This window comes from Apis mellifera, linkage group LG8, assembly GCF_003254395.2.
Source record: "Apis mellifera strain DH4 linkage group LG8, Amel_HAv3.1, whole genome shotgun sequence".
Classification (NCBI taxonomy): Eukaryota; Metazoa; Arthropoda; class Insecta; order Hymenoptera; family Apidae; genus Apis; species Apis mellifera.
This window is the reverse complement of record NC_037645.1, coordinates 11,715,688-12,004,045: the sequence shown is the minus strand read 5'-3', so window position 1 is coordinate 12,004,045 and position 288,358 is coordinate 11,715,688. Positions and strand designations below refer to the sequence as shown.

Sequence of the window (288,358 nt, the reverse complement as noted above, 5' to 3'; positions counted from 1 at the left end):
TTTGTACATATATAAACGTCTATATGGAACACAGAATAAATTTTAAAACAAAATCTTAATAGACAAAAAGAATGAATAAAGAAAAAGATAAAAATAAACTAAAAATTTGAAATTAACGTTAACTGTAAAATGCCGCAAATGAAAATAAAGAAAGAATAGAAAATCGAAAGAGAAGAATAGAAGTAGAATAAGAATTAATGATATCTCTCGAATATTAAAAATATCTCTTCATAAACAAAATAAAATAGAATAAAAATTGAGAATTAGCGCTATCTCTTAAGCATTTTAGAAAAATAATTTTTTGAAGAAATGTTTTTATTATTCAAAAGATGGCGTCAGTAATGAATTCTTATTCTATTTATCCTTTTTTTATTTTTTATTCTTTCTTTATATGTTTAATTTGACACTCTAAGATAGCAAAATTTTATTTTTTCTTTATTATTCTTCCATTATTCTTGTCTACATTATTACATATAATTGGATTAATTACACGGATTGATATTCAATTTTATAAATTACATAAGTAAACATATATTTAAATATATATAAGAATTTAAATAGGGATTTCTAATTTATATTATTAATATTATTATTAATAATTAATAATAATTTTAATCGATTCGACAATATTATTATATATACGAAATCGATATACAATTGATTAGTCATAAATTTTATTTACACGCTTATTAACATTTTCTTATAGATATGTTGATTCATGTGAAAATTATGAATGATTTGTATGATTCATAAGCTAGTTTTAAATTAGTTTAAATTTATATTACAGATTAATTAAATAATTAAAAAATTAATCTCTTGAGTTTGAAAATATTAGATTTAAAAATATAAGTTATTTTTATATAAAATATATAGTATTTTTATACTATTTTACTAAATATATTTAGTATTTTTTATATATTCATTTATTGAAATAGTCGAGAAAGAAGAAATTTATTATTTCGTAGAATTAAAAATAAAGAAAGGTACAATTTAAAAAACAATAAAATTTTATATTATAATTTTTATCTTATATAATTTTATATTATAATTTTTATCTTTATTTATTAATTATAACTTATAAGAACTTCGATTCGTCACTCTTCAAAGAACTTTCTATATATATATATCATCATTTGGCCTTGTTTCTTGAAAATCTTTTAACGAATGGGAGCTAATTCTAATTATCTTTCTTCGTTACACTATACATTCTTTACGCGATACGTCATCGAATCTTTGTTACATCTCCCACCAAGAGATTCTTATTCTACTTCCTCCGAAATATTGTAACTAGAATCTTAGTATATTTAGTGTACCTGGCGTACGTCCATGTAATCACATCAAAATGTTTATATTTATTTGATTTTCAAAATCAGTGTAGTGATATCAAATTTAGGTTTTAATAATATTTTATATTTCAAGTGATAACAAAAGATTTATATTTATTAAATAAATATTTATAAAATAAAGATACAGTTTCTTTAAATTTAATTGCCATGATAAAATTGACATTAGTGTAGTAAAAGAAGTTCTATTATACAATTTCATAAAGTAAGATGAAAAATTGTTATTTTAATATTTGATATTGAAAATTTATAATATTGTTAAATTATAAGTACATATATATGAAAACAAAATAAAACATATATATAAAAACAAAGATAATATTAACAAAATAAATATACATTTTTTATTTTTATAATATAAATTTACGGAACAAGTTATCCAAACGACATAAAATTGTGCACATATTTACTAATATTAACATTAAATTTGTTTCGTGTAATTTTTTGTTGTTTGTAAATCTACAAATAATTTTTTATTTATAATACTTACATAAAATCATTATATAAATTATCTATGTATTAAGTCATCGTTAAATCTTATTTTCTTATTACAACAGGTACGTTCTCCATTTATTACTCCCACCATTCCTTCAGAGAATATCCACGGCGGAGCACCAGTCTGTCTCAGTTGGTGACGACAACCGAACGGTATTGCTACATAGAGAAACCGAATAAAGTTTGCAACCACTAAAAAAGAAGGTAAGAGCCACACCCCGAATACTTATTTCTAGATACCGATCAATACGATATTTGAAATAATAGTGTTTTCACATTCTTTTTTATGCGTGTAATTAAAAGAAAATTAATTGGAAATTCCAAAGATATTTATACCGAACCGAATGACATCATCATTCATCTCATAATTTTGATGATAAAAATATGTATTTCCGATTACAAATAATTATAAAGATATATTTTTTTTTTTACATTTTAAAACATCAATTTTATATAGAAAAATCGAAAAGAATTAATTTTTAATTTAACGTTATCGACCTTAATTATTATATTAATATGAATACAAATAACTTATGTTATTATTTTTTTCTTTAAAGTATTAACATTGTAATATTTATACCACAAAATGATGATGATACAATATAATACAAACATGATCAAATGATAAAAATAATGATTAATAAATTTTAATTTCGATTTAATATCTGAATTTGTATTCTAGCGAATTCGAAATGTCGGCCAGTCAATATTATCACGTACAGGTAATTTAAATTTAACTTTTATAAACTTTTAAAAAGAGTAGATTATCCTTCCAACCAACCAAAATACAATCGATTTTATTTTTATTCACAGTGTACACCAACGGTTTATCCCGCTGATCCTTTTGACCCAGAACAAGATGCATCTCTCCTTCGAGCCGCCATGAAAGGTTTTGGCACCGATGAACAAACGATAATCGATGTCCTTGCCCATCGTGGTATCGTGCAACGACTCGAAATAAGCGATAAATTTAAAACTATGTACGGGAAGGATCTGATTTCCGAATTGAAATCAGAACTCGGCGGTAATTTCGAAAAGGCTATTTTAGCATTGATGACACCGTTACCAGAATTCTACGCTAAAGAACTTCACGAAGCGATTTCTGGAATGGGAACGGACGAAGGTGCTCTTATCGAAGTGCTAGCGTCTCTTAGCAATTATGGCATAAGAACCATATCCGCCGTCTATAAAGAACGTGAGTTTTTTTCTCAGTCCAACGATAATTTTAATTTAATAAATACGATATTGCACGATCTTTGTAATTATTATAGTTTGTTAAAATTTATTATTATATTTTATTCTTACGTTTGCAAACGCATTATTGTCAATTCAATATATTATTTCTTTTTTCTTACAATTGAACGCTTATTTGAATAATTTAAATTCATTCAAGTAAAATCGTGATTGGCATCATTTCCAATTTGATTAAAATAATTTCACAGTCATAAAATAAACATTATGAAAATTATATTTCTTATACTCCGATGATTCATCGTGTGACCGAGATATCATTCATCTTGGGAATAACGTCAATGATTTACTCGTGAAACAATTCCGCGAATAAATTAGTGGGGATAGTACTGCGTCTACTAAACGATGTGAGAATATCAATCAAGAAATAATGTGTTTCAAACTTCAATACGATTTGATTATTATATAATTCATACTCGCTTTATAATATCTTATAAACGAATGAATATAAAGTCTTGTATATTTTTTTAATTAACGATTTCAATTTTTTTTTCAATTATATTTTTGAATTAAATTATATAAATTTATAATGATATATTCTTGCAGTATACGATACAGATTTGGAGGAAGATCTGAAGAGCGATACTTCTGGACATTTTAAGAGACTGTTAGTTTCACTTTCATGCGTAAGTAAATTTTTTTATATTTTGATGCGCTCTCTCTCTCTCTCTCTCTCCCCCCTCTCTCCCTCTCCTCCTTCCTTTCCTCTCATATAATATTTTCGATAATAGTATTTACAAGTTTAAAATAAACAAAACATCTTCTTATCGCATTGATATTGGATTTTCTTTTGGAAATTTTTCATTTAATCTGGAGATGATGGAGAACTGAAAAAAAATATTCACATTAAATATATAAGAATTAAACATTTCTATTTGTTGAAAGCTATTTATTATAATATATTATTATAATATATAGTATATATAATAATATATTAAATAAATTATAAAGTAATACAATACAAATGGATATATTATTGAAGTCTAATGGAATTATTTCTTCAATTGTATATTAAAAACGAAAAAAATTTGTATTTTTCTTATTTGTGTTGTTCTTGTTGAAAATAAAATCTATATCTAATCGATTATTTTTAAATTGTTCTGTACAGGCCAACAGAGATGAGAATCCTGATGTTGATGGAGATAATATAAGAATTAAACATTTCTATTTGTTGAAAGCTATTTATTATAATATATTATTATAATATATAGTATATATAATAATGGATTAAATAAATTATAAAATAATAAACACAAATGGATATATTATTAAAGTCTAATGGAATTATTTTTTCAATTGTATATTAAAAACGAAAAAAATTTGTATTTTTCTTATTTGTAACTGTTGTTCTTGTTGAAAATAAAATCTATATCTAATCGATATTTTTAAATTGTTCTGTACAGGCCAACAGAGATGAGAATCCTGATGTTGATGGAGAAGCTGCAATTCAGGATGCTGAAAGATTACTCGCTGCGGGGGAGGAACAATGGGGAACAGACGAAAGTACTTTTAATGCTATACTCATCACAAAAAGTTATCCTCAATTACGAAAAATTTTCGAAGAATATGAGCGTCTTGCTGGTCACAGTTTAGAAGATGCTATTAAGAGAGAATTTTCAGGATCTCTCGAAGACGGTTATCTTGCAGTTGGTAAGATCAATGATTTTTATGCGATAGATTATTACATTTGATCATTTGATTCGTTGTATTTATTTGTACTTGCAAATGATTACATAAACAATTAATTTTATCTTAATTTTAATCTAATTTTATCTCGTCTTTTCTTTAGATGTGTCTTTTAGAGGAAATTCAAATATTCTCTAGAAATATTGTCTAGAAAAATATTTAAAAATTACACTTTTTCCATTTGTTTAGTAAAATGTGCACGAGACAAAACTGCATATTTCGCGGAAAGATTGTACAAAGCGATGCGTGGATTGGGCACAGATGATTCAACATTGATACGTATAGTTGTAGCTCGATCAGAAATAGATTTGGGAGATATTAAAGATGCTTATCAAAAAATCTATGGACAGTCGCTCGCAGGTGACATCGATGTGAGTTGAACTTTTGATAATAATTTGTATTGTAAGATATCAAATACTAGTAAAAATGTTTCTGTAATTTTTATCTTTAAAAAAAATTAAAAATGAAATGTGTATTCAACATATCATTTAAAGGTTATTCATTGTTTCAAAGTAATTTTTCAATGATTGTAGATTGAAGAAAATTGTGTTAATAACATTGTGAAAATCAGTGATTTTTTTACAGAAACATTTATACTATTTAAACTTAGTTTAATCAAAGCGAGGACGCACAATGTATAAGCACATACGTGTCTTAATTTTTTGTAAAGCACAAGTACCTTTAACAAGCTAGCTCGCTATATCTTGGCTGCCCATAATTTTCCCTAAATTTCAGGATGACTGTTCAGGAGACTACAAGAGACTATTGCTTACTCTACTTGGATGAAAACATTTAATTGAACAACTTCTTTTGTTTTTAAATCATATATATTAATACCAGGAATTTTCCTTCATTACATTCCGCGAAGCTATTATACATATATATATATATATATGTTTTAACTTGAATATTTATTCTAAATTATATCGATAATTAGCAGGGATCACGGTATTATGTAGTTAATTTTTTTGGTTGGATTTGTTTAATTATTTTATCGTGTATGAGTTTGCTTATAAAATTATTTCGTTTGCATCGAAATAAACTCTGCTCTAATCTCTGTGAGACCTATTAAAAGAAAATAAACGAATAATATGTTCCTTTTTTTATTAAAAAAAAAAAAGAAAAATCACACTGAACTTCATTAATTTATAAAACAATTTAAATATGCCTATCTAACTAATTTTACTAATTAAGAATTAAGCTTTTACATAATATATGCATGCATATATGTATTATTATTCTGAATCTGTATATAAATACATTATTATTTTGCACTCGTTTATTAACATTGCTTTTAATTTTTCCCACATTCTGTTTGCATTTACAGAGTGACTGCAGTGAAGATTTTAAGCGGCTTCTGATCGCGCTTTTGAATTAAAGAAAGTTATGGAAAGGAATATATGTTTACATTAATTTTATTTATAAGAAATATGATATGGGCATCTTTAACATAGATGTTAATAACATTCGTTTAATATAATTGTAATATATAATATATATATATACATATATTTCGTTTGCAATAAATTTGCATTTCTTTTATTTCTTTTTATTTATCGTGAAGCGTGAACGAGAAAACCAGTATCTTTCTTTTCCAGAATGATTGCAACGCTGAGTGGAAAAGACTTCTAATCGCAATGTTGAATTAGAGATAAAAGTTTATTTAATTAAAATTTTGAAACTTGTTCAAATAAAAGTTGTGATTAAATAAAATGACTTTTAATCCATAATATGTGTGCTTATTTTTATTTATTTTCCAACATCAAATGAAAAATTATTTTTATTTAACCTTATAAATATTAGAACATTTTAAGAAAAGAAAAATCAAAGTGACTTAAAAATATATTATCTAAAAGAATTACAAATATAAATATAATTTTTTAAAAAAATGTTATATTACTATTTGTATAATAATATTTTATCTTTATTTATTCGAATATTCTTATCATGTTACAAAATATTAAAATAAAATAAAACTGTTGATATTAAAATAAAAGTTTCGATTGAATTGCCAATAGCGTTACCATTAGCGTTAGCAGAATGCTATTGCTAAAAGGCAACATGGCTGTAACAGTAACGTCATGGCGAAGGAAAACAAAATTGGATGATTGTGAATAAAAATAGTGTAGTAAATTTGTGACATCATGATTCATGACATCATGAAAAGAAACTGCAGGAGGACATCAAATATAAGATAAGATAAAATGTATTAATTCATATTACGCGAGTGACGTAATATTGAATAACGTAATATCATGTATTTCTTCAGAAACTTGTTTGATAATGAGTAGGTTACTTTATTCTAACGATGCAAATAGAACACCCGTTATTTTCCCCACTTCCATTTCTAAGTTCCACTACTATATTACTATTTTCTCCCACTCTTTCAATGATCAGACTTTTCATGGCAACCTTACCAACGCTGACACACAATTACAATCAGATTTTTTTTTGGCAACTGGCAACTTTGGTTTCGCGTGCTTTCGCGTTATTTGTAGAGATTAGAGACTTTTTGTAGAATTTAAAGATTTAGTGAAGCTTTTATAATTTTATATTGTTTTATTTTATTTAAAATTCTAATATGAAGAAGGAATCAGGTAAAATAAATATTTAATATTTTTGTGTCAATATAATTTTCAAAAAATAATCATTTTTTGAAAAAGTATATAAGTATTTCTATTTATTATAAATATCTTATTAATTTGTTTTTTAAATATTTATTTAAAATTTTTAAAATACATTGTTATATAAGAAATTAACTAATAATGAATATTTCATATCTTTTAGGCTTTGATAATAATGGTACAGCTACTCCTGGTCCCAGTAAAATTAATATAAACTGTGATATAAAAAATACATCGAGTAAGATATTTATTTAATACCAAATTACTTTAAATTGAAGAAAAAATTTTTTTAAAGTATATAAGTATTTCTTAAATTATGAAAAAAGTATCTTGTTTCTTTAATCTTTTGAAAATATATTATTAAATTTTATTAATAATGAATATTATATAAATAGGTATTGATAACAACATGATTTCTCCTTCTCCAAGGAAAAAATTTAGAAAGAATACATTTCGTGATGCTTGGCTTCAGGACCCTGATTTTGCATTATGGTTACAAAAATGTGAAGATCCATATAAAGCCAGATGTATAGTTTGCAAAAAAACTCTCATAACTGGGAAAAGTACTCTGCAAAAACACAATCGAACACTACTTCATAAAAGAAACATGAAAGGAAAAAAAAATGAAGAAGAAGGTGTAGTGAAAAAATCATCAACCTTCATTTCTGAAAACATAAAGGAAGCAGAACTGAGATTTTGTTTGGATATTGTAGAGCATTGTAAAAGCTTTAACTCATTTGATCATATTGTTCGAATGATCCAAACAGCATTACCTGATTCTAACATAATAAAAAATGTGTCCTTTAAAAGAACTAAAATCTCATCCATAATAAAAAATGTAATTAATAAATCTGTAATTTCAGAAACTACTAAAATATTACAAAATAAATTACTTTCAGTTTTAATAGATGAAAGCACAGATATTTCAGAAACCAAAAATTTATGTATTTTAAGTAGATACATACATGAAGGAAAAATTCAAACATATTTATTAGATTTAGTTTATATCAAAGATACTACATCAAAACATTTATATGAATGTTTCCTACAATCTTTAGAAAAACATAATCTATCTTTAAAGAATATAGTTGTTGTTCCAATAGACAATACAAATATTATGTTAGGAAAATATAATTCATTAATTTCTTGCTTATTAAAAGATAAGGAAATTGATGTCTTCCCATGTATTTGCCATTCTATGCACTTAATTGCATGTCGTGCATGTGAATGTTTACCGACATATGTTGAAGAATTTGTACATTCAATATATTCATATTTTTCTAAAAATCCAAAAAGACAGAATATTTTAGAAAGTACTCAAAATTTAATAAAAGTTGCACGACAAAAAGTAATTCAGCCATCTGCAAACCGATGGTTAGCATTGTTAGAATGTATAAAAAATATATTAACTCAATGGACAGTATTATTCTCGATATTTGCAGAAGCAAATATTGAAAAAAAATCTGCTATTGCAAAAAAAATATTTCATAATTTTAAGTGTCCATATACAAAAGCGTATTTACAATTTTTAAATTACATTTTACGTTTAATTACTGACTTCAATATGCTTTTTCAAAGTTCGGAAATCCTCATTCATTGTTTGTTACCGGAATGTTTTAGATTTTTGAGATGTTTAGGTGGCCATTTTATTAAACCTAATTATATGGAAGCCCCAAATTTACACGAAATTGATATTTATGATGAAAATAACATACGTCCTTTAGAAGAAATTATCATTGGCGAGGAAGCTTTAATAACATTAAAAGAAACTAAAAATATTAATACAAAAGATAATAATAAAAAAATCTTAGAATTTTATGTAAATATTAAAAAATTTTACCAATGTGCTTTCGAAAATACTGTAAAAAAAATATCTTTTGGTGATCAAATTTTAAATTCTTTAGAATTTTTAAATCCAAATATTGCTTTAAATATAAAAAATCACAAAAATCAATTAAATTTAATATTAGAGAAATTTAAATCTAAATTCAATACATATGATGTAAAAGATGAATGGCATTTGCTACCTTTCTATTTTTCACAAGAAGAAAAAGAAAAATTATTACAATTAAATATATCCGAATTTTGGGATGAAGTGGGAAAAATATATAAATTTCAAAATATCGCAAAAGTAGCAAATTTATGTTTATCATTGCCTCATTCAAATATAGATATGGAAAGATGTTTCTCTATCATAGCAGAAATTAAAACAAAAGATAGAAACAGATTAAAACCTGAAATGATTAGTGCATTAACTAGAATTAAATTAGACTTAGAAAATAAAAATACAAATTGCATGAATTATGAAATTACTGACGAAATGTTACAATTATTTAATTCTAATATGTATAAAAGAGAATATGTTTCTAAAGAATCGGTTGAAATTCGATTATCAGATAAAAGAGATGATAGTGCTAGTGAGCATAGTGATAATTAATATAAATTATATTATATTTATGTACATATGTATATATCATTTTATATGTATATATGTACTTAGTTTTATATATATATATATATATATATATATATATATATATTGTAAATAAATACTTTCTCCATTTTTTAATATTTCGTGTTTCCTTTTATATTTAATCAATATTATACATATATATATATATATGAATTTATTTTATTGCGAAGAAGAGAATTTAAACTATTTTTAAAAAACACTTGACATTAATATCACTAAGAATTAATACCATTAATTTTCGTATAATGTATATCGTATTTTATATATATATATATATATATATATGCCGTTTTTTTTACAGAAAAATTTTTACACAAAAATTATAAAATGATTATAGGAATAGATAATAATAAAAAGTAATAAAGAGAAAATAGATGACAAGCATAAATGGGAAATTTGAGGATTAACAACGTAACAGCGCGACGGAATATTTTCATATTAAGATACAATGTATAATATAATATGCATTCATATATATATATACATCAAAAACAAGAAAAACCAAATATTTAAGTATCTGACATGATTTATTTCACATATACAACTATTAATACAGATGTGTCATGTTGGTGATACTTTATTTATATCTAAGCAATCGTGTAATCATGTCCCGCTTATACGATGCAATGTTCTAAATGTGAAATATAGGAAAAGAAAAACTTGTAACTAGCATTGAGACAAAAGACAGATTGTACGTAGCTGATTATGCGATTAATTCGTAAATGGTATGCGAGGCGATTTACGACAATATATGTTTTAATTATTTTTCTACTTATCAATAAGCAAGCAAAATTTAAAACATACATAGATCACATGAAATAACCAAATCCAAATGTACGTTTTATAGCATCCCAGTAATACCTTTCCCAATTTTCTTTTGTAGATTCTTCCTCACTGTGAATAAATAATCAATTTTTACATAAAAATTATTATTGTTAATTAAAATGTTATAGAATATTTTCACAATATATTTCAATAATATAATAAATAAATTATATTTTCAATTTTTCTATTTAACTTAATTTAAAACAAAATTTATAAAATTTTTGAAACATATATAATTTAAATTTTTCATATAAATTAAATTTATAAATAATGAATAATATTAAGCATTTTTATCTTACCTAACTGGTACTCCTACTTGTGTTAAATTAACTTCAGTATGATCACTCTTTTCAGAGATATCAATAGTCACATCACTAAAATGTCCATCAGGCCATTGTTTGCAACGCCATCTTTGAACAATCTTTCTAGGCGTTATATCCACAAAATCACCATGTATATTACCACCAAATAATTCAAATTTTCCTGCCTTCTTTGGTTCGAGTTTGACCGGTCCCTTTGTAAATGCTTGAACCATCTGAAAAAAAATATTAGAATAAATACTGTCATTACTAATTTTAACAAATTTCATTAAAACCTGTATACATTTATTAAATACTCAAATAAAATATAATTGAAAATTTTTTGTAGCATGTTCATTTATGTTAACATGTAAATATAAAAAAAAAAAAAATAAAATTACTAAATATAAAAAAACCTAAAAAAAAGATACTACAAAATGACATTGGGCATTTTGAAAATAACAAATAATTACTCCAAATAATAAAAAATAAATTTATTTAAAACAAAAACAATTTCAAATAAATTTTAAAATTTTATTTGAAAAATAAATTATTTTTAAATGATTTATTTATATAAAATAATTAAATATTAATTATTTTAAATAATAATACAAAATAAAAATAACAAATAATAAAGTTTTTCATATATTTAGATTTAAACATAAGGTGACTTTAGGAATTAGAAATTTCTCATAGAAATATTATTTTATCACAGAAAAAACATTTTTATTTCTATGATAAAATTAAATAATTAAATATAATAAAATTTAAATATTTAGATAATATTATTTTTTTATATGATTAAAAATATTAACAAATAATTTTAATTATTCAAAATTTTAAATTCAATTCAAAATCATTTATAATATATATATTAAATTGTATATAATTAATAAGTAGACTGTGGATATTTATGCAAAATAAAATTTTTATCAATATATTTAAATAAGTGGAGTTTAAATAAAGATTTGTCTTACTCATCAATATTATAATGTATATTATAATGTCTATTATACTTTGAAATGCTTTTTTGCATCATATATATTGATGCAATACCATTTGAATGTATAATTTTTATAAATTTTTCTGCACTAAAATTTTTTATAAGTGCATAAATATTCGCAGTTTATTAACTGAATTTCATTTTAGTTATATCAAAAAACAATACTTTTTCATTATTTTGTTTCTATCCATTATATGTCATAGTTACCTATTATTTATAAATAATTTAATCTAATTATTTTTTTATGTAAATTAAAAATTCACATATATGATTAGCACAATTCTTTCTTTCAATTCATTTACAACGATTTATTATATGCCAAACGAAGTTATCAACATAATTTAAAACCTATAAATTTTTTCCTATAGAAAATAATTTTACAAATGATAAAATTTGTCTAAAAAAAAAAATCTACCTTTTTTTGTAACATAAAGGATTGGATTAGGAATATCTATCAACAAATTAATAGGATAATTTTCAAGAGAAAATTATATTTTAAAAATGGAATAAATCAGTATTAATATTAAAATATAAAATCATCCTTTCTAATACAAGAAATAAATAACAGTTTCTGGACATTCAAACAAAGATAAATTTTAAATAATAAATGATTACAAGTAACCTTGAAAAACTAACATATTATGAATCAATGAAGTCAGAGTGGTTTGATTTTGAAATGTCAAATATACATACATCCAGACAAGATTTGGAAACATCAAAATATTATTTTTGAAACAATGTAAGATCTATTTTGGGTACTTTTTCGAATTTTGAATAGTTTGGGAAATAAATTTATGTATATATATATATATGGAACACCCTGTATATATCCTAGATCTAAAAATAAATGACAGGCTAAATAGAACAATGTCTTTAAAAAAAATTGATTATACAAAAGGAACTTTCAATTTGATAATATCTTCATATTTTAAAGTTAAAATTAGAAATGTTTCATAAAAAGCTTCCTTGAACGCTTTAATTTTCAGAAGGAAGAAAAAAAATTTAATTTTTCTTTAAATGCAGTTTCAAAAGTTTATCTTACATTACATTATTTTATATAACATTTGAATATTTATTGAATATTTTATATAACATATGATATTTTCTAAAGAACACCTTATATAATTGATTTATAAAAAGAATATTTTTTTTATTATATTTTTAAATTTTACTATTAATATTTCTTTATCTTAATAGAAAAATGGCCAAAAAAAGACAAGTTTGTTATTTGGTAGTTCATCTTTTACTAATATTCCAATTTAGAATTTAAATTATTTTATCTATTTAAATCATCTTAATTTTATCATTCATTAAATTCAAAATATATTTGAATATTTTATAATTTATGTCTCATAAATTATAGCAATACAAGCTAAAGATAAACAAATAAGCGTTCCTTCTGTGCACTAACCTTTTTACAAATTTGTCTTCAGTATTAGCACTCTGTACCTAAATTTCATAGTGATAGCTGAATTGTCTTGTCTCATCAGGAAACAAATAATTTTTTAGATCAGCCTATAAAATAAAACTTCATTTCAGCAGTCCAGAATTTCATTACTCCACCTATACCAGAATAAGCAAATATAAAACAATCATAAATCCTATCAACAAATACTGTATCAACAACTATATACTAATAAGTATTCTCCTATATAAAAAGAGATAAAATATTTAATTAAATATGATACATAAGGTGTCCCAATTAAGATGTTATAAGTGTATATATTTTTATTGAAACTATCAAAGATGACAATCTTTTGTGATTTATTTCTATTCATTGTAATAGATGTAAAAATTTGCAGCACCTGGTGAGATAGAAGTATACATACAATGTTTCTATGAATTATAGATCAATCAAATAAATGATAGAGAATAATGAAAAGTATTATTTACTTAATAAAAATTTAATTTTGTTTAAATAAAATAACCTTATTTTAATTTAATTCAAAATCACCATATAATAGTTATTTCCAGTTTAAACTAAATTTTAATACATAAAATTATATTTCATTATTCACAATTATTAATTATAATCAAAAATTTTTATTTTATATAAAATATATAATAATAAAAATTTTTTACTTTTATATATAAATGTTTTATTAAACTTTATTATAGATTATATAATTAGTAATTATGTTTACAAGCGCGATAATATTTATTAAATATTTTTATTAATATTATTAATATTCAATCCATAATAAAGTAACTGAAATGCGAAAACGCAAAATATTAATATAAATATATTTTCTTCATATTCATTAAACCTTTATTTCAGCACTGCATATTCCTATCAAATTAATTTTATATTATATTTGTTTTAATAAATTGCTAAATTGCAAAAAAATATAAATAATAAAGTATTTATAAATTAAAAATAAGAAAAATCTTTAAAATGCTAAAAATTCAAAAAAGAAAATAGATAAATAATGTAAAACAAGAGTAACAATATTGAATAAAATATTAGAAATATATAAGAAAAATATTATAATAAATAGAAAATTAAAATAAATAAAATTATAATTAAAAGTACATATATGTATTTTTTAAAAATATAGAAATTTACAAGAAAAAATAATAGCTTTCTCATAGAAAAAAAAAAATTAAAAGAAAAAAATAATGAACAATGAATAACATAATAATTAAATAATTATTTTTTTTCTTGTTTTAGAATTTTCGATTTATTAATTTTTAATAATTTGATGAATTAATATTGTGTTTTAAAGAATTCATTAAATATAAAATAAATTTGAATGAATAAAAATTCTACACGCAATACGACTTTATATATTTTTAAATGCATTAAATATCATTAATAATTGAAATATTCTTACCTCCACTGACGTAAAAACGTTATAAAATTCTTCGGCCCTACATTGAAACTTCTGTTGTTGCTTAATTGTTGTTGTTGAAATTTTACATCCTAATTCTTTTTTATTATTTGATGAAACTACAGTAGAGTTCATTTGCATCTATAATAATTAATTATGTATTAATTAATTATATGTAAATAAAACAATAAATTTAAAAATTTGGAAAATCTTTGAATAAAATTTAATATATGTTATATGTATAATATAAATTACATACTTTTGCATTAAATCCAGAAGTGATATTTGAAATATTTTCCTTCACATTATCCTTTTTAGGTAAAATCATTCCAACTGTGAATTCTATAAAAAAAATTATATTAGTATAAATTAAAATAAACTTGTTTTTTACAAAATGCTAAATTTTGTAAAAAAAAATTTTAAAAAAATTAATATTAATTATGAATTTAAAAATGAAATTATTAAATTATTATTATTATTAATAAATTTACCTTCTTTTAATGAAACTATATATTGCTTCAATTTATCTCTAATAAATTCTTTTCCTTTTGTATGTAGAAAATGTTTTACTGCTTCTCCTTCATCTGTACTATCTTCCAAAGTAATTTCAATCTATAAATCAAATAATTATAATTAAAAAAATTAATTATATAAACTTAAAAAACATAAATAATTATTAATAATATTTAATGAAAATTTTCAAATAAAAATATAATAATATATTGATATTCATTTAAGTTTTCTTTAAAAAAATTAAGTATATGTATTTTATGTTTTAATTAATATATATTGAATTAATATATATGAATTAAATGATTATGAAACTAAAATTATATATAATTATATTTTATAACTATGTTTCTTAAAATACTTACATCTACTTCAGAAATTTCATTTTCTTCAGAGAGATTTGGAATGTTTATTTTACCCTCAATCTTCTTATCAGATACTTTATTGGATTTCCATTTCAAAACAATATTCCATTCATAGAAGAAAATTAATTTACCTTTCCGGTTATTTGCCATTGCCTCACCTTCACATTTCTCTACTTCTGTTACTGTACAGGAAGCTAAAAATAATACAATTTTTTTAGATTGATATTACATATTAATTTTAACACAAATTAACATGCAAATAATTAATACATCCAGAAAGATAAATTAAATTATATATATTACGAATTATATATTTCTTCAAAAATATGTAAATAAATAAATAATTTTTTATATCATAATTAATTTTATTATAATTATATGCAAATATATATTATAAATAATTATTAAAATAGATCAATCATATTAAATTTAAGATCAATTTTACTTTTATAAATTTAATATGATTTGCTTTATTATATATTATGATTTTATTAAATATTAATTATATATTTTTAATATAATAATATATAAAAGAAAAAATGCAAACCTTCATCTCCTTCCATCTTTAAATTAGTAAATAATTCTTTTATTTTCTCTTGGGACCAAGTACAAGCATTTTTCTCTGTCCTTAAAGAATATTATTATATGAAATATTATATTAATTTTAATAGGTAAAATATAAACATTTTTTAAAATTTTCAAAAAATTAAAATGTTCTACAAAAATAATTAATTTATTAAATTTACAATATAAAAAAATATAATTTCCCTTTGGATATAAAATTTATATATATAAAATAAATATGTATAAATTTATAAAATATCAATATTTAATTAACTCAATATATGTATGATATATATAAATCATATATGTAATGATATAATAATCTTTTAATAAAAAATTAAATATATTTTGTCATACCAGTGCCAATTATTTACATTAGTAGCATCAGGTCGTTCTTCAACGATCCACCTTGGATCTCCTTCACCCCATTTAGCCATTTCTTTGAAATTGAGTTATTCCTAAAACATAAAAAAAAAATCATTTAATAGTAAATATGACAAAATATATTTTTAATATAATTTTATGAAAAAATATAAAAAATAAAATTTTATAACAAAATTTTATAAAAACAAAATAATATTAAATTAGATTTTAATAAAAACTTATGAATAATATTTTAATATAAAATATATATTATTTTTAATAAACTTAAAAATATTTTTAATATAAATTGTATTGATAAATTACAATTAATACTAATACTAATAATATTTTAAAAATTTAATTCTATTCAAGCATTATATCAATTATAAACGAAATTAAGAAATATTATAAATAAGATTAAAATACAATAGAATAAACTATTAAATATTAATAAGTAAATTAATTCAAAATTTTTTTTAATTTTCGAAAAGAAATCATTTAATTTTTTATCACTTTGAAACTGTTAAGAAAAATAGTATAATATAAATTATATTAAAAATAATTAAACGTAAGAGAAACGAAACCGGAAACACAGTTCATTTTCATTTCAATAAAAATAAGTTTAGATAAAGTATGAAATAATTTTACTTACAATTTATTGTTATTCCATAAACATTTTCAATTCAAATTATTTTATATAGTCTAAATATAATATTATTTAGTTATATTTCACTTACCAAATTTTCGAAAACTATATCGGCTAGAAGAAAATCTTGTCAATCACTCTCTATTTATATACAATTCGATTTTATTATCAATTAAAACTTATTTAAGTACTTAATACATTGTTTTATAAAAAAAATTACTGTTTTTTTTAAAGATGCGGAATCCGTTCAATGTAAAAATTCTTTTGGACAAATAAATAACGTGAAAACCGCAACCTTCCACATGAAACTCGAAATTACTAAGGAAACAAAGTTATAGTGGAGGGGATATAGAACCTTTCTAGAAATTTCATGAACGTATGATAATAAAATTATTTTAGATAGGAAACTAAATTTGAAAATATATTGAATAATAAATATCTAAAGAATAAATGATTATGTAATAGTCAAATGATACAATCTCAAATGATACAAGTTTATTATATAAAATTAAATATCAATAAATGTCATGTTATAAAATACATTATTAAAATCTTATTAAAAAAATATTAAATATATTAAATTTGATTGATAAAAAAATTGAAATTTTCTTTGAAAAAATATAAGTAATTAAAATATAAATAATTATAAATTACAATAATTATTATTTACTCATATCATAAAAAGAATAAATTTATTTTCAATCTTTATTCCTTATTTCATTTTATATAGGATTATATTATTTCATATAGGATTATAAAAAGAATTATATATATATATATTATTAATTATAATATTTATAAATACTAATTTGTTTTTGCATCATTCAAATACAGATTTTATTGAACAATTTAATGTCACAACATAATACTAAATTTTAATGAATCTTTCCTTTTGAAATATATATATGATAAAATGAATAATAAATAAAATATCGCAATATTTAAAATTAAATGATTATTAATGAATTAATTTTTATAAAGAAAAGAATATTAATTTAAAAATATATTATATATATTTAATTTTAATAATATAATATTTGAATGAATAGATACATTTCTCACTTACAGATTCTTTAATTATTTCGATATTAATAGAATATTTTAGTCAAAATGTAAGTTTTTAAATTCTATATTTCTATATATTTCTATATTTATAAATATTTTTTAAAATATCGATTTTTCATGACAGAAATATTTATACTTAACTTTTTTGTTATGTTTTAAAAATTACACATTATTGTTGTAAGTACTTATAACACAAATTGTTTTAACATTTAAAATATTAAAGATGCGTTTTCAATATCAAAAAATTATAACTTAATTTAAAATATTTTTCTAGTTTTCTAGTTATTTATAATAATTCTAAATATTTAGAATACGTTTTTATTTAATTAAAAACACAAATTATTTTACTATTATCTATAAAAATATTATATATTTTAATAAATAAATAATTTAATTAATATTGTAACTTTTTATAGAAAAAAACAATGAATTGCATTTAATATTTTGTTTACCTACTTATTAATATTATATTTTGTTTATCTATTTTAAAACAATTATGTTAAATTTATTTAAATTAATTGTTAATTATTATTGAAATAAAAAAGTTAGTTAACTCTAAATTAGAAAACTAAAATTTTAGTGATTTTTAAAATGATATGTTACATCATCAACATATATGTTTAAAAAGTCACCGGATGTAAATACAAACATGTGATCAAAATCTAGGGAAATCATAATTAAATCCACATTTCTGATATATAAAATAAAAAACTATCTTTTATATATTAATTTATTTAAAAATTATTTATTGTTAGTAAAAACATAAATAAAAATTATAAGAATAAATTTGAAAAAATCAAATTTTTGGATAGTTATATTTTTTACATGTATTTTTAAATTTGGATATGTAAAATTTAATTTTTTTAATTATATTATGTCAAATTTTTCAATATATTTGGAAGATAAAAGCACTAGCATGCATCAAATTTAAATAAAATTTGATAAAAATCCAATAAGTGTTACGTAACTAGCGAAAATTTTTAAAAATTTCTAATTTTGCATGAAAATTTTTGAAACACTCAATTCCAAAAATTTTTTTATTTACATTTAAATATAAATGTAATATAATATATTATAATATAATATAATATAATATAACATAATATAATATAATATAATATAAAGTATAAATTTATTATTTTCGGATTCTACGTTATTTCGAATTTCTTAAAATATATAAAAACATTTTAAAAAAGTTCAACAATTTAAGTTTTTAAAACTAAAGTTTAATGCAATAGAATTAAAAATAAAAATTCATAAATACAGCTTGTAAAAAACAATTGTAAAAAATAAAAATTAGTGTCATTTTATACAATGATAGTGATATAGTTAATTTCAATTTTGGTACCAATATTATGCTAGTGAATAACCGAAATTACAATATCTATCACGTGATATTTATTTTTCAGACATTTTCAATATTTTAAGTAATTGAACGATATGTAGATGGCATTATATATAACGGTTAGTTTGAAATGTTTAATTTTGAATTTTTATATATTAATATTTAAAGTTAAAAAAATTTATATCGAATTTACTTCAAATTAAGTCAACATATTTAATTTAATAAATGATAATTACATTATGACAAAGTTTGGTTAAGATACATAACAATATTCATTCCAAACTGGTGACAATTTTTAATTAGATAGAGTACATACGTTTATTTCTAAATATTTACATTTAAGTATTAATTATATTAATATTATATATAAAATGAATATTATCTGTGTAATATGTAGTGATTTATTAATACCTTCTGATGATGTTTTTTATACACCATGTGGACATATTTTTCATTTTGCTTGTGTAACTCAATGGTTAGAAAGGTAAAAATCTAATAAATAAAATTTAATTTAAATTTTCATGAATGAATAAAATTTTTATTTATAAATAATAATATTTATTAGGTATTCTCTATCTAAAAAAATATTCAATTATTATAAATTTATTAATTTTTTTTTATGCAGATCCAAAACTTGTCCACATTGTAGAGAAAGGACTACACTCAATAAAATTCATAGAATATATTTTAATTTTGCCAATAGTGATGCTATTAGTGAAGATACATATTCTTTACAAGACAAAATTGATAAATTAAATTTTCAACTTATGTTAAAAGAGAAAGATATTAAACATTATATGGAAAAGATTGAAACATTAGAGAAACAAAAAAAAGGATTAAAACAAGAAGTAGGAAAAACAGAGAAAGAAATAAAAGAGAAAACTAGCACTATTTATGCTCTGAAAGAACAAATTAAATATTTTAAAGAACAAAATTTAGAAATAGAAAAAATAAAAAAAGAATTGGAACAGTTACAAAAAAATGTTGAAAATTATAAAAAGTATGTGCAAATTTATAGCATTTTATTGTATTTTATTTAAATATTATTTAATAAATATATTTTTTGTTTAAGTATAAAAATCTTACTTGAAGCTTCAATAGAAGATGTAGATGAGATGATATCAAGAACAAATGATCCTAGTACATTGATTACATATATATCTGTGATGAAAAGGTAATTGAATATGATTTATATTTTACATATTTTATATCTTATTATTATATTTTTCTCTGTTACATTAAAAAAATATTTTCTTATTCTACATTTAGACAAATGACAATTAGTTTAAATAAAAGAAGAGAATTAAGAAGTAATCTAAGAAGTTTACAACAAGAACTTACTAGAGTCTCAATGGAACGAAATTCCTTATCTCAGGAATATAGCAAGAGAATGTATATAATTTTATTAATATTAAAAAATTAAATTCATTGAAGAATTGGATTTATTATTATATATTATTTATAGGAAACTCGAAGAAGATATAATGGTTTGTGAAACTGAAAAAATTTGTTTACAAAATAAGCTTGCAAAAATGGAAGAAGAAATATCTTCAATAAAAAAATCAATAAACTCTAATTCAAAAACAGAAGATATTTTAATTAATAATTCAAACAATGATATTAAACAAGATAAAATTGAAAATATAAATAATAAGACAAAAAGTAAAGAAGAAGATATAAATTCAAAAGAGAAAAATCAATCTATTACAGTAAAAATAATTTATTGTAATATATTACACAGTTAAGTTTTTTTTTATTATTCATATATATAATTTTTTTTTAGAAAATTGAAATAGATTCCCCATATCTTCCAGTAAAATCAAGAGGAGTATTTACTTTAAAACAGCATACAGCATTTCAGAAAAATAGTACAATAAAATTAAATTCTTCAATTCTTACAAAAAAACCAAGAATTCAAGAAACATACACTAAAAATGTAAGAATGTATATAATAATTTTAAAAATAGTATATATTAGCAATGTATGTATATATATATTTTTTTTTTACTTATAAAGATTATCGATTTAGGAAAATATAGAAATTAATAATATTGTATATAATGGTTTGGGAGGACATTCAAAAATTGAACAATTTCCTCATCCTTCTAAAAGCAAAACAAAGAAAATAATAGATACTGGAAGTAAAGCTAAAAAATTAAAAATTGATTCAACTTATATTATTAATTAACAATAACATATTAATAATTTATAATATATATTTTGTAAATAGTTGTTTTGTATTTAATTTTGTATTTAAAAAAAATAAAAGAAGAGTTACATAGATTATAATATATATTTCAAGTAAGTTGTTAAAAAATTATGAATTATAAAAATATATATAAAATATTATTACTATATATTTTTTAAATGAAACATTTAATGTATAAACTTATATAATATTTTTATTACTGATGTAAATAAATTAAAAAATATATATATTTAAAATTTGAACTTGACTTATGAAATTTCAATAAATAATCTAATAAACTCTTATAAATAATATCTGCAGTCAATCAAGAAAAATCTTAAATATAAAGCAAAAATTTATACATAAAATAGCAATTTATTAATTTATTTATTAATGTTATTTTTTGAATATGTAAGATATCTCTTCATAAACAAGGTAAAATAAAAATTGACAATTAGTGCTATCTTTTGAATATTTTAAAAAAATAATTTTTTAAAGAGATATCTTAAATATTGAAAAAATAATATTGATAATCAATTCTTATTTTCTCTATCATTTTCTTATGATTGTTCTTCTTCTTAACATATGTCTTATTTATAGCATTGATTTCACGATTTTCATCCTATCTTTATTTTTCGTACATTATTTATCTATATTTATCTATATTTACAAATTTGAGTTCGAAAAATAGTATTAATCTTTAATTATATTATTGTAATAAAAAAAAAAAAAATAAAACTATTAATATTTTGTTAAAAAATGTGTACAAAGGATATATATTTTCTATAAAAGAACTTCGATATATATTAAATATTAATATTTACGAAATCGATATTATTAATTCAAAAAAATTTTTTAATATTTTTTTATTTAAAAAAAATAAAAAACGAAAAAAAAGTTAATGCAAATATTCTTGTACAAAATTTATTGTTAATTTATCAATAAATAACAAAAGTAACCAAATGGAATCATATAAAATTTAGATCAATCTGATAAATATTTCTTATTATTATTTTTCAAAAATTATTATTAATAAGATTGTTAGATGTTGTTTAAATTTTAAATATCTAATATATTTAAATTTATAATATTTTGAAGAGTTTTTAATGAAATATTTATAATACATTCATATAATTCAAATATTTATAATACATTTATAATACAACTTTTAAATGTTTATAAAATATTCTGAAAATAAATTGCATATTTTTTACGGTTTGTTTTAAAACCGTGTGATTTTACGAATATATTAGTTAATTTAACATTTTTTTGAACTTTTATTGTTAATTCATGCATTTAAAAAAATCATTATAATAAATATAATTAATATATATTTTTATTTATATTATTATTTATATTATATTATATATACTATTATTTATAATCATGTTAAAATATTTTAACTATAAGTTTATATGAAAAATAGTTATAAAAATAGATATAACTTATATGATCAATAATTTTGCAATTTTTAGATTTTTATTTTTAATTTATATATATGTAACATTGTAATGAAAATAAAAATATAATAATTGATTCAATCTTCGCTGGTAACATGATCTATATTTATATTTATGATCATATTTATATTATATTTTGAAATTTTATATAAATAGAATAATTATTAAAATAATTTTATAAAACATTAATTTTATAATTATAATAATATTGAATATTAATTTAAAAATTATATTATAGAAATAAATATTAATATAATTATATTATTAAATATATTATTAAATATATTCTTTATGTTCTTAATGTTTATAATTTAAATTTTATTTCTGATCTAATTTTTACATGTAAATTTAGAAACTAAGTTAATCGATTATATCAAAAGTATCTTATCATTCGTAGATAACTAATGATACAACAGTTAATTATATTTAAAAAGGTGATACGAAAAAAAGTTTTATCAAAGAATAAAAATTAAACGATTTCATTCGTATTAATAAATACAAGTTATTAAAATATATTATATTATATTATATTTATATTAAATATTTGCATATATAAATAATTACATTTATAATTAAAAATATTAAATTAAAATTAATTACATTTATTATGTGAAAATATTTTTTTGATGCTATATATTCTAAACATATTTAATAGCTGTTTCCAAAAAGAATTTATTATATTGCTATAATAAAATATAAAAAAATAATATAAAAGATTATAAAAATACAAAATAAATTTTTGTATATAATATATACATCAAATATCCTTCCATTCACATGAATTTTGACAATTATTAAAATAACAATGAGAGAAAATCAAATTTATAAGATTTTTTTATATGAATTTATTATACAGTGCATGCTAAAAATGTGTAAAAAGAATGGTAAAAGTGTAGAACAATTAAATTCATAATGCAATTTTTTATCATAAATATAATAAAATTCGTATGCCATGATTCATTTGTATATTTTTTTTTAAAAACTAAAAAAAATTATATCACTTTTTTCTGCTTTCAGTTTCCAATATTCATATATTACTGATTTGGGATGCATTTGTACAATAATAATATATCGATTTGTAATTATCGAATCACCTGTTGAAATAAGTACTGCATGAGTATAAATATTATTTTTTTTAGACTTCATGATGTGTTCACATGATTTTTTTATGTCTTTATTACTATATCTTTATTTTATTTGTTTATATAAATTTAAAAAATTTAATGTTTAAATAATATAAGATTTAATATTAAATAATATATTTATTAAATTTTTAAATTTTATTACTTTCTCAAATTCTTGATTATATTAAATTTCAACACTATTTTTTCAACACTAAATAATTAATAATTAATCAATACAAAATTCAATTATATTTTGAACAATAAAAAAAGATAGATATATGTAAAAAAAATTGATATTTTAATATAAAAAAAAATAATGGAAGAAAAATTCTTTTTTGAAAATTAAAAACAAAAATATTAAATTCGAAAAAATAGTGATTTATTAAAAATTATTATTTATCAAAAAAAAATCGTATTATTCTATTAGTACTACTATGAAACTAAAAAACACGTTTCGTTTTGTATAATTAATTTACACGTAATAACTGTCCTGCGCAGTTCAGACAATCTTTTTCAAAGTATCCATTCCCTCTGTTCTTGATTACTATTTTATAAAGTTTCAACGCAGTAATTCTTAGTAATTCTTGCAATTGTTCTCGTGATATTCCTTGTGTGCTTCGTAATATCTCTTATACATAAGTATTCTTCGAGTGAATAACGCTTTCGTACCTCTTATCACCATTCATGGTTTCAGTAGTGAAGTACAATGTCTATTTCAAAGTATTCTATTGTTTTGCAAAAATTTCGACAAATTAATGACATAATTAAAGATAACAACAAGTTAAATATAAGTATGTTAAATCTCTGTCAATTAACAAGGAGTAGAATTATATAAAATAATTATCAATATTATAATTATTCAATTTAATATAATTAGAATTTTATTTGAGAATGAAAAAAAAAAGAAATATTAATATTCTAATTTGAAAAAAGTAAAATAGTAATTATAAATAAATTTTTTAATGACTTTTTTAACACAATTTTAATACATGATATGATAATAACATAAACAAAATATAAATCAAAATATATAAATAATTAATGTTTTCAAAATAAATGTTTTATATATTTTTTATATTCATATAAATATAATTTTACACTTTTATATAAAAATTATATCGGAAAAATCTATGAATTATCTTTCATAGATAATTTTAAATATGTACCTTCATAAAAAAACTTTTTTTTCATGATTGAGTTCAATATATTGAAAAAATAAATTCAAAAATTAAATTCTATGCTTTTTATCTTTTCGATATTTTTCTCAACAAGATTCACAGATGTATCAAAGCTAGGATTTGAGCCCGTAACGAATCAAAAATTGATTTCACGTGACAGAGATTAAGTGCGCAGCATGTGTTCGTTAATCGGTCAAAAGAAAATCTGTTGGTAAAAAGGAAAGAAGAAGGAAAAGAAAAGGTAGATGTCGAATGTGGAACGATCGAGTGAATACTACTTACTAAGGACCAATGTCCCATACGTATGAATGGGCAAAGCTGAACACGGAGACTCATGCGCGCGCTTCGAAAATCAAAATCAATGTGGGTCCTCCCCTCAGAACTCCATACCGACCTTGCTCCGATTGCCCACGCCCTTAGTGTGCCTCGTACTTCCGTCGCGGACGCATCCCTCGTGCAATCATCGTCGTCTTTGCGTCCTCCTCTCTCCCTCACTCTACTCCTCTCTCTCTCTCTTTCTAGTTCTCTCTCTCTCTTTCTCTCTCCGCCTCACTTATTCTCTCTCTCTCTCTCTCTCTCTCTCTCTCTCTCTCTCTATCCATTACCCCCACTTGGTTGCTCATTCTGTCTCTTTCTCTCTTTTTCCTCCCCACTCTCTATCTTTCTCTCTTGCTCTGGCTTTCTCTCTCTCTTTTGCGCGCTCTCTCTCGCTCTCTTTCTCTATCTCTCTCTTTCTCACTTATTCGCTCACTTACTCTTTCTCACGCATCTACACGTACGCGGGTACATTATATAACATACACGCGGTCTGTCCTCTCTTGATCTGTGTGCCTGCTTGTTGTGTTGTCTATCTCCCTCGGGTTTAGGTTCGGGCTCGAGTGAATCAAAATAACGAAGAGAATGTGCCGTTGATGATCGGTGGAAAAAAAAGGGTGGTGGTACTTGCTAAATATCATCGGATCCTTTGGTGCTCTCGATAATCAGTCCGAAATATAGTTTTGTGTATCGATGCACGCGAGATTTCTCGTATAGATCGTCCCGCCTTTCTACACCGATGCTGGATATCAGTGATTTAAATTATGTGTGAATTCGACGTAAGGAAACGCAATCGTTTTGTGAATTTTCGGTCTCGCCCTCGAGTTTATTGTGTCAGTGAAATTTTTTTTCGGTGTTTTCCATTTGGTTGACACGATGTAACCTATATTGACGAATTCTCAATATATTCATAATTGTTCCTTCTTTTGATTTTTATAAATATTGCACGATTGCTCGAGCTTTCGTTGCGATGTTTTTCTTAAAAAGTAGTCGTTCTCAGTCGATAAACAATTCGTTCAGTTTTTATCGATCGAGATATTAAATTTTTTTTATATTTCACCGTTTTTTTTATTTCTTGTCAAATTCAATTTCATTTTGTAACAAATTGTTTTTGATATGTTCTAACTCTTCAAGATACAATTAAAAATTCGTCAATTCCTCTTTTTTATTTTCGCCACTCAAATTAAGTTATGTTTTTTTCCAACCTGTGTCATCGGGCTTCTTACCACGCCTAACGGTTCTTCATCAAAATTCTAACATCGAAACCAGTGATTATTCTACATTTTAATACTTTTTGTTCCGTTAATTAATTGATAAAAAACTTTTAAATATTAAATAAAACGTAACATGATGAACAGAAAAAAAGAACAAAATCAAAGGTGTATTCTATAATTAAGAAGTTAATGAATTTTGTCCAAGTGGCTAACTGTTATGTGTGAACACGCTAAAGAAGGTAAAAAGTGTTCGACAAATTGTTGTAATGACTATATTTTGATGGTGTTATTAATATTTATATAGTTTATGGTGTAATTCGTTGAATGGTAAATGTAGGGTTAAAATATTTAAGCCTTTTTATTTATTTTAATATTAGCTACACTACTGTTTTTATTAAGTTTGACATAGTAATCATTAGGGGTTAATATTTTTGTTGTTGATATTTTCATCGCCATTAGTATCGTTGATGGCGCCACTCTCTCTATTGGTATTATTCTTAATAATATTTCATAATATTTTTCTTAAATTATCTTCTTGTTCAACTTTTCAATTACAATGATATTACTTTCTTAAAATTTATATTAATAAATAAATTATATCTATTCGTTGATTCAACTGACATATTTTTATTACATATTTTATTATATACTTCAATTAATATCCAACTTTACATATATTTATAAGTTGTGTATTTTCAAGTATCGTATCAATTTTTTTTAAATAAAATATATATATTATATATCTATATCGAATAATATGCAATTTATGTATTTACCATGTCATTTTTATTATAAACTTTATTCATATTATTTTCTATTTCTTTTTAAAGATATTAAAAGATTTTTTTGTAACGCACATATTAATATTCCCTTTTTACTGTCTTTTTTTTTATTATTCTTATATTGTTTTCTAGATCTATTGCTTCCATCCATCACAGGTGTACGCTTTAAATCAAGTTTTTATATATATATCGACACGTTTTTTAAATTTATTTTATTTATGGAAATTTATTATTACATTCATTAATGAATATAATCATCAATATTTCCAGCGAATACAATTATTACAAACTTATGAATTTAATTTATATTAAAAATATTTTATATATTTATGAATTAATATCTTGTGTATTTATAAACTTTTATGTAATTACTTTTTTCGTAATATAAATTATAAATTTTTACAAGTAATTAATTTATTTTTTAACATTTATACTTTAATGCAATGATATTTATTAATCGTGTATATTGTTATAATAAAAATAGAATTATTTTTAATGTCACTTAATTAATTTGTTTTCAATAAAACCAATTATCTATTTATTTTTTACTTTATTTTTATTTTTATCATATATTTATATATCATATAATCACATAAATTTTTATAATTAATATTTTTACACGCCTTCACATTGTTAAATATAATTTTATATAATCAATATTGTTTATTCAAATATTTATTTAAACATTAATTATTCCAAATATTTTTAAATAAATTTATATTTTTTCGCAAATAAATTTTGAACAAATATCAAAGATATCAAAAATCGTTGATTAATAAAAAATATAAATATAAATACATCATATATACAGTCAAAAGTTTGATATCACTTATTTATAAATAAAAAAGAATAGTAATATAGTAAAAGAAATCTGTAATAAATTTAACAAAGACAAAAATAGAAAACTATATTATTTTGTTTTCTTTTATAAAACATAAATAACAGATGTGATTCCAAACTTTTGAATAGTAATTTATGTTAAAATTATTCACATAAATACAAACTACTGCAAACTGCAGGAAACTTGAATTATACGTGTACTAGTTGAAAATTTTTTGACTAAAAATACATCAATACAATAAAAAAATACTATTAATGTACCTTGTGTTTACTTGCATTTTAAATATATCAACAACATAATAATATCGTTTAGAAGAGATTAATATTTTTAATTCCTAAAATTCCTATGAATTTGCTTCTTTTATTTTTCTTACTCTTAATTTTTATCTTGTTATATTTTTTAAACACAGTTTTCTCTTTGTGCAATTAAATAATTACTTTGCATGATTCTATGATACTTTTACATATAATAATTATATATAAATTTCTATATATGAAAGTGTTAGATTTGGTTTATTGATACAAAATGTAGTGGTTATTGGTTTTATGATACAAAATGTAATTTTAAAAAACGTATATACAAAATGTTAATTGAAAATTAATATTTAGATCTCTCTTCATGATCATTTGTTGGTTTATGATTTTTCCAAATTTTTAGAGAAATACAATAATTTAACTATTACAGAATATATACATTAATTGTTCATAATGATAGGATAAGATAAGAAATAAAATCTTTATCAATTATGTATCAGGCTGTAAAAAAATTCATATGATTTTATATATATATATATATAGTTGAAATTTTTTCATTAAAATCTGAAATATTATAAAATGTATAGAATGATTACATAAAAACCATTATAAAAGATTTTTCCATATATAATTCTCTTTTTTACTGGAGAAGATTGATGATAAGATTGAGAACAAATGAACATAAAACTAAAAGTAATAATTCGTAATGAAGACCGTTATTATCCCAGCTAAGATATCATAAAACTTTGATAATTGAAATCTAAAAGAAAAAAAAAAAAAAAAGAATTATTCAAGTGTTTAAAGAATCCGTAATTCAAACTACGAGTTTCTTGAAGTTTCCTGAGTTCTAGATTTAGTATTTGTCCTTTTAGTCTTCAACGAAATGGAAAAGACGACATTTTCAGATATGTCAAATATTATTTTTCTAATTATTCATTTTAATTATTATATTTTCCATCCACTATTATCATTTTTCCACATTAAATAAGAAAAATAACTCATCTGTTTAATTGTTACTTCATGTAATATAATATTTTATTACATTCGAATTTTAACTATTGCTCTGCAATAATTAATTCACCTCGAATATTTTTTCACTGCTAAACAGACAAAATAAAAAGACTTCAACACTTCTGTAGTACCAGTTAATTAATTCAATATTCGTTGAAATACTCGCAAGCTTTTTTCAAACATTGTAAAATTCTTCGAGAAAAAAAAATGCGGTTATTAATTGTAACTGTGATTCAAGTTTAAAAATTTCCAATCAAGATTAAAAGATTAAATCGTGTTCCTCGAATTGAAATAGCTTCATCGTATAATTATTTAATTTTTGTTTAAATAGACATTGAACGAGGCATGTATATTAATCATGGGTCATTTAAAAATGTTCAGTAAACAAATGGATAAAATTCGATGTATTACACATACGATAGTCGTATAATACGAGTGGATTAGGAAAGGATTAATCTTTTGCTTCATCGATTAAAAAAATTGAGCGTCACGCAATTTCCATTCTTTTCCAAGTAAAACATCGTTTAACAGAAATAGCCAATGTTCAAACGTTTTTTAATATTACATATATATAGCATATTTCTTACAAGAGTACTCTGTAAATATAATATTTTATTTATTTCTTATCTGAAAATATCTAAAAATCGAGATTTAAATTATACTTATGTTTCAATCAAATCGTGAAATTTTCACAGTTATTTTATTATATCATTTTATCGAAGTGATTTTTAATTACCTTGTTGTTATATTGTACTGTATTGTATAATAAAAATTTTTATGCATCAAAAGTGGATACATTTATTCCTCGATATAATTCAAAACGTAGAGATAGAAATATATCTAACATTTCATTGTCACGTGATCAGTAAGAATGTGCTAGAATCACAGAGTATTTACTGTATACGTTCGATGCTGTCTACGTTAATCTTTATAGTACTTTTCCTATTTTCTCTCCATTATCATATTATACCGAACTGTTTAACCAATACCTCTATACAAAGTGTTTTGCAGGTTAAACTTTACTAACTTGTTCTATGACTAAAAGTAAGAAAAGTGTAGAGTTCTGAACAGTTTCAAGTCGGCTATGAAAATATAATTTTCTCTTATAGTATGTAAATATCTGAAAAATTGCGTGTTTCTTTAAAGTAAATAATGGAATTAGTGTCAAAATTAATATCTTCTTGTCGAATATCGTTGTGATCATTTTCGAAGTACGAATCTATAAATCAATGCTATTTTCATGTCAATTTTGGAAAACTGTTTTTTATAAGAAATAGGAGTCACAACTTTCATTACTCATACTGATGATTAATGGCATCAAAATATCTTTTATCTTTTAGTTAATATAGAATAACTATGAAAAGTTGAAAAGTTCTTTTTCTATATATGTAATATTTTCTTGTTTTTAAAGATAAAAGAAATATTGAAAAGAAGATATTTTGATAGCAGTAATAACATCAAAAATAATAAAAAAAATTCTATGAAACTATTTTAAAAATGATCACAATAGCATTCACTAATAAAGTTTGTAGTATTTTTTTAATATTTTTAGCACGATATATTTGCAAATTTTATTGTTACTCCTCATAAATAATAATAATAAAATAAATTATGCATCATAAAATCAAAAAGTATCTGTTTAATTTAAATTTAAGTTAAATTACAATCCAATTAATTTAGATTAGATAGTTAGGTTAGGTTAAGTTACTTCGAGAAAAATAATGACAGCGTTAAAAAAGATAGATCATATCTATAGAAGAATACGTCAAATGGAAAGAATATATAAAGAATATACTTGAAAGAGGATTTTTTTAAAATAAATTACGAGTGAATGTTTAACTTGATACATGGAATTACGAGCGAATTATAAAAAACGACTATAGCGATATGTATTTAATTTTTGGTACTAATATCTTGTTTTTTGCTCGTACATTTCATAACAAGTGTCAAAATGTACGTGCTTAATTGGTACTCTTATACGCACTACGTACTACGCCTCCAGCGCTAGTTTAATGATGTTAATGTCGATTTAATTACATAGAATAAAGAACACTCGCAGAACGGTTGATGTTCTTTCTTACGATAGTTTATACCGATGTAAGAACTTGGAAAGGATAATTTCGAATTGTAATGAGCGGCAAAGATTGAAATTTAACTGGATATATTTTCGAATGGAATTAGGCAGAAATCGATCTAATGATTTTTTAATTTTTAAAAAAAAATAATTACGTAAAGCTCTAAAAAAGAATTATTGTATGAAAAATATTTTATGACGACATAAAATATTCGTTTTCGTATAAATTCTAATAAAATAATAAAAATATAAAAAAAAATATACCATTATATGTCTGAATTTTTAATAACATCAAATATGATTATTTAATTGTCTGATAAAATAATACGATAATAAAAATATTGTTACAATAATAGAATCATTGAGCTTTAAAAAATTGAAGAAAAATGATTTTATGCAAGAAGATCTTGAATCACGGTATTTATCATCATGAATCAAATGACAATGTTAAAAGAATAACGAAAATATTACAATGTTTGAGATAAATACCTTGTATGTGAAAAGTAGTAATTAAATGGGGTCACATAAATATCTCTGTTATTTTTAGAAATATGAAATAACAGTTGTTTACAAAAATATTGTTCTATAGAAAGAGCGGTGACAATAATGATAATAACATGTCAATAATCTTTTTTGGTTTAAAGTTTTTCTTTTACAAATTTCAAAATCATTTCTATTTTGTTTTTTTTTAAACATAACATAGTGAATTTTATACAAAGTTATATGTAAACATATAATTTGAGATAACGAAAGAAAACAAAATATGGAAATTGTTCAATTTGATCATTTATCTTATGTGCAAATATATATTAAGAGAAATTCGTTATAACGAATACACGGTTGCAATTTGGCAAACTGGCTCGCCAATCTCCTTTTGTAGCTTTTGTGGCTCGGTAATACATCAATTACTATTGAAACAGTACCAAGAAACTCCGGGACTTGTGAGTCCTAATTAGAATTCAAAGTTTTCGCCATACACGGTTGGCAACTTGTACGCAGGCTGATAACCACGACAAATCAGCAAATAGATTGTTAACCTCACTAATGTTACATAGGGATCGTTACTACTTAATCATTATTATCATAATAACACTATATAACGAGATTGTTTGCGCATGGAAATGATCATGTTTGGCAATTTAAGATACCAAACAATATTTATTATATATTAATTAAGAAAATATGTATTTACACGTTTTATCCATTTGGTTATAGATGGTTATAGATGGTTGGATCATTTCTTCGTCACGACGATAATGCAAACATGATTGAAACAAAATTTGAGTAACTTTGAATGTTCTTGTGATGTTGTAATAGCAATCTCTGTTTCATAGCACCGGCATAGTTTTAACCATTTATTTACAAGTGATTCTTTTATGTGCAGTAATCGGTCCACAACACACCGGCTGAAATGTACCATCGACTGTGATATATCCCGTGTGATATCCTTCGAGGAAGAATGCAACTTCGTACAAGATTCGATCGATGAAAAATAGAATTCTCTGCCCGTCATCATGTTCACGAGGGCCAAGATGCCGGTGACTGGTGATGGGACTTTTATTAACCGCGGTGTAATGAGAAATGTGACATGTTGTCGTTAAGCAACAATGAGCACCGGGGAGCACGCATCAGCGAAAAGTAAGTAGGATAATACTGGAGATATTTTTCATTATTCGCCTTTTTTAGATGCGGAAAACAAATTTTTCTTCTTTCCTTTCTCCCTTTTCTTCTCCGCTCTCGTATCTTCGTACTTTATGTTTATAGGTTAGGAACTTGTATACAATAAGACTTTAATTATAACGCATTCATTTTACATTTTAATGTAGATCCATGACATTGGTTAAGATTCAGCGCGAGAATTTCCTTTATTTTTTTTGTGAAACGTTATTTGTGCGCTTTTAAATATAAATATTATCGTGTTCGTGTAATATTGCATGAATGCAGAAGTTTTGACGGATTTCCAGTAGATTGTACGATCGGCATTGTTTCGAAGAAACAATGGACAATCTTGTCGAGGCATTATACATCGTTAACAACGTAACGCAGTCAGCTGTCATTCAAAATAGGAATCGATATGATTGAGTTAAATCGCGTTTTATTTAAATAAAATTGAAAGAATTATCGATAAACTGCCATTTATCTACTTACGGGATCTCTAATATCGTACAATGTATAACGTATTATTAAAAAATGATAGAAAAATCTTGCGAATATGAGTGCAATCCAATATGAGTATTCGTGCCGATACATCGAACTATTGGAACAGGGAGCTCTATCTAAAGTACATGGTTAATAAATTTATGGTAGCTGTATGAGTACTTAATAAAGTTATCTGAACAGCTAATTAGACTACCTAAGAAATTAATATAGTTACCTGACTGAACTGATAAGCTTACGCGGGAATTGTGTGAAAAAGCAAATTTTATTAAAACAATTTGAAAAATTAAATTAGACTGTTGCAGAGAATATACATATATCTACTTTACCTACGATTGGTCATTTCGAAATTAATATTTTTTTGAACATCTGTATCTTTTAAATTCAATTTTGAAATTAAAAAAAATAATAAAAGAAAAATACAAACACGTGTTTCAATTTCCCAACAAAATTCCAGCAAATAGTGCAAAAAAAGGATCGATCGACTTGGCTCGTTCCACGATTACTTCACATCCGAGCAATAAAATTTCTGTAAAGAAAACGTAACGAAACGTTGAAAGGTATCGATAAAGATAACATTGAGGAATTAAATGGAATTTAATTACGATAAAAATATTTTCGATAAAAATGTGTGAGAAATACGAGAGATATGGAAAAGGAAAAATTTCAAATTAAAATTTCTGCACACCAATTTCCAAATACTAAGATACAGTAACAGGTTGAACGCTTATCTCTTTAAATTGCATTTGTAACTACTTAGACTTACAATTTAATGGAGTGAATTCTACAAAGTTAAGATCAGAAGTTGAATTGTTCGGGACAGTTGCGCGTCTCATTCGGCTCACTGCCAACAGACGTACCAAAGAGTGGTTCGTAGAATCGTATTCAAGGAAAACGTCACCAAGATCGGCTCTTTTTTTCTAGAATCACACTTAAAACAGACACTTTCTGCTGTCCTTTCAATTGGTTTCATTAGATTCTAAAATATATTCCAAAAAAAATATATGCAAAAGATTAAACTGAGATGAAAAGTAATAAATTAGACTGTGAATTTCATAAGAAACATTTTAGAGATATATGAGAAGATATATTGTAAAATACTTACTTAATCATACTTGCTATATTTTTATAAATATGAATTCTAACTTATTATAATCACCAAACAAATTTAAGAAGGATTGTTAATTTTATTTGCAATTATTTATATATGGAATAGTTTATAATTTTTAAATGATTTTGATTTTTTTCTCTTGAATTATTCTTTATCTTATTTCTAATCATTTTGCCTGAAACACAAATTCAACAAACAGAATAAATAGAAATCAAACAGGACATAACCACAATAACCTCTTCAATATAACCTCTTCAATATAACCTCTTCTTTGTTAAATAAATACAATGAAATTAAATATATATATATATATATAATATATGTATTTATATATATATAGATATAGATATATATAGATACATAAATAAAAATGTAATTTTTAATAAAATCATGTGATATCACGAGAAGCAAATTATCAACCAATCTCATAGAGTCGCCACTGGAGACATAATGGGGCATGCAAGAATGTTAGCTGTATATATTTCGATATTCATCAACGAAATGTAAGGTCAAAGGAACGTTAATTTCATCCATCCCATCCATTGGAGAAATAATGCAACTGTCCATTTCTAAGATTCGCCTCTCTGATCTATACCAAGGTAACCTTGTCCTTATTGGCAAATACTTTGTTTAAAAATAGTGATTAATATTGCTGATAACAAGACCAGTAACGTCACACTTTAATATTCATTCGTACTGCAAAAGTGTGTTGCAACGAGGCCACGAAAGATATTATTATAGAGCAGTTTTCCATTAGCCCATAGGCTGTGATCCTCCCTCCTCAAGATGATATTTTTAATGTGTACGAAGAGAAAACTATCGCTCAATGTGGCTTATGGGCGCTTACGCGTGCGAGGATGAAACAATATTGGAAAATTATTTATAGCTTGAATAAGGAGAGAACTAATGCAAAGCTATCGACGTGCAACCATGCCACTTAATAATAAACCTGTGTTGTACAGGTACGAATATCGTGGAAATTTATCATTGCCGGGAAACGGATAAACAATCGCTTCGATTCGTTTGAAGATCATCGCATGAGCTACGTTGTCTCTTTGTATTCATAAAAGTATTCAGATATTAAATATCGATGCAATAATCGAGAACGATTGAAGACGTTCGTTTATCAAGGAAGATTTATCTATTAAAAAATTGATTTATTTTGAAGTAAATATTTTTTTAAAGCATAGTTTTCAGTATCGATATTATTTCTTTTCTGTGCAAATTTTTATTTAAAATGATTTATAAATTGCACATCGATAGTAGAACAATTATTAGCACAATTATATATCATTATAATATATCTCATAAATTATTCAATTGTATATAGATAGATGTGGTGATTTTACCTTTCTTATGATTTTTATCTTAATCGATTATTTTTACAGAATCATCGTAAGTACTCAAAATGATTTCTCTCTGTTTGGCTACACATTGCGGCGTGCTTGAGTATGCTTGCTTGATCATCCCAGAGCATATTAGCATCGATGATGGCAACGGCAGCCTGGATACTGGTATGGATCATATGGCCGGTAATGAATATCAATTTCTTAATTTAATTTACGTTATCCAAAAATGCTACTTGGATAACAACGTAAATAAATAAATAATTTCAACTTAAAAATTTATTTTGAATAACTTATAACTTATAATTGAGGATCTTGCAACAGAAGGAAGGCAACAATTTTAGGAAAAATTAAGAGAGAAAAAAAAAATTACTTAAAAATTTATTGCTTAACAAATATATTTACCTTGAATCACGCTAAAATAAAATATGTTTTTATTTTTCATGCAAGATCATTCTTCAGATCAAGATTTTAAGTATATCTTTTATATCGTTTAACATTTCAATACTTCACTTTGAATATTTTTTTTTTTTTTTACCGATCCACTGCACACATACATGTTTTGTTATATTCACAGATTTGCACCAACTTTCTGAAAAAAAAAAAAAAAAAAAAAGGTTATATAAAAAAGTGAGATATCATCAATTTCTACTTACAGACCACGCGCCATCAACGAGATCAGTGAAAAGGGTATGCAGTTGACGCATCCCTCTGTTCCTTAAAGACTGGAAATAAGCGTCCAGAGGAGCCGTTTTTTTCAACCGTCGTTTTACATGCGTACGTGCGTGTGTACGCGCGTGTTTCATTCGCTAGCTTGCATGCGAAAAGTGCGAGGAAGGACCTGCAGAGAGAACGGATTTCGTAGAAAAATGTTCTGGCCGGACACGTGACATGTAAACCGTATACAAGCAGAGAAATATTTCCATATACACACGGAAAAGAAACGATAACAGGTGGAGGGAAAGACAGAGTGAGAGAGGGAGGGGGGAGAGAGAGAGAGAAAGAGAGAGAGAGAGAGTGGGGAGGGAGAGAGGAAGGAAGAAAGACAGAGGAGGGAGAGAGGGAGGGAGAGAGAGAGAGAGAGAGAGAAAGTAAAAAGAAAGAAAATAGAAAAAGGAGAAATATTTTTTTTTTGTTAAAAATAACATAAAAAGAGCTCAAAAGCGGTGAATAAAGAAAAACAAATGAGAAAATAAAAAATATGGAAGTAGTATTGCTTCTATACGAAAATAAATGTGAAATACGTTTAAAAGGATGAGCGCAAAAAGATGAGTAGCTGAATAGAGAGATGGATTAAACCGAGAGGCGGTTTAAAAAAACGCGAAAAAGGGATACCTTAAAAGAATTCTAAATAATAAATTAAATGATAAATAAGAAAATTTTATATGTAAAACAAATCGTTTTAAGTAGGACAACAAAGGATTTAAATAAATAGAAAAGAAGAAAAAAAAAAAAAAAAGAAGAAGACGATTTCTATGAATAAAACGAAACGTTGTACGTTTGGAAGAAAGAGAGAAGAGTAATTTTAAAAATCGAAGAAAAAAAAATTTGAAACGTACGAGAATAGAGATAATACGTATTTGAGATAGAAATGAGCGAAAGCTGAAAATTGAGACAAATTTGTATTTAAGATTAGACAAAATAGACAAAAGACACGTACGTAAATAAGTAAAAAAGAAAGAGAAAGAGAAAAGAAAGAAGGAGAAGATTAATTTATTTATTATTATTAAGAAAGTACGCACAAAATATTTTTCAGCAATAGCGAACTCTTCAGACATGAATGTGACTTCGGACAATTTCGGAAACGAGAGTTACAACGTGAGCAATGGTCTCGATTGCGGCGGAGAATTACACTCGTACAGAATATGGGAACGCGTGTTAATCGTAATCATAGCCCTTTTCCTTAGTCTGACCACCGTTGTCGGTAACATAATGGTGATGATCTCGTTTAAGATCGACAAACAGTTACAAACGATCTCTAATTATTTCTTGTTCAGCCTAGCAGTTGCTGATTTCGCGATCGGTCTAATTTCCATGCCTCTCTTCACGGTATACACTGTGCTCGGTTATTGGCCGTTGGGACCGCATATTTGCGATACGTGGTTAGCGTTAGATTATTTGGCAAGTAACGCATCAGTATTGAATCTTCTTATTATCAGCTTCGATAGATACTTCTCTGTGACGAGGCCTCTCACCTATCGAGCCAAGAGAACTACTTCCAAGGCCGCCATTATGATCGGTAAGTTAATTTTCTGTTATATCTCTGAATTAAGTGGTTCTATTGGTAACACTAAAAACAGTTACTTATCCATAGAAATTTCAGAAGAAACTGTGAAGTTTTAATATTTTATGGTAAATATCGTAAAACTGGCAACACGTACTGGTAATTTTGTAGATCAACAAAGTAAAAGAACGAATTCTTTGTGATCTATAGATCGATTATCGACTTATCATCACTTTGATGTAAGAATTCTTAACAAAGATCTCGATTATTAAAAAAATTCTTCAAAACTCGAATCGATATTAATTTTTTGTTTAAAAAACTACAAAATTCGAGATCGTTTTTATAAATCTTTTAATTAATATTTATAATAATATATTTTCAATATATATACTATAATATATATTTTTATCCTTATAAAAATAAATATATTTAATTACGTATAATATAAGAAAAAGAAAAAAGAGTTACTTTCTTCAAATTTATCTATAACTTATATATTAGTGGTAGTTTATTCGAAGACACTTTTCTCCGTTTTCAATATTAATAATATCGAGAAATGAAATCTTTTTTATATAACTTTTTTACGCTATCAATAGAAACAAAGGAATCAACCTACTTCTGTCTAGTCAATAATGTATACTTATACGGAAAAGCTTCTTACAAAAGAATGTATTAAACCGATATTGGATGTCCATTTTGATGAAACTAATCAAGAAAGTATGTAGTTTAATGAAAAAATATTTAAAATATTCCTTCTTTCATCGGTAATGATATAAAAGAAATGAAAATAATTCTTACAAAAATTACAATTACAAAAAGCTAACAATTTTAATAAGTTTGATGTTATTTTATTTTGTTTAATATATTATACTATGAAAAGCATGCTAATCTTGATATGAAAAGCATGTTAAATCAGCATGCTCCAATCTTTTAAGATAAAAAAAATTTTTTAAAAAGATTTTAAATTGTTAAATAAAAATATTAGCGATAATTTTTCAGGATATACTTCATAATCTTTAAGAAGAAGGACAAACCACTGACATATATATATAGACCAAAATTCCTTCTCATTTAAATAATACTTTAGAACAATAGCATGAATATTGAACAAAGAAGAAATAAACAAATAATACGTTTCAGCATGCGCCTGGGGAATTTCATTGCTTTTATGGCCACCTTGGATCTATGCTTGGCCATACATCGAGGGCCAACGAACGGTACCCATCAATGCATGTTATATACAATTCATCGAGACAAATCATTACATCACATTCGGTACCGCAATTGCTGCATTTTATGTGCCTGTCACTGTGATGATCATTCTTTATTGGCGCATATGGAAGGAAACCAAGAAGCGGCAAAAAGATCTTCCGTACTTGCAAGCTGGAAAACAAGATGCCAGTAAAAGGAGTAATTCCAGGTTGGTTGCTTAATTTTTTTACTATTATATAATTAATAACATCTCGACATACGATGACGAAATAGTTTTCAATAGTTTTTATCAATTCATGCTATCAGAATCATATTATGATATTAATATGCATTAAAGTTATTCATTATTACTTGTTATTTCAAATGCATAAATCAAATAAATTTTTAGATCTAAAGAAGAAATCCAACAATGAATAATATCTACTTCTTTTTAATTCTTGTTTTAAAATTTATATTTGTACACATGTACAATTAATTAATCTGCAACAAATACAATGAGTTATAATTCAATAATGAAATAATAATTCAAAAAAATGAAAAGAGATAGATAATCTATCTAATTACTTCTTTCCTTATTAATTAGCGATGAAGCGTTAGACATGGAGGACTGCAGGAGGCCTAGAAGCGAATCGAGCACAGGAGTCGAAGACGTGAACGCGACACATATCGCAGTCTCTTATCTAGAAAAACATTATCCTCAATATAAAACGGTAAATGTTTCAAACTATTTAATACTTTATACAAAGATATTTGTTAAAAGTATAATGAATATAATTTGTATAAATTTACAGAAACACAGACCATTTTCGTGGATGTGGTTAAAGATGTGGTGTATCGCGTGGTGGCACAGTGGTCGCGAAGACGATGACGAAGAGGAGGATATCGAGGGAGCTGAGAGCAGTCGTGCTACACACGGTTATGACGAAGCCATAACGCCATTGTCAGCGGAAACCCCTCTTACTGGTACGGTCTCTCGATCTGCCTCTTTAAGTGGAATTCATCCTACCACGTTAACTGTTGAGAGAGCCATTAGTATCGCTGATAACCACGATTATAAAAAATCTGGAAAAGCCGGCGAACTATCAACGAAAAGCATCTCTAGCGATTCTGTACGTTTGGACTTATAAATATATATATTCTAAATAATATATTGCACGTTCTTGCATGTTACAATAACTAAAAAAGCTATATATCTTGACAGGTAAAAGTAAAACAAAGATAAAAGTATAATGAATATAATTTATATAAATTTACAGAAACAATTTTTGCAAGAAATCTTTATTTTATTTATATATTTTTATTCTATTCATTCTTATTTTCATATTTTTGTTTTATTTATCTTTAACATTACTGTCACTCAATTAATCAATCATTTAAAATATTTCACACAATTAAAGCATAGATCAAATATATTGGCTGATTGGAGACATTTCTGCATTATTCATAGTTTTCATAATTATCATAAAATTGAATAAGAAATCACAAGATATAAAACAAAGAGAACATATTATTTAGAAAAAAAATACTTAAAAATATTTATTTGATAAAAATATTTAATTTATATAACAATTTTTACAATTAAAAAATAATATCTAGCTGAAAGAATCAAAGTCTTGTTATTCGGGGCATAACAAATATAATACAGTAATATATCGATCCAGTTATTTAATAGATTAGAGTAGTATAAGTTTGTTTGATCTTTTTGAATTACCTCGATATATAATTTTGAAATTTTTTATACCATAGAAATATCATAGAATCAGGTGTCAGATTGTATATGATATAATTGTTTAATATATGAAAATACTTCACCTAGGTTTACACGATTCTAATTCGACTTCCAACAAGAGACACCAGTGGTATGGGAAAATATTCGGAAGGTCCAAGTATAAAAATGTATCACGACGAAACAGTGAGTCCTTCGATGATCACTAGGAGACCATCTCACATGCCGGACATAAGGATTCCCTTAAACACAAAAAACATTCCGAAAGCATTAGGGAGCAAGCCAGCCGCGAATAAAACTACGAACAAGAAGAAAAAGAAATTGCAGGAAAAAAAGGCCGATCGAAAGGCCGCGAAAACTTTGTCAGCCATCTTGCTGGCATTTATCATCACCTGGACACCGTACAATATTCTCGTTCTAATTAAATCCATCACAGCCTGCTCGTGGTACATCCCGCAAGAGCTCTGGGACTTTTTCTATTATCTTTGTTATATCAATAGTACTGTGAATCCAATGTGTTACGCCTTGTGCAATGCGGCATTCCGACGAACATACGTAAGGATTCTCAAGTGCAAGTGGCATAATAGAAACAGAGCCGCGATTGACAGAGGATGATATCAGTAGAAACGCCCAGCATGCGACATCTGCACGCTTATGGGCGTACTATTTTCTCTATCATTTTCTCTCTTCTCCTTTTTAATCATTCCTCCGAACGTGCTTGCCGATGATAGGGAAACTGAGTTGCTTTCAATTGTAATATAACCTATACTAATAAATGTTTACATTTCACGTGACATTTTCGTCACTTTCGCTCAACATTATTATGTATATCTTACTTTTGTTAATTGGAAATCAAACGTACGTATTTGTTGTAATTATAATAATACTATATAATTTTATTACAAAATTATATTTCTCAGTTTTATTATATTTAAAAATTTATTACGTGAGCACTAATATTATTTTTCAATCTTTTCATTTCATTTCTATAGATATGGGTAACAAGAGAATAGTAGTTTTGAAAATATCGTAAGAATCTTTTTTAAGATGAATAAACTTTCGAAAAATTATGATAAAATGATTTGTAATATAACATTTATACAAATCGAAAAACAGCTAAAAACATTATACTCAAAAATTTTGTTTCATAGATGTTAGATTAGGGAAAAACAGGGTGTTTATATAATTCCATTTAATAAATTTAATAAGACACATTTTGTATACAGTATTTTATAATCATAACACGATTAACTTCACGAGTTTTTCAATTTGAAATTATGTTTTATCCAAATTAGAAAAAAATGAGTGATGATATAGAAAGTATTTACCTATCTAAATTTGTCTATTTAATTTTTATTAGATATCTATAAAATTAAGAGAACCAGAAAGTATGATTTTCAATTACATCGTTGAATGATTGATTAAAGAAATTAAAAACATTTATTATATCGAAACGCGAAGAGGCAAGCGTGTTCTTATTTTAGATTGTGGGAAATCGGAAAAGGATTACTAAATGTTCGCGATTAAACAGCTCAGATTTCCAGATTTGAGGCAATGCAACGTGAATACTGCCATGAAAAATAATCTTTATAAATATATTTCTGAACCGTACAAAAAAAAAAGACAAAAGAGGGATAAATAATAATCGGCACATACGCGACAGTGCCAAATTTGTGACTCGATTTTAGCGACGATTGTTACGATAAATAAATGATATCGACATCTTGTCGCGAATCGAGTTTTTTTTCTATAGTTTGTGAAACGAAATCAGTTTCTATAAACAACATAAGTGTAAAAATATCTATTTAATCGCGTTGAGACATTTACAATAATATATTAAACAAACAAATTTTTATCAAATAATTCTAAATATTAATTTTCGATTAATAAATCAAAATCAAATTGGTCGTCCAAAATTTATTAAAAGTTTTAAAACTGTTAAAAATGTTTTCAGTTGTATAGAATTGTTAATGTAGATAACGAAAAAAAAATGAAAATTTTCGTTTAACAAAAATTTTCAAATTAAAAAAAAAGAGATAATATTAATAAGAAACTGACTAAATTTCGCGAACCTCCTACAAAGCTATACCGCACAAAAACGAAATCTTATTCGAATCCTAAGAAAAATAAACAAGCATTTCTCGTGCGTTTTATTCGAGGAACACGACGCACTTGATGTACATTTTAAATAGTAGTTCAGTTGTAAATGAGTGTTTTAAGTGTAATTAGTCATGGAGAACCAAACAAGCGCTAATATACATAGAGACATGTGTCACTCAACTATAACGACAACAAAATAAAACAAAAAAAAAAAAAAAGCGCTGCATCGATTCTTTCGTATTAAGAAACGTTGTAACACTTTCGTATTAAAATAACATTCTAATCACACGTGCCAAACGAAGCTTTAAGATATCAATAGTATAGGGCGGTAACTTAATAAATGTGTTCTTTCAAAAGTATACTTCTATTAAATATATAATATATAAATAAGAAATTAAGAATTTTCTATCATTTTTTTAGTATAAAATTTTACAGAATTTTTAATATGTATTTTTTTCTATAAAGTGGCATTACATAATTTTGTATATAATTTGTATACAGTACTTCTCGGATAAATGAATTTCTTTTAATTTGAGATGTCGAATCATTGTGAATATAAAATGAAGAATATAATGATGATAATTATAAATTAAATTTTAATATTATTATTATTATTATGTAGAATATCATATATACATATATATATATATATATATATATATATATATATATATTTTAAAAAAATTATATTATAATTTTATAATAATTTTATTGCTTTATGAAGCATCTAATGAAAAAGATAAAAATTTATACACGTATCGATAAATATCTCGTGTATCATTTTATGAATAATAGGAAAAAATGAAACGAATTGTATGAAATCTTAATATAAACGATTATTTATCCGAGGATTATTGATACTGTGCCGTTCTAAATGAAATTTAATAACAAAGAATATACAATTTTATTCGGTTTTAATTAAATTTATTTAGAAGTATTTATGATACAAATCGGCTTTTCAAGCGATTTATAAAATAAATACTTAATATCACCTATACAAAATTTCAAATCGATATTTAATTGATATTTAAAAATTTTTAATTCAGATTTGAAAAAAATAACTTTTTGAAAAATACATATACAACCTAAAAATCTATTTTCCTATATTCCTATAATTTGTGAATCGTGATCTTCTTAAGACTGTTATTTTTAATTAATAATAATAATAAATTTTTAATATTTATTTATTTTATTTATATTACATTTTAATTATATTTTATCATATTCTAGGAAATAGTCATTTTTTTATTAGTCAATGCTAATGATTATTTAATTATAATAATTTCACAGCGATAAAATTGTATTAATTTTTCAAATTACAAATAATTTAATTTTGCTAGAAAATTTAATTTTGCTAATATTAAAATGGAAGTTTTTTTTTCTAAAAAATAATACAATGCGTGATTGATATTTATTTTACAAATTTGATAAGATTTGTTTAATTTTTTTTATTTAATTTATTTATTTCTATATATTATAATTAATTTATTTACAAAATTATAATAAAAAAATATTTTCTTAAAATAATATTTTATTATAATTTTTTAAAATAATTTTTTTTGACATTTATTATTAAATGATGTTTACCAATGTATCAATGTATAAAGATTTATTTTAAAAATCTATTATTCTTCCTTTCCTATACTATAGAAAAGCAAACTTTTATCCATTAAAAATATCCATTATTTTAAAAATTTATTTTTTTATTTTATTTCATTTTATATTCAATTATATTTTGATAAAGTTTAATAAAATTTAAATTAATTTTATTATTAATATAAAAAGTTATAAATAAATTAAAATAAAATTACAATTCTAATTTTAAATTTATTTTAATTACTTTATTCTTTAATCTTCTAATCTAATCATTGAATCATTGAATTTTTTTTTAAGATTTAAAAAAAACGTAACATTTCATTTATTATAAAAAATTAACAAAATAATATTGTCTATTCGAGAAAAGCCGATTCTTCCGTTTATATCTATATTAAAATCCAAATTTTTTCATTTTTTTGAATTGGAAAATTATTTCCTATCACAGAAATAAATATAAGTATAACTATTCAAACGATGAAACGATGGAAAGCACACATTTATTAATTAAGTACATGGTCAACTTGCCAGCAGTCGCGTTTGTTCAAAGAACGTATCATGGATATTTTAGATTTTATGTCGAAGAACGACGTAAAATTTTCTTGAGCAATGAATGTTAATAAATATTCAATATAATAGGGTGGTACAAAAAAATTATTTTTCAACGATGAAAAAGATTTACGTTTAACCTTTTCAAATTTTGTACGATAAAAATAGCTTCTATAAAAATTTAGAGGTGTCGCAAGTGCTTTAAAGCGTTATGATCTTTCATTTTAAACTATTTATAAAATATAATATATTTTTTTTAATTTTTCATTACAGTCACTTATAATATTATTTTCTCTAATCTTCTTAATTATAATTCTAATAATCTTCTTAATCTAAATTTTTTATTATAAGTATTAATTTATCGGTATCTCAAAATGAATGTGTAAAAGGATATTCATATCATAAATTAAGAATTCTAATTCTAAATTCCTTCGTTCAAAATGATTTATATTATATTAGAAAGAAATATTATTTCCTGAAAAAAATTAAATTAAAATATAAAATCAATGAGAATTATAATTTACAAATGATTTAAGGCACCATAAAAAATTTTTTTAACTAAATTCACACTTTAATAGCTTAAATATTGCTATTGAAGTAGATACAATTTTCATTCTTTATAAATTGTAAAAAAAAAACATCATCCTTATGTTTCGTTCCGTCCTGTTATACATTATCTAACGTGTCATTTTATTTATCTCGTACACTTAGCGTGTATATTTGTAAATACGTATACAAAAAGCATACATGCACATACATACATACATACATACATACATCTCTCTCTCTCTCTCTCTCTCTCTCTCTCTCTCTCTCTCTCTCTCTCTCTCTCTCTCTCTCTCTCTCTCTCTCTCTGTTCTGTCTGTCTCTCTCTGCTCTGCCTCTCTGTCTCTGTCTCTGTTTGCTCTCTGTCTCTCTGTTTGCTCTCTGTCTCTCTGTTGCTCTCTGTCTCTGTCTCTGTCTGTCTCTCTCTCTGTCTCTGTCTCGTGCGCACTCTTTTCGCTTTTACTCTCGTTCGCTTTTTTCTATTCAATGTTCGATATTTAAAAAAAAATCATTAAGAAAATCATAAGAAAAAAAATAAACTAACGGGGTGAATAACATGATGTGTGTACAAATCTATCGTTTTCCATACGATACGTTCCGCTGACGCGACCGCTGAGAAGTTTTCCTAATCCATGTATGTAAATGAAGGCGAAACGTCGCCGGTTCAAACGCATAATTCGTGAAGAGAAGGGATTATTGCGCAAAGTGATGCTTGTAGAGAAAGAAAAAGAAGAAAAAGTCTGATGAGAAACATTTAACATTTTTCTCTGTAAATAGAATTATGTATTGATGATATACTATAAGTGTGGAAGTATTATTCTCTTGAACAAATATTAAGAATTATAATTATTTCTTATAATACGCGTAAGGTACATTATATGACCATGACATAGCGCTGATACACATTTTGATAATTATCACTATCTAAATTATCTAAATTATATTAAATAAATTTATAATCTTTTAACGCTCAAATTTCATAAATTTTTTTTTCATTTATTCATTTATTTATTTTTTTCAATTTTTTTTCTTTTTTTTTTTTTTTTTCTGCTTATTAATTTTAAAAGTGTGCGTATAAAATGTACAGATTTTTTTTTAATTTTCGTTCCGAAAACGACTTGTTTATCTATTAAATCATATTTGACTAAAATCTTATTCGATTGGATATTTATTCGTTAGAATAGAAAATTTCATTTGATATTTTTTATATAAATAAAATTTTGCTCAATATTATACATAATAGTACAATAATGGTTAAAATAATAAAAAATAATAATAATAAAAACAATAGAAATGATAAAATGAAACATAAAATTATCAAGAAGATGAAGAAATTACAAGAAAGAAGATTAGAAGATCATTGTTCGTTTAAAAAGTATATAAGAGTACAAATAACAGTTTATTATTATAAAAATTGTAGAAATTATCATTGTATATAAAAAGTACATTCTTATCTAAAAGATAATGTACATTTTGTAATATAAAATATCATAGCTTCAATTATATATACACACGTACATACACGCGTGCGCGCGCACACATACATACACATACACATATATCATAACGTAAAGTAAATTTTTAAAATAAGATGAGCGTTAAGAGATTAATAAAAATTAGTCAATTATTGATTAATTTTTCTTAACATAATTTATTAATCAGTTAATTAATTAATAACTAAATTTTTTTATCAATTTATCCATAATGAAAAATTTATATTCATCGATGAAAATTTATTATTATTTTATTATTTTGTATTTTCTGTTATATGTTCTGTTAAATTATAAAATTATTATTCATAGATTATATTTGTATAATAAAATTTTAAATCGAAAATTTCTTCCTTAGAAATGCAATGATATTAATTCAACAAATTTTTTTCAAAAAAAAAAAAAAAATAGAAATGAAACAGAAACTAATGAATTTTTCCACGCGTTGGAAATGGAAATTTTATAAATTCATTTGGCGAGAAAATAACGGTAAAAAGAAAACATATAGAACAACGACATTATCAGCTGAGCAAATAAAATGTATCAAATTTTGCGCAATAACCCTGAATAGACTTCTCACGAAAATAAAAAAAAAATAAATTTGCCAAATAAGAAAACTTACGCACATAAACATGATTATTAATTTACATTCATATATACATATATACATATACATAATATATATAATATATGATGGAAGAGGATGTACCGTAAGGTGTGCCAATTTTTTAATTTTACATTGGTTCACGATAAATGGAAATGTACATTTGTACAATATGATTCATTCGCTAGAAGCCCCAAAATTAGTAACTATAATCTAAGAAGCATCAATTGATATCAAAAATAATATATATTAGATAACTCTAAAAATGATTAAACAATGACATAAATATTTACACATTTACATTTATACACTACTGAAAAGAATTTTTCTTGATATATCACAAAAATCAACACATTTATTTTGAATTTCAAATCTTTTATCTATTATTCATATTACCTATTATATTATATTTTTTTCATATTGGTAAATACAAAAAAAACTTTGAATTTTGAATTAAATTTCAATAGATTTCAATTTTCGAATATTTATCCATTTTTTAGTACAAATTAATTCTAAGATTACATTGCATTGAACGATTATTATTTTTGGGGTCTCTAACGAAAGAATTATTATATATATTCTCGACGAATCTGCGGTGTCCAAACTGTTCTGTATTTACGCGTATTCAAGTGCTCCCTCGTTTATCTATAATTGTGTACATCGATCTTCCGTTCGGACAAATAGATTTCACATCGATCTTATAAGTTCTTAATCATCACACAAATATAATCGAATAACATAAAAATTTCACGAGATTCATCAGATTTTTGAAAAATCAAATCCGAAATCTTTAAAAAATCATAAAGAAATCATTTAACTGATTCATAATCGTTAATTACACTAGAAATATTTATTGCATTAACTGCGGAAGTGTTCAAATTTTGACTGTTAAAATGATTCATAAAAATAACTGTGTAACAAATATCGAACTTTTTAATTACAGTTTACGATTGTTCATTTTATTATACTTTTACCGGAAAATAAATAATAATGCATACCTTACCGAGCACCTTTTGTGTAGCCAATATACATTACGTAGTGTTGTAGAACATTTGTATTTTACTCTCGCCATGGGAAATATACTTAAACAATTGTATTCTATATATGGAGATAAATTTCAACGATAAAAATTTTCTTATTTCTTTTTAACTATGAATTTAACTTATGAATTTTTCTATTTCTTCATAGATATTTCATAGGTTTGGTATAACAATTTTCTTGAATCGTTTTATTATCTTTCTTCGAGGACACACAGGTAACGGTTATCGTAACTTTTTACTTTTTCAATTGTCATATGATTGCCATGAAATATATAATTTTTCACATGTCTAGATACAAAAATATTGTAAAACACTGCAAAATACTTATACGTAGTAGAGCACAAAGTAAATCGAAAAAAGAAAAAAAAAAAAGAAAAAAATTGTATCATTCGTTTCAAATGATGATGTCTTTACATAAGCGTATATTGAAATAACAAAAATGGTGTGCGACTTTTTTTAACTATACATTACTGTAAACACCAATATACTCAATCTATGTTTATATACGTGTTTTATATTAACAAAGAATACATAAGGTGACAAAAACGTTACGTAACTGGAAAAAAACGTATAGAAAAAATTGTATGTAATAATACCAGTAGAACCTGGATAAAATATACTATCTGTAATGAATAAGAGTTTTATTTTTTGGATAAATAATTCCCAATTTAAATTTTTATTTTTTTATTTTTTTTTTTGTATTAATTATAAACATAATAAAGTTTCTACAGTATCTTCTAAAATAATACAAGAATTTATAAAGCATTTTTCACAAATTCACTGTACATTATTATTATTATTTGTTCACTGTAAATATATTAAAATTGCTATTATGAAAAAACAAACTTAAAATTGATTTAAATATAAAATTTCATTGTGAATTTAGATTTTAAAAATTTTAAACAATCGAAAACAAATCGGTGGTTATGTTCAAATGTTAATCTATTTAGTATTAATTTTATTATAAAATAATTCCTTAGAATTATAAAAGAACAGAGAAGAATTATAACAGAATTAATAGAAGAAAAGGAGACAACAACAAACTACTTGATATTTCAAACGTTAGGAACGACAAAAAAATTGAAATCTATTGTATATAATAATAATATAGAAAAGAGTATATACTTTTCAAGTCATATTTAAATGCTATGTAAATTTCTACAAATAAATATTTCTACATTAAATATTTTAAAAATATGGCACATATTTACAATATAATTATTTATTTAAAAAATTATTTAATTAATTTATCATCATATAATTTTTAAAAATTTTTTTTAAAGAAAAACATAATCAAACATATTTTAATGTACACTATTTTTAATTGTAAAGACATATATCACAGTCACAAAATCTATTTGTAATGTTTATATGTTTTAAAGCTAATTAGATATATTTTTGGAGATTTTGAACTTTGTTCAAGTCAATATGATATAAATTTTTGTTTTTTCTTGTCTCTTTCAAAGTATATACGCGTTTTAATATTTAACAAATTAATTATTATTAATTATTATTAATTAAAACATGATAATTATTATCAATCAAGAGATAATAAAGATCTAAATCCATTGAAATCCAACATTTTTTTAATGAAATTTTTCATTTGTAATTTTTTTTTAATTAATTTATATTATTCTATTTTTAGTGTGATAATTATAAAAAAAAATTAAGAATTTACTACTTTACTTCTTCTATTCTTCTATTTAATTTTCATAATAGTAGTTGGATGTTAATGGATATTACTATTTAATGTTTTAATTTACTTTCTATCTAGAATAATCTTATTTTCTATCTAGAATACGTATATATATTTTATTTTGTATATAAGTCAAACTGTAAGTTCAGGAAATATATTTATTAAAATCTGATCTAGTAAAACATATGCCAGATGTTTATTGAAAGGTGCATTTTGTAATGAATCCAAAATGAAATCCATTATTTCAATCCATGGTTTATAAAATCCCATTAACCAATAAGGTAACAAACCATACAATCCTTTTTTTGCTGTTTCATAATAATTTCGACGATTAATTTGAAAAGATAAATTCTTTGTATGATTTTTATCATCCATTACTTTTGCGTGTAAAAGTTTTACCACAGTAGCTGCACGACCACTTCTTAAAAGTTTTGCTAACACATTATAGAGTAGAATATTGGCATATGGATCCATCTTTGCTGATTGTGATGATGAAATAAACATCCAGAAAATTCGTGAAATTATTGATGGCACATTCAATAATCTGATCACTAAAACAATAATAATTGAATATTTATAATTAGAAATTATTTATAAAATAAATTCTTCGAAAAATAAAATTATTTCAAAATATGTTGATTTTTATATATTATATTCTATTAATAATTTATTTTTTATTTGTATCTATATTCATTTTGAGTATTGTTTTAATTATTATTTTGAATTTATTCACAGACATAAAAATAAATTTTTTTTTTAATTTTAAATAAAAGAAAAGCATAATAATAGTATAAAACATTAATTTAAAAAAAAAAAAATAAAAAAAAAACTTACCAGCATCTACAACACGGAAAGATTCACTCTTAATATGAGATCGTTCCAATGAAGAAGATAAAGTCCGAAAATTAAGATCTAAATTAAGATTGTTTCCGAATATTCCAAACAATAAATCACGATGTCCTTTTTTCTCTGTTTCATTTATTGTTGAATCGCTTGATGGTTCAATTCCAATATCTGTGTAATCATTTTTTATATTAGTAGAAGCTAAAAATACCGACATAAATTTATCTAAATGTTGTCCTTTCTCTTTTCGTAGTTTATATGCCATATTTTGATATAATATGCCAATATCTGGTGTGCTATAATTTGTAAAATAAGGTTTTAAATTTGGCACAGTCAAGAAATTATATAATAATTCACTACTTCTAAGCACTGGCTTTGATAATAATTTTTCCAAAAAATCTTCATAGCGTTGTCTATTAATAGCACAAGATGAATGTGGATTCTTTCTTGAAGGTAATGGTGAATCACTCAATTCTTTATCTCCATGAAACTCAGCTAATCGTGTTCGTAAAACATAAAAATCTTGATCGCGACGTAAAACTGTCCAAGATTTTCCTTCAGCAATGTTATGTACAGCTATCACATACAAAGTTTGATTATCTCCAGTTTCAATATGTGGAATACTAATTCGCCATGTTGTTAAATCCCTGTGAAAACTATCATCCGAATACTTGATTTCATTGTAAGGACGAGAAGGATAATCTATTTCTTCACCTTGATATATATCTTGATAGGGCATTCCATCTATTGTAGACGATCTTAACACACCATCGATCTTTGGAAAATGATTCCCTATCTTTGAAGATATATTTGTAGATCCACTAGTAACACTTAAATAAAAATTATATAAATTTTAAAGTATCTCTTAGAAAAATTAGTACTAGTAATTCATTTGGTCATATAATTCATTATAAAAAAATAGTTTATAAAATATTAAAAATTTTAAGTTTTTGACTATTTTATGATTTTATTATAATTAATAACTATTTGTCCTAATATAATTAAACAATTAAAAAAATATAAAAAAAATTACCTTGTATATGGTATCTGTTTTATTCGACTTGGAATTGCTTGTCCACATAACAAATCATATAACTGTAATATTACATAAAAAAATAATTATATTATATTAAAAAATTATTAATATATAATTATTAATATATAATTTATTAAATAATATATATATATATAATTAAAAGATAAATTATTATATTAAAATTATATTAAGTAAATATAAAATAAAAACAACTTACTTGATAACTATGATGGAAAGATGGTAAACAAGTAGATTCTAATAAAGCATGTGCCTCCTGATGTGCTTGATAAAATGGTCGTGAAGTCCTCATTTCCTGAATCTTCTTTGAACCTTTTTCTAAAACTAAGAATAATATTGACATAAAATACAATTATATTCATATATATTAATGTATATTCAAATATCACAAAGAGATTTATGTAATTTAAATTACATAAATTAAACATATGAAATAACTTATAAATTATTTGTATAAAAAAAAGTTTTAATATAAAAATTACATAGTATGTAATAAATTATAAAAAAAAATAAAAAATATAAAAAAACGTTCTAAAAACTTTAATGCTTATTATCAATGGAATTTTAAAAAAATATTTACTTTGTCTTATCCCTATCGATATATCTTCTGGTAAATGTAAATATTCTGGACCTTCAGGATCTAAGTATGTTGCATACATATTTTGAATATCTGTATACAAACTATTTTCTGCATTCAAACTCATATCTGGATTTAACATACGCTTACTCAGGTCATCTGAAAATAAAAAAATATATCAGAACTTTTTAAATTTTAATCTATATTCAAAAATATCAATTTTAAATTTATTAGAAATTGATTCAAAATTTATGTTGTAAATATGTTTAATTTAAATCCAAAATTATAATTCCAGAAAATTTAATTTAATTTAATAAAAAATTACTATTATAAACTAATACATAAAAATTTTATATATATTTACCAATATCTAAACAAAATTGAAAAAGATTCATGGGTCCAGTTTCTTTAATGTGTTGCATAAACATATATAATAATCGAGGATCATTCAAAATTTCATCCAATGAAGGTTTCAAATTATTCTGCATAACTTTAGATATCAATGGTATTGTCACCCAGCATTGCAACATTGGCACATTAATCGTATCCATATGATTATACATTGAATTTTCATGATGAGTAGCTAAAGTTATTAATGCATTTATGTTATCTGGATCAGCAATAGCATCTATTGCTGGTAATAAAATCCAATTAGCTAAAATTTCACGAAGTATAACCTAAAAACATAATAAAAAATTATAGTTTTTAATTGTAATGACTATATTGAATTGAGAAGTCTCCAAGTAATATAACAAATTTCATTTTAACTAGTCTTTAATTCCTTATAAAGCTAAATTAATGAATTATTTAAAAAGATGTTTTTCTTGTTTTAATAATTAATTAACTACTGATTCTGAAACTAAATTTAAAAATTAATTAAGTTTTATTATAATAAATAATATAGTAAAACTAAACATATAATATAAATATAATTGAAAATTTCATTCTTTCAATGAATTCTATAAAGACTTACTTTATTATTAATAGATACATGAATAGCTGGCAATAGATGTGGTATAATTGCAGTTACTATTCCTCTGAGATAATTTAACTCTGCTTTACGCGAGTAACTGGCTGGATGTATTTCACAACCGAAGTGATCGATTAATTGATTTCCAAAGGAAGACATGTCCGATATATCTTTCATTTTCATGCGTAGTGTTTTCCAATTTTGAGCATGTTGTAATATTAAGGGTATTAAGTGATAAAAGACGACATTAGGGACGTCTGTGCGAAGTAATCGGACTGTAATATTTTTCGTTGCTGTGGCTGTTGCCAAACGAAGTTGTTGTACGAATGCTTCGTTCGTTGAAAAATTCGAATACCATGCGCAAACATATTTCTGTAACAGATCTTCCAAAAGCTGTAAAAGAAAATAATATATTAATTTTTATATTAGATTCGAACTAATTTTAAAAATAAATACAAATATATATATATTTTTTTCATCATTTAATTACAATAAATAAAATATTTTTTTATTTCTTCTTAAAATTAGCTTTTACAAAAATAAAACAAATAGAATAAAAGTATTATTATTATTATTATTATTATTACTATATTAAACTTAAGTTATTATAAAATATTTTGTAAATAAATGACTTCTAAAATCAATATTATTATTATTATTATTATTATTATTATTATTATTATATATAATATTATTTTATATTAAGATATAAAATTTACTATCTATAATGTAAAGGATAATTACTTGTTCCAAAGCATGGTCAAAATCTTTTGGAATTTTCACTTTAGTTGAATGTGGTAACAATTTATGCCTCTTGCAGCTATTATTACTGCAAACACTGCATGGATCTTTAATTTCATAAGTTGGCTTAAAAGTATCACTTAATGCATTCAAATCCACACCTATATACTCTAATATAACAAGTCCATAAAAGATACTTGTTATATAGAGACAACATATAATAAGTACCCAAATAATGCTGAAATTTTGTAATAAATAACAAAATTATTTATTCTTTTATTTTTATCTAAAAAATAAATTAAGATTTTTTTATATTAAATATTTTATGTTTAATGTATAAATATATGTAACATTATTAATTATATATACTAATTATATAATAAAATATAACGATTGTGACAAAAATTCAATACAAAATACAATTTAGAATATTTTAATTTATTCTTATAACTATATAAATTTTAATAAAAATTCAAAAACTTACTTGATTACTTGAAAACTTACTAATTACATAAAAAAACTATTTTTATTATTTATTATTTTATTAATAAAGAGCATAATAATAAAAATAAAAATATTAAAATAATAAGATAACCTAATTACAAAATAATAAAATGAAAATAAAAATACTATTAAAATTAAATAATATAATAATAATACAATAATTTGAAAATATATACTATAAAATAAAGGTATATCAATTACATACCTTTCGAATACAATTGAAACAAACGCAATCAGTATAAAAACAGTCGCTGGAATTATTACATTACATATAGTAATTATTATATTATAAAAATCTTGTATTTTATCAGTAGATATAAATGCCATTTCTTTAATAACAAATATTTTTATTATAATTAGAGTAAAACATCGTTATCATATTTTCGCATAACATTCAAATAATTAAAATATGACACAAGGTTTCAAAGATGGTTTCACAGGATAACATATGATATTAGTATTGAACAATGGAGATGTGTATACCTATAGTTACTTAATATGTATCGAAACGCAGAATTAAAAATCGTTTTGTTTTGATAACTAATATAATTTTGTCTCTTTAAAGTATATATTAATTTTATAACCTAATATTAATGTGATATATAATTAAAAATTAAGACTGATAGTAATTTTCATTTCAAAAGGTCAAAAATTTAAATAAAAAATTTTATCTCATTGTTTTCATAAGAGTTTTATAAGAGTTTATTTTAATATAAGAATTACTTAAATTTATGTATATATTATTTGTTTTTTAAAAATATTCTTATTTAAAAATTATTAATAAATTTCTATGCATATTTTTAAATACATCCTAACAAATTTATGATTAAAATCTTAATTTATATTATATTAGAAATTTTATAATAGTAAATATAATCACTCAAAACTTATTTCAATGGCAATATTTCCTCCGGATCCAAAATATATTTTTCGTAACATGGATTGTGTAAATTGTATTCTTTTTCAAGTAACTTCCAACATAGAACATCTTTATGCAGGTACTGCTAAGGGCAATATCCATGTTTGGGATTTAAATGTAAATAAAACACTTCATATTTTTATTAAGTAATTTTCAAATATCAATATTATAGAATAAAATAAAATATATAAAAATTTGAATTATATTAATAATTTAAATAATAATAATAGTAATATATATATATATATATATATATATATATATATATATATATATAATATATATAATATATATAATATTATATAACATATATATAATTTTTAAATAATTTTATAATATAATATTTTTATATTAAAGACAAATAGAGAATTATATCAAATTACATCAAACCAGGATTCCTGTTTAAATTTACAAAATTTAAACAATGACAATTTATTTGTACAACATAAATGTGGTTTATTAAAAATGTATAAGAAAACAGAAGCTCAATGGATTATGCATAAATCAATGAATATAGATTTTTATCATTATTGCAGGTACATATATATATATATATATATACATATGTATATACATGTGTATGTAAAATTTTTAATAGCTTTGTAAAAAAACTAACTAAATTTTTTTAGTAGAATTATTTCTTAAATAAAATAAATTATACTAAAATTTTTATTATTGATTTTTATTAATTTAATTTATATGTTCACAACAGGTTTCAAGTACTTTCTGATAATGAAATATTTATACCACTTAAAGAATCCACTGTTGGAATTTTATCTTCAATTACTTTTAATATAGAATTGAAATTAAATACTTCAAATTTTCAAAATCTAGGAGAAATAATGGCTATTAAACCACTGAAAAATGAAAAATTAGTTTTAATTGCTTATGAAGTAGGCAAATTAATCCTATGGGATGTTCGACAAAATAAAATATTAAGTTCTTTAACTGTAGAAACATGTCCAATGGCTTTAGATTTTGATACTACTTTAATGAAAGGAGTTATTGCTGGTCCTTCTGACAATTTACAGGTAAAAATTAAAAATAAATATAAATGAATTAATCAAAAATTAGAATTGATATGAATTTATATATAATGATATAAATTTTTAATTTTTAGATATTTACATTATCAGTTAATCATGTATTAAATAATAAAAATAAAATAACTATAACAAATCCTGGTACTTCTATAATAACAATTAGACCTGATGCTAAAATTATGGCTGTTGGTGGATGGGATAGTCGAGTTAGATTATTTTCTTGGAAAAGTTTAAAACCACTAGCCGTTTTAAATCAACATAAAGATACTATACAAGATATTAATTATTCTATACAAGGAATAAAAGTATATGATAACAAATGCATAATGGCTACAGCTGCAAAAGATGGATGTATTGCATTATGGGATATTTATAATTAAACTTTATTAATGAAAAACTATTGAATAATTTAAATAATGATTTGTAAATGATTGTAATTAAAAATTATCTATTAATGTATATGAAAGTTTAATTAAATTACATGAAATAATTTCATACAATATATATAAAAATATATTTTATTGTACTTCAATTCATGTAAATATTAATTTTTTATTAAATTATATATTTAATATCATATATAAAACATATAAAAGTTATTAAGACATATAATTGTATATATATATATATATATATATATATATATATATATATATATATTATATTTATATATCAGTTTTCGTTTTTTAATTGAATTCTATTTAAGATTTCTATTTAAATAAAAATTAAAAATACAAAATTATTAAAATTATAAATTATATAGAATAAACAAAAATTTACAAAGTAGAAGTAATAATATTTTTTTAAATTTCTTCTAAGTAGATGTATAATTTAAAAAATATAAATTATAAAATTTTTTATAATGATACAATCATTGAAAATTATTTTAATTTAATAATTTAATTATTTATTATAAATTTACAACTTATTGATATTTATAGAGGTTAATTTTTCGAATGTGTTTATTTTCAATAATCGCTTTGTCATTTATCTTAAATTATTATATTTTATTAAAATTTATACATAAATAGATATAATATAATGATTTATTTTAATTATACTAATATAATTTGATAAAATTCAAACAATATTAATTAGAATTTACAGTATATTCTAAGATATACTATACTAATCTTACTTTCTATAACTACTGTTATAATAATTATTATGTTATATATTTAATTATATTATTGATAATTATTTATTTATTTTTGATATATTAAATATTAAGTATTGTTATTTAAATTTTATCTAACATAATATATTTATTAATATTTAAAATGTTTATTACACAAATATCAATTATGAATAGAAATTTTTATTTAAAACAAAATGTATCATTACAAATTTTAAAATATTCAAATGTGATTAGAAAACAAACGCCAGTTGAATATTGTTTGGAATTAGTTAGGTATTTTATAATTATTGATAACAAGTATATGTGTGGTTATTCTATATATATATTATTATTTTTAATATTGTTTCATATATAAAAATTAATAATTAAATAAATAAAAAAATATTTAATTATGGTTTATGAATATTTAAAAAATTTAGGCTTTTTCTAATAAATAAGGATTTATAAATAAGAATAATTTTTTTTTTTTTAATTTTTTAAAAAAGATATAGATAAAAGAAAATAAATTTTTATTTCTTAATATTTTAATATCTTTCAGAAATCATGATTATGAAAATTATTTATGTACATTATTGTTATCACATAAAAATAAAGCAGCTGCATTTGTAATCCGTGCATTTAATGTTGAAATAGCTCAAATAAAAGACCAAGTACATGATTATAAAATAGGAGAAATGAGATTAAAATTTTGGATAGATGCATTAAATGATACATATAAAGGAAATCCTCCAAGAAGTCCTGTTATGTTAGCATTACATACAGTATGATTTTATTTTTTTATTTTATCAAATTTTAATATTAATTATAATTCTTTATTAAAAAGTATGATAATTTTAAGAAAAATTTTTACAGATTTTACAGAAATATTCTCTTTCTAAACATTATTTTAAACGTCTTATTGATATAAGACTTGAAAAACTTAAAGATTATTCATTTAATGATATGAGTGCAATAGAAAAATATACAGAATATAGTAGTTCTTCCATTTATTATCTTTTATTACAAGCACATGGTGTGACTAATATTGATGCTGATCATGCTGCAAGTCATATGGGCAAGGCTCATGGCATTGTGAATTTAATTCGATCAATTCCATATAATGCTAGTAAAAGAGTAAATATGTTGCCACAAGATATATTAATGAAACATAATGTATCTACAGAAGCTGTATTACAAGGTCAATCAAGTAAAGATCTTCAAAATGTAATATATGATGTAGCTTCTTATGGAAAACTACATTTAGATGCTGTAAGTATATATTAAAAATAAAATTATAATAAAAATAAATTAAAAAATGAAAAAATAAGAAAAATAATATTTCATCTTTTTATTTTATGTGTATTTTAATATAAAAATTTTTATTCTTTTTAGACAATTTCTCTTAAATGTAAAATGGAGAAAGAAGCTCATTTAATTTTTTTACCAATAATTTGTCTTCAAAAATATTTAAATGAATTGAGAAGAGCAGATTTTAATATCTTTGATGCAAGATTACAGAAAAAGAATCATTTACTTCCTTTATACTTATATTGGAAAAGTTACACATATTAAACTTGACTTATAAATATTTATTACATAAATTTAGTTTTAATTTAAATTATCTCAATTAAAATATTATAAAATATTAAAAATAATAATCGTATATATATTACAATAAAATTAAATATTATAATTCATTAATTTATAAATTTTTCAAATTGTTATTTTGATTTGTTTTTGTGATATTTAATTATTAATTAATTATTAAAATATAGATGTGTATAATATAAAAACTTTCAATAAAAGTTAAAATTACTTCATGCTTTATTAAAAGAAATTAAAAAAATTAAAATAATTTAAATAATTTATTTCAATAACTTATTATCATATATTTTAACATGTTTTATTTATTTAATAATATTGTATGATTTGTTTATAGAAACTAAGTATTTTTTTAGGATTTTTAACTAAAATGTGACTTTACATTTTTTAAACATTACGAAAATAATTTGTATAATTATCACAATCCATTTCTGTAGAATTTAAAGATAAATCTCCAGTACTACAAGGAATTGTAGGTATATTTGAACCTTGAACTGTGAATCCATGATAATCTTCTTGTTCCGATTCTGTAGAACATGGTAAATTTAAATGGGTAGATACTAATAAATCATTTGTAGATTTTTCTTGTTGTGTATCAAAATCACTTTGTGTATCCAAACTTATAAGACTAGTTTCATCTTCTGCTTTGCTTACATCAAAACTGTCATCACCAATGAAAGATGGAAAATCAAAAGTAGGAGATGGTGTAATACAATCTTCCATTAAAGAAGTTTTTATATCGTTTAATGGTGTAGAATTACTAATTGTAGTAGGACAAACCTGCAATTAATTGTTACATGTAAGTTCTTATAAAGGATTTATCAATTTGAAAAAATTATTTACTTGTGGAATAATTGGAGGTGGTAATTGATAGCTTTCAATATCTTCGCAATCTAAATTAGTAGGCAATCTCTGACTGTGTGTAATTAATAAAGGAGTTCTGTCCAAAACTGTTTGTACTTCTGATTTCATTTCTTCTTGAAATTGTAACATTTTTTCTTTTAAACTTAATGTTTCATTCATTATTTCTGTAGTTTTGGCTTTCATTTCATTAAGGAGTGTTATATCTTCACACATTAAGTGCAAACTCTATATATATAATAAAATAAATTGTACAAAAGATATTGAATTATTCATTCAAGATTATTAAAGGAAGATATAATATATACTTCACATATCATTAAAGCAGATTCCCATGTATTAGCAGGTACACGTTCTCCAGACATATAAGCATTAAAATCTTTTTCATCCATATTCAATGATTCAGCTGTTAAATTTTCAATAAAAGATACTGCACAACACTACAATATTTATTATGTTTTTTTAAATATTCTATTTTTTTAAATTAATTTAAATTTTGTATAAAAATTTTTTTTTTCATTTTTTTTTATAAAATAATAATGTTTTAATTAATTATTTTGATATTAATTATAAAATATTCCAATAAACATTACCAAATTTGTAAAATAATATCCTCCTTCTCCTGTCATCAATCTGCTTGCATTACAAAATCTAGTAATAAAATTGATGTTACTTTTAAGACGAGCAGGATTAGCTTTTAAAACAATAAAAATTAAGGCAGGAAGAAATTCATCTGCAGATGCAGGTCCACCAACAGATTGTTGTAACATTAAAAATATATTTCGACAACAATAAATAACACAAGAAAGTTTTTCTTGTGGAGCTTTTGCAGAATCCATATTTAATAAATCTACAACAAGTTTAAACTGTCTTTTTATAATTAATTAATAATTGTTAACTTGATAATATATAATTGAAAAAATTATAAATTTTTGAATTTTTTAAAAACAAACCTGTTATAGAAGTATAAACAAGTTCTCTAACTTCAGAACTGGTTTCATGTATTCGACATTCCAGATTTTTTCCACTAACCCAATTCAATTGTCTGATTCTGTAACATTATATTTATATATAAATTTGAAATTTCATCTTTAATCTATAAATAAGATAAACCTTTTTTGTATTGCTAAATCTTTTTCTTCATCATTTGTAAAAGGTGGACAAAAAAGAATTCTATAAAGTAAAGTCATTGTATATCTTTCTACATAATCTAATAATTTTTCTTTGACTTCTGATGTTATATCTGAAATAATAAATTTAAAATATTTGTTTTATTTACATTTATTTAAAAAATTCGTTAAATTATTTTATTTATACATTCTCAAATTATTTTATTTTAAATTTATTTTTAAAATACCTGCATATTTGACACTATTTTCTAAACGTTTAGCAAATACTTGATAAAAATTTTGTGTAATCTCTGAAAGTTCTTCTATTCTTTTAATATCTTTATTCTGAAGTATTTCAATAATAAATGAATGCATACATTTCTTAACATCTCTTTCTACTGGTGTTTTAGCAATCATAGCTATTAAGTCACGATTATCTGTTTTTACTTTTTCAAGATCAGGATTATCTTTTGTTAATTCATAAAGTAATTCCTGATATCCCTGTACTAAAAAAAAACAAAACTTTTAGAATAATAAAAAAATATAAAGTATGGAAGTAAATATTTATAGAAAAATATAAATAATAATTTGAACTATATCTTTTAATATAAATTAAAAAAAATCATACATAAAAATAAATATTATAAGATAAATCTACCTTTTGTAACTGGTTTACGAAAAGATATATTTAATAATTTATACTTTTTTTCTTGTACTTTTTTTTCTTCATATTTTTGATGAGCACTAATTGTATTTTTATTCGAAGAAGCACTGAAACATTTATAATATTATTTATCACTAATAATAATAATAATATTAATTACTAATCAAAATAATATAAAATTTAAATTTATAAATATATCATTTTCCTTTTATATAAATAAAATATTTTTTATTATATATGAAAAATTTTTTAAATAATTAATTTTTAAAAATAAATATAATATAGTAAAATATATAATATAAGGAATAAATGTAAAAAAAAATCCAAATATATAATTTTTAAATACTTTTATGTACAAAGATCTTTCATAAAAAAATATAATTATTTTATTTTGAGAAATAATTGAATAATGTAAATTAAAATGTAAATTAAATTTATATTAAATTATTATTATAATGTATAATTCTTTAGAAAAATCATTTTTTTCAAATATTTTATATTTACATTTAAAATACATTGAATTAAAAATTTAAAAAATTTTTAATTGTAACTAATTTAATATAAATTATAATCAATAGACATACAAATCATATCCCTGTCCGTGAATATTACATTCTGTTTGTGATCTTTGTTTTTGTAAATATTCTCTATAACATTTGCTGCAATAACCTTCCCATTCGGCATTTCCATAAAATCCACAACCATTTTTACATTTAAGATCAGCTTCATCAATTCTTAAAGTGGGTGTTTTTGTTGAATACATTTTGACAAAATTCTTAAGTTTTTAAGTTTTTTTTTGTATAATATTGATTTTTAATCAATAGGTTAAGCAAAAAAGACAATAAAGTTAATCACATATTGATGTCTTTTAAACGAATAAATTTTAGAGTAAATCAAAGAGAGAAAGTAATGAAAAAAGATAGAGATAAAAATTATGAATCAGCGCCATCTTTAGAGTGCTGCAGATAAAACAAAATATGAACAAAGATAACAAATAATAGAGATAGAATAAGAATTGCTCTATTTTTGAAAGACATTTTTTTTAAACGCAGGATAAAGTAGAGAACCAAAATTTTAAAGTACAAAAGAGATGGCATTGACAGTTTTTATCCTATTTTTTATCCTCTTTTTCTATTATTTGTTCTATATTATTTTTTCTTATTTTGTTTCATTTGCGGCACTCTAGAGATGGTACTAATTTTATTTTAAATTTTTATTTTATTCTTATTTTTTTCACTATTTTCACTTTGTTTATATTTGTTCTTAATAAAGCAAAATAAATAAATATATATTCAATAGTATATATAATTTAGAATAAATATTATAAGAATGAATATTTAAAAATTGTATAATTAATTGTATATTATAAATATAATTGTATATTAAAAAAAATTGTATAACATCGATTTCTATTAGAATCATTATAAAATGATTCAATCTCTTTTTCGTTCCTTATATAAAAAGTAAATATATTCGTGAGATATTTTTAGAAAATTGATTTTAAAGACCAAAAAAAAAAATAAAAATTCGTACAATAAAAATATTAGTTGAAGTTTATTAAGTTTGTTTTTAGATGAAATAAAAACAGAATATATTATTTCATTTAACCGAAATTTAAATTGCTTGTCATTTAATAAATAAATCTGAATCAATATTTTTATATATCAATTTTTGTATTTATTTTAACTTTTAGAATACTTTTCCAAAATATCCCAAAATATATTAATGCTTTGTATAAAATATTTTATAAAAATTTATTTTATTTTTAATAAAATGTTTATTTTTTTTCGAACTTTTTATATAGTGATAATTAATCATTATTTATTATTTACATATTATTCATATAATTGAGAAATATATAATAATTATAATTTTTAAGACTTAAAATTGAAATAAAATATATTAATTTTCAGCACATATATTAAAAAATTTAAATTTTTACTATTTTATAAAATTATTTGTATTAAATAATTTATATACATATACTCCATTTTTAAAGGTTACTTTAATATTTTTTTGACATATTAATTAGAATTTTTTTTAGTAAAATCATAGAAAATGTAATTATAAATATAATTTCAAATTTTGCCGCGCTTCTTATTAAGGTTATTGAGAGAAATGTTTTCGCTATTTAAAAAAGAACAAGGGTTTTAGTTTGTTTTCTCATTTAAAAAGTAAAGAATTAAATGTTTTCTACATCTTGTTAAAAATTTAAAATATATATGACAAAATGATGCATTGTACAAGAATGTTAACTCTTAAAAAGGTATATTTTTAATTAAAATAATAAAAGATTTTAATTAACCTAGTAGTTAAAAATTATTTTTATATTATTATTAACTTTAATCTTATCTTAAGATAAAGATTATAAATGTAAAGATTATTATAAAAAAATATAAAGATTATGATGTTTTTATTGATTTTATTTTTTTTATTTATGACAATAATATTATATATTATTTTTATATTTATGGTGTAATAATTATTGTAAATTTTCTTATCATGATTTCTTATTTATAATATCTAATTAAATTAATTTTTCTTTCTAATGTATGGCCTCTAAAATATTTATGACAAAAGATACCTTTGTCGTCTACATTAAAATATATAACAGAATATAAATTTATTAATAATAGCGATATATATTTTTTAATAAAACCTCAATTTCGTCATTTTTATAAGAATGTACATATAAAAAATATATCTAAGAATTTAATTAAACCAATAAGTCCAAGTGGAATATTTAAAAATTTATTACATAGGTTTGATCTTTTCAGGCAGAAATATGTAAGTATAATTATATTATGAATTTAATAATGTTAAATAACAAATATATATTAAACATTAATATAAATTTATTTATATTTTATTGTATTTTTAGTATTTAAGTGGATTAGGTTATTTAATATATGATGACATTCCTAGAAATCTTAATTATTCAATATTTTTTAAAGGTATGTTTTTGATTTTAATATTTTATTAATACAATTTAACATCATTTAATTAGATTTAATAAATTGTTAGATAATTAAATTATTTTTATTTACTAGGTTTTAATATGCCAGATACATTTTTCTCTTGGTTTTTAATCACAGAATTGCATGTTTGGATGTTAATGGTACGTTTTATGGCTGAAGGAGAAAAAGGTAAAGTAGTTATAAAGAATATTGTCGAAGCCATGTGGCATGATGTTCTTGCAAGAGTAGAACTACTTGGTGTAAGTATCTAAATTATTTATTATCATTGAATTACAATTTATATATATAAGTATATTTATTTCATATAAATATAAAAAAAAGTTTTATATTTTAAATTTTATTTTTATTTTATTAATTTTAATTTTTGCTAATCAATTTATTGTTTAAAATGTGTTTATTTTTTTTATTAGCCAATTGCTCCAAAAGTAAAAAAGGAACAATTAATGGAATTAACATATCAGTTTAATGCTGCTGTAATTGGTTATGATGAAGGAATTATGTCAGATGATAAAGTATTAGCTAGTGCATTATGGAGAAGATTTTTTTCTTTAGAATGTAACAATCCAGAACATCTAGAAAAACTTTTAATTTATGTTAGAAAACAGGTAATGAAAATATTTTTATTTTCTTATGGTGAATTATATAATAATATGATTATTTTGCTTTTAGATTAATGAATTTGATAAAATTCCACCTGAAAAAATTTTCCAAAAATCAATGGTAAAATGGGTAGATTTGTAAATTATCAAGTGAAATTTATTAATATTTTTGAATGAATTTGTAAATTTTAATTAGTTATAATTCACATAACAAATATATTTAATCTATGTATTAAAATTTCATCTTTTATTTCAATCATATTTATAATATTTAATACAAATTATATTTATAATAATATAATTAATAATAATAATTAATTTATTAAAATATTACATAATTTAGTTTTTGAACCTACAATTATATTGCACAAATATTGTTTTTTACAATTTAAATTACAATTTTCTTGCAATGAAGGTTCTGCTTGCTTGTAAAAATTCCTATAGTAACAATAATATAAATAAATTATATAAAATATATATAATTTTATATTTAATATTTTATTTTAATTATACTATACCTATAATATTTGTTTAATAATGTTTCATTTTTTGCTGCTATAGAGAGCCAATCACTTAAAGATTTGGCAGATAAATCAATAAGGTTATATTCTTCTTTAAAGGAATATGATTTATACCAGATTGGTCTAACATGGATATTTTTATTGGCAAAACTAAGATCATACATCCAATTTTGATAATCAATTACTGCCTGCAAGAAGGAATTAATGTATTTTTACATCAAATTAAGATAAGTCTATAATCATTTACATAATTATATTTAGTTTAGATTATTTTATTTATCATAAACAAATAAAAAATTAACTTACATAATTGCTACAATTCACTATATATATTTTATAATTCGGATTCAATTTTGAATAAGTTGTTATGCTACCACCATTCCAACCAATATGTTTTGGTTTATTATCAGAATTATAGAATATTGCTATTTCATCTTTATGAGTATGTCCATTAAATTCAGCTTTAATTAAATGAGAGAATCTATCAATTATTCTTAAGTATTCTCGTTTCCATGTCTTAAAACAACTATTACTATTAAAAGGTATATGGGATAAAATATGTACAAATTCATTATTCTTTTCTGCTTCAGAAAGAATATTTAGAAGCCATTGCAGTTGATTATCAGGATCTTTTGGATTATACCAAAGCCACCTGAATAAATAAATAAACAAATAATTAAAAAATATATATATATAATGAATTAATCAAAATAACTTATAAAATAAAATTTTGAAATTAATAATTAATTTTTAAAAAATTTATTTTTAATAATAATTATTAATAGCAATTATTACTATATTATTATTTTATGATTATGAAATCGTATTTATTTCACATACCAATTGTAAGAATAACAAACATTACTATTTAAGGCTATAATTCTAAATCCTTTTTTTGGGATAACAGTATAATATCCTCCTTGAAGTATTGTGGAACGCGTAGATTCTGGTAACCAACCATATCCAATCCATAAATCTGCCATTAATTTATAAAGCCAATTTGTAGTTAAATTGACTTGTGTTATATTTTTTGGTGCAAATCTATATTTAATTTAAAAAATTATTGATTTAAAAATTTTATATGCAAATGATTCAATTCAATTAACTAAATTAAAAAATATAAAATCAAATATTTAAAAAAGAATATCCAAAAAGATTTTTCAAAAATCAAAAATAAAAAGTATATTGATATTTTTCAATTACAAATATATAATTTACAAAAAATTTATCTTCTAATAGTAAAATCAATTTTTCAAAATTAAAATTTCAGTAAACTTACTGATTTAAAGGGTGTGGTTCATGATTTCCAAGTACTGGATATATTATAGTATTGTTAAAAAGATTATGAATGTAATCATACATTTTTATAAGACTTTGAATATTTCCTTCCTTTGAAGTCTCCCATACTCCATGATCTATTATATCACCAGTAAAATATATAAAATCTATATCCTAGAAATTAAAATAAATTTCATTTAAATTGTGATATAAATTTTGTAATATTTGTAATTTATTAATTATATCTAACTTATGAGCACCATATTCTATATATTAATAATTAAAAAAAAAATTACTAATATTAAAAAATAATTACTAAAATAAAATAAAAAAAAATGAAATTTTTAAATAAAAATCAATAAATTTTAAATTTTATGCATAATTAATCATTGCCTGGATTTTATTAATTTTTTTTTTATTAAATTATTTATAATTCCAGTACTTGATGTGTATCCTTCATGTGATGTAAAGCATCAATAATTGCATGCCATGGAGTATCACAGGATCGATAATCTCCCCAAAATCCAGCAAATGAAGATATATCAGATATATTTTTATTTTGATTTTTTCGGCAACAAACTGGTTCTCCACAATTTGCATTACCATTTATTTCATAGAGAAGATCATAATGCAGATCCGTTATTTGTAAAATTTTTATTTGTTCTTGTGTTTCATTTTCAGTAATTGTTATATTAAAATTGTTATTAATATCAATATTCCAGTCAAATTTAGAATCATTTAAAGGACAAGATTTGGATTCCAGAACAACACCACAAATTGTATTAGCTGTTAGATTTGGTTTGGAATCTATTATATACAAAATAATAGGCTACAAAAATAAAAAATTGATAATCTATAAATAAAATTAAAATATTTTGATAAATATATTTTGATAAATAAATAGTTAAATATAAAGTTTAATTACCAAGTTTGATTCAATGAATCCTTTACATACTCTTTCTGTTTGGATGTTTAAAAGTACACATAAATTAATTACATTGTTTCTTATATCTTCTTCAGACATTCCTTTATGTCGTGAATTTATAAATGTTGTTAAAATTATTTTACATATAATACATATTTTGGTACTTGAATTAGCCGAAAAAGATCTCCAATCAGAGTTTTGAAGTTCTGTGGGAATCTTTAAAAAATTGATCATATTCTTAAACAATTCTCTTTCATGGTTTAAATTTGTCCATAATTCAATTTCATTTGAAAATGAAATTACATCTACATCTGTTAATAAATAAATTTTTTATTTTATTATTAAATTAATTATCACTTTATTATTAAAAAAATTAAAAAAAAATTTTATTATTTCAAAAATTATTTTGAATAATATATTTTAAATAATACATTATTTTTATTAAACAATTCAAAAGAAGATAATTTCTTAAGATTTTCTTAAAAATTCTAAAGCAAAAGAAAATTAAAATTTATAAATTACAAATTTATGAATTAAATATAATTCTTTAAATAATATTTTTATATATTAATTTAAATACAATATATGTTTAGAATATTATTCAATTAGAAAATATTATTAATTTTATTATTATTCGTAATTAATATACAACATATTTTTATTAAAAAATGAAAATACTTTTATTTTTCTAAATTTATTTTTATTAATTATAATTTAATTTAAATTAATTATTTTATTTCACCTTCTATATTTAAAGCGGAACTATTAATAATTAAAATTAATAAACTCAAAATTAATTGTTGAAACATTTTGTTTTTCCACTTCAATTCAATTCAATACTACATTTAATTTAATGTTTTCAATCGTTTTCCCTTTTTTTTTTATCTTGTTTAAGTATTTTTTTACTGATAAATGGTGCAATATTTTCTTAAGACGATTATTCCATGATTTTAAAAATAAACATTCAATATTAAGAAATATATTTAAAATTTAAATAATCTTTAGATATTACATCTAAAGTTTTAATATATTTAAAAAAATAATATATATATATGTATATATATATATATTATGTATCATCAAATTGCTAGAAATTCTATAAAATTAAATTCTTAAAAATTAAGAAATCTATAAATATAGAATAATTTTTTCCATTTAAAATAATATTTTCGAATAAATCAATATTGTTGAAAATTAATAAAACTACTAATATTTATAACATTATATAATATATAATAAAATTAATTTATTTTTTATTTATACATATATATAATTTTTTATTAAAAGATTAAAAGTTATTTTGTTCATTTTTTTCGTATATTAAATACAATCGCGTTGATAATTTGACATATTTTAAAAATTTGTAATATTTTTTTCTTATAAAATTATTTGTTTTAATTTTTTCTGGTTTTTGTTTTTTTACGTGTTATTTTATATTTTTTACAAACATTGATATAAAAAATTTTTTAAAATTGACATTTTGATTGTTTGAAATTAATTTATTGATATAATTAAGTTAAAAATTAATATAAGAAAATCATTATTTTATTAAATTTCTTAATTAAATTTACATTTAATTAATTTTAAAATATCAATATTAATGATAAAAAATTTTTTACCAACTATATATCGATAATATTAACAATTTGTTATTTCCATAGAAAAATATCATATATACATTATAATATGTCAAAAATAAAGAAATTATTTCGCGTGCTAAAACGAAATTTGTTAAAAAAAAAAAAAAAAAGCAAATTTTTATAATAAATAGATAACAATATTATATTGGAACAAAAAATATTTTCAAAAAATTTAAAATTTAGATAAGAAAAAATAAGAAAAACATTAGCTCTTTCAGATTAAAAGATTGTAAAACAAATAAAAAAAAATTGAATTATCAATATTAAAAAAATTAGAGAAATTTAAAAATAAAATATATAAATATAATAAAATATTTATTTATAGAAATTTAATTAGAATTTAGTTTAGAAATAGTAAGTCTAAATTTAGTAGGACATTTATTAATAAATTAATAAACTTTACACAAATTTACTAATGTTTTAAAAAAAGTATAAAGAAGCGCGAAAACCAGAAATTCTCTTATTAAAAGTTTTAAAATTTAGAGACTAATTTTGACGTTAAATATTTTAAAAAATTTTATTATTATTATATATAATATTAATATATATTATTATTATATAATTTTATTATTATTATTATTATATGCAATTTTATTTATAAAAAATATAACATAATTTTCAATTCTTCGTGTTTTTTTCTAATTTAATTAGATTGAAAAATACTTCGTTTTATTATTTTTTATAATAATAAAAAAATTAATTTAAAATATTATCATTAAAAAAATTTAAAGTATTATTATTATTATTATTATTAAATATTAAATACATATATTTTTATTTAATTTTTTTTTTTTATTAAATTATTTTTTTTTAATTTATATTATTTTTATTAAATTATTTTTTTTTAATTTATATTATTTTTATTTAATTTATTTATTATTTTTTAAAATAATATGTAAAATAAAATGTAACATAATTGAAGAAAGACAAAGTATATGATATATTGTGCAATGTTTGTTTGAATTTTGAAATTTATTATCATTTATCGATTGATATCGCTCAAGTATATTTGAAAAATTTTTATTTTGATAAAAACTGATATCCAATTGCGATAAAAAAAATATAATTTATTTATATTATTATTATTTTTCAAATTATTTATATTTGTACTTCTGTCTTTGATTGATTTTATCCAATTTCTCAAAATGTCAATTTTAAACAATATAAGTTGAATTTTTCCTTCAATTTAAATTAATTAATTATTTTGATTCTTTTAAATAAAACAAAGTTTGTAAAAACTCGAAATATTGATCATCAATCTCTTTATTATTTATTTAAAGTGATCTTACAAAAAATCCACTAATTAAATCATTAAAGAAATTCTTTATTTTCATGTTTCATTGACATTAAATAATAATATACCATTACATACTATTATATAGTATATATACATTAATATATATAATATTAATTTAATATTTTGCAAAAATATCTATGTTGTTTTTTAAATTACATTAGCTAATAATATAAGTATGTATGTATGTATGTATGTATATATATATATAATTGAATGCAAATCCATTTGAAAATGAAAATTGTATTAAAAAATTACTCTAGAACAACATACTCAACATTCATATTCTTAATTAAACAGCGAGTGAATAGTTCACTCAAGAAGCAATAAGAAATTACTAAATATTATTAAATTAATAATATTATTTCTTTTAATTTTAATATTTTACAAAAAAGAATTAAAAATATAATAAAAAATAAAATATAACTATAAAATATAAATAGAAATATCTTTTGAACAATGAATTGTATTCCATAAATATATTATGTAAAATAATATATATGCAATTTTTATATAATTTTTGTTTTATTTTGATTATAAATATTATTATTAAAATATATTAGATAAAAATAATAGATATAATTTTACATATTGTATTTTTATTAAAATTATTATCACAAAATATAAGGTACTTCAACATCGTTAATAGCGAGATCGTCAAGCATTTCTTCAAGAGTGATTTGTGGATAACTAGGATCAGATAGCTCATTTGTGTCTATTGGAATTGTCTTCATACGATCTTTAAAAATATTTATGTTTTGTCTCATTTCTGGATCTTCTTCAATATCTTCCAGAAACTCATAATAGTCACTAAAACATAGATTATAATATAATTTTGAGTTTTAAAATATAATTTAATTTAATTACAAAAAAAAAAAAAAAGAAAATTTATACTTCTAAATTTAAAAATTTTTATTTTTGAATAAAAATTAATTTACTGAAAAAAAATTAATTTACTTATTATCTGTAGTCATATTGTCCTTATCTGATAACATATGTTTCAATTTCCAATTTCTCATTCTGCGTCGCGCAGCTCTATCATTTGTATAATTCTTCTTTGTTAAAATTATATCTGGGACTAAATCTTTATTTAATATTTCGAAATTTTTATCATTAATATTACTGTCATTAAGAGCATATCTAAAAATAAAAATCATTTTTTAATTTTTAAAATACCAATTATTTGATAAAATAATAATTTACCCTAAAGCAGTATCGCCAGGTTTTAATACATGACCAAGATGAGTGCGTGTATGAATTAAATTATCATTTATTCCTAAATCACAACTTTTAACTAACCATACATCTGCTATTACATGCTAAAAATAAAAAAATTAATTAAAAAATAATTAATTGCTTCAAAGAGAATATTATAAATTTTTTTTTTTAATAACATGATATATCAATCTTTAAATTATTTAATATATACCTTATCTGAAATAGTTCCTTGTCCAGGAAAAAATTTTCTATCTTTAAATTTTATTTGTTCAATATCCATTACTGTATATTCTATTAATTGTTTTGGATCACAAATACTGTTAAAAGCATGTCTCCAATAAAGCGAAGCATTCAATTCTGCAACTAAATAAATAAATAATATTTCATAAATTAAAAATTTGAAAATTTTTAAAAATTAAATAAGAATAAGAATATCAAATTTTAGGAAATTATACCTACTTTGCCCAGATGATACATCTATTAAATGTATGAAATTTGTAATCTTATATACTAAGCAAATTGAATTTATTCCTCCAAGTTGATGACTTAATTTTCTTGGAAGACATACTATACTATCTCTTGATATTGGGACTATCTCCACGCTATTCAAAAAATTAAATTATACATATTAAATTCAATTTATTGTAATTATTAATTTATATGAAAATAATAAATAAAAATAGTAAGATAAATTATGAATTAAAAGAAATTGTTATATTTTATTTTTATATTCATGAAAAGAATAATTTTAAAATTATTATTATATTAATTTTAAAAAAAGAAGAAATATTTATTTTAAATATTTATTAAACTTTATTTTCATAAAAATGTTGATTTTATCTAATATATTCCTATTATATAAAATTAATATTTCTTTATCCATTCTTTATTCATTTTTTTTTTAGTAATTATTTAATCATAATTATTTTTACCTGTATGTAAATTTATAATTGTAAATGTTACTATGAATATCATGTGATATTAATTTTTTAGAATGGTCATATCGACAAGGTATAACACTTGAAAGAAAATCGACCATTTTACGTGCTGTTGCTTCATTTGCAAAAAAAAAATCTAAACCCTCTATAAAAATTATTTAATATATATATATTATGATATATTATGATTATAATAAAAAATTATGATTTTTATACTTTATTTTAATGTTTTTCAGTAATTTAAATTTATTACCATGAATAGGTTTTATACCCAAAGTTTGTTCGTGTGCTTTATATTTTAATATTAGTTGCTCTAAATAATAAAATGTTTTTTTATTTGTTGCTCTCTGCCGTACTTGTACCTATTAAAAATAAAACATAAATATTTATAATATAACAAATTATTTTTATTCTAAATCATTATTATAAAGAAATTTAATATAAAATCTTACCAAAGCACGCCAATAATCTTTTGCTTCTGTTCGATGACAATCATTACACATTTGATGATTTATTGTGTATTCAACTATAAATACTTGTTGAAGAACTGCTCCTCCTATTACTTCAGCTTGTACTGTTAATTTTACCTAAATAAAATAAAAAAAAGTAAAGTGTAATAATATAATTTTATATAATAAATTATTATACAAAAGATTATTAATTAAATTATTATACCTTTAATCTCATAGAATGAGGTTCTGTCCATACAAATCCAGCATCAATTAATTTTACACGATTTAAACCTTTTAATTTTTTCAAACATAATGTTAATAATTCTCTAGATTCTAATGCTGCATGAATCCATTCTCCAGGTGGTTGTAAATATCTAAAAAAGTAAAAACTTCTTAAGTTCTATTTAATATTTATTTCTAATTAAAAAAAGAAATATAAATTATATATATATATTTTATAATATATTTTACAATAATATATTTTTTATTTTCTATATAATTTAAAATATATAATTTAAAATAATAAAGAATCAATTCCTTTGATATATTGTTATAAATAATATTTTATAGTAACAAATTTATTATGTATATTAAATATTTTTCAAATGTTATAAACATTCATTAATATTAATAAATTATGCTAATAATCACAACAAAATTATAAATTATAATTAGATTTATCAAAAAAAATATGTAAAAGTATATATTAATTTTGAATATATAATAAATAATATATTGATTTATCAATATTTATTTAAATATTTAATATACATATTTATATATTAAATATTTAATGTATAAGGATTAAAAACTAAATAATATTATATATAAATTATATTATATTACCTTTCACAACCTTTGCAAAAATGAATTGTTGCTTGCTTTGGAATATTCTCAGTAACATCTACTTGAGTTCTTAAACATGCCACGCACATATTTGCTGGATTAGGTTCAATACTAATGCCACAAATACAACATAATCTAAAAATAAAATCAAATTCACATTTTTTTAATTTATTTCAATTTTGTTTTGAAATTTATAAATATAATAAATTTCATATTAAAAAAAAAATTTCAAATTTACTTATCCTATATAAATTTTACAATTGTTGAGGTTATATTTACTTACATCATTGATTTTTGTTGAATTGGTTCATTTAATAATTCCATTATTGACACTTATTTTTTTATATTTTGTAAATAATTTCGTTAAATTTTAAAACTAAATTTATTAAATTAGAAATATATAATAAAAATGATCACATATATATTAACTGTAACCACGTGTAAATTAGTACTAACTTCAGGTTTAAGATACTATTATATTAAGATACTATATGTAACTAAATATTTAGTTAAATTATTTATTAAATTATCTTACAATTTTAAATTTTTATTTTATTCAAATTGAAACATGATCAATTTTAATTTTAAATTATTTTTTTATTTTTTTAAAAACATTAAATTTAATAACAGAAATCATAATATATTTAATATTTATTGTTATTAAATTGACATTGCTGCAAAATTGAAATAAAATTGAAAAAATTAAATTAATTATTTAATAATAATTTTAATTTTATATATTTTTATTTTAATTTTGATAATACAATATAAATCTTTAAAATATATGAATAATTGAATAATATTCATGAAAATAATATAATTGAAAAATCATAAATGAATCATTTTAAAAGTGTCTTATCTAGTATTGACAAAGTTTATGACATATTTAAAAGAAGCTACTTTTGTCACTACCATTGTAGTATGTACTGTGTACGATCAAGCGATAAAGGAAGAGTAGAGTGAGAGCAGATAATATGTTCATTTTATTATTTATTCTTCGTTGTTGATATATTTTTATTATCTACAAATTTATTATGAAAATGAGTGATCAATTTTTCAAATAAACAGTTTGTAAATTTGATATAATATATTGAAGTTAATTAATATAAAATAATTGACAAATATTAATATTACAACTATATATTATCACATGTATGTATTTTATATATGATATAATATATAAATATTAATTTGTTATCAAAAGTATCAAAATTAATATTTGTATATATATATATATATATATATATATATATATACATGTTTTAATTATTTTTATTTTTTAAATTTTAGATTTGTTAATTATAATATAACAAAATGGCACCAGTGCCTTTAGAGGGTCATCAAACACCTGTAACTAATAATATTCCACAAGAAGGAAATCGTGGTGGTTCTATTTCCCTTGGCATGCTTATTGATTTCATTATACAACGTACTTATCATGAACTTACAGTTTTAGCTGAATTGTAAGAAAATTTATATATATTTTTATATTAAATTATATTTTATATAAATATAATGATTTAGATATGTATTTAAATAACAGATTAAATAAAAAATAAATTAATTAAATAATAATAATATTTTTATATAAAACAAAAATTATAAAATAGAAAAATTAGAAAGATAGAATTAATATATATGACATATAAAATATATTTACAGATTACCTCGAAAAACTGACATGGAACGCAAAATAGAAATTTATAATTTTTCAGCTAGAACTAGACAATTATATGTACGTTTATTAGCATTGGTTAAATGGGCTAATAGTGCTTCCAAAGTTGATAAATCTGCGGTATGTTATAAATATTAATTTTATTTTATATTTCAATACAATTATATATAATAATTTATATTTTGATATAATTGATATATTAATAATAAGAAAATAAGAAGAAATTTTTTTAACAGCATATAATGGCATTCTTAGACAAGCAATCACTTCTTTTCGTTGATACAGCTGATATGCTTGCAAGAATGGCCCGTGAGACATTAGTACATGCAAGGTTACCTAATTTTCATATTCCTGCTGCAGTGGAAGTTCTTACAACTGGAACATATAGTCGCTTACCAGCATGCATAAGAGTAATTTATAATTTTAATTTTTTTATCAATAATTGTATAAGTATATTAATATATTTGTATAATTTTTTAAATTAAAGTAAAATATTTATATATAAGTTATATTAAATTATATTACATATAAATTTATGTATGCACATGTATATATATATATTTTCATAGGAAAGAATTGTTCCTCCTGATCCAATTACACCAGCAGAAAAAAGAAGTACACTTCAGAGATTGAATCAAGTTATTCAACATAGATTAGTTACTGGAAATCTGCTTCCACAAATGCGTAATTTAAAAATTGAAGCAGGAAGAGTAACATTTCTTGTAGAGCAAGAATTTTCAGTATCACTTACAGTAATGGGAGATGGTCCAACAGTACCTTGGAGATTATTAGAATTGGAAATCTTAGTTTCAGATAGAGAAACAGGAGATGGAAAAGCTTTGGTGCATCCATTGCAAACTCGTTATGTGCATCAAGTATTATTTTTTCTAGTAAATTATCATAATTAATTCTTTCTATTTAATATTAAAATAAATAATTTTAATTGCAAGGTGGTGCAATCGAGATTAGCAGAAAGTTCAAATCCATTATCAGAAGTTTATCACATTTTGCATTATTTTTGTCAATCACTACAACTAGAAGTACTCTATTCTCAAACATTACGGTTAATACGAGATAGATTGGATGATCATATTCATGTGGATGAATATACACCAGGAAAATGTCTTTCAGTTTCATATTGGAGAGAATTGACTAATAAAGATCCTCGATCAGAATTGGGCTATAAATTAACAGTACAGGTGGACCAACATGACCCTGCAAGACCTCTTGCAATAGTACATATTCCATCTTTAGGTAGCAAAGAAAGTGAAATAGCAGACAGAGCAATTAGGTCAGATCAATTATCAATGGAATGTTTATTAGTGCATACAATATATGTACGTACTAGAAGTAGATTATTAGATTTAAAGCAAGAATTGCAAACGATGTTGAAAGATGTTGAATGTACTTTAGCCGGTTCACCTGCAATTCTTTCTGTTCCAATTTTGCAACCTTGCTTAAGAGCAGAACACTTGTTAGTTACTGTTGATACACATACTGGAATGTTGCAATGTCATGTACCTCAATATGAAGTTCCGTTGATTCCGGAATTAACTACTGCTTTAAATGGCGATCATTCTCGCCTTCCGACTTTAATATCAGAACTTAGGTAATATTTCTTGAATTTTTACTTTATTTCATATTTTTTTTATTTTGTTTTATTTTTATTTGATATTTCAGATTTTGGATAACACAAAGACGATGTGAAAAAACATTACAACATCTTCCAGCAACTTCTCATGAACGTTTACCAGTTCTTCTTCATCCTGATCATCCAATATCAAAAATTAGTAGACATCGAATGTTTATCCAACTTCATCGACATCCTACAGTTATTTTAATAGTGGCATTTAAAGAGAAAGAAACTTCACCATGTGAAATTGAATGTTCATTTTATCTTGCTGTAGTAAAACATAGTTCTATAGAGGATGATCCCCATGATGATAGTATTGAAACAGAAATTCCAAAAATGTATTTAAAAGTTCAAAGTTTAATTGAATTTGATACTTTTGTCATAACTCATGGACCTTTTACTAGTGTTGACAATGGTCAGTTTTTAAATTCAGTATAAAATTTTAGAATAATAATGTTCTATATTTTTATTTAGTAGAAAAATGAATAAAGTTATATTTAATATATCACAGAAACTCCTGAAACAAATAGTTTGAAACGAAGAAGTACAGGACCTAGTGGAAGATCTGATAGCAGTGCTACATTGCAAAACAGAAGATCTAAGCAACCTGCATATTTTATTCCTGAGTTAGCACATGTGGTTGCACTTTGTGATGAAAGGATACCTTTTGTAACATTAGCACAAGAATTGACTAGAAGAGATATAGCTCATCAAGGGCTTCAAGTAGAGGCAAATGCTACTGCATTAGTTTTAAAACTAGTTCAATTACCTGCTCCTTCTGCAGGAATAAATACTAGTTGTGCCTGGTATGCTCTTCTTAAAAGATTACTCAGTGTTTCAATTAGAGTTCAAGGTAAAGGTATGGCTAAAACATGGATGGCTGAATTTGTATTTTATGGTAGCCCGTTATCTAGTAGTCATCCAAAAGAACAAGGTAATATTCAATAATTTAAAGAAATAATATTATATAATAAATATTCAAATAATCTAGATAATGTCTTTAATTAGGATTGCGAAGACCAGTGTATTTCCAATATGAAATGGGAACAGCAGATACTATTTCGCGTACAGTAGATGCAATACTTAATGATTGGGCTCAAATTGTACATCTTTATTTTATTGTACATGATTTAGCAGAATATTTTAAAATGGGTAATTTAAAATTTGTTGAAAAATAATATTGATTTAAAAATTATATATATAACTAAAATTATTAATTTAGATGTTTTATATTACAGAAAAATATAATCTGCGTAATATGGTTACTATAAAATTATATAATTATAGTAAGTTAGTTTTAACTTATGGTCCTAATCGTGGAGCTACTGTTACTGTGCAATGGAGTACCAATGACAAAGCATTTAAATTGATATTTGGAAAAAGTAAATATTATTTAACTTATTATTATTATTATTATTTATTAACTTATATAAAATGTTCATTTTAATAATCTATATAATTTATTATTTTATTATTTCATTTTATTATTCATATTATTTTATTTATTAATATATTATATTCATAATTTCTTAAATAAATTATAATCAATAATTTTTTTATAATATTTTTTTATAATTTATAATATATAAGTTATGTATAACATATAAATTTTTTAATTTATATAAATTTTATTCATATAGGTCCAACTAGTACTATTACTAATGCTCATTCAATTATGAAAGAACAATTGGAGGCTCATTTAAATAGACACAGAAATTTAGCTCAACTTATACATATTCTTCATGAAACACTTCAACCTCTTACATCAATTAGCAAATTGCCTATAATTCCACAACTTTGTGTTTATAATTCGGTATGATATTAATATTACTTATTTTTATTAAAACTTATTTTATTTCATTTTTATTCATTGAATCTTGTATATTTATTATTTATAAGTTTTATTATATCTTTATAGAGACCTCAAGTGCCAGTACAAACTTTCACTATTATGCCACAATGTGTAACTCTAGTCAGAATTGCATATCAGGGTATGTATTGTTTAGAACTTCGTCTACGAGGAAGTGGTTTAGTGAGCTTACGGGATGGCGCTTATAGCCGTTTTGATAGAAGTTACGTTGTAGATGAATTTACTCCTACACAAGGTCTTAAGGTATTAAAAATTTAATTTATTTTAATGATATAGAATATGATATAATAATATGATATTTTTAATAATTTTATTTTTAATAATTGTACAGGCTTTTTTATCTAAATATGTGGATGAAAGTGCAGTTTCTCGTAGAAGATCTCAATCAGAGGATGATAATCCTCCTTCTCCTGTTACAATGGATAGCGATGGAGGTAGCGGAAGTGGAAATGTAGGTTTTTTAAGTCATCATAGAAGTGGACCTCAATCACCTGCACAACAGAGAGATGGATTAAGGTTTCATCCACCTCTGACTCCACCTTCTGGTAGTAATCCTCATACTCCAGCTAGTCCACATACTGCTAATATATCACAGGTAGTTTTTATATTAAATTATATAAAATTCGAAACGAAATTTTTTTTTTAATTTTCTTTAGAATTTTTAAAATTTTTTTTAGACAAATCAACATCAAAGTTTTGGAAGTAGTCCAGCCACTTCTTTCAATTTGGCTTCACCACCATCATTACCACCAAATACACCTAATATGTTACCACATCCTTCACCAGGTTCTGGTTTAGTTGCTAACAGTCCTTTAAATCCAATGCATGTTCCTAGTCCAGCTGGATTAATGCCAACATCTTCACCAGGACCATGTAGTAATGTTCAAGTGGGACATTCTCCTGCAGGATCTTTTATGCAAACTGGTAAAAAGTTATTTCTTATTATATGAGATGTTTTACAATTATAATAGTTTTGAATTTTATAAAAATTTCTTTTATATCATTCAAATATTAATAATTAATCGAAATTGTAATTGATCTATATACACATACATATTTATATTAATAAATGTAGAAATATCAATATTTCTTTATCTTCTTTTCTAGGTTTTTTTCGTTAAATTTTATTATTTTGCTAAGTATTAAATGCATTGAAATTTTTTTATTATAATAATTATTTATTTAGGACATATAGATGGAAGTCCATTTCCATCTTCACAAAGTATGGCTTCTCCAGCAGCCTCTAATTGGCCAGGATCACCTAGTGTGCCTAGACCATCTCCAGCACGTCCTACACAAAGTCCGGGACATGCATTGCATAGTCCTCAAGCCTCTGATCATAAAACAGGGACTCATATTTCAAGAGTACTTCCACAACGTTCTTGGGCAGGTGCTGTACCTACACTTTTAACTCACGAAGCTTTAGAATTGCTCTGTTGTCCTTCTCCACACCCTTCTGGACTTCCTGGGCCTGATCTTTCACCACTTGAAAGATTTTTAGGATGCATTTATATGCGCAGACAATTCCAACGATTCATACAAACTGATGAATGTGTACGAATTTTATTTTTTACTTAGTTATATTTTATTTTAGAAATACAATATAAAAATTATATTTTAAATCATTTTATAGTTAACAGCGGTAAATAGTACAGAACCAGGAGTTGTACATTTCAAAGTAGAAAGTTTACAATGTCGAGTTGGCTTAAATCCACAACATTTACAATCTCTTCATATAAAAGTACAACCTCTTCCAGATCATAAAGATCAATGGACGCTTGAAGAATTACAAGTAATATTTCATAATTAAAATTTAAAAGATATCGTTTTCTTCTTTTTAATAATTTTATAATTATTAAATTCTTTTTTTTCACAGATCATAGAAAAATTTTTTGATACAAGAGCAGCAATACCACCATATAAACCAAACACACTTTCTGGTTTTGGTAGAATGTTAAATGTTCCATTTAATGTGTTGAAAGATTTTGTACAAATTATGAAATTAGAATTAGTACCTGGGTTAGCACAACAACAACAACTTAAATGGAATGTACAATGGTGTTTAAGAATTCCTCCTTCTGGAACTCCAATTGTACCTACTGGCATGGCTGCTATATTAGTTTGCAGAAATAAAATTCTTTTTTTTGTATGTATATATAGTAAAATTTTTCAAAATTCTATTTTGAAATAAATATTTATATATTTAAATTTATTATACTATTATTATTTATTATATTATATTAAAAATATATTAACTTATTATTTATTTTATTTTTATTATAGTTGCAAATAACAAGAATTGGATTACCATATCAAGGAGAAACACCATCACTTGTTTTACCCCTAGTTTATGATGTTAGTACAAACCTAACACAGTTAGCAGAAAAAAGAGATCCAAGCCCAGCTTCTGCAATGGCAGCAGCATCCTTACAATTAAAAAGATTTGCTGAATATGGTGCAAATCAGTCTGAATGTTCTCTCTTTCCTGCAGTTAGAGATTTACTTGCCAATTTGACTCTTCCTTCAGATCCTCCAGTCATGTCTCAGGTAAATACTATATTTTGAAATTCGCAATACATTAAATTGGAAAATTTCATTATCATTTAGTTTATAAATATTTATAAAATATTTGAATGATTAATAAAAACATATAATATATATTATTGTAACATTAAGATTTATTAATATTTTCAAAATCATTGAATGATAGTTTCATAATATTTATTTGGCTAAATAAATCGATACTAATGATAATTTTTTTTAATAATTATTAATTGCGTATGAAACAATGAAATATTAATGAAAATTACTATTTACAGGTTCCACCAGCTGGTGGAACACCAACACAACAGATTCAAAGTCCTGCAATGCAATTACATTCTCCTATGGCTGGAAATCAAGGTCCTCCACAGGCACCATATGGAATTCAAGGTATGCCTCCAATGGGCATAATGGGTGGACCACCTCAATAGGACATGCTTTACTCTCCTAACCCACTCAATTTACCGAATCAGTCGACTTGGATCAACTGAAACGTATTGTAATATCTATTTTAAGAATATATAGTGGGGAATTGTAGGAGAGTTATTTCATCAAGAAAATTTGTTTTTTAAAAACTCATACTGTAATATTATTTGTAAAAAGAAACTATAATCAAAAAATATTGTTCATACGAATTTACATAATTCATACATTATAGATATTGATTCTTAGATTAGTTCTTAAGGATAGATGGAGCAAATTTCATTTTAAAATAATTTATTAAATTATTGCAATATTTACTTTCAATAAATTCCATCTATTCTTTAATAATCTTGTATTTTTACATATATATGTATTGCTATACTCAGGATTTCAATTGCAAAGAAATTATATTTTCAATTTTTTATCTATAGTACAAATCTCATGATATTGAAGTATAAACTATGAAAATATTACTTATTTATAATGTTTTGTATTCTGTAAAGAATTCAATTATTAAGTTTTTTTTTCAATCAATCAATTGACATATCTTTTAATTTAGTAAAATGTAAAAAAAATAATTATGACAACTAAAATATTCTTTTTATTACAAAACAGTGACTGTGATACTAGTACAGATATAAAGTGAATTTTACGAATAGATTATAAAATAATAATTTAAAATTATTCATATAATAAATATAATTCTTATATGTAATTTAAATTTACATTATCCTTTATAAAGTAAAATATACACTATATTGTATATGCAAGTATTCCTTTAATAATAATATAATAAGAGCATTTCAAGTGCTATTAAAAATATAAAAATTTTAATATTGTGACTATATGATTAGACATTTTTAATAATAATAATATTTCTTTTTTCATTTTTTTTAAAAATATTAATGTATTTATTATTGAATACTATATTTATTTTTAATTATTTTTAATTAAAACAAAATTTATTAATCTATATTGATTTTATAACAATGTGATTTTTATAACAGTATTTAAAATATAAACATTTATAATTTTATTATTTTTAAAAGTAAAAATTAAAATAATTATTCTTTATGTGCAAGTTTAAAAAATATTCACAATATATTCACAAATTATTAAATTTTTAAAAATAATACTTTATTAATTATTTTATTAAAGATATAAAACTTTAAAATTATTTTAAATAATATCAAAGAAATATATATTCTTATATTCTATATAATTATAAAAAAAATCATTTATTTAAGATTTCAAATACTAATGGTACATATATATTAATGTAGGATAAATATATTATTTTAAATTTTGAATTTATTTATGAAAGAAATTATCAATCTATCTATTTTTTAAAATAAATATAATTTCTATATTATCATCATGAAATTTTATAAGAACAATTGTAAGATAATTTCTCTTTTGATTATTCTCTATTTGTTTAATAATATGATATATGAAATATTTTCACTAATAAAATATTTTTTACTTTATAATTTATATTTTATAATTTTTTTTTATAATTAAAAGGAGTTTTATAATTAGAGGAAAAAAATTATCAAGTTTACAAAGAATACAAAATCTTTATCACGATTCTTGTACATTATAAAACAATGTAAAATGTACATTATAAAACATTACAAATTTGTATTATACATTTTAATTATCTTAAGAGGAAGATTATGTGTCGACTATACACATTAATGTATATATAATATAGTATATATAATATAACTTAATAAAATAACATAATGTAGTATTTTGTATTAATTAGTTTAAATATATACAAAGTAGTTCAACGCAAGCATGTGTAATTTTTTATATAAAATGTTATTCTTAAATTTTTTATTTGGTTTTGTACTTTGTAGTTTGTTTTTAAAATTAAACAATATTTCATAAGACAGATTAATTTTTTCATTAAATTAATAATTATTGAACATTTTCTTTGAAAAAATTTTATACTTTAACTATTAATCCAATCAGAATAATTCATAAATTTAAATCACTATGAAATATGAGAATTATTTAATTATTATTATTTAATTACTTAATATATTCAATGTTATAAATTTTTTAATGAAGTAATAAAATGTAATTAGATGTTAAATGATGAATATATCCTGGGTTAGTTTCAAGTAAGTTTAAACCAATGATTCGCTTCTGTGAAGAAAGGAGCCAAGAAGATATGAAGAGCTCACTGTTAGTGTATGAGGTCAACAGCAGCACCAAGAAGTTAAAACTGTAAACGAAAATGTTTTTTGCGCGATATGAACTGACAAATGATTGCGTGAACTGCTCTAGTTCGTTACATTATAATTACAATAAACTATTCGCAAAAATAATTTTACAATATTAAATATATAAAAATTTTAATAAATTATAATATAAATGTATAAAATTTATTTTATGAATACATATTTTTTCTCAATTAATAATATTATTAATATACAAAATTGAAAATCAAAAATATATTTCCAATATATAAATATTATTAAAAATAAACAATTAATTATAAATTTTAATAACATTTAATCAAATATTCAAATGTTAATAATTTGAATTTTTATTTTAACATTTATTGTTTCAAATTTATTCAATATTTATAGTAATACTGATAATTTTAGTTATATAAAAAATTATCCTCTATTTTTTTTAATTTGAAAAAATTTTTAATATTATTGAAATATAATTAAAATAAAATAAATATTAGCTTTATTTTAATTCAAAAGCAGTCTGAAAATGAAACGCTTAATCTTCTATTTTTTTATCTTTAGTTGAAAACATAAATACATTTTCATTGTTGTTAGTTCACCAAGCCTGTTTCGACGATACGTCGATGCAAGCTAAAAGAATATTTTTATTTTAATTTTTGAAGAAAATTTTTATAACTTCTTAAAAATCTTATCTATTCAAAAAGATAATATTTTTTAATTATCATCTCGTAATCTTACAAATTTATATGTAATTAGATATTCCAACGAAATATTTTTTTATAAGTTAAGAGGCATCAGTGAGAAGTGCAAGCCTACCATGTTGCGGTCGCCAATAACAGCATGCCAAATGCAGAGCTAAAATAATAACCAGGATTTCGGCAAATGCTAATCCAGCCGCAACGCCAATTACTATAGCTGCATTTTCTTCAATTGTCCTCATTATTGCATTATAACAACCCTGTAATATTTACACAATATTTATATATTTTTAATAGTTTTTGTATATTAAATTAATTATAATTCTATTATAATTCAATCTCTTTTTAATATTTTCTAACCTCCTTATAATAAGAATTATTAGAAGTAGGACTAATAGGACAAGATGGATCCTTTAAAACAGTGTTCTCTTTCATACAACATGCTTCAGGTACAATTTTATCTGATGTCCAATTTGTGTTCTCTCGAAAATCCAAATAATTTTCCACTCCACAACAATGTAACTAAACATATAAAATATATTTTTTTAAATATATAATATATATAAGTTAATAATATTTATAATTGTAAGTTTTATTAAAATTTATTTATTTATACTTATGAATTATAGCATTTGTTTATCTTTAAATTTTCTTGATTAATGAATGATATAAATTTTTAATAACCTGTGTCATTATACCATCCCATGTTACTGTAATTGTTTCCGTTTTATCAATGTTATTGGCATAATATTTGATTGTAGATTTGAGAAAATTTCTTGTACTTTGTTCTGCCTAAAAATCATCACAAGAAGAATGATATAATTTTTATTTTATATTAAATTTTGTTACTTTAAATTACAATAAAAAAACTCACATCTCCTTTAAGGCCAAAAGCCAAACCTACTACAATACATTCCAGGATCAAAACCACAAGAATAAGAACACCATACTATAATTAAAGACTTAATTGTATCATGTGTTATTAAAGTTTAATTTTTTAAACCATAAAAACTTACAATACAAAGAAGACACCGAGATTCAAACATTGCTCCACAATATCCAAGAAAACTGACCAAAAATGTCAATGCTCCTGCCAAAATCAAGATATATGATATTATCCTGATGACATCTGCATCCGTTTTATTCTATAACAGAATAATCTAATATAAATTTATGATTAATTATTTGATAATATCAAATAATTATTTTTAATATCAAATTATTTATTTATTATAAAAATTTTAATAAAATTTCTGATTTATTTAAGTTTAATACAAAATTTAAAATCTTAAAATCTTAAAATAAATAAAATAATATTACATATACATATACAACAAACAAAATATTTTATATATTATTTAATTTTATACATAAAAATATTAATGAATTTTCTCATTGAGAATATATGTATATATATACAATATATATACATAATAATTATAAATACGAAAATGAAAACCCGTACGATAAAAGCTTGTGAATAGAAAGTAAACTTCTTAAAATATAATTTAATTAATTGGCAACACTTTCATATTTCATATATTAATGAAGAGAGAATTTGTTAAACAATATTTTTTATAATTGATAATTTCTTATTCTTTTTGTAATTATTTAATATAATAATTTATGAATAATTTTATAATTTAATTAATAAAGTGATATCGAATAAAATTTTTCTATATAAAAATTAGTAAAATTAGAAATATTACCTTTTTAAGTTAAAATTTAAAAAATTTTTAAATTTTTTAAAATTTACCAGAATGTCTGATTGATCAAGTTTGCCGATGAGATCGGCAAAAGAATTCCTATCGGCGAAGAGCCAAACTCCAACTGCTAATGCAGCACCTCCTGCTATCTATAAATGAACAAATAACTAGCAGTTTAAATGTAAATAAATTTATTTATTTACAAAAATTTAAAAATTTATTATTACATAAAAATGTAAAGTTAAAGATTAAATTATTTTCTATTGATTGTATATTATTAAGTGATTATCTTATACAAAGCGTATCATAACATGTTCAAATTTTTTATCTATATAATATTCTCATTATAATATAATAAATATTCAATGCAATAAACAATTATTATTAAAACAAATATTATAAAAACATTTTACGAAATTTTATACTTTAATAATAATGAAAATTAATTTATGTATATTAATATATTTCTTTATACTTACGAAGAAAACGAAATTGAAGAAACATAGAAAATACTTGGCACACTGTGAAGCACAGCCCATTTTGGCTTGTTCACTGAAATATCTGCAACTGAAACAAAGTAAATATTGTTCAATACTTCCGTATAAACGAATTTAATAATATATTTTATTTTAGTAATAATTTATAGAGCTTTTATGATAAATTTAGTATAAGATTAAATATACATATATAAAAATTAAATCTCACTTTAGAAAAAATAAATTTTCCTAAAAGAAATTTTTTTTACATTTTATTTTAACTATCCATCGTTTTATAATTTTATTCTTAATTAATTATAACTATTAGAATTAAATATGATAGGATTATATAAACTGGAATTCAATTATATATAAATCTAAGTCTAAAGAATTGATTAAAATTTCAATAATCTATTTTAAAGAAAACAAAAACTTGTATTATTTAGAACATCTTTATGCAACGCTCCAGTTTCTCAATTAAGACGTATTTCTCGTTGAAATCATCGTAGGCGGGAAACAAAGAGCTGCGAAAATTGGTCAAATTAAACCGAATTCTTGTTAATTAAGAATATGTCCTTCTATTCGTAGTCGAATATATCATCTATCAAAAGATATTTTAATACGTTTAATTTTATTATGACGGTTGCATTTTACAAAAACATTTGTATATAATTATAATAATTAAAATTAATATCATAATATATATACAAGACGATATAATATCGTTTATATATAAATATAATCATTTGATATGATTTCAAAAAATGATAAAACAAATCATAAAATGATTTTAATAATCAAAATAATTATTATTATTTCCAATTATTAACGATAGTTCGTCAACTTCAATATCGGATCTCGTAAAGAAGAAAAAGTTATACAATAATTTCAATATAATGTAAATAAAATATAAGTCTTAATAAAATACAAATATAAAGAAAAAATATATACGTATCATTTTGCAAAATTACAAAAATATAAAGAGAAAAGTACCCGAGGAGGAAATGAAAGTGACACGTGTAACAGACGGAACAAGAAGGAAGAAATACTTGTAGGAAAAACAAATGCGATGCGTACTATTATATAAATAATGGTCTTTATACATATATGATGTAATTGCAAAAACAAGTGATGTAATATTATTAATAACAAAATGCGTATTGCACAAAGAAGTTTTGATTTTTGTGTATTTTATAATTTTACGTATTATAATATCATAATATTCATTATTATTATTATTAATATCCATTACTTAAATAAAGACATTATATGATATAAATATATAATGATTCATTTTAATTTAATGATATAATATAAATTGACATTATAAACATTTTGAATAAATTCGAATGTTAATTTACACTTATATTGTTTGATTTTTAATATCATACTAAAAAAATTAAAAAAAAATTATTAGTCCTATGTATTAAAAATATTATCAAATTGATATCATAAAATTATATATATATATTTTTAGTTTTAAATAAATGAAATAACATTTCGTGCTATATCATTGTATGTAAAATCATAATATTTCTGAATAACATTCGGTAATTTTGATGATAAAAAAGGTTAGAACGTAAATATTAACGCATATATAGTTGTATTTATTTTCTAGAGAAATAGAAACGGGCCTTGAACATCTGAGACTTGTGACCTTGAAGATTGTCTTTATTCGATGTAACAATTGACAATCCGGTTTCTTCTTCTGCTAACATTTCATAATTCGTCCTCATATCACCGCTATATAATTTTTATATTATATTTCAAATGTATCACGTAAAATATGAACTTGCAATGACACAATGAAAGACATTGTGTGATCGTTCATCGAAGAAATTCATTGCTGAAGTAATTCCTCGGGTTTTATATATTTTTACAACATTTACCTATTATTAATTTTTTATTTGTTTTAAAAATTTACTCGAAATTTCAAAATTTGAAACCTCGAAAACTTCGAAAAATTCGAAAAATTTCTAGTTTCATCATTTTTTTGATTCGAAACATAAATGTAAAATAAATGTTCTTAGTTTCGAGAATTTCGAGAATTTCGAGAGTTTCGAGATATCATGAAATTTTCGATTCGAGTTTTGCGAGAATTTAATTAAAAATCATATATTTCGTTCCATACTTGATAAAAGTACTTTACGTGACAAGATATTTCAAAATCAAAAATGTGAATTTCTTTTCCGCCAAATGTTATATGCTCGACTGGTAATATTAACAGCTATTTGTTCGGCATTTAATCCGTTTAATTTTAGCGGTTCAACGAGTTTGACAACTTTCAATGGTGACGTAACAACGTACCCGTAAATGTATCGTATCCTCGTTGCATAATACACGCAAATATGCAAGCTGAGAATGCACTTGCACGAGAAATTCGTCGATGAAGCAATTATAATGATTTATTCTTAATAAATCCAATGTCTTTTTAAATGCAACTTTCCTTATATATATATATATATAAATCAAACGTGTACAAGATATATTATTTGAATAAATAATTCTTAACTTTAACGTTGGACTATAATCTTGAAGATTTGTTTTCAGTGATTAAGGAATAACATGGAAAAATAAAACACTGAGTCATTTTCGACATTTATTGCGTTTCAATTAAATGGAGAATAAATATTTCTTTTACTTATTTAATCAGAAATAAGTGGAAACAATATTCCATGTTAAATGGAAGCAGGAAGATTTAAACGTTAAATAAAATAAAATCTATTTATAAAAATATTTCATTTTTCTAATATTTGTTTTAATCCATTTTTAATTTTCCATCATTATTTAACTTTATTCATCATAACATGAAAAGATATGATGACATTAAATATATATATTATTTTCATGTTAAATATTATAAAAATTATTAATAAATTGTATACATAGTGTACAATTGTATAGAAATATTATTAAAATATGAAATGAATATGAATTGAGTACAGTATCACTGCTGCATACAGCTGCAAATGCAATAAGCGTAAAAAAAACTTGCAAGTTGCAAACTGCAACCTTCTTGTAAGCAAGCAATTGGCAAGGTAAATTCTCGTTCAAAGGACAATGACACGTAGAAAATTAGGTCACCAGACTTGATCATACCCGGTCAACAGGTCGCTTTTCTTTTCCCTTAATCGTTACTTTCTGCTTTATTCTTGTTGGATTTGCAATACGAGTATATTAATACCTTTCATTTATTTCTTATTTTTTTTATTATATTATTAAGAGATAATTATAGTAAATATGCTTAAGTCCATTGCTTATAATATTTTTTAAAATTTTATTCTTTTCTCATGAAAATAAAATCATATAAGATAGTTAAATTATATAGAGATAACTAGAAATAAATAAGTGATTTATAAAAAATAAAATTCTAGCAAGTTATTTTAAAAATTATGTATATATTAAAAAGAAGAAAAAAGAATATATAAAAAGAAACAAAGATTCAAGTCATTTTCTCATAATGACATAATTTTCTATGAATTTACTCCTACATGGAGTATCCAAGTAGGTGGTACATCACATGAATATTACGTGAACATAATCCATCATTAACACCATTAATTATGTAAAATTCTCTCTTTTGTGCGAGTTTCGTGAGAAATAGGCAATATACAAGAATACGTTTAAGAACGTGTATTAAATACAACGTGTATCATTGTAAATATAAGATTGATTTAAAATCTATTTTTAATTTTGATTTTATACATTTCATACTTTTCTTTTTCATTAGAAGATATAATTACTTAATATATATATATACAAATATTAATATTCAAATAATAAAGTTACATATTCTTTTAATTAATTTTATATATTATATAATGTATTATATGATCTATTCAATAATTAAAAAATCTAATTCCTGTATAAAATTCTTAATTTTATATTTTAATAAAATAAATTTTATCAATATAAAGATAATAATTTGTAGAATAATTTATTGTTATCGAGTCAAAACTACGAGATAATAATTAACTTTTTCTTTCATGTACATTACAAATATTAATTGTACAACAATATATTTATTAATTTGTTTCTTTACAATACAAAATATTTTAGGAGATTACAACTTCTACCTGGGATTACGATTTTTGAAATTATTTAAAATTATTCGAAAATTTTGTATTCTCCACTTTTCTATTCGCTGTAATTATAATTATTCCAATTATAATACGAATAATAATTGAACAATCACGAATCAACCGTGAGAAATATTAATTCATCGTTTCGATCGCAACGAGGGACGAAACTATCGCAGCAAAAGGGAGAGGAAATCAGCTGAGCAGCTCACGAAATAATCAGGAAGCTATTAGACCGAGTTACATCGCGGTCCCGTTGCAAGTGTCCGCTTTAGCTTTCCTATCACTGTGCTCTAGCTGGTAACGTAATACCAACTTTTATTATTAACAATTTCTCATCGATTGATTGATCGAATGATTATCGAATGATTTAAATTTTTTGTTTCGAGATATTCTAGCATATCATATTTAACGCTAAAATTCAAATGAAAAATGAAAAATTATTTGATATAGTATATTGATAAAATTTTATTGAGGCATTATATTGCATTGTTTCTTAATCTTAATTTTTGAATTACGTAAATTATTGAATCGAGAAACATAAAAAAAAAAAAAAATTAACAACAATTTTTGAAACGAATAGCGATTGATTTTAAGTAAATCTTTTTTAATGATTATTTTACAAATTAACTTTTACTTGCTGAGCCATGAAATATCTTCATATATATATAATATATATATATATATATATATGTATATATATTTATTTATTATATTATTAATATTTGAATTTTATTAAATGCCTTTAAATCTACATCTTATAATTAGATGTTAGATTAAAATGTATAAATGAACGTTATTAAGACGAAAAGATAAAATTATCTAAATATATATATACTTATTTACTTAATACTATACACAGTAATCATTAAGGATTTGTATCATTTTAAATGGAAATATAAGATATACCGTGTAAGATATATCATATATCATTTTTTAAAATCGTACACTCATGAGATTGAAAACTTAAAATAAAACATTTTCATAGATAGAATAATCTACTATTTTCTACTATTTAAAGTTTAAGCAACTTCTAAAAGAGAAACTCGTCAAGTTTTGTTGACTTAACGGTATTGATTCCAGGTCATGTTCAGTTAATGAAAGTGTATATTGTATGGACATTGTATATTGTATAAAATAAGTAAAAATATTTTCTTTTTTGTATAAATTTCTTATTTTTAAAAATTTGGTAAAAATTTTCATAATAAAATAAATAGAATTTTACAAAGTGAATTTAAAAATTCTAAGTCATTTAATTATCCTAATTAATCTGATTAAATTAAGAAATTTAAAAAAAATTTATAATCTATAATTTGTGAATTTAGTATAATTTTATTTATATTAATAATATTATTTATAATAATATTTTATTATTAATTAAACATTTTTCTATTAATTAAATTTTTTATTGCAAAAAAAATGTTCATAATAAATTCATAAGTAAATAAATAGGTCAAATCGACCATCATTGTTTCTTTATGATAAGAATTGTGATATCACAGATTTAAGATAATTTTTTTTTATTAGAGAGTTTTGAAATTTTTTATTAAAAAAATTACAGCAATTTTTTTAATTAATTTAATTTTATTCTTATTTACGATTTCAGTTTGAAGAATTCATTGAGGTTATCTATATACATATAGTTATATTTTATGGACATTTCTTTAAATGCGATTTATTTGTGCATTTCGTAAGATCAAACAAAACTACTCTTTATATATATATATATATATATATATATATATATATATATATGATATATTTTATTCAAATTAATTTGAACATGTAACTTAAGAAGGGCATTGACATCATAAAGTGCATGCCATGTGTCGTCATGGATACGCAATTCATCACAAAGTAGATTTTTCTTTTTATTATTCATCCCTTATCATTTACATTGAACATTCACTATGCGTAAACTTTTAAAATTTTAAAAATTTTCGAAAATTTTAACTTATGATACGTGTATATATATATATATATATATATATATATATATATATATATATATATATATTTAAGAGTAAAACTTTTGAAAGAATATTTTTCGCAAGTGTGTTGAGAATGACTGTCCGATAGTAACTTTCACTGTCCAACATCATTTAACTGTTGGATTACAAGTACTCTCAATGCAATGTCCATTTACAAAAAATACTCTCGAGAGTTTCACTCTTAAACATATTTGTATCTTCTATAAAATTTTCTTTAATGGTTGATCATCCGTACAAGTACAAGTCGTAGAATATGATGATCCATATTGGTAAATTTAAACTTAATTTTTTTTATCTAATATTAGTGGAATTATTGCTGAATTATTGAATCAATTGGACTAAAAATTATCTAGCATCAAGAAAGATTTTATTACATATATATATTAGAACTTTTTATTGTAATCAAGACAAGAGAGAGGAGATATAAAGTATTAATATATTCATGTTATGTAACATTTTATTAATCGAAAAATTTTAAACTCATAAAAATTTATTCTCTTTTCAATTATATAAAAAAAAAAAAAAAAAAAAAAGAAAAGGAAATAAAAGAAAACAAATAATCGTAATTCAATATTCAAGAACTGATACTGTTTAAATGCCATTATAAAATAATAAAATATAATATTTCATAAATAACAAATAATATGTACATTATTTTTTTTTATCTAAATTTTTTTTTCCTAAAATTATTGATTTAATTCTGATATAATAAAATATTAATTAAGGATGCTTATATTTTAATAATATATCAAAGAACAATATATCATTTTTATTATAAACAAATATTTATTGTAATTGAAAAAATTTATTCATTTTAATTAAAAAATATTATTATACTAAATTAATTGTTTCCGTCATTTTAATTATAATTTAAAATATAATTAGCAATAATAAATTAAAACAAAATAATAATTTTTTAAATGCTAAACTGTAAAATTAAAAAATATATTAAAAATTATCAATAAACAATTATCAAATATACAAAACAAAATATTTTAATGATTGTAATATGATAATTTATAAAAAAAATCATATAATATATACTTTCTTAAGATAATAAACTTATAAAAAAAAATACTACAACATGTCCTTTTATTTCCAAAAAAAAAAAATATGTATATGCACAAATATAGAGATAGAAGACAAAGATTAGAGATAGGAAAAGTAGAAAGAGAAAAAAAAAAAGAAAAATAAAAAAGAAAAAAATTTCCAAAAAGGAAAAGGTGTGCATTTCGTTATAAAACGAATATAAAACAATTTTAATTATAAAATTCGATTATCAAATTAATTCCGATTTTAATATATTATTATGAAAAGCAAAAAGAAAACAAACATGAACATTTGATAAAAATGTATACTATTTCGTGAATTTATTAAAATTTTTATACAGAATAAAATATAAAATTATAAGATTATAAGATTTGAGATATATAAGATAAAATAAAAAAAAATAAAAATGTTACAAAATATTTTAATATAAAAAATAATAACAGTATGAAAAAAAAAAAATAATAAAAATATGAAAATATTTATTATTTCTTTAGAGAAACTAATATTAATAAAACTATAATATATATTTTTTAAATAAAATCATTTTATAAATTTAATGAATCAAATTTTCATTTTATTTCTAATCATAAAATCATAAAAATCATAAAAATCAATATAAAAATATATTTGAGATTTGAATTGTAATTTAAATATGTGTCAAGTCTTTATTTATGCACGATAAGTTGGAATTGAATATATTAATATAATTAAAAAAATTTTATAATTTCATGATTTCGAATCATTTTGATCATAAGATAAAATTAAATTATTATATCATTTTATTTAATTTTAATTTGACAAAAATAATAAATTCATAACTGAATAAAAAATTAAGAATTTATTTAAATAAGTAAATAAATATTATAATAAAAAAATTAATAATGATTATATTTACAAACAATATATTCATATTTTTATCATAACATTAGATTGTTTTTCATTTAATTTATATAGTTATACATAGAGTTAAACATAGTTATATATAAAAAGATTAGTTATTTTAATTCCTGATTTTTTTATAGAATTTCATAATATTTCTAATACAAATGATAAATATTGACTTATTTTAAATACAATTTGATATTTTGTAATTTGATATGTTACGCAAATGTGCTTCATACGTATGTATATGAAAAAACGAATAAAACATATAAAAAGTAAATTTAAAACAAAAATAAAAAAACAATAATATATCTCTTTATAAATTAAAATAGTTTTTACAAAAACAATATTCAAACAATATTTTTACATTTAATATAAATATTAAAATGAAAAATAATTCTTAACTGAAAATAGAGAGATAAAGAGACAAGCAAAAGAACAGATGACTTACGTTTATGATACAGCACCTAAGATTCTTTGGTAAAAGATTCCAAGAATTAGTTTAATACGAATAATACACTTCACACCACGTCACTATTTATCGTCATTATAAGAATAATAGAATCAAATTGTAATAATTTTATCGGCTTCATTCGTACTAATAAATTCTTTAAAATATAAGTAAGAAAAGAAACATCGTCCCCCTATGCTGTTTGCCGCGCATCTACCACAGATACCTGTCGCGGTAGTTCTCCTACCAATGGCGGCTTTACTGTGATAGGAGCTCCGTTGGCTAATCAGTAGTTAGCATCTCAAATGTAGACAAATCACATGATTGAAAGTTTTCGCGCCTTCACATAAATATATAAATACATATATCTATATCTTAATACAATATATATATTGTCTAATTATTATATTATCTTTTTACTTAATATTATAAATGAAAAAAATTTTATTAATTAAAATATTAAAAATTCAATGAAAGTATTGTAGATATTTTATTATAATTATAACAAGTTTTCCATTTTCTTACATATTAATTAATACATTACATTTTTAAAAACAGAATTTTTAAATCATTTTCTGTTTACACATGTACATAAATAATATATATTTTTTTGTTATAAATTTAACTGTTTATTTTTATAGTTTATTTATATTATATATGTGCTTATAATTTATCAATATTATATATATATATATATATATATATATATAATATTGATAAATTTATTATATATATATATATATATATATATATTATCTATATTTAATTTTTATTAAATAATAATTATTAGTTTTTATAACATATTATTATTTAAAATATTTTTCAATTTCATATTCAAACAAATAATACATTTTTATATGCATTAATTTAAAATACAATAAATGAGCAAATTTAAAATGAAGATTAATTTATATTATTATTTAATTTAAATATAAAATAAAAAAATGATTTATTTTAAATTATTTTTAAACATTAAAAATAAAAATATTGCAATATTTTACGTAATAATTTGTACATACACTTTATGTAATAAATTTGTATTTAATCAAGCTTAGAAACATAAATAATTTTTTATTAATTCAAATATTATTTATTTTCATTGTTTTTTATATCTAAAACATGTAACTTTGTAAAAATCATTATACTCTACAAATCATAACAATATTTTTTAAATAAAGCAACTATTAGATATTCTGAGAATGAATTACTAATATATATACATTCCTTTTTTTTTATTGCATAGTAAATTAGTTTTTATATACATCTACATATGTAAAAAATTTCAATATCTTCAATTATCTATTTAAAAAATAATATATTGAAGAATTGAATTATTAAAAATGTGTAACATAAATTGAAAATCTGGAAATAATTTAAATATTTTAAATTTATTAATATTAATAAATAAATATATATCATATATATATTTATGAATAACAATTTAAAAATTTACCAAAAATTTGATTTGTGATTAAATAATTATTTTCGATTAAATACAGATTTTGCTAATTTCAATATATTTGAAGTTTTTAATAATTAATTGTGGCACTGAGAAAAAGAAAAATTATTTTTTAAATCTCTATCTAGACTAATCTCACATCTGTCTACGATAGCATTATTTTCACAAAGAATTAATATTTCATCATTTTCTATGGATTTAAAACGTTTGGACGGTTGTTCTAAATCTTTTTCTAAATTATCTTCTTCTTGTACTGGAGATTTTTTATTAAGTGATTTATTAAAAGATTTCATAATTAAAGAATCTTTGCGATATGCGACTTCTTTTAAGTCATAGATAAAATCTTTATTTAAAGGTTTTATTTTATTACGAATTGGGCGTTGAGGTTTTGAATCTTGTATGCATTTAATGTCATTTTCCTTTATAGAACTTTGACCTTGTACTTCAATATCCTCTGTATTCAATGCTTTTGAATTAGAATTTTCTGAAGATATAGTTTCTTTTATATCTGCTTTTGTAGAATGAATCTCGGAAGATCCAAAAATAACTTCCATTACCATTCTTCGAAGATCAGGATCTAGATTTAATGTATTTTGTCCTTTAATATCGTTATTTGAAGTTTCTTGAGTTTCTATATTTTCACAACAAGTTAGTGAACTTTTATCAATATCAACTTCTGTTTCTATTAAATTTATACTTTTCTCTTCCACTTGAATTTCTGGTTCCATATTATTTTTATCAATTATTTCTATTTCTGCTACATTTATATTTTTTTCTTCAACTTGAATTTCTGGTTCCACATGTTCAACACAAATATTAACTTCTACAACTTTTGGAATATCAATTTTTTCTTCTAAATTTGTTACATCTAATGTAATATTTTGATCATATGTATATTGATCATCTAGAATCTGAATTATCATTTCTTCTATAAGAGCACGATTATTTTGAGCATTATGTATTTTATTGCAATGTGCTATGCAATCACATTTATCAAAACATTTATAGTCACAAAGTTTACATTGATAGCGATTCCAACCAATATGAATGGCAGCATGTCTTCTTAGATTATTTACTGAAGGAAATTTTCGTTTACATGGAAGGCACTGAAGCTTTTGAAAATCTACTATCGAAGTTATTTTTTTCTCCATAGATAATATATGATCTAATTTTTCTTCTACATTGTGCTCCATATTTTCTTCTACAGATATGTCTTTTATATTTTCTAAAAATAAAAATATTATATCATATTTTAAAAAATAAAATAAAAAAACAAATAAAAATAATACAATAAATTTTTTCTTGAATTTATATATAATACAATATATTATATTATATATAAATAATTTAGAGATATTATATTATATTATATATAATATCTCAAATTTTACAAATATATATTTACCTGCTGCATTATTCACTCTCTTTATACTATCCTTATTCTTTCGTTTTTTACTTCCTTTTTTTATTTCATGTTTATTTATATTTGTATATACAATTTCTAAAGGATCAGAAACATCACTTGCAGAAGAATGATTGTCCTCTACATTTCTTTGAATGCCATTTGTGAGAACATTTTCGTTAGATTTATTTTGCGAAACTAATTCTTCATTTCCCAACATATCCCAATCTGCTTTACTTAAACTAGCAATTGCTTCCACACGAATAGATGTTTCATTAGTATTATTAATTGTAGAAACTTCTGCTTTATTTTCTTGAGTTTCTGAATTAATAATTATATTTTCATTTGAAGTACAATCTGATGGAACTTTATTTATCTTTTTAATTTTAGTTATATTTTCATATGCTGCAACACGTCTATGACAATATGTCAAATGAGCAGATAAAGCTGCTTTTCTATCAAATCTTTTCCCACAACCTCCACATCTTTGTAGTTCTGTGTCAGATTCTAAATGATCTATCCATTCCTATTAAAATACTATGTTTTAAATTAACAATATTTTAATGAAATTATAACTATAATAATTAAGATACCTGTGTTTCATTTACTCTTACTGCATTATTCATTAAAGTTTTACTAGCATCTTCTTTTTGTAAATCTTCAGCAGCCGTAGTATCCTTAATAAATGCTTTCTCTTGTATTTGTGGTCTAAGTTTCCGTACTTGTTCATTAGATTTTCTATGAACTGTATTTTATATTTAAAAATCATTAAAAATATTATTAGATTAATATGAATTTAATTCTAACAAAATTTATATTAATGTAATTTTATATAATTAAAATTTTCTTTTTTATAAAATTTTTTATAAAATCAATTAATTAAAAATTATATTATTATATTAATAAATATTATTTACATAATTATTATTATTAATTATATAAATTGAAATATCATAAAATTTTTATTCACCTTTAAAAAGATGTCTATAAACACTCCAAGTATTTGCAAATGTACTAGAACAACAAGGACAAGGATAACATAATCTATGAGATGTGTGTAATGTCCTTGTATGAACTGTTAATGTTTTTTTTGTTGAAAATTTCGCATAACCTAAAAATTAAAAATATTATAATTATAATGTAAGAAAACTTATATTACTTTATATATAAGAAAAATATAATATAAACATACATATACGACAAATAAGTTCATTTTCACGAATGCTACCAATTTCAGTATTATTATGAATTTGAGTTGTATTATTATTATTCAATTTTTTATTAGATTGTAAAACTCGTCCATTCACACCTAACACTGCAGTTTGTTCATTTGTATCTTTTAATTCCATTATCTAAATATTATTTAAAATTAAAGCAATAATAAAATATTAATGTATTAATAAAATAATTATAATTATATTTTTAATTATTTATGAGTATTTAAATTATTTATATAACATATATAATATTAATATTATAATAATTAATAATATATATATATATATTATTAATATAATAATATTATTGTTAATATATAATTATTAATTGTACCTGTGCTTTCATTAAATCTGTATGATTTTTACTTGGAGTAACTGATTCAATAGTTTGATAAACTGCTGATGAATTTGAATGTATAATTTCTAAACATAGTTGTTCCGTATTTGTTTGCAAATTTTCTATTTGTTTTTTTTGTAACATATTAACAACCGTAGTAAGATCTTTCTTCTGCACTTCTTTACACACTTGGCTTCTTAAAATTCTATCATTTCCACAACTCTCTTCAAATAATTTTTGTGATTTTTGTATATCTGATTTACTTGTAGAAGTCTGTAACATATAAAACTTATATTATGTATTTATAATTCAAATATTTCTAATATAAATCAAAACAAACAATTTCATAAAAATATAATATTAAACACAAAAAATATACATTTTTATAAATCTATATTCGAAATTAAAATATAATAAGAATTATGCAAAATTAATCTTTTACATTACATTATTGTTTCCTTTATTTTTAAATTTTACAAATTGTTTTATTATTTGAATATATATATATATAAATAATTAAATTTATTTATGTATTTAAATATATTATTTTTTATATATTTAAATATATATTATTTATAATGTATATATAATAAATATATATGTATAATATAAAAATATATATATAAGTTTTCAATATATCTATTAATTAAAATATTTTTATTTTGAAGAATTATACTAAATGAAATATTGCATTAATATTACTAAAGTTTTCAAATTCTATTGATAATATACAAAACGTTATAATAATACAAAAATGAAATTATTATATATTATCAATAGATTAAAGATTCAATCTTTAAGTAAATATGTTTTAAAACTTTATGTTATATATTTTATATTGTTTCATTTCATAAATTTTCAATTGAAAACACATTTATAATTTAATAATATAATTTTGAATAAAAGTAAAACTTAAAATTATTAGAAAATATTTTTATCTATCTAATTTTTATTTTTTTTTTTTTTTTAGATTCTGGTTTATTATGAAATATTTATGTACTTTAAGATTAATGTTATTTTAGTAAATGTAAAATTTTATTAATAAAACTGTAATATAAATATAAATAGTAATCATTAGCAATCTTATTTTTATATAAAAATATAATAAAATAGAACATACTATATCATAATCGTTGGAAGATTTCTTGGCAAATGTAACATCAAATTTTTGCTTACAATAGACACGTTTATGAGAAATGAAATTAATTAAACTTCTAAAGAGACTGCGACATATACGACATTCATATAACAAATCACATTCATATGTTAGAATGGATTTAACTTCATCACTGCCATTTTCTAAAATTTTGCTCAAACGATATAAAGTTGAAATACTTGTGTCTATTGGTGGATATAGTTGTGATAAATCTTGATCTGTATGAGTAATTTCTTTAGAAGGAAACTTAACTTTCCCAAATTTCCCATTTGGTTTTTTAGCTTTTGTCTTTGCTTTGATTGATTTCATTTTGTACTGAATATTATACATCCAATGTATTATCTTGTTAAAACTGAAAGAAACAATATCTTATAGAATTATATAAGCTTAATAATGAAACTTATTATAATGTAAAAAATTTATAAAACTAATAAATTTTATAATATGACTATTAATAATTTATAAATAGAAGAAAATTAGATTATTTTAAAGAAGTAATAAATTAAAATAAAAATAATCATAAAATTGAAAATATTACTTAAAAATTAGAATATTAAATATGAAAATATGTTCTCGAAATAATTATTTTCTCATTGATAAATAGGATAGTTAAAAATTCAATAAAAATATTAGATTTAAAAGTATATTGAGAAAAGCGTACAATAAAGATGTACCGTCTCTCCTGCATTTTACTACGTAAAAATCAGTTTTGATTTTTTACATTTCGGATTTAAAAAGAAAATAAAATATCAGGAATCAAGAAAATGTATTAAGAATTTCTTATCCTATGAAAAAATCACGCGATTTAAATCTTCTTAAACGAGAAGGATTCACAATTTCCACTGAGTTACAACCTCCATTTTTCCGAAACCTAGAGGTTCTTGATTCTACCGCTTTGAAGAAATGGTACTAGGCAGCACCTTCAGTTCACGGATAAACATTTTTACTTGTTATTTAATATTTCTTATAAGTTGAAAGTTTTAAAACAATAAATTATGTGATTTAATAATATACAAGAATTCAATAAATTCATAAAATAAGAAATAAGTTACTAGTATTATTATGATTCTTTTTTTATTAAGTAAGAGGTTATATTATATAAATTTTTAAAATGCATCAAAATTTTAGAATGCACTTGTTGTTATATAAGATTTATATTAAAGAATTAAAGTTAATAATTTTAGTAAAATATTATAAAAATATATATATCATATTCAGATATATAATAACAAATATCATCTAAAGTAATTTATTATTTATTCATTTGAACAATAAATAAGATTTAATCATAAAAATTTGATAAAAGAAATATTTTATTTTTTTCAAAATTATCTTTACAGTTATTAATATAAATATGCAACATATAATGTAATATTTGACTGACAAAAAGATATAATAAAATAAATTTATTTTGATAAAAAAAAACTTATGCAGAATATATGAAAAATTATATTCATTTATATTTTGATATTTGTATAAATAGTATCATTTTTTTCTAATTTAATGAATTTATTTGTCTATAGCTATATTTTGTTAATTATAAATATATATTATTAATAGATATTTAAAAGCTCAAAATTATAACATATAAATACAATATAAAATTTCATATAAAATATTTAATAAATAATGAATTATTTCTTTTAATAATTATTTTCTCTATATTATAACTTAATGATTTTTAATTTTAATTTTTAACTTACTGTAATTCTTTATTTTATTCAAATCAATGACATTCTTACTTATGTTAATATTTACATTTTATGAAAGAAAAATTTCATTCAATATAAATAAATTATTACATGATAGTTAAATATAAAGTAAAAAAAACATAATTATAGAAAATTATATATTTTATAAAAAAATTAGAGGAAAAAATTATGGCATGTATATACATACAAATGTAATTTATAATCTTTATAAGATTATGTGGAAATTTATATTTTTATGAATTTAATTCTTTGTTCTTAGAGAATCTTATTATTAAATATTTATATATAATTAATTTTTATTTAAAATTTTTATTTTGATTTTATTTAATTTTTAAAATTTGATTTCATTTTATTATATAACAAGATATAGAAATTACAAAAATATAAAATCATAACTCTATTATAAATAAAATATCATACAATCTCAAAATATTATATTTTTATTTTAAAATAAATTACATCTAAATAAAATAAAATTCTGATTTCTCATAACTTATAAGAATTATAACTATAAATATATTTAATTTAATATATGTATATAAATAATTTTGAATGAATTTGGAATGAAATTATCATTTTCTATAACATAAATATATATATATATATATAATATACATATAACTATATATATATTTATCTATGTATATATTTCCAATTCTAATAGTTTTATTTTTATTTTTAACTATGAATTTAAGAATTTATATAAGTATTCATATTTATTTCTCTTTTAAATAAAATATCTATCGTATATATCGAATTGAATAAAATTAAACTAGATAAACTAGAAATTAAATATAATTTAAAAATATAAAAATAATTTCATAAATTTAGGATATCACACTGTTAAATGTATGTACATGTTTATTTATACTCATAATTTTAACTGATAACTATCTCAAAAAACTAATTTGTTAATTTCGCTTAAATGAAATGTTTTTATATTAACAATTTTTTTTTTTAAATTTATGTAACATTTTTTTACAGACTTGTTATTTTATGTACCACATAATTATTATTTATTATATATATATTATATATATATATCATATAAACATCTTATTACCTTATATTATTTAATTATAGGTTATACATATAATTTTTTTATATTTATAAAGAAATTATTAGATATTTTACTAATTTTTAATTTATTTCAAACGAAATTTTACAATTATTTAAAAAAATTATTAACATATTCTTAATCTTTAAAAAAGATTTTTTATTATATTTATAATAATATATTAAAAATAAATAAAATTTAAATGATTAATAAATATATGAAATCACAGAAGTTTTATTATACTATCACGCATGCGCGATAATTTGGCATCGTTTTTCGTGAAATCGTTCGAAGGATTCTGTTCTTCATATTTTTTGGCCTTCATATACAAACTTAATTGTATAGGAATGAATTTTAATTGATTGTAATTGCTTTCTCGAATAATATAAAACGATACGAAAATAAAAAAGATGGCGTTAAATGATACGGAATCAGAAATAATTGGTTGTGGATTTAATGCTTTCAAAGAAATTAATGAAGTGACTTTTTTAATTGGTGAATTAAAAAAAGTTGATCTTTCTCCAAGTCTTATTGAAAAAAATCGAGATCGATTTAATTTTATTTTATCACAATATCAAGATCAGAGACAACTCTTGGATCCTTATATGGATTTTGATATTTTACAGCCATTGCTTGATATTATTAAAGATGAAAATTCTACAGAAATTATGCGGCATAATGCTTTCAAGTATATTTTCATTGTTATGTCTGTTAAAACATACAAGAAAATTGTTACATATCTTCCACATGAGGTATGTAGATTTATTCGAATCTTTTACAATTTTTATATTTCAATTTTTAAATATGTAATTTAATTTGATTTAGGTAGCTGATCTTCTTCCTGTTTTGCGATTGTTAGAAAAACAAAATCCAAATGATGTAGAAACATGGGAAACTCGATATGTACTTTTAATTTGGCTTTCTATAATTTCAAAAATACCATTTCCACTTTCACGTTTAGAAGTTTCTGATGTTAATTTTGAACAATCGATAACAGTTAGAATTTTAAAAATATGCAAATTATTTTGCTTATCAAAGGATGCTTGTGCTGCAGCTGCAGTTTTTTTAATTGCTAATTTTTTAACAAGATCAGATGCTAAAAAATTATATTTAAAAGAAATGATAATGTGGAGTTTACAATGTGCAGAAAATGATCCTTTAAGACATGGTCCATTAGCAGTTATAGCAGCAATATTAAAACATAGTGCAAGAGAAGATGTTAAACCATATATTCAAATAATTTTAGATAAAGTTTTACAACTTCATTTGAATGAAAATCCTGCAGATCTTATTCGTAAGTTTGGAATGAAAGTTGTACAAAGAATTGGACTGGTATTATTAGGAACAAAGTTGGCTTCATGGAGATATCAAAGAACTAGTAGACCTATATCTTTAGTACCTAATATTAATATTAATTATAACACCATAGAAAGTGTGGAAGATACTAAAAATATTCCATTAAATCATGATGACCAGGATATTCCATCAACAATAGAAGATATAATTGAACAACTTATACAAGGTCTTAGAGATAAAGCAATTACAATACGATGGTCTGCTGCAAAAGGAATTGGTAGAATAACAGCAAGATTACCAATGGATTTAGCAGATGATGTTGTGGGATTTGTGTTAAATCTTTTTTGTGGTAGAGAATCAGATTTTGCTTGGCATGGAGGTTGTTTGGCATTAGCAGAATTAGGAAGACGTGGTCTCCTTCTTCCTCATCGTTTAAATGATGTAATACCAGTTGTTCTTCAAGCCTTAGTATTTGATGAACCCAGAGCTTATGGTTCAATTGGATATTTAATCAGAGATGCTGCATGTTATATTTGTTGGTCATTTCCTAGAGCATATGATCCTGACATAATTCAACCTTATGTAAAAGAAATTGCAGCTATGTTATTGGTTGTTACTTGTTTTGATCGAGAAATTAATTGTAGAAGAGCTGCTTCTGCTGCATTTCAAGAAAATGTAGGAAGACAAGGAAATTTTCCACATGGAATAGAAATACTTACAATTGCTGATTATTTTGAAGTTGGTGTTAGAAATCATGCATATTTGAAGATTAGTACACAAATTGCACAATATGAAGAATATACAAAATCTTTGATTGATCATCTAATTACAAGAAAAATTACACATTGGGATACAGCAATTAGAGAACTTTCAGCTAAAACGCTTTTTAATTTAACTCCTATTGATTCTAATTATATTAGAAATACAGTTTTACCAAATTTATTAGATATGTTAAATTCTATTGATTTAAATATTAGACATGGTGCAGTATTAGCTATTGCAGAAATTTTAGAAGCATTGTTCAATAGTTGTGATGAAAAAATTGAAGATATAATTGGACCTTTCGCTATAGAGAATATCAAAAATATAGTTAGTACTTTTAGAAAAAGGGGACAATTTAAAGGTCTAGGAGGAGAATTAATGAAACAAGCATGTGCTGTACTTATAAAAAAGTGTTCAATTGTTAATTTTCCTATTTCTATTGAAACTATTTGTAAGTTAATATTTATAATAAATATAATTATTTAGATATAATTATAAAGATTCATATGTAGAAATTATGTAGATTCATATGTAGATTTTATATAAATAATATGATATTAATGATAATATATATATATTGTAATAATAATATAAATATATAAATATAAATATATATGTAATAATAATATAAATATATATATGTATGTATATATATTATATACATATATTTATATTATTATTAGAAATTATTTAAATAAATATAATTTTTACAGGTGATTGGCAAAATCTTCTAGAAGAATGTTTGGGTCATGAAGTATCTATAGTAAAAATAAAAGCTGCAGAAGCACACACAGAATTTTTTCGAAAATACTATACAAACATAAGCATTCAAGATCGCAATATTGTTATTAATCGTTATCTTGATAATTTACAATCAAATAATCAGCTTGTACGAATAGGTTTTGCACAAGCAATAGGTTGGTAAAAATTTTTATTACAACAATTTAAATAATTAATCGATTTTAATGATTATTTATTTGATAATTATTTTTTTATAGGTTATTTTCCTTTATTTATAATTTGTGAAAGAGTAAAAGATATAATAGAAGCTCTTATTAAATGTACAAAAATATCAGAAAGTACTTTAAAATGGGCAGAAAGTAGAAAAGAAGCTATTCATGCATTAATAATGATTTGTCAAACTCTGGGAATAAAAGAAGCAGGTTTGTTTTTTATTTCTTAAATATTTATATTTCAATGTTTAAAAATTAAATAAAAATATAAAATATTAAGTTTAAATATAGTTAAAAATATTTTAAGTTTTTAATTTAAATCTTTATTAAAAATATTTATATAGTAAAAAATAAAAATTTAAATTAATATTATACAAATTACTTTTTTTAAATATTTTAAAATATATAATATATATTTAATAATAGAATAATTATTTAATTCTTTATATATATTATTTAAATAATATTTTCATATTTTTTATAACAGATAAATGGCACATATATATTCATGATTTATATGATTGTTATTTATTGGCATTGAAAGAATATACTATAGATAGTCGTGGAGACATAGGAGCTTGGGTACGAGAAGCAGCAATGACTGGTCTACATGTAAAAATATTTGTTATTTTATACTTATATAACGATAATGTTTAATAAATTATTTATATTAAAATATAATAATTTCAGATATTAACAAATTTAATATCACAAGCAAAATTATTTTCTGTGTTAAATGAAAATTTAATGGCAAATATAATTGGAGGAATTGCACAGCAAGCTGTTGAAAGAATTGATGGAATTCGAGCACAAGCAGGAATTGTTTTCAGTGCTCTTATTCATAATGATCCTTCCTTACCAAACATTCCATATCATGCAGAATTAAAAACCATTTTTCCTTATGATGAATGTAAAGAAAATATAGAATGGCGAATGGAATCAGCTACTTTTCCACGATTTATTAAAATGTTATCTTATCCTCCTTATACAATGAGTCTTTTACGAGGAATTATATTTAGTGTTGGTGGTTTAAGTGAATCTTTGGTATGGAAATATATATTATTAAATTTTTTTTAATATCTTTCATATATTTCATATTTTTTAATACATCTTTCATTTTAATTGTAATATTTTTAATTTTTTGTTTCAGGTTAAATATTCTAGTGTTTCATTATTTTCTTATTTACAAGAAATAGATGAATTGGGTCTTCGAAGTTTATGTTATAAAATTTTAGATATTTTTGAAGAAAGTCATAAAAACGAACGAATGATCACATCAATGTTAGCTTTTTTGGATCGCTTACTTAGTTCTGGTTGCATTCAAGTTGTTCTTGATGATTCTGAAAATGGAATTGCAGAACGAATTTTAATATTACTTAAACAAGAAATAAAAACTACAAATAATACCAAGTTATTAATTAGCAGTATAAATGTTTTTTGTCAGCTCTTGCAGGTATATTTATTATATTACAATATATTATAATATATTACAATATTTTATTTAAAAAATAATGAGATAATTTCAAGATGATAACATTTATAGTTACATGGACCAGTTGCAAAAAGAGCATTTTGTCAGTTAAGTATTTTTCTTTGTCATAAATATAAATGTATACGAAAAGTAGCTGCAACAAGAACATATGAAGCTTTAACTCTTTATGGGGAAGAAATGGATCTTCCAGAAGAGGATTTGATTCAAATTTTAACTGAATTAAATATTACTGATTGGGAACAATCAGTATCTGAACTGCGACCCATAAGAAATCATCTTTGTGATTTAATGAAAGTACCTGCTCCTATTTTACAGAATAAGCTTACAAATTAATTTTTCTTTTAAATTTTGCCTTATTTTAATTAAATTGGTAAGTAGAATTTAAAAATAAAATACATATTTTTTTATGATATTAATGTTTCATATAGAATATTTTATCGGAATTAAAATACAAATTAAAATTTTTCTTATTTCTAATAACGTAGAATAATATTTGAAATATAACTTCAATTTTTTTTTTTTGAAGAAAAAAATAAGAATTATAAGAAAATATTTTCAAAATAGTTAAAAGTATTTTTATGGAAATATTTTCTTTTTTTATATTGCATTTTACAATACATATTTCATTATGTTTAATTTATGATCTTAATATAATATTGTATATCAAGAAACTATATTATTTAAATTAATATATATTAATAGCAGTATATTATATATTTTGTTAATAGAAACAATGATTATTTTTTTACCAATATACTTTCAATTATTTATTCAATTTATATCTTCTAAAAAATGATAAACAAGAATTATAAACAGTATTATTATTATTTTTGCAAAATGCCTCTGTTGATTTTGGACTAAGATATAATCACAATCATATATTTTTCTAAATTCTTATTTAAAACATTTTTAATTATTTTTTGTATTGTATTTGTATCAAGTAAAAATTGAATTGAATTGGATTAAAAATGAAAACAAAACCTATATAAGATTTATGATTGACATAATATCTTTTGATTCCATATTCTTTCTATTTTTATGGCTAGTGATCTATAAATTTCTTTTACTTTATTTCACATAATAACTTTGTTTGTTTGTTTTACATTTTATACTTTATTTTGTTTTATGTTGAAATATGAGTGATATATACTATATGATTATAATATGAACATTTATATTTGCAAAATATAAAAATTATTTTATGAATTTTTTTTATTATAAATTGATAAATTTTTTATTATAAAGTATAAAAAATAATTTTTGTATATATACATATATATATATATATATGTAATAGAAACATGAAATTTTAACATAAAGAATTTTATTTAAAAAATAATTTTATTATGCTTTTTTCTTTTTTATTACCTTCTTTTTTAAATGAAGTTAGGGAATAAAAGAATAAAATAAAAAAAAGAAAAATTTTAAAAAATTTTTATTAATTTTATACATATTATTTTTATTATAAAAATATAGACTATGTATCAAAACTTATAATGAAAATAAAAAAACACAAATATATAATTATAAATATAAATATGTAATTTATTATTACATATATAAAATAATAATTTTTTAGATTAACATTTATTTCTATCATATAATTTTAATTTATCTCTTTCAAAATTCTCCATATTAATTGTAAGATTATTTTGGAGATAATAATTTAATATTTTTGCACTACATTTTTCTAAAATCCATTGTCTCGTCCATGAATTAGAATAATCAATTTTATTTGTTAATGGATTTTTTGGCAATGGACAATTATAATGTTTCTTATTAATAATTTTTGTTTTTTTTTTTGTATGTATATTTTTACAAACATAACATTCAAACTCTTCAACATAATTTCCAAATTCATTGGATAGTAATTTTTTATTTTTTTTTAATGCCTTTTTTAATCTTTCATTATGTATATCATAATTATCAATTAATTTATGTGATAGATATTTATTATATTCAATTTCATTATTAGAAAGATTATATAAAAAGTTGGCTAAACTTTTTGGATCTTTGAAATCAAGTATTGAAATAGCAGACATATTATTTGGAAGCCAATCCTAAAAAAAAAAGAAATATATATTATATTATTATAATCAATTTTATTGAGTTATTATTTGAATTGCTATTTTTATTTTTAAAAATAAATTTTATATATTTAATGAAAAATTACATAATACAAATGCAAAATTTTTTTTTATTCGTATAATTAATTCTTCGTTAAATAAAATTAAATATAAAATCAAAATATTTGATTGATTTTTTAGTATTTAATAAGAAATTAGAAAGTTATATGATCATTATTAAAAAGTTATTAGAAAGTTTTTAATTTTTATAAGAAAATATCAATCAATGTGATACATTAAACATATTATAAATTATTATAAAATAATTGTTACGTTATAAATTTTAACTAATACTTTAAATGATGGTGATCCATAATATACAGGTATAGATCCAACAATAAGAGGCCTCCATAATTTTTCAGTGATATAATCGTCACAGATTGCATTTTCAAAAGCTATTGTAAACTTATAATTGGCATTGAATGAAAGAAAATCCTCTCTATTTAAAACTTCAAGGTAATTTTCCTTTAATCTATATAATAATATGTTATAATTAACTCATTATACAAATAATAAAAAAAAATTAATTTTATTTAAATCTATGTGTATAATATCTTTGTGTATAATATTTAAATCTATATGGTGTTTGTATAATACTTTACTTTTTATTAAGTTGAGCATTATTTAAACATGTACCATATGAATCTATATGTATATATTTCATTAATTCAGCTACATAACTATCTCTATTACTTGCAGTATCGCAATCAGATTGTATGTAAAGTAATGGTGCTAAATTTTTTTTATACATTAATTTAGTTTTTTGTTTAGTCGATACAAAATATTTTCTACCTGTAAAACCAATAAGTTATATTATTATGAAAACATAATTTTTTATAATATTATATAGTATTTTAGGATTTTTAATTTTTTATATTGACTTAATAATTCTGTAATTCCAGGTAGATCTACAAGAGTAAGAGGTATATCACTAAATCTACTAAATGTTGAGGAATATGTAAAAAGATTCAGAGTTTCCTCTTGGACTAAGATTGGATTATTTCTAGGAGATTCTTCATGAAATAAACCCCATGGAATCTCATTGGATTTCCATTTTGGTAAATCATTAATTTGAAAACTGCTACCATAAAACAGGAAACTCTGAAAATTAAAAATAATATGAATTCTTGAAAAATGATCTCAATTTAAAAACAAATACAAGCAATTTTTACATTTATATATATTATGAAATTTAATAAATTTTTAATAATTAATCTTGTAATAATAAATTGATCAATTCTTATTTATTAATTCTTATTTATTAATATTACTACTAATTTATAATTATTTTAATTCTTAATAATTCATAACAGTTTTAATGATTATGAATGAAAAAATAAAATAATTATTCAATTTTGTAATGTATATTTAACTTTATTTTAAATTTAAAAAAATAATTGAAATTATTTAAATCTTTATTTTTCAGAATTTATATTTAAGTTAAATTATAATTATATATGAAAATTTATATATAATATATTACCTTTACTTGATTATGATATTGAAAGGATCGATTACTTGTGAAATAACATTGATAATTTTCACAGTCCCGTAATTTTTCATCATTTCCAAAAGGTGTCCACCATAAAATTACAGGTACGTCTAAAAAATATAATTAAAATATTTTTTAATTCAATAATTCAAATGTTTATATCTTATTTATATTTATAAAAATATGAAACAAAACTTGATACATTTTATATACCTGAATAATGTAATTTATTACCAATTTGAATTAAATATATCTGTTAATAATATTAATTTTAATAAATATTGTTTTTTCTTTATCTTATAACTTATCTTTATAATTTATATAATATTATTAATATTAAAATACTATTTAATAAGCATACATTTATAAATCAAAAAGATTATTAATTTATTATTATCATTGATATTTTTTACAAACATTTCATTATTATATTATATTAATTATAAAATTAATTATAAATATACCTGATAAATTATTATACTCAAACTTAGAGTAACAATTGTTACAAATATAAAATATATTCTTCGTGAAAAATAAAAGTTCAGCATTTTATAATTAATTTTAATTGATAATTTTTATGATTAATAAAATATTTATTTTAGTTATACTGTTTTCTTAATGATTTATTTTTTTATTTTGATTAAAATATTTTAATGAAACGTATATATTTTATTTAGATATTAAAACTTAGATTAGTTTAAACTTTACATTAAAATATTTCACATTATCAATAATATTGTTCCTAGAAGAAATACTTAACAGACTTTATATTTTCGTTTATATTTATAAAAAATATATAATATAATTTATGAAATATATAGATAATATAATTATATTACATTTTAACATATTATTAATATTTATATCACATATTTTATTAAAATAATAATGTTTGTTTTTGAACAAATATTATTTATTCTTATTACTATTTTTATAATAAATTTTATATTATGTTATAATTACTTATTATATATTACTTATTATACTAAATTTTATTATAATTATAATATTACTTTTTTAAAAAATGTTTTAAAAATTTAACAAGATATAAATAATTTATATTGCATAGTAGAAGTTACAATAAATTTGAGGTTAAATTACAAATGTTTCGTCATATTTTTATAAAAAAAAAAACAATTTCTTGTGATAAAAAATTGTGATTAGTTTTTACAATATATAATTTGTAATTATTTATAATAATTGAAATTGAAACAAAAATTATGTATAAAAAAATAAAATAATTTTATATTTAAATAAAGTAATAAATACAAATATGATATGAATATGATGAATTATTTTAAAGTATTAAATGTCATTAAAAAGTTTTGCAATTAAATTTTATTACTAATCATAAATTATTTTTTATTTATAATATTATTGCTTTAATAACTCAATTTTTACATTTATATTACAAAATATGTAAATAAAAAAAATATATTTCAATAAATTTTTATACTATGTTTTTATACTAAAATTATGTTATCTAGAATTAGAAGAACTGATTGATTAATTAAATTCAAATTTTTTATAGAATAATCATATAAGATACATGAAAATGTGATAAATTTAATAAGCTATATAAATCTATTGTATATTACGATTTCTTTTATACTTATAAATATGTTTACATATATTTTTCTTGTATATTTATATATTTTATAATATTATATTTATATATTTATTTATATAATATATTTTATATATTAAATTGTATAAAAATTATATGTATATAATATATAAACTATACAATATTCATAGAAATGTAAGTAAATATATATATATATATATATTTAAAATATTTTATATATATATAATATATTTATATATATATTTATAATTCTCGAGATAGTAAAGATATATATATATATATATATATATCTTTACTTACCTATCTCGCGAACACATATAAGACTTTCTAAGGATCTGTAAAAGCAAGTCGGTCATGGTTACGATCACGATGCGATCAGGATTACGATCACAGTCACGGTTACAGTCATGCTCCTGACTTCTCTTTGACGGTCAACGAACTCTCTTCTTTTCTTTATTCATTCTTCCTTTCTCTTCATCAGTTATAGTTTCTCTAACGACGTTGTTAGATGCAACTAGGCTATTTCTACAACAATGAACTACTTATTTAAAAAAGCTTTGTAAGCTTTATAAATTTTGTAATCTAATATTATTAAATATTATATTATTATTCGAAAATATTTAGAAAATTATAATTCATTATAGTTATAATTTAAATAATAATTTTCTATTGATATATATTGATATATATTGATATATCTTTTTCTATATATATATAAACATATATAAAATATTTATATATTTTTTTCTATGTTTATCTTCTTTTACTATTTATGCTATATTTATAAGTTATATCCTATTTTTTTACTTTTTATTTTCTTATCTATTAGATTTATATAAATTCAATATATATATATAATAAAATTGTTCACGTATATAAGTACTCGATTATAATAATTTTAATAAAATTAAATATTTATGATATATATATTATAAAATAAAATATTTTACATATGAATTTTTCTTTACAAATATTTATATATATATGTATGTATATATGTATTTAATATGAAATATGAAAATAGATTAGAATATAACTTATAAAAATATATGACTGACATATAAATAAGTAATTTTTATATTTTTGTAATTGTAAATAATATGTGTAAATTAAAAGTCCAAATTTAATCGCAAATGAAAGAAATTTAGAACTGTTCTGCGTCCGTAATTTACCAGAAGAATGAAATCAGTATAAATGTCTCGTTAGATACGCTTCAAAGTTTTAAACTTCCTGAATGAAATAAGATTATATTCTAAATATTCGATTGATTTATATAAAAATTTTTAGTAATTAAATATTTATTATTAACAAAATTTTATCACGTATATTATTATTTGATTTTTTCATGAATTTCATATAACATTAAGTAATATATTAATCATTTATAAATATGAAAATTATATTATGTAATATTTTACAAAGAATTAAACACAAATTTATAGAAATATAATGACTTTTTCATTAAATTAATGATTAATATCTAATCATATACATTTGTTTAGATATAGAAAATAAAAAATAATATTATACAAATTTTATTAAATTTTATAAAATTAAATGATATTTTAATATGTTATTATTTGAAAATAAATGAAGAATATTATTCAAGAATGATAAATTTGATTCCACAGCAATATAATTCCATTTAAAATTATATTCTAAGAAATTCAATTCTATGAAAGAATGCATATATTCTACATTGGTGTATATTTGACATCGTTCATAAAATAATATACTGATTCAAAACTAACGGTATACTTTAAGAAAATAAGGAAGTAAGATAAGAAAGAACGGAAATATATTGATATTTTTCATTATATATAATAAATATTTTTATTATTTCAAATATTTTTAGTTTAATTTGAAATATTTTAAATAAAAATATTTACTTGATTTTAACTAAAATATATAATAAATATATAAAAATTTAAATTGATAAAATTTTAAATAACCTTTGAAAAAGGTAATTATCACAGAAAGTCTATATCGTATCATAAAGAGGACGAAATAACTGTATACCGTTTAACTGTAAATTGTCTAAGGAATTAAAATGAAATTCCTAATTATATAAATGAGTATTTTTTTATTGAGAAAATATAATTAAAAAAATTAATTATATTTATAAATAATAAAATTATATATCAATATATTGATAAAAATATATTTTTTCCATAATCATATATTTCAGATTAAAAATAAAAATAATAATAATTATAAATCATTTAATATATAATAAAATTATATATATATTATTTAAAGTATATATATCAATTTAAATAAATAAGAATATACATAATATAAAAAGATTTAAATTAATTATTATTATTAAGATTTGTTTAACTATTGTTTAATTATTAACATTTAAACGAATTACATATTTTATTTCTATATTTAATATATAATAAAATTTTGTAAAATTGATTTTGTAAAAGTGATTTTTGATTAAAAAATTAATATAATTTACTTATTGAAATTGAAATCATTTTAATTTCAATTTAAAATATTACCTTTTTTGCCATTTTATTTTATGAAATTTAATTATAATATATTTATTTAAAACATATTTGTATTTTTTCAAAATAATAATTAAATTAAATAATAATTATTTTACGTACAACTTATATATATTTTATATTTAAAAATTTTAATATTTTAACATTTATTATAAAAAAAATATCAATATTATAACTTTATAATTTTTTTTAATAAATTTTAATTTTATTAATATAAAACAGACACTAAATAATATATATATATATATATACATATAAATATATATATATATATTTAAAAATAATATATATTTAAAAAATTTTTAAAAAATTTTTAAATCTTCACAAAAAAGAAAAGCATAAATTATATTAAAATAATAATTATAAAGAATAGATAAATTAAAAATAAAAAAATGGAATATATATAAGGTTTCATTGCAAAAACAGCAATCACAAAGATAGGGTCGTCGATCTGCGGTTCACTGTCTTCCGGAAAGTCGACAGTTCGATGTATGCTTATTCCCCACTTTTTCCTCTTTCTACATCCTCTATCGTTCACGACCGCGACCCCCTTATTAAAACGGCGCACGCGCGATATTCTGTAAAATTATACAGGGCCGTATAAATTTAAAGATACCTATTATATCTGTTATATTTATCGTAAAAATTTTTATTTACTATATGATATTTATTATTACTAGTAGTATGCTATAAAAAATAACGTTAATAGTTTAAATAATTTTTATAATAAATACAATTAATATAAATAATTATAAATATAAAAAAATAAACAAATCTTATAATGTTTCTCCACCAATATTACATTCTATACACAATCCTGATTCTATGGTGGAATCAGATTTTGCGCATGCGTCAGAAGTCCTGAGGGATCCTTACACAAACTGAAAAGAACAAGCGAGTCAAGTCAGTTGCTGGCTGAGTATCTTTGTTGCGGCGAACATAATTCGTCGGTCGTAACCGATACTTCTCTTGCGTACTTTCTTCTGTCTGTTTTTAGTGTATTTTACGACAAGTACGTATAATTTGTCTTCCTTTTGATTCTGTAAGTATATAAATTTACTTGGTACAAAGATCATAATGTTTTATTCATAATTTTTATTATATTTTGTTTTTTATACATACATATATATATATATATATATATATATATTATATATTTAATAAATTACAAATTTAAACTATAAGTGTATAAAAATATATTATTTATTTATTATTTATTAATTATTGAATAAATAAAATTAGTTTAAATAATAGTTATAAGTTAGACTTTAATTATAACATTCATTGTTTTTTTAAATATTCATTTGAAATTTTTTAAATATCTTTTGATATTTAAAGAATATATCTCATTTAGAATCTTTAAATATAATATCATATTCTATTTTATTGATTTAGTTTTTTATTATTATATTATTGCCATATTATTTGTTACTTGTTTCTAATTTAATTATTAATGTTTATTATTTAATATTATTAGTCATTTTTCTTTATTTTCTTTTTTAGAATCAAAATATAGTTTTGTTAAACTGGGTGGATGGAACGCCAGTCATTGTCCCGGCTTTCGTATCGTGTTATTGATTTTGCATTATGATTTAATTAACTGATTTTTGAATTTAGTAATTTTATAATTTTAGTTTTCTAATAAATTTTTTTAAATGAAAATTTAATTTAAATATAATATTATATATATTTATTTAAATTTAATTATGTTATAAAATAGTGTATAGTAAATGTAAGAAATTTATAAAAAATTAATAATTCGTATTTTGTTAATTTATAATCAGATGTTGAATGATTTTAAAATTTACTTTTGTTAAATAAATGTTTATTGAAATAATAAATTGACAATAAAATGATAATAAATAATGAAGAAAACAATCAACCTTCAATATATATATATAACACCTATATATTATTCTTTCATTTATTTCAAATACATATTTAATCACATCTTTTATAGCTTAAAATATTTATATACCAGAACAATAATTTTTAACAATTGTCATAACAAATAATGGATTAGATTTTATAAATTTTATATTATATTATATTTTTTTTTTATAATTAGAAAAAATAGTAATTGATAAAAATTAATAATAATTCATTGATAAAAATTGATATTAAGACGAAATAGTTTTATTAACATTTTCTTAGTGAAGTTGGCCCCACCCAGGCGGAAACACGTACAAATGAGTCATGAAGTTGAGGGTTGAAAATAAAATATACTTGGGAGACGAAAAAATTTTAAGACTGAAGAATGTTCTAAATTAAGAACTACATTTTATAAAATATCTTTCTGGAGAGATCAGGCTCATATGTTTGTCTAAGAAAACTAACCAGAGACAAAAATAGAATTACTATGTTATTTTTCCATTATAATACTATTTTTACTTTTAATTTTCAATTTATTAAATATTTAAATACTTATGAAAATTAATTATTATCAAATAATTATTTTTCTAATTATTTAAATTGTTTAAATTTTTATATATATTTATGAACAGTTTATATCTTTTATCGTGAATTATTAGTTGTACTAGTTATAATTAATTAATGTACTAGTTATAATTAATTATATTTTTTATAATTTATTAATTATTCTTATAAATAAATATAATTTAAATTTTTTATAGTTTTTTTTATATGTACTTACAGAAGTAATTCGAAGGATTTTTATACGTTTAATTAACGATCTATAGAAATAAACAATGCAGGCTAACGGTGAGAATGTCGGTTCTGAAAATACAAATGAAAAATCTGGATGGACGGTAATTATTAATTATTTAAAAATTATATATATTTTATTTTTAATAAAGTAATGTTAATACATATTTTTTATATTTAATTTAAATTTATTTATTTTATACTTTTAAAAAATATTTCATTAAAAATTATCATGCATTAAAATTTAGAATTATAGATTAAAAATAAAAATTTGAGTATTTTTTATTTGAAGTATATACAATAAATGGAATTTATAAATCTATTACAAATAAAGAAAGTATATAAATAGATTTCAAATTTATTTTAAGCTAATTAAATAGTATTTTTAAAAAATATTTTTTCTAATATTTACTTAATTTTATTATAGGTTGGTTTAATAAATGGAAAGTTTAAGTATCTCACAGCTGAAACTTTTGGATTTAAAATTAATGCAAACGGTTCAAGTTTGAAAAAAAAACAATTATGGACTTTAGAAGGTAGTGAACAACAAGTTTTTCTTCGATCTCATTTAGATCGTTATTTAGCAGTGGATCAGTTTGGAAATGTTACTTGTGAAGCAGAAGATCCTAGTGATCTTGGTTGTGCTTTTCAAATACAGTTAGCTTCTGATGGTATACATAATTTTGATTTGATATAATATAAATTTATTTTTATTAAGTTTAATATAAATATTTAAATTAATCTTTGATTTTTTAAATAAATTCAATTTTAATATCAATAATCTATAAAAATAATATATTTTTTTAGATGCATTATTATTATATTATTATATAATTATAAATCATAATTATTTGTAAAAATTTAATTTCTTTTTTTAAATTAGGAAGTGGTAGATGGGCTCTAAAGAATATTCAAAGAGGATATTTCTTGGGTTCTAGTCAAGATGAACTTAAATGTATAGCTAAAGCACCAAGTGAAGCAGAATATTGGCTAGTACATCTTGCTGCTAGACCTCAAGTAAGTTTTTATATCATATTACATATAACTTTAAATTATTTATCAAAAACAAAATTAGTTTTCATATATTAAATTTTGTATGAATTCTGAATGAATTTATATGTATTATTATATGTATTATATGTATTATATTGTGTATAAATGTAAAGTAAATATGTTATTATATTATTTTAAAATATTGATTAATTTTGATTTCTTGCAAATTTTAAGGTAAATTTAAAATCTGCTGGAAGAAAACGATTTGCTCACTTAAGTGCAACACAAGATGAAATTCATGTAGATGCACCAGTTCCTTGGGGAGAAGATACACTCTTTACTTTAGAATTTCGTCCTGCTTCGATAGAAGATAACGGCGAAGAACATTCTAAATTTGAGGGTGGTCATTATGCTTTACACACTTGTAATAACAAATATTTAGCACGAGATGGTAAACTTTTAGATTCTTGTACACGAGATTGTCTTTATGCTGCTGAGTTTCATGCTGGATTACTAGCACTCAGGTAAGAAATATTAGTATATTTTTCATTACATTATAATATTAAAATATAATTCTATAAATATTAGATTTTTTAAATTAAAATGATTGTTTAATTTGTTATATTTTATTATAATTATTGTAAATTAATTTTAGTGTGTATATATTTATTGTATATATAATATATATAAAACATATTTATATATATTTATACATAATTAGTTTAAATGGTTTTGTATCTGTATTTTGAAGATTATGATATAAATTATGATATTTTTAATTAAAGGGATTTGTATGGAGCATATTTGGCACCTATTGGAAGTAAAGCTGTTTTAAAATCAAGATCAACAACTGTAACCCGAGATGAGTTGTTTTCTTTAGAAGAATCATTACCGCAAGCTTCTTTTGTTGCTGCTTTAAATCAACGTTATGTATCTGTGAAACAAGGTATATTTTATTTTTATAATTTTTATTATTTTTGTTTTTATGGTCTTAGTTAAATAAAATTTATAATTAAAATTAAATATAATTATTTTTTTATATATTTATATTTAATTATAAATTATCATATTTGTTAAATTTTAATTATAATTAATTACAAATTATTATAAATAATTTATTAAATAAATTTAAAAAATCTTTCTGTATAATAATAGCATCATGATTTCAGGTGTTGACGTGACTGCAAATCAAGATGAAATTTCTGGACATGAAACTTTTCAATTAGAATTTGATCGTGTAACTAAAAGATGGTATGTGCGTACCATGCAAGATCGTTACTGGAGTCTTGAAGCAGGAGGAGGAATTCAAGCATCGGAACACAAACGTTCTTCTAATGCTTTATTTGATTTGATTTGGCAATCAGAAGATGGAACAGTAGCTTTACGTGCTAACAATGGCAAATTTTTAGCAACAAAACGTTCTGGTCATCTTTATGCTAATGCAGAATCTGTAAATGGATTGGATTCAGATGCTAGCAAATATTATTTTTATTTAATGAATAGACCTGTCTTAGTATTACGTTGTGAACAAGGATTTGTTGGACCTAAAAGTTCAGCCAGTTCAAAATTAGAATGCAACAAAGCTATTTATGAAACTATCAGAGTTGAAAGATGTGATCGTGGAATTGTCAGATTTAAGGGTAAAAAATTACTTGAATAATATATCTATGTTAATATGAAAATTAAAAATTATAATATTATAATTTTCTATATTTTACTTAATAGTAGTTTAATATTTTAAATATATTTTAAATCTTAATTAAAATTTAAAAAAACTGATTTATTTTTTTCTATTGAATTTATTTTATTTCAGGTCAAAATGGTAAATATTGGCATGCAGATAGCGAAGGAGTAACCGTAGATTCCGATATATCTTCTGATGGCTTTTATTTAGAATTACGAGAACCTTCTCGTATTTGTATTAAGCACACCGATGGAAGATATTTAACTGCAGGAAAAAATGGAGCATTGCGTCTTGGAGAAACGGATTATGAATCTGCTACAAAGTGGGAATTTTAATTGATTAAATAATCATGTCTATGCTATGTTCATTTAAAACTTTATTCAAGCAATTCACTTTTTATATTTAAAAAGATGTCACATGTAATAGATATAAATATTCAAAGTTTTAGTAAAAATGATCTAGAAAAACATATTTAATTTGAATGATTCATTGAAGGATTTAACAATTTATATTTTTTGATTATATTCTAAATATCAAAAATGAGAAAAAAGAAAGAAATATACAAATGTTGGATTAAATTTTTAAAAGAACATAGCTAAAATTTTGCCCTTTTTATAGCTTCGAATGTAATCTAATATGATATTTACAAGTACGGAAAAAGCTCCTACCGAGTACTTAATTAGAAGTACATCGTCGAATTAATTTTTTTACGATTCTTTTATACTTCTAACTACGACTTTTCTATTCATAAAATACCGAATAAGACTGATCATTCGCATATTTACAGAATAATTAGCGGTTATTACATCGTATTCTAATAATTTAAAAAAAAAATTAATATTTTTCATTGTTTTTTGACCATAGAATAATTGAATATTTGTTGAATTATACTTTCTTTAATTTAATATATTACTTGAGATATTTATTTTTCAATATTTGATACTTAATTGATCGGTAATTTTACATAAGAACATTATATTTATTAATAAAATTTTTCTAATTTTATAATCATCAAGCAATATAATAACTACTATAGCAATCTTTTATAATATTGTAAATATGTTTACAATTTAACATTTTATAATTTTTCGTCTTACTTTACTTAAATCTTATAATTGATAATTTTATTTAATTAATAATGGAAATATTTTGTTAATAATTTATCTTATAAGAATAAAATAAAATAAAAAATAACAAAGAATTTAACCGATCGTTTAAGTGTTAAAAAAAAATTTTATTTTCTAGTCTTCGTATCAATATTAATATCAACACTAATTAATAATGAATTATTGTAAAACAATTAATACACTAGACAGCATATTTCGAAATTTGTTAATAAATAATATACATAGTATTTCAGTTAATAAAAGTAATCATTCCATATATATAAATATATTTTTTTTTATATTATTCAATTATATACGATTATAGAATAAACTATTATAGAATGTCATGCACAAATATATCATATCATTATAAACTTGCTATCTAGTGTATATTTTCAAAAAAATCGATGCAATAATCGAATTAATCTGTATAATTTGAGATCACGCTTTTTCTACATAAGAAATTCACATTCCGTGAGCTGTGCAATGGTCGAAACATTTTTACAGCTATTTCTATAAAAGAATTTTACGTCACAACCCGCTTAGAAAATATTAAAATCGTAAATTTTATACATGGATTAGTACTAATTTTGTGGGCGTGTAATTTATCGATTAGCTTATAAGTAACATTTTTTTTTTGTCGAATTTCAATATTTTTCGAATATATTGATATTTTGATTCGACAAAAAGAGAATAATTATTTTTCGATATGCTTTTATCTTTTATATGATATTTTTTTTATCTGCTCTCTATTTTTCATATACAAACAAGATTAATATTAAGGTCGTTACTTCGGCAAAACTATCTGTAGTTTATGTTATTTATCATATTGGAGGAAAGCGGGATAATCTAAATGCATTATGTAAGCAATAAATTCTGCTATTAAACATTTGTTTATTAAAATTTTTCTCATCTACCATTTTCCAGAATCATAGCCTTTTAATATTATTCATTCTTAAGTCAATATCTAACACTATTAATCGACTTTTATAATTTTATAAAAAAGCTAGTCCGAAAAAAGATAATTTATTTTATATAACAGAAATAATTTTTCAAGTATCTTTAAGTATAATAATTAATAATATATTGTGAGTGTTTAATTAGTCATTACTTTATTATATTCATTAAACATTACTTTTATACATGGATAGAAAAAAGGTAACAATGGTAATTGTGGTAATTTAAACTCCATGAAATCATAAGCTAGTCCAACATTTGTTTCTTTGTCTGGAATAGAAGGAATCTTTGAATAACGTTGACTGAAATGCGTCAATAATATAAACTTCGCATTCATAAATTTTCCAACATTTATTGCTTGAGAAGTAGTTGAATGTAATTTACTTTCTGCTAATTTTTCAAGACCATCTTCCATAGTTGCTTCATGAATTAATAAATCACAATTTTGTCCTAAAGTTATAAGATTCTGACAAAATAAAGTATCACCACTGAAATATGAATACATTTTGAATTATGAATTGTTAAAATATAAAATTATTTAATTTTTAAGTTATATATTTTATTTATCTTACCTATAAACAATTTTTTTATCATTTTTGAGAATAATAGCAATACCAAATGAAAATTTACAATGTGGAACATGAATTGTATTTATTTCTTTAATATCTAATTTATTGTATAGATCAAGTTCTAAAGTTGTGGACTTATGATAATTTAGATATAGATTATTATTATCCATTAAAATATATTGATGGACAATAGATTCAAATCGATCATTGTAAAAATTTAGCCATGGCATCATATTTCTCGGTGATAGTAAATATAATTTTTGATTTGTAATTTTTTTTCTTTGTAATAATAAACCAATTAGTCCTAAATGGTGATCTGCATGTATATGTGATACATAAATAGCCTAAAAAAAAAAGATTAGTATTTTATTGTTACTAAAAGAAAATTGTAAACATCAATTAAAATATGAATATCAATGTTCTAAAATCAAAAATAATTTTATTAATTTTATTAATTTTAAAATGTAAGTGACGTACCTTAATAGAACGTAAAATATTAAGACCTTCTGAAACCCCATAGTATCTAATAATTTGACCAAGAGTACCTTCTCCACAATCCAATAAAATGCTACTATCTTTATTAATTCGTAAAAGAATACTACTTGTATTTCTAATTTTATTTGGTACACTACAACCAGTACCTAACATTATAATTCGTGGATAGTCAGAAATATTATTTAAATTAAATTCTGATGATTTTTCATTAATAATTACTTTTAATTCCTCTAAAACATTTGTAAGATTAGGAATTTTTAAAACTTCATCAATATAATTTTGTGATTCCTTATAAATTTGATTATTAATTAAATTACTTAAATTTGGTCGTATATTTAATATTTGTGCTGTTCTAGCACGATGAAACTTATTATTCTTAGTCTGAAATATAGAATTTTCTAATTATTCATTTTTTTAATTTTTTTAATATATTAATTTTTATATTAAAGAAATGAATATTATTTTATTAAATATATCTTTATTATTATTTAATTTGAAACATTTTACCTCTTTATCGTTTTCAAAACAATCTTTATTTAATAAAGGAAATATTTCAGGATGCAACATATTTAATAAAGATTGATTCTTATAAACAGCTTCACTGCCCATACAAGTATTTTCATCATTTAAAATTACATGTTCTGTTTTTGAGGAAAACTTTTTTATCCAATCTTGATATTGTTGAGTTGTGAAAATTTTTTCAGGAGTAAAATGAAATATGCAAAAAACTTCATTTTCCTTTTTTGTTGATTCTGTTTGATATTTTAAAAAAGTAGGATGATTTATAATGGAATCCAAATATTCTTCTGTTGGACATTCTAAAACTGAAAAAAATTTTTAACAAATTTTTAATTAATTGAACTTAATAATAGAAATTTAATAATAGAAAAGATAATTTGATATTTTTTAAATTATAATTATTCAAAGTTATCTTCATTTTTTAAACAAAATATTTTTAATTATTTTTTAATATTATAAATTAATAAATAAATTAATAAAAATAAAGTAAAACAATTAAAAAAAATAATTACAAAATAATTTAATATTTGTTATTATTTTTATATTTTATATTTGTTAATATTATTATATATATATTTTATATTTGTCGTTGTTTAATATTTGTTAATATTATTTAAATTGTTTATCATAGATTTAAATATTTTTAGAATTACCTATAAAAGTAGTTTTAGGTTGAGATGATTCTACTACATCTCTACTATAAATAATTGTTCCATCTTCTTTAGTAAAATTCATTCCTCGTTTTAATAAATCTAAATGTGGCCCAGGTCGTAAACCTAAATCTATACATTTATCTACTAACAATTTTCCAGGTTTTGAATGAACTTCACAAATAAAACATAATAAACGTGGAATCCTTTTTACTTTTTTTTCTGTTTTTATTTCTTCCTCTTCTGTTTTTTCATTAATAATTCTTTTACCATTTATATTTGTGTGACATTGTTCTTTATTACTTAAATTTAAAGAACTTTTTTCAGTATTGTTGAAAGATTTTGTTATAGGAATATATGAAACATTCATTATATCATCATTATATATTTTAGATTCATCGATCACAGGATAAGAAATTTTTAGATGTGGTAAAGATATAAATGATTGAATTGTTTCTATAAAACTATCAAATCCTTCTGGACAATGAATATTTATTTCTTTTAGACCATTTGATTGTGCTGTTAAAAGTAAACCTGGAATACCTCCAACATTTTTCCAAGAAACATGTGTCAAAAATATATTATAAACTTTGGATAATTTACAATGATGTTCTTGACTTAAACGTTGAGTACCTTCTCCACAATTAAATATATAATTAGCACGATCAGTTATAAAAAATATATTTTCTGGGGTTCCAAGTGCTCCACTGCCAAGTACCTGTTTTTAAATATTAAATTTAAATAAAATTTCATTATCGTTATTATAAATTTTAATATAGAATTAATTTATTTAACATTAATTCATTTCATCTATAAATATTTTAAATACCTTTAATTTTGCATTAAAATGTATATAAGATTTAGACTGTTTCATTTTTTGCATTCTCAATTTATTTGTTTCACATATAGTTGTTTTATATGATTTTTTAGTGTTGTGAAAATTTCTAATGATGCACTTAAAACAGTGCACAATATTTTCTAACATCACAAAACAAAAAAAAACTATTTTTAAAACTATTTAATATTTAAAAATTAATTATAATGAATAATTTGTTAATAAATTATTTTTAGAAACAAAAACAATTGTCTAGTTGTTAATTGTCCAAATGATATAATTGATAAGTTTCTTAAAAATTACAATATATATCAATTAATAATTGTTATAAATTGTTTTTATTATACTTTTTATTTAACCTTATTATTTATAAATTGTAACATGTTACAGATATAAGATATAAATTTTTGTCAATTATACTATTTATTAACAAAAGTTTCAAATATATCACTTATTAAAATAAAAATGTATAATAAAAATTCTACAATAAAAATCTAAATTGAAAATAGAATCACGTGTTAACCACATTATATGAAAAATTTAAGTAAGTAGATATGCAATGAAAAGAAGCAAAAATATAATGATATAAGATGATATATTTATTAGACAAAATTTAGATTAGCCAATCTGAAAAGAAGAAATTATGTGAAAAATTTGAAATTTTTTCTAATTTTTAATTCATAAGTTTATATAACTATGTAAATTTGTTTTATATTTCATGGCTCACAGTTGAAAAAAATAATTACGCGGGAAAATTAAAAAAAAAATTATATAAATTGAAGCTATTTCTCGAGTAAATTTTTGCGAAATAGTTATAAACAAAGAGAGCATAATAAGAGAAGAATAGATATAGAATAAAAATCAAAATCACTCTAAAATAAATAAAACTAATAAATAGAAGAAAAATTTAACAACAAAAAAAAAGAATAGAGATAGAATAGGAATTGATCATTAGGGTCATTTCTTGACTGGTAAAGATATCTCTTAAAAATTAGAATATGATAGAATAAGAATTAAAAATCATTGCTATATTTTGCTTTTAAGGAAGAAAGATGTATACAATATTCAAGAGATGGCGGTGATAATCAATTCCTACTTTGTCTCTATTCTAGAATATTTCTATTCTCTATTGTCTCTATTCTATTGTATTTCTTTATATGTATTAATTTTATTTATGGCATACTAAATTGCTAATTTCTCAATTTTTATTTCATCTTTTATTATTTCTCTTTCCGTTTGTATATTAGTTTCATTTATAATGTTCTAAAGATGGTATTGATTTTCTAATTTTTATCTATTATTATTTCTAAATTATTTCTTTTTTTATTTAAAAAAATTTCGCAAAAGTTTGTGTTTAGAGACAATTAAAAAAAAATTTTAAAAATATATTATCATTATAAATTATTATTATATCTATTTTTTTATTTTTTTCATAAATAATAAAAGTAATTATTATATAATTATAAATAATAAAAATATTCAATCAAATTATTTTCTCTCATTTATTAAATGTTCAATTATACTATATAATGTTTATAATACATAATAAATATAACACTTCAATCTGTAACTGAATTCACTTTGTTTATGTTAACGAAATTAAATAATAGAAAAAACTCTTATTTTGCCTATTTTAATAATTTTGAATACTTGAATATATTTTTTAAGAAATCAAAAGTGATAAAGATTATACGAATATAATTTTATAAGAAAGTAAGTTTTAATATAGTATATAAAAATTTAACGTATTATTATTTATTCTTTCTCTTTGTTATTTTAAATTATAAATTTAATAATTAATTTAAAATGTTATTTTTAATCGTTTTATATTTAAAAGTAATAATAATAAATCTATTTATTTAAAAAATAATAAAAGTAGTAAAAAGTATAAATACATCTATTTTTTTTTTAATTTGAATATTTTTTATTATTTATATCAAATTATAATATATACCAAGTAAATTTTACTATCTTAAAAATTAATCGTATGTATATATCTTTAAATTTATAATATTATAATAGTCAAAAATTATTTTTGCCATTATTTTAAAGTTAGATTTCAATTTAACAAGATATTTTGTTCTAAATATTGAAATATTGTTTGAAATATTACCTATTTTAATCCTATTTATGTTAATATTTGGATATTTTGGATATCTTTTCATTTAACATAAACCTATAAAGGTTTCAATAAATAATCTTAAATAGAATATACGAGACAAAGCATCTGGTATCTATATGTAATGCTAGTAGCTGTGTTCGCTTTTATTATGATTGATATAAACAACTGCGAGAGATATTTTTGATCTTCAATTTGATCAACAAAAAAAAATCAACAATTGTTGATCCTGTATATTGGAAATTACAGTTTATTTATTGTTTGGGTTATAATTCGATATAATTTTTTATCAATAAAAAAATATTTATTATATTCAAACTTTTCTCGACGTATGTGCTTCGATTTGTTTGTGCTTGATCAGTGACTCTTATTTGGCTATTGTTTTATTGTATTCGACTAGACTACGTGCTCTGTGATTGGTTTGCATTTTTCCTTAATAATTTTTTAACGAGAATTTTCACAAAAAAAGAAAACGTTGTTTAAAATTATCACAGGAATTTTCAATTAAGAGCAATATTCTCATTTTAAGATTGTAAAGATAACCTACTTGTACATTGATTAAGACTTGACATTTTCATCAATCCTTTGGTAGATTTTCATAATTCAAGTAAATCATCGTTATTTCTTATATACATTTGAAATTTAAAATTTTTTTTTAATTGCTTAAAACTAGAAATTTAAATTCTTAAGATTAAATATTCTTTATACGATGAATAAGACTTATCCCAGGTGCTGATGCAATTTAAATAATAAATTATTGATTATAAAAGTTGGAAGGTGAAAAATCTAAGGACATGGATATACTACCTTCAGCGAACGATATAATTTTTGCATCGTCTCAGTATGGTTCTATGGCCATGTTTCTCAAAAGATATATAATAGATATAAAAGCTGAATTAGAAAAACGTTCAAAAAAATATTCGGAAAGCTTATCTCAAAAATATTTAAGAGATGAAAATTTTGAAAAAATATTGAAATTATGGCGTTTTGAGATGGATCAATATTTTACTGAACTTGAGTTTTATTGGAGGGTGAGTTATAATTTTTATTTCATAGGAAAGTCAAATCGAAATTTTTTATATTTAAAAAATTTTTTCTAAAATTATATTTTTTAAAATCAATTAATTTATATTTAAAAGGCAATCATACTCAGAACATTCTTCTATCCCAGTAATTATCTACACATTTTAAGATCACCTCTAAAAATAGATAAAAGATATAACAAAATTCCGATACACAATATTACGTTTCCAATGCGAAGCGAAGAATATCAATTATCTTCTATGTTGCATGAAATGAGAAAGAAAATAAAACCAAGATGTACAGGTAGATATTTAATCAAACATACGGTGTGTGGAAATGGAAACAATTGAATATAGCGTAAGTATATTAAAAAATATCAATGTAATAATATAATAATTTGTTCTTGTTGATATTGAATTGTTTTTTACTTCTTCAAGGTATCTAATATACAATATTTCTCTTTTCACGGAATGTAATTTAATTATAAAATTATAACTAAGAGAATCTATAATGATGAATTATTATAAAATGAGAAATGAGATACCTAAATATCTTTGTGTGGCTCTATTGAAAAATTTTAGAGGTTATAAATAAAAACTTCAAATAATGCGAATAAATGAATTGTGTAATTTGAATTTTTAAAAGCATAATATTTTATTTTTTATCAAAGTTGTATATGTAAAGAAAAATACAATCCAAAATGTATTTTTAATGCGTTTTATTATTAATTAATTTATATTAAAATGCATATTTGCATTTAATGCAATTTTTAAGCGAAATATACATGTATAAAGTAAATAATTACAAAATTGCCGTATCTTAATTATTTCGAATAAAAATATATTTTAATCATTTATCGGTGTAGTTGATAAAATGTACGAAATTTTCCCTTCGAAAGTTCAAGATATTGACCTTATATACCGTATTTATCGATAATTAAATCAATAACGAAATTATAAATTATACACTCACAATATTGGTCCAATTGTACACGATACGAGATATCCATTCTTCTTATTCATTTTCCTTCATTATTGATTTACTTATATACAAATTAATAAATAATTTAATTTATTTAAGATCTTTTCATAATTCATGATTAATAATAATAATCATTGCTGTCAAATTATCAGGATTTTTTAACGAAGTTTAAAATTAAAATTTGATCTAGAAAATGATTAATAACTTTGAACAAATTCAAAATATTTATCTTCCCACAAAGAGGAAGATACGGCACAGCGTTTTATATATAACATAGAAACATACAAGGATTGATCAACAATATATTTACTAAGAATGATCGTAGGAGAATTTTTCATTCAAACAATATTTGTTTACATTTCTTTGTGTGATGGAAAAGAATTCATATAAGAATATTTACACGAGATCATGATTTACCAATTCGAATGGAATATAAAATACGAATGATTTACAATATTTGCTAAAATAATAGCTCTTTTTTTAATGTTTGATATTTGATTATTAATGTTATTATAATATTGTAATATATATATATATTTAATTTAAATATTAAACTTTATTAATATCTTCATCTCCACATGAATATGAATTATAAAATTTTTATATCTCATACTTATTTATTTATTTATTTATTATTCGAGTAAAAGAAAGATGGATGATTTATCTCGATTCAAATCATGTTAATGTTAATTATAAATCTCTTATAAATAATAATTTGTTTTATTCGCGATTATAAAAATTACATATATCTTGGATAAATTTCCAGTTCTTTTCAAATTGTTTTGTCAAAAAATTACTACTTTAGCCTCTTTAATTTTAAATAATTAATTTCTATAGCACGAATACATGGAATATTTTTCGTAATGGAATATTTTTCTTTCAGTTCTGTAAATAATAAAGAACGTTGCACGAGCGATTTAAGATATTTTTATCTGAAGGTTAATACCTATTGAAAATTAAAACTCGATGTTTTAATTTTTTTTAATCCTTTATCATTTAATCCTTTATCAGAAATAAAAAAATATTTTGTATGATTTTTTTATTATTACGAATTATATGTAGTAATACGATTTAAACATCTATCTTATTAAATATTCATCGATTTTTAAATATGAGAAGAATAATAAAAAAATATGTTTGATACGTAATTCAAATGATGAAAAAAGATTAAAAAAAAAAAATAATAATAATACTAATAAATACTACTTAAATAAAATCCAATCGATTTCCATTTGTTACATTTCCATGATGAGAATTTTGTTTTTTAGAAAAGGAAAAACTTATCTTTTCGTAAATATTTTTTTACAAAATTTTACAAGGAACAATTCTTTTTTGTATTTTGAATATTATTATGATATCGCTTAGAGAATTATATTCTTGAAATAACAATAATTATTTGATATATCATAGGAATAATGTTTGTCTGTTACGTTGTATTTATTTTTTTTTTCGTAATATTTTCTTTCGAAAATGCGAAGAAATAGATCGTTGCGAAGAAAAATATGAAGAATTACATTAATAATATATACTGGAATAATAAAATAAGAATCAATTTGAAATAATTTTAAAAGAATGTAGAATTAAAATAATTCGATTATTTCAATCAAGATTATGAATTGCAAATTTTTATCTCGAATGCAATTAATTTTTGAATTTATCTTTGTTACTTGCCAAAGATAGATGGCATTTATTTAAAATTTTCACAAATGGAGGTAATATTGTAAATGAATAAATACGAAGAGTTAATTTAAATTTATTTATTATTTGAAAATAATTCTATTTATTTTTCTAAAAATTTCTTTAACAGGAGAAATAATTGATATTTAATCCTTTCTAATTCTTTCTAAATCCTAGAGATTTTTTATGAAATTTAGTTTGACTTTTTGCGTGATTTGTGTATTTATATAAATATAATGGTCTCTATAAATGTATCTATATTGCCAAATTCAAAAGCTAAAAAATATCTTTGAAAAATTTAATAAAAAAAAAATTCAACTTCTCGAAATTAACTAATTCTAACTAATTTTCAAATAAATTTCTTTAAAATTAAACATCGATTTTTATCCAATATTGCGATTATTATATTCAAAAGAATTTGAATTGATAATATGTGAATTTAATAAAAAATTGCGTGAAAGTGTTTTTAAGCTTTCCATTTAACATTATTTATACACTAGATACACTTATACACTTATACACTTATACACTTATACACTTTCAAATCTAATCTGATACAATGGGAATTCGATTAATCGATTCACGATTATCCAAATTATCGATCTCGATTATTCGAAATCTCGATTATTCAAATTATTGCACATGAGTAGCATATAGAAAAAAACGAAATGGTCGAAACGAAAAGTTTAGAATGAAAAACTGCTATTGGGAATTATTTGAAATTGCGAATTATTTGAAATTTTGAAAAAATTCTTTCTTTAAAAAAAAAAAAATCTTTTTAAAAGCTTTTAAAATCATTTTTTTCTCTTTCGAATGCCCTGTGACTTTCATAATCATTTTATTTTACCTCTTTCTCTCTCTCCCTTTTTTCTTCAAAAATAAATAAAAAGAAAAAGAAAAAGAAAAAATATCATATCGCGTTTGGAAGAAATATTCGTGTCTACTAATCAACCGTACAAATGTATATAGATGACACATAGTATCTCGGTAAGTATGATATGGGTCAGAGGTTTAATGTGATTATCCTATTCCGAATAAGTATAAAAGCTCGCCGTTAAGCCCATAATCGGTACAAAACGTCGAAACGACGGGTGTCGACGGTGAAAAGATATTTTTTCCCTTCCCCCTCCATCCATCGCAAGGATGTTGTCGAAGGTAGTTTTGTTGGTGGCGCTCGCTGCTATTTGCGGCGCACAGGGCGCCTCCTACGCCGGAAGGCACACCGCCGATATGGATTTCCTTCACAAGCAAAAGAAGATATTCGACCTGTTGCTTTACGTAAGGCAGGCAGACTTGAGCGATGCAGAGTGGTACGATGTAGGCAGGAACTACGACATGGAAAGCAATATGGACATGTATAAGGACAAGGTGATTGTTGTTTATCAAGGTTTTTGATAGAATTATAGAATTTCGAATAATTACTGTAGGATACCATATTAATTTAGACCTGGGTACCTTACTTGATTTAAAGTAATGACGGATTGAATATTTTTTTCACTAATAATATAATTTTGATTATTTCAATTTTGATTTCATGATTATTTGCGAAATTAGTTGAAATTAGTATTTTAATATGGATAAAACAAATCCATCAAAATGATTTCATTTATTAATTTACGATTATTCAAAACATAAAAATATTTTTGATAAAATTAATATTGTAATTTATCGAGATAGAAATATAATCATTTTAATTATAAATTATGTGTAGAATAGATACTTAGATACTACAAACCGGTTATTTTAACGTATTAATCGTAGTATATTTTATTAAAACTGAAAGAAACGTAATATCGAAGTAGTAAAGCGACAAATATCGGAGACTTGTACAACTAACATCTCATATATCGCAATATAACATATAACCTCTTATTTTATAACTTCAATAAAAAAGTTGAATCTTAAATTTAATTAATTTTAGAATGTCGTACAAAAGTTCCTGTGGTGGTACAAACAGGGAATGTTCCTATCGCGTAATGCCATTTTCACTCCGCTTAACTCTGAGCAGAAATACGAGGTGAGAATGTTGTTCGAATTGTTATACAATGCGAAAGATTTCCAAACGTTTTACAAAACTGCCGCTTGGGCTCGACTTCGGATGAACAGCGGCATGTTCACCACAGCGTTTTCTATCGCTGTCCTCTACAGACCTGACACTAAATACATGAAATTTCCCGCCATCTACGAGATCTATCCCAATTATTTCTTCGACTCAAGTGTTATAGAAGAGGCACAAAACTTGAAAATGTCTCGAGGTGACTATTAATTATTTTTATACTTAATATATCATTTATTTTTTATTTTTTTTTTATAATTCCGCTAAGATTAAAAAGAGAAAATATTCAAAATAAAAATTTAAAAATGTCTCTCGTCTATTGTAAGTTAATAATTATATATAATGGATAATAGGATATATTAGATAATAAAATATAATAGGTCATCAAAATCCATTAAATGATGGATTTTATATTTTTTGTTTCATGATTATTGAAAAGTTAATGAATTTTTTGATAAAATTAATATTATAATTTACCGAGATAGAAATGTTATTTTCATAACATCATTTTAATTATATTTCATTTATATGAAATAGTAAAATGAATGTAATAGTTTTATTTTAAAGTTAAAAAACTAATAATATTAATTTTCAAATTTTCAAATTAATAAAAATCACATTTCGAAAAGGAAAAATAAATTTTTACAATAATTTGCGACAATAATTCATACAAAAATTTTATTCCACTATTGTATCTACTGATTTTAAGAATGATCGATGATATTTTTAGATATTTTTTTTCATGAACCTCTTCGAGAACTTTAATTATTACTTATTCACTTATAATTAAGGATTAATTTGTAAAATAATATTTTTCAGGCTCTAGCGTTGTGACTGGAATGAACAACATCGAAACATACATAGTGAACACGAACTATTCCAGTAAATATATGAGGGAATACAACGATCCGGAATACAAGCTTGATTACTTCATGGAAGATGTCGAATTGAATGCATATTATTATTACATGCGTGAAATGTTGCCTTATTGGATGTCCAGCAGCCAATACCATATGCCCAAAGAAATACGTGGACAGCTTTACTATTTCCTTCACAAGCAATTGATGACTAGATATTTCCTCGAACGAATGTCAAACGATCTTGGTAAAACGGCGGAATTCGATTGGAACAAGCCCATCAATTCTGGATTTTACTCCACCATAATGTACTCCAATGGTGTAACTTTCCCACAGAGAAATAGATTTTCCTCTTTGCCCTATTATAAATATAAATATCTTAACGTGAGTAAAATTCGAAATTTTTTAAATAACAGGAAAAATGTCTCATTCAAATCAATTGCAGAAAATTTTAATTCCAAATTATAACGAAAAAAAATTCATTCCTCAGGTAATCAACGCGTTGGAGATGCGTTTAATGGACGCTATCGATTCCGGATACTTGATAGACGAATATGGAAAGAAGATAGACATTTACACACCAGAAGGTCTAAATATGCTTGGCAATGTAATAGAAGGAAACAGTGACTCTATTAACACGAAATTCTACGGTATGTACGATATTCTTGCTCGCGATATCCTGGGCTACAACTTCGACTTCCAGAATAAGAACAACTTAATCCCGAGCGCTCTTCAAAGTTATTCCACCAGCATGAGAGATCCAGCTTTCTATATGCTCTACCAAAAAATCTTGAGTTATTTCTTAAGGTATGTTGATTCTTTAGATTCCATTGTTTTCTAATTTTCTTTTCTTTTAATATTCGACACTATTCAATCTTTGTATAAAGAGAAAAAAATGAAGAAAATTATTAATTTTTTCTTTAACCAATTATTATTTGCATTCAGATACAAAAAACTGCAGCCTCAGTACAGTCAAAGCGAACTGCAGATGCCAGGAGTTAAATTCGAATCTGTGAATATCGACAAATTGTACACGTACTTCGACAAATGTGACACTCTGATCAACAATGCCGTGGCAGTAGAAAATTTCAAAGGTGGAATGTATTTACGTTTGAAGGCGCGTCGTGCTTGTATGAACTACGAGCGATTCACTTACAAAATAAACATCAACAGCGATAAGGAAACGAAAGGAATGATGAGAATCTTCCTTGGGCCAGCCTTTGACGAGATCAAACACGATATGGTCTATCTACAGAAATATTTCTATCTGTTCATGGAAATGGACCGATTTGCCGTAACACGTTAGTTTTATTTTTTATTCGTTCCTCACATTATCATATATAATGCAAAATATCGAGACAGTATATCGCACACCAATAGCAACGCCATTCAATTTTTTAATTAATTCAGACTTAAAATTCGAAATTTAGAACTTAGGATTTCCTTTCTAATAGATCTTTGATTTAAAATTTGATTTAGAATTTCCTTCTTATCGTAGATAAGTCTTTGATCTAAAATTTACTTGAAACTCTCTCTTTCTTCCTATCGATTTTTGATTCTTTCACAGTGTTAGCTAAAATTAACATAAAGATTAATATATTAACATTATATTATAATATATTATAATATATTAACATAACATGAATATTATTAACATAAAGATATTTTGTTCTAATTATCAAAAATTATCAAAATTCTAAACTCCTTGTTATTTTTACAGTCCGTCCCGGAAGTAACAGCATCGAACGCCAGAGCTCGGAATCACCGTTCACGACGTCAACTATAATGCCCAGCGACATATTCTACGACAAACTGAACAAAGCGATCGGCGGAAGCGAACCATTCACTTACTCTGAAAAAATGTTGGGCTTCCCCGAACGTCTCATCTTGCCCCGTGGTAAACCGGAAGGTATGAGGTACAAGATGTTCTTCTTCCTGAGCTCGATGGACGAAAGCAACACGAAATCGTACGAAATACCTTTATACGGAAAAATGACGCTGGATGACAAGGTGTTCGGATTTCCATTGGACAGACCCATGTGGGCATGGAACTTCACCATTCCTAACATGTACTTCAAGGATGTGTTCATTTACAATCGTCCAAACGAGGAGAGTATGAATTACTGAACGAAAACTGCGTTTTCGTTCAAAATGGTGCACTTTTTTTAAACGACCGCTTTACAATATTCTGCAAAGAAATTTTTTTTAAATAAAGGATTCTGAATAAAACTGAATTTTTTTGCTTGTTGATTGTTGGTCTTTTTTTTTTTTATTACACAGATGAATTAATTAAGGTTATATAACACAAGTAAAACACTTGTTACCTGTTTGGTTGAAAAGATGACTCTGTAAAATTAAATAAGATGAGAATCGATAAAAAGAAATTGCGTTTTATTATTTAATTATTGGATTGAAATATGTTTGGCATAGTGATCCTCGAATTCAATGCTATCTTTTTTCCTTTATCCAAAACTGAATTTTAAAATTATTTCGAGGTCTAATTTAAAAGTGATATAGTTTGATTTTATTCATCGAGTAATCGAATAAAAATTATCGAAATATAATGCTTCGATTAATCGATAATCGAGAGCATGAAATTCGAGAACATCTGTATGTCTTTAACGATATTTCGAACGATAACCTATTATTAGAAATATAGTATAATATTTTTCAAATATTTTCCAAACTTTTTTATAAACATCTATATTTATTACATAATATACGTACAATATTAATATCGTATATTTTATGTGTTTTTATATTCTTTCATAATTTGTTAATTATTAAAAATGATATTAAATATAATGATATAAATTTCAGAGTGATATAATTTGATTTTTTTTACAATAAACGTGAAAAAATAGTTGAACTAATTTACGTCACTATAATTTGCATCAATTATTATGTGAAATATGTATATGAAATATTATATCGAATGCAATCGATATAAATTTGTTCCACTTGATAATTCAATTTCAAACATTTTAAAACGAAATTTCGAAATTTTAAGATTCAAGCTCTTTTTTTACGATTCGAAATAGATACGTTAGGATTTTTCATAATTTTAACAGAATTTTTTAAATAAATATTTAATTAATAATCCGTTTAAGAAGAATGTCTTCTACTCTTTAAAAAAAATATGTACAATTTATAGATCTATAAATATATAAATGCAATAAAATGTGTTACAAAATGGAAAAAAGTTCAAGTTATTGTACAATTCAAAAAATATCAGAAAAATTATGACTTATATAAAAATATGCATTATATAATTATATGCATTGAATAGAAAAAAAAAAAAGATCAAAAAGATCTCTTAATCAATAGATTAATTAAAACAGTTGATGTGATCTTAAATAAATAAATTTAAAAAAAAAATTAATAAAGAATTCATACTAAAATAAAGTTAATATTTTAAGATTATTTAAGATTATTATTGATTGGCATTATTATTTATTTTATATACTTTTTTATATAAAGAAATAACGTTTATATGGCAAATTTAAAAAAGAAAAATATTCTTATTATCTTTGCATTTTCAAACAAAATATCTAAAAATTTTAAAATTTGATTATCTATTTTATATAACAATCTACAATTTTTCTTACAAATATAAAAGTCCTTGAACTTTTTTATATATATACCTGAAAATATTTCAACGAAAATGAACTCAAGTTTGAAGGAATCCAACCACGTTTGATAATCCAAAAAAGAAAAAAGTTCTAATGGAATCATGCTTGAAGCGATCGAAATGTTTCAAAGTACATGTGTAATTATAATATACGCACTTTGAACTTCCAATAAATACACAAATGCTATCAATATAATTTTTTTTCTCGAGTTAGGCACATCTGTTATCGTTCTTTTTTTCGTTCTTCTACCTCCACCGTCAACTGAGAACTCACTTTCAACGCACTTTCATTATTTCTTTCTACCAATAAATATCCCTTTGAAAATTTCATATTCAATTATATAACCAATATGAGCCAATTGAAAAATTAAAAATTAGTCAAAAATTATTTTCGTATGTACTTTATGTTCGAACAAATTATTTCCTCTTTCGAGATACTTGTTTCTTGAACAATTTACCACCAGGGGAAAATAAGCAATAATAACGTTGACTCTGCAAATAACAAACTGAAACTGGCCTACTCTTAATCCAACAGTAATATGGTATAAAATGGATGATGCAATATTTTTGCATCATTGCAAATTTGCATTTTTTTGAATAAAGCATTGATGGAACTGAAAATGAACAGGAGGGAGTGGAAGGAAGAGAGATCAAATATAAAATATTCATAGAGAGGTTAAGTAATCCATGGATCTTTCAAAAATAAAATATAAAACAATCTTTGGACGAAATTACAATAACCAAAATTACAATGAATGATAATGATGCACATTTTGATTGCCACCACAATATATTTGTATAAAATAATATACATATAAACAGCAGAATGTTTTATGTATTATTATGTATTATTGTTATGAACATATAGATTGTATTCAATTTTATAATTTGATCGTATAATAAAATCTTCATATTTCAAAAATTATAAATACTAACTAAAATTTTATATTTTTTTCAAAATTACATTTCAAAATGATTAAATCATACAGTTGTGTCATTATATTTATTGTTCACAATTGTGGATCAGTATTTTCCAACCTTCTTTGAATTGCAATTTTTGTTTCATATTCAAATAACTTTTGCGATAAAATGAATTCAATAGTTAACGGTATGTAAATTTTGCATGCATGAAGAAATGACAATCTAATTTTTTTACATATAGAGAATACGATATCTTAAAAACTCGTCTGGAGTTGGAACAAACAAGCATCTTTATCTTATGTTATCAAAATTGATTTGAAGACCTACGTCAACTAAATATATCCTGTTCATTTTTGTAAACATAATAACCTAAATAAATAATCTAAATCGTCTGACCACTGTTTTCGATTTTTTTTTTTTTTTGCACACGCGATAAGAATTTCGATAGTCTCGATTGCGCAATTTGCAATCAAGAAGAGAATTTTTTTCGTTCCTCTCTCGCAAAATACCTAGCCGAATTAAAGAAATATTTGCTTTCGTATGGTCCTTACGATCAATGTTTGTAATTTTACATTTTCGATGTATAATTTGACATCGTCCTTTATTTCTCGAAAGATTTCATTTACATAGAGGTATATATCGCAATTTTATCGATTATATCAAATTTCGAGATCCAACCACGTTAAAAGCAATGTTAGTTTCTAAAGAAAAATATCGTATGTAATTGCGATTGCGAGACGACAAATATCGATATCGCGAGATAACGATTATCGATATTTTGTTACGAGAAGATTCACTCGACTGAACCTGTCTCGAGCAGACGCTCGCATTGACTCTCGTAAGAGCGAATGATAAGCTAAAAACCAATAATTGCGATTAAGTTAAAAACTAATAATTGCGATCTTACATATTAAAAAGGAGTGAATGAACTTTCTCTGTGTCGAATGTGAATAAACTTCTTACTCTTGTTACTCTGACTCGTTGGATACGAGTCTATCTTAATTCTCCTTGCTGGTACGATTAAACGTGCTCATCCTTTTCCTATAATTTAAATTATTCGTAAAATATATTTCTATTTTATGTAACTGTATCTTTAAACGAAAAAATAAAAATAATTAGCAAAAAGAAAATTAAATGGTAATTGATTTCATTATATAATAACTTTGGAAGTTCTCAATTTGGACAGTTATGAATTAATATAACCATCCATTCCTTAAAATAATTTTTAAAAAATAATTTCGTGGAATCAAGCTACTATTTTGTAGCTACTATTAATTATAATTTTGATCAATAATGTTATTTAAAATTTTTTCCGATTCCTTCGAAGTTCCTTCGAAAATGGAAAAAGATGTTAAATGAATATTCTAATACATAAAAAAAGTTGAAAGAAACAAATTGACACTAATGATATAACGCAATGTCAAACTCTGAGGTCATTCCAAAGAGTTTGGAAAATTATTTTAAAGGATAAATAAGTCGCTGACATCGGCGTATATCATCGTAATATTCGATATTCGAACATAATAATTTTATCACGAGTTCGCAAAGTTCGTTCATTGTTAGATTTCGTATGTTGTTACGTAAGTTGGGTTATTGATCTCTTCTTATTTATTCTTTTTCCAAAGTTCGTTAAACCAAAGAAATTATACGAAATCTCCACGATTAATTATATTTAATTTACAAAGCAATAAAATTAATAATATCAGTTTGCCTTTTCTTGTAGTTTTTCTTCTAATCTAACGAGAATTTTTCGAATTAGTCGAACAATGATATCGTACGTATTATGCTATATCTCCATTATCGATATAAAATTTATCGATATATCGTTATTTTCTCTAAAGTTACATATCTTTAATTTTTAAATTCATTCTCGTGTAACTCAATTTCTGACACCCTGTACCCGTAAATTTACATTTACGATCGATTAAAATTATTTATTTTGAAAAGAAATTTTATTATTTTTCCAATAATTCATGGAAATGAAATAAATCATTGTTGTTCCTTATAATTTCATGCTTCGAATATCGTAATAATGAGTGTAAAGCGATAGATCGAAAATTAATTTTTTTCACTGTATTTTATTATATACGAACTTATCAAAATGATTGATAAAAAGAAACGTTAATTTTAAAATAAATAATCAATTCGTTATATGGCAATTATTACTTGCGTACAGATAATGGGATCACGTACGAATTTTTAGCGGCAATTTTACAACAAATAATTCTTCCTCCAATAAATATTATTTTTAAATATATAACATTCGTATTCATTAATTATTCGTATTCGAAATTTATTCGCATAGCTCATAGATACTCCAATAAATTTATTTCTCATAATTAATTGATTAATTAATTCTTTTTTGTCGCACAATAATAATAGCTATTATCTATTAAAATATATTCCTAATTTTGTTAATTTTTACGTTAAAAAAATTAATCAATCAATTCACTCGCACAATACGGTTTTACTAGAAAAATTATTTTTAATACATTTTCGAATTGCGTAATTACATCGATCGAATCGTCTAAATTGCACCCTACCCTATCTTTATCAACGATTAAAAGGAAAAAAAAAAAAAACGTAAGATAAACCGTCTACTTTCACCACCCTCGCGACCTTACCCTTAATCGACCCGAACGATACACATTATCGATCTGTTTTATCGAAGTCCAACGATTTCGAATTCGACTATATAAACTGGTGACTGGCCCGGTCTCTTCCAACTACGGTTCAACGAATGATCGTGATCATGAAGGCCGGTTTCCTATTTCTCGCGAGTCTCTGCTTGCTTGTCCAGGCGGTGCCCAACAAGGTCGCCGACAAGACGTATGTCACCAGGCAGAAGAACATCTACGAACTCTTCTGGCACGTGGACCAACCGACCGTTTACCATCCGGAACTCTACCAGAAGGCGCGCACTTTCAATCTCGTTGAAAATCTCGACAACTACAATGACAAAGTAAGTAGAAATAAGTGAAGAGATTTTTAACATTTTAAGCTTGAAATATTTTATAAGAATTGATATTAATTTGTTACCAATGAGGATGATCCAAGATTAGATAGAATTTTTTAGTATAATTTAGTTTTATAAGTATTGAAGATCTTTGGAAAGTCTTGATTCTTGAGCATGAAATCTTAACTGGTACTTTTTGCATCAATCAAATCAATTTTTATGTTTACTTTGCCTTCTAGAGAATATATTAACACTCTGTGTATAGAGAAAAGTTTAAAAAATATAAAATATAAAAATACAGTTGCTTACCAGAACGTATAATATAAAAATTCTCTATATTACAATCAATTATCAATTATACATGCAGAAAAATATTGTTTAATGAATCAAAAATTTGATACCAATAAAATATCATAATAAAATCATTGTAAAAAAAAGTTTTCTTTTTCATTTTTTGAGTTTGCAATTCAATTCTTTTTTCTTGTTCAATAATAGGAAGCGGTGAACGAGTTCATGCAACTCTTGAAACATGGAATGCTTCCACGTGGCCAAGTGTTCACGATGATGAACAAGGAAATGCGCCACCAAGCCGTGGTGCTTTTCCGTCTTCTGTACAGCGCCAAAACGTTCGACGTGTTCTACAACACAGCTGTCTGGGCCAGATTCAACGTAAACGAACAAATGTACTTATACGCGTTAAGCGTAGCCGTGATCCACCGTCCTGACACCAAACTGATGAAATTGCCGCCAATGTACGAGGTGATGCCACATTTATATTTCAATGATGAGGTCATGCAGAAAGCTTACAACATTGCCATGGGTGACACAGGTTGGCTATGTAGAAATTTTTTATTTTTTATTTTTATTTCTATATACGAATACATGATACATAATGAACAAGTGATTAAAAGAAACTCGATGAACACTTGTAGAGTGATAGAATTGAAATTCAATCGATGAAAATTTTTATTCAATTTTGAAACTTTGGTAGAAAGTTTCATTCGAATTCCAATCTTTATATATCCAATTTTAGAAAATGGGAATTGAAAAATTTAGATGAAAAATATTTTTATCGATTTGAATTTGTTCAATTCATTTTGAACGTAATCTATTCCTATATGACTTAACCAAATTGTCTCGGAGACAACGAATAAAATATATTTAGACTGTTTCGAAAATTTATTCAACCAATAATGAGTCTGTTAAATATTATAATTTTATTATATACAATCTTCTATTCTTTCTTTTATTCGTATATTTAAGAATGAATTTTCGCAAAATGCAAAATTTATAGCACATATGAAATAAAATTATAATTCTTTACGAAAGGAAGAAACGGGTTAATTTTTGAAATTAAAAAAATTATTCATGAAAATTTTCTTTCATTTTTAATAGCTGACATGAAAAAGACTTACAACAACATCGATTATTACTTACTTGCGGCGAACTATACCGGATGGTACTTAACCAAACACAACGTGCCCGAGCAGAGATTAAACTACTTCACCGAAGATGTTGGCCTCAACCATTTCTACTTCATGTTGAATCACAATTATCCACCTTTCATGCTTTCAAACTCGCTCAACTTTCCACAAATTCGGGGTGAATTCTATTTCTTCCTCCATAAGCAAGTATTGAACAGGTACGTTACTTTACCAAACTATAAAAATATTTTTATAGACAGTTTCAATTTTTCTACACATATATTCTCTCGCGTAAGAAATATAATACAACGACATCTACGAATTAAAATTCATCTCGCAGATATTACCTTGAGAGACTTAGCAACGACATGGGTGAGGTTAGTTATGTGAGCCTAGATCATCCCATACCGACTGGATATTATCCCACTATGAGATTCCGCAATGGACTTGCCTTCCCTCAGAGAGAAACTGGTGCTACGGTTCCACTTCATATGCAGAAATATGTTCAAGTAAACACTCTAAATATTAAATATTAACAATAATATCGTGATAAATCGACGAGAGAATAATTATTTCGTTCAAATTCTAAATTATAGATGATCCACGATCTTCACACCAGGATCTCAACCGCCATCGATCTTGGCTACGTTGTAGACTCGTACGGCAATCACGTCAAGTTGTACACGAAGCAAGGATTGAACGTTCTTGGTAACATCGTTCAAGGTAACGGAGACAGCGTTAACGTACAATTATACGGACAATTGGATCTGCTCGTGAGAAAAGTCTTAGGTTTCGGTTACGAATCCAACGTCAAGTATCAAGTCGTGCCATCCGCTCTTCAAATGTGGTCTACCAGCTTGAGGGATCCTGTATTCTTCAGCATCTACAAGACCATCCTTGATTATTATCACAAGTAATATATATAACAATTGTTATAACAAGTGTTATTCCTCTATATGATTTGCGTTAGAAAAAAAAAAAAATTACAATTGAAAGCATACGTATTTTTATTATACAGATACAAGGAAAATCTTCCGAAATACACCACGGAAGAATTAAACTTCCCAGGTGTAAGCATCGAATCCGTGACCGTGGACAAGCTCATCACTTATTTTGATCATTTCGAGTCCATGTTGAACAATGGAGTGTCGATTCAAAGTCACGCAAAAGCCAAGAACACCATGATCAAAGCTCGACAATACAGGTTGAACCACAAACCTTTTACCTATCACATCGTCGTGAACAGCGACAAAAACGTCAAAGGTATGGTCCGTATCTTCCTTGGACCGAAATACGACGAGTTCGGTCATGAAGTTGACCTCGTGCACAATTACATGAACTTCATGCAGATGGACGAGTTCGTGGTTAACCGTACGTATCATTTTTATCGTTTACAAACTGTATAAATAAGAATAGTTTCTCTTATATCTATTACGTATATTCTATTGTTGTTGGAAAGAGATAATGAATCCGATCAAAACACGTTTATTTTTGCAATGAATTTTTCTTTCTATTTACAGAGAAGGGCAATCTTTTATATAATTTTATAATTGAAAATAATTATGTGTTACTTTTACAAAAAAAATTCCTCTATTTTATATATTAATATTCAATCTTCTAGATCTTAGGTTAGAAGGCTAAAAAGTAATTAAAAAATTTAACTTCTTTGCTCTAAAATCTTTATTAATGGACAATAATCAATCTCTCGAAACTTTTTTTTCATTCCTTTCGATTTTTTTTCGCAGTGAAAAGCGGAAGCAACACGATCGAGAGGAACAGCCACGAATCCGTCTTCGTCGTCCCCGACGAGGTTCCCAGCGACGTGCTGTACAACAGGCTGGTGGTCAGCGAGGACGGTAGCGAGACGTTCAAGTATTCATCCCAGCCTTACGGCTTCCCCGAGAGGCTTCTTCTGCCCAAGGGCAAGAAAGAAGGTATGCCGTACAATGTGCTCGTGGTCGTCTCGCCATTCGACGACTCGAACGTCGTCCAAATAGACTCCCCTGTGTGGGGGCGCCACATTTACGACGGACGTGCTATGGGCTTCCCTCTGGACAAGCCTGTCGATCCTTTGCTCTTAGTACTGTCCAACATCCACGTGAAGGAGGTCCTCGTTCATCATAGGGAGATGGAGGAGTTGAACGTTGCCCTGTAAACGTGTAGAATTTAATACGTAGATTTAATCTTTTCTTCCTTATTTTTTTCTTTTTTAAATTATTTGAAGTAGAAAAAAAAAAAGAATTCGAAGTTTAAAGGAAGAGAGATGTAGAGAGAAAAAAAGAGATGTGAACGAAATAAAAGGATATGAAAATTATAAATCTTTTTTTCTTTTTTTTCCAATTCTTGTTATGCTCCTGTTATGTCTCACCACGAGAAAGGAATTAACAATTACAGCCACACAATAAGAACAAGTGCATGGAAAATTTGTACTTTTGCAAAAAAGATATTAGAGGTATGAGTTGAAGATAATTTAATAAGTCTTTTAAATTTCGCGGTTATTAATTTATCTGTAAAAATTGATTAAAAAAAAAAAAGAAAGAAAAGTTTGAATAACAGATAAATATTATCTAATATTAATTTTAAACACGATAAATATTTCGTATTACTTGAAAGAAAATGTGCGATTAAAATAATTGTGAACAAGAAACAAATTTATAAATACGGATACGTTAAATGATCTTTATTTACATTTAAACGTTCCAAAAATTAAGATATCCTCTGTCTTAATTAATCATTACAATTAATCGTCACATAAAGATAGTTGAAGATTATCGATTATTAAATTTTCCATAATTAAACGATCAAACTGTTAGTACATGCAAGGATCTAATAATAATTGAATGTCCATCGGTAACAAAAACAGCAGCTGCGCAGACAAGAGGACTTCATTTCCGGCACATAAATCACAACGAAATTATCAACGGAGACAATAGTATCCCTTGACTATAATGAATTATTAACCAATCCGTGTTGATAATGGGAAGAAAACTGTGATCTCGAGTAAGAGCAAGTGTTTCGCACGATAATTGCAATCGGGCAAGCAACGATAAAACGTTTTTATACATTCTTATATGTATCTTAATGTTGTAATGATATACGATTACGAGAAAATACTTGCAACATAAATAGTTACGTAGCGATAAAACAGATAAAAACCAATGTGTATATATCCTGTGTACGTTCATACATGTGTGCTTTAATTAAAAAAAATCAGGATCATTGTCAATTTTTTTATATTTTTTTATCGTTTTTTTCTTTTTAAATTTAACAGCAGAATTAACAAAATTTTTATCAACTGGTTGGTACCTATCCGATAATTTATACGATCACGATCAGGTTAAATGTTATTATTCTCTTGCTATAGTTTCGTGCAACTCGATATTTGGAATTTATTTGAAATATTTATTCGTATATATTACCACATTCAAAGAAGAAAAATTTCTGGACGTTTGATAAAATTATCGAGAAATAAAAGATGAAAAGTTGGTGTAATTAAAAGCAAAAGGAGAGGAGTAAAACGTATGAATGTATTTTAGTGATTAATAAAAATAATGATAATAAAATTTAAATACCATGTCTAATAAATTTCATAAATTCTAATAAATTTTATTAAAAACACCTAATTTTTTGGATCAAGGATCGTATATTATATCTAAATTTATCGTCTCTATGCTTACAATATCGATATTCTTTATTTTTTCAATAAATTCTTATTCGAGTTTTACATAATTCTGTGAATTTGTACTTTTTTTCGTGTACACACAATTTTTGCCACACAATTTGGATTTTATTTTCTTAATTTTAAAAGAAATTTCTTTTTAACGTTTAATATCAAGAGATATTAAAAGTGTGTAAATATATAATTAAATGTTAATAATTAGAAAAAAATATGATGAATGAAGGTAAGAAAACTCTATAAAATAAAGTTATAGATTGTTATTGGGTTATTCTTATCCCACGATGATATTGACTTGCGGTAAACATAATAATTGTTATTCGATTTTAGTATCGAGGAGTTGTATAATAATTCTCTTTATCTTTAAAAAATTTATTTTTCAATCGACTTATCGACATTATCTTGCGATTATTTTATTCCTCTTAATTCAAATCGCATAAAAAATAATCTTCATTGACCTTCGCTGTCATACAACTTTATTTTACGAAAATGTATAATATATTATTATGCATATCCTTATTAAAACTTTAAAATTTTTTTTCTTCTTTTCAGATAAAAAATTGTCGATATATATAATTTTATTCGACGAAAGATTCGAAATTAATAACATTTATTTATCAAATAATTGACATCGAAAAAAATCGTAAGATACTTCAACAAGATATTTTTATGAACGTAATCATCTTTAAAAATTATAATCTCTACCGTAATGAACGAAAATATAATTTTTTTTACAAGCTAAACGTTCACGCTTTAACTACGTGAAGGATTGACGATGTCAAAAGTTTAAACTAATAGCTCCACGTATTGCATTATTTATATATCCATCCAACATCCAAAAAAATCAAAGGAAAGGATTACGGATTTTATCGATCAAATGGAAATTTACTTTGGTCATTTGATTTGGTAAATCGAAAAGGCAAATGGAACAACGAGGGAGGAAGACTCGAGGGGGAGGGGATGAGAGTATGAGGGTATAAGAGTAGCCTCAAGCATCTCCACTCTCAGATTCTGCCGGTTTTCATCTTCTCGAAAATATGTTTATACCGTCACATCAAGTATGGCTGGTTGGCTTATTGGCCTTCAGTTTGGTCGGTGCAGAATATTACGACACGAAAACAGCGGACAAGGACTTCCTGTTGAAACAGAAGAAGGTGTACAATCTGCTTTATCGCGTCGCTCAACCAGCTTTGGCGAACATTACATGGTATAACGAGGGTCAAGCATGGAACATAGAAGCCAACATCGATTCCTACACCAATGCGGTGAGTAATCATAAAAATTAAACAGATCTCTTCAAATGTTATTCCTAAATGTTTATAACATTTTTAAAAATCATTCTACAATTAAATAATAAGAAAATAATGAGCTTTTAAATTTTTTAAATTCTGAATTTTGTTAAGTTTCATTAGTAAAAATACATTTGGGAAAATATAAAGGAAAATTATTAACAAAATGTATAAAGAATGTTTTAAAAATTATACTCGTGAATTTTCAGGCAGCGGTGAAGGAATTCCTCTCGATATACAAACATGGGATGCTTCCACGTGGAGAATTATTTTCTCTCTATTATCCGCAACTCCTTAGGGAAATGTCAGCCTTGTTCAAATTGTTTTACCATGCGAAAGATTTCGATATTTTCTTCAAGACAGCTCTCTGGGCGAAGAACAACATAAACGAGGCGCAATACATATACAGTTTGTACACAGCCGTGATTACAAGGCCGGATACCAAATTCATTCAATTGCCACCGCTCTACGAGATGTGTCCCTATTTCTTCTTCAATTCAGAAGTATTGCAGAAAGCCAATCACGCTCTGATTTTTGGGAAATTAGGTAATACATAACCTTTTTTAATATTTTTCGAAATTTTCTTCAATTGCACAAGATGAATGATAATTCTCTTCGATTAATTAACTCGTTTGTTTCTTCTATGATTAATGGAAAAACAATGCTTATACAATTTTTTTCTTTTTTGGAATTTTAATTTTGCAAAGGAAAAGTTTTATATATTAGTAATCTTTGACAATTATTTTATTTTATTTTATAGAAAAATTGAAATAATAAAATATTGTAATTTTTTTTAAAATAAAGATTAAAATTTTAAAATAAAGATTAGAAGAATTATTTTATAAATGATTAAAATAATATCTCAATGAAATATAAATTTTATAAAAAACATTTTCAATAATGCAAAATAAAAATTACGAATTCCGAATATATTTTTGGTTATGTCAAATAACAAATATTCAATATACTATTATAATTATTTGATTTCAGACACCAAAACAAGTGGAAAATACAAAGAGTACATAATTCCGGCAAATTATTCGGGCTGGTATCTGAATCACGATTACAACTTGGAGAATAAACTAAATTACTTTATCGAAGATATCGGATTAAACACTTACTATTTCTTCTTGCGTCAAGCATTCCCGTTCTGGTTACCATCGAAGGAATACGATTTGCCGGATTATCGTGGCGAAGAATATTTATATAGCCATAAACTATTGTTGAACAGATATTACTTGGAAAGGCTTTCCAATGATTTACCTTATCTCGAGGAGTTCGACTGGCAGAAACCATTCTATCCTGGTTATTATCCTACCATGACTTATTCCAATGGACTACCATTCCCCCAAAGGCCGATCTGGAGCAACTTTCCCATCTACAAATACAAATACATCAGGGTAATCGAAAAAATTCGAGTGTTTTTTTGACAAGAATTATTCTATCATTATATTTAAATCATTAAAGGATTTATCCAAAAAATTTTGGGAATATCCATTAACTAACCATTTTTGAGATAATTTCAAGAAATATTTTCCTTTTCTTTCTTATTGATAAAAAAATTGACCAATCACAGAGCGTGTAACTTAATCGAATAGCGTTGACTATGTGCCGAGCGCGAACAAATTCAAACAACATATATCGAAGAAAGTATGTTCTTATCGAAAATTATAGTAACTATATTCGATTAGGCCAAATCATAATGAAAATTTTCACAAAGAAAAAAAATTGCTTGAAATTACCTCGAAAATTTAATGAATATATTTTTAAGACAGTTTACGAAGAATATGTTAATATATACTCTAGAAATCATTCGATCAATCCGGTTAAAGTAATTTTGATTTCATTTAAGGAAATTATGAACAAGGAATCGAGAATATCGGCAGCAATCGATTCTGGTTATATTCTGAACAACGATGGAAAATGGCACAATATTTACAGCGAGAAAGGTTTGAACATTCTTGGAAATATAATCGAAGGTAATGCAGATTCGTACAACACTGAATTCTATGGCAGCATCGATACCCTCGCGAGGAAAATCCTTGGTTACAATTTAGAAGCAGCAAGCAAGTATCAAATTGTTCCAAGCGCCTTGGAAATTTTCTCCACATCTATGAAAGATCCCGCATTCTATCGAATCTATAAAAGAATAATTGATTATTATCACAGGTAATTAATTTTAATTTCTTTTAATTTATTTTTAATCATAATTTTAATTTTACAATATATATTGTAATTTTAAATAAATTTAATAGTAGTTGTAGTAGTAAATTATTAAATCTAAATTTTTCTATATCATTTTTCAGAATTTTTAACGAAGAAAAAAAATAAGATTATTTTAAAAAGAAAATCGTTTTATTTTGTAACGAAAGAATATAATGTTTAATATCGATTTAATGTTGTATTTGTTTCCAGCTACAAAATGCATCAGAAACCGTACAATAAAGATGAAATTATTTATCCGAATTTGAAGATCGAATCTTTTACCGTGGATAAACTGATTACGTATTTTGAACAATTTGATACAACGATCAACAATGGATTGTTACTTGAAGAGCAAAGAAACGATGATAAACCGTTTTTAATTAAAATTAGACAGTATCGTTTAAATCACAAACCGTTTAACTTCCATATTACTATCAACGCTGATAAACCAATGAAAGCAGCCATTAGAATTTTTATCGGACCGAAATACGATTCGCATCACAAACTGATCGAAATTCCAGAAGATCTGAAATACTTTTACGAAATTGACAATTGGATGCTAGATTGTAAGTTTATTCATTTTTACTTCTCTCTATCAATTTTATTTACTTATTCAATAATAAAAAAAGGAATTAAAATGATTATTTTTGCATTCTCTTTAATAGTAATAATAATAATAATAATTATTTGTTATATTATTTTCAACAGTGAATTCCGGTTTGAACAAAATTACACGTAACAGTTTAGATTGTTTCTTCACGATGAATGATCTAGAACCGAGCGAGATATTCTATGAAAAGATCGAAACGTCTCTCAACAGTGACAAACCATTTACTTACAATGAAAGAATTTTTGGATTCCCAGGAAGATTGTTATTACCTAGGGGTAAAAAGGAAGGAATGCCATTCCAGTTGTTCTTATATGTTAGTCCAGTCTCTTCGGAATATAATCAGTACAATTCGAGAATATGGGGTGGTTACAAATTTGACAAAAGACCGTTTGGTTTTCCGTTAGATAAACCTCTCTATGATTTCAATTATGAAGGACCTAATATGTTGTTCAAAGATATTCTTATTTATCACAAGGATGAATTTGATATGAATATCACTTATTAATTATTTTCTCTTTTCATTTGTATCTTTCACGTTTATTTTTATAATATTATAATTTTGTAATAAATGTTTTCTTTTATCCCCCCAATATGTTTTATTTTGTCCATCTTTTTACATGTGGATGCATATATTTTTAAAATTGTAATATATTGTAATTTTAAAATTACAATATATATAATAAATAAAGAAATAATTAATAAATAAATAAGTAGATTTTTAATAAGTAGAATTAAATAAATAAATAAATGAATAGTTATTATAAAGTAATGTATAATGTGTAAAAAATGTTAAATTAATATATATTAAATATTAATTTAGAATGTTAAAATAAGTAATTGATACTATTCTCCGTAATAATAGAATTTATTCAAATATTTGATTTAAATTCATAATTTGTCAGAAAAATTTCAGATAGAAGATATATTTGATTTTGAAAAACATTGAATGTGTGCTTAATTAACGTACCTTGTTTGTGAACATGCGTCAAAAGCAAATACAAGAAGAGTTAACAATGGAAAAAAAAATGGAAGTAAAATTAAAAATTGAAGAGCTGGAAGCGCCATCTCTAGAGTGCCGTGGATGAAACAAAATATAGATGAGAATAAATAATAAAAGAAGAAAAGAAATAAGTTAAGAATTGAGGATTAGCGCCTCTCTTGAGTACTTTTAGAAAGAGGATTCTTTAAAGAGATATTTTTCATATTCAAGAGTAGTAATATAAATGGTTAATTTTTACTATATCCTTTTTTATTTTTTTGTATTTAATTTTCATATTCTGAAGATAATGTTAATTTCAATATTTTTACTTTATCTCTGTGTCTTTTTTTCGTTCCTTTTATTTATATTTGTTCTGGAAAATTTATGCATTTATTTCAACAATTTCAATGTCACATTAATTTTATTGTTTTTTAAAATAAAATTGTAATAGAAATACGTAGTTATTCTGACTATTATATTAAATAATATACATATATTATATATATTATATATACGGATTGATATTCTCTGTTATTTATATATAGATACATGTTATTTTTAAATATATGTAAAATAGATCTTTCTATGCTTTCATAATCGATGTTTTAAAATTATTTTAATATTAAACGTAAAATTTTATAATATTTTTGATCTATTATTATCTATATTTCATTCAAAATTTTATATTAAATATTAATTAATGTTAAATAATGTTTAAAAATATTAATTAAATATTAATAAAATTAACTTTTTATAAATGTTTTATTGAATAAAATATAACATTCAACATAATTATAATGATAATATTTAATATTTAATAATCATAACTTTAATATTTAATTTTATTTAAATAAAAATGCCTATATTTTTTTAAAAATTCGAGTCAAATATTTTTCTTTACGATATAATCTTTCATATTTTTTTTTATATTATAATATAAAACAATGTAAAAAGCAATTGAAAAATATGAAATGAAAAGATTTTTAAATATTAGATTTTTTAATATAGATTGAAATTGTTTAAGAAGAGGAAAATTTCTATAGCTCACTTCAATTTGGAATACCAATAGTTCAAAAATGGCGACTACCGCTAATTACGCTTTTTCTTCTGATGGTGAATATTTTGCACATTGTGGAAATGATGGAAAATTAAAAATTTGGGATACTAATACTGGTCGTTTAAAGCAAGAATATGTTTCCAATTTTCATCTTTCTTCTCCATGTTGTATTTTGGAATGGCTTTACATCAGTTCTCGTACCACAAATACATCGGTAAACCATGTGCTTCTTTATTTCATATTTTTATTAATGTTAAATTTTTTTATTTTATTACATATTCATTTTGTATATTATGATAAAATATAAATTTTTTTAAATATGAACTATCTTTTAAATCTCATTGCTCAACATGAATGTTTATATTCTTTAATTAATCATACTTTATTATTGCTTTATAGGTTATGTTTTCCATGCTTTTTACAATTTTGTATAAATTTTATATTATAAGAGATACTATAATTAGATTTTTAAAATTATTTTTAAAATATAAGTATATTTTATTTCATGAATTCGTTTTTTTTAATCACATTTACTATAAAATTATGTTTATTTTAATAAAATCGTATTTGAGGTTATAATTTTTATTCGCTACTCTATTTGTTAAATTTAATTAATAAATATTATATAAATATAGAGATTTGAATATTTTAATAATTTTTAGCCTTCGCCATGGAAGAAACGAAGAAGAAAATCAATTTCAGAAGAATCCATTCAAAAGGGTATTATTGCTATGGGTTCAACAAATGGAAAAATTACACTTTATGATACAACAACTTCCTCGGTCACTGCACAATTAGATGGCCATTCTGGTTCAGTTACTGCAGCAACATGGTCTGAAAATGTTGGGTTTATCACTGCATCAGATGATCATCATATTATTCAATGGAATCTTCAAGAAAATGGTGTAAAATGTAAATGGAAATCAGGAAAAGGAAAAACTACATCATTAGCAGTATCAACAGATGGAAATAATTTATTATCAGGAGAAAGAGTTGTCAAATGGTGGGATTTAAATACTAAGCAGTTAATAAGAACATTCACAGGTCATGCTAATCAAGTGACATGTCTTCATACTATAAAAATGACATCTGGAAATAATTATGTTATTAGTGGTGCTTATGGTGATGGTTATCTCAGTGTTTGGGCATTAGATGAAGTAAGATATTTTTTTTTCTTTTTATCTTAAAGTTTTTTATTAACAATTTATTTAAATTAAAATAATAATTCATATAATATTAAGTTTGATCCCATGTGATTATTGTTTTATTCTGTGTTTTGAAGTATCTTATAAGATAATTGCAAAAAATAATAATGAATGAAATATTCATAAAAACAAAAAAAGTATCATTTTTCTATAAGTAATTTTTTAATAATTAAATAAATAATTATATAATAAAATAATGTTTTTTTTGAGTTTTAAGAATTTTTAGAATGTTGATAATATAACATTATTTGTTTTAAAATATTTTTAAAATGATCATTGTTAATGACTAAAATGATTTTTCATGAAAAAATAAATTGAAATTATGAATTTGAAATTATAAATAACATTTTTTTAAAATGTTATTTATAGTTTTTTTTTAAATTTTATTTTCAATATTTTTTATTATAAATTTATATATTTTGTAGAATACTATGCATTTTTCAATATTAATATATTAATAAATTAATAAATCAAATATGTAATTATATTTCATTAATTAAGAAAATATTTTCAGCAAAGAAATGAAAGAACTTCTGTAGCAAGTTTAGCCTTACAAGATGATCCAATAAGTGTTTCTGCAAATGTCTCAGCAAATTCTCAAGTGATGGTTGTAGTTGTAACAAGATCTGGACAAGTACAGTTATTTCAATATCAACCAAATGGTCGATCAAAACCTTTAAAACCCAGTTTAAATATTGCTGTTGCTTCTGATATAAGTCAAAAAGATGAAGTACAACAAATTTCTATTTTAAATGCAATGTTAACAGATGATCAGAAATTATTATTAGCATATGGAACATATCTTAATCCTACATTTGAAAAAGTGATACCAGATTTTTCTGATAAAGTACAGTATTTAGTGCGTTCAGAATACAAAAGAAATAAAGAGAGGAAAGAAGAAATTTCTAAAGTAAAATCAACTATAATTGAAGACAATGTTGAATACCTTCCACCAGGTATTTTTTTTTAAATATTTAATTGTTATTAATATATAACAAAATTTATTTTTATCTTTTAAAATATCTTATATTTATTTAAATTTGCAATTTATAAATCAAATATAGATTAAAAATGTAATATTTTCTTTCTATATGTTTTTTTCTAACTTGGTTTTTTTTTTTGTTTTGTTTTTTTTTTTAGGAATAATAGAAACTACGCAAAAGAAGAGTAAAAACAGTTCAGGATCTCAATTGTTATTGAAAGACAGATTGGAAAACTTAAGCTTAAGTGCTGAAAGCAGTTCTATAGGCAAAACTATTAGTACAGGTAACAACAGGACACAACTTCTAATACAAGGCTTGAACAGTAAAGATAAAACTATTTTGAGTAATATCTTACTCACAAAGAATGAGTCCATTATTAAGAATACTATTGCTAAACTACCAATACAAGCAATTGGACCACTTCTTAAAGAACTCACTATCCTTCTCCAGGGTAAAACTTACACGTAAGATTTTTCAAATTAATTAATTTAATTATTATTTTTTTTTTTTTTATTATATTTAATCCCTTAATTGCAAACGCACATTTAAAAAATCATTTACGAAAGAAAACGTATTTCTTATGAAATTAACATAATATTATATTTTATCATTTTATTCATTTTAACGAAATTGTGGAATTATATACAAATATTTCAAAATATATCTTTGAATTTTTAAAAAAATGTAATCACTTTCTTATTTCAAGATTTTTATCCAATTTTGTTTAATAAATCAAAGTTATATAATAAAATTTTTTCGATTTATATCAAAACAATCGTGAATTAACAGAACATTTTTTTTTTTAATCCACGGACAGAAAATTGTGATATTCATTTGCACAATAAAAGTCAATTATGATCAAAAATAATATTATTGTTATATTTATTTTGAAAAGAAATCTTATATTTTTTAATAATATTCTGTAAATAATAAAATCAGCTTTTAATTTTTTTCAAGAAAGTAAATGTTAATATGATTTTTAAAAATTATTTTAAAAATAAAAATCTATATAAATAAATGCAATCGATATTTTCTTCACATCTTACAGTGAATTCATAAATTATTTTTTATACTTTTCTCCATAAAATTGTAAAAACTATATTAACTGAAGAATTCGCGTTGACTACGAGCATTAGTATAAAATTGGAACTTGGTCAAATATATTTTTCGTCGAATCAAGACTGTAAAGTGAAACAAAATTATATTATTATAATAATTATTAATACTCTAAATACGCGGCTCGGATTCGGAAGTAGAACATATTTAAGGTATGAATCTTTAGTAACTCGCGTTTATTGATCAAAGAAATTTCTTATTGATTAAAAAATGTTGCAGCATATGAAATAAGTAATAAATTGAATTCGATTTATTGTAATAAATTGTCAATTCCCGTCTTACTATATTCATCCTTAATGGCTATCTTATCAATTATATCTTTTTCTACTTCTTAATCATTATATTATAGGAGTAAAATTGCTGTGCGATGGTTGGAAGCATTGCTAACGACACATGCAGGACATTTATTATCACAAGCAGATCTTGTGGAATTATTCGGACCAATTTTAAGTTCAATAGATGCTAAACTAGCTCTTTTGACAGAACTCTCAAAACTTAAAGGTCGAGTTTCTCTTGTCACTGGTCAAATTTCCCAAACAATGGAAGAACACGATAAAGACGTTACCGAAAATTGTCTCGTTTATCAAGATTCAGGTTCATAATAAAATTTTATTTTATTATAATTGATTATTTTTTTTTAGATTTATATCAGATTTATTATTTTAATTTTTTAAAATAATGCAGTTTATAAATTAAAGAATTATTTTTATCTTATAATATTTATTTAAAACTTATTTCGTTAGATTCATCAGACGAAGATGGTGGAATTGAAGATGAGGATTTAGAAAGTGAATCCGATGAAGATTGGGAACAAATGTCAAATCAAGAGGATGAAGCACTTCAAGATGATCAAGATGATCAAGAACAGCAAAATGAGGATGTCAAGAGTATGAATTCTGATCATGAAGATGATGAATTTATATCCAGCTGAATATTAATTTAGGTAAAATTGAAAAAAGAAAATTATAAAAAAGAATATATTAGAATTTCAAATTATGGTTAAATAATATTATTTAAATGTATAAGAAATTTAAATTATGTTTAAACAAATTTAAATGAATAAATTTGACAATTTCATTAAATTATTTTATATTATATTATATTAATACTATTCGAAAAATAAATTAATTTTATTATAATTATTATAAATTGATTATATAATAACATTATTAAAATATAATATTTTGTCTGTTTTAGTGAACATGGAGTTCCTGAATATAAAGAATTTGAAAAAAAAAAAAAAATAATTAAAATGTTAAATAAATACTGTTTTTTTACAAAAACTATTAAATATAAAAAATTAAATATATCTGTATTCCAATCATCTCTATTCAAAATGAGAAGTTATTTTATGCTTCTGATTTAAGTTAAAAATAAATAATAAGTATTTACATAGGAATAAACTTTTTTTCTTTTTTTTTTCTTTTCTTTTTTCTTTTCTTTTTTTTTTTTTTTTTTTTTTTTAATGATACAAATTTAATATTATTATTACACAAAATTTTATAATGATTATCTATTTTCCTTCTTTTCCTTTATTATTTTTTTAAAAATTCGCGCCTTTCTGTCTTCATGACGAAGGACATAAATCTAATATAGTTTTTTAATTTTGAGGTTAGGTGAACAAATGATGGATAACATAGAATATTTTTTATCAAAAAAATAATGAGTTCAAAGAGTTTTTAAAAATTTATTTAAATGAATGAAAGTTGATAAGATATAATAATTTATTCAAATTTTTTAATCGCTTTTTAATATGGTGAGTAGAAAAATAGTTTAATACAAATTAATATTTATTAAGGTTAAAAGATTTAAAAGTTAATTATTCTTTTTAGGTATTATTACATTATTATATTATAAATTTATTTATACATTATTTGTATATTTTTCAATGAATTTGGATAAAATATAATTTATATAATTTTTAATTTGTATTTTAGCCAGTGTTAAAACATGATATTGAACTTCCAACTTCAGTTCCTGAATTATTATTGGAAAAGCATGCAAATTTTTTACTTTCTTATGGCACTGATAAGGATGAATATGTAAGTATTATATTTATTTTAAAAGTTTTTTTTAAAACTTTAAAAATAAATATTCAATGGTAATAACAGTTTTTATTTTAAATATTGTTATTATCGATTGTTAAATAGAATTTATATGAACAAAATTTTATTATACAATAATTTATTTATTTTATATATTTTGTATATGATATAAAGATTAATTGCACATATATGTTAAAATTGAACTTATTATAATTAATAGAGATATTATTAAATTTTAGATGTATTGTATGACAGAGCATATGAGAATGTCTGGAATGTATTGGGGTTTAACAGCATTGGATCTTATGGGTAAATTAGAACAAACAAATCGAAATGAAGTATTGGAATTTATTGCTCAGTGTCAAACAGAAAGTGGTGGTATAGCTGCTAGTTTACAACATGACCCGCATATTCTTTATACTTTAAGTGCAGTTCAAATATTATGTATATATGATGCATTGGACACTATTGATATAGAAAAAGTTATAAAATATGTAAAAGAAAGACAACAACCAGATGGAAGTTTTACTGGTGACATTTGGGGTGAAATTGATATGAGATTTTCTTTTTGTGCTGTGGCAACATTATCTCTTTTGGCAAGTAAAATTTTTTAAATATTTATATATGCATATATATAAAAAATACATATATATAAAAAAAATTATTTATATTAAATGAAATTTTTTGTTAATTATTTTAAAATAGATTTTAAAAATATTATTTTAGAATCGATTGGATGCCATAGATATTAACAAGGCAATTGAATTTGTAATGAAATGTATGAATTTTGATGGTGGTTTTGGATCAAAACCTGGAGCTGAAAGTCATGCTGGTATGATTTACTGCTCTATAGGACTTTTATCAATAACTGGTAATTTTTTTTTTTATTTTGATTTTATATATATATATTTTCTAAATATTTAATACAATAAAATGCAATTCATTGAATTTTTATTGAAGAGTCAATAAAGATATAAAGATAAAACATAAAAAAATATAAAATAAACATAAAGATATTAAATATTTCCAGATAATCTTCATTTAATAGATGCAGATCAATTAAGTTGGTGGCTTTGTGAAAGACAACTTCCATCTGGAGGTTTAAATGGTAGGCCAGAAAAATTGCCTGATGTTTGCTATTCTTGGTGGGTTCTTTCTGCACTTACAATTTTAGGACGTCTTCATTGGGTTGATAAAGAACAATTGGTATATATTTTTCTTATATATATTATTTTAAAAAATAGATTAGCAAATTATTGAAAGAATATCATTTGATTATTTTTTTCATTGGTTATTTTTAGAGTTAAATTAAAAAGAAACAAAATTTTAATAATTAGTAATATTTTTTTCTTATTAGATAACATGTTCGTTGATTTGAAAATGTAAAGAAAATAATAATATGTCTTATCATTTATCATTAGAAATTATATATAGTTTTTACAGTTGTGAAAATGAATAATTATTCTATTTATAATATTAGAGAACATGATACAAATTGGAATTATATAAAATTTCTTATGTTGAAACTTTTTTTTTTCCCCTAATAATTAAAAAATTTTTCAGTTAATATATAAAAATAAAAATTAAGTCGAAAAAGCTTCATATTATGTTATACATCATTAGAAATCATTATATATCATATCATTAAAAATTAACAGTATAAAATAAGTTATTAGTAATATATTTCATTATATTTTTATTATATTTTTATATTTTATATTTTTGATTTAATATTAATTTACAGGTAAAGTTTGTATTAGCATGTCAAGATACAGAATCAGGAGGATTTAGTGATCGTCCAGGCGATATTGCTGATCCTTTTCATACTCTTTTTGGCTTAACTGCGCTTTCCCTTTTAAATACTGATTATCCTTTAAAAAAAATTAACCCAACATATTGCATGCCTGAATATGTAATTCAAAGGTTACATTTAAATCCTTCAAGACTTGACCAAAGTAATTGACGTTTAATTATAGAAAATTTTTTATTACATTTAAATATTTATAAAATACTATAACAAAAAGTATAATATTAATATTTTATATCAATTAGTTTCATTTATTATTTTATTTAAAGAATTCAATATTTTTTATTTAAATTTATTGATATATTATAAAATAATAAATAATATTATGTAATACTTTAAATAAAAAAATAATTTATTAATACATATTATTTAATATGAGTAAAACATATTGTTAAATTAATAAAAATTTTATCATTACCTTTATCTCAATTTGAATATAATATATTACACTTGTAATAAAACTTAAATATAGTATGTTACATCATATTATATTATATAATTAATTAGTATTTATTATGAAATTTTTGAAAATTTTAAATTGCAATAATTTATTATTATTACTTTTAATTTGAATGAAAAATAAATAAAAGATAAAAATAAAAATTTATTTCAAAAAAAAGTTTATTAAAAACAAATATACTTTGCCAAAATTAAAATTATTATAAAAATATTTTTTCTACTAATTTTTTCTTTTTAAATATTTATTTTAAAATTTTTTTAAAATTTTAATAAAATTAATATATAATTATTTTAAAATATATAATAATTTTTAAAATGGAGCTATAATTTCTTTAGACTTATAATTATCTTATAGTTAAAGAATATCAATAAAAATAATAATATTAATCAAAATTTATCATCATCTTTTCCAAAAAATTTTTAATATTTTAATAGGTAAATTTGTTAATTGTACATGCACTGTTTGCTGCGATACATTATATTCTTCAAAAGAAAGATTGTGATTTTCTGAAAAAAAAATTAGTTTTTAATATGATTTATTGAAAAATATTAATTTTATGAATTAAGAGATATACCTAATTGATAAAGAAATTGTGAAACAGTATTTTCATTGCGAATTGTTGCTGCAATAATAGCATATCCATCCATAACAAAAGACAATAATTTTTTTAATCCTAATATTAATTCATAAAATGATTTGGCATCATATAAAATATCAGCTCCAATTATAATATCAGGTACAGTCCATTGTTCATTCACATATTTATTAATATCTTCCCATTTTAATTCCATTACTTTAACATCTGTATAATTATATTTTAATTGTAATTTTAATCTATCATCATATTTTAATTCTGGTTGTATTTTGTTTTCATTATTTAATAAATTAAATTTAATATTTTCAGAAACCATTTTAAGAACAATTTTGTGACAATCTGTAAATATATATTGTTTGGGAAAACATTTTTTAATAATACACAATCCTGTTAATCCAACTCCACAACCTAGTTCTAAAACAACTTTTCCATAGAATTTGTTCTTATTTTTCATGCACCATTTACTTAATTCTATAGCTCCCTATAAATCATAAATGATATTACAATTTAGAAATATAAAAATCATCCATACAATATAAATATCAATATTTTATAATAAATATACATAATTACTACCTGCCAACTACATAATCCTGTTGTACCTTCTGATATAATATTTGTGCTTTCTTTTATACTAACACAATCATTTTCTATTAAAAAATGTCGATAATGAATAGATTCTTTGATTGTAGAAGATATTAAATTACAATATGTAATATACATAATATCACAAATTTCACCATCTTTCTCTTCAATCTATATTAAAAAAATATATTTTGATTTTAATTTTTTTTTTATAAATATTAATTTAATTACCTTATTCATAAGCCATTTTAAGAATGCTCTTTGATAAGATTGTTTTATTGGATATTTTTTAATTAAATCACTATTTACTGTATTTTTTAAAATTTCCTCTTGTTTTTCTAAATTAAGCAAATAATCGATACTTTCTTGAGAAGACTGAAGCTATATGTAATATTTTAAAATTATTTAATTACTTAAGAAATTATTTAAAAAATATAAAATTCATATACATACAAGTATCTCCATTGTATTTATCGATGTGCAAGAGAGAAAATATTTAATTAAATTATTCATATCAAACATATTGCAATTCATTTTATTGTATTATTATATTTATAAATATATTTTATAATATATAATATATAATATAATAATTTTATAATATAATTAATATAATTAATAATACTTTTTAATTTTATATTAAATTTTTATGATAAATCTTTTAAATATTTATTTTTATCAATAAATGTATAAAATAATTTGTTTAGTTCATAAAAATTTGTATTTAATTAATGTTATATATACAAAAATAGAAATAATTAACATTATTTTTTAGATTTTTTATTTTACAATAAAAATATTATACTTCACATTCTATATTTACTTTTGGTATTAATCTATAAATGTTTATATGTATTTTGACATTTAAATATAATAATTTCTTATCATTGAAATATTTGTCTGAATTCAATTATATTGACTTAAAAATAACAATAATAAAGTTACCATTTCTTTTTTTTTGTATATGTAGTAATATTTATTTTTTTCATTTTTAAAATTATTAATTCTTATCATGGAAGTATATATGTATATATGTGTATAATATATAATATATATATATATATATTATTTTAAAAATAAATAATATTTAATATGATTTATATTCAAATTAAATAAAAAAATAAACTAAAATAAATAAATTGTCCAAAATAAACCAATAAAAAACAAGGGCTTAAATCACTAGATAAATTGAGATACCATTGTAAGAAGTTTCGCACTTTCTGAATAACTTCATATTCATATTTTTTAAGAAAGAATCGTCTCAAGCTTATATAAATCTCAATAAATTTTGACAGTTGCTTATTTTCTTTGCAACTAATGACATTATTTCTTAGTTTTTAATTATGTGGGTAGACATTTTACATAACATAATTAATTATATTATATAAAGATATATTTAATTAAGTAAAAAATTATTATAAAATGTAATTGATTCTTTTAAATAAAAAACATGACAACATAATAATAAGAAACTGATATTATTCATTATGGATGATAATTTATCTACATATTCATGTTTTTGAAATATTTTGAATCTTTTGAATTGTTGAGGTGAGATTAATTATTAATAAATAAATATCATATTACTGAAATTTATAATAAAATAAAAGTTTTATAATTAGAATCAATTATTTAATTTAGATTAATAACTTTATAATAACCACATAATGGCCTCTGCTATGGAACAGCAACAACAACAACAACAACAACAACAACAACAACAACAAACTACTTTAGAATTTTATCAGGCAATGGCTGATTTTAAAAACATGTTTCCACAAATGGATGATGATGTGATTGAGGTAAGTTATTTATAATAAAAATATTAAGCTATATTATATATCATAAAAAAATTTTCATTCTAAATACATTATGATGTATAATATTCAACTCTTTATTAAAGTAATATTGAATAATATATTGAACTTTTTAAAAATTTTTATAAAAAAAATATCAATATTTTATATTCACTTTTAAGAGTATTTAATATAAATTTTTAAAACAATATATTATGGAATATATATTAGTTAATAATAATATTTAAAATCAAATATTAATTTTTATTTGTAAATTTTCTTTTATATATTTAAAACAAAATTAAATTGATAAATAAATAAGATTGAATATTATTACTTAAAAATGAAACATATTAAAAAAAATTTATTTTTTTTAATGACAAAGAATTTCTATTAAAAAAGAAAACTGAATATTTGAGTATTTTTATTAATATAATAATATTTGTAATAATTTTTCTATCTATATAAAATAATCATATTATTTAGCATTTAAAAGCATATAGATTAATAATTAATTAAAAATTAAAAAATTTTGTAATTTATTTAAATCTTTTAGGCTGTATTAAGATCTAATCAAGGAGCTGTAGATACAACAATTGATCAATTACTTACTATGAGTACAGATAATGAAAATGAAAAAATTAGGAGTGAATTAGAACAAAATGAAAAATCACCAAGTACTTCTAAGTCATATAAAATAGATTCAACAATTTCTTCAAAAAGTATACGTAAATGGCAACCTGCTTTATTAGGACCATTGCCAGATACATTTCTTCGACTTCCTCAAGTTTCTGAAGATAGTTTAGATTCCTCTTATTTACAAGAAAATTCAATGATAGAAGATGAAAGAATTGCTATGTTTCTTCAAAATGAAGAATTTATGGCTGAATTACGTTGGAATGAAGACTTTCTGTCAACTTTAGAAAATGGTTTGTAATAAGCAATAGTGATTTTCATAATATAAGAAAATTAAGAAAAATATAAAATTGCAACTATATATATATATTTTTTTTATTATATATTATTTATTATTATAGATACAAAAATTCAAGGAACGACTCTTGAGAAATGTGACAGTCAAATTGGTCATGATGATGAAGATCTTTTTAAAGAAAGACTAAAAAATATGGGCAAAAGTATATAATAATTTCTACAATTTATTATTATCATATTATTATTAAATTATTTTTTATTATTTATATTTATTATTTTTATTATGTTTCAGTGTCTCGACGTAAGTTTGCACAACTTACTAAAGTATTTACACGCAGTAAAAAACGCGGAGGTAGACAGTTATTACCTCCAACAGCTTCCTGTGACGACTTATTAGATTCAGAAGAATCATCTAGATTTCAATCTTAGAAATTAGAACAGTTTTCTTAATTTATCAGGAAAAACAATTACAAATAATTCCAATTGATACTTACAGTAATTTATCCAGTTCAGAAGCAAAAAAGCATATCCGTATTAATATTAATAATTGAATGAAAAATTATAAAAAGGATTTAGATGATGATAGTTTTATTATTGTGGATTATATATTTAAATTAGAACTCAATTATTTATATTTCGTACAGTTAATTTATATAATAATTACTAAATTACTTAAGTAACTTCAATTCAAAAGCACAGAAAGATCAAAAAATATAAAGATAATAGCTTTATAGATGTCTAAAAAAACGCAAAGTTACAGAATATTACATATTTTAATAATGTAATATGAACAAGTACACGTTCTAAATACTAACAGTACAATAATTACAACAGTCATATTGTTGAAATAAGAATTTATTAAATTTTGTTAAAAAATATGAATTTTTTTAATGTGACATTTTATAGCTTTACGATATGATATTCTATTTATAATTCATATTATTTATATTATCTGTAATTTATTGGTAATAATTTAAAAAATTTATAGTTTTTCGTAATTTATATTTATTTAAAACAAAATGTTTATAATTTTTGAATTTATAAAAATATTGTTAAAATAATATAGAATAAATGATTTATGAATATCAAGTGAATAATAATAAAAAAATTATTATCCACAGCTATAATAAATACTTAAAATTTAAAATTGACAAATTTATTTCTTAATATTTGATTTTTATATGAATTTTTCATAATATAAAAGCAGTTTTTTTTTATATTGCTACATGCAATAATAATGCTTTTTTATTTATAAATATATTTTTGAAAAACTCCTATCTATTTAAAAGTTGTAAACATAATAAATTCTAGTCTGTTCATCTAGCCATTACTTACTTAATCATAAACATTAAAGATTGCAATTATATATATCATTAATATAAGAAATATTTATAATAAATATAATTAAATAAGTATAATTAAACATAATATGGAGAAGCAAAATAAATTTAGAATTTTAATGTATAAAAAAAAATAATAAAATCTCCATATTCATTTTACGTATTTATGTTTGGATACTCCATACTATGTTTGGACTTTGGAATCTCAAAAAATTAAATAAATTCTTGAATTCTTATTAGAACCTACCAGATAATATTTACCAGAATTATACAATATACATAGATAATTCTAGATATAATTCTGATATAAATAATGCATTATATATCTTCATTATTCACTTTATTTCATCTATTATATAACATTGTATTGATATTATATTGTTGTTTTTTAATATATAATTTTTAATTTTTATTTTTCATTATTATTCATTACTATTTAATTGTTAGATTTTATTATTAATTATTTTTCTTAAAATTTAATAATTAATAAATTAAATTTTATTATATATAATATATATATTATAATGATATATATTATTCGCAAATTTTGGGACTTATCTCTATGGATATGGAGAGTTCACTGTAAATTATGTCTTTTTAATAAGTCAAAATTTATTTTATATATTACTGTATTTTTATTTTCTCATTATTGTAATATATATAATACAAGTTACAAAAGGATTATGAAAATAAAATAAATTTATAGCATATAATTATAGCTGTTTTTAACATTTAAAGCTATTTTTTATATAGCACATAACATTATTCATTGTATAATTTAATATTTTTTATACATTAATAATGAAAAATATGAAACTATCATAATAATGAAAAATATTTAACTATCACATAATTAATCAATTCAATGATACATTATGAAATATTATGTATCAGATTGTTTAAAGAATACTCTAGCCCCAGATAAACTATAATAAAGCAGTTGAAATTCAGCACTCCTTTCACCTAAGCGTTTTAATGTTAATGCCCTTGTTTGTTGCAATTTTTCATCTCCATGAATGTTTTTATTACCCTCTGCAACTTGTTTTTCAGTATTTATATATTGTTCAACTGTTTTAAACCAATGTAAACTATCCAATTCTGATGACTGATTTAAAAGGGCATTTATATAAGCAATTCCCATTGCAAAACCATCATCAGTAAAAGCTGCACCTATTTGATTTTTCTTAAACATTTTTTCTTTATTTGATATCGAATTATCAACAAAACTTAATGTTAATGGTGGTATAATAGCATAAAATTGTTGCAAATGATGTGATTCAGTATCTCGAAAAGCAGATGCAAATACATCAACAAGAAGTTTGAAATATTGTATACCTTCTGTGAAATGTCGTACTAAATTTGCAATATCATTTTCTAAGCATTTTGCTGCTGCTTGAGTTGTTGCACTATAATTTAAATTTTTACACATTAATTCAAATGGTATAGATGAATCAATATTTGGCAAGAATGAAACAGCATTTGAACTAGCATGTAATCCACCAGATCTGATTAATCGTACATAGCCCAATGCATTTCCAATATGAGTTATTAATTGTCGAAATTGATCTAAGTAACTTAGACCATCAGGTGTCATACCTAATTTTCTGATTCCTTTTTGGAATTTTTCTGCTCTTTCATATGTGTAAGGTGTTGTTCCATTTTCTCTCTGAGTTTTAATAAATCTTATATCTCGCATTAATCTTGATTTTATATGTTCATCAAAAAGAAATTGTGAAAATGTATGTAATTTTATACGAAGAAATTGATAAACAAAGTTAACTGTTGTACTCATAATACCAGTTCCATGTGTTCTAATAGAATTTGCTATATGTCGAATTCCAATGGTATTTAAATGCTTATTGTTACTAGTATGTTCAATAAATGTTTGAGTGTTTAAATTATACAAATATTTTGAAACAAATACATGAATGTTTCTCATAATTTCTAACGCATCCAAACCTTGTTCCAAAGTTTGTGTAGGCAAGGGATTTTGAACAGTATCAAGATTTAATTTATAATGTGCCAAAGCATGCATCATTCGATATGTTCTCCAATCATGCAATGCCACTGTAGTGAGATTATAAAACATATCATCAAGATAATGTTCGATAAATCTTTTGGCATATATCATACTATTTGCTAAAGGTAGAGGTAGTGATCGCACTATTCTTCCACCATCTTTTGCTCCAGTATTAAATGGATTTGTAGAATTCAATTTTAAATGCTCATGAACATGAAGCCTTAAATTGGTTTCAATCTCATGGCAAACAGGTTCTAATATATTTTTGGTTAACATTTCTTTTAATTGTGTAATTCTTTTTTGTTTTAAATTTAATCCTTCTTGTTCGCTTATAGTACTGTTAAATGCATTGAATAAATGAACTATGTGATTTATATTTAAATTACTATCTGTTACAGAAGAAAAATAAGCTGGAATTATATTCTGGTGATACAATAATATAGAATAATCACAGAGATCTATAATAATATTGTGCAACTCAGCAATAATATCATAGTTATTTAATGAAAAACGTAATTTCACCATATCTTCCTCTTTGAAAGTATCTGTTAATTGATTAGCACATGCTAGAGCACATCTAATTATTAATCTCCTATCTGCACTTGGTGGTCCATTTAATAATCTCATACTTAAACCCACTAATGATAATGAGTCTAATTTTTCTTTACTATAACCTTTATCTTTCTGAATCAAACTTTTACGTGCAGTTTCTAATGTAATTAATATATAGTAACTTAAATATTGTAACACTTGACTTTGTGATTGCACTATAACTGGTCCCAAAATGTAAAATGTAGTCTGTAAAGATTTTTGTACTTCTATTAATCTACAAATTAATTGGACAGTATTGCGATTCATTGGTTTAATAAGAATTGCATGCATATTTATTATAAAAGATATGATTTCTTTAATTTGAGATAAAAGAGCAACTAAATCAACTAATAAAGATTGTTTTTGTCCAATATCTGAAATTTGAAGACTTGTTTTCATTAAAATACTTTGCATATCAATGCACCATGTTACTGCTTTCTGAATTAAACTATTTACAGTTTGCGAAAGTTTCTGTATTCTTGAACATAATATTTTTTCTCCTACTTGTTGATTAATAGTATTTCCAGCTTCCTTTGGCAAAAAATCACTTAAAAATTTACTTGGAATCCATATAATATTTCCAATTAAATTTACAGCATAGAATTTTTTATTATTTTCAAGCACCCTTTTAATTAATCTTTTATCACAGGTACCAAATAATTTTGTTATTATAACAATACCAATATTTATTTCAATCCAATTTTTATTTAATGAAACATAATCATTTGGTTTATTTTCTATATCTATTATTAAATTTTTTAGATAATTAGTAATATGTTCACTCATTATAGGTCCTTTATTTACATCCATTACACTTTCTATTGTTTTAGAAAATAAAACTTTCTTTAATAAATTTTCTTGTAAATCTTTCAATAACTTATTGAACACATGTAGTTTAGATTCATTTATACCAAATTGCGATGGATTATGCATAATAGAATGTACATTCATTCTATATTTTTTCCATTGCTCTTGTAATGATGGTTGAGATTCAACAATTTCGTCTAATGTTAAAACAATTATAAACAAATCAATAAAATGTTCTATTAATACAGGTAAATATACATCATTAGAATCACTGGCTAGATTAGATAATTGTTCTGTTGTTAAATGTGTAACTGTCCATATTCTATTTACAAAAACAAATAAATCTTGCAAATCAGATAGAAGAGATGTGATATTATTCTGATTATTTTCTGTTCCTTTTTCTCCATGAGTAAACAATTTTTTATAGAATGTTTTAGCTTCCATTACAAGAAGTCTAATTTCTCTGCAAGTACCAGCAACTGCAGCAAGTAATTTTGATAAAAATTTATTTTCCATTTCTATTAAACTTATCAAGCTAATATCCTCAACAGGTTTATATACAAGCCGAAGAGGGCCTTCCATAAAATATTCTAATGTAGAATCTTTTTTCCATGTTTGCTTTGCTAAATTTTCGAAAAACTGTCCATATTTTCGCAAATGTATTGAACCTGCCGTTTTATATATTGTTTCATCTTTTTTCGTATTCCATGTTGACGATTCTATCATTATCGCTTCTTATATTAGTAATACTATATAAAATATTATTTTTATTAACAAATAAAATTTAATTTTTAAATTAGTATATCTTTCAATAATTCACGCATAATAAAGTTTCATTATAATTTCATATTTCAGTATTACTTTTCATAATAAAAGTATTACTTTCATAAACAATATCTTTAAGAACTTTTGAGTACTACACTGTTATTTCTTCCATGTTTATAAAAATTTGTACAATATGCATACATATTATAAAAAGTTAATAAGTAACACTATTATAGTCTGTCCAATGAGACGAGTCAAAAGATATAAATAAAACTATATGATTAAAATCTTGAGGCAGTAAGATTGGTTAACAATATTGAGAAAATAAAAATTTACTGTGCGAAATTTAATGTACAAAAAAAATGCGAATCAAAAATTTATTTACTTTAAAATAAAACTTAAAATAAAACTTTAAAAATTAAATTTAAATTTTTTATTTTTATGTCTTTTATAAATATTGACATACAGAATTTGAAAATAATTATTAATTATTGAAATTCAATAATTTAAAAGTCATTTGTAAAATTTTAGGAATTTTTGCTAGTTATACAATATAATTCAAAATATTGGCATATAAAATATTTAAAACGCGATAACTTAATGTCTTGTATTATTTTTAAAAGTTATAAGAATTAATTTATTAAATGAGATATAAAAAAAAGTCTTTAAAAAAATACAAATTGCAAATTAATGATTTTTCTTAAAAAGTATTGACTATTTTTGTCACTAAAAAAAATTTTGCTATTAATTTTTTAGCGGAAATGCAGTTTTTCGGCGGAACAGTTGAATAGATATAGAGGTCGCTATAGATCTCTCACTAAATATACAATGTATGTGAATTGACATAATGTGTGCATATTTCTGATAGCGTACATAAAAGAACCGCGACAATTCATAGTAAAAAATGGATACATCAAATGATTCAAGTGTGTATAGGTTAGAGGGAACTGATAAAAATCAAGTAGGAGGTTTAATTATTCGAAAAAAATCTTCTGATCATACATTTAAAAAACCTCAAGTATCAGTTTTGGGTCTTGATAAACTTGCAAAACGAAAAAGACAAGAAAATTTGCAAGAAAATAATTTAAAATCTAATTCAAATTCACCAAAGTCAGAAGTTAAAGAAAGAAAATATCGATCTTATGCTGAAGAAACTCCTACTCATACTGGAGGAGTGAATTCTGAAGCACAACAAAGATTAGAAGTGCGACTAAAACATCAAAGATTAAGTGCACAGGATAAACATCATAAACATAATTACAGAGATAGAGATAGGCATAGAGATAGAGAAAGGAGTAGAAGTAGAGATAGTGTTAGAGATAGTAATAGACAAACACCTTTAAGATTTAAAGATGAACCGCAAACTCCAATATTTAAAACAAAAGTAAATATATAATTTTTTATATATTTTTATATTATTATATATTTTTATATAAATTTATTATCAAATTATTCTAAATAATTAATAATACATAAATTTTACTATACATAAGTAATAAAATTTAATGAGAATTTGCTATTGTATTATATTATAGGATTCAACATCTAGAAGTAATTGGGATGATGATGAAGATGAAGAACCAAGAAAATCCAGTTGGGATCATCCAACACCTAATATTTACAATAGTAAAGATGGTAGAGATAGTATTAGAAGTGAATTTACACCTTCATACAAATATAATTCATGGAATAGAGAACGAAAAGCTAGTGGTGCTACACCTAGTATTGAAGGAGAGGAAAAAGAATTATGGGAAGAAGAGCAACAAAGGTATTATAATATTAATAATTTAAAAAATTTTTTTTTATTTGTATATTTTTTTATATTATGTTATATATATATATATTAAGAAATAAATATTTATTTTTAGATTAGACAGAGAATGGTATGGTTTAGATGATGGAGAAAATCATGCATTTGCTGATGTATCTGAAGAATATACACGTAAAAAAGAAATGGAACTAGAAGCAAAGAGACAAAAACGTCTTTCAGCACAACAAAGACAAATTAACAAGGATAATGAATTATGGGAACGCAATAGAATGTTAACATCTGGTGTTGTAAGTTCTTTAGATCATGATGATGATCCTGATGATGAAGGGGAAACCAGAGTACATCTTTTAGTTCATAATGTTGTTCCACCATTTTTAGATGGTAAAATATCTTTTCTATAATTGATAATTTCATTTATAAAATATTATAAACAAATATGTTAAATATTAATTTATTATGATTTTGTATACAAATATATATTTAATCAAAATTTATTATTTATTAGGTCGAATTGTATTTACTAAACAACCAGAACCTGTTGTACCTGTGCGTGATCCTACTTCTGATATGGCTCTTGTAGCAAGAAAAGGATCAGCTTTAGTACGTGCATATCGTGAACAAAAAGAAAGGAAAAGAGCACAAAAAAAACATTGGGAACTAGCTGGAACTCATATTGGTAATATCATGGGAGTACGTGATAGACATAAAGATGATAGAGAAGATCCAGGACAAGAAACTGATTTTAAAGCTGGTCAAAAATATGCTCGTCATATACGAAGTGATGAAGTCACTGGAGAAGCTAAATATAGATCTATTCAATATCAAAGAAGAAGTCTTCCAGTATTTGCAGTACGACAAGAATTATTAAATGTAATTAGAGAAAATAGTGTCGTAGTTATTGTTGGAGAAACTGGTAGTGGAAAAACTACACAATTAACTCAATATCTTCATGAAGATGGTTATAGTCATTATGGTATAATTGGATGTACGCAACCTCGAAGAGTAGCTGCTATGTCTGTGGCAAAAAGAGTTTCTGATGAAATGGCTACTACTTTAGGAGATAAAGTTGGTTATGCTATTCGTTTCGAAGATTGCACTTCAAAAGATGTATGTCTTATATTTTTAGATTAATACAATTTTTATATTAATTTTTTAGATTAATAGAATTTTTAAAATAATAATTAAATAAGTTTAGAATAAATATTTTTAAATAATTTTATATTTATTTACAGACTGTTATTAAATATATGACTGATGGTATTTTATTAAGAGAAAGTTTAAGAGAAGGGGATTTAGATCGATATAGTGTAATCATTATGGATGAAGCTCATGAAAGATCTTTATCCACTGATGTTTTATTTGGTTTACTAAGAGAGGTAAATATATAATTTCATTATAAAAATAATATATTTTTGTATATCTTAGATCACTTATATAAAAAAATATACAGGTTGTAGCTCGACGGCATGATTTGAAATTAATCGTAACATCTGCTACAATGGATTCTAGCAAATTTTCAGCATTTTTCGGAAATGCTGCAACATTCCAAATTCCAGGTCGTACATTTCCAGTTGAAGTATTACATGCAAAAAATCCAGTAGAAGATTATGTCGATGCTGCAGTAAAACAAGTGTTACAAATTCATTTACAACCTCGATCCGGCGATGTATTAGTATTTATGCCCGGTCAAGAAGATATTGAAGTTACCTGTGAAGCTTTAAAAGAACGTTTAGCAGAAATCGAATCAGCTCCTCCACTTTCTATTTTACCCATTTATTCACAATTGCCTTCAGATTTACAAGCTAAAATTTTTCAACGTTCAGAAGGAGGTTTACGAAAATGTGTCGTAGCAACAAATATAGCTGAAACTTCTTTAACTGTTGATGGAATTGTATTTGTTGTCGACTCAGGATATTGCAAATTGAAAGTTTATAATCCACGAATTGGTATGGATGCTTTACAAGTATATCCTGTATCTAGAGCTAATGCTGATCAAAGAGCAGGAAGAGCAGGACGTACTGGTCCTGGTACCTGTTATAGATTATATACACGAAGACAATATTTAGATGAATTATTATTAACTGGCGTTCCGGAAATACAACGAACCAATTTAGCAAATACTGTATTATTATTGAAGTCTTTAGGTGTCCAAGATTTATTGGCTTTTCATTTTATGGATCCACCACCACAAGATAACATATTAAATTCTTTATATCAATTATGGATTTTGGGTGCATTAGATCATACAGGACGTTTAACGCCTTTAGGACGACAAATGGCAGAATTTCCATTAGATCCACCTCAATGTCAAATGCTCATAGTTGCTTCTCAACTTGGTTGTACTGCAGATATACTTATTATAGGTAGATATGTAAAATATATTATAAAAATTATATATTAATAATAATGATTATAATATATAATATATTATAATAATATATAATTGATTATAATATATAAATTATGTATTTTTTAAAAATAGTAGAAGTAAGAATTTATCATGAACTAAATCTTTTATCTTTTTTTTTTTTATCCTTAGTCTTTTATTTTTATTTTAATTTTTATGAATATTTTTCATATAATATAAAATATTTTTCAGTTTCTATGTTATCAGTGCCTTCGATATTTTATCGACCAAAAGGTCGTGAAGAAGATTCTGATTCAGCTAGAGAAAAATTTCAAGTACCAGAATCTGATCATCTAACATATCTCAATGTATACAATCAATGGAAAGCAAATGGTTATTCTAGTTCTTGGTGTAATGATCATTTTATCCATGCAAAAGCTATGCGTAAAGTCAGAGAAGTTCGGCAACAACTTGAAGAAATTTTAAAACAACAAAAAATGGAAGTTGTAAGTTGTGGTACTGATTGGGATATTGTACGAAAATGTATTTGTTCAGCATATTTCCATCAAGCAGCCCGTTTAAAAGGTATTGGTGAATATGTAAATTGTCGTACTGGAATGCCATGCCATTTACATCCAACATCAGCTTTGTTTGGTATGGGCTTCACACCAGATTATGTAGTGTATCATGAACTTGTAATGACTGCTAAGGAATATATGCAATGCGTAACTGCTGTTGATGGCCACTGGTTGGCAGAATTAGGTCCTATGTTCTTTAGCGTTAAAGAAACTGGACGAAGTGGACGAGCAAAGAGACGGCAAGCTATGCAACATTTACACGAAATGGAAGGACAAATGAAAGAAGCAGAAGAAGAAATGAAAGCTCGAGCACAAGAACAACTTGAACGTGAACAAGCTTCAATTAGAAAGTTTGTCATAAAAATTTTTAATATTTTATAATACTTTCTTAGCATTTTATGATTGATTTATTACTATTTATTATTATTTAACATTCTTTACAGAAAAGAGATATTAACACCAGGTATTAGAGAACCAGGAACACCTGCTCCTTATCGAAAAACTCCAAGTAGATTGGGATTATAATTTTTCAAAATGTATATATTTTTATTATTAAATAATATTAGAAGAATATATTGTAAGTATGTTATAAGATTCAAATAATTTAATGATAAATATTTCCGTATTTGTAATTTTAAATATGTATTATTAAACATGTATATATATTTTATATGTAAATATATACATTTCTAATAAAAATTAATATACAATCAATATTTAATGTTTTTGAATTTATATTAGAATATTTATTTGAAAAAATATTATTTTAATTAAAACATTTTATTCTAAATATTAGGTATATATAAGTTCTTAATGAACTAATAGACATACAAATATTTTTTATCTTTTATTATATCTTATAATGAAAATAATATAATTATTTATTATAATGAAAATAATTATAATTTATTATATTTATTATTACTATAAATTTAAATATATTTTTATAATATATTATAAAATTAATATTAAAAAAAACATTAAAATATATCAATTTGATCATCATAAGAAAATAATGATAAAAAATTGTTAATGAAATAAAAAACATGATAAGGTTTTTTGTTCAATATGTTTTATTAATATGGATATAGATATATTTCCATATCAATTACATATAAATATGCTTATATTATACCAATTTTATTAGCAACATCAAGTGCATCATAATCACGAGTTAAGCGTACATATGCTTTCTTTTTACCATCTGGCCTAATCAAAGTATTAACTTTAGCCACATCAACATCATACAATTTTTTAATAGAGGCTTTGATGTGATATTTATTAGCACGAGTATGTACAATAAAAACTAATGTGTTGTTATCTTCAATTTTTTTCATAGCAGCTTCAGTGGTCAAAGGGAATTTAATAATATTAAATGCATCCATACTACAAGAAAAAAAATTTTAAATATTAAAAATTAATGTATATATTAAGAAATTAAATGATATATTTAAATAAAAAAATATAGATGATATAGATGATAAAAAATAATAGATGATAAATTTAATAGAAAACAAAATAATAAAAGATAGAAGAATTATTAATATTTACCGATTTCTGTTTGGAACTGATTTTCTAGCATATTTTGGATTCCTTGGTGGTCTAAATGTTTTTGGCCGATAGAAGTGCACAGATGTTCTTATTTTTCTTACTCTTGATCCATGAACTCCTTTCAATATCTATGAAAAAATGTTATAAATATATTATTTATATGATAAATTATAACAATTATATATTTCAAATAATTGTAATATATCAGTAATAAACTAAATTCTTATCATAATTATTCAATGAGATTCCCTAATAAATCATCATAAAAATCATGATTTATTTAAATTTCATCTTAATTTATAAACTTTTTTTATTAAGAGTTATTTATACTTATTAAAGAAAAAACCTTTTTTTGAGCTTTAAGTGCTTTCTGAAGTTGTACAGCTGGTTTTCCACCTTTAGGTGTTTTCTTTGCAGGTTGAACATTTTTCTTAGGTTTTGCAACTACTGGTTTTGCAACAACTTTAGGTGCAGGTTTTGCTGTTGATTTTGTTGTAGGTTTTGTTGAACTTGCAGATTTAGCAGTTGTTGCTTTTTTTGCAGTAGTAGATGTTTTTGCAGTTGGCTTTGTAACTTTTGATGTTGAAGCTGCAGTAGTTGGTTTTTTCTCAATTTTTTTCTCTGTTTTTTTCTCAGCTGATTTGCTAGCTAGAAAAAAATAAAATAAATAATCAAATTAGTATAATTTTTAATCATATTTTATTTATAATTATATTTTAAACAAATATTTATAACAGTTTTAAAAATATGAAAATATTTAGGTTATAATAAACAAAATTTCTTATAAAAAATAAATTTATTAAATAACATCTTTTAGATTCATTATTTATATATTATGTATAACAAGTATTTTATAAATATAGAAATATAAAATATATATATATATATATAGATATTTTATTCAAACAAAACACATACAAAACAAGTAATAAACCACATGGTTAAAGTTGAAATTGAACACGTGTTTATTAATCCAATTTTTTATATCATTCACTTCATAGATTTTTATTAATCATCTTTTACAAATTTAAAAAACAATTTTCAAATTGTTATTAAAAGAAATTAAAATTTTTTTATTAACAATTTTTAAATGTACCTGACTTATCCGTGGGCTTCGATTTAGGAGCCATTTTGTTAAAAAGAAAGGGAACTTTAACCGGAAATATATGTATAGGGAATCACTAAACTACGTTAATCATTTATATATAAATTCAATATTATAAAATAGAAATTTATTTGTATTCACAATGCATACAAAATATAAAAATGCATACAAATATAAATTAAAATATTTAATTATTCAATTACTATAATAAATTAATTATATTTCATAGTTTAATTTATATAAAATTATTTCCATATTATAATCTAATTTATTTACAAATTTTAATTGTATATTTTACATTTAGTTATTCCATAAAAATTTGAATAATTTTTTTTAGAATGACCAATATCATTTTAATACAAATATCATTTTAATTACAATATATTTAATTTAATTTTTTTAAAATAAGATTGATAACATATGTAATGTACATCTGTCGTAGCAACCAATGTTTTCATTTAGTTTAAATTTACTTAGTAGTAGCAAGTAACAAGAATCGTTTTTCTAGGTCTCGTAATAACTATTTAATATAAATAAAGCATATAATAAATAATATATATAAAATCTTTAAATATATATTTTATTTATTTTTCTTTAAATTTTAAAATAAAATTTACATAATTTAAATAATTATAATTAAATTATATAATCGTATGTTTATAAATAACATTGAATTTTATATATAATTATATATTATAAATTTATAAATAATATTAAAAAGTATTAAATTATAATATTAAATAGTATTAAATAATATATAGTGTAAATGTTGGAAACACGATCAGCTATTTATAAAATAATGGAAGTAGCGCGAGATGATAGACAGGTATAATTTCATTTCAAATTTTATTTTAATATAATATAGATAATTAAAAAATCTTAAACAATTATATAATTAATAAAATTTAAAATTAAGTTAGTCTTTTAAAATATTCAATAAAAATCAATTTTGAATTCGTAAATTAATTTGACGATTTTATTATATTAATTATTATAATTATTATATATATTACTAATAATATATATAATTATTATTAATAATATTAAATTAAATTTATTAGAATGTTTTATAAATTTTTAACTAATATAATTATTTTTATTATTAATATTCAATTAATATTTTATTTCATATTAACATATGAATTATATGTATTTATAAATTAAGTAATTAAATAAATTAATGTTTTATAGATTGATAAATGGCCACACCCGTTTTCATTTGAAATGACAGAATATAATGAAAGAGATTTTAATACAATTGTTAAACATTCATGTAAAACTAAAAATTTAACTTCGAAAATTGCAAAAGCAATTATAATTGGTGATGTTTCAGTTGGAAAATCATGTCTAATAAATCGGTAATCATATTTATTATATAAAATTATAATTTTATATATTTCATAATATATATGATAAAATATATTAATATGAATTTATTCTATAAAATTTATTGTAAGTTATATATTATCGTTAAATTAAATAAATATCATTTGCATTTCAGATTTTGTCACAAAATATTTGACAATAATTATAAAGCAACAATTGGTGTAGATTTTGAAGTAGAAAAATTTGATATTCTTGGCGTACCTTTTCATTTACAAATGTGCGTTCATTTAAATTAAAAATATTTTATTGTATAATTTTTTAATATTCTGGGATAAATAAACTTTACAACATTAAAATTAATAATTAATATTATATATATTAAAAATTATAAAATAATCTTTATATAGTGCATTATTATATTATTATTTTATTATTATAAAATAAATTTTAATATATTTTGATTGAAATATGTGATAAAAATTTCAGATGGGATACAGCAGGTCAAGAAAGATTTAAATCCATAGCTGCATCTTATTACAGAAATTCAAATGGTATAATGAATATTTGTCATATATTATAAATATAAAAATTAAAATATTATAAAAAATGTATAATAAAACATAAAAAATTTATATATTATATAAGAAATGTATATATTTCAGTGATCATGGTAGTTTTTGATTTGGCTAATTTAATATCATTAGGACATTGCGAACAATGGTTAAATGAAGCTGCTCAAAGTAATACAGAACCATGTCATATATTTTTAATAGGCACAAAACAAGATTTATTGGTAATTGCATGATTTATTAATAGAAATCAAAATAAGCAACTAATTAAATTTTTTTTAAATTATGTATTTATTATTTTTTATTAAATTATATATTTAAATTAAAAAACTATTTTATAATTTGAATTTGTTCAAATATTTAAATAGAAAATTAATTATAAATCTTTTTTGTAATCAGTAACATTTAAAGTACATTAATATTATTTTATGTTACTATATAAAAGAATATTTTAAGCATAATAAATATTATGTTTATATTAATTATAAATTATAAATTAATATAATTATTTTATAAACGAGAAATAAAAAAAATATTTTTAGTCCAATGAAATATATAGAATAATAGAAAAACGAGCAGTTGAAGTAGCGCGGAAAATGAAAGCTGAATTTTGGGCCGTTTCCGCCAGAACTGGAGTCGGAATATCAGAACTATTCACAAGAGTAGCTGCATTATCTTTCCATTCCATAATTCTAAACGAATTGCAAAATATGAAGCCAGAATCAATTAACATTGGTTCAAATTTAATAAGTATGTATTTTATTGGATTATAATTATAAAGTGAATGAAAATATTTTGTATAATCATCAATATTTATTAAATATTAAGAATTATTCAAAATCGTAACTATATATTTATTACTTTAAATTAATTAATTTTATGAATAAAAATTTATTAAAGTAATAAATAAAAATATTAGATATAATAATATATAAATTAATATTAACTTATAAATTGAATATAAAAATTAAATTGATTTAATAATTAATAATTAATTTAATATATTGAATAATACTTATAAATTAAGTATTAAATTTATTAAAAAATTATAAATTAGAATTGTTATTAAATTAAAAATAATAAAAAATATGTTTATTTCAGTTTTAAATGACAAAAAAGTGGGGATTCAAACGAGAAGAAGTATATGTTTTAAATGTTCAACATAAATAATTAGATACACAAATAATTAGTTACACAATATATATATATATATTAAAAATATGACATTTTTAAAAAATTTATTATAATTATTTTAATTACAAGAAAATAAAAATTTATAATATTTGTAATATAATTTTTTATATACAAAAAATAATAATGTTAAATAATAATGTTAATATGCATAATTATATTATATATTTTTTTTAATTATTTTAAAATTTTTCAAAAAATATTTTATTATTTATATTTACTTATATTATATTATATACTTATATTTTATATTTATTTTCAAATTCTACAATATTTATTTCAATCAATTTATTATATTCAATAATTTATTAAGAGTAAATTATTTTTAATGAAAAAAAAGTAATTATATCTAAATAAAAAAATAGGAAAAATTTTATTAAAATTTATTATCAAATAACATATTAATTTTAATATATTAATATATTGATTTTCTATAAAAATCAAATTTATATAAAATTATTATATATATTTATGTTTATATACAGTTTATTTAATAATTTTCTATATTAAATTGTATAAAAAAAAAAAGAAAAACAAATAATTTATATGTAATGATAAGTTAAAGAATATCATAAATAAAATTATGAATCAATATATATATAATAAAAGAAACAATAATACATTTAAATATGATTTAATTTTTAAAAATATTTCGTTATTGTAACATTGTTCAAATAAAGCGCGCATAAAATAACCTTCCGGTTACGTATCACAGCAACCTAATCTAATCTTTCTTTCTTTTTCATATAATTCTATTCTTTTTTAAAATTATATTGAGTTGGATATTTCACATAATTGGAGAAAATACGTTTCATTGATAAAAGTGTGAAACGATTAGAGAAAAATTATTATTTCGCATTTTTAATGTCAATGTGTCTGACATATATACATTGTTGCATATATGAATATTACACAGTAGTGAAACCAGTGTGGTTACATTGTTTTACGTGAGTGCAACGTGTTGAAAAAGGAATTATATTGATAAAAAAGTGTCACATACTTATTTCGTATTTTCGATTGTTACGTTCGATTGAGAGGAAATTTCCTGTAAGAAGAGTATTTCAATTCTTGATTAAAATTCTCTTCATTCAAAAACTACTATTTAGGTAAGTTTGAAAATGTATTTCAACAGGTGGTAATAATAATAGTGGTACTATATATTATTGTACAAGATCATCGATCAAGAAAATATATGAAAAAAAAGTTTTGAAAAATATAATTTCATAGTTTTGAATTAAAAATGTGATTAGTTTTTTATACGTGGATATAAATGCGTATTTTTACAAAGTAATAATTAATTTCTATTAAAATGTTGCATTTATTAATTTAAAATTATTAAATAATTTTATAAAAATATATATATATAGTCATTTTTATTATTATGTTATATTATTATATTATATATAGATATGTTACATTTTTTTTTTCATTAAAATTATTTATTATTTTTTTTACTATTATATCTAATTTTGATTATTTCTTATTATTTTATATATTAATAAATTGATTAAATTTTATAAATGTTCAGATTTAAATATTTTATAATATAAATAATTATAAAATATTTATTATTAATTAATATTATAATAATTAAATATTAATTATAACTTATATTAATTATAAATAAATTTAAATATTAGAAAATAAATTTCAGATTATATATATTTTCAATTAAATTTTTTTATGTATTTATTAGTATGCAACTAGTAAAAAATGAAAAGTTACTTGATGTTACACTTTATAAAAATGTATATTTTATAATTATTAAAAAATATCATTACTAAAAAATATAATTTATGAAACTTATAAAAGGATATTTTTATATTAATATTTAAAAGTAATAACATTCATATACTTTTATGTTATAGGATTTATACATTTAATATAATTCTTTATAATATATTTCTTTCATAAGTATTTTAATATGTAAAATTACAAAAAAAATAATATATTTTTATTATCTATAATTTTTTGTATTATTAATAACAGAGATATAACGCAAATTATGTTTTGTGTTAAAATTGATGTCAATATATAGATATGATTATACATGTATATATACATGTATAAATTTATATATGTTTGTTTATATATTATTTTTGTATATTTATTTTATAAAATATATTTAAATCATTGATCGATAACATAGTTCAAATTAATTAGATATAAATTTTTTAATATTGATATTATTTCTTATTTTAAGTATTTAAAAATATTATAGCTATTTTTTGCACGTTTAAAATAATTGATTTAATTTTCTTCAATGTATTATAACATATGTTATAACATTATTGTTTCTGAATTTGATTTAATAACATAAAGTTTAATAAAATTGTAAATAGAAGTATTTATATAACTATTATTTATTAATATTAAATAGTTTAATATAAATTTTTTTGTTTATTAAAATTCAATTCAGAGCGATATGATATATTTATTTATTTATGATACTTTATAGAAAGTTTTTTTAGTATCAGAAGTATATATTTCTTTTGTTCTAATATTCTAATATTTTATATTGGATTTCATATAAATAATCAATTCTATTTTCACCACTTCAGTTCACTTTATATAGTTTAGTTAATTAGCTTATTACTTGAAAAATAAATTTCAATTATTTTTGTATAATTATTTATATTTTATTATAATTCTATTTATTTTAGTTTTTAAATTTTTTATTTTATTTTTATACACGAAAATATTTAATAAAAATTTAAATATTCAAAAATTAAATATTTATTATAAAATATTTATAGCTAGTAGATATATAAAAATAAAAAATAAGTTGATTAAAAAAATTATTTTTTGTAAAAAACTGATGATTTAAAATTTACAAATATATATATCGAAATGATATAATTAGAAATAAAATGCGATAAAACGTTAGCATATTTGAGATAGCTACACATAAAATGTATATTTTTTTCCGTGAAATATATAAATATTTTTTTTGTTAACATTATTTGTTATATATCAATATAATAAAAATATGATATTAATTGATCAATGACGAATAAATAATAAGTAAGTAAATGCAAATATAAAATATAAATTACAGACAATTATAATTTTATTCGATAATTATACAAAAATTTGAAACAACATATTACAAAAATAATTTTTTTGTTTATTTATATTAATGAATTTACATATAATTATAAAATCAATTTCTAATTATTGTCTATTTAATATCAATAATATAATAATTTATAATATGCAAGAAGATAATATAAACGTTTCATGCTATCTTCACTATTTATGCAAAATATCGTCGTAATCATATCCACATATCACATCCACATATCACAATAAAGTATAATATTTAAAAATAATATTCATAAAATATTACAAATGGTAGTTGAGTTATGCAATGTTAATAACAAAAAAGTTGATAAATACACATTGTAGATTTATATATATTATATAATTTTATCAAAATACGATATTTTATTCGTATTTTTTATTATATATATAAAATATATTTGATTGCAAAAAAATATTTAAGTTACTGTTCATATATATTTTTTTTTACTTTATAAAAATGTAAAGAACTAATATCTTTTATAACTGTAATTTTTAAATAAAGAAAAAAATAATTATTCTTAATGAAAAAGAAAAAATGAAGAATTTTTGATGACGAAAAAGAAAAATGATTGATACAGTCGGTAAAAGAATGAATAAATCAATCAATAAGTCAATAATTTTGACCGACAGATGGCGAAAGTTTAAGTATCTCAATACTAAACTCTGTTAATAAAATTGAAATTATATTTAAGTTAATATTAATTTTATTATAAAATATATGTATTTTTTTATGTATTTTATTCTAGAAATAAATTGACATAAAATTATGTATAATTTCAAATATATAAAAATACTTAAAAATATTATTTCATAAATTTCATGATTTGATCTTAATAATTATAAATGTAAAACAAAACTTATTCTTAAATTAATTATGATACAAATTATTTTATGCAAAATCAAAAATTATACTATAATATTAGAATTACAATTAATAGACCAGATAAATTAGAAATTATTAGCGAAATTATTAACGATCATTAATAATTATTACTTTTTTTTGATATCGCTTATCTTGAAACATTTTGATATATTATTTACTTATTTTTCAACAATTATTACTGTTGTTATTATTACACAATTATTTTCAAGTATTACATATTCAATGTATTTTAAAAATTTAATTTAATCACTTTAGTGCTGATCATACAAATAAATTTTTTACTTGGTGTGTTTAAAGTTATTGATTTATTATAAATTGTAAAAAAAATTGCTTATTGAATAGCTATGTATTATATAGAATAATAATAATAAAATTAAAAATGAATTTACGTAAATATTAAATTAAAAATGTAAAGTTATTTTTTCTTTTTTTAATTTTATTTCTTTCAAAAATAGATCAATATTTATCGAATATTTGACTATACTAATGTAATTAATGTAATAAAATAATATAATAGAAAAACAATTTAATATATATATATATATATATATATATATATATATATATATATATATAAGATTTAATATATAAAATAAAAATGTTTATGACAAAGCTTATATATGATAATCATTTCAATATGGAATAATATGTTATATAATATAAGAGAGTATGATAAAAAAAAAATATCTTTAATTCACCATTAAATTATTATTACATTATTATTATATATTTCATTTTTAAGTCATTTTTCTGTGATATTATAATCTTAATTTAAAAAAATTTAAATTAATTGTCTTTGATTGTAATTATATAATTAATAATTTAAATTATAACATTATTGGATTGAATTATAAATTATTTCTTCTTAATTGCTTTTGCAATTTAATATGCAAATATAATGTATTACGCGTAAATATTTTGATTCATCGTAGCCTAAAAATTATAAAATATTATATTTCGCTTATTTCGTAATATTTAAAATAAAATTTAAAAAAAAACTCGTATTGAAAAAAACGAGAATTTTTACAAAAAGCTTTTTTTTATTCCATGGATATTAATTTATCAAATATTAAATATTTATATTTCAGCAATTTTATTTAAATAAAATATCATGCAAAATAAAGACCATGCAATATGCAAAATATTTGAATAAAATTGCTAAAAAATTTAAACGATAATTCTAGAGATTAGAATAAAAGCAAAAGCTTGTATATAAAAATCTTAGATAAATTAGATAAATTAAAAACTAAACTAGATAAATATATAATTATTAAATTGAAACTAAACTAGATAAATTATAATTAAAACGACTCTACTTTCGTTCGAATATATTATCATATCGCCTCATTTAGCACAAAATGAAATTGTTTATTAAAAATAAACTTCAACGATATTGATATTTTTGCATATCAATTGTTTTAGCATTTACAATCATCCCTTAAATTTTTTATTTATTTTGTTTTATTTATTTTGTTATCCTATATACTATGTCTATTGTATGAAATGAACATAATATTGAAATTATTTCAATATTGGAATATTTATTTATTTCATTGGAAATTTATTCATCTTATCTAAATTTTGTTCATTCGTCATAACTTGAGATAACCAAAATCCACATATAAGTTTATTATATTTAATATATAATTGTAATATCATAGACATGGAATTTTATTTAACTTATTAGTAGTTCTAATTTTATTCAACTTTCTCTATATAAAATATACAGTGACTCGCATTTGGATATCATTTTAGCAAGAATACTTTATATATTTATATATTTATAATATTGTTAGTAATATTATCATAATTAGTGTTATAAATTCATTATTTATATATATAATACATAATTATTGTATTACTCGATAAATGACAAATTAAATAATGAAAAAATTATATTTATACATTACTGCTCACTATTGATAAATCAAACACAATAACGAATAAACTTGTATATGAATAATACACATTAATATGAATTATTATGTACATATAAATCGTGAATAATTCTACTTATTATAAGTTCCAAGATTATTCACATTATTCAGCACAAGCAGTTTGTTTTATAATTTGAAATAGATACATAAATAGATAAGATATACATCTTGAGAGAGATAATATTATACAATAACGTAACAGAAATCTCTTCAGTGAAAATTATTCATTTTTCCTTTTACCTTTCACTTTCTCTTGCAAGATAAATTCGTGCATGTTATTCTCATTCGTGCAAGTGAATTTTCACTTTTTTAAATACTTTCACAGAATACTGGTATCTCTCTGCTTTCTATTTTCTGATGATTCATAATAAGTTTGATAAAGTTCTCAACTTTTAAAACTATTATCATTAATAATATAGATATGAAGAATATACATATTATATTATTTGATATTTTACTGTCATTTATATTTTATATATCTGTAGTACAACATCGTTACAAAAAGTGAAGAAAAATATATAAAGAGACATTAAAAATGTGAGTAATATATTTTGATAATATTTTTAAGTTACTTATTTTAAAATATTTTTAGAAATTCTTATTGCGATAATGTTACTTTTAGTTTGATTAAATAGATAATTTATTTAATATTTTATGACCTGCGATAAATCTTATATTTGTACTTTTAACTACATAATTAAGTAAAAACTAGTAAATATATAACAAAAAATTAATTTGTATTAAAAAGTAGATTTAAAATGAAAAGAAATTTTTTATTTTTAAAACGAATATTTAAATTTAAATATTCATTTTTATATGAATAATATATATGTAAAACACACACACACACACACACACACACACACATAATATATTGTTACATTATATAAATTTGTGAATTTAATTAATTTTCGAATTTTTTATTTATCTAAATATTTTTAGATAATATCGATATCTATTATTGATTCGTCTAATTGTATTATTCATCGAATAGTTCATATTTTCATCTTACTTTATTAATAAATTATAAAAATAATTAATTATTATATTTTAATAATTAGATATATATTAATATAATCGTTCTTATTGATAACTTTTGATTGTTTTTGTTTACTTAATATTCGCATAAAAAAATATCATATTTTAATTTAAATAAAAAAAATCTTAATATTTTATCATGAATTTTATAGTACAGACTTATGTATATTCTTAATTAAGAAATTAACGATTTTAAATTATAATAAATTCGCTTAAATACTATCTTTTCACAAAATGTTATAATTTATTTTATATATACAATCAATTATTATAATTTTTCATTTATCAATTGAATAAATCTTTTTTAATAAAAATAATTTAAAATTAATTAAAGTTATTTGAAAAAATTATATTTTAATATACAATATAAATATAAATTTTTATAATATTAATATTTATAATCTATAGATCTTTTAAAATCATAGTCAAATACATATAGTATATTATTTATCATATTTATTTTAATAATTTATATTAATAAAATCTTAAGCGAATACAAAAGTTTTCAAACAGTAGTTAAAAATCATTATTGAATAATGAAATTTTACTTTACAAAAGATAAATTTGATAATGAAAAAATTAAAAATAAAAACAGGAAAATATTGCAGAAATCTATCATCATAATGGAAAAAATCATATCATTTATTGATAACACTTTCATATGTATCATATAATTTATTTTTATATAAGATGATTAAAATTTTTGTAAATTATATAAATTAAATAAATAAGTAAAATGAATTATCTGAAATGAAATCAATTAAATGAATTAAATACATATAAACATACGTGTCTTTTGACATACTACTTGTATAATTTCATGATGTTTTATATGTACATATGTTTATGTGTATATACTTTATGCTATATGCTACGTGACGTTCATGCAACACAAACTCAGTCGGCCAATGACTTGCTGATTTTTCATTCTGCTTGTACACGACACGGATATGTGCATCATCTCAGCATTACCTTGCGAGCTTACTGCCAGTTACACGCTCGTTGTTGCGTGAGTATGTGGTATTTTTCCGAATGTGAATAATCGTTTCGTTCAAAATTCAATATAAATTTATCAATTCTTTTCCATTTATCAATTTTGAGACGTTGCATTTTTTTCTCAAAGAATGGATTTACCGGTAAAGTATAAAATAAAAATAATATATATCGATTTTTACGAGTTAAATGTCTAGTATTAATTAATTTTATCGATTAATGATGTTTTTATTTATTGAAAGTATTAAATTGTATCTATATATAAATATATAATATAATGAATACATTTTCTGACGAACTAACGTTCTATTGAATTCTAATTATATATATAATTATAATTTCTGACGAATAAATATTAGATGAATATATAAGAATATATAAGAATATATAAGATATATAAATATATAAGAAGAAAGGAACATATGCATTATAACCATTTCAGGAATAAAAATATTGTTCTGACCTAAAAACGTTAGTTTATCAGAAAACATATCTATTGCAGTCTAAGAGAGTTTTTGAAATGTAACAATAATAATAAATACTTAGATATATTTTTTAGAAATATAATAATTTATACAATAGACTTTATACAATATATTTATTAAATATAGTCAATTTTAAATATTATTATGAAAGATAATAAGTGTTTTCTTATCTAACAATTATGATGATAAGAATTGAATGATTACAGATATTTTAAAAGTAACGTACAATTTTTGTCAGAAAATAATAAATAATTTTGAAGTCATTTTATATTGTGAATTTTAATTTGCCAAATATTTTTCATATTTTTTTTTTCACAATATAAATAATGAAAATAACGATATTACAAATATCTTTATATATTATGTATATATACAAGTAATTTATATAAAATTAAATAAATTTAATTTTTAAATTAATAAGAAATAATATGTATTATAATATTAAAATATTATTTTATAATATAATAATTTTGTTATGTTATTATATATTATATATTAATGTATTTGTCATATTCTTATTCTATTTTATTTTGAATATATATGTAATAATATACGTAATGAAAATTAATATTACAATTAAATATAGTATTTAAAATATAATTTACATTTCTATATGGAAAAAAAATGCATGAATTCTAATCTACAATCGATCATTCGTAATTATATTTTCGATTGTAATATATATCTACATGTAATTTTTGTTAAATTTCTTAAATGTATATTTTTTTATTTTTTTTTGCATTTTATAATGTTTCAGATATGTTTACAAATATTATACGATATTTCTGTTATATTAGATTATATAATCGTATTCTATATTATGCAATATATATACATATTTATATTTTTTAAGTGTTTGTTCTTTTATTAATTATTAATTATATCAAAATGACAAATCTACTAATTTATGAAAAATTTACAAATACTCAAATTTTATAAATTTTAATAATATATTTGTTTAAAATATTTAAATATAATAAAGTTAAAGAAAAGATAAATACATACATTTTTTATGTATAAAAAAAATCTCAAAAGTTGAAAACTTTTTTATCATGTTTTTAATATTTTTATTTGTAATGTAATTATATATAAATAATTATATAAATTTTAATTTTTATATTTTATTTTTTTTGTTATTTATGTTTTTTATAAATTAATTTTAATAAAAATGTTTATGAGATTTAATTAATAAAGAATATAAATATAAATGAATTTTATTTTCATTAATTTTGAATTATTTACTTATTACAATATGGATAATATTTTAATTTTCATTCCAAATAAAAAAAATAAAGAAATTAAGATATAATAGAATATGATATATTTTATTATTTCTAAAAATATTATTATTTTCGTATTACTTTCAAGTATTTATTGTTGTTTGATTAAAATTAGAATAGAATAATTATGATATGATAACAAAATAATTACAATATTTATATTATTTTTATATATTTTATTATGTTATTCTTATAATTGATAATATTGGATAATACATATGCATATTATAAACAATTTAAGATTAAATTATTTTGGATGTAATTGAAATAGTATATGTAAATATGCATAATACAAATTTATAACAACATATCATTTAAATTAATTATTACTATTATGTAAATATTATAATATTATGTTAAAATTATATTATATATTAAAATAATTTTCTCTAAATTAATATTTAAATTTTATTATTACAGATATTAGAAACAATATGGAAATAATACTTACCGTGAAGCAAAATTATAAATGCAAAGTCATATCAAAATAAAAAAATTGTTTTCCTTTTGCACTTTTTCTACTCCTTTTTCATTTTTCTAAAAAAACTTTAAATTATTAGTTTATCTTCGATGTAAATTACTATTTAACAAAGATATTTTTTTTTTATAGAAAAGAATCTAATAATTATTACATGTCCTTTATTTTAACATCGAATTTATAATATTTTATTCTTAAATTTCTAGTTTCATTTTAATTTTTGTTATTATATATATTATAGCTAATAATAAACATTTATTAAAGATAAAATAATAGAAATAAAGTTAAAAATTATTTTATTGGTCTATTTTACTATTCTATAGGATAAACCACGTAATTTGTTACGTGAATCAATCTCGATAATTATTCAATTTGCTGATACCAACTAGAGGAAAATGATATATGTATATACATATATATATATATATATTCATATATATATTATTATATATATTATTATATACATATGCACAATCAATGATGGAATGTTTATTATGAATATCTCATGACAAAAATATGTTTTTATCATAATAAAATTTTTTTATTTCTTAAAAATTTAATCCTGAAAATATTGAAAGATTAATTTTTAACATAATATAAATAATTTATTTAATTTTTATTTAAATTTATATATTATCGTCCGAAACAAATGAAATTATTATGAATAGGAAAGATATTATTAAAGAAATTGTTATCATATCATCAAAATTATTTTTTTTATGATTCAGATATTATAGAGTATATATTTATATATTTATATGTATACTATACAGAATTAAAATAAAATATTACAAGTTGTTTTTTCATTCATTTACAATACATACAATACAAACATTGTAATTTTTTGTAAATGAAAATATATTGAATATTTCAAGGCATTTTCTTTAAATTATATGTATATATATTATACATATAATACATATTATATGTATGTTTTTCTTTATGTTTTCAATTTATTTAACATACAAAAAATATTAATGATTTATAAATTAATTATATTTAAATCAATTATATATAAAAATTCGTGGTAAGAAAGGAAAAGATTAGAATAAAAAACAATGATAAGAATTTAAAAATTATGATAAATTTATATGGCAATATATATGTTTTATTCATACTTTTTTATAAAATAAATAAAAATTTTATAGATAATAAATAATAATAATTTTATTCTTTTCACTTCTTACTATTGGGATTTGCATTTTTCACGAAAGATTTTTGTTATTCATACGTTAATTGCGATGTTGACATTTATTCATTATAGCTATATATAGGCTTAAAAATATTTTCTTATAGAGGTCAGTTTCTTTATCACATAGAAAGAAAATCAGTAAAATAAATAATTCTATATCAAAATAATACATAAATTTCTTTAAATGCTTCATATATTTTTAATTCTTTTTGTTTTTCAATAACGTTATATTTGTCAGCAAAAATGAAATGAGGTTAGAATTTTTATATCATCATTATTCACAAAAATGAAATATTGTGAATATTGAAATTTTTCATAAATTATATAATAAAGTTGCAAATAATAAATATTGACTATTTTTCATCGTATTCGATCATACACTGTATTTTTTTTAAGTTTTTTAAATAAAAGGATTTTATTTGATCATAATAGTTCAAAACGCTAAGTTTTAATAGTACATCGTTATTATGCTTCATATTATATTAACTTGATCTTTCTATGTATAGTCTATATATACATATACTACATAAATCAATCTTGGGACTTAATATAATTGATTCAAGGTCATATTTATCTTGATTCTATAGTTACGCAATCCTAGATTGGAGTTATTTTATCAAATGATCATTATATGACATCCAAAAGAATGACAAATTTATTTTTTATTATTTATAATAATATGATTATAATTATGTTTAAAATGTTGATGTTTACATATATTTGTACAAAATTGAAAGATGCAGATATGTACTAAAATATATGTAATATAAAAAATTATATAGGATATATAAAAAAATATTTATTATATTATTTAATAGATGAAACAAAATTTTATTTAAATTCAATTTTTGAAATTATTATTATTATTTTAACTATTATCTTTTCATTATTTTCACATAAATATTAAATATTTATATTACAAACATGTAAATATTACATTCAAATCCATTATGTTTATAAAAATTGAATTTATATTTTCATAAAAATTTTGTTTTGAAATATTGAAATATTTATTTTTGTTTAGAATAATACTTTTATGTTCTCATCATCGTGTTTTATTAGATTCAAACTTTTATACAATTCTAATTTTTGAAATAAAATGTAATTTGTGATATAACATACTCACTAAAATTATAATTATTAAATTCTATTGAAAACAAAAATGCTTACTCATATTAATTAATTATGATAAATAGAATTAAAAATATTTATGTACAATCTTTTACACCATTATCAACATATATTCAAAGAAATGATGTGACTACATATTCAATAATTAATTTTACATTTATATCGCTGAATTATAAGTGATACTTTAACTACTAAGTTATATTTTAATTATTTGTAGAGATTATTTAATTGTACAGTCATTAATTCTCAAATATTATGTTAAAATTAGATGCGAAATATTCAAATATCTCATTTTAGTCATAATATATCGATGAAATTTCAAATCGAAATTAATAAAAAATCTTGGATTAAAATCTTATCAATCATTTCTAAATCATTTTTGATTATAATTCTTTATAATACATATATACATAATAATATAAAAATTTCAAAATATAGAATGACACCGATTTGAACGATCTGAAATGAAACGACGACTGAAATTTAACATTAAAAAAATTATTTGAAACAAAACGATGATTAATATTGCAATTTTTTATCTTATTTCAGGCTGTAAACGGATTACAACCTAAAGCGATAAGAATGGCAGGTTCTCCAGTATTGGAGAATGAGGATAAAACAGAGATTCTTGATGAACCTCTCTTTAGCACTCTTGATATTATCCTTCTCAGTGCTCTTTTATTGGCTGCCCTATGGTGGTTGATGCGCCGAAACAAACAAGAGGAATATACACCTGTCACAAAATCTTATTCTATTCAGTAATAATTATTTCTTTACTATAAATTATTATAAATGAAATTATTAGTTTATTTTCAATGGAAAAATAATCAAATTTATTTTTTCAAAAATGAAACAAACAGTAAATAATATATAATATTTATATTTAAATATATACAAAAAGAAAAATACAAATATTCTATGATAATAATAATGACAACATTTAATATTTTAATATTTTAGATAATTATAATAAAAAATTTTATATTAAAATATAAATTCAGCGATTTATTTTTTATTTGGATATATTGAATAATTTATATAATCTTTGTGCATGCGTGTGTATACAATAAATATTTGATTAAAATATTATTTTAATATATTAAAAATTAGTATTTGTAATGTATTTTAAAATTTAAAAAATGTATTTTCTAAAATTTAAAAAATTTTAAAAGAAAAACGTTAAAATTGAAAAAATATTTTTTGTTGAAGGCCAACAATATTTCCTACAACGCAAACATCAGAAAATTCATTTATAAAAAAATTGAAAACTTCTGGACGAAGTTTAGTAGTATTTTATGGTAGTCAAACTGGAACTGCAGAAGAATTTGCCGGTAGGTTAGCCAAGGAAGGTATTCGATACAAAATGAAAGGCATGGTGGCTGATCCAGAAGAATGCGATATGGTATATATACTATATATATATATGTTTATATATATATGTTTATGAAAAAAAAAGCAAAGCAATGATCTGAATTATTATTTCATTTAAAAAATAACATTTTTTTCTCTAAAATTATTAGTACGAAAATACGATTACTAAAAAATCGATATATTCTAGATAGAATTGTTGAAAATTTTGAAAAATATAATGTAACTTCAGACGTATATAATATATAATAAGAATGAAAAAAAATTTAAGAATTTCTTATTATTATTTTATTTATTTATATATCATAATCTTACATAATTACAACAGGAAGAATTAATACATCTCAAAACAATACCAAACAGTATGGCAGTATTCTGTTTAGCAACTTATGGAGAAGGTGATCCTACAGACAATGCTATGGAATTTATTGATTGGCTAAAAAATGGTGATCCTGATTTAAATGGATTAAATTATGCGGTAAGTACTATTTTTTATACTCTGTTTTACTCTGTTTTATATTTCATATCTATAAAAAGTTTAGAAGAATTAAAAAATTGTCAAGAAGCAATATGCTAAACTTAATTGTCATATTAAAATTTTTATAAATAACAATAATATAAATAAAAAATAAAATAATTACTAAATTCTTTGTATTAGACTTAAATTTATAGAAAAATATTACATTTTTCATTTAAATCAAATATATGTACAAGAACATAAATTCTATTGTTAAAAATTTATAGATTTTATGAATGTATATATATATTTTTGTATTGTGTATAATATTTTTATTAAAACTTGCCGCTACTTATGCTTATGCTTAAACGAATATAAATGAACGATTTTTAGACTAGTAATTATACTATCTGGTACTATTTTTAATTGAAAAATAAAAAAGATGCTTGTAGCAACAATTTTTTCGCTCATATATACCTAACCTTAATATACATGCGCATGAATAATATATGCGGACTTATAGAATAACAGTTCAATTCCGAACATTAGAACATTTACAATTATAGCAATTGTGATAGTATTGTGTCGTTCATTAAACTTATACAGTACGATCAATTTTTTTTTCAAAATAACGAAATGAGAATTTTCTTTTAGCATAATTATTGATTTCAATAATATTTATTTCTATATTCTAGTTGCAGTAAATCATAAAGAGCATAAAAACTTTTCTTTTTTTTCGAAATCGATATTTCAGAATATATAATATAAACTTAAATAAGATATCATATCTATTCTGTAACTTACGTGTAATAGGCTCAGTGCGAAATCATAATGATGTAACATTCATGCGTATAGAGCTTCAATTTAAATATTATAATAATTTATACTATTATAAATGATATAAATACTTATCTTTTTCTCTGGTAAAAAAATTTTGATTTATAAAACTATAATAAATATGTAACTATGATAATAGAAATTATAAATCTTATGTAAGTAATTTATAATCATTAGACACGTGACTAGTATATTAATTATTAAAACATGATATAAGTGTTTTTATTGTAAAAAATAATTATTGTAATTATTACATAATTGTAAATATAACAAAAACACATATTTTCGTCATTTTTAAATCTTAAAAATCTTAAAATATTTATTAAAAAATATTTAAACAATGAATATAAAAAAGTTTGATAAATTGCTACGTGTAATGATTAAGCATCATAGATACAATAGCGCTATCCAACGGCATTTTACAACATTATTTTTAGCGCCAATGTTTGAGGTATATATGATCAGAATTTATATATTTGGATCAATATTTACATTTTTATAAATAATAAATTTTATAAATATTTTATTTAAAATTTTTTGAACTTAATCTATTTTATCAATAATCAATGAAATTATAATAATATTATAATATTATTATAATATTATAATATTATAATATAATACATAAAAAATTTATTATATATCATAGTTAATTTAAATTATTTGTTGAATTTTTTTTTATTGAAATTGTTTTATATATATGAAAAAAAATATATTTATTTATTATATATATGATATTTTTTTTATAGGTATTTGGTCTTGGAAATAAAACATATGAACATTATAATGAAATAGCTTTATATGTTGATCATAGATTAGAACAACTTGGTGCTACTCGTGTCTTTGAACTTGGTTTGGGAGATGATGATGCTAAGTAAGTTTATAGAATTTTATTACACATATTTTCATCATTTTTATTTTGAAATATTTAATTTTATTTGGAAATATAAAATAAAAATGTGTTTAATATTATTGTGTCTATCAAATATTAAAAATTTAATATAAATGTAAATAATATAAAATATTTCAATAATAAAATATTTATTATTATAGTATAGAAGATGATTTTATTACATGGAAAGATAAATTTTGGCCAACAGTTTGTGAATTCTTTGGAATTGAAGGTGCAGGAGAAGATGTTAGTATTAGACAGTATAAACTAACAGAACATATCGATTTATCAATTGAACGCATTTATACTGGTGAAATAGCTCGTCTTCATTCATTTAAGAATCAAAGAGCGTATGTTTTTTTATTTATTTATATTGGAGTTATATTAAAATATATAAATTATAAAATTATTTCTGTTTTTATAGACCATTTGATGCAAAAAATCCTTTCCTAGCTCCAGTAAAAATAAATCGTGAACTTCATGGTTCAACTTCAGATAGATCATGTATGCATATAGAATTTGATATAGAAGGATCAAAAATGCGATATGAAACTGGTGATCATTTAGCAGTATATCCTGTAAATAATACGGAATTAGTAAATAAAATTGGAGAAAAATGTGGTATAAATTTAGATACAGTGTTTACTCTTACAAATACAGATGGTAAATTAAAAATCAATTCAATATTATTATCAATATATTTAACATTAATGTCTTTAGCATAAATTATTTTTATTATTACAGAGGAATCTACCAAGAAGCATCCATTTCCTTGTCCATGTTCTTACAGAACTGCTTTGACACATTATTTAGATATTACTAGTAATCCACGCACTCATGTTCTGAAAGAATTAGCAGAATATTGTAGTGATCCAAATGATAAAGAAAAATTAAAATTAATGGCATCAACCAGTGTGGATGGTAAAGCTGCTTATCAGCAATGGGTAGTTCAAGAAAATAGAAATATTGTACATATTTTAGAAGATATTCCTAGCTTGAAGCCAGCCTTGGATCATCTTTGCGAACTTTTACCAAGATTGCAATGTCGATATTATTCAATTTCCTCATCTCCTAAGGTATATTATTTCAATATTTATAATAATTTTTTATTATAATGCAAACTCAAAAAACAAAAAAATTTGAATAAAATTATATTATATTTAAAAATATATATATATATATTACAATATTATAATATTAAAATAATTAATATATAATATTAAATAATATATATATAATTATATATAATATTAAGTATCTTAATATATTTATATAATATTAATTAATATAATAATATTTATATAATTATTATATAATTATATAATTAATTTTATATAATTTATCTTGTAATCTTAGTTTGAAACTATTTTTTAATTAATTTTTAGTTACACCCATCTTCAATTCATATTACTGCAGTTGTTGTGGAATATAAAACACCAACAGGTAGAATTAACAAAGGTGTAACTACTAGCTGGTTAAAAGAAAAACATCCTTCACATCCACCATGTTATGTTCCTATTTTTGTTCGAAAATCTCAATTTCGTTTACCAACTCGATTATCAACTCCTATTATCATGGTTGGTCCAGGTACTGGAATAGCACCATTTAGAGGTTTTATACAAGAACGTGATCTTGCAAGAAAAGAAGGTAATTAACAAAATTCAAAATAAGAAATCAATTTTATAATAAAAAATATAATTTTTTTAATAAACATAATATATTATTTCATTAAATATAATTTATAAAAATCTATTTTATTTTAGGAAAAGAAGTAGGAAATACAATTTTATATTTTGGATGTAGAAAAAAAGATGAAGATTTTCTTTATAAAGATGAACTTGAAGAATATGTAAAAAGAGGTACTTTAATTTTACATACTGCATTTAGTAGAGAACAATCTCAGAAAATATATGTTACACATCTACTAGAAAAAAATAAAGACGAATTGTGGGAAATTATTGGAGAACAAAATGGACATATCTATGTGTGTGGGTTAGTATGAAATCATGTAATAATTTATGTAATTTATGTAATATTTATTAAATTAAATCAGGAATAATTTTCAACTTAATAATTAAATTATATGTTAAATATTTTAATATTTAAGATATTCATTATTATTTTTTATAATAATATAAGAAAAATTGATTTAATATATATATTTTTATATTTTATATATATATATTTTATTTATATATATATATTATTATATATATATATATATATATTTTTTTTTTTTACGAATTTGCTATTCTTATATCATAAAATATAATTATTAAGAATTTTATATTGGAAATTATTTATGATTTATTAAAATATATTTTAAATAATGCAATTAAATTAGTAAATTATAAAATATATATTATATGTTCAAAAAATATATATTTCATCTTTAGTGATGCAAAAAATATGGCACGAGATGTACACAATATTTTATTAAAAGTTGTGATGGAAAAGGGAAAAATGTCGGAATTAGATGCAGCGAATTATATCAAGAAAATGGATTCGCAAAAACGTTATTCAAGTGACGTATGGAGTTGAATAACGATATTTAATTTCGATATTGAATAGTTATAAATTAAATTGTTTATACAAATTTTTTAAAAGTATGCCTTTATGAAAAAGGCTCATCTTCGTACAGTTGTATGATATATATGTAATCGTTTACAATATAATTAATATTATATTAACACAATATTAATTAATAATTACAAATAACAGTAAAATTATGGAAATATTAAATGTATTTATTATACATAAGTAGTAATGAATTCTGTATAAAAATCTATTTTATTCTTCACATTATTACAAATTTTCAATATTAAAATTTTTATAGAAACCAATATAGTGCAATAACGAATGAAAAATAGACTTTTATATTTGATAAATATACATAATATTTGTATAATACTATAATAAAATAAATATTGATGTAATTCAAATGACATGAAATAAATCAAATTAAATATATAACAATAATTTAGAACAAATATAGAACAATAATTTGTAAAATAAATTTTATTAAATATTATATTGTAGAAAAGAAAGAAATTGTAAAAAAGAAATTTATTATGATTAAGAAATCTTTGTATTTTTAAAATTACATAATAAGAATGTTATAAATATATATAAAAAATTATACATAACAAAATTTTTTTTAATATTAAAATGGAGATGGGAAAGATGTAATAATAAATACTACATAAAAATCATTATTTTAAATTTATTATTAAAAATAAACTATTATTATTTAATTTTTTCAAACTAAAATAACATAAAAATATAATATTCATTTATTTTACTTATTTTATTTTTTATAATTTATATTTTACGTAAAAAATATATATGAATCTCGATAGATATTTATTAAAAAATAATTTTTAAAGTGTATTTATAAATATATATTTTATTTTGTTATTATTATTTTTTCTATATAATAATAAGTAATTATATATATGTACAATAGAATTTCGATAATCCAATATTTCTGTGTTCATTTTCGGTAATGCCAAATTCTGAACAATATTGCATTATTATAGTTTCAAGAACAAAATAAATAATATGAAAAAACAATCATAATTAATAATTTTGTTAACAAATAAAATGATATACAGTATATCAAATTTTTTTTAATTTAAGCGAATTAATTCAATATAGTATATTTTATTTATTGTTTTGATGATTCTGCATGGATTGCAAAATATAATTTGATGTACATTATAATTCACTTGTTTGACTTAATTTAATAATTCAATTTAAATTGAATTCGATTATAATACAATATAATTTTATTATATTATTAATATATCATATAATAAAATTATATAAAATTATGATATAACAATATATTATTATATACTGTTATATATGTAATCATTAAAAAAAAATTATTCGACATAAATTGATATCTATGGAGTACTGAATCGCTTTGTTCGATATAATACAAGTGAAACTGGATTGCCAAAATTATTTTTATTATATTTTAATTAAATGAATATTAATTCAAAGTATCATTCAAAGTATCAAAATATTCTGTTTTATAAAAATTTCTTCTTTCATAAAGTTTTTTCATAAAGAATTCAGGATCTTCTTCCAATATAATCTAATGATAATCTTATTCAAATTCCATCAATGGAGATTTTCCGCTAATTTCTTTGAATTGTTTAAAATGGAAATCTTATATATATAAAATAGATTACACAAGATCCGAATTGAAAGAAAATTAGAAAATACTTTTTATAATATATTTATATATTGTTTTAATCTAAATAAAAATTAAAAACGATAATATTATAATTTAATAATATAAAAGTAAAAACGATAATATCTTAAAAACTAAGTTTGATTTAAAGTTAAACTTCTAATCTTTTGTAATAGCAATAAGTTTGGAATTTTAATTGAAAATTTTCTGTCTATTGAATTTTAATTTTGTCCTTATTAATATTTTGACACAGCAAGCAAATTTACAAAAATTATGACTCAATATATTAAAGTGTAAGTAATAAACATTAATAACATGTACAAATAATAAATATTTAAATTTTCGAATTCATTTAATAATAAAAATACTAATTATTTATTTAAAATAATTTTTTGTTGATTTATTATATATATTTTTAAGTATTTATAAAAAAAAATTATTTAAGTAATAATATAAAAATATATCATAGATTTTCCAACTTTTTAATACTAGATTTCGTTTTTGTAAGTGATATATTAGGAATTATCAAAATATCATCAGGTTCTTGAAAATTTTCAGAAATATTTGTATTACTTGTATTTGTTCCTTCACTATTAGAATTTGAATTTTGTAATTTTGGTGTAGAAGTTCTACCTTTTAGAAGAACTGCTTTCTCTGTACTTTTGCTAGCTTCTTTAATAGATATTGAAGACATGTCACTGAAATCTGGTAATCCGTAATTATTTTCAAATTGTTTTTTAACAGGTGATATCATTCTTTTGGCAGTATTTATCGGAGTTACATCAGAATTAGATGATGAACTTAAAGCACTCGCTTCTCGTGTTTTTTTTAACGTTGTAATCGCCCAACCTAGACCAAGTTTTTTAAGAGCAATTTCCATTTCTTCTGGAGATGATGCATATTTTAATATAGTAGAAGAAGGGGTACTTGCTATTTGCGAAACTCCTGATAATTCAGAAAAACTATTTGAACTTGTAGACGTTATTTTGTTTTTATTATCTTTACATTCTTTATTTGGGTCGTTACTATTAGAATGAAAAGACTGCAATTCTTTTGTTTGTAATGATTCTTGTTTCACTGTATCACATTGGAACTTTTTATCATTCTCTTGAATAATATCTTTTTGTTCTTTGTTTTTATTTTCCATTAAATTTTGATTTCCTATATTTTTAGATGATTTAGGTGAATCAAGAAATATTGAAGCTTCTTTTAAATTTTGTGTAAATACTATTGAAGATAGCTTTTTAATAGAAGAATTACGCAACTTTTCTGAATGTTGATTATCTAAATTATGCGATGTATTAATGTGTTCCGATGGCTTTACTACAGCAGTAGATTTTGTTATTTGAGTTTCTATAATCTTTTTCGCTGACAATGGACTTCTGATATTGTTTTGGCTTTTATTTACAGTATCTGGTGTATCAAATTCAATTATTGTTGACAATTCATGTCCGGATGATTCAATTTCAGTTCTGCAATATGATTTTATTATAATATAAAATTATATATAATTACATTATCAAATATAATTAAATTATATAAAAAAAATATATAAAATAAAATACTAAATTTTACCTATATGGTCCACTAAGTAAACTCACTGGTGGTTTACTTCTTCCATTAATATGCATAATATTATCTGTTGTTTTCGATGTTTTCGGAATATCATTAAGTAATGGTATAAATTCTTTAATATTTTTTACCTAGAATAATATTGGCAATGTATAATAAAATAAATATTTATATATAGAAATATCTAATGAAATATAATACTATGATTAACATAAAACGCAATTCATCATGAAAAAAAAAAATGTGAATGTAAATTAAATTACCTCTTTATTAAAATGTTTTTTTATAGTTGTATGATTTTTTTGTGTTTCATTTTTAAAATCATTATTATCTGTTGAAGTTTGAATAGAATGTTTCATAGCTGAATCATAAATTTCTTTCTGCGATATCACATTCTCATTGAATCCTTTGCTTTGTTCTAAAATTTCTTTTGATAATTTTTCTATCATTTCTTCTTCATATTGTTTAGGTGTAAGCCAAGTGTTATGTTTTGGTGTTGATGTTGATGCTTGGAATGTTGATTTTTGTATTTTAAATCTATTCAATTGAATGTTCACTTTCTCATCACTTAGAATTTTTGGCTTAATTTTGATTTCTTCTAGTTCTTTTTTATCTTTTGCATTATCATCACATTTTGAAGATATTATTTCTGTTTCTTTTATTTGATCAATTTCTTCTTTGATGATTTTACTTTTAATAATCTTTTGAGATTCAATCAGTGTTTTTACAAGTTGATCATGAATCGCTTCTATATTTTCTACAAGTCTATGCACATTTTGTAAATCATTAGTCATTGGTTGAGGGTCAGGTAATTGCATCAAACTCGTTTCATCACTTGGATCGATTAAAGAAAAAAGTTCCATACCTAACAAATTCATAAGAAAAATCATATAATTTTTTTACATTTTATCTAAAAATCAATTTTTAATTAAATAAAAATGAATTTTCTTCTAGATGAACTCATTATTATTGAAATATAAAATTTATTAAAGAAAGAAATCTTTACTTTTCCTGTTAATAATTTAATAATATAAATAATATAATTTCGAAAATTTTTTGAAACTTGAAACTTGAAAATTTTGATTTTCATTAATTTAAAAAAGATTTTGACATATTTTTTGCATATATCAAATTTCAGAAATTTTATATTTTTTTTTTAAAATTGTTTTAATCAATCCAAAGAAAAAATTTTAATAAAATTTTAATAATTTAAATATTCTTTAATTATTAATAATCAATAAAAATAATATACCTTTTTGTTCATTTCGAACTTTTTCAATAAGATTCGTTAAAGAAATTATTCTTTCTGCACATGTAGTTTGAAGATCTTCATACTTTTGTAGTATTTGAGGGCAATTTTTTAATGCATAATTACGAATTTCATCAAATCTAGCGTGCGTTTGTTTACATTCTGGATTATCACATACACAAAATCCTAGTGAAATTGGAATTTTCAAATCTACATCATCATTTTTTGATGGTAAACAATCATTTTGCTGATATTCAGATGAATCTATTGACGTTGAATTATCGTTTTTAGAAAATAATAATATATCATTATCATTCGTTTGAGAATCTGTAGATGAATATCTAAGCAATTTTTTAATTCTATCTAAGTGAGGTATATTTGAAGGCATCATCATAGTACGTGGTGATGGGGTATCTGGTGTTGATACTGGACTAATATCTTTTCTTAAACGCCTTATACTTTCATTTGCTGAAGAATCTAACATTTCAAGAATAGAGATATTATTATGTAAAGCTTCGAATATTTCTTTGGGTTTTACTGATGGTAGACTAGCAAAAGATGTTGATGTATCCGAAATATCTTTCATTTTAATTTTTTTTGATGTGGATTGAATCCATTGTTGTTTACTCACAGCTTCTTCTTTAGACTTTGTTGAATAAACTTGAGTACTTTGCGAATTTACATCTACAGTAATGTCTGTAATTTGAGGTGGCTTTACTTTAATATTAAATCCATTTTTATCTACATACATTTTAATTTTTTTACTAGGTATATCTTCTGTACATAAACTTTTTCTTTGACTGCTATATTGTGATCTTGATAAAAATTTTGAATATTTTTTTACAGGAGACGAAGTTTTACTTGTACGAGTTGAACATGATTTGTGAAACATTTTTGGTGGAGTTTGCTTTAATATCTTCGTATTATATTTCTTCTTTTTCAATATTATTTTCGGACTTTGATTATTGCTTTCATCAACATCAGTAACTGCATTTATTGTCTCAGAACTTGTTGAATTATTACTGTCCATTTCATGTCTAATAATTGTAATTCGTGGTTCAATTGGATAATGTTTTGTAGTTGTTTTAATTTCATCATTAACAAAAACAGATTCATTTTCTTTTTCTGATATCAATTGTACTTGTGTACTTTTATCTTGAGCTATATCATCTCTATCTACTGTTATAGTTTGTACAGCAGTTTCTACTTTTTTCACAGATAACTCTTTTTTTTCTTCAGTTTTATCTTTAATGTCTTCATCATAAGATGCATTTATTACTTTGATTTCTGGCGATAAAGATTTTTGTATACATACATCTTGAACAGGTAATTGAGTTTGAACTGATTTATCTTTTTCAAACAAACTTTTTATAGACGCATTAAAAATATCGTTTGGTAAATTTGCTCCAAATTCTTGTAATAATAATCGTTTTTGTTTTTCAACTTTTTTTAACATATCTAATATTTGTTCTTCACGTGAAGCTTCACTCTCTTTACATTTATTTTGTAAAATTTTGCTGGTTTTTGTACGTTGATTAAAGCAACAAGACTCTTTCCAATCAGTATAATCATCTATATTTTTATCGTATTTTCTTGGTGTAAGTGTAATTTGTCTTTCTATAGGATGTGATATACATTGTTCTTCATTTAGAGATTCTTCACTTAATAATGTTTTTAATGCACGATTTAGATTCTTTTTATGTTGATTTCTTAAAAGTTTTCTTCGTTCTTCTTGTATATATACATCTTTCTAAATAAAAATAATATAGAGAAAATTATAAAAAATTATGAATTTATGGACAAATTAAAAAATAAAAATAAAATAAATACCGGATAATGTTCGATTTGGCTAGCTTTTAATTTACGTTCTTCACCTGCAAGTTGATCTAGATTTTGCATAAGAATCTGATAATCTCTACGTATTTTTTCTCTTAATGCTGCATCTTCTCCGCGTTTTTTCGCATTATGTTTAAGATTTTTTAATAAATTTTGCTGAACAGTTTGTGCTTGTTCTATTTCTTGAGCCAAATCCATTGCACTTGGCTGGAAATATAAATTTAATATGTATTAATGAACATTTCTTTTATATTTGATATTTAAAAAAGCTTATAATGTAATTTCGATTTTATTATTAATTTATATTATTAACTAAAATTAAAAAAAAATTCTTTTTTTTTTTAGGAAATTTTATTCTTTATAAATGGTTAAAATATTATCTAAAATAAATCATATGAATTAGAATTATCATCTGAACTATTTATTTATTACTATTATTTATATTAAATTATTTCTACAAACCTCATTCCATGTAGATATTTTTTCAACTACACCAACTGGTTGATCATATACATTATTATAACGTTTATTATGATCATATAATTGTACTTTATCACTAGCTGGACATTTTACATATTTTGTTGTTTTTATTTCTTTACTTATATTTTGTTCACCACTATCAGAAAAATATGATGAATCATCACTAAATGAACTGGAACTGTCACTTGTAATAGACTCCGAAGTTGTTTGTATGTAATCATCTGGATTATATCTTCAATATCCAAAATATTTATTAACAATTGTTTTTTTTTATTAAATTTAATATTATGATACATACCTTGTTTTATCTATTTTTGTCAGAATATTTTTTTTCTCAAAATTTTTATTATCAGATTCAATCACATATTGTTTAGATGATAGTTCTGTAATCGAATTAACAGTAGATTGTTGTTCTAGAACTAAAGAATCATTTTCTGGAATTATTTCTGATGTTCTTATTTTTGGTTTTAAAATTGGAGAATGTGTTTTAAAATCATTTCCTATAATCTATAAAAATATTTTAAAATATATAAATATTTATATATTATAGATTTAATATTATTAATATATAAAAATATATACTTTTATATGAGTTTCTGTAACATTCTCAGGTAATTTTTTAGTCTTTTTTTTAGCAAGTTTGTGCTGTTTATTTTCTTCATCAGTTTTATTCTGCATAGTAACACATATAGTATCCTCTTCAGACCCTGTTTTTTTACAAATGTTTGCTATCATTTTAGATCTGAGATTTTCTAGCTCTCTTACATGTTGTAATCGTTCATGATGTTGCTGTTGTATAGTCTCCTTCTGATACAGATTTTACTTAATTTTTCATAAATTTTATTCTAACATAGTATATGAATATTTGTAATCATTTTCTACAATATAATAAAATGTTAATATTAAATAATTTACCTGTTGAGTATTTTTAATTTGCTTTCTTGCCTCTTTTCCTCTTTTTAATGCTGCTATTTTATTTTTCCTTTGTTTTTCTTTAATTAATGCATCATGATCAGGTTCTAATGCAGCAGATATATGTGCTTGACCAATATCTGCCATGTCTTCTTGATATTTTTGTTGAACTTCCATGATTTTTCCATTATATATTTGCTTCAAACTTAACTTGTCATTGTTTTCAAGCTTTTTAAGTTCTTCCTTAGCTATGCATTTTGTACGTTTCAAAAGTCTATCTGATATTTCTTTTGATTGTTGTCGTACCTATATAAATTCCTTAAGTGATTCTTCTGATCTTTTTACTATTAATCTTGATATCAACAGCATTAATACTTTATCTACTTTTAACGCAATAAAATAATTACTACAATGTCATATTTTTTATATTTTATATACATAATATTTTACATTTATATTTATTATAATTATTTATTACAATTTATTTTTTTATACTTTATTTTTATTATATTATATATTCGTCATTTTTTAAATATTTTTAATTTTATATAATATGTGTACCTGTTCCAAACGTAACCTTCGCCGTCGATCTCGTTCATTTTTCTTAATTTGATCTAAATCAGATAATACCATTCTTCCTTTATGTATATTTAAACGATTTCCATTAACAGTAACATTAATGGACATATTTTATTCAAATAAAATTATTTGTTATCCAAGTAAATCTAAAATAAAATATTTCTTAACTCAAATTTAAAATTATTGGAACGGCCATTCTTATATTCAACCAATCAACATAACATTACTAGAAATTTTATAACTGTTCATTTAGGTCGTTAGAAATTTCAAGATCATCATCTATATAATTAAATTTAAATCAATAAAAATTATCAATATTTGATCATTCTAATTAGAATCTAATATAATATTTTTTTATAAAATTGTCAAATTGAAAAAGAATTTATTTTAAAATTATTAATAAAAATATTCATTTCAAAGAGCATTAAACATTATATAACAATATATATATATATATATATATATATATATATATATATATATATATATTTATATATTCATATACAATACAATATCATCATATTACTAGTAATATTTTAAATTTGATATTACAATAAGTATTATATTTCATAATAGATTATTAACAAAATAATTTATTTAATAAATTTTAAATTAATACGATTTTGTAAGGATGTTTATATATTTTATTTATCATTTTATTTTACACACATTCATTTAATAATATATAACTAGGGAATATAATTATTTTAATAAGAATACGTCTAGTAAAATTATTAAAAAGAATCTTAATCTTGTATATAATCATAATCTTAATACTCTAAATAAATAATATTCAATGATGATTAGATTCGAGATATAGGCATTTTCATTTAAATATGTATATCACATATCCTTTGTGTTTTTTATAATAAGAAGATTTTCGATTAACAAAAAGAAAAAAAATTCATTAATGTGATGAAAAATATAAAACAATTATATTTGAATGCCACCTATGATTATTTTAAGAAACAGAATTGCTAATCTCTGTCGATATTAGTAACAAAAATTTAAATTTAACAAAAATAGATATTTTAAACGTAATGAAGTACAATAATTGGATATTTCAATACGATAATGTGGATATACATACACTTAAGTTAATTAAGAACTGGTATAAGAAGCAGAAAATAAACCATATAAATTGGCCGGTATTATCACCGGAATTGAATATCATTGAAAATGTTTGGGGATATCTATCAAGACAAGTTTACATGAATAATCGTCAATTTTCTCACCAGGAAGATCTTGTAAATACCATAGGACCAAGTGGAAAAAAGTACCACAATCTTATCTAGACACACTATATAAATCAATACTAAATCGTATCTTTCAAGTTATAAACAAAAATGGTGGACATACAAAGTATTAATAAAACATCTTTGTTATGAAAATATTGTTTTTTTTTGTTTTATTTACTATGCGTTTATTCAAGTGACGCAAGAACATTCGTATCTTTTTCTATAAAACATGAATATTTTTATACCAAATAAGTAATCGTCCAAAACAAATGTGTATAATAATTATTAAATAGGATTTATTATTGTAGAAAAATAGAATATATTAATTTGAGGTTGAGTTTAGAATAATATTGGAAAAATATTATTGCGTTTAATCAACTCGCGGACTATAGTTCTTCAATATTGGATAAAATGGAACAATTGCATCAATCAAATAATTCTTTGTTGATTGATAATATGGATAAAAATGTTACAGAATTAAATAAATCTGATTCCTGTAATGATAAAGTGGAATATACAAATCAACATTTATTGAAATCAAAAATTTCATTAGATAAAAAGAATGGAAATCAACGGAAAACAATAAATTTGCAACAAGTTGAGGAATTGTATGGTGACAGTGAAATAGATAATAAAATTGATGGAGAAGATACAAAATTATCTAGTAGCAGTGATAATAGTAATGATACAATGTTATCTATCAATAATTGTAAATTAACAGAATTTGATTCAAAATGTAATAATAACACAAATGATATCGATAAAAAAATTGAGTTTAGAAGTAGAAGTGGTAGTACTGATACAACAGGTTCAGAAAGTGGATCAAATAATTCTGGTGTAAGGAGAAGTAGTAGAATTAGATCAATTGGTTTAATGAAACAAAGGTATGTATTTTATATATATGAATAAACAAAAAGAATATTTTTTTTAATAAAATTAAATTTGTTCATCATTGATATATATATAGCTTCAAAAATAATTTTTTAATATGATATAATTTTTAATAATTATAATAAAAATATTATAATTTCTTTAAATTATAATTTGAATTTCATTATATATAAATTCATATAAATTTATAATTCATATAAATTTTATTAATAATAAAATAAAGTTTATTTAAATAATTTTAAATATGTTTTAAATTTATGATTTCCATTACTTATAACATATATGTACAATATAAATATGAATATAAACATTAAATTTAAATATGCATAATAAATAAAATATTTTAATAAAATTCTTATTGAACATTTAAAGAACATATAATTCATTATAAAAATTTTTCTAAATATAGATCTTATTTTGTAGATCCCGTGGACGGGGTTTAGTTACAAAACCTAATACAGATATTTCAAAAACAAATGTCCAGCAAGAACGAGAAAAAATAGTCAATAATATTGTTTCAATTGCTCAAGAAATGAAAATAGATAACCCATCTGAATTACAATCAGACAAAGAAGCAAACATCAATAAGACAACGAATACATTTGAATCTCTTTCATTATTAACAACAACTTGTAATGCTACAGGCTATGATTCAGATTCCTGTAAACCTGTTAAAGTAAAGTCTCGTTGGCGAAGATCTAGTGAACTTGAAATGGGTGGATCAAATACAGGAGCTGCATCTACATCAACAGTAGGATCTATATTTGGAACCATAACTGCAAATATATCTGAATTTGGATCATGTTCAACACTTAAATCCTCAACTGGAGTTTTAGCAGATATTAATTCTTCAGAATCTACATCTGGAGCTACACCAGTTGCAAATTTTCAATCTAATGTAGATATAGAACAAACAAAGGAGATACCAGTATCAACTAATAATAATAATATTGTGCAAATTCCAAAAATAGTTGGTGCGAGGATTTCATTACCTATGGTTTCTGAGATAGAAGACAGAGAAATGGAAGAAAGGCTAAGTCAATTTGAAAATTTACGTGAAAATTTATATTTGACAGAAAGGTATGTAAATAAATTTATGGATATAAAAATGATATGATAAATATATTAACAATTCTTTTAGATATACAAATAAGGAAACAAAAAGAATGGTATGCGATTGTTTTTTAACAGAGGAAGAAATTGAAAGAGGAGAATTAGGTTGTGGTGAAGATTGTTTAAATAGACTTCTTATGATAGAATGGTATATTATATATCATATTAATGTATTATTTCATATTATATATCATATTAATTATCATATTAATATATTTAAATTAAATATAAAATATTAATTAAAAAATAAGTTATATAATATTTTATATATTTTTTAGTGGACCTCGATGTGTAGTAGGTGATCGTTGCACAAATAAAAGATTTCAAAATTGTGAATATGCAAAATGTGAAGTATTTAGAACAGAAAAGAAAGGATTTGGTTTGCGAGCTATGGTCGATCTTTTAGCGTAAGTTAATTTACTATAATTAAATACAATAAAGATATTTGCAATAAATATTTTTTAATGAATTTTATTTTTCTAAATATTAGAGGAGAATTTATAATGGAATATGTAGGTGAAGTAGTTGATCCTAAAGATTTTCGACGTAGAGCAAAAGAATATTCAAAAGACAAAAATAAACATTATTATTTTATGGCATTAAAATCTGATCAAATTATTGATGCTACTATGAAAGGAAATGTTTCTCGATTTATAAATCATAGTTGTGATCCTAATTCTGAAACACAAAAAGTAAGTATTGCTAAATAAAAAAATAAATAAAAAATAAATAAAAATAAAAAAAAATATATAGAATTTTATCTTTATAATTGTAAATCTGTATAGTGGACAGTGAATGGTGAATTGAGAATTGGCTTTTTTAACAAAAAATTTATAGCTGCTGGTGAAGAAATTACATTTGATTATCATTTTCAACGTTATGGGTATGTATGCTAATATTATTTTTATATTATTTTTATATTATATTATATTATATAAATATAATATATTTAACAAAAGTGTATTACTTGTGCTAAATTTTATTGCAATATTAGTAAAGAAGCACAGAAATGTTTTTGTGAAGCACCCAATTGTCGTGGTTGGATTGGTGAAACGCCCGAGGAAGAAAAAGAAAAAATTGAAAAGAAAGAAAAACGCGAAAAAGATATGAAAAAGAAAAAAGGTGAAAAGAAACAAGCTGATTATATGGAAGATGAAGATGTGAGTAATTTAATTTTTTGATTCTACAGAATATTTTTTCAACTATTTTATTATTTAATTTATTGTTAAATTATTTTAGCTGGAAGAAGAAATAGATAAATTATGTTTGGGTGGTTTAAAAAATAGAGCTCACACATTAACATTAAGTAGATTAATGGTACGTAGTAGAGAATTAGAACACAGAACACGTCTTTTACGTTTAATACAAAGTGGTGAACAGCCATGTCGAAGATTATTTTTGGATTATCATGGTTTACGCTTGATTTGGAGTTATGTTATGGATATTTCTACAAATGATACTGATGAAGCACAACAATTTCGATTAGAAGTTTTGAAAACTTTAAATACACTTCCAATTCCTAATAAAACAATGTTAATGGATAGTAAAATTTATAATGTAGTAGAAAAATGGTCTAGACGATTATATTTTTCTCTAAATGGAGATTCTCCAGATGATGATCAAGGAAAATTAAAATCAAATAGTGATGAATTACAAATTAATTATGATAATAATGAAAAAAGAAATTCTTATCAATTAATTGATACAGATAAACAAGAAAATAATATTGAAATTACCGAAATAAAATCTGATAATACAGATCAAAATCTCATTCCCGAATTAGCTTCAAGTCTTTTAGTCGAATGGTCAAATTTAAAAGAAGTTTTTCGTATACCAAAAAAAGAGAGAATTGAACAAATGAAAGAACATGAAAGAGAAGCAGGTAATGAAGTATAAATAATGAATATATAAGTATGATATAATTTTTAAGTATAATAGAATTTTTTTAGTTTAAAAATTAATATATTATATTTTTCCTAAGATCGTGGATACAGAGAAGAATTAGAAAAAGAAGAAAAAAGAGGAACATCATATGATAGGTATAATTGTAATTATTTATAAATTGATAAATGATTTACAATTAAAAATAAAAATATAAGTTTCTTATTTTATAGACATAGATCTGATAGATATGGAAGAAACGAACCTGAGAAACGTGGGGATAGAAGACGTGGACGAGAATCTCCAGAATCCGAGCATATTCGAACAAAAGATAAAAGAATAGAGGAAAGAAGTAGTTTAGTTCCAATTCCACGAATGACAAAATATGAGCGTAGACAATTATTTGCTTTAAAAGTAGCTAAAGAAGAAGAAGAACGACAACGTCGTCAACAACAAGAATCATGGCAAGATCATGAAACTAGATGTTTGGCATTAGGCATAGATCCTCACACTACAGCTATGGTAGATCCACAAACAGGATATCCTGTTTTTTATAATCCATCAATTGGACAATGGCAACAGTATCCTACACAAGGTTTCATACATATATTTTTTTATATTTAAATTTTATAAATTTTATATCTTTACATTAAATTTTTATATTTAAATTACATAGTTATCAAACAATATAAATCTAACTTTTCAATTTTATGACAATCTTTATTGGTTTTGTAAAACAAAATATAATTTATCTAATAACTATATTAAAAATAAATATAAAGATATCATATAACTTATATAACTTAGAAAACATTTTATCTTTTCTTATAATTTTTTTTCCTTTTTTAATTGCTATTTCTTATTTTCATTTTTTTTTTGTTTTTGTTTTATTTTTCTTTGTTAATTAATTCGTATAAAATTTTATTATAGATGGAGAAATAAATCAGCAATGTACTCCCGTATATGTAGGTGGACCACAAACAATATCTGGTCATACTCAATCTGGAATAGTACCACAAAGTTCACATGTTTTACAATCATCAATTTCTTCTGAAATATCATCTGGAATGTCGAACAATATACCTTCAGGAGTTCCTCCAGTAGTGTATACATTAAGTCAAACGCCTGTATTTAATCAAACCACAACAGCTTATTCTTTATTGCCTCATTGTCATCAACAATATTCCGAAGGTCAATTGTCACTTTCAAATAATTTAGTTCCTAGTGGCACAACAGTTACACTTCAAACAGAATCTCTTTACGAACATATGGAAAAGCAATCAGATCAACAGTTTCCTACAACATTCAAACAGCCACAATCTGATATACCTCCTATAGATTTACCACCTAAATGGAAAAGTGCAACTGATACTAGAGGCAGAACATATTATTATCATGTAAAAGAACGAGTATCGCAATGGTTACCTCCTCCTCCAGATCATATTGGAGTTCAACCAGATTCATCATCAACTTCAGAATCTAGCGAAGAATCAACTTCATCAAACGAAGATGATGAAGAAATTGAAGAAGATAATAATGAAGATTCCAAAAATGAGGAATTAAATTTAAATAATACTTTAATAGAAAAATCTTTAAATGGTTCTAAGCATAATGCAACTAAAAAAAGTCCTATTCATAATGTAATTGGAAGTTCAGGACTTTTCTCAGAAGGCAAAAAAAGAAGGGAAGGTTTAGTTCAAGAAAGAATTATTAGCGTATGTTATAGAGATTATATTTATTTGTTTATTTATTTATTTTTAATATATATTAATATATATTTTTATATTTATTATTTTTTCATAGCCACGCCGAGAAGAAGATCGTATGGATCATAAAACACATAAAGGAATAAAGGAAAAATTACGTCGTCAAAAAGAGAGAGCTAAATTCAAAGAACAAGTTGAAAAAATACGAAGACATCGACGTAGTAACAAATCTAAATCACATTCACGGCATAATTTAAATAAAATACAATTACCTACATCCGATTTATCTACAATGTCAGAGAGAAAAATTAAAGATACTTTTAGGATAAATATGGCAAATGTCATGGTACATTTTTTGAATCCATATAGAAAAAATGATTGTAAACAAGGTAGAATAACAAATACAGAAGATTTTAAACATTTAGCTAGAAAGGTACGTTTATACAAGAAAACTGTCTTAATTAAGAATTTGTTGATAAATTTATGAATTTTTTTTTAATAAATGTATAATAAAATTAAATTTAATAAAACTTTTTCCTGTTTTAGCTTACACATTTTGTACTTGCAAAAGAATTAAAACATTGTAAAAGTGTTGATGAATTGCAATGTAATGAAAATGTTAAACATAAAGCTAAAGATTTTGTACGTAAGTATATGAGTAAATTTGGCGCAGTTTATCAGAAAAGTACTGATGAAGATTAATTCTGTAACTTATGACATGAAATAGTTATTTATTATATGAATTCTTCATTTTGAATATTGTAATATATCTACTAAAAATATATCTAAGTAATGCCTATATGTAGATATATCTGTAATTATTATTATTGTAATATAGATCAATTTGTACATGCTTCATAAACATTCTAGTAATTTAGTCATTAAGAAATTAGTAAATTTCTAACTTCGTACATTCAATGTATAAACTTTATATTTTCATTTAGTATGAAATAATATGTATGTTATATCTTTTAAAAATGCATTTTATGTTTTGCTATAATGTACATTTTGCATTATATTAAATATTGAATTTTTTTTTATGTCAATTTCAAATCTGAACATTAAACATTAAATATTTTATTGTGAAATATAAATATTAAAAATCATAAATATTGTAAATAATTACAAATTATAAAGGAATTTTAACTGTTTCATAAAAGTAAGTTGCAATTATTATCTTCTTAACGTGTATAAAAACAAATGAAATTAAAAATAATAAATTTTGTATTTACAATTTTATTTTCCATAATTTAAAAATTTACATATGATCATCAAGATAAAAATAATACAAAAATTTTAATGAGAAAGCTTAATCGGTATAATTATTGTCTTCAAAACATTTTTTTTTAAATTTCAAAAAAATTATTCTTTTTATTTTTTTATTTATTTATTTATTTATTTTTTTCTAAAAAAAATTTATTTAAAAATTGACATATTGCAAAAATAAATATTTATCAATTTATATAATATATTACAATATATATATATATATATATATATATATATATATATAAATTATAATAATATATAAAATATTTATGATATTAATATATTAATATATATATATATTTTAATATATTAATATATATATATATATATATATTAATATATTAATATCATAAATAATATAAATAACTTTTTTTTTTTTTTTTTTTTTAAGAAAATATTGTTTGCTAAAAAAAAATTTTTTTTAAATTTTATTATTTTTGTAATTTATAACATTAAAAATATTCTACGAATATAATTTTAACAAATGTTTATTTCTTGTTTTAAATTGATTTGAAAATAGTTTTTTTACAGCTGATAAAAAAAACATTTTTATAATATACTTTATAATATAATATGTATATTTGAAAGAAGTTTATAAAATTTCTATATAATTATATATTACATATTTTTATTTACAATTCTTTTATATTATTATTAAAAAATCATCAGTTCTGAACCAACTATTGTAAAGAATAATAAGATATATAAAAGAACCGTTTCTTAAAGAACGGTTAAATTTCAAATTGCCAAAGAGATATTTTAAATAATTTGTAATACATGTTATAAATATTTTTATAACATATTTTTAATCATATATAATTTTAATATCAAAAGTAAATAATTAAATTACATGACAGATGTTGCGGCTTTAATTATTGACTAGCAAAACAAGTGCTTCGATGCCATGATTATGAACCAACCTTAATTCTTCTAAATTTTATTTATGTGATATTGTGTATTACTCGATATCTCAATTCATTGAATAGGATATAAGTAAGTATGTATATCATTTAATGAATTGAATCACCAAAAGCAAAACATCGTAACACTTGCTGTAATTTCAGCTAATATCTGATGAAATATTTTTTTTTTTTTTGTTTTTACAATTTTTCTTTTGCCATATATTTAATGACTAGAGATTTTAATCCCTATTATTTATATATAGTAGAAAACATAGCATAGTATCTTATATGATTTATAAGTTGGCTATCGGGACAAAAGCAAAAAAGAGTATTCTACTCACTTGCTTATCAACACGCGGTATATGATTTCATATGTAGATGTGATACTTCGACCAATAAACTATTTGAGTTTGGTTTAATGTATTGGATCTATCAAAACAATCAACCAATTAAATTCGCATAACTTTGAAGTGTCTTCTTTCCCATCACAAATATATGTAATATGAAACGGTTATGGTAAAAAATTTTATTTTTTATTTTATTTTAAATTATAATGGTATTTTAAATACAAAAAAAGATACTTTTTTACAGTTAATATAAGAATAAAATATTTTTTATACAATGAATATTCTGCAACCTGAATTGATTTGGATAGATGGTCGGTGTTACAGACTATTCGGAAATATCGAAAGGCCAAGTGCCCAAAATATTTCTCCTTATTTTGAAGATAACTATCAAATGGATTATAAAGATTCTGAAGATGAATGTGATATAGAAATTGTACCATATGAATCGACAAGATTTAAACATACCTTTCATGTGTCAAAGTATATAAAATGTGTAATATAAATATTATATAAAAAAATTATATATTATATAATATTAATGATTATTATAATCTTTTAGATCATTCTTTCCATTTATTATTGGATCTAAACATGCAGTACGTAAAAAATTAGAAAATGAAACTAGAACATCAATACAAATTCCAAGATTAGGTGAAGATGGAGATATTGGTATTTATTTATTTTGGAGTAATAATTGAGATATAAAATTTAATTTTTATAAATTTTATCAATACAATTATACATTTATAGTAATAATTGGTACTGACCGTAAAGGAATAATGACAGCACGTCGTAGAATAAATTTATTAATGGAAGCAAGTAGAAAAAAAATACCATCAACACATTTTTTATCAATACCTTTAAATGAAGGTCACATAATAATGAATTTTAACATGTTTAAAAATGAAGTACTAAAAAATTCTGGAAAAAAATCTAATGGTATTGATGAAATGATTTTTCAAATACCAAGCAAATTACATCTTACTATTGCATTATTAACGTTACTTGATGATACAGAAAAAAATCAAGCTATAGAAGCTTTGAATTATTGTCATCAGCATATTGTAAAGTAAGAAAAATTACATAATTAATATTTTTTATTATTAAATATTGATCAAAATTATTTTATAATTATTTATAAATAATTTTTTTATAATATATTAATAATTTCATAACTAGGCCTATAATTGAAAAATATGGACAAATTCCTATATACTTACAAGGAACTGATATAATGAATGATGATCCTAGTGAAACTCGAGTTTTATATGCAAAATTAATTGACAATGAGGCTTTGGAAAAAATGGTAGATGAAATTGTAGATTATTATAATAGGATAGGTAAGATTTTTCAATAACAAAATATATGTAATATTAATATAATAAAATATTAATAAATAACTAGTGAAAATATAATATTAAAAATATTAACAATAATTTATTATTTAGGTTTATTATATAAAGAAACAGAGAAAGTTAAGTTACATTTGACTCTTATGAATACAAAATTTAAATTAAATGAAGAAGAAAATCATTATGAAAAATATAAAACATTTGATGCAACAGAAATAATGAAAGTAAATATATTTAATTATTTTTTGAATTATAATATATTAAAATATTAAGCATATTATTAAGAAATTATAATTTATTTTAGGCTCATAAAAATACAATTTTTGGAGAAACTACACTGAAACAAATTCATTTATCTCAACGTCATACCATTAGTAGTAATGGATATTATCATGCAATTGCGAAAATTAATTTACTTGAAGGTTTATAAATGATATATATCATTATTTGAATATATATAAGATATTATATATTCATGGAATACAGAAGATTGATTTTATAGATCAAAACAAATATAAATATTAATATAAAAAAATTTTGAGGGTTATTTATAAGAAATTTTAGAGCAAAATAATTGTATGATAAAGATAGAACCATCTCATTATATATGTTCTTCTGTTTTACTTTATTTAATGCAAATTCAAATTATTTATAATTTATAAATAACTCTATAATATTATATCAACTTTTGTATTTGTTTTGAGTTCTAAAATCTATTTTCCAAAAGTAATACTTATGAATTAATATATATATGTTATAGAAAAATTCTGATGACAATTCTTGTTTTATTTAATTAAAATTTAAAATATCTATTAATTTTAGATAATATTTGAATCAAATTTATATCTAAATAAAATGTCATAATAGATAAAAAAAATATTTTATATAAATTTGATTGTAGCATAGTAGTAATTATATTTGTAGCAAATTAAATTAAATAAATATTATTTAAATTGTTTTTACTTTAAATTGTAGATTTTTCAGTAAAAACAATTTTCTATTCTTCTCAGAATAATTCTTATATGTATTAATTAATTGTATTAATTGTATTAATTAAAGTTAATTAAAATATTTCTTGATTAATTTAATTTAACATTTTAATTTAATAATTTATTTTGGAAATATGAAAAATGTTATTTTGAGTGATATTATTAAATAGATACATATGATTTTATAAAAAACAAAGAATTGTTTTCGAGTTTTGTCTCTAATATATATATATATTATATGTACATATTATTTTTTAAAATATTAATATTAATGAAATAAGGACAAAATAATGTATAAAAAAAAATTTAATTTGAAAATAAGATATGACTAAAAATATATTAAGACATTTTTAACTCTTTTTATTATTTTTTAAAAAAATGTTATATTATCAGAATATTTCATATTATCAGAAAATAATTTCATAAGTTAAATAATATATAAATTTAAGTACCTTTATGATTTATTTATAAATACCACTAATTTATTAATATTACAAATATTATTAAGCATAACACTAACATTTATTGATGAATCCTAATAATAAGTAATGATTTCCAGTTGATCTAATCTAATCAAAATTGTATTTATGGTGATAGATAAATACATTTAAAAAAATTTTAATTTTTGAATATATACATATTGCTGTTTTAGGAAAATTAATTTTTCGAGTTACATATAAAAATATATATAAATACAATAAAACTAAATTAAAAAAAAATTTTATTTATATAAATATATATATAAATATAAATGAATTTATAAGAAATATTTAAATTGTTTTTATAAATTTGAATAATGATAATGATAATAAATATTTAATTCTAATATTTAATTCACATAATATATATATGTATAAATTATATATTATTAATAATTTCAAAATAGATTATAATGAGTACAAATTATAGCTTATATATATTATATAAATATATATAATTATGAATATAAATTTTTACTAATATTATTATTTAAATAATAATTTATATCTTTTTATTTTATATATGTAATTATAATAGTCATTTCTTTATGTATTATAATATAAAATGTATTTATTAATATGTTTTCTTTGAAAAAAAATCATGATTGATTCATTATTATGACCAAATGTTTATTCTTGTCTCTTAATTGAATGAAAATGAAAATTTTATGGTGGTTTCATTAGTACAATTTCGTTAGTTGATACGGGATAATATCAATTATCTGGAATAGTCTTTACAAAAATATTGATTCTTTATTAGTATTGATTCGCTTCAGGCAAAAAATAATAGTATGAAATTATCTATGAAATGATTCAAACAAAATACAATATTCATATCAATTCATTGTGCATTATTCTTGATTTTTCGTCCATTAGCAAAATCCAATTTAGATGAATTGAATAAATATATAATTATTATCGTTTGAATAGTATGTGGTTTCAGTCAATTCAAATATTCTTTGCAAGAGTGCCGTTTATTATTTGTTTAAAACAAAAAATCTCTACTAGATCCCGCAATGCCATATATAAACATTCCTATCTTATTATTCACGAGAATGTTTTCTTAAAGTGAATCATTTCGTGTTTGAACGAATAATATAAATTCATCTTTATTCTACAGGCAAGTATGTTTGCATTTTTAGTGCAAAATTTTCGTGGCAATTTTGCCAATTTTCAAGCCAAAAAAGAAAAAAAAATATAATTATGTGTATTTTTACTTTAATAATTTTTTTGGGCGTTAAATCTTCGAAAAGGTCGTTAAAAAGTTTGAATTATTTATTGATTCATCAAATTTTCGCATTTATAATGTGATTAAAAGAGACTTTTATTATCTTCCGATTATTTTGTTTGCAGATATATCATATCTATCCTAATCTATCTGTTTATATTAATGAAATATTGTAATTCTTTTTTTTCCAGCAATCGATGTTTAATCTGACAGAATTGATAATCTGATTAATAATGATGATATAATTATATGGCAGAATAACATTATAGCACAATTTTTAATTTTATAGTATAGTGTTAGAATGGATATGGATAAAATTTTAAAATAGTTAAAATAATAAAAAGTTTAGAAAGACCTGATATAAAATGATCTTTTAATATTTTTTGCTATAGAAAAAATATTTTAACAATATTTTAAATAGAAAGACAAAATTCATGATAGATTATTATATATCTTCTTTGGAAATTGCAGCAGTTCAAGATAAATTTTCTTTAAATTATAAAAATATGATTATAGCAGGTAAAATTAATCATTTTCATTGTGTTGTCAAAAATTGTTTCAATTTTAATTTATTGATTAGTTTATTGATTATAATAAAAATAAGAAATTTGTCAAAAGTATATGTTTTTAATGTTTTTTAATAGATATTAGAATCAATTATATTAGACATATTATATCCATTTAATATTCATTAATTTGATTGTAGATATAAGTTATTCTGCACACAAAATTAAAAGACAAGTTAGTGATAACTAATATAGTATATAAAAAAAAAAATTGTAATATGTACAATTATGTTTATGCTTAAGCATTAATATGCTATAATTGTAAATTATATTTAAGAATATGATAGAATAAGAAATACTGATTCATTCTCAATACAATTGATCAATTTCGTTCAGGTTTTTGATGTTCTTTGGTTTATTGTGATATGGTCTATGTTAATTTTTAATATATCTGTTTTATTAGGAGAATAAAATTTCAATATTATTGCAATATTACTTTCGTAAATTGAAAGAAGAAAATAAAATATGTTTCAGAAAGTCCAGTTTTGAATTATTACTACAAATTGGATGATTATATGTTATTTACACAGCAGATAATTGTACATCATCTGGAAGAATATATTTGGTTGAAAGAAGGTGATGATGATTTGATGTGATGATTTGTTCATCAAGTATTTATTGTGAGAGTAAGTCTGTTTCTTTAAAATTTTTGAAAACTGGACTTGGTTATTTTTATATTGGATTGCAAATAATCAAAATATAGTTATATATAGTTATATGAGACTATGATATGATGATAATGAGAATACAATAATTTTTTCTTAGAAAATAAATTTCATATCCAGTGCACTCTCGTTCGTTTTTTTTAAATGCTGATTTATCGAAATTCATATATGATTTAAGGATTTATATAAACTATTGTTTAAAATCTAATGATAAATCCTTTAATCTGAATTAAATATTTTCCGCAATCTTAATATTTAATATTTATATATCGATAAACGAGATGTTAATCGAATATTAATAAATAATTCGATAAGCGGTGTGATAATTATATATTATATAATATATATAGTACTTTATCAAATATAATAAATTATTTAATATTTATAAAAAAAATTTTTATTTTTTCAAATTTTTAACCTTGCTGCAATATAGGAAAACAAAAGAATTTTATATATAGTATTTTTAAATTTAAAATATAGAATATTTTTTACTTTTGTAATTTTGTAATTTTAAAGAAAGAAATTTTAATTTTGTAATTTTTTATTTCTTTATTTATTTTTTTTAATATTTATTCACTTAATGTAATATCATATCTTTTAATTTCTTTATTTACTATGATAAATGTTCATAATTGAGTTGAAGAACGCATGCGTAATTAATATCAAAAATATGATATGTTAAAATAATAAGCAAATCAGAATTATATGATTTGGTTTTTATCAAGTTATGTATATATAATACAATTTATTTTTATCATTGATAATACTCTAACCTCTTTCCTCTATATATGTAATATTCTTACAATATTAAAATTTATAAGAAAGTTAATTTGTAATTATATTAAAATTAATTAATATAGAAATATTTTAAATACATAAAAATATTTAAATATAAATTTTTATTGAAAATTTTTTAAAATGATAATATAATTACTTGAAATTAGATATCAAATTTATAACTTTGTTTTATCAGACATTTAAATTATATACTACTTATTATTATTATTAAATTACATATATTATTCTGTATATAAAAATGCAAATACATTTACATATATTAAATAATTATCATATATAAATTTTTGATATTTTAATTTAGTAAAAATTATTATATATTAGAAACATTACAAGATTACACATAAATAACATATAACATCAGCAATAGATAATTTGTTGTTTATTATTATAGTATGTTCATATTTTAAGGATAATTAAAATTTAATATATTAGAATATACATATATTATCTTTTCTAAGCATATGTTTGCTGATTTATATATGATATAATATATGTTGATTAATAGTAACACAAAGTATAAAATTAACAACAATTAGTATTTAGATTTCTTTTTTAGATTTATAAAAAATGCATGGAATCAAGAGAATATTAGTCTTTTGTTTATTAACAACTATATTACCAATTTTATTTCTTATGATACCATTGTATTTACGTCATAATTTCTACGCCAATGTAGCATATGCTGTAACAGATTCTGATATCTTAGAAATTACAGATGGTATTTCTACAATATTTTGTTCTGTAAGAACATATTATATGTATAAAACATATAATTAAATATTAAATTTAATATAATTATTGTATTTTACATATAAATTTAAAAATTGAATAATAATTATATAAATTAAATAAATTTTGTATAAATTATATGCAATTTACTGTTAATAATAATATTATCATTTATATAGGTACATACATTACAAATGAATAGAACATTTAATGCATTTCAAATGACACAAAAACCACAAATTACTTCATATAGAAAACATATTCGTCTTAAAAAAAGTATGATATTACCAGATGATACATTGGAATATTGGGGATTTTATCTTTTAAAAGGAGCAAGTGTAGCACTTTCTGTATGTTCGAGGTAATACAATATTATGATATTATTATAATTTTATGATATATTAATATTCTTATATGTAATAATTATTTTCTTAGGTTTCAAGGTGCTTCTATACTTGTGGTTAAAGGAGAACGCAATTTACGAACATGTGGTATGTTGGAACATCATAATACACAAATTCTAAAAGGTATATTTTTACCGAAAGCTAAGGAACAAGTTAAAGTAACATTTAAATCAAATACAGAAGAAATTAATTCCAGCAATAACATTACACAAGTCATTTACAATGGTACTATATTAAATAATATAGAAGATAAATTGTTATGGAATATTACTTCATATTCAGGAATCAATCATATATCTTATGAAAAAAATCATGACAAAAAATCAAAAAAATTAATACAGAACGAAACTATTCAACATTATATAAAATCTATGCAAAAAAAAAATATATATGATACTAGAAAATTAAGACATATTAAAAAAAAACAATATAAAGAACAAGTAAAGGAAATAAGAAGAAATAGAATATTACAGGAAAGAAAAAAAATACAAAAAAATATTAAAATCAAATCTTATCTTAAAAAATATAAAAATGAAAAACATAATTTTTTAGTTTTAAAAAAGTTGCAAAGGAAATTAAATTTAGAAAATAATATTGAAGATAATATTAAAAAAAAAATGAAAATGCAGGATAAAATATTAAAAAGAAGAATCAGAAATCAAGAAATTGTTAAACCAACTTTTTTACTTGATCAAGGTGTCAAACATGGTGGAAATGCAGGTAAAAATGCAACAGATATTGATCATGATTCTTCCGTATCCAGTTTTGAAACCGATTTATTTAAATGTTATGGAGGCTCAATTTTAATAGCTCAAGAATTTGCACCTTCTGAACAATGTACTAATGTTACTTATTTACTTAATAGTAAACATATGCAAGCAGTGCATAATGTTGTAGAAAATGGTTATTATTACTATATTTTTTATAGTGATAATGATATTGTATCAAATGATATATATGCAGTATTTGATATCTATAAACCTGTTTTTCATTATGAAAATATAACAAAGTCTTGTATAAATCAAACAAAATGTTCCTTTTCAATAAATTTATTATCTTCTGATAAGGTAATTGTTGAAATACCAACTAAAGATGATTTTGAATATGAAATGAATGAAGCTAATTTACTTTTATCAATTTGTCATCCACGTATGGAAGTATATATAATTTTTCCTGTTGCAGTATTATTTTTTATTCTTGCTTGTGCTTTTATGTAAAATATGATGCATATTCTATATCCTATATATGTATATATCGTCAAATGAATATATATATAATAATATTATTGTAAATATTTGAATTATAATGATTCAAATTATAAATTATTATATTCATCTAATGAAGATTTTAAAACAAATGGATATAAAAATATTTTATATAGAAATATTTATATATGTATTTATAATATAAATAATTATATGTATATATATTACATATAATTATTTTTAATTAAATTAGCATTAATATAAAATTATTATAGAATATTATGTAAATTATATGTACATAATTATATATTATCAATATTCATATTTTATAGACATTTACATATATATATATATATATATATATATATATATATATATATACATGTTAAGTTTTCTATTCAAACCATTAGTTTATAAGTGTAATATAAATTATATGATAATATGTTAAGAAAAATTTCCAAATTAACGCAAAATATTCATGATGACAATGATAAAATATTTATCATAAAAGCGAAAGCAAATTCGCACATCAATTTACATTAAATATTTTTTGTTGTTTCTATAACTATTTTATTGATTTTGTTTCTTTGATAATCAATTTCTTTCATAAATTATTCGTTAAATGAAAAAGAGATATTTTGCAAAGAAATGTTAAGTTTATAATATAAATATTGTTCTATATGCAATATTAATTTTTAATAAATTTATTTTTTACATTATAAATTAATTTTTTTAATTTGTACAGCACTATATAATTAAAATGCTCCTCATTGATGATTCCTAATCTGTGATAATATCGATAGTTACGGTAGTACTGACAATATCAGAATAATATTGACATATTTGATTTCTAATAAAGCTTTTTGTAATGCTGATAAAATTATTATATGTTGGAATAAAATTGCTGTTGAACACGTTTCACATCCGAAAATTTTAAATAATAGAAAATATATAAATTCCAAAAAAATCTCATCAAATTTTTTAAATTTATTTACATTTGATGTAGAAAGAAAAGAAAATAAGTGTTATATCAATCTAAATTTAAAAAAATATGGAGAATTCTATGTCTTAATGTCAAAAAAATGTTTGAAAAAATAAGGAATTATTTCACATTTATTTTTGAATAAATACTGAAATTTTTGATATACAATCAAAAAGTATAGTAATATTAAAAATATAATAATATAAATTATATTTTTATATTTTCTCTTATTATTATATTTTCTCTAAAATACGATATGATATAATAATATATAATGTAAATTTATTTACATTATATTTACAAATTATATTTGATTTAAAACTAGAAGAATATAAATAAATGATAGTATATATTCTATAATATTATATTACATATATTACATATACAAAATATATTGAGTTATAACAAATATATACATACGATATATCAAATCATAAAAACAGGATAGCTTCTCATATTTTTTTATTATTTTCTCGATATGTAATTATATTGTTTTTAGTCAAATTTGAGCGCATTAATATAATAATAACTATATAAACTATTATATATATAATTTAGTTGTGAATTTATTTATTGCAAATATTTCGCAATAATTTTAGAGTTCTTTTATAACATATTTGCATTTATCGTTATAATAATCGTTATGTTATTGAATTTATTTTGTAAATATTACATATATTATGAAAAAAGTACTTCTATTAGTAAATATTTATTAGCATATAATTTCATTAAAATAGAAAATAATTTAAAAATGAAAATTATTTGTATAATTTATATGTATCTATTATCTTATAATATCTTACGTATATTTATTATTTTCTATTATTTATATATCTATATATATCTATTATCTTACAATATCTTACGTATATTTATTATTTTCTATTATTTATATATCTATATACATTTGCATATATATTATAAAAAAATATATATATTATAAAATTATTAACTCAAAATAACAATAAAAGTATTTTAATCATAAAATTTTAATATATTAAGTTTAACAATTATATTTATCATTTGTAATAAAATTATCAAATTTTTCATTCTTTGATTATATATTATTTTAATTATTTGAAATTAGTATTAAAGCTTCAAACGTTTAATATAGAAAAAAAACACATTCAACATAGAAAAAAACATTTGGAATCTTTATAGCAACTAGAAAATTTATTTAGTATAATAAATAATAAAAATAAAATTATTTGAAATAAGAAAAATATATTTTAATAAATAAGTTCGAATTATTTTTGAAAAAATTAGAAATGTAAAATAGATGTGTATACATGATCGACAATACATTTGTATTTGCCTCACACACCCCACTATAAGATCGCAAAGGATTGTGGGTAATTGACGTACTTCCCTTATGCGCAATAAGTATTTGAAGAAACAAATATAATAAAAACTAAAGAATTGTCTAAAAAGCTATTATATGTTCCTAAAAGTTTATATTCCAAAACGTTCGAATTCTTTTGAGTATTTTTTATGTGTTCAGTTATAAGAAAAGTTCATTGAAAATTTGAAGACTGTTTGCAGCGCCGTTGTGCGGCATTCATAAGAATATTCCTTGTGACGCAATAGGAACTCGTCCTTTCCGTCGACCTACCGTGAGCGGAACATGTCGCATACGTCTGAGCGAAGGTAAGTTCGGTTTTTCACACGTAATTAAAAAATATGCATGCTTTCTTATATTTCATAAATTTTTTATTTATGTTATATTTCTGTAAATCTTACGTTGTGTACGGTTAGACGTCGACACTTAATGATATATTCTTAAAAAATAGTGCGGCAATCAGCTAATGCATGGACACGAGACTGACAACATGGCGTGCATTCGTTTTTGTCACATTGTTCGCAAAATTAATGTTAATCTCTTATTTCTACTTCTTTTTATAACCTCGCTATTGTTGTGATTAGAAATCATAACAATTATTTATATAGCGAATAGTAAAACTTATCAAAAATATATTTTAATCTTTATTATAAGAATTAGAGACTACTCGTCATGCAAACACGTTTTACTTTGCATTTGAAATTACGTAATAAAAAATAAATTTTCTTTAGTTTTGACAGAAAAAACACAGTAAAATAAACACTGTTCGAAATACTGCATAAAATTATCTACATTATATATCTTGTAATGAAGACACGTTTTACTTGTTCGGGCATGCTTTTGCGTGAGTCACTGTCAACGTATCTATCAAGTCATCGATAAATTCATTATCATATCTATTTAATAATCTATTTTAATTACATTATTATATTTATTCAATATTAACTATTTCTCGATATTCTTAAATTGAAATACCTTATAATATTTATTGCAAAATTAATATACTATGACGTTGAGTTTTATGTTTCAAGGTCGTTAAAATAGAAAATTATTTATATCATTTTGCTTTTATTATTTTATAGTAAACGTATAATTTGAAAGTCAATGTATTGAAATTATATATTAATTTTTGGTATAATAATTAAAAATAATAAATATTTTATAAATAAATTAATTTAAATTATATATTTAAATATAAATAAATTTTTTTTATATAATTCGTTATGTATATTTCAGAAACGATGATCAATGGGCAGGAGATTCCAAAAATGGTCCAAGTGAAAGTGATCAACAAACATATGATGGCCCTCCTGGTATGGAGCCTGATGGAATCATTGAATCAAATTGGGATGTTGTAAGTTAATAATTATGATATATATTATTATATTAAAATGAAAAATTAAATATTGTAATTTTATTTAAATTTTTTAAAAATTTGTTATAATATTTTATATATATTATATATATGTTATATATATATATTATGTATATATTATATATTTTTTTAATGTATATTAGGTCGTTGACAACTTTGATGAAATGAATCTGAAAGAGGAATTATTACGTGGTATTTATGCTTATGGTTTTGAAAAACCTTCTGCAATTCAACAGCGTGCCATTCTGCCATGTATAAGAGGACACGATGTGATTGCGCAGGCACAGTCAGGTAAGAAAAATTTATATTTTATTTGTTATAAAAATAACAATAAAATTTCTAATTAATGGAATATTCAACAGGAACTGGCAAGACTGCTACATTTTCAATTTCTATTTTACAACAAATTGACACTACCATTAAAGAGTGTCAAGCTTTGATTCTAGCACCAACTCGTGAGCTTGCTCAACAAGTAAATATAAATGAAATTATTAACTTTATTACTAACTGAAAAAAAATGCATTTAAATAAATATGTTTAAGAAATTGAAGACTAAAAAATGAATAATATAAATATTTAAATTAAATTAAATCTAGGATTATAAATCAAAATTTTTATCTAAATATTAAAAAATTTTTTAGATTCAAAAAGTTGTTATTGCTTTGGGAGACTTTATGCATGCAGAATGTCATGCATGTATTGGAGGTACTAATGTACGTGAAGATATGCGAAAATTGGATCAAGGTGTTCACATAGTAGTTGGTACACCTGGTAGAGTTTATGATATGATTAGTCGGCGGGCATTACGGGCCAGTAGTATCAAACTATTTGTACTAGATGAAGCTGATGAGATGCTCTCTCGTGGTTTCAAGGATCAAATTCATGATGTTTTTAAATTATTACCTCATGAAGTACAGGTATATATAAGTTTTAATTATATTTTTTATATGATAAAATTTATTTTTTAGTAAGTTTTTTTTTTAGCTATTAAAATATATCTTGTTTCATAATAAAATTTAAATTGTATAAGATAAAAATACTTGTATTACATTTTTTATATTTTATAATTTTTTTTTACAATATGTTATATAATTAATAAATATGAAATTTAATCTGAAATATTTGGTAATTATATAAAAACAGTATTTGTATATTTTATATTAAAAGTCATAACAAATTGATTTAAAAAAATAAAAAATTTTTTCAGGTTATATTACTATCTGCTACAATGCCATCAGATGTATTAGATGTATCTAAATGCTTCATGCGAAATCCAATTCGTATTTTGGTTAAAAAAGAAGAACTTACACTAGAGGGTATTAAACAATTTTTCATCTATGTTGAGCGTGAAGAATGGAAATTTGAAACACTTTGTGACCTATATGATACATTGAGTATCACTCAAGCAGTTATCTTTTGTAACACGCGGCGTAAAGTAGATTGGTTAACAGAAAGTATGCGCACTCGTGATTTTACGGTCTCTGCTATGCATGGAGATATGGAACAGAAAGAACGAGATCTCATTATGAGGCAGTTTAGAACTGGATCATCTCGTGTTCTCATAACAACCGATCTTTTAGCACGTGGTATTGATGTTCAACAGGTTTCACTTGTCATCAATTATGATTTACCTTCCAATCGTGAAAATTATATTCACAGGTAAGTGATATTTATACATTGAATTATTATTATTAGATATAATTTTAAATTATATTTTTAATTTCATTAATTTATGATAATTGTAATGTATAAATTATTACAGAATCGGTCGAGGTGGTCGTTTCGGTCGCAAGGGAGTGGCAATTAACTTGGTAACTGACGACGATAAACGAACCTTGAAAGATATTGAACAATTCTATAATACTAGTATCGAAGAAATGCCAATGAATGTCGCAGATTTGATTTAAATCTGACTATTGGCTATAATTCATTATAATTAAAAAAAAAAAATAATAAAAGTAAGTGAAATACGGAGCTCTCAGCTGATCTCTCATGGTGTGTGAGTATATATAGAGTGAATTGGTGAACTATAATCGCTTATGTAAACGCGATCTACCGAAATATTCCAAACGTTCTCATCTCAATTTCATTTTATAACAGTAGATTACAGAAATAGTTATCTGTTACGCTAGAAAAAAAAATTAGTACTATTACATTATAATTATTACAATTATCACTACGGATACTACTATACTGCTATTTCTACCACTATTACTCTTACTATTATTACTGTTATTGGTATATACTCTTGCGCTACTCTCTTCTTGTTCAATATTTATTACTATTTTCCCCGCTATTACTCCTATTATATAACTCTTTACTGTTAATATCTCTAGTATCCCTATCATTGTGACTACAAATACCGAAATTGTTCCAATTTCCAATACGAATTAATAATATCGCCTCGACAAAATACAATCATTGCGATTACTGATACTGTGAGGCGGTAAAATAAAAAGAAACTGAGAAGTGAGGTAATTCAACCAACTTTGGTTGTTCTTTTACTTCTCTGCTATCTCAAAAGATTTTATATTTTGCGTAAATGCACTTACAATTTTATCTAACATATCCACATTCTGTTATGAATTTCAAATCTTTTATCTTGAATAATTTTATTTCATCTTCTTTCTTATATAACTTTTCCAACTGGATGATTTATTCCATATTTCATGGTCCATCTTCAACACTCTTACCGCCGCGATTACAACGTGTTTGTCTAGGCAGAGGTTTAGTCGGGTATTGGAAAGGGTATTTCAATCACAAGCGTTGTCGAAGGAGATGTACATTCAGACTTTAGATGATACGAATTTTTTGTATGTCCCAAATCCTAAGTACATACTTTCATTAAGAAAATAAAGTGTTTGACCTTTTAATTGTGGTTTTTGTTATTGCATTCACTATTATGTTGAAATATTTGAAAAGATATTTTATTTTATACAAAAGAAGTTTAGATGAATTATATTTAAAAAGAAAAAAACCATATATAAATCAATACAATAAATTTCATCACCAGATCATATCGAAAACAAGAATTATACATATAATTCAAAAAGTTCTCACAGTTTTTATTTGTATTTGCAGGCAATTTTGAGCGGTCCAGAAATGAGGGAGATATTTTTGGAAATAAAGACCAAATTTCGTGATTCAATATAGAAGTTTTGTAAATCGATTACCTCTCTAATTTCCTGCCCTTTGCAGGTTATTAACAATATAATATAAATGTCGAATTATTTATATATACGCTTGCATTATTTATTTTTAATGATTATAGAAGTCAGACTTTTACACGATCATTTTATATCTTATCAATAAAAAAAACATGAAAATATTTTTCATTGCATTAATTGTGTATTTGTGTACTTTTTTAAAAGTAAAATTTTAATGTGTCTTATATTGTGAGAACTTTTATATATATATATATATGTATGTGTGTGTATATATATATATATGTGTGTATATATATATATATATATATATATATATATATATATATAAAAATATATATATATATATATATTTATATGTATGTATATATATTTTCTTTCGTAAAGAAAATGTATTATGAATAAACATTTAATTATTCCAGTATAGTTTCATGTAACATCTATAATAGTTTTCGAAAGTTGGAGTAATTTCATAAAACTTATATATATATAACTTCAATAAACTTTTTTTATACATATATGTATATTATATATTTTGACATTTAATATTATTAATTTTGTATTTTCTTTCTTATGTATACATATTTTTAGAAACTGCTCGAATTTCCGAAAACTGTTTATTATTAAATTCTGTAAATATTACAAATTTTTTGAAATAGTGAGCTATTGTGAGTTTTATTGTATTTACACATGATACAAATAATATATATATATATATATATATATATATATATATATATATGGTTAATAACCATATATATAGTTAAATTGAACTCTTACAATCAACACAATAAATGTGGATGTCGTTCATATAGAATCATTACATTACTATTTTTACTTGTCTATATTTATTTTAAATAGTCATTTCTATTTATTTTATTTTAGCGAATTATTGAATATATTATTGGATCCTGGTAGATTTCAGACGATAATAATCTTTACTAATAAAATAAAATAAATTATACTCGGAAATCGTAAAACCTACTTTCATTTTAACATAATTATTTAATCAAATGATAATCATAATGTATATGTAATATAATAAATAACACTATGATTATGTATTATATTGGTATAAAATAATCAAAAATTTTTAGTCTATTGTTTCATCGATATTTATAAATCAAATATTAAAAATTTGTTTTTGCAAATTGAATTGCAAATTGGAAGTTTCTATATAATTTTAAATGATTCTTTTTAAATATTATTGAATAATTAACAAATTAAATGATTATTAATTTAGAAAATCATTAAAATTTATCTTTTTAATACAAATATTTCAAGAAAAAATATAATATATATGAACTTCAATAATAATCAATAATATATGAACTTCAATAACAATAATAATATAAAGTTTTTTAATTGAGTATGTTGTTTAGGAATTTTGTATTAATTATGAATTTTATTTTCAAAAAATCGGATATGATACATCTAATATTGACAATGAAAAAAGAAATGTTTAATAATAATAAATTACAATCTTTTCACACAAAATATATTTAAAAAAAAAGATTCACAAATATATATCACAGAATCTTTAATAAGTAATTTTCAGATCAAATATGTAATTATTTTAAATATAATAAAACGGCAAATGAATATTATTTAATAATAATTAATATAAATTATGTAATAATTAAAAAATTATTATATAAAATTATTTAATAATATTATCGATGTATCATTTTCTTTTATTTATTCATATATATTTAAGTTATAAAAAAAATTTGTATTTAAATATTCAAATTATTTTTTTATATCAAATTATTTTATTATTATTATTTTTAATTCTTTTAGTAATTTCATTATTATTAATATTAATATTTTTAATAAATAAAAATGAAGAACAAAGATTTTCAATCAAATTTGAAATACAAAATTTTTCAAATAATTTTTAAATCAAATTTGTTTTTTCATTATATTTTTATATTTAAATGAATTATTAATTATAAATTAATGAAATATATATATTTTTATTTTCATTTATGTTATTTATTATAATAATTAATATAATTATAATAATTTAAAAAATGTATGTAAGTTGAATATCTAAAAAACAAATGTTTGACAAAATTTATTTAAATTTAGCAATTAAGATATTTGAAATAAATTTAAGAGAAATAAAATCATAAGAATAAAAAAAATATAAATTTTTATTCCACAAAATGTACATTTTACAACTTAAAATATGTTTATAAAAAAAAAATTAAGAATAAATATTTCATTTTTTAAATATGATGGGCCTTAATAGTTTTTTTTATATTATTTAACAATATATATATATATATATATATATTGCATTTTAATTATAATATATTTTTTATAATTAAATAAATTTTTTAGATAAAATTAAATTTTTAAAGAATATAATATATATTATTAAAACTTTATTAAAATTTTTTTAATCAAAAATAATGAAAATTTGTAAAAATTTATATTTTTTTTTCTTGATAATTAAATATAATCATTTAATAAAAATAGAAATCAATATGTTATGTTATAAAAATTTATATTATATAAATTTATGAAATTTTAAACTTTTAATATAGAAGTTGTATAAATATAATTTGAAAAAATAAAAAATTGTATTACAATATTTGAATATTTAATTATTGTACTTGAATTTAGTACAATGATAATACGATAGTTCGCGCCAATGATTGCTAATGCTTTAGATAGCATTTTTCTGTAGTATTTTAGGAGTGGGGAGAACTTGTGAACTTATATAAAACAATCACTTATCGTATGGTGAGACTTTTGTGAATTGTTGTGTTCGTTCGTGATTCGATTTTTTAGGTTACACGTATGTTATACTTTGTTTATACTTAATTCAGATTATTGTAAACGTGCAATATTTAAACCGATTAAACTAGTGAAAATGAATATGATGTAAAATTTGAAAAAAAGCGATTTTTTATTTCTTTTTCATTTAATGACTGTTTATATTTATGCTTACAAGTCGAGTTCACAGTCCATTATTTTTCATAAATTACGCAGTAAAATTATTTGTCAACAGTAATAATGAACCGTTTACAGATTTTATTTTTATGTGTTGTTTAAACAAATTATCTTAAATAAAAATTATTTTTATTTTCAAAGAAACTGAAAGATCAAGTATGTCCGCATCACCGATTGCAAGGCAAGCTACCCAAAGTCAAAACATACCTTCGAAACGAATTGTTATTAATGATCCCAGTCAATTACCTAATGATTATTCATCCACCCCTGGTGGAACACTTTTTTCAACTACGCCTGGAGGTCAGTATCTTTTTTTTCTTATGTTATTATTAATGTAATATTTTTTTTTTAATCAATATAATTTTAGTATATTTCATAGTACACAATTGTACTATATAGATTAATAAATAATTGATTAATAATAATTTATTTGAAAATAAATTTTTTTAATAATTTTTGAGTATATATAACAAAAGTAAATAAACAATTCTAGAAAAATATTAATAATTAGATTATTATATTAATATAATTATTAATATTATATTATATATATTTTGAATTTTGATATAAACATTATTATATGTTTTAATTCTATTATGAAATATAATAATTTTATTAAATATTAATAAATAAATATTAATATATTTTTATTTTTAAATTTATTCTTTTCATATTTTTGTAGAGTATTATAAAATTTATTATATATTATATTTATATATTCTAGTAACTTTTTTAAAATCTTACATTATATTCTCAGAGATATAATTAGTAAATATAATTGTTTAATATTTAATGTAATTTAAAAATAAATAAGTCTAATTAAATTTTAATTATTAATTTTTTCGATAAAAATATAAAAAATTGAATCTTTATAATACATAAATAATTTCTGGTATTTATATTTTATAATTAACATATTTATTCTTATATATCTAAGTCAATTAAAATATAAAAAAATATAGTAAAAAAAATAATAAAATAAAAAATAGCTATTATAAAAATATTTTAAATAAAATTTTTTTTTCTTTATAAAAAAATTTTGCTAAAAAAAATTTTATTAAATTTAATATTTATAAAAAATTACTATAATATAATTAAAAAAAGATTTTAAAAAAGATTTTAAAAGAATTTAAAAGAATTTAAAAAAGATTTTAAAAAATTTTCATTTTATAAATAATTATAAAAGATAAAGTATTGTGCAGGTACTCGTATTGTTTATGAACGTGACTTTTTAATGAATTTACGAAATTCTCCTATATCACGAACACCACCACGAAATATGCCATCTATACCTGGAGAATTATTGAAACATGCATCACCAAATCCTTTAACATCAGTAAAGAATCAAATTATCAAAGGTTAGAATTTATATATTTTGTTCATTTGTCGCATGCATGCGACATATATATATATATATATATATATATATATATATATATATATAATATAATTAAATATATATGCATATATATTTAAATTATTTATTTTTTTAATTTATTTATTTAGAAACTAATAGTTAATACTAATAGTTAATATTATATATATATATATATATATATATATATATATAATATAATTAAATATATATGCATATATATTTAAATTATTTATTTTTTTAATTTATTTATTTAGAAACTAATAGTTAATACTAATAGTTAATATTATATATATATATATATATATATATATATATATATATATATATATAATTAAATATATATGCATATATATTTAAATTATTTATTTTTTTAATTTATTTATTTAGAAACTAATAGTTAATAATGTGATAGATATCTACTCTATTTCTTAAATGTTAAAAAAATTCATTTAAATATATATATATTAATAATTTATAAATTATGCATTATGATTTTATTAATCTTACAGATACTCCAGTAATTGAAGAATCTGCAGAACAATTTGAAATGGACATGTAATAAATTGTGATAAGAATATATTCATAATGTGCCAGCAATTTTAATAAGTAGTAATAATCAATGTAACCATACAAAAATATATTAGCAAAATAGCATTTTTGTATAAATATATACTATCAGGGGCCTTAAATAAGTGTTTATATAATATAATTGAGAAATATTAAATATAATTGATATAGTTATATTCATATATTGCATTTTATCATCATATTTGCTAATAAAGATGATAAAAAAATTTAAATTAGTACATCCAAATTTGCATTACTAAACATATTATTTTATAACTAATTTTCATATATATTTGTACTACAATAAATAAATGATATTTTGGTAATGTAGTTGTTTATTTCTGCAAATTACAATGACTGAAAATATAAAATTTTAATATTTTCTGTAATATGTTAAAATTTTGATAGATGTATTATTTTTTAATTTTTGATAATCTCTCTAATAAGATTTTTGCAATATTAATCTTAGTTTTATTACAATCATAATCATCATAATAAATTAATTCACAAAGATCTGCACATTCTGGATCATTATCTATTAGCTCTTGTAATTTTATATAAAATTTCTGTACAATTTCTTTACAATATTTCTTATATAGATTTGTTTCTGAATGATTGTGTTTTTGAACTTCAAAAAAAGTTAATAAAGGTGTTGCACCTTCTACCACTATATATTGAGGTACATTTGATCTTTGTCCATTAGGATAAATTTTATATACACTATTGTGATATAATCTTCTTTTTACTCCTGCTCGATTACGTACTTCATCTTCCAAATCCATTGCACTTTCCATCCACTGATATGAAGCTTCTTTAAGATCAGGTGGAATATATGATGACGAAGGAATCAAAATAAATAATTTATGGACCATTATATTTATATTATGTATATCTTCAGTATTTTCTATTTTTTCAATTAATCCTTTATTAAGATTGCCAATTGAAGGAAGTATAACTTTTAAATATCCATAATAATAGTTGTATGCTAATCCAGTTCCATAATCCAAACCTTGTATTGAATTAATATCATGAATATTTTTTTTCTTCCATTTATTAGAATTTGTAATTTGTAATAATATCCATAATGTTAATGGATCAAATAATTTAATGTAATTATCAAAATAATAATGTTTAATCATAGTTAATATAATAAAAATTATTAAGTTTAATATAAAGTTCAAAGTATTTTCATCAAATTTCAAATTACTTTTTTTTGTAACCATAATATTTATATTGTAAATATATTGATATAATTTTGATAAAATAACAATAATTTCTAATATTATAAAATAAAGTAAACCAATAAAAGTGTGAAAAATTGTATTGTTATTTAGTATATATGAATATATTCCTATTATAATACTTGCAATAATGCAATTTATTATGAATAATCTAATTTTTTCATCCATTTGACAAATTATATATTTTACATATATATTAATATATTACATATAAAAAGATATCTGTTTCACAATAATTTATCGCACACTTTTATGTTACTGTTAATAGAACGATATCTTGATATTAAATAAACATAAAAATGCTCAATCAGTATTCATCATCTAATGTATAAAAGTTGACAATATATCAACGTTCGAATACTTTTCTAACCTATTAATAGTGCATATAATAAATATATAATAAATACATTATAAGTACCGAATAAATTGATAAATCATTTCCAAATTATGTTAATGTAATTTTGAGATTTTCTTCCTACTATATCTCTCATTATCTTAAATAAATTCTTTTGATATGTATAATTCGTTCACCAAAAATTGTAAATATAAACATTCGAATATTTTCGTTACCCGCTATACATTTCTAGTTATTAATATTTATGTTAATATTATAGAAATTTAATTTTTTTTTTGAAAAACGTATATATCTTAATCTTTCTAACTAAATTATATAGAGATAATAGAAATATATAATAGAAATCATAAAAAAAAGAATATATTTTTTATATATAGATAAAAGAGATTGGAAAATTTAAAAAATTACTAATATATTAAAACAAAAAAAGCAAAATATATCATATAACAAAACAAGGAAATAAAATAGAGATAGAGAAAATGAAAGAAAAAGATAGTTCATATATCGCTAGGTCAGAGCGCTGTTAACGTAAGTGAAACAAGTCGATTGACCTACGGTACAATCGAAAATATGTACGATCGATAAAGCATATAATCTAGAAACATTTTCTGTGAAAATTGTCATATAGTTAAAAAGATTTATTTCTTATAGAAGACGTACAGACATATATATCAATTTTAAGTGCATTGTAAAATAAATAACTAAGCAGGTGATTTTTGCTGCTGATTAGCGCCATATCCTACAATGGACCAATCAGCTGCTTGGTAAACCGCTGTAAAACCTCGAATCTGTCCGCAGACGAATGACAACAAAAGAGGCTGATAGAAGTCGCGCGCGAGACAGTGGATTTTTTCACAATTCCGCAGAAAATTTGCGGTTTTTTCCATTTTGTTGCTCGCCGCGAATAACATCGTTTTGGTTGTGGTGAAAGTGTCAAGGAATATGAAGAGAAGAAATGTCGAGTGCGGTAAGCTTCGGAGGCCCTTGAAACGCAACAAGCTCACCGAGGGAATCTACGGAAGGTAAATTTTCGCCGCCATATGTCTTCTCTTATTGGAATAGCTAATTTTAAAAATAACCAAAAATCTAACGAATCATCTCTTGAAATACTCTTAAACTATCAATCAAATATTGTTATATTTTTCAATTTATGGAGTGTAAAAGCCTCTATAATGCTTTGTATCAGTATGTGATTGTCGACCGCTTTCCAGAAACTGTGTGATATACTTGACATTTGCTAAAACCTTGACCATGTGTGCTTGTTTTGAAAATAATTTGTTAAATGATTTTCTTGAAATTGTTTTTTAATTATATGTTTTTCATATTATATTTTTTTATTTAATTTGTAATGCAGCTTTTTTTACATATAATTATATAAATTTATAATTGATAAATATTATGAATTTTAGTTTATTTTTTTTTTTTAACATAATTTGTTATGTTATCATAATTATATAATTAAAATCATTTATATAATTTTATATTTTAAAGTTTTTATTTCGTTTTGTTTGAAAATATAGTAATATTTTGTAATGTTTATTTTTTTTTAATATTTTCTATTAAAATTTTCTATTAAATATATTTTATTTCAATATATATAATAATTGTAGATATTTCAAAACTAGGGATTTAATATCTGTATATATTATATTGTTTGTTTTACAATAACGAATAATAAAATAATATTTTTTATTTCAGTACATTACTTTATTTAAAATTTCTTCTACTATGGGCCATGGTAATTTTGGCAGACTTCATTTTAGAATTTCGATTTGAATTTTTATGGCCATTTTGGTTACTACTCAGAAGTGTTTACGATTCTTTTAAATATCAAGGCTTGGTAAGTGAGCAAAAAAAATTTATGTAACAAATATATATATTTAATTTTAAAATATAAATTATATTTTCAGGCCTTCTCTGTATTTTTTATTTGTATTGCTCTTACATCAGATATGATTTGTTTCTTTTTCATACCAGTACATTGGTTATTTTTTGCTGCTAGCACTTATGTTTGGGTACAATATGTTTGGCATACAGGTAAATATAAATTTTTTACTTTAGATTATTTTAATAAGAAGTAATTATAATAAAAATAACATATAAATATATTATATGTGAAATAGATAAAGGTGTGTGCCTACCAACTGTGATGTTATGGTTACTATTTCTATATATAGAAGCAGCAGTTCGATTAAGAGATTTACGACATATGCCCTTTCATTTGGATCTCTGTCGACCATTTGCAGCACATTGGTATATATTTTTTTCTTATTACATCTTTATTCATATTTTAATGAATAGAATTTGAGAAATACAAAAAAATAAATTTAAGAATTAGAAATTAACAATTTAAGTAATAAAAAAATAATGATAAATTGTTAGTATATATAAAAGTAAGATTATATTTATTAAAATAGAAATGTGGAACTTACTGTCAAAAAATCAACTAAAATAAATTATTAAAATTTATTATTACTATATTTAATAAATAATATTAACATAAAAGTAATAATAAAAATATCTTAAGATATAATTTTTTTTAGCATTGGTTATCCTGTAGTTACATTAGGTTTTGGCTTTAAGAGCTACATCGGCTACAGAATGAGACAGGTAAATTTATAAACATCAATTTTTTGAGATTGATTTTATATGAATTTTTTTTTTTTTTTCAGAGGAAGCAAAAAGATGTAGCAAAGGAAAATGAATTCTATTTACAACTATTGCAGCAAGCACTGCCTTTAGAGCAACAAACCTCTACTACAATACAACCAATACAAGTTCCATCACAATCTCATATTTCTACATTAGAACAACATGTTAAATCACAAAATAATAAATTAAATTCACAATGTAATCCAAGTCCTGAAAAAAGTAGAGGTAGTTTGTATTTATTTTCAACTTTAATATATTTATAATATTAAAAGTAAAATATAATTTAATAATTAAATATATTATAGGAAACAGTAGTAATTCCGTAGAAACAGGTATACAAAATGGCAGTTTGCATATAGGTACACAAATTACATCAACAAATCAAAATGTAACAACAAAAAATAATCACAGAAAATCCTTAGATAAAGGTGAGAAACAAGAAGAACAACACAATAAGCATAATGTAACAAATTTATCACAATCTGATAAAAATGATAAAAAATTTATACATACAAATGGAAATACTATTAATCATAATGATATACAATTTATTGAAAGAGTTGGGTAAGTAACATTTGAAATTAATTATACATCATATAAAATATTTTATATATACTCAGATTTAATACTTATATATATTTTTTATCTATATTTTATAATATAATAAAAAATTTATTAATATTTTGAATGAAAATTACAGATCTGTCAATGATTTTGATACAAATGAAATAGAAAGAGATAAATTTATTAAAAGCGGAAATTGTGGTCATACTACATTAAAATCACAGACTAATGGTTCTGTAACAGGAAAATGGAATAATATAAAAGAAAATCGAGAATCATCTTCGACTATTAATAATCAACGTGAGCGAAAAACTCGTCAACTTAAAGTCACAGTTGATAATATAACTGAACAGCAAAAACAACAAGATGAATATTGCCAAAGGTATATTATTTATATCATTTGATGAATCAATAAAAATATTATTTTAGATACAATAGAACTCCATTTATATGAACCTGATGGGGGACAAGCAGTTCATGTAACCGAGTAAGTTCATATAATAGAAGTTCATTGATTACTCTCAATACTTTTAACTTTTCGTTCAAATAATCAAAGTTCAAACGAATGAATTTAATCATACATACAGCTTATTTTTTGGATTATATAATATATTAACTTCTTGTTATATATTACATATTTGTTTTCATTCATAGCAGATGATCATATAATTGGAGTGACATGATCAATATTAATAATAAGATAATAGCACTTAATTATATTCACTTAATTGGATATTGATAAAAAGTTTATTTTGATAAATGGAGTTCTATTATTATGTTTTTTATGTTTTTCATTTTTGTTTTTGTGTTAAATTAAAATTTAATATCATATACATTTGTACTTTTCTATTTCATTTTTTTATTAAAAAAATTTTGTTTAAATGAATTTAAATTTTTTTTTTTTTTTGTTAAATTGAAAAGCACAATTATTATATTATCAAGTTTTTTCTTTAGTGTAATATAATATCATTTAAATAGGTTACTGATGTGTCGCAGGCTTGAAGCTGACATAAAACGTTTGAAATCAGATCTGCAATCCAGTCGACAACTGGAACAAGAACTTCGTTCTCAAATAAGTTCCTTACAAAGTGGAGAACGCCAAGCTAAGGGTGATATACAACAACTTCAGCATGATAATGATCAATTACAAAGCAAGTATGTATAGATAATGGTATTTCTACATTATTAAAATTAAATTAATAATAGATTTCTGCATAATTATTAAATATTTTTAATTATATATAAATATATCTTTATATGAATAGGTTACATGGATTAGTAACAGCTCGTCAATTAGATAAACAAACAATGTCGTCGTTGGAAAAACGAATTGCTGAAGAAAGAAAACAACGTACTGCTTGCGAAGCATCTTTGGTTTCTGAGAGGCGAGCACGACGAGCTGCAGAAGAAGCACGAATTCCGCCTCCGCCACCGCCACTTGTTAGACAAGAATGTACAGATACTTGTAAAAGTCGCAGAACACAAATGGAACAAGATCTCAAAAATTTACGACGAGAGCTTAAAACGAAAGAAGATAGGTAAGAATTTTAAAATAATAATAAATCATATAAAAAAAATACAATTTTTAAAAATATTTTTTGCTAAAACTTAAATTTACGTTAAATTAATTTTTCATAAACTAATACATTGAATGTTAACAAATATAGTATTAAAATTTACAAGTGATAACATTTATAATTTTGTAAATATAATTATTATTTAACAAATGTATAATATATAAAGTGTTTATTGATGAACTTGAAATACTGAAATTAATAGTTAATTATAAAATATTTAATATTAATTATGATGTTATTATAATGTAATATTTCAAGTTTAATATAACAATATCGATAAAATACATTGCTAATAATTAGCTAATAAAAGTTTCTTTTTTATTAGAAGTTCTAATTCTATTAAAGAAATTTTTTCAAGATATTTTTTTTATGAATAATAATTTAAAATAATTTATATATTAACAAATAAATATTTTTTTCTTAATATTATTAATTTAAAAAAAGATAAATGAATATATTTTATTCTTCTTTATCTGAAAATTTAATTTTACATAAATGAAGAAATATATTAGAAGTTTAACATTCAATGTGTTAATATTATATTTTCATATTGTGAATTCATAAAATTATGTATATGTTAATTTTATATATATATATATATATTTATATGTATTTAGATGCAATACATTAGAAAAAGATATATCGCGTTGTAAGGAAAATCACAAAGAATCTGAAATTTTACTTGGTGCATTAAATGCGCTACAAGATAAAACTGCGCATTTAGAAGATAGTTTAAGTGCAGAAACACGTATAAAACTTGATTTATTTTCTGCACTTGGTGAAGCCAAACGACAATTAGAAATCAGAGAAAGTAAGTAAAATTTAATTTCAACTATTATTCTTTAATATTTTGATAATTAATTTAAATATAGATTTTTCAAATATATTTTTATTTAAAATACTTTTTATTTAAATATTTTATAATATTTTAAATATTTTATAAATATACTAAATTAGAATAAAATATATATTTTGTGTTGAATTAGGTTTAATTAGATCTCAAGAAAAGGAAATTGAAATATTAAAAGCAAAAATAGCCCAAGATTTAGCTGTGATGCCACAAGATACATTTGGACCTGCGCCAACATGCACGACATCTAAGCTTCGATTAAATAATGAAGTACGAGTTACAGGTACAAAAATACGTTCAAATGAAAGTCCCTGTCCAGGGTGTACAGTGTCAAATTTGGATCCAAATGCGACAGCGTATACACCTAAAAATTCCCTAATAGCATCTACCGAAGCTTGAAAAAAACAATTTTTGGCCATATTAGGGCTTCAAAAAATTGATTATATATATTTCATAAACATGTTTCAGTCTGTTTCTCAATGGAAGTTTGAATACAAACTTAAGTTTTATACATACATATACTTGTTTTATTGAGATCTAATTTTTAAATTTCAGGTAATAAAATATTAGATCTTTTTAATACTTATAACATAAAGTATATGTGTAATATTTGCTTAGAGACATAGCTTATGCTATAAATTTGTCAAATTTCATAATAAAAGATATCTTTTATAATGTCTTCCATGGGAGGCTTCTAGAAACATGTTTTATATTGTATTTGTCACCTGAAGTAATACAATGTTATTAACTACTTATGACCATGGAACGTAACTAATACTAAATTATAAAATATTTAAAAATTAGTTACGTTCTATTAAACATGCTGTAGGTTGATCTAACAGGTATCTTTATCTTTTTGGTATTTATAAAAGATGTATTAAGAAAAAAAAATGTATTAATAAAATGAAACAACAATGACGCAATGCGTAATCTAGTTATTATAAATGATTATTAAATTTTAAATTAAATTTAATATATTTAAATTAAATTTATCTATTTACATTATAATATTTGATAAATTTACTGTTGATGTTTAAAAAACTATATTTTATTAATTTTTTATTTCGAATTATATCGATTTTCACATCACACTTTCTATTAAAAATACGATGTGTATAGCTATAAAAAAAATAGAAAAAAACAATATAAATTGGATCGATATAATGAATATTTCTTATTTCTTATAAAATAGAAAAATTGAAAATTCAATCTGTATTTGATCCTCCTACAGCATATGCCTAAATCTATGACGACTTGTTATAGACACAAATCTTATTCAAGTCGTAATCCGAAGCTAGTCCAGCATACAATTGTATTTAATGTCTTTGGCAAACGAAGCCATTTTAAGTCATGTGATCATCCAAAACCAGCCATTAATATACATTGAAAAACCTGCCGTTATCATTCGAAAGAATTGTAAATGTCGAAAACGCCAAATTCATTTTGAAATAATCATCAACGTATTGATATTCTCTCATTTCTATACGTTTTTTATATTTTTTGAATATAATCTTTTAGTTTTTTAGAATGGTAAAATTGTGTATTGGCTTTCGAACGGTATGAAATAAGTGTTAATATTTCATAATAATTTTTCGAAATGTGTACAGTGTTTTATATAATAGATAGAAATTTTGTAAAAAAATTTTAAGTTAAGTATATTATAATTGGTAATGAAAATGATGGAAAAGATAGATCTTTTTACTTTAAAAATTTATAACTCATTTATATAATGAGCTTCAAGAGATAAAGTAATGTAATGCCACATTTATTTATATAAATAATTAAATCGTTTATAATTAGATAGTTAAATCAATTTTCAAATCAAAATTCTAATTTTTAATAACATTATTAATATTCTAATTATATAGTATTTAGCAATTTGGAAAAATAAAATGAAAAATTTTTTTAAATTTTCCTATAAACGTCTTCCTTTCACATATTTAGATATTGAACATAATATATTCTTTTTATAATATAAGAAATTTCATTCTTATTAACCAATGATAATATAATTTAGTAAAAGTTGATTACTAATGAAGGTATATGACATACTGCTTATGTGATACATCAGTTCTCATTGATTTTATACTATTTTATATTATTTTTTATATATTTAATTTCTAGATGTAATATCTAAAAACATTAAATTTATTATTTTTTTTTTTAATAACTTTTAAAGATAATTATTAACACAGAATTATAGATATAAAGATATTTAATACAGAATGGTGTGTATGTATGAGAATTAGTAATTAATGTTTGAATTTCTAAAAAATAATTATTTTTCATTTTGTATTTTGTTCATTGATGAAGTTTTAAAAGACTAATAATAATATTAGAATATATATCATTATGCTATTCCCTTCGAGATATGATAAAATATCTTCATGCAAAAAACAACAGATATCTTTGAAAAAAGTTGGCATTATATATAAAAGATCTCAAGGATGAAGATATGATTTTTATGTATTCTTTAAATCCGCTAGAAAGCCAGTACCTTCTTGCTTCAATGAACATTATTTAACGACTGGTTGATATCATAAAAGTCATTCTTCCATGATTGTATATATAAAGCACTGTCATGACAATTTATTAATAACATAGTGGATCATGACCAACTAGTCAAGTGGATTTCTATAAGCACAAATATTTATTAGACATCTAATATTCATTTAATATTTTTGTCTTTATTTGAAAAAACAATAACAATTTTTTTTTTTCATTTATTAAATTTAAAAAGTTCATATAGTATTCTCACTAAATTATTGAGTTCATTAATTAATTTCATGTTTCTTGGATGATCCACGTACTAAATATTAATGCACAATGCATATGTTACGGATACTTTTCAATTTACACGATAATTGTATTCAAAGCGCAATTGTCTTGTTTAAATATTTATATAAATTGTTTTAAAAATTACGAATTATTTATGATTTAATATTGATTTACAAGATGAATATTATGTTATAAAAAATATGGATAAAAATAATTTTTGCTTAAAAAATTAAAAGCATATCAATACAAAAGTCGTGTAACTCTGAGAAAACCTTTGTTTCATTTGTTATTTTAATATGTATAAACAGTGCTAATTTTTTTTCATCTTTAAATTTATGTAAACAATTGAAGGATTTATAATATAAATGATCCTTGTTTGTTGAATTTCAATCATAAAGTTCACTTGTTTAAATATAGTTTTTCTGTAATAATTATAGATAATATCAAGAGAAATTGTAATAATATGTTTCGTTAATGAAAATTTAAGTCTATTGAACAAAGATACTAAAATATTTTTTTATTCTTCTAAAAAAAAAAAAAGATAAAAACTAAAAGGTCGTTTTTATTATAAACCCTTTAATTTTTAAAATTTTATAATTCACTGATGTTGACAATTAAACTTATATTAAATAGAAGGATAACATGCTTATTTTAAAATATTAATACATCTTTATATTAGATTCATAAAAAGAATGATACAGTTTATGATCATATGCATAAAACTTTCAAGATATTTCTTCAATAATTATCATCTAACTAGTATGGAAATTTATTTTATGTTTAAGATTTTTTTTAGTTAAGATCAATCAGACTTGTGTCTATGTCAACTTGTATCATTATGTGCATAAGCCTTTATAATGTAATGAAACAGTGTAAATAATTACTTAAAATAGACTAAACGCAAAAAGAAATTTACAGAAATTGTATGGGCACTTGCGTAGCATAGTCAAAACATTATATGAAGTTTATTAATTTATTTTAAGTGAAAACTTGTTCTTTTAACTCATTTATGATCTTTCATATTAATTAATATTTTTTATGAAACAGACAAATGTTTTTCATGAAATTGAGAAAAAAAGTCAAATTAAAATTGACTACTATAAAAATTTATCATTATTTTGTAATAGTAGCAAAAATGAATTAAAAATATTGTCTTATATCAAATAAAGTAAATATTATAAACTTGTAAATGATATTTTAAGTGGAATAGATTTATCTACAATAGAATGTTATTCTATCTATATAAGAAAAATATTATATAAAACAGGTAAAAAAGATACTGAATTTGATGTTATCATCTTTTTATGTAATACATGTGTGATTAAATGTAACACATTATATAAAAAAACAAATAGAATAATATTTCAAATACAAAACATAAATGAGTTAATTTGATAAGAAAAACGTAAAATGTGTTGTACGACAAATAGAAATATTTTTTAAAAAGCGAGTATTTTTTTTTCTTTTTCTCTCTCTCTCTCTCTCTCTCTCTCTCTCTCTCTCTCTCTCTCAATATCGCATTATCAAGTGCATGTTAAGTACCTGATCAGGAAGTGCTGTAACGATTGCGATTAATATACTTATTATGGATTTAATTCCACTATAAGGCTGGTTTCGTAAATATATTCTTATTATATATTCTTATTTAATTCACTCATATTGTTTGTATAAAGTTAATGTGATGTATTTTATGAACAAGTACACACGCACATGATTTGACACATAACATTCATATGCATGCTGTACTGTATATGTTCATTTAATTTTCATAGCATATACACGTACATTTAATTTTTTGGAAACGAAAATTTGAGATTAATTATTTATGCATTATGTACTATAAATTTTATAAAGGGTGCTTTTTATATAACCCAGTGTGACTGCATAATAATTATATTTAACAATTTTTAAGAAATCGCGTTTAATATATATTTTATAGTAAAACTTTGATGACAATAAGAATATATTGTTTTTGTTATGGATTTAAGTATTTCAAAAAAAGAATAAAATATAATAAATTTATTACAGATATTAAAATAATTAATATAAAAAAAAATATTTTTTTTTTAATGTAAAAAATAAATTCATTTGAAATAAATTCATATATATTAAATTAAATTTAATTGTGATTATGTTACATTGTGATATTTTGCAACATTATTTTGAAATATATATATATATATATATATATATATATATATATATATATATATATACACACATACAGAATGGATCAAATAAAATATTACAATTTGTTTTCTCAATGAAATCAATGAAAATTGATTTAATTTTTTAAATCCTTTTTCTAAAATCTTTAAATTTGAAACTTTCTTCTATCATTTAAGTAAAAAAAAAAATTAATATTTTCTTTGATTCCTAAGAAAATAAATTTTAAAATTTTATTTAAACTACTCTGTATAATAAAAAACAAAAATAGATAATCATTCTTTTTTATTACATAATTATAACTAAAAACTACATGAAATAATGAATAATTATTTATCAATAGTAAAGAATGATATAATTTAATAAAAAAAGATATTTTAAAAACCATATCATGAAATTCTAATGTTATGTATATTTTTTTTTTTAATTTCTGATTAATTACATTACTTACTACTAATTACAATTCGAATAATTTTCATTAATATAATATTTAAATATGTATTTCCAATTAAATTTTAACTAAATTTAAAAAAAAAATTGAATTGTTTACTTTCATCTAGATAGTGCGTTAAAATAATAGAATTGAGTTTTATGGAGTTCATGGTTAAAATTTTTTTGATAAAAATATAAGAAGAATTTGTTTCATTATATTTATAAAATTTTATAAATAAATGATTATAAAAAGCGAAATGCTAAATGTTCATAATAATCTTTTGGAAAACATACACATACAGAATCATGTAATGTACTTGTATATGCATCTAATACGTTAATATAATTCTGTTTCTATAGTATTATGCAATTTTTATAAATTAATAATAAATTTGTAAAAATAAAATATTACTAAAATAGAATAATTTAAATGATTAAAATATTTTTCTTTTAATAACTTGTATATTATCAATATACGTATGTTTGATAAAAAAGAAATAGAAATTAAAGAAATTTATTATTTTAAATAATTTTATTAATTAAAATTAATATTTTCTCATAAGAAAATGAGACACGTAAAACTATTACAATATTATATTAAGATATTCATTATTATGAAACGATAAGAAAAGATGAAAATGAAAAAATGTATTTTATTAAAAATAATATGTTTCATGATTGTGTGAGTGGTATTAAGAAAAAAGATTTTTTTGAAAGTAATTTTGCGAAATATTAAATTTAAAACATGCAATTATTATTTTTTATAATTATATTAATATTGCAAACATATATTCAAAATATTTCTTTAAATTGTACTTCTCTGATAAACTATATATAATTGATAAACAATTTTTTTTAAATAGAAATAGATTTACAAATATTCATTATATCAATTGTTAAAAAATTAGAAATAATGTAATTTATATCTTTTTCCTCTTATTTTAAATAATTTTATATATTTTTTTTGTAACGCGTTTCTTTTTCTTTGTTATGTTTTCGACATTCGGCCATGCATTCATTTTTCTTTTTCTTCTTAATTTAGTATTAAGATAATTTTAAAAATTAATATATATTTTAAAAAAGTATATATCTACAAAAAAATGGCTATAATTTTGATCTCATAATGTAATGACAATGCACGCAAATGCCCTTTTCTTCTTATGCATTCATATTAAAGAGAAAAAAAAATAGAAAAGAAAAAAACTTTTAACATTCTTCATCTTTCAATTTTCAATTATTTAAATCATTTCAGTTTAAAGTAGACAATGATCTGTATTATTGAAATTCGTCTAGTCTGTATGAATGTGCGTAGCTCATTAATAATCAAGTGGAATATTTTTACAATTTATTTAAATGAATTTTACAAAAGATATTTCTTCGAATTTTTCTGTCACTTGCATAAAAGATATTAAAATGAAACTATCTTGCTCAAAAAAGACGAGAATCTTTAAAATAGAAATTTAATTTTTGTGTAATTTCTATATGTGAAAAAAAATTTCTTACGTGTATACAAGTACACATGTTAAGTACTTATGGTTGTTTACTTTTTTTTATTCGTGTACCTTTTTATAATGATATATTCTGATTACTACCGAAGTAAATTTTTCTATATTTTTATGTCAATGGCTCAACTATTTTATTTTATTTTATTTATTTATTTATTTATTTTTTTTAATAAAAGATACACATCATTTTTATAAAATTTCACATTGCTTTCCAAAATACTGAAACAAAATTATAGAAAACAAAATTATTTTTTTCAAGTGAGTTTTTAAATAGTTTTTCATTATCATGATTTCCAAATTATAAAAAAAAAATTTCTTAAAATTTGATTTATTTCACTTTTAATCATTGTGCTTATAATGTTTTACATTCTTCTTACACAATAATGGAATGATTAATAAATGATTAAATAATTTATTGGGAAAGATTTCATTTTATTCTTAATTGCAGCACAGTGAATTACAATTTGAATATTCGTGCATATTTAAAAACTCAAATATTTCATAATATTTTCATACGTAATAAATATGATATTTTAGTATGCATAAAAAGTAATATCAATCTTGTTACATTTTTTGTAAATAATTCTATATTTTCTTTTATGCTACATAAGATTTAAAAGAAAGAAGAAAAAAAAATAGGTACTTCTTGGTATTGGTACTTAATGACTTTTCATTGTGTACCGACATTTATACGATAGAAATATTTATTAAAATAAATATTGTAAAATGACACGTGTATAATTTATATATTATAATTAATATGATTAAATTTTCACGTGTACATATGAATCATCGTTATTTCATAAATTTTCTACCTCACCTGTTGTTTTGTATAAAAAAACAAAAAATAATTAATGTTAGTAAAAATTGTAATTGAACTGTTATTTAAATACTTTCAACATGATCAAAAATATTGAGACAGAATATTTCCGTAAATGTTATTCTTTTTAATTACAATAGTTGTTTTTTTCGCATTAATAAATATAAGAAAATTTATAAAATTATTATTCTTTTATTCCATATTATCTCTGCAAAGAAATTATTTAATTTTTGTAATGTACAAAATTGAATTTTCAACATGAGTAATTGTATTTTTTTTTATTCTTATTAAATTAAATTTAAATATTTCAATGTAAAAATATATTTAATAATATGTTAATTTATAAATGTTTATAATTATTTCAGTCTCGTGAGTTTTAATTTCTATTATTTATATTTTATTCTATTAATTTAATAGAAGTATAAATATGTTTTTAAAAAAAATCTTTTTTTACTAAAATAGGTTTAATAAATATTTTAATCTAAATAAATTATATCCATAATAATAAAAAGAAAGAAAAGATCATTATATATATCAATCGCAAAATCGATAATATTGCAGAAAGAAAATTGGGTATTTTAAAAATTCTGTCTATTTTTTATTTCTTTGTCTAAGTACTTATATATCTTTAAAAATACGTAAATATAAATATTAATAAAATATATTATTATATAATATTAGTAAATATTAGTTATTTTAATGTAAAATTTTGTTTTTGTTTTTTTCCTAATCATTTATATGAAACTATTTGTCTGAATTTATAAGAAAAAATATCATTAAATTCAAAAAATTCATTGCTTTTTCAAATTATTTTAAAAATAATTATGTACGACTTTTTTCTATTTATTAAAACGGAAAATAGAATGTATGAAAATTTATTAATAATTTTAATAATATAATTTCAATAATAAATAAATTCTTTTTGTAATTTGCTAAATTTTCAAAGATATTAAATTTATGATTTTTAGACTAAAATTTTTTATTTAATGAATAAAAAATATTTTAATAAATTATATATACAAATATGATAAATATTTCTATTTTTTTTTTTTTATAATATACATAACAATATTAATATTTTTATATTTCATTATTTAATTAAAATAAAAAAATATTTTCCAATTTATAATATTTCAAATATATATATATATATATATGAAAAAATATTATAATTATATTATTTGTATTTAATATATATATGTTATGATATATACATAATTTTTATTTTCGTAATAATGCTTTATGAATATTTTTATCAATAATTTTAATATCATTAATTAAATATATTTAAAAAATATTTAAAATCTTATAATCTCTTATGTTTTTCAGAGAAAAAATATCGATTTATTTTTTACTATATGTAATAAGAATTTATTGTAATTACAGATATTCGTTCATCTTTATATACACACATACACACACAAATAAATATTAAAAAACTTATAAATAAAAGCATTTTATAAATATAAATGTAAATAATTTTTTATTTTAATCATATTAAAATTTATATTAAAATTATATTAAAATGGATGTAACATATTTATATTATATTGATTTTTTTTAGGATTTTCTTATATTTGTTTATTTAATACATATACAAAATAAATTTTTTAATATTAAAAAAAAAGGAATAATATATAACATTTAATTTTTAACAATTCATTTTTGCATGTTATAAAAAGTTATTTACATTTATAATAAAGAATAAAATATATAGAACATTTATTAATTATAAAAAATATTAAATTTGAATTTGTATTCATTTGAAATCATAAAATTTTAACAATTGCAAATAATGATATCCATTCTATTATATTTCTAAAATATTAGTTAATATTTTCCAATATTTTATAAGACATAACATAGTTTTAATTTTAATACATAATTTTTTTTAATTATTTTATTTTTTAATCTTCTGTATTTTTAGATTTTACTTCATTTATAATTCCTTCTTCCAAAAATTTGATATACAGAGGATCCTGCTCAGCAACAACATATGAAAGTGTAGCTTTCATATAATAATCTGACATTAATTCAATATTTCTTATAACAGTAGAAAGAAGATGTGCTTTTTCCACATATATACCTATGAAAAAAATTTAATCAATTAATTAAATTTAAAATCTTGAAATATTTGCTTTTAAAATTATAATTTAAATTTGTAATATAATTAAACAAATTTAAAAAAAATTGAAAATTTTTCCTTTTAATATTTATTATCATAAAATGAACATTTCATATTTCATAAATTATTTTATATTTTATTTCAAAGAATAAATAGTTCATAAAAATAAGAAAATAAATCTTAAACTTACCTGGAGTTTCAAACATAAGATATGCAAAATGAACATGAAGATAATAATAGGATGGTTGGTAATGTAAATATATTCTAAGTTGAGAAGCAGATATATTAAACTTTTTAGCAATTACTGCAGTTCCAGCTTCTCTTATATTTTTTAATAGAGGAAGATGAAATGCATTTAATTCTCTTATGGATCGAATCTTTTGAAATGGAAGTGCTATTAATTTTAATGTATTTGGTTGTCCATCCCATTTCAAATCATTTACTATTATAAATCCAGTTTTCTCATCTTTATCCTCATATATAATTTTATCTTGTTCTGCTTTATGTTCCAAAATATTATATATCCACTAGAAAAAATAAAAATTTAATCCTTTAACTTAAATCTTCAATAAAAGTAATTTCTAAATTAAATTTGTATTAAATATCAAATTATTAATAATATTATAAATTGTTATATTATAAATTAAAAATTTTAAATTATATATTTATAATTTTAATATAAAAATATATTAAATAAATTTTTATCATTTTAATTAAAAATATTATTAATTATTCTATATTTTTTATAAATATACCTCTATAGAAAAACTGCTTGATTCTATGTACGGAAGAGTAATTTTTTGATAAAGTTCATAAGTTTCATCTATAATATGAAGTTCTTTCCTTCGAAATTTTTCAATATGTTTTTCTGTTGCAGGATGTATTATTGTTGCATTTATACCTTAAATAATATACAAATTTTCTATAATAAAAAAAGTTATAAGAAAAAGTTATAATGTTAGGTTATAAATTCATTGCCAATATACCATTAAATTTTTTTAGTGGAAAACATTCATAATTTCCATATATATCATTATTATAAAGTTTATGAAAAACTGTGTCTTTATTAAACAATTCTGTCATTGATTGTTCATCGTCTGAAAAATTTTGTTTTTCTAATATGATAACAGCAGAATCTTCGAATCCTTTAAAAACACCTTCTATACATATTTGTTTTCTCATACAATTATTTTGTAATATCTTTTTTATATTGAATATAGATGAGCAAAATTCTGTTTCATGAATACTATTGACATTTTTGGATGTATTTTCTATTTGTATTTTAGCTTTTTTCGTTGGTGGACATTCATCCGCACTGTTGTTAGAAGATATTTCCGCCATTGTTGATGACATTCTTTCAAACAATTCTCACTGTAACTTCAAAAATTATAAATCTAAATAAAAAATATTATAAATAAACATTTTTGAATTATTCTTTTTATTAAATTACATAACTTTCTTTTTAAATAATACTATCATTTAATTGAGCAAAATTCTTAGATTATATAAATAAAAAAATGAAAATCATCTAATTTTTATTGTTTATAATGTTTGAATGCATTATTGTTTATATTTATTATATATATTATAAAAATAATTGTTTATTGTAATTATGTTTAATTCATATGTAAATTTAATTCGCCAATAGTATAAATATATATATATTTATAATATACCTACGGGATCCACAGATTGAGTACAACTGTTATATGTGTATACATATATAGATTATAGATATAAACGAGATCTAAACACGGTGGCGAAGATCCAAAGCAGAAACTTTATCTTTTGGTAACCTTCGTAAGATTATTAAAGACGAACATTAGAAACGATCTACTACGTGAGCTAAGAGGTTAATAACGATGCTACAAGTAGATGATAGAAAGGTAAAACATCTATTCATTTCCTTTCCTTTTCATTTTATCCTTAAATGTTAATTCATACTAAAAAATCATAAATTTTTGTTACAATTTAATCTTAATATTTTTATATTTTTCATTGTGTATTAAGTATTTTCAAATTATGCGTAATAAATAATGTATTTTTGGTATTTTTATGTAAAAAATTATTTTTATACTAAGGTTATGTATTTTTTTAATCATTATTATGTGATTCAATTATTCTTTCCATTTTTTTATGTAAGATTATAATGGAATACATTATTTTTTAAATTTCAAATTTATTATTACGATTTTCTTTATTATGAATAAAATAAAATTTAAATTATTTAAATCGTAATATCGTCAGAATTGTAAATATAAGTGCAAATTAATAGAAATTAATAATTTATTTATAAATATATTTCTCTTATAAAATAGAATAGAATAAATAATTATCTATGATTATTACGAGTTATATCATAACAAAATCTAAAATTAAAAGCTAAATATATAATTTCAATATTCAATTTCAATGTACAAAATAATTTATATTTATTATAATTGTTTAATAAATTTAAAATATAAATATAAAACATTATAATAACATTATAAAAATTATACAAATATTTTTGTTATATTGAAATAAAATATATAAAATATAGTTCTTATACTTTTTATAGCATTATACAATTCGTAAGATATAAGAATAAAAATATTATTAAAAATAAAAATTTTAAAAAAATAAAAACTAAAAAGATAAAATCTTAAGAAAATTTTTTTTAGTATCAATTTTTTTGTATAAATTTTAAGAAAATCACCAATTGAAAGACTATTCTTCCCCTTCTCCTTTTCTTAAGATCATTTATATCTTTAACAAATCATGTGTTCTAATATTATATATAAATATATATTATTAAGTAATATGTATTACATATATGTTATTAAATTATTAATAAATTTGCAATTTAAATTAAATAAAAAAATATTTTTTGTTCTAAAATTTTAATATTTATAATATTATTTATTTTTAAAAGAAACAGATATGAAAGAAAATAAATTTTATATTTATATATATATATATATATATATTTATTAGAATTAGATAATATTTAAATTCATTTTCATTAATTAAATTTCATTAAACAAAATCTATTTTCTAATAAATTTGAAATTAATTTATATTGTTAGTTGATAAAAAATATGTATAAGAAAAAATAAATAATCATTATTAAAATTAAATTATTAAAAATTAATTAAAATATTAAATTTATAAAATTGAATAATTACTTTTATAATTGAATATCGCTTTTAATAATTCAAGGAATGAGATTATTTTCTTAGATTTATTATATATAAAATACTTTTTCTTGGCTATGAACATACGATAGAACATTATTTCTCCTTGTGATACGTTTATTACGCAAGATTATGTGGGATAGTCTGCGGTTATGCTTTATTAGACTGCAGAAGATGCGAGGCTTACTTTTGTAAACATGTGTGATATATATACTATTATATATATATAATATTTCGTTTGCTACTTTATACGTATGAATTATTATATATTATGTTTAGTTTAATATTATTGGCAAAATATAATATTTATAAAACAATCAATATCGGTTTTAAATGTTCAACTGTCTATTATAGGCATATCTTTATTATATAGCTTTATTATGTATGTATATATATAAAGAGAGTGTTGCGTTAAATATCATTATCAAATTTAAAAAAACACAAGTTTATAAAATTTTAATTTGAAATAAGAATATCTGATATGAATATTATTAATAATTGCAAGATCACTGGAATGATTTTTTAAATTAAATATTCTTTGCATAAAAATTATTAATCATAAAACAACAAATAAATATGTTTTATAATATTTAGAAAATATTCTAATTTATGCATGAAATATTATAATATGTATTTTATTAATTTTTGTATTGACTTTATATTATTAGATACGATTCAAAACGTATATATATATATATACTTACATATATTCAGATAATTTTCAATCTTATTCAAAGACAATTAAGTCAATTCGAATTGTTTCTTCAAAATAATAATAAAAAGATTTGAGTATATATACATATACATTTTTGAGTATATATTTATTTTTTAATTCTAAATACCAATAACCTTTAATTTCATCGTAATTTTTATTGGAAAGTTTGAATATTTCAAATTATCGCATCATATCGTTAATGAAAGATCTAGAAGTCAAGATTTATCTCGTTGTTTGATAACCTTTTTATTTTATCATTTTTATTAATCATTTTATTGATAATGCAGACTATTTAAATTTATTTATTTTTTATATAAATATGTATTTTCAGTCTTTCAGCTAATGACATTTCTATGACGAAAAAAATTCTAAAAAAATCCTGATAGAATAATTATTTTTTATTTTTTTAATTTAATTTAATTATCTATTTTAATTTCTTCATAATTTTGTTAAGCTTTAAATAAAACTTCTTTTATGAAAAAAAAATAAGGATTTTAAAACATAAATAAAAAATATTAAATTAAAAATTGTTTATATATCAAGATTTAAACAAAGAATTATTTGATTCATCGATATAAAATTGATTGATTGCTTTCAATATGTTAATCGATAAAGTAATAACAGTATAAGTAAAAATAAACAATAATTTAAAAATAAATTATTTTCTTTCTTTCTAGAATACATAATTTATTTTATATTATTTTATATTATTATCGACATTAATCAAATTAGTAATCGTTCAGAATAATTAAGATAAATGGAAAATTATTATTATTATTATTATTATTATTATTATCTTTATTTAAAAAACGGTCTAAGGTCTAACGGTCTATCAAAAAAATATATATATCATAAATCATCTATTTTTACATTTGTAAATTTTGATATCATGATTAAATTCTAAAATAAAATCATATATATATATATATATATATATTATATGTATCACTAATCGAATATTTGTAATTATTAATTTTAAATCAAAAAATATAATATACAATCATATATAAAAACATATGTTATAAAAAATATATATAAAATTAGAATTTTTACAAATTTAAAATTTTTTGAAATTATTTAATAATTATTGTATTAAAAATATAGCTTCAACAAAATGTTACAGCAAGAATTCAAGTTAAAGAATTTTGTACATATAACTACTATATTATATAATATGCAATCATGAAAATTCAAATTAATACATTACTTAGCAAATCTCATATACGTATGTACATAATTTAGTACATATATATATATATATATATATATATATATATATATATCATATTTATTATCATAAATATTTTAATATTATCTTTTAGCGATATCTATATATTAATAGAATTAACACACGTATATATATATTTAAATTATTGTTATTATAGTACATATTCTATTATATTCTTTTTTTTAGTTTTATTCAAAGAAAATTCTTTAATTTTAATAATATATAAATATCGTTATTATGTATATCAAACTAAATTAGTAAAAAGTTCAAATTTCAAGAAATCGTTAATATAAAACCGAATTAAGTCATTTCATTAATGTTGCTAGTTGATTTTAACGTTTACGTTGTAACTGATTACGCGTATCTTTCGTATTTATTATTTTCTATATTTTAGAATAATATAATATTAAGAAAAAAGTTCAAATGGCATTTTGAAATGAAAAACAACGTGTAGTTAAATAAAATTTTAAAACTAATGATGTTACGTGACCTTGTGAAATGTAACTAATCACGATTCGGCCGATAATGAAACGATCATAGCGCCAAAGTTGTACAATCGCGTCGGTTAATAGCATTATGTTAAAAATCGTGATTGAAAAACTTAATACAAATATATACATTTTAATTTTTTTTTTTATTTCTTCCTTTATCATCGTGTATACGGATGCAATATTTATACGATTCACTTTTCAGAAATGATAATGATAGGTAGCTTCGATGATACGCCGTTGATTTATACCATAGTGACACATCCACGCTTGTTGAAGATACATTAACTCGCGCGCTCGTATCGCGTTCAGTTGGTTTCGTTCATTCGAGAGTTTGAGGATCTCGAAAGCTTGGTGTCGGTTAGACGTGAATTTAAACAATCACTCGCATGCTGTGAGTGACAAGAGTGAAAATTAATATTCGCGCGCACTCTCGCTCTTTGTAGAGCTTTGAGAAATATATATATATACGAATGGAATACTTGTTGAATGTAAGTGATCGTATATGTGGAGAAAAAAGATAACGTAGTTTTCTATGGTTGTCAGAATTTTATTGAAATTTTTTTTTTTTAAAATCGATGATACAAATTTCTTAGAATATATATAATCATTCGTTTATTGTTATATTATAAATATAATAATTAGAATTAATTCCCATAATTTGTACAGAACATTCCACTAGAAAATAATTGCGACTGTTTGCGTCCAATGAAATTTGGTCGCGCGAACTGTTTGATTGACATAATCCATACTAATTTAAACCTTGCATTTGTTCTCTTGTAAACATTGAAATTTCCATTCTACCATCATCCAAGCGGTGAACATTGAAATTGAAAACATTAGATAACATTTAAATCGAACTCAATTGATAATAATCGAATAAATCAGCCGTTTAAGATTCATTCGTTGATAAAAACTTACGATTCGAATTGTTATCTAAAACGCTTTATCATATATAATATATTTTTTTATATAATTGTAAAAATTTAATAAATACACATTAATGCAATACAATTGTCCATATTACATCATATATCGAAAGTTTGCCATAGTAATGGTTAAAAAAGATTACAGATACAAGAATATGCTTGTCATAATCTTTGCAAACTAAGTTGTAATTATATATTTCTATCTTTTTCTATCTTTTTTTTTTTTTAATCTTTCATATAAATTCAAAACAATTATCATAAACGAAGAAATTAATATTACTTGCTTCTGATATTTCACAATGTTTGTATAAATTTTTATTATTTATTTTTTTTTATTAATAATATTTATCAATTTGAAAATTTTTATTTATAATTTTATATTATATTATTATATATATGTGAATGTAATATTTATGATTATATAAATATCTAGGAATAATCTAATTTGATTAATTTTGATATAATTTTTTAATACATTATACTTATGTAATATCTTTTTGAGCTCATCATCTGATATTTTTTTAATTATCTCTTTTGTTTTTAATACAGTACATATAATATTATTATGATATATTTAAGAATGATATTCAAGATTTATTTTTATATTTTATTTAAATATACATATCACAGATTCAATAAATATAACTGATCCCAAAATTCAGTCAAACACTTTATTTTTAATTTTTAACTTAATTTTTCATCATGCATTCTATTTTGTTTTACAAATAAAAATAAACGAATAATTAAATCATTGCAGAATAAAAAAATAAATATCAAAAATTAATATTTTGTTGTCTTTTTTTATTAATATATAATTTTTAATAAAATATTCGAATATTCAATATACATAATTTTAAGACCAATTGTAATTTTGCGAAGAGAATAAAGTTTTACCTAAATAAATATTTTAAATATTTGTCATAATTTTCATATAATAAGAAAGTCAAGTGCAAATCAAGCATAATTAGATGTATTCATCATTATGTAAAAATTAAAAAAATATTTCGAAATATTTTATAAAATTATATTTTATTAATATTAAATTCGAATAAATAAGATAAAATAAATAAAAATTCTATGAAAATTGCTTCATTTTTTTGTTTAAAAAAAAATGATAATTGTTCTGTTTATTTAAAATCACGATAACATTTTCAATTTTACAGATATATTGTTGAACTTTGTTATTTTGAATCAGATGAAATTCAAATAATTACATTTCCTTGGTTTGATCCTATTGTAATAGGGAAATAATTCGTTTAATAAAGAATAATGAATTGGTTTTTGTGCAACCAATAGATCGCTCGTTGAAATTATATTCTATCTTTTTTTCTACTTATAAAATTATAAAACGTACAAAGACGTATAAGACTAACTAAGAAAGCATTTAAAGAAACGATTTCCATTTTTGGAGAAATAAATGAATTCCTTTCTTATAAGTATTAAAGACAGTATCACTTATAGCACCCGATTTTATCCAGATGATAAGATCATAAAATCATAAAATTGAAATATTTAAAATGAAATAAAATCTGAAACCATTTAATAATGAAATTCTTTTAATAAATTCTATTCTCAATTTTTCCTCTTATTTTATTAATAGTAAAATTATCAAATTTCATCCCAACATCCCATTTTTACTTCTATTCACCTTATTTCATTTCATAATATATCAAAGATATTCAATTTTCATTACAATTTTAAACTAATTCGATTTTTTCTTATTTATCAAATATATGAATGTTATTTTTAACTATGAATATGGTTAACATTATATAACTAACTACTACTACAAATATGTATGTACGATATATAATAAAGTTCGCAGATTTATCGTGGTAAAATAAATATATATTTATTTCATTGTAATGAATTTCGTTGTAATCACTTTCAAGCTACACTTTTTGAAAACGATATATCGATGTCTTGTCTATTCTTCGTGACAATTTTCAAAAATTGTTTTGTAATATATCTTCCATAATTGTTGATATTTTATTTTCTTATTTTTCTTTTCACTTCTTGATAATATTTTTTTTACTTTTGAGAAAAAAATAATTGGAGGTTATAACTGAAAATCTACTATAGAGCACAACTATTTCTTTTAATAAAAATTTTCTCATTAATATTAATACGCGTTAAAAGTAATTAAGATATTAATACTGATTATTCCATAAAATTATACTTAAAAATTTTTAAAATTACATTGAAGAAACATCAATGCGTGCTTTCCAAAGGAAATATTTCTAAAATGGCTACGGTGATCTAGTAATAAAATATGCAATAATTTTACAAAGAGTTTGTGAATTTTATTATTGGATCTTTTATTAAATTATAATCATTTCAAATTCCTTATGAGAAAATGTAAAAAAATATATTTTCAAACAGAGTGAGAAAGATTATATGATAATTTTCATCGAACAACTTTATCTAGGAAGATCTATTAAAATCAATATATAATTTGAATTGATTTTGAAATTAAATGCAATTTTTTATTTCAAATAATTTTCCTTCAAAATGAAAAGAATATTTATTTGTAATTCAAGACGGTAACCTCGAACTATTTGTATTTCTATTATGATAAGTGATTGTACTAAAAACCGATAATATTAATGATTTTACAAAATGTACATATTGGCATAAATTTTTATTAAAATTATTCATTTATTCGCAAACGTATACATGATATTATTAATAGGATTCGTATTTTTAGTACTATTTCTCAAAATTAATAATTAATAAAACTGTGCAATAATAATAAACAATAATAAATATATAATTAATTTTTTTTTAATTCTAATTTCTTTACATTTTTTTACAAGGAAAACTGATAAAACATCTTGGCATTTTTGAAATAGCATTATGAAATTATGCTTAGCTTTCTATCTTTAATTTAAACGTTATTAAATATTATAATTATTCAAATATTATAAAGATTTTCTTTAAATTTCATAAAAATTTCGTATAATGAAATGAAATATACAAAATTATTTATTTGATCAGTATTAACGAATTTAGATTTGTTTATTATAGACACGTAAAAAAAAACTAATTTTTATTTATTTTTATAAAAAAAAAATGATCAAACAAGAAACTCAAAAATAATCACTAAGAAACAGATATCGATTTAACCTGACAATATTCTCTTAATTAAGGATAATTTAATAGAAACCAGGAAAATAGTATCTTCTTTCTCCACGACTATTTAACGACTTACTTCTTTCTAACGAGTAAATAATTAACAACGAGAGAGAGAAAAGAGACAGTAAATAAATAAATTAAATAAATAAACAAATAAAAAGTGTAAAACCATTATAATACGTCATGCACGATTTCTCGAAATTGGATGGTGACGATGGCAGCCTGAAGCGGTTTATGAAGAGAAAAGGTATTTATTACTTTGTCGTTTACCATCTTGGTGAATAAATCCGTAGGCACGCGGTCATCAACGCAGTCCCTCAGATACGCAGGCATTCCGCGAAAGGACTAAGAGAGATGCCCTAAACGAGCTTCAGCATGAATTAGAGAAACTTGAGGCAACCGCGACAGGGGATATCAAGGAGGAAATTCATCGGCAGTTCGATGGCTTTACTCATCTCTTTCGACGATTCCTCCAAGAAGAAGGACCTTCGTTGGAATGGGATCGTATACAAAAATTGCCTGACGATGCGGTAAATAAAATTATAATTGCAATATTTTTTTTTATTAATATTAAGATTCTTTTTTATTTTAAATAAAGAACAAGGATAATTATTTTCTTCAATAAAATATATATTTCTTCTTCGATATTTTTCATATTATCTTGTATATTATCGATCATCAAATACTTAGAATAGGAATAAAAACGAACATTAAAGAATTAATGTGCTAATAAATTTATGTAATTAAAGATTGAAACTGACATTTTTATTATTTGATATTCGTATTATTTTTTTTAATTATAAGAAAAGAAGAATTATATATCAAAATATATGTTATTCAATTATGATTCAAGAGTATAATCTTCCATAATGATTAATGATGAAATTTAAAAAAAGAAATTATAAAGTTAATGAAGCTTGGTATTTTTAGATAAGAGATTATAATTCCTTGCCAACTCCAGAAGGAGAAGAACTGAAAACTCTTTTAAGCAAGTTAATCGTTATAAAACTAAACGGTGGCTTAGGAACTAGTATGGGATGCCATGGTCCAAAATCTGTAATAGCAGTACGCAATGGACTTACGTTCCTTGATCTGACGGTACAACAAATTGAGGTAAAAAAAATATATATGTATATATGTATATAAATATTATGATTATAGAAATAAAAAAAAAATGTTTAATATGTCACGAGAAATTTATTTTATTACTTATTATTTCTTATGGACACAGTATTTAAACAAAACTTATAATGCTAATGTTCCGCTCATTTTGATGAATTCTTTCAATACGGATGATGATACACAACGAATTATCAGAAAATACAAGGGAATAGATGTTAATATTCAAACGTTTAATCAAAGTTGCTATCCTCGCATCAATAGAGATTCTTTACTTCCAACTGCAAAACACTGCGATATTGCAGATGATATTGAAGCGTAAGATTAATATCGCTAACAATTTCAAATATTTATTAAATACGTTAAATTTATTTATATAAATATTTATAAATATTTTATTTATAGATGGTATCCTCCTGGTCATGGAGATTTTTATGAAAGTTTTCGAAATTCAGGTTTATTAAAAAAATTTATAAAAGAGGTAAAAAATTTTTAATTTTTTCTATTTCTTACGTATAAAAAATTATATAAAAAATATATTATCATTTATTTATAATAAATATTCTTTTTGAATATAGGGACGTGAATATTGTTTTATTTCAAACATTGATAATTTAGGTGCTACTGTAGATTTCAAAATTTTGAAATTATTATTAGATAAACGTGAAGCTTCACCTCTTGAATTTGTTATGGAAGTTACTGATAAAACTCGAGCTGATGTTAAGGTAGTAAAATATTTTTTTTATAAATTTAAAATATTCAAATTTATAAAATAGAATGTATCTTTACATATTTTTCTAGGGTGGTACATTAATTAAATATGAAGATAAACTACGTTTACTTGAAATTGCTCAAGTTCCAAAGGATCATGTAGATGATTTCAAATCAGTAAAAACATTCAAGTTTTTCAACACAAATAATTTATGGATAAAACTTAGCGGTACTTTTTTTTTCTTAATTATAAAATTCATAATTATAATATGTATTACTTGTTTTCTTTTTAGCTATTGAAAGGGTACTTGAAAAGAATTCTTTGAACATGGAAATTATTGTCAATAATAAGACTTTTTCAAATGGTTCAAATATCATTCAATTAGAAACAGCTGTTGGAGCAGCTATGAAATCATTTGAAGGAAGCATTGGTAAAAATTCATATATTTTGTATTTTGTGAACTTTAAAATTTTTTAAATAAAATTTTAATTATCTATTGATCTTTTATTATAATTATATTATTTATTATTATGTTCTTATATAAAACTATATATAGGTATAAATGTCCCTCGGAGTAGATTTTTACCAGTGAAAAAAACTTCAGACTTAATGCTTGTTATGAGCAATTTATACACTCTCCGCAATGGTTCATTAGTAATGAGTCCTCAACGAATGTTCCCTACCACACCTCTTATAAAATTAGGTGATAATCATTTCGCAAAGGTTATTATTTTATTCATAATTTTTATGAAAATTTTTAATTTTTAATTTTTTATAATAATAATATGATTTTTTTTATAGGTCAAAGAATTTCTTACTAGATTTCCAGCAATTCCAGATCTTTTGGAATTGGATCATTTAACAGTATCTGGAGATGTTACTTTTGGAAAAGGTGTAACTCTTAAAGGAACTGTTATAATTATTGCAAATCATGGAGAGCGTATTGATCTTCCATCAGGCACAATTTTAGAAAATAAAATAGTCTCTGGGAATTTACGTATATTGAATCATTAAATAATGAAAAAAAAATTTTATCTATTGCACAGTATAAAAATCAAGAAAAAAATAGTATATATTCATTTAACATTACAAATAAAATATACAAAATTTATAATTTGTGCATAATTAAATATTATTTTGAAAACAATAATAAAGAGTTTATAAATATATTGTTTCATTTTTACTTTCATCTTACTTTAAATATATTATATTAAATTATATTTAATTATATTAAAATATTTATAATATTTTTCTATTTATTATCATTTTATTTTTCTAAATTCTTTAAAATTAATATCTTATTAATATCTTTTATATTTTTTATTTTATTCTTTTAGGCAAAAATATAAAAATTTTAATTGTAATAGAAGTTAAATTGTACACGAAGAAAACACGTAACAAAAATTTAAAATAATATTCATTTGAAAAAAAATAATATTCAAATGTGTGTGCGTGCACGTGCGTATGTAATATATTATTATCATATACATATACTTTTGGCGCCAAAATGATACTAGTAGCTATAATGTATAGATATCGAATCTATTGGAATATACGTGTAAAAAATCTTATAATCTACAAAGTATTCTAGTATCAAAGCTTGAAATATATAAAATATTTCATATTTATGAAACTATGTTTTTTTTTTTATTATTCTCATATTTTGAACGGCAGGCTTAAATGTTGATACACTTAGTTCAGTTAGTTTATCGTTTGAATAGATTTTAAGAAGTAGTGGGGATAATACAGATAATACAAGTGTAATTCTAACTAGACACTACTGTATTTTCAGGTAGTATTGGCTATGCTTTTGAATAATTAATATAGTGTATATTCTTTTAATAGCATATATATGTGTATAATTAATAATGTTTAAACAAAGTTATACATACATTTTTAGTTTCTTAATATTTAATAATTTTTTATTATTGGATTTTTCTTCTGAAAATTCTGTTTACTACTTAATATTAAGAAAATTTATGCATTTGATTGATTCAAAATAACTTTTAAATATAGTATACGAAAATTTGTCATATAGAATTCTAATTAAATATTAAATTATTATAAAAAAATTTTAAAATATTCAATCGAATTTAATAAATGTTTCATTAATTATGTAATACTTTGCTTACGACAGAATTTTACAATAATAATTATATAAATATTTAACAAAATAATAATTTTTAATTTTTTCGAAAAAATTTCTTTTATTTTTTTCTTGAGAAATTTTTGAGAAATATATTTAAATATTTTTTCGTAGATTTTATATTTGTATTTTTATTATATTTGTAGATTTTATAAATATATTTTTTTTAATAATAAAAAAATAAAAAATATATATAATATAAAAAATAAAATAAAATAAAATATTAAGTAAAAAAAAAAACATTTTTCATAGTGTTAATAGATTTAATTTATTGAAAAAGTTTCAAGTTATTGAGTATTTATTCTTATAAAATTTATCAAGCAGTAATTAATTCAATTTTTAATAATTAATTAATTTTATATATATATATAATTAATATATAATTAATAATAATTTAACCAGAGATATATTTAAATTCTTCTTTTTTAGCAAAAGAATTTAATTAATTGATTAAAATGAAAATATATAATATTTATAATATATTTATAATATTATTTATATTTATTTATAAAATTAAAAATGTTTTATTATAATATTATTAAGTTTGCAAATTCTTTGTCATTCTTTTTATGTAAAAAAATAATTTTAATGTTTGATGTAAGTAAATAATTTTATAATGTAATTTCTTATATGTGGTAAAAAATATTTATATATTCAAAAATATTTTATGTAAAACAAAAACGTATTTTGATTATGTAAAGTATAAAATAAGTATTATGATTTTGAGAGATAGATTAATATCCTATACTTATATTGATAAAAATTTACAAAAAAAAATCTCAATTTTGAATTTCCAGATTAAATTTTTATTTTATTCACATTTATATTTGTTTAAAAAAAAAACTATAAAATAAATTTTTATATTTTAAAAAAGAATTATAAATTGAAATCTTGATATTAATGTTATTACATAAAGTAGGTCTCATAAGGTAAATGCATTTTGTTTACTATTGATCAGTTTATTAATATGCATTATTATTTGTCAATTAGAACTATGGAAATAATAAGAAATATTAACTAATTATTTATATAATTGTTCCATATAGAATTTATACATAAAATAATTTAAATAGTGTTAATAAATATTATAAACTTTGAATGTTTTGAAATTTTAAGGTTAAGGTAAATTTAAAAATGATTTATTGCATAAATTTGTAATAATTTAAATATTTAGATATATGAAAGGAAAAATATTTTTATATTATTTTATACACTGCATATGAAAAATTCTCAGAAAAAAAAATATCAAATTCTAGCGTTTTTCAATTTTCTTTTTTAATATGTCATTTTATTTTTTATTTTATTTTGCATCATTTTCAACTTTTACTTATAATTTTAAATAATATAATATTTTCTTTAACATTCTTCATGTTTTTTCATTGTGTATTTCAATTTTTTAGCTATAAAACTCAAAAAAGATTTTAATTCATAATCCAATATATTCAATAATAAAGAAAAGAATATAAAAGCAATCATAAAAAATTATAATTAAAATTCATTTAAAATTATAATATAATTTCTTCTTTTTTCCTATGATCTCTTCATATATTAATTTTAATAAAAAAACTTTAATTTCTCCTTTTTTTAATTATTTTATAAGTATTATAGGATATCCTGCTAAATGGAGCAGGTCAAGAAGAGACCAGAATTGCTTCATTGCAATCGGTCTCATAATATATTAAAGGACTTAATGTTCAGAGACTTTGGATTTTTATATTATAATTGTTGTAAAACTAAAACACGTGGATTAGAATCAATTGCTGAAATGAATCTTGTTGGAAAAAAGCATAAAGAATTGGTAATTATGTTATATATAATTTTTATTTTATTTTTATTTCATTTCTCTTACTTTAATTTCTTGTAGGAATATGATCTACCAGGATATCCTAAAGCAACATTTTTAATGGTTTTCAGTCCTGATGGGTAAGAAATTAAATCATAAATAAATTTTTATTATAAATTAACTTATATAATTAAATTGTAGCACAAAAATAGCATCAGCACATGGAAACCATAGTGTTTATATTACTGATGTAGCTACTAGGAAAAATATTAAAATTCTTTCTGGTCATCCACGTACTCCATGGTGTATCACATTTCATCCATCCTCTAGTCACATATTAGCTTCTGGTTGTCTTGGTGGTCAAGTTCGAGTTTGGGATTTAAGGGTAAAGTAGTTTTATTAAGAAATAAGAATAAAATTTAATAATTATAATTATAAGGAAAATAATATTGCAATGTATTATGTAATATATATACTATATCTATTTTAGGTGTATATATGTGATTATTATATTTGTAACATCAAATATAATATATATTTGTAAATATCAGAAATACAAAAAAGTGTTTCAAACAAAAATTATATCAAAGAGTATATATTGTGATGATAAATATTTAATCTTAATCTGTGGATTTGGAAATTGTCCTATGAGGATCATATTAAAATTTTTAAAAAGAATCCTATATTTTTTATTATATATCCTTGTAGTCTATATTAGAGTCTATATTAGAGTCTATATTAGTCTATATAGAGATATTTTTAAAACAATAGTTAAACATTATATGTATTTTTTTAAGTTATTGTTAAATTATTAATTTACAGTCTATAAAAAATATAAACTTATTTAAATTTATAACTTAAATTTATAAAATTTGCAAAATAACATTTTGAAAATTTTCATAACATAATTTAAGATCAAACACATATCATCTTAATATGTATCTTTTGATATCATAATTTTTTCTGAAATATTTTGTCATATTTCTGATATTTTCAAAAATAATTGAATGTATATATTTAAAATGAACAAATGAATTTTATGTATAATATTAATATTTTAATTTAAATTAAACATTTAAATATTTCTTTTATTTTTAAAAGAAAAATCTGTAATCTTAAAAGAATTAAAAAAAAAAATAGTTTTAAATATATATTTTTAGAAAAATATACTTTTAAAAAATTTTCTTTCTAATATTTATCTTTGGAAATTATTTTCTAATTATGTTCTAAATATTTATATATTTTACTTTTATACATAATATGTTCATAAAAACACAATAATATAACAAAAATATTTCTATACATTTTTTTAATAAAATTTATTTTATAAATTTATTTTTATAATTGAATATAAATATATTTTGTTGAAATAGGATGGTAGTAAAGTTTGGAACGCAGAAAGTCAAACAGTCATAGCTTCTCTTGCTTTCCATCCATTTGAAAAGTTACTTGTTATAGCAACAAATAATGAAATACATTTTTGGGATTGGAGTCGATCTGAACCCTTTGCAGTTATATCTACTAAAACTAACATAGAAAAAGTAAGGTGAGTTTATTGTATTGTAATTTGAGTTATGGATTATGAAATAAATTATAAATTAAAATTAATAAATATTATGTAAAAAGTATAACATTTAATTTATAATTGATAAAAAAAAAGAGAATTCATAATTTTTAAAATAGATAGTATTTAGATAGATATTATTAAAAAAAAACTAAGTTTTGATAAATTAAGATTGAAAAATTAAATAAATATTTTCAAAATATTTTCAAAATTTATTTTCAATAAACAATTTTTTATTAAGGCAAGTAAATTTTTCATTTCGAAAAATTTATTAAACTCGGTAATTTATACATTATTAATTATATATTATTATTATAAAAATAATGGATTATCTTATAATTTCTTCTTTATTTAAATTTATACATATGTATGGATTTATTTATTATGGATTTATATTATTATATATATATTTCAGATATGTAGCTTTTGACAATTTAGGAAGGAAATTAATCACAGGAATTGGAAATGATTATATAAGAGAATCAAGATTATTCAGGTATATATGATATAAGTCAAAAATATAAATTAGTATATATTTTTTAAGCTATTAATAATCAAATTTTATTATTCTTCATTGAATTATATAGATCCCGTTTAAGGTATGGTAGGATGTATAATAATCAAATATCAAATAACTATTCGGAAACTGCTCAAAATGAAACAGTTCAATCCTTTAGAACCATTGAAGAGCCTTCACACAGTACTCAATCAAGTTTACGTGATGCTGTAACAGTAGATAGTGATGTTATATTACCATATATCTGTAATTGGCAAACAGAAAGAAGACGAGGAGGATTGAATCTTCCACGTGACGATGATGAAAGATCTTTTTCAGGTACAAAAAATTTAAGATTTCATTTATTATAACTAAGAATAATCTTAGTTCTGATAATTATCAATTTCAGTAAAATTTAGTTCATAGTTAGTAGCATTAAGATCAATTTATATTTTAATTGATAAGTACAAATCGAAGTAAAGCCAAATATAGTTATATTAATAGTATATTAATGATAATGAAGCATTATTATATATAGAACCAAAAGCATATCAAAAAAATTTGTTGTTAATTTTCGCGATTTCATTCCAAATTTAGTTTGATGAATCTCATTGGTTCATTACATACTAATCGAAGATTTGATATACAAAATTTTCTAACAATTCTGTCCAATATTTGTCCACCATTAGTCAGAGATACAAATTACATATTTATATATCCAAGTGAAACTTGAATTTTTTTGAAATTCAAAAATTAAATAACTAAAAAAAGATCTAATTTTTTAAAATAATTTTAATAAATTGAATTTATTATTTTATCTAAAATATGTAATCTATTATTGAAAATTTTATCGAAATTTTAAAAACGACTTTACTATATCTTCAAAATTAATATTAAAAAAATAAAATGAATTAATATATCATTTAACAAAAAAATGTTTTTTTCATCATCAATATTTATAATTTAATTTTTTTATTATAATTTATTAATATTATATTTATATTAATATTATAATTAATAGATAAATTATAATTTAATTTATCTATATTGTAAATCTATACAATGGATTAAAATAATAACATTAATCAAATTTAATTAAATTATTATATAAAATATTAAATTTTTTAGAAGATGTCTCAGCAGTAGTAAGGAACTTTTCAGGAATTTCCGGATATCGTGTACAAGCATGGGATTTTTCTAAGGGGGAAATACCAGATATCACGAATTGTAAATATCATTATTATTATATTATAAAAATAAAATATTTCAAGTATTTTATTCATAAATACTTTTTATATTATAGCTGAAAAAAATATTGTTATACACAAGTGTAAAATACGTAATGATGCTAGTATAAATATTTCTTCGGATGGTAAATTATTGGCAACATGCTTTATGAGAGCTGCAGGTGAGAAATTATTTTAAAATAATATATATAACATCTTTTACAAAAAAATTTTTTTTAATATTTATATAATATTCAAATATATTGATTCTTTTATCAATTTTTTCACTAAACATTAATATAATTAATATAATAAAAAATATTTATGAACTTTAAATTAATTTTATAGGAGAGAAAAAAATAATTTATATTTTTCTAATAATAATTTCGTTTATTTATTAATAAATTGTTAAATTTTTACATAAAAAATTTTGAAATATTTTTATATTTATACATATTTCGTTTCTTTGAAAAATTTAATAATTAAGCAATACAGCGCATATTTTTTTTTATCAATAAATTATGATCTTTTTTTCATGCAACGTTATTTTTAGGAGTTTATAGTTTACAATGGGAAACTTTAGGAGAAGAAATTTATTGGACAGAAGTATATAATTCTGTGATTTCTGTTTCAATTTCGCCGACACAAGAACATCTTTTAGTAGGTCTAGCAAGAAGTGGTATGAGAAATGACTATACAATGGCTATTATTTATAGATTAACACATAAACAATCCCAAAATGACAAACCATGTATTCAAGATATGGATTTTAATCTAGCAAAATATTTACATTTTATGAACTCCAATAAAAGAAACACTATGTTATTAGTTAGAGATTTATTACAAAATAATCAATCAACTAGAGAACACACAAGTATAAATTGTATAAGATGGGCACCACAACCTGGCCAAGGTCTAGTTTATGCTACCAACACTGGTCGATTAGCTATTCTTCATTAATATATTTGTAATATTATTGTAAAAATAGAAATTTCTGTATTAATATGATTATTTTATTATAAGAAAAAATTATATATAAAAACAAAAGTTATTATTGTTACATGTTCTTAATGATATTTTTATTTTATTATTAAATTTTTTTATATATAATTCTTCTTGTTCAATTTTTAATATTATTTTCATTTTTAAATCCTTTCTTTCATTAAAAAAGATTAGGAATATATTAATTTCAGATATAAATATATTATTAGCATTTTTATTAAAAATAAAATAAATAAGAAAAATTTAAGTGAAAAATTTATAAATAAAAAAGAATATTTTTAATTACAAAATTTACTAATTTCTTTAATAAATATTAAAATAAAAATAAAATTGTTATTAAAAAAATATATTACAATAAATAAAAACAATTTATAATATTTACAAATTTTTTTAAATGATATAAAAATTATTTATAATAACTCAATATAATATTATATTTATAATTTAATTTACTATTTATAAAATTTATAAAAAAAATTTAAATACAATATAATCAAATTATTTCTTAAAAAATTATACAAATATTGTAAAGTTATTAATAATATACATTTAAAATTTTCTAAAGATATTATATAACATTATTAACAAAAATGGAATTACATTAAAAATATATATATATAATCATATAATTATGAACAGTATGAATGCACAATTTTATATTCTTCATCTTGAATATAATTTTTATAATATTTTAAATAAATGATTTTTTATTAATATATACTTAAATGCAACTTAGCCATCATCATATAATAAGCTATGTAATAATTCAGGAGTTTCTGGTTGTTTTAAACAAAGTGGTAATTTATCTTGTATATTTGTAGAATATTTATTTTGTTCTAATGGACCAAGATCACGATCTAAAATCGTTTCTATTTCATCATCAATATATAAAGAATTTTCATATATTTTTGCATACGAATTATTTTGTTCTGTAGAATTTATAGTCTCATTTATTGTATTTTGCAATTCGATCTCTGACATATTAACTGCATGAAAATTATTTAATGTTGTAGGTATATCACAATCAATTATTTGATTGTTATATTGTGTCTGTCGTCTTATTTCAGTCACAGAATCATGTATTTGATGATATTTTACCTGATGTACTTTTAAATTACCTGTTTGTGAAAATGTTTTTAAACAAAAAGTACAATGATATGGTTTCTCACCAGTATGGCATCTTGAATGTCTTTGTAATTTATATTTTGTTACAAATTGTTTTCCACATTCAGAGCATATAAATGAATTATTATCTATTTGAAGATTTTGATTATTAATAGATCGTTCCATATCCATATGAAAATTTATCATATGAGATTTCAATGAAACTTTATAACGAAATGATTGATGACAATTAGCACATTGAAATTGTTTTTTTCCTTCATGTCTTTCTTTATGTTTCATTAATATTTCTTGTTGATTGAAAGACATTTTACAAATCTGAAATATTATTATTAATAAATGAATGTTTAATTTTGTAATTTCTTAATAAGTTATTTAATATATTATTATAATTTAAAACAAATTAAATAGTACTTATTATTTTAAATTAAAATAATATATAATATATTTATAAATATATATTAAAAATATATAGAAATATAGAAAATATAGAAAAAATTATATTACAGACATTACAAACAAAAGGTCTCTGTCCAGTATGAATGCGTTTATGTCTATTTAAATGTGATTGACATCTGAAACTCTTAGCACATATTGAGCATGTACTTTTTTTTATTTGTTTATTTAAAATATTTTTTGATACTGTATCATTTTCTTTTAATTGATGTAACATATCCTGCAAACATAATACTTATTGTAATATCTTGTGATATATTTGTTTAAAACAAAATATTTTATTTAAAAAAAAATTAAAAAATTATTTTATACTTCTGCAAAATCAATTTCTAAAGATGGAGCTGCAAGTTGTTTTTGTACATTAGCTACCATTAAACAAAATTCGTCGAATATATAAATTTTTTGCTCGCAATCAATACAAACATATTTAGAAAATGCATCAGAATTTGAAATATTTATTATCTGAAACAAAAAAAATATTAAGTAAATTAAAAAATTAAGTTATATAATATATTTTATAATTTATTTGTTTTATATATACCTCTTTGGAGAAATATTTATTTATAAGTGACATCAATACAATTCCTTTAACTTTGTCTGTAAACAAATCTGTACCCTGCTGTTTTTCTTTGCCACAAAGACGACATAACTTCATATTTGCTTTATGCATCATCATTGTTTTCTTTATCATGTATAAGGTGAATTAATTTTTATAAAATTAAATAAGAAAATTGTAATTTCGTCTCAATTTTTTTCTTCTTTCAGGATTGTGTATAATTATGAAAATTATTTTTTTATTTTAAAAAATATTGTTGTTATTAATTTGGAAATTATATATGAATTATTAAACATATTGTTAAAGTAGTATTTTAAATATATATATTGTAAGTACACATAGTGTTTTGAACGTATAATCATGCATATAATAATATAAATATATATGAAGACAAAATTTCTATTTTTTGCATGCAAATAGCAAGTTACAAGTTGGTAACTCTGTTTTTAACAGTGATTCTCAATAAAAATAAATATTTGAATTAACCAATTGTGAATTACAAAAATTATCGCGTTAAAATAATTTTGTTATTTTTTTTTTTTGAAAAAATAGAATACAAATATTTTATCATTAAAAATTATTTTGAATTTAAATATTATAAATATTTTATACATTTTATATTAAATTTGTTATATATAAAACTTCGTCAAATATAATTATCATATTAAATTTAACATATATTTTATTATTTAAAAAGAAATTATATATTATTTATAATTATATTATTTCAAATAAATATTGGAAGTTTTTGAATGTTTAAAAATTATATATGTATAATATATATATATAATTTATTTTATATTTTCAAAACATTTTGAAAATATTGAATAATAAAATTATTTTTAAAAAAAAGGCGAAAAAATTAATTATTTAAAAATAATTAATATATAAAATTTTTATTTTAAAATTCTCTCAAAATATACAAAAAATATGAAATTTATATTTTAAAATGTGTAAATTAAAATAAATTTTTCTTAAATTTAAATGTTTTTCAAAATGATTAAAGCATTTATCAAAATTTTAAAAAAATTATAGCTATAATTTTATTTAATTTTATTATTTTTTATGGTTATATTTTTAATAAATATTATTTAAAAACTTATTATGTAACTACCTATTAAATTTATATATAAATTTATGTGCAGATTAATAGTAAAAATTGAAATTATTAATTAAAATGTGTAATATCAAACGATTTCCACATTAAACTTGAACCAAGTTTGAGTTTTGTATACAGATTCCATTTTTATTTTCAATCTGATAATAGGTTATGTAACAGAATTTTATTGTTAATTTATTGTAACAGATTTTATTATATTTCTGCTGTCAGTCTATTAATAAATATATATATATATATATATATAGATTCTATTATCCTTATTAAATTAATATTTTTTAATGACAAACATTAATAACAGTTTTAATAAAATCTATTACTTGCAGATTTCATTGATTTGAATAAAAAACGTTGTTATAATTAAAAAATATATAACAATAATAGTAATAAATATATGAAAACAAATTAAACAACTAAATAAAAAAAAATTATATATTTTTTTAATATTAACTAAATTATAAAAATTAATTATTTATGTTATCTTTAATAAAATTATATTTTTTTTATTTAAATTTTAGAATAATTGATTCAATATTTTTTAAAAGTTTATTATTGATATTTTATTCCTTAATTTTGTATTTAATATTTATTTTTAATGATAAAGTAATTAAAAATATATTAATTATTTATTAATATAACATAAATAATATGATATATATCTTGATCATAAATTTGTAATGATTATATATAATAGAAGTGTAAACATTAAATAACATTATAAATATATTTGAAATTCAATTTTTTGTTTCTTTTTATTTTTGATAAATTTTAATAATTATAATATCAAATATAAATACAAATACATATATTACCAAGATATTTTAGATACAGTTTATTGTTATAAAATATTAGCTTGTTAGAAGTTGGTACGAAATATGAAGCAAGTTGATGTTGTATATATTATGTACATTATATATAATAGATATGCTAAAATTAAATTTTTTGAATATTTTTCAATGTATACAAGCATCTTGGGCACTCATCAATATAAGTTATAACTTCTTACTTCGTAAATTACTTCTAATATAAATTGTATTATTTAATTTTATCAAATTACAATTTCTACTTATAAAAAATTTTATTTTGTTAAAAGGAAAGAACTTACACTATTATGGTCTTTTTCAGCAAATGCAATATTACTTTCCTAAGTATAGTCATTACATTATATTGTTATTATAAGTAATTGTAGAATAAATGAAATTTCATAATATTGTACATTATAAATTTAATCAATATACATCTTGCATGCTGTGAATTTAAAAAAATTGAATGAAAATTAAAACTTTGTTTTAAATATTAATTAAGCACAGACAATATTAGGAACATTATAAAATACAAAATAGAAATAAGAGAAAAGTAATTGAAATACATATAAGATATTCTTTAATAATTAATGTTTTATAATTGAATAAAATGATTATTTGTTCTAGATATATTAAAGCAATTATATGTTTATAATAAATGTATATAACTATATATCACAATTCATTTTTTTTAAAACATTACTGCAATAATATACTGAAATATTATCTTGTAAATTAAGCAAAAAATCTTGAAACTATTCTCAAAATGGAAGACTTGAAAGTCGACTGTTAGACATTTGCTTTCAAGTATAATATATGTTGTACTATAAATATTAATATTTTATTGACTATTGCATTGATATGTCATACAAAGCAATATATTATAAAATAAAAGCAGAATATAAACATATTTTATATTAAAAAACTTATTTGATAAATTAATATTTATTATATTATGACAATTTCTAAAAATAACATTCAAAGAAAACATAAATTATTTAAAATAATATTTATATTATAGTAGTCAACAAGATGTCAATAAAATTATTTTATTTATAATACCACTGTATGAGAAACATATATATTTAGATTTTTAATTTTTAATTGTTGATCAAGTATAGCAGTTTATCTTAGGACGCAAGATTGTCTTTACAATGTGATTCTATTTATAAAAATAGTTTATACTAAAAATATGTTATGCATAATAGTTATGTAATAATAGTTATGCATAAAAAATTGTAAATCTTAATTTTTTAAATTTAAAAAATTAAAATACTAAAACAAAGAAAACTTATGTTGCATATAGTTTTTGATTACTTTCAAGCAAGTATTTGGCATTTCTTAATGTATTTATTTATATACAACCTTTTTCACTTTCTATTCACTTTTTATTTTATCTTGTATGATATATAAAATCAATCCATTTATTATTCATTATTTAGTAAAAAATATATTTTTTTTATTTTTTGTTGATAAATAAAAAAATCTTGTTTAGGCAAAACTGCAGATATGTAAATAGTATCATTATTTCAATATACTATGAATGCCATTCATAATTATGTATGTTATTACATTTTAATATTATATACTATTATTTTTTAAGACTCTACAATAATGTATAAATTTTTATACATAAATAATAAAATACAAAAATAAAAATAAATTGCAGGTATTTTGTGATATATTAGAGATTCAATAAAAATTTAATTTAATTTTTATGAACATAATTTTTATTTTATTTCTATTTTTAATAATTTTATTAATTTTCTAAAAATAAAATATTATGAAACTATTGAATAAATTAAATAAGTCATTTAAAAATAAGTATTGATTTAATTACAATTTTTTTTACAAAATGAGTAATTTAAAAGTATTTTTTACACAAAAGAATTGCACAACAATAAATATTTTTTTTAGTAATATTATATAAAAAATTATTTCATATATTAATTTGAAACTTATTGCAACATTTATAAAAAAATTTAATTATTGATGCAATAAAAAATTTATATATTTGACAAATATTTATATGAATTGAAATATTAATCATTTTAATTTTAATTAGGAATTAATTAAAAGAATTTTTTCTAATCAGTCAAATGTAATATTATAATCATTTAGAATAATCAAAATTATTAAAAATGCAAGTAATATTTCATTTATATAATTCCATATACTAACAGAATGATTTTATTAAAAATTTTATTAAAATACTGCAATTACTATAAATTATAGATAAATTAATAATCAATATTTTTATATGATAATATTTAATTATTACTTGCATATTTAATGATCAAAGTTTTATAAACATTAATTTATATAAATACTAATTTTAATATCAATTTATCTAAACTAAAAGAAAAAGAGATACTTGTGATTAAATTTCATTTATAGGTAACATTATTGTTTTGATAATACACCTTTTTTTATTGCTCTAACTATATCTTTTTTGTAACTACATAAAACAAAATAAAAATCTTTAAAAATATATTCTTGTTACATTATAATTTAAAAATTACAGTTAGAATTTATTTATGAAAATGATATAATAAAACAAATATATATATATATATAAATATATATATAAATAAATTTTATATTTTTTATATTTTTTGAATATAAATATAAATTTTTCTTAATAAAGTTGAAAAATACAAAGTTATCAATAAATTATTAATAACTTTGAATGCACTTTCATTATTTATAAAATTTTATAAAAAGAGGAGTAAATATTAATTATTGATAAAACTAATATTAAATTAGTTTAGGCAATAATATTATATAATTTCGTTTCATAATAGTTTTATAATAATTGAGAATAAAATTGAAAAATAAAAAAAAGTTTGTAAAGAAGATTGAAGATTCTAATCATACAAGATGTATATAATTATTATATTTATATTATTTATATGTAATAAATTTTATTTTTTATTTTTTTGATGTTTGAATAAATAAAAATTATACAAATTAAATTCAAAAAATTTTTTAAAATATATATCTATGATATATTTGAATATTATAAAATATATACCAATTGTATTCCTTATATTTCACATTAATATTAATTCAAACTATGAATACAAACTCAGAAAAATATTTGAATAAAAAGAAAAAGATACATTATATATATCACGTTATTTCATTAATAAAACTTTGATTTACAAGTTCCTCAAAATATTTTTATTGATTTTATAATAAATTTTATTAAAATGTACAATATTTATGCAATATTTATGCATAGAAAATGTAAAAAGACTAAATTTAAATTAATATGAAATTTGTTTATATTATTATTAATGAAGTTATTATGAAGTTGTTTATGAAATCATTCAATTAATATTTTTGAATAAAAATAATAGGTTTATATCACAATTTGTTTCTTTTAATCAAAGAAGCATTAACAATATAAAGAGTAAAAAGTTTATTATTACCCTTAATTATGTAACATTTTATTTTAATATATTAAAAGGTCCCTGATTAAAAAATTAATTTTTATAGCAACTATATAAAATAAATAATTTTTTGATATATTATTTATAAAATGAAAATTTAATATGTAATATTTATATACATATTAATAAAATTTAATAAATTTAAAAAAGTTTGTTTATAAAAAAATGTTAGCAATTTAATTATTATAATATTTTATTATTTTATACTCTAATACTATTAAAAAATGTAATTGTACAAATCAATGAAACAAAAATAATTGAAAAAATTTAACATTTGTTAAATAATGTTTATAAAACTTGTATTGCATTAAAATATTTAAGTAAAAAAAGATACAAATTATTATGAATAATAGAAATGATATGCTTATAAAAAATTTGAAATTAATACTTATGTGAAGTAGGTTTGCACCACGTACCTTGATTGAAAAAGTATAGATATAAGTAATATAATTACTTATATCTAAAATTTAGGATAGAATGGCAATACTACGTCTAGGTCCGCCTAAGCATATGTTATCTAAACTTGACCATCTTTTAATACCAGTACGTAAAGCTTCAGCAGTAACTTTATCTTCATAAACTCTGGACATAGCTTCCAATTTCTGAGCTTTCTCTTTACTAAGTGGTTCACTAGGGAATGTTAATTCATTTGCTTCTGCAAGTGTGCGAAGATCAAAATAATATTTAGCATATACACTTGAAGGAACGTTTATATTGAATTGTAGCATTTCCAAAAACTGTCTTTCTAATTCATTCCTAAATTAATGTTAAATATTTATTAAGGAATATTTTAGATATATTTAGTATTAATATTAATATTTAATCACATTAAATGTGAACTTACATATCTTCTACTGTAATATCTTTAAGAATTTGGCAATAATCTACATTCCATACAGCTTGATCATCCCACACCTTTGATGCTAATAAAATTGCTCCAAGTACTATCCGTTTCCAATTGGCTGGTGTTATATCTATTTCTGCATAAGTAAGCAGGCGTTCTAAATAAACTAATGTTATAATGGCACATTCAGCAGTAAGTTGAGCAGCATTAAACAATGTCCTGACAAATTTGTAAATTTGTTTATGTTCTGGATTCTGTTTATCATAATCCTCTGTAACACCTTCTCTCTATACATAAGAAAAATATTATAAATATATAACTTATAAAAAATAAAACTTTTTTATTCAAAAAAAAATTCAGCAAATATTAGTTTTACAATTTTAATTATTTTATTTAATTTATTATAGTTTTATATTATATACAAATTTATTATAATTTCAAATTTTTTATATACAATATAGTCAAATATTGGTTTATTAAATTGTATTATATATTATATAATACAATATTATTTTATATATTATATTATATAGTTTATATAATTAAATTACCGTTAAAGGATGAAGTTTCTCATCAAATATATCTATTTGACGCTGTGAAGTTCTATTTTTAATATGATAATAAACTGCTAAGGCAACACATTTCACAGTATTTTTGAGATTTGGTTGTGAAACAGTACTATCATCTAAATATATTGTACTGCAGCTGCTACTTTTTTTTAAAGGCCTTATATCTGCAATTTGATGTTGACTTTTTTTTCTTACCATACCATCTAAAACATATTTATTTTGTAAAAAAAAATTTAATAAAAGACAATAACATTATAAGTTTTAAATATATTAAATTATATATAAATAATATTATAATATATATATTATATATATTATATTAATTATATATAAATAATATGTATAAATATTAATTATATATAAATAATATATATATATAATATTTATTATTTTTATATAGTATTATAATACATAGATGTTATATACACATATAAAAAATATATATAGATGCTATAAGATGTTAATATTATATTATATATATTATGTATAATGAATATATTTTTTAATTTCTTAAAAAAAATGAATATTATAATTTTTATAATTATAATTGTTACTACATTATTAATATATAATAATATATAATAACAATAAAAAAAAAAATACATTTCTTCTTTTATTCTATCAATAATAGTTGACAAATTATTTTATTTATAATAGTTGACAAAATTAATATATATTTATGAAGAAAATAAAAATATTGTTTAACATATTTATAATATATTTAGTTATATAAAGATATCAAAATATCAAGAATTCAACAATAATTATTCTTTTACAATAATATTCAATAACTTTTCAATTCCAATAACATTTAAATTTAATATTACAGTAAGATTTTTATTTTTTTTTTAATTATAAAACATATTAAAAATTTATAAATACATACTTTCAATAGCTTGTTTAGATCGTTCCATAAAAATAGTACCAGCACAAGGATGTAATGATGGATCTGAATCCCAGTCTTCTGGTTCACGTTCACTAATATGTTGTAAATTATTAACACTAATTCCACCTTCAGGTAGATGTTCCTCAAGCCCTCGTGTAACACCTTCAGATCCTAATTCTTTACGTCCAACTTGAGGACTAGAATAAACGCAGCAACTACTTTTATTTCCCATTCTTTCAAGGGATTGTATTGATGTCTTTGTTCTGTTTCTATCTCTAATTGAAAGTTTATAAAATATAAATAAGACTGTAATACTCAGTACTACAGAAATTATATGGATGGTATAATTTAAAATTTTTTGTGACACATCCTTCACATATTGTTTTTAAATGACAATCAGCTGATAAAACTATTGGTAATACGAATATACATTCTTTCTTTTCTTTCATCCACATTGATATTTGAATACATCATATATAATCAAGAAAAAAATACTTGCATAAGATTGTACATAAAAATTAAGACTAAAAAATTCGAAAAATCACTTCAGGAATGATCGTAACTAATAATATATAAACGTCTATTATATTGACAACGCCTTTATGCACGATTTGTGTCGATTGATTTATTGTTTAAATCATCGGTCAAACAAATTTTGTTTCTGCTCGTATACACGAGCTTTGATATTTTTTGTTCTTGTTGTATGTCATTCTCATTATTCCTGCACATTTAATGTGATTATTTCAATATTTTTATGTGTTTATCACATGCCGTCTTTAGTCTACTGTTTTGATATTGCATATTCATACATAAACTATAATGTGTATGTATAGAGAGACTTCAACTTTTACTTTATATGTATGTTTTCATTGGCTTATGATAAAAAGAAATTTTTTATTTTTAAAAATTGTTTAATGCATATTATTTTATTATTAATCAGAAATTAGCCAAAAATTTAAAAAAATTGAAATTTGTTTAATTTTTTCTTACATTATTTTATAGTTTAATAAATTTAAAATATAAAATATAAATTATATTTCTTATATAAAGAAAAAAGATAGAGAAAAAGAGAGAGAGAAAAAAAGAAATTATTTTAATAAAAATGATGTTTTACATACAATATATTATATATATTATTATACTCTATATTATATTATTATTTATATTTTTATTTTGCTTTTATTATATTTCTGAATTATAATATATTTAGTTTAAAGATAAATTTTATCAATTTTATTAGCATTAAATAGTGATTGAATAATAATATTTAATTTTATTTCTTTCAAATATTTTGTTATATTTTATTTTTATTTAAATATGATAAAATAAATTTACCTAATTACTATATATTTTTTAAATTAAAAATATAATAATAATTTTGTGTTTTAAATATATTTTAAGATTTTAAAAAATTTTCTAATTATATAATAAATTAGTTTCAAAATTTAATATTATATAATTAAATACAATAAAAT

The 288,358-nt window shown here is 21.4% G+C and overlaps 45 protein-coding genes and 4 long non-coding RNA genes across 105 annotated transcripts; 29 read left to right on the top strand and 20 right to left on the bottom strand.

Moving 5' to 3' along the window:
- The first annotated feature begins 1,295 nt into the window (after window positions 1-1,295).
- LOC409533 (annexin B9) lies at window positions 1,296-6,505 on the top strand. Of its 3 annotated transcripts, none has more exons than XM_006569731.3 (8): window positions 1,296-1,548; window positions 1,901-2,042; window positions 2,521-2,560; window positions 2,652-3,033; window positions 3,636-3,715; window positions 4,493-4,739; window positions 4,965-5,146; window positions 6,374-6,505. In XM_006569731.3, exons 3-8 carry the CDS (start codon window positions 2,531-2,533, stop codon window positions 6,422-6,424), a joined length of 972 nt encoding a protein of 323 aa, XP_006569794.2. In that variant the 5' UTR covers window positions 1,296-1,548; window positions 1,901-2,042; window positions 2,521-2,530; the 3' UTR covers window positions 6,425-6,505. The 3 variants fall into 3 exon arrangements, with proteins under 3 accessions (XP_006569794.2, XP_623625.2, XP_006569793.2); XM_623622.6 differs by lacking the exon at window positions 6,374-6,505 and adding an exon at window positions 6,103-6,317; XM_006569730.3 differs by lacking the exon at window positions 6,374-6,505 and adding an exon at window positions 5,511-5,895.
- A 197-nt stretch (window positions 6,506-6,702) lies between these two features.
- Window positions 6,703-9,845, top strand: LOC726832. 3 transcript variants are annotated; one of them, XM_026442357.1, is made up of 3 exons: window positions 6,703-6,981; window positions 7,563-7,637; window positions 7,795-9,845. In XM_026442357.1, exon 3 carries the CDS (start codon window positions 7,809-7,811, stop codon window positions 9,834-9,836), a length of 2,028 nt encoding a protein of 675 aa, XP_026298142.1. In that variant the 5' UTR covers window positions 6,703-6,981; window positions 7,563-7,637; window positions 7,795-7,808; the 3' UTR covers window positions 9,837-9,845. The 3 variants fall into 3 exon arrangements, with proteins under 3 accessions (XP_026298142.1, XP_006569791.3, XP_026298143.1); XM_006569728.3 differs by having other exon boundaries at window positions 6,703-7,372; XM_026442358.1 differs by lacking the exon at window positions 6,703-6,981 and adding an exon at window positions 7,342-7,372 and having other exon boundaries at window positions 7,829-9,845.
- A 535-nt stretch (window positions 9,846-10,380) lies between these two features.
- Window positions 10,381-17,610, bottom strand: LOC551720 (activator of 90 kDa heat shock protein ATPase homolog 1). Its single transcript, XM_624108.6, has 9 exons — window positions 17,370-17,610; window positions 16,627-16,727; window positions 16,253-16,332; window positions 15,706-15,899; window positions 15,322-15,442; window positions 15,090-15,172; window positions 14,834-14,971; window positions 10,997-11,232; window positions 10,381-10,766 (listed from the first exon to the last, which is right to left on the bottom strand). Exons 2-9 carry the CDS (start codon window positions 16,704-16,706, stop codon window positions 10,682-10,684), a joined length of 1,017 nt encoding a protein of 338 aa, XP_624111.1. The 5' UTR covers window positions 16,707-16,727; window positions 17,370-17,610; the 3' UTR covers window positions 10,381-10,681.
- A 2,264-nt stretch (window positions 17,611-19,874) lies between these two features.
- Window positions 19,875-21,855, top strand: LOC100577676 (E3 ubiquitin-protein ligase TRAIP; the record flags this gene model as incomplete). The annotated part of the gene is made up of 7 exons (XM_026442260.1): window positions 19,875-20,172; window positions 20,314-20,688; window positions 20,761-20,862; window positions 20,958-21,080; window positions 21,154-21,397; window positions 21,472-21,624; window positions 21,718-21,855. Coding segments are annotated over exons 1-7 (1,248 nt in total), but the record flags the coding sequence as incomplete, so codon positions are not given.
- A 4,214-nt stretch (window positions 21,856-26,069) lies between these two features.
- Window positions 26,070-37,600, top strand: LOC113218923. Of its 9 annotated transcripts, none has more exons than XR_003305109.1 (5): window positions 26,070-26,421; window positions 26,505-27,406; window positions 33,514-33,767; window positions 36,786-36,929; window positions 37,402-37,600. It is a non-coding gene; the product is annotated as an uncharacterized LOC113218923 (long non-coding RNA). The 9 variants fall into 9 exon arrangements; XR_003305106.1 differs by having other exon boundaries at window positions 26,205-26,732; window positions 27,142-27,406; XR_003305105.1 differs by having other exon boundaries at window positions 26,209-26,732; window positions 27,223-27,406.
- Window positions 33,843-38,619, bottom strand: LOC107964882. 4 transcript variants are annotated; one of them, XR_003305115.1, is made up of 9 exons: window positions 37,400-37,540; window positions 37,149-37,335; window positions 36,747-36,975; window positions 35,392-35,572; window positions 35,053-35,265; window positions 34,616-34,815; window positions 34,504-34,520; window positions 34,278-34,405; window positions 33,843-34,179 (listed from the first exon to the last, which is right to left on the bottom strand). It is a non-coding gene; the product is annotated as an uncharacterized LOC107964882 (long non-coding RNA). The 4 variants fall into 4 exon arrangements; XR_003305114.1 differs by adding an exon at window positions 38,486-38,619 and having other exon boundaries at window positions 34,278-34,815; window positions 37,400-37,584; XR_003305113.1 differs by having other exon boundaries at window positions 34,504-34,815.
- LOC412299 (muscarinic acetylcholine receptor DM1) lies at window positions 37,856-42,640 on the top strand. Its single transcript, XM_395760.7, has 5 exons — window positions 37,856-38,982; window positions 40,108-40,387; window positions 40,763-40,889; window positions 40,971-41,288; window positions 41,996-42,640. The coding sequence occupies exons 1-5, from the start codon at window positions 38,520-38,522 to the stop codon at window positions 42,518-42,520; spliced, it is 1,713 nt and encodes a 570-aa protein (XP_395760.4). The 5' UTR covers window positions 37,856-38,519; the 3' UTR covers window positions 42,521-42,640.
- On the bottom strand, window positions 40,028-42,598 carry LOC113218924. Its single transcript, XR_003305112.1, has 6 exons — window positions 42,298-42,598; window positions 41,992-42,147; window positions 40,981-41,193; window positions 40,744-40,859; window positions 40,440-40,659; window positions 40,028-40,350 (listed from the first exon to the last, which is right to left on the bottom strand). It is a non-coding gene; the product is annotated as an uncharacterized LOC113218924 (long non-coding RNA).
- Window positions 42,641-51,620: 8,980 nt separating the features above from the next.
- On the bottom strand, window positions 51,621-57,205 carry LOC551297 (sorting nexin-14). Of its 2 annotated transcripts, none has more exons than XM_006569726.2 (9): window positions 57,093-57,205; window positions 55,712-55,946; window positions 54,971-55,360; window positions 54,362-54,674; window positions 54,001-54,156; window positions 53,620-53,744; window positions 53,400-53,461; window positions 52,358-53,196; window positions 51,621-52,074 (listed from the first exon to the last, which is right to left on the bottom strand). In XM_006569726.2, exons 1-9 carry the CDS (start codon window positions 57,149-57,151, stop codon window positions 51,656-51,658), a joined length of 2,598 nt encoding a protein of 865 aa, XP_006569789.1. In that variant the 5' UTR covers window positions 57,152-57,205; the 3' UTR covers window positions 51,621-51,655. The 2 variants fall into 2 exon arrangements, with proteins under 2 accessions (XP_006569789.1, XP_623699.3); XM_623696.6 differs by lacking the exon at window positions 57,093-57,205 and adding an exon at window positions 56,418-56,804.
- On the top strand, window positions 57,008-58,686 carry LOC113218929 (guanine nucleotide-binding protein subunit beta-like protein 1). The gene is made up of 4 exons (XM_026442184.1): window positions 57,008-57,248; window positions 57,489-57,667; window positions 57,844-58,162; window positions 58,252-58,686. Exons 1-4 carry the CDS (start codon window positions 57,108-57,110, stop codon window positions 58,552-58,554), a joined length of 942 nt encoding a protein of 313 aa, XP_026297969.1. The 5' UTR covers window positions 57,008-57,107; the 3' UTR covers window positions 58,555-58,686.
- Window positions 58,687-59,424: 738 nt separating this feature from the next.
- LOC726383 (NADH dehydrogenase (ubiquinone) complex I, assembly factor 6) lies at window positions 59,425-60,927 on the top strand. The gene is made up of 4 exons (XM_006569725.3): window positions 59,425-59,585; window positions 59,851-60,073; window positions 60,165-60,560; window positions 60,684-60,927. The coding sequence occupies exons 1-4, from the start codon at window positions 59,455-59,457 to the stop codon at window positions 60,861-60,863; spliced, it is 930 nt and encodes a 309-aa protein (XP_006569788.2). The 5' UTR covers window positions 59,425-59,454; the 3' UTR covers window positions 60,864-60,927.
- Window positions 60,928-61,235: 308 nt separating this feature from the next.
- Window positions 61,236-64,445, bottom strand: LOC412728 (rab5 GDP/GTP exchange factor). The gene is made up of 9 exons (XM_396181.7): window positions 64,112-64,445; window positions 63,522-63,634; window positions 63,112-63,369; window positions 62,868-62,997; window positions 62,708-62,805; window positions 62,348-62,604; window positions 62,063-62,194; window positions 61,737-61,982; window positions 61,236-61,673 (listed from the first exon to the last, which is right to left on the bottom strand). Exons 1-9 carry the CDS (start codon window positions 64,288-64,290, stop codon window positions 61,281-61,283), a joined length of 1,806 nt encoding a protein of 601 aa, XP_396181.4. The 5' UTR covers window positions 64,291-64,445; the 3' UTR covers window positions 61,236-61,280.
- A 1,192-nt stretch (window positions 64,446-65,637) lies between these two features.
- Window positions 65,638-67,359, top strand: LOC726341 (ubiquinol-cytochrome-c reductase complex assembly factor 1). Its single transcript, XM_016913327.2, has 6 exons — window positions 65,638-65,793; window positions 66,108-66,314; window positions 66,409-66,481; window positions 66,578-66,744; window positions 66,916-67,110; window positions 67,175-67,359. Exons 1-6 carry the CDS (start codon window positions 65,758-65,760, stop codon window positions 67,244-67,246), a joined length of 750 nt encoding a protein of 249 aa, XP_016768816.2. The 5' UTR covers window positions 65,638-65,757; the 3' UTR covers window positions 67,247-67,359.
- Window positions 67,360-67,403: 44 nt separating this feature from the next.
- Window positions 67,404-70,628, bottom strand: LOC726315 (sphingomyelin phosphodiesterase 1). Its single transcript, XM_026442378.1, has 8 exons — window positions 70,571-70,628; window positions 69,829-70,139; window positions 69,346-69,732; window positions 68,905-69,077; window positions 68,466-68,666; window positions 67,932-68,277; window positions 67,623-67,813; window positions 67,404-67,542 (listed from the first exon to the last, which is right to left on the bottom strand). The coding sequence occupies exons 2-8, from the start codon at window positions 70,060-70,062 to the stop codon at window positions 67,419-67,421; spliced, it is 1,656 nt and encodes a 551-aa protein (XP_026298163.1). The 5' UTR covers window positions 70,063-70,139; window positions 70,571-70,628; the 3' UTR covers window positions 67,404-67,418.
- A 2,713-nt stretch (window positions 70,629-73,341) lies between these two features.
- Window positions 73,342-76,676, bottom strand: LOC552010 (60S ribosomal export protein NMD3). The gene is made up of 11 exons (XM_624390.5): window positions 76,500-76,676; window positions 76,217-76,351; window positions 75,594-75,744; window positions 75,371-75,505; window positions 75,172-75,280; window positions 74,913-75,063; window positions 74,440-74,582; window positions 74,192-74,343; window positions 73,966-74,081; window positions 73,720-73,902; window positions 73,342-73,572 (listed from the first exon to the last, which is right to left on the bottom strand). The coding sequence occupies exons 1-11, from the start codon at window positions 76,538-76,540 to the stop codon at window positions 73,377-73,379; spliced, it is 1,512 nt and encodes a 503-aa protein (XP_624393.1). The 5' UTR covers window positions 76,541-76,676; the 3' UTR covers window positions 73,342-73,376.
- A 454-nt stretch (window positions 76,677-77,130) lies between these two features.
- LOC552794 (mediator of RNA polymerase II transcription subunit 14) lies at window positions 77,131-84,547 on the top strand. Of its 2 annotated transcripts, none has more exons than XM_026442211.1 (19): window positions 77,131-77,368; window positions 77,507-77,679; window positions 77,879-78,011; window positions 78,128-78,301; window positions 78,461-78,766; window positions 78,842-79,500; window positions 79,572-79,939; window positions 80,036-80,458; window positions 80,533-80,676; window positions 80,763-80,906; window positions 81,165-81,337; window positions 81,443-81,637; window positions 81,726-81,989; window positions 82,072-82,318; window positions 82,581-82,948; window positions 83,028-83,186; window positions 83,271-83,540; window positions 83,678-83,941; window positions 84,247-84,547. In XM_026442211.1, the coding sequence occupies exons 2-19, from the start codon at window positions 77,531-77,533 to the stop codon at window positions 84,364-84,366; spliced, it is 4,560 nt and encodes a 1,519-aa protein (XP_026297996.1). In that variant the 5' UTR covers window positions 77,131-77,368; window positions 77,507-77,530; the 3' UTR covers window positions 84,367-84,547. The 2 variants fall into 2 exon arrangements, with proteins under 2 accessions (XP_026297996.1, XP_026297995.1); XM_026442210.1 differs by having other exon boundaries at window positions 77,132-77,368; window positions 84,214-84,547.
- Window positions 84,548-86,421: 1,874 nt separating this feature from the next.
- On the bottom strand, window positions 86,422-98,141 carry LOC409511 (tetraspanin-1). Of its 2 annotated transcripts, none has more exons than XM_006569720.3 (9): window positions 97,899-98,141; window positions 89,449-89,536; window positions 89,020-89,118; window positions 88,280-88,408; window positions 88,138-88,212; window positions 87,948-88,055; window positions 87,624-87,785; window positions 87,382-87,523; window positions 86,422-86,591 (listed from the first exon to the last, which is right to left on the bottom strand). In XM_006569720.3, exons 2-9 carry the CDS (start codon window positions 89,506-89,508, stop codon window positions 86,566-86,568), a joined length of 801 nt encoding a protein of 266 aa, XP_006569783.2. In that variant the 5' UTR covers window positions 89,509-89,536; window positions 97,899-98,141; the 3' UTR covers window positions 86,422-86,565. The 2 variants fall into 2 exon arrangements, with proteins under 2 accessions (XP_006569783.2, XP_393018.4); XM_393018.7 differs by lacking the exon at window positions 86,422-86,591 and adding an exon at window positions 87,115-87,195.
- Window positions 98,142-99,383: 1,242 nt separating this feature from the next.
- Window positions 99,384-104,501, bottom strand: LOC725941 (zinc finger protein 800). Of its 3 annotated transcripts, none has more exons than XM_026442319.1 (8): window positions 104,131-104,501; window positions 103,434-103,821; window positions 102,311-102,586; window positions 101,952-102,111; window positions 101,730-101,870; window positions 101,353-101,504; window positions 100,763-101,285; window positions 99,384-100,582 (listed from the first exon to the last, which is right to left on the bottom strand). In XM_026442319.1, exons 2-8 carry the CDS (start codon window positions 103,797-103,799, stop codon window positions 99,435-99,437), a joined length of 2,766 nt encoding a protein of 921 aa, XP_026298104.1. In that variant the 5' UTR covers window positions 103,800-103,821; window positions 104,131-104,501; the 3' UTR covers window positions 99,384-99,434. The 3 variants fall into 3 exon arrangements, with proteins under 3 accessions (XP_026298104.1, XP_026298103.1, XP_026298105.1); XM_026442318.1 differs by having other exon boundaries at window positions 104,144-104,501; XM_026442320.1 differs by having other exon boundaries at window positions 104,324-104,501.
- Window positions 104,502-106,476: 1,975 nt separating this feature from the next.
- On the top strand, window positions 106,477-113,826 carry LOC725910 (tubulin-specific chaperone D). The gene is made up of 10 exons (XM_016913633.2): window positions 106,477-106,990; window positions 107,064-108,747; window positions 109,010-109,213; window positions 109,295-109,459; window positions 109,737-109,861; window positions 109,940-110,293; window positions 110,400-110,702; window positions 110,793-111,111; window positions 113,191-113,323; window positions 113,770-113,826. Exons 1-8 carry the CDS (start codon window positions 106,649-106,651, stop codon window positions 111,072-111,074), a joined length of 3,459 nt encoding a protein of 1,152 aa, XP_016769122.2. The 5' UTR covers window positions 106,477-106,648; the 3' UTR covers window positions 111,075-111,111; window positions 113,191-113,323; window positions 113,770-113,826.
- On the bottom strand, window positions 112,307-114,889 carry LOC100577519 (alpha-(1,3)-fucosyltransferase 10; the record flags this gene model as incomplete). The annotated part of the gene is made up of 7 exons (XM_026442032.1): window positions 112,307-112,801; window positions 113,162-113,339; window positions 113,470-113,659; window positions 113,749-113,968; window positions 114,351-114,469; window positions 114,573-114,612; window positions 114,824-114,889. Coding segments are annotated over 7 exons (1,293 nt in total), but the record flags the coding sequence as incomplete, so codon positions are not given.
- Window positions 114,890-119,319: 4,430 nt separating this feature from the next.
- Window positions 119,320-124,724, top strand: LOC412722 (protein singed). 3 transcript variants are annotated; one of them, XM_006569716.3, is made up of 8 exons: window positions 119,320-119,472; window positions 121,116-121,228; window positions 121,552-121,795; window positions 122,008-122,141; window positions 122,352-122,641; window positions 122,903-123,063; window positions 123,287-123,757; window positions 123,931-124,724. In XM_006569716.3, exons 2-8 carry the CDS (start codon window positions 121,169-121,171, stop codon window positions 124,134-124,136), a joined length of 1,566 nt encoding a protein of 521 aa, XP_006569779.1. In that variant the 5' UTR covers window positions 119,320-119,472; window positions 121,116-121,168; the 3' UTR covers window positions 124,137-124,724. The 3 variants fall into 3 exon arrangements, with proteins under 3 accessions (XP_006569779.1, XP_396175.2, XP_016769123.1); XM_396175.7 differs by having other exon boundaries at window positions 119,320-119,502; XM_016913634.2 differs by having other exon boundaries at window positions 119,329-119,502; window positions 121,094-121,228.
- Window positions 124,725-125,196: 472 nt separating this feature from the next.
- LOC726874 (ribonuclease Z, mitochondrial) lies at window positions 125,197-129,472 on the bottom strand. 2 transcript variants are annotated; one of them, XM_026442031.1, is made up of 7 exons: window positions 129,292-129,308; window positions 128,927-129,075; window positions 128,101-128,815; window positions 127,436-127,752; window positions 126,911-127,309; window positions 126,437-126,777; window positions 125,197-126,352 (listed from the first exon to the last, which is right to left on the bottom strand). In XM_026442031.1, exons 2-7 carry the CDS (start codon window positions 128,978-128,980, stop codon window positions 126,004-126,006), a joined length of 2,175 nt encoding a protein of 724 aa, XP_026297816.1. In that variant the 5' UTR covers window positions 128,981-129,075; window positions 129,292-129,308; the 3' UTR covers window positions 125,197-126,003. The 2 variants fall into 2 exon arrangements, with proteins under 2 accessions (XP_026297816.1, XP_026297815.1); XM_026442030.1 differs by having other exon boundaries at window positions 128,927-129,472.
- A 2,302-nt stretch (window positions 129,473-131,774) lies between these two features.
- LOC102653693 lies at window positions 131,775-132,708 on the top strand. Its single transcript, XM_026442275.1, has 3 exons — window positions 131,775-132,082; window positions 132,191-132,431; window positions 132,512-132,708. Exons 1-2 carry the CDS (start codon window positions 131,846-131,848, stop codon window positions 132,422-132,424), a joined length of 471 nt encoding a protein of 156 aa, XP_026298060.1. The 5' UTR covers window positions 131,775-131,845; the 3' UTR covers window positions 132,425-132,431; window positions 132,512-132,708.
- Window positions 132,709-135,809: 3,101 nt separating this feature from the next.
- On the top strand, window positions 135,810-139,835 carry Hex70c (hexamerin 70c). The gene is given in 6 exon segments (NM_001098717.1): window positions 135,810-136,100; window positions 136,654-136,987; window positions 137,608-138,029; window positions 138,136-138,452; window positions 138,591-138,946; window positions 139,366-139,835. Coding segments are annotated over 6 exon segments (2,061 nt in total). The 5' UTR covers window positions 135,810-135,875; the 3' UTR covers window positions 139,773-139,835.
- Window positions 139,798-142,113, bottom strand: LOC107964857. Its single transcript, XR_001703970.2, has 2 exons — window positions 141,290-142,113; window positions 139,798-139,991 (listed from the first exon to the last, which is right to left on the bottom strand). It is a non-coding gene; the product is annotated as an uncharacterized LOC107964857 (long non-coding RNA).
- Window positions 142,114-144,937: 2,824 nt separating this feature from the next.
- On the top strand, window positions 144,938-148,732 carry HEX70b (hexamerin 70b). Its single transcript, NM_001011600.1, is given in 7 exon segments — window positions 144,938-145,159; window positions 145,649-145,982; window positions 146,549-146,795; window positions 146,918-147,086; window positions 147,174-147,490; window positions 147,596-147,948; window positions 148,323-148,732. Coding segments are annotated over 7 exon segments (2,052 nt in total).
- A 2,513-nt stretch (window positions 148,733-151,245) lies between these two features.
- Hex70a (hexamerin 70a) lies at window positions 151,246-155,353 on the top strand. The gene is given in 6 exon segments (NM_001110764.1): window positions 151,246-151,518; window positions 151,752-152,088; window positions 152,533-152,942; window positions 153,395-153,711; window positions 153,958-154,313; window positions 154,456-155,353. Coding segments are annotated over 6 exon segments (2,055 nt in total). The 5' UTR covers window positions 151,246-151,290; the 3' UTR covers window positions 154,863-155,353.
- Window positions 155,354-156,380: 1,027 nt separating this feature from the next.
- On the top strand, window positions 156,381-161,096 carry LOC409353 (WD repeat-containing protein 43). The gene is made up of 7 exons (XM_006569710.3): window positions 156,381-156,607; window positions 157,056-157,550; window positions 158,113-158,554; window positions 158,739-159,045; window positions 160,047-160,291; window positions 160,441-160,640; window positions 160,895-161,096. The coding sequence occupies exons 1-6, from the start codon at window positions 156,413-156,415 to the stop codon at window positions 160,626-160,628; spliced, it is 1,872 nt and encodes a 623-aa protein (XP_006569773.2). The 5' UTR covers window positions 156,381-156,412; the 3' UTR covers window positions 160,629-160,640; window positions 160,895-161,096.
- A 197-nt stretch (window positions 161,097-161,293) lies between these two features.
- On the top strand, window positions 161,294-163,766 carry LOC726822 (geranylgeranyl transferase type-2 subunit beta). The gene is made up of 6 exons (XM_026442375.1): window positions 161,294-161,453; window positions 161,635-161,739; window positions 161,982-162,338; window positions 162,469-162,613; window positions 162,773-162,948; window positions 163,487-163,766. Exons 1-6 carry the CDS (start codon window positions 161,451-161,453, stop codon window positions 163,703-163,705), a joined length of 1,005 nt encoding a protein of 334 aa, XP_026298160.1. The 5' UTR covers window positions 161,294-161,450; the 3' UTR covers window positions 163,706-163,766.
- A 608-nt stretch (window positions 163,767-164,374) lies between these two features.
- On the bottom strand, window positions 164,375-165,749 carry LOC726811 (protein-lysine N-methyltransferase EEF2KMT). Of its 4 annotated transcripts, none has more exons than XM_001122532.5 (5): window positions 165,643-165,749; window positions 165,421-165,570; window positions 165,181-165,360; window positions 164,584-165,085; window positions 164,375-164,515 (listed from the first exon to the last, which is right to left on the bottom strand). In XM_001122532.5, the coding sequence occupies exons 1-5, from the start codon at window positions 165,721-165,723 to the stop codon at window positions 164,409-164,411; spliced, it is 1,020 nt and encodes a 339-aa protein (XP_001122532.3). In that variant the 5' UTR covers window positions 165,724-165,749; the 3' UTR covers window positions 164,375-164,408. The 4 variants fall into 4 exon arrangements, with proteins under 4 accessions (XP_001122532.3, XP_026297923.1, XP_026297925.1 ...); XM_026442138.1 differs by having other exon boundaries at window positions 165,499-165,570; XM_026442140.1 differs by having other exon boundaries at window positions 165,421-165,527; window positions 165,643-165,661.
- Window positions 165,750-166,426: 677 nt separating this feature from the next.
- On the top strand, window positions 166,427-168,630 carry LOC412504 (CUE domain-containing protein 1). 2 transcript variants are annotated; one of them, XM_395960.7, is made up of 5 exons: window positions 166,427-166,740; window positions 166,831-166,991; window positions 167,542-167,914; window positions 168,023-168,121; window positions 168,211-168,630. In XM_395960.7, the coding sequence occupies exons 2-5, from the start codon at window positions 166,857-166,859 to the stop codon at window positions 168,345-168,347; spliced, it is 744 nt and encodes a 247-aa protein (XP_395960.3). In that variant the 5' UTR covers window positions 166,427-166,740; window positions 166,831-166,856; the 3' UTR covers window positions 168,348-168,630. The 2 variants fall into 2 exon arrangements, with proteins under 2 accessions (XP_395960.3, XP_016769083.2); XM_016913594.2 differs by having other exon boundaries at window positions 166,599-166,740; window positions 166,812-166,991.
- A 1,227-nt stretch (window positions 168,631-169,857) lies between these two features.
- LOC551888 (WASH complex subunit 4) lies at window positions 169,858-173,682 on the bottom strand. The gene has a single exon (XM_624274.6). It carries the CDS (start codon window positions 173,400-173,402, stop codon window positions 170,142-170,144), a length of 3,261 nt encoding a protein of 1,086 aa, XP_624277.2. The 5' UTR covers window positions 173,403-173,682; the 3' UTR covers window positions 169,858-170,141.
- A 556-nt stretch (window positions 173,683-174,238) lies between these two features.
- On the top strand, window positions 174,239-178,853 carry LOC726778 (pre-mRNA-splicing factor ATP-dependent RNA helicase PRP16). Its single transcript, XM_026442271.1, has 8 exons — window positions 174,239-174,825; window positions 174,977-175,209; window positions 175,310-175,593; window positions 175,718-176,319; window positions 176,445-176,588; window positions 176,663-177,575; window positions 177,812-178,487; window positions 178,581-178,853. Exons 1-8 carry the CDS (start codon window positions 174,346-174,348, stop codon window positions 178,660-178,662), a joined length of 3,414 nt encoding a protein of 1,137 aa, XP_026298056.1. The 5' UTR covers window positions 174,239-174,345; the 3' UTR covers window positions 178,663-178,853.
- A 339-nt stretch (window positions 178,854-179,192) lies between these two features.
- On the bottom strand, window positions 179,193-180,891 carry LOC409637 (60S ribosomal protein L23a). Its single transcript, XM_393135.7, has 4 exons — window positions 180,785-180,891; window positions 180,035-180,336; window positions 179,689-179,816; window positions 179,193-179,523 (listed from the first exon to the last, which is right to left on the bottom strand). The coding sequence occupies exons 1-4, from the start codon at window positions 180,816-180,818 to the stop codon at window positions 179,262-179,264; spliced, it is 726 nt and encodes a 241-aa protein (XP_393135.2). The 5' UTR covers window positions 180,819-180,891; the 3' UTR covers window positions 179,193-179,261.
- A 599-nt stretch (window positions 180,892-181,490) lies between these two features.
- LOC102656792 (ras-related protein Rab-34-like) lies at window positions 181,491-183,900 on the top strand. Of its 2 annotated transcripts, XM_006569707.3 has the most exons (7): window positions 181,491-181,619; window positions 181,985-182,151; window positions 182,295-182,396; window positions 182,606-182,670; window positions 182,782-182,912; window positions 183,231-183,438; window positions 183,790-183,900. In XM_006569707.3, exons 1-7 carry the CDS (start codon window positions 181,560-181,562, stop codon window positions 183,852-183,854), a joined length of 798 nt encoding a protein of 265 aa, XP_006569770.1. In that variant the 5' UTR covers window positions 181,491-181,559; the 3' UTR covers window positions 183,855-183,900. The 2 variants fall into 2 exon arrangements, with proteins under 2 accessions (XP_006569770.1, XP_006569771.1); XM_006569708.3 differs by lacking the exon at window positions 182,295-182,396.
- Window positions 183,901-184,569: 669 nt separating this feature from the next.
- LOC724870 (NADPH--cytochrome P450 reductase) lies at window positions 184,570-202,898 on the top strand. Of its 4 annotated transcripts, none has more exons than XM_026442053.1 (11): window positions 184,570-184,985; window positions 196,930-197,138; window positions 197,590-197,782; window positions 198,077-198,226; window positions 199,792-199,916; window positions 200,096-200,284; window positions 200,359-200,597; window positions 200,679-201,010; window positions 201,320-201,581; window positions 201,698-201,926; window positions 202,331-202,898. In XM_026442053.1, exons 2-11 carry the CDS (start codon window positions 196,963-196,965, stop codon window positions 202,473-202,475), a joined length of 2,040 nt encoding a protein of 679 aa, XP_026297838.1. In that variant the 5' UTR covers window positions 184,570-184,985; window positions 196,930-196,962; the 3' UTR covers window positions 202,476-202,898. The 4 variants fall into 4 exon arrangements, with proteins under 4 accessions (XP_026297838.1, XP_016769012.1, XP_006569767.2 ...); XM_016913523.2 differs by lacking the exon at window positions 184,570-184,985 and adding an exon at window positions 190,264-190,320; XM_006569704.3 differs by lacking the exon at window positions 184,570-184,985 and adding an exon at window positions 191,723-191,830.
- Window positions 202,899-204,552: 1,654 nt separating this feature from the next.
- Window positions 204,553-211,031, bottom strand: LOC107964839 (rootletin). Of its 6 annotated transcripts, none has more exons than XM_026442047.1 (10): window positions 210,746-211,031; window positions 210,188-210,490; window positions 209,855-210,079; window positions 209,571-209,779; window positions 209,255-209,504; window positions 208,787-208,999; window positions 206,960-208,706; window positions 205,971-206,572; window positions 205,711-205,838; window positions 204,553-205,607 (listed from the first exon to the last, which is right to left on the bottom strand). In XM_026442047.1, exons 1-10 carry the CDS (start codon window positions 210,869-210,871, stop codon window positions 204,599-204,601), a joined length of 4,812 nt encoding a protein of 1,603 aa, XP_026297832.1. In that variant the 5' UTR covers window positions 210,872-211,031; the 3' UTR covers window positions 204,553-204,598. The 6 variants fall into 6 exon arrangements, with proteins under 6 accessions (XP_026297832.1, XP_026297833.1, XP_026297836.1 ...); XM_026442048.1 differs by having other exon boundaries at window positions 209,855-210,076; XM_026442049.1 differs by having other exon boundaries at window positions 204,554-205,607; window positions 210,188-210,564; window positions 210,746-210,995.
- A 705-nt stretch (window positions 211,032-211,736) lies between these two features.
- Window positions 211,737-219,899, top strand: LOC100578450 (histone-lysine N-methyltransferase SETD2). Of its 2 annotated transcripts, XM_026442528.1 has the most exons (14): window positions 211,737-212,885; window positions 213,316-213,972; window positions 214,034-214,153; window positions 214,284-214,412; window positions 214,496-214,697; window positions 214,791-214,888; window positions 215,000-215,165; window positions 215,245-215,887; window positions 215,987-216,044; window positions 216,120-216,481; window positions 216,817-217,601; window positions 217,690-218,025; window positions 218,139-218,238; window positions 219,719-219,899. In XM_026442528.1, exons 1-14 carry the CDS (start codon window positions 212,413-212,415, stop codon window positions 219,742-219,744), a joined length of 4,155 nt encoding a protein of 1,384 aa, XP_026298313.1. In that variant the 5' UTR covers window positions 211,737-212,412; the 3' UTR covers window positions 219,745-219,899. The 2 variants fall into 2 exon arrangements, with proteins under 2 accessions (XP_026298313.1, XP_003251435.2); XM_003251387.4 differs by lacking the exon at window positions 219,719-219,899 and having other exon boundaries at window positions 218,139-218,755.
- A 168-nt stretch (window positions 219,900-220,067) lies between these two features.
- Window positions 220,068-222,113, top strand: LOC551376 (activating signal cointegrator 1 complex subunit 1). The gene is made up of 7 exons (XM_623771.6): window positions 220,068-220,279; window positions 220,355-220,590; window positions 220,670-220,779; window positions 220,861-221,179; window positions 221,290-221,450; window positions 221,559-221,686; window positions 221,767-222,113. The coding sequence occupies exons 2-7, from the start codon at window positions 220,385-220,387 to the stop codon at window positions 221,890-221,892; spliced, it is 1,050 nt and encodes a 349-aa protein (XP_623774.2). The 5' UTR covers window positions 220,068-220,279; window positions 220,355-220,384; the 3' UTR covers window positions 221,893-222,113.
- A 3,085-nt stretch (window positions 222,114-225,198) lies between these two features.
- On the top strand, window positions 225,199-228,539 carry LOC102656541. 3 transcript variants are annotated; one of them, XM_016913520.2, is made up of 4 exons: window positions 225,199-225,350; window positions 226,744-226,928; window positions 227,096-227,277; window positions 227,352-228,539. In XM_016913520.2, exons 2-4 carry the CDS (start codon window positions 226,755-226,757, stop codon window positions 228,535-228,537), a joined length of 1,542 nt encoding a protein of 513 aa, XP_016769009.2. In that variant the 5' UTR covers window positions 225,199-225,350; window positions 226,744-226,754; the 3' UTR covers window positions 228,538-228,539. The 3 variants fall into 3 exon arrangements, with proteins under 3 accessions (XP_016769009.2, XP_026298312.1, XP_026298311.1); XM_026442527.1 differs by lacking the exon at window positions 225,199-225,350 and adding an exon at window positions 226,095-226,179; XM_026442526.1 differs by lacking the exon at window positions 225,199-225,350 and adding an exon at window positions 226,126-226,221.
- Window positions 228,540-230,997: 2,458 nt separating this feature from the next.
- On the top strand, window positions 230,998-235,551 carry LOC411989 (eukaryotic initiation factor 4A-I). Of its 3 annotated transcripts, none has more exons than XR_411604.3 (8): window positions 230,998-231,154; window positions 232,083-232,200; window positions 232,365-232,512; window positions 232,584-232,693; window positions 232,863-233,138; window positions 233,429-233,880; window positions 233,984-234,179; window positions 235,303-235,551. XR_411604.3 is itself a non-coding variant. In XM_623282.6 (7 exons), the coding sequence occupies exons 1-7, from the start codon at window positions 231,132-231,134 to the stop codon at window positions 234,126-234,128; spliced, it is 1,272 nt and encodes a 423-aa protein (XP_623285.1). In that variant the 5' UTR covers window positions 230,998-231,131; the 3' UTR covers window positions 234,129-235,094. The 3 variants fall into 3 exon arrangements, 1 of the variants encoding a protein (XP_623285.1); XR_411603.3 differs by having other exon boundaries at window positions 233,984-234,220; window positions 235,303-235,373; XM_623282.6 differs by lacking the exon at window positions 235,303-235,551 and having other exon boundaries at window positions 233,984-235,094.
- A 2,497-nt stretch (window positions 235,552-238,048) lies between these two features.
- Window positions 238,049-240,394, top strand: LOC725039 (eukaryotic translation initiation factor 4E-binding protein 1). The gene is made up of 4 exons (XM_006569699.3): window positions 238,049-238,191; window positions 238,488-238,646; window positions 239,549-239,704; window positions 240,234-240,394. The coding sequence occupies exons 2-4, from the start codon at window positions 238,505-238,507 to the stop codon at window positions 240,281-240,283; spliced, it is 348 nt and encodes a 115-aa protein (XP_006569762.1). The 5' UTR covers window positions 238,049-238,191; window positions 238,488-238,504; the 3' UTR covers window positions 240,284-240,394.
- A 214-nt stretch (window positions 240,395-240,608) lies between these two features.
- Window positions 240,609-242,623, bottom strand: LOC100578892 (stimulator of interferon genes protein). The gene is made up of 2 exons (XM_006569826.2): window positions 242,548-242,623; window positions 240,609-241,426 (listed from the first exon to the last, which is right to left on the bottom strand). Exons 1-2 carry the CDS (start codon window positions 242,621-242,623, stop codon window positions 240,705-240,707), a joined length of 798 nt encoding a protein of 265 aa, XP_006569889.2. The 3' UTR covers window positions 240,609-240,704.
- On the top strand, window positions 242,406-248,448 carry LOC412398 (macoilin-1). Of its 6 annotated transcripts, none has more exons than XM_016913770.2 (13): window positions 242,406-242,596; window positions 242,686-242,909; window positions 243,586-243,727; window positions 243,798-243,924; window positions 244,011-244,140; window positions 244,431-244,497; window positions 244,560-244,767; window positions 244,845-245,103; window positions 245,240-245,485; window positions 246,082-246,258; window positions 246,369-246,641; window positions 247,298-247,491; window positions 247,667-248,448. In XM_016913770.2, exons 2-13 carry the CDS (start codon window positions 242,830-242,832, stop codon window positions 247,927-247,929), a joined length of 2,166 nt encoding a protein of 721 aa, XP_016769259.1. In that variant the 5' UTR covers window positions 242,406-242,596; window positions 242,686-242,829; the 3' UTR covers window positions 247,930-248,448. The 6 variants fall into 6 exon arrangements, with proteins under 6 accessions (XP_016769259.1, XP_006569760.1, XP_006569759.1 ...); XM_006569697.3 differs by having other exon boundaries at window positions 242,409-242,909; window positions 244,560-244,764; window positions 244,845-244,898; window positions 244,962-245,103; XM_006569696.3 differs by having other exon boundaries at window positions 242,409-242,909; window positions 244,845-244,898; window positions 244,962-245,103.
- Window positions 248,449-257,017: 8,569 nt separating this feature from the next.
- On the bottom strand, window positions 257,018-259,233 carry LOC552284 (m7GpppX diphosphatase). Of its 4 annotated transcripts, none has more exons than XM_006568507.3 (5): window positions 259,033-259,233; window positions 258,343-258,727; window positions 258,112-258,257; window positions 257,547-257,883; window positions 257,018-257,317 (listed from the first exon to the last, which is right to left on the bottom strand). In XM_006568507.3, exons 2-5 carry the CDS (start codon window positions 258,707-258,709, stop codon window positions 257,139-257,141), a joined length of 1,029 nt encoding a protein of 342 aa, XP_006568570.2. In that variant the 5' UTR covers window positions 258,710-258,727; window positions 259,033-259,233; the 3' UTR covers window positions 257,018-257,138. The 4 variants fall into 4 exon arrangements, with proteins under 4 accessions (XP_006568570.2, XP_006568569.2, XP_624663.4 ...); XM_006568506.3 differs by having other exon boundaries at window positions 258,343-258,733; window positions 259,037-259,148; XM_624660.6 differs by having other exon boundaries at window positions 258,343-258,733; window positions 259,033-259,147.
- Window positions 259,103-269,912, top strand: LOC412069 (UTP--glucose-1-phosphate uridylyltransferase). Of its 5 annotated transcripts, none has more exons than XM_006568504.2 (11): window positions 263,025-263,454; window positions 267,055-267,274; window positions 267,349-267,557; window positions 267,958-268,140; window positions 268,259-268,464; window positions 268,552-268,627; window positions 268,725-268,871; window positions 268,948-269,086; window positions 269,151-269,288; window positions 269,415-269,581; window positions 269,660-269,912. In XM_006568504.2, the coding sequence occupies exons 2-11, from the start codon at window positions 267,211-267,213 to the stop codon at window positions 269,870-269,872; spliced, it is 1,542 nt and encodes a 513-aa protein (XP_006568567.1). In that variant the 5' UTR covers window positions 263,025-263,454; window positions 267,055-267,210; the 3' UTR covers window positions 269,873-269,912. The 5 variants fall into 5 exon arrangements, with proteins under 5 accessions (XP_395535.3, XP_006568567.1, XP_006568568.1 ...); XM_006568502.2 differs by having other exon boundaries at window positions 263,221-263,454; window positions 267,042-267,274; XM_395535.6 differs by lacking the exons at window positions 263,025-263,454; window positions 267,055-267,274 and adding an exon at window positions 259,103-259,242 and having other exon boundaries at window positions 267,321-267,557.
- Window positions 269,913-271,835: 1,923 nt separating this feature from the next.
- LOC727634 (activating molecule in BECN1-regulated autophagy protein 1) lies at window positions 271,836-277,115 on the top strand. Of its 4 annotated transcripts, none has more exons than XM_006568511.3 (10): window positions 271,836-271,933; window positions 272,605-272,802; window positions 272,869-272,927; window positions 272,989-273,172; window positions 274,161-274,333; window positions 274,767-274,847; window positions 274,939-275,186; window positions 275,976-276,074; window positions 276,151-276,255; window positions 276,627-277,115. In XM_006568511.3, the coding sequence occupies exons 2-10, from the start codon at window positions 272,626-272,628 to the stop codon at window positions 277,031-277,033; spliced, it is 1,533 nt and encodes a 510-aa protein (XP_006568574.1). In that variant the 5' UTR covers window positions 271,836-271,933; window positions 272,605-272,625; the 3' UTR covers window positions 277,034-277,115. The 4 variants fall into 4 exon arrangements, with proteins under 4 accessions (XP_006568574.1, XP_016769265.1, XP_006568573.1 ...); XM_016913776.2 differs by having other exon boundaries at window positions 271,919-271,933; window positions 272,613-272,802; XM_006568510.3 differs by lacking the exon at window positions 271,836-271,933 and adding an exon at window positions 272,071-272,126.
- Window positions 277,116-277,705: 590 nt separating this feature from the next.
- Window positions 277,706-279,366, bottom strand: LOC100576975 (zinc finger protein 567). The gene is made up of 4 exons (XM_003251198.4): window positions 279,195-279,366; window positions 278,966-279,115; window positions 278,709-278,873; window positions 277,706-278,515 (listed from the first exon to the last, which is right to left on the bottom strand). The coding sequence occupies exons 1-4, from the start codon at window positions 279,342-279,344 to the stop codon at window positions 277,808-277,810; spliced, it is 1,173 nt and encodes a 390-aa protein (XP_003251246.1). The 5' UTR covers window positions 279,345-279,366; the 3' UTR covers window positions 277,706-277,807.
- A 5,634-nt stretch (window positions 279,367-285,000) lies between these two features.
- On the bottom strand, window positions 285,001-287,704 carry LOC550698 (cyclin-Y). Its single transcript, XM_623091.5, has 4 exons — window positions 286,884-287,704; window positions 285,980-286,200; window positions 285,429-285,715; window positions 285,001-285,340 (listed from the first exon to the last, which is right to left on the bottom strand). Exons 1-4 carry the CDS (start codon window positions 287,113-287,115, stop codon window positions 285,052-285,054), a joined length of 1,029 nt encoding a protein of 342 aa, XP_623094.2. The 5' UTR covers window positions 287,116-287,704; the 3' UTR covers window positions 285,001-285,051.
- Window positions 287,705-288,358: the final 654 nt, after the last annotated feature.

Coding starts and splice junctions, on each gene's coding strand:
- LOC409637 (XM_393135.7), bottom strand. CDS start 180,818: ATGGCTCCTAAATCGAAGCCCACGGATAAGTCAG. Junction 179,817..180,034: donor CACTTAAAGCTCAAAAAAAG/GTTTTTTCTTTA, acceptor ATTTTTTCATAG/ATATTGAAAGGAGTTCATGG. Junction 179,524..179,688: donor TCAGTTCCAAACAGAAATCG/GTAAATATTAAT, acceptor TTTTTCTTGTAG/TATGGATGCATTTAATATTA.
- LOC100578450 (XM_003251387.4), top strand. CDS start 212,413: ATGGAACAATTGCATCAATCAAATAATTCTTTGTTGATTGATAATATG. Junction 214,154..214,283: donor AGACTTCTTATGATAGAATG/GTATATTATATA, acceptor TATATTTTTTAG/TGGACCTCGATGTGTAGTAG. Junction 214,413..214,495: donor GCTATGGTCGATCTTTTAGC/GTAAGTTAATTT, acceptor TCTAAATATTAG/AGGAGAATTTATAATGGAAT.
- LOC100578892 (XM_006569826.2), bottom strand. CDS start 242,623: ATGGCGCTAATCAGCAGCAAAAATCACCTGCTTAGTTATTTATTTTAC. Junction 241,427..242,547: donor TAAAATTGATATATATGTCT/GTACGTCTTCTA, acceptor TATTAACTATGA/TTAAACATTATTATTTTGAT.
- LOC552010 (XM_624390.5), bottom strand. CDS start 76,540: ATGGAATTATTAAATGAACCAATTCAACAAAAATCAATGAT. Junction 75,506..75,593: donor CTCATTCTATGAGATTAAAG/GTATAATAATTT, acceptor TATTTTATTTAG/GTAAAATTAACAGTACAAGC. Junction 74,344..74,439: donor AGATGTATCATCTGGGCAAA/GTAGGTATAATT, acceptor TTATTTATTTAG/TTGCAGAATTGAATGCTTCG.
- LOC725039 (XM_006569699.3), top strand. CDS start 238,505: ATGTCCGCATCACCGATTGCAAGGCAAGCTACCCAAAGTCAAAACATA. Junction 238,647..239,548: donor TTTTTCAACTACGCCTGGAG/GTCAGTATCTTT, acceptor AGTATTGTGCAG/GTACTCGTATTGTTTATGAA. Junction 239,705..240,233: donor AAAGAATCAAATTATCAAAG/GTTAGAATTTAT, acceptor TTAATCTTACAG/ATACTCCAGTAATTGAAGAA.
- LOC113218929 (XM_026442184.1), top strand. CDS start 57,108: ATGGCAATATTTCCTCCGGATCCAAAATATATTTTTCGTAACATGGAT. Junction 57,249..57,488: donor TCCATGTTTGGGATTTAAAT/GTAAATAAAACA, acceptor TTTATATTAAAG/ACAAATAGAGAATTATATCA. Junction 57,668..57,843: donor GATTTTTATCATTATTGCAG/GTACATATATAT, acceptor TGTTCACAACAG/GTTTCAAGTACTTTCTGATA.
- LOC412069 (XM_006568504.2), top strand. CDS start 267,211: ATGCACGATTTCTCGAAATTGGATGGTGACGATGGCAGCCTGAAGCGG. Junction 268,141..268,258: donor TGACGGTACAACAAATTGAG/GTAAAAAAAATA, acceptor TTATGGACACAG/TATTTAAACAAAACTTATAA. Junction 268,872..268,947: donor AAACTCGAGCTGATGTTAAG/GTAGTAAAATAT, acceptor ATATTTTTCTAG/GGTGGTACATTAATTAAATA.
- LOC412728 (XM_396181.7), bottom strand. CDS start 64,290: ATGTATTCAACAAAAACACCCACTTTAAGAATTGATGAAGCTGATCTT. Junction 63,635..64,111: donor CACGGACAGGGATATGATTT/GTATGTCTATTG, acceptor TAAATGTTTCAG/TGCTTCTTCGAATAAAAATA. Junction 62,806..62,867: donor GATTTAGCAATACAAAAAAG/GTTTATCTTATT, acceptor ATAATGTTACAG/AATCAGACAATTGAATTGGG.
- LOC412398 (XM_016913770.2), top strand. CDS start 242,830: ATGAAGAGAAGAAATGTCGAGTGCGGTAAGCTTCGGAGGCCCTTGAAA. Junction 246,259..246,368: donor AATGATCAATTACAAAGCAA/GTATGTATAGAT, acceptor TTATATGAATAG/GTTACATGGATTAGTAACAG. Junction 247,492..247,666: donor ACAATTAGAAATCAGAGAAA/GTAAGTAAAATT, acceptor GTGTTGAATTAG/GTTTAATTAGATCTCAAGAA.
- LOC412504 (XM_395960.7), top strand. CDS start 166,857: ATGGCCTCTGCTATGGAACAGCAACAACAACAACAACAACAACAACAA. Junction 166,992..167,541: donor TGGATGATGATGTGATTGAG/GTAAGTTATTTA, acceptor TAAATCTTTTAG/GCTGTATTAAGATCTAATCA. Junction 168,122..168,210: donor ACTAAAAAATATGGGCAAAA/GTATATAATAAT, acceptor ATTATGTTTCAG/TGTCTCGACGTAAGTTTGCA.
- LOC727634 (XM_006568511.3), top strand. CDS start 272,626: ATGGAGCAGGTCAAGAAGAGACCAGAATTGCTTCATTGCAATCGGTCT. Junction 275,187..275,975: donor TGATGAAAGATCTTTTTCAG/GTACAAAAAATT, acceptor TAAATTTTTTAG/AAGATGTCTCAGCAGTAGTA. Junction 276,075..276,150: donor AATACCAGATATCACGAATT/GTAAATATCATT, acceptor TTTATATTATAG/CTGAAAAAAATATTGTTATA.
- LOC551720 (XM_624108.6), bottom strand. CDS start 16,706: ATGGCTAAATGGGGTGAAGGAGATCCAAGGTGGATCGTTGAAGAACGA. Junction 16,333..16,626: donor AATGTAAATAATTGGCACTG/GTATGACAAAAT, acceptor ATATTCTTTAAG/GACAGAGAAAAATGCTTGTA. Junction 15,173..15,321: donor TATAGTTTCATTAAAAGAAG/GTAAATTTATTA, acceptor TTTTTTTTATAG/AATTCACAGTTGGAATGATT.
- LOC409533 (XM_006569731.3), top strand. CDS start 2,531: ATGTCGGCCAGTCAATATTATCACGTACAG. Junction 2,561..2,651: donor GTCAATATTATCACGTACAG/GTAATTTAAATT, acceptor TTTTATTCACAG/TGTACACCAACGGTTTATCC. Junction 3,716..4,492: donor TGTTAGTTTCACTTTCATGC/GTAAGTAAATTT, acceptor TGTTCTGTACAG/GCCAACAGAGATGAGAATCC.
- LOC550698 (XM_623091.5), bottom strand. CDS start 287,115: ATGGGAAATAAAAGTAGTTGCTGCGTTTATTCTAGTCCTCAAGTTGGA. Junction 285,716..285,979: donor AGAAACTTCATCCTTTAACG/GTAATTTAATTA, acceptor TCTTATGTATAG/AGAGAAGGTGTTACAGAGGA. Junction 285,341..285,428: donor GATATTACAGTAGAAGATAT/GTAAGTTCACAT, acceptor ACATTAATTTAG/GAATGAATTAGAAAGACAGT.
- LOC412299 (XM_395760.7), top strand. CDS start 38,520: ATGAATGTGACTTCGGACAATTTCGGAAACGAGAGTTACAACGTGAGC. Junction 40,388..40,762: donor AGTAAAAGGAGTAATTCCAG/GTTGGTTGCTTA, acceptor CTTATTAATTAG/CGATGAAGCGTTAGACATGG. Junction 40,890..40,970: donor ATTATCCTCAATATAAAACG/GTAAATGTTTCA, acceptor ATAAATTTACAG/AAACACAGACCATTTTCGTG.
- LOC102656792 (XM_006569707.3), top strand. CDS start 181,560: ATGTTGGAAACACGATCAGCTATTTATAAAATAATGGAAGTAGCGCGA. Junction 182,152..182,294: donor AAATCATGTCTAATAAATCG/GTAATCATATTT, acceptor TTTGCATTTCAG/ATTTTGTCACAAAATATTTG. Junction 183,439..183,789: donor CATTGGTTCAAATTTAATAA/GTATGTATTTTA, acceptor TGTTTATTTCAG/TTTTAAATGACAAAAAAGTG.
- LOC552794 (XM_026442210.1), top strand. CDS start 77,531: ATGGCACCAGTGCCTTTAGAGGGTCATCAAACACCTGTAACTAATAAT. Junction 79,940..80,035: donor TTTTACTAGTGTTGACAATG/GTCAGTTTTTAA, acceptor AATATATCACAG/AAACTCCTGAAACAAATAGT. Junction 83,942..84,213: donor ATCCTCCAGTCATGTCTCAG/GTAAATACTATA, acceptor TACTATTTACAG/GTTCCACCAGCTGGTGGAAC.
- LOC725941 (XM_026442318.1), bottom strand. Junction 102,112..102,310: donor CAGATTTAATGAAAGCACAG/GTACAATTAATA, acceptor AATAATATTTAG/ATAATGGAATTAAAAGATAC. Junction 101,871..101,951: donor TGAACTTATTTGTCGTATAT/GTATGTTTATAT, acceptor TTTAATTTTTAG/GTTATGCGAAATTTTCAACA.
- LOC102656541 (XM_016913520.2), top strand. CDS start 226,755: ATGCATGGAATCAAGAGAATATTAGTCTTTTGTTTATTAACAACTATA. Junction 226,929..227,095: donor TTTCTACAATATTTTGTTCT/GTAAGAACATAT, acceptor TCATTTATATAG/GTACATACATTACAAATGAA. Junction 227,278..227,351: donor GCACTTTCTGTATGTTCGAG/GTAATACAATAT, acceptor TTATTTTCTTAG/GTTTCAAGGTGCTTCTATAC.
- LOC726778 (XM_026442271.1), top strand. CDS start 174,346: ATGGATACATCAAATGATTCAAGTGTGTATAGGTTAGAGGGAACTGAT. Junction 175,210..175,309: donor TGGGAAGAAGAGCAACAAAG/GTATTATAATAT, acceptor ATTTATTTTTAG/ATTAGACAGAGAATGGTATG. Junction 177,576..177,811: donor TGCAGATATACTTATTATAG/GTAGATATGTAA, acceptor AATATTTTTCAG/TTTCTATGTTATCAGTGCCT.
- LOC409353 (XM_006569710.3), top strand. CDS start 156,413: ATGGCGACTACCGCTAATTACGCTTTTTCTTCTGATGGTGAATATTTT. Junction 157,551..158,112: donor GTGTTTGGGCATTAGATGAA/GTAAGATATTTT, acceptor AAATATTTTCAG/CAAAGAAATGAAAGAACTTC. Junction 158,555..158,738: donor TGTTGAATACCTTCCACCAG/GTATTTTTTTTT, acceptor TTTTTTTTTTAG/GAATAATAGAAACTACGCAA.
- LOC726341 (XM_016913327.2), top strand. CDS start 65,758: ATGATGCATTGTACAAGAATGTTAACTCTTAAAAAG. Junction 65,794..66,107: donor GAATGTTAACTCTTAAAAAG/GTATATTTTTAA, acceptor TTATGACAAAAG/ATACCTTTGTCGTCTACATT. Junction 66,745..66,915: donor CAAGAGTAGAACTACTTGGT/GTAAGTATCTAA, acceptor TTTTTTTATTAG/CCAATTGCTCCAAAAGTAAA.
- LOC726315 (XM_026442378.1), bottom strand. CDS start 70,062: ATGATCAATTTTTTAAAGATTCCCACAGAACTTCAAAACTCTGATTGG. Junction 69,078..69,345: donor ACATGAAGGATACACATCAA/GTACTGGAATTA, acceptor TTTAATTTCTAG/GATATAGATTTTATATATTT. Junction 67,543..67,622: donor TTATTAAACAAATATTATAG/GTATAGTATAAT, acceptor TTGTTACTATAG/GAATTTTTACAAGCAAGCAG.
- LOC551297 (XM_623696.6), bottom strand. CDS start 56,539: ATGGCATTTATATCTACTGATAAAATACAAGATTTTTATAATATAATA. Junction 54,675..54,970: donor ATGTATCTATTAATAATAAA/GTAAGTCTTTAT, acceptor TTATGTTTTTAG/GTTATACTTCGTGAAATTTT. Junction 53,745..54,000: donor ATCGATAGGGATAAGACAAA/GTAAATATTTTT, acceptor TATTATTCTTAG/TTTTAGAAAAAGGTTCAAAG.
- LOC409511 (XM_393018.7), bottom strand. CDS start 89,508: ATGGGCTGTGCTTCACAGTGTGCCAAGTATTTTCTATGTTTCTTCAAT. Junction 88,213..88,279: donor CTCGGTGTCTTCTTTGTATT/GTAAGTTTTTAT, acceptor CTTTAATTATAG/TATGGTGTTCTTATTCTTGT. Junction 87,196..87,381: donor TTATTGGCGACCGCAACATG/GTAGGCTTGCAC, acceptor ATATTCTTTTAG/CTTGCATCGACGTATCGTCG.
- LOC726832 (XM_006569728.3), top strand. Junction 7,638..7,794: donor TGATATAAAAAATACATCGA/GTAAGATATTTA, acceptor TTATATAAATAG/GTATTGATAACAACATGATT.
- LOC412722 (XM_006569716.3), top strand. CDS start 121,169: ATGCAGGCTAACGGTGAGAATGTCGGTTCTGAAAATACAAATGAAAAA. Junction 122,142..122,351: donor ATCTTGCTGCTAGACCTCAA/GTAAGTTTTTAT, acceptor GCAAATTTTAAG/GTAAATTTAAAATCTGCTGG. Junction 122,642..122,902: donor GCTGGATTACTAGCACTCAG/GTAAGAAATATT, acceptor TTTTAATTAAAG/GGATTTGTATGGAGCATATT.
- LOC726874 (XM_026442030.1), bottom strand. CDS start 129,082: ATGTTAGAAAATATTGTGCACTGTTTTAAGTGCATCATTAGAAATTTT. Junction 127,310..127,435: donor GTTTTGAAAACGATAAAGAG/GTAAAATGTTTC, acceptor TCTATATTTCAG/ACTAAGAATAATAAGTTTCA. Junction 126,778..126,910: donor ATATTTTACGTTCTATTAAG/GTACGTCACTTA, acceptor TTTTTTTTTTAG/GCTATTTATGTATCACATAT.
- LOC107964839 (XM_026442047.1), bottom strand. CDS start 210,871: ATGTCCATTAATGTTACTGTTAATGGAAATCGTTTAAATATACATAAA. Junction 210,491..210,745: donor GAAGGTTACGTTTGGAACAG/GTACACATATTA, acceptor GAATTTATATAG/GTACGACAACAATCAAAAGA. Junction 205,839..205,970: donor AAAAACATTTTAATAAAGAG/GTAATTTAATTT, acceptor ATATTATTCTAG/GTAAAAAATATTAAAGAATT.
- LOC100576975 (XM_003251198.4), bottom strand. CDS start 279,344: ATGATAAAGAAAACAATGATGATGCATAAAGCAAATATGAAGTTATGT. Junction 278,874..278,965: donor TAGAAATTGATTTTGCAGAA/GTATAAAATAAT, acceptor TTATGTTTGCAG/GATATGTTACATCAATTAAA. Junction 278,516..278,708: donor AGAGACCTTTTGTTTGTAAT/GTCTGTAATATA, acceptor ATAATATTTCAG/ATTTGTAAAATGTCTTTCAA.
- LOC725910 (XM_016913633.2), top strand. CDS start 106,649: ATGGCGTTAAATGATACGGAATCAGAAATAATTGGTTGTGGATTTAAT. Junction 106,991..107,063: donor TTACATATCTTCCACATGAG/GTATGTAGATTT, acceptor AATTTGATTTAG/GTAGCTGATCTTCTTCCTGT. Junction 108,748..109,009: donor TATTTCTATTGAAACTATTT/GTAAGTTAATAT, acceptor TAATTTTTACAG/GTGATTGGCAAAATCTTCTA.
- LOC726811 (XM_001122532.5), bottom strand. CDS start 165,723: ATGAATTGCAATATGTTTGATATGAATAATTTAATTAAATATTTTCTC. Junction 165,361..165,420: donor TAAAATGGCTTATGAATAAG/GTAATTAAATTA, acceptor TTTTTAATATAG/ATTGAAGAGAAAGATGGTGA. Junction 164,516..164,583: donor ACAATTTCTTTATCAATTAG/GTATATCTCTTA, acceptor TTTTTTTTTCAG/AAAATCACAATCTTTCTTTT.
- LOC724870 (XM_006569706.3), top strand. Junction 199,917..200,095: donor TTGGGAGATGATGATGCTAA/GTAAGTTTATAG, acceptor TTATTATTATAG/TATAGAAGATGATTTTATTA. Junction 200,598..200,678: donor TACTCTTACAAATACAGATG/GTAAATTAAAAA, acceptor TTATTATTACAG/AGGAATCTACCAAGAAGCAT.
- LOC411989 (XM_623282.6), top strand. CDS start 231,132: ATGTCGCATACGTCTGAGCGAAG. Junction 233,139..233,428: donor TATTACCTCATGAAGTACAG/GTATATATAAGT, acceptor AAATTTTTTCAG/GTTATATTACTATCTGCTAC. Junction 233,881..233,983: donor CGTGAAAATTATATTCACAG/GTAAGTGATATT, acceptor AAATTATTACAG/AATCGGTCGAGGTGGTCGTT.
- LOC726383 (XM_006569725.3), top strand. CDS start 59,455: ATGTTTATTACACAAATATCAATTATGAATAGAAATTTTTATTTAAAA. Junction 59,586..59,850: donor TATTGTTTGGAATTAGTTAG/GTATTTTATAAT, acceptor AATATCTTTCAG/AAATCATGATTATGAAAATT. Junction 60,561..60,683: donor GAAAACTACATTTAGATGCT/GTAAGTATATAT, acceptor TATTCTTTTTAG/ACAATTTCTCTTAAATGTAA.
- LOC726822 (XM_026442375.1), top strand. Junction 161,740..161,981: donor GCACTGATAAGGATGAATAT/GTAAGTATTATA, acceptor ATTAAATTTTAG/ATGTATTGTATGACAGAGCA. Junction 162,614..162,772: donor AGGACTTTTATCAATAACTG/GTAATTTTTTTT, acceptor AAATATTTCCAG/ATAATCTTCATTTAATAGAT.
- LOC551888 (XM_624274.6), bottom strand. CDS start 173,402: ATGATAGAATCGTCAACATGGAATACGAAAAAAGATGAAACAATATAT.
- LOC551376 (XM_623771.6), top strand. CDS start 220,385: ATGAATATTCTGCAACCTGAATTGATTTGGATAGATGGTCGGTGTTAC. Junction 221,180..221,289: donor TGTCATCAGCATATTGTAAA/GTAAGAAAAATT, acceptor TTTCATAACTAG/GCCTATAATTGAAAAATATG. Junction 221,451..221,558: donor AGATTATTATAATAGGATAG/GTAAGATTTTTC, acceptor TTTATTATTTAG/GTTTATTATATAAAGAAACA.
- LOC102653693 (XM_026442275.1), top strand. CDS start 131,846: ATGGATATACTACCTTCAGCGAACGATATAATTTTTGCATCGTCTCAG. Junction 132,083..132,190: donor AACTTGAGTTTTATTGGAGG/GTGAGTTATAAT, acceptor TATATTTAAAAG/GCAATCATACTCAGAACATT.
- LOC552284 (XM_006568507.3), bottom strand. CDS start 258,709: ATGTCATCAACAATGGCGGAAATATCTTCTAACAACAGTGCGGATGAA. Junction 257,884..258,111: donor CAAGCAGTTTTTCTATAGAG/GTATATTTATAA, acceptor TATTTTTTCTAG/TGGATATATAATATTTTGGA. Junction 257,318..257,546: donor TCTTATGTTTGAAACTCCAG/GTAAGTTTAAGA, acceptor TTTTTTTCATAG/GTATATATGTGGAAAAAGCA.